Genomic DNA, 288,358 nt, shown 5'->3' with positions numbered 1-288,358 from the left:
TAACACAAGATCAGGTAGAATAAATGCTTAAAGAGATTACGGTGGAGAATTTTTAACTGCATCTTATAAATATAAACAATGAACTCCACAAGAATTAGCATTCTCACACTTAGATATACGCAGAGAAATGAAAAATCATGCTTCCCTGAGGGTGCCTGCCTGGCTCAGTTGGTACAGCACATCACTCTCCATGTCAGGGTCATGAGTTCAACCCCATGGTGGGCATGGAGTCTCCAAGAAAAAAAAAAAAAAAAAAAAAGAGAGAAAGAAAGAAGGATATAAGGCAAGAAAGGGAGAAAGAAAGAAAAAAGAAAGAAAGAACGCTTACCCACAGACAAACAGTTGAACATCCACAAATTAGAAAAAGACCAAAATATCAACTGGGTGGTAAATGGATACAAAAATTGGGTTATATCCATATAGTGGACTAATCCTCAACAATCAAAAGGACCAAACTCCTGATACATTCAACCAAATGTTTGAATCTCAAAAGCACAATGCTGAGTGAAAGAAAACAAGATACTAAAGCAACTTGATTCCATTCATTCAACGTTCTGGAAGAAATCGGATCACTGGTTGCCAGGGGCTGAATGGGAGGGGGGAAACTTGTCTACAAAGGATGGTTACAAAGGAACTTATAAGGGAATTTATAACTGTGAAAAGGAAACTTTTTGGAGAGGTGGAAATATTCTAAATTTTCCTTTGAGAAGCAGGAATAGGACTTAAAATTTTCAGGTCTCTTTGAGCTGTATACTAAGGAAATGACACATTTTTTTTTTATATAAATAAGTGATACTTCTGTAAACCTAATTTATATAATCTGGGAGAGATTAAGAGAAGTATGGAAGTCCTAGATGGAAATATTTTGATAGAATAAGGTCTCCTGAGCACCTTTTCCCCTAAAATTATGGGGAAGTCTTTTTGCTGTGTCTTAATAAATGGAACTTCCTGGATTTATTAGTTCACTGTTAGAGTTGAAAATAGCCAAAGTGGGATTTTAGCTGTAACTCCAGAGAATAGTTTTTGAAGAGCTGTCAATGATCTAGAAATAATAAAGTGACAGACTTGTAAGAAGAACTCACGCATTGTGATAACACTTCTTATCTGTAATACTCTGTCTGTAAAATGGTTCTAAGACCTTTAACAATTTTTAAATGGTCCCCTTAGGATCTTTGGAAAGACATCATCTTTTAAGTTACATTGAATCGCCTCAAATTGATTATGAAGAAAATAGGAATTACAGTTGAGAGGAAGATTGTTGTTTTACTTCTTAAAACATTATAAATGTTACTAAAAGCTGATTTGTATCTTTTGACCCATAATTTTACTTTATCAATCTAAAATAAGGAAGAAATAGAGAAAATATTTTATTTTTTATTTTTTATTTTTATTTTTTTTAGATTTTATTTATTTATTTGACAGAGATCAGAAGTAGGCAAAGAGGCAGAAAGAGAGATAGGGGGAAGCAATCTCCCCACTTGAGCAGGGAGCCCGATGCAGGGCTCGATCCCAGGACCCTGGGATCATGACCTGAGCAGAAGGCAGAGGCTTTAACCCACTGAGCCACCCAGGTGCCCCAGAGAAAATCTTTTAAAAGGAATGAGAGGGCTTATAAATATTAATTCCTATACTAAAAAGTTTGAAATATCTTAATTTTTATTTTCCCTAAACATAGAAATTATTATGAAAACTGTAATTAGCATCAATACATTGTGTATTATATCTTTAAAAAAATTTATTTATTTGAGAGAGAGCAAGCAAGAGAGAGCATAAGCAGGGTGAAGGGTAGGGGAGGGCAGAGGGAGAAGCAGACTCCCTACTGAGCAGGGAGCTCTGTGCTGGACTCATCTAGTCCCAGGTCTTCTGGATCATGACTTGAGTCCAAGGCAGACGCTTAACTGACTAAGCCACCCAGGCAGCCTGTGCTGCTCTCATGAAAAATTATTAAAAAGGTTGTATATTACCAAGGAAAGCTGAAGACTATAATGTTAATACATATGCAGCAGAATACAAAGTTAGCTGTGGAATGTGATTATAATTATGTGAAAAACAAAAGCAAATACATTTGTTCCAGGACTGAAAGAATAATGACTATACTATTTTTTTTTTTATTTTACTTATTTCTTTCACTTGCATAGTACTAATCAAGGCTGACATGAAAAACATTTTTGAAAATTTTGTACTTTCACCTATTTGTCTTCCAAGTAGAGACCAGAGGTGCTAAGGTCATATGTTAAGTCACAGCTCTGAGCCAATGGCTTTATTCTTGTCTAAGCAGCAAAGTTGTTCTCAGTAGGAAAAGATAACTGATAGAGGGGATGGTTCCAAGAGGGAGAGTCCTAGGATGGCTTTAATTCATAAACTTTTCTAACAAATTTTTTTTAGATTTTATTTATTTATTTGACAGAGAGAAATCACAAGTAGACAGAGAGGCAGGCAGAGAGAGAGAGGGAAGCAGGCTCCCTGCTGAGCAGAGAGCCCGATCATAAACTTTTCTTATCATTGTGGTTTTCCCTCTGTTGGAGCCTGTAGTACCATGCATAGTAAGCAATCAGAATCTGCAGTGCTGTTGTTATATGGGTTATCTACTGCTGCATAACAAATTATCCCCAAACTTACCAGCTTAAAACAACAAATAGTTTCTATCTCACAGTTTTTGTGGTTCAAGAATCTCAATGTGACTTAGCCGGGAGCCTCTAGCTCATGAGCCTCTAGCTCATGAAGTTGCATTCAGGCTCTTGGCAGGGTTTGTGACCACCACAGAAGATTTGGCTGAGCAAGGGGAATCGGTTTGTATGCCTGGTTGCAACGAGGCCCTGAGTCCCATCGTAGGCTCATAGAGGATCCTCAAGGCATGAAACCTTATGAAGAACAGTGGGGAAGAGTGGGAAGAATGAACAGGGAAGGAAAAAGAGAGTGAGAAAAAAATGAAATCATCCAAGATGGAAGTCATGGTCTTTTTATAACTTAATTTGAGAAGTGGCATCATACCTCTTCTACCAAGTTCTGTTACTTAGAAGCAAGTCAATAAATCTAGCCCACATTCAAGTAGAAGACATCACAGAGAGGCACCAATACTGGAAATACAGAATAAGACCCTGGGGGCACTGTTGTGGGGGGCTGATTTTAGAGATTGCCTCCACAGCTTTCTTCAGTTTTTCTATTCTCTTCTAAGGTTCACCTTGGCCCCTTAGGGGCTCTTGCCCCTTTTCCATTGGCTTATTCTGGAGTTTGCTGACACATACACATACATGCTAATTTGGTCGTTTCTAATCTTGATTAGTGACATTAACACATTGGTGCTTCCAGCCCTATTTCTTCTCAAGTGTGTTAAGCAGCACTCTTTTTTAATCACAATTTTTATTCCGAGTGATTAATAATAAATGTCATTTATTTGAGGATCTCTAAGAAAATCTTATTTTCAAGCTGTTTACATTGGATAATTCATTGAAAATGAGAGTCAACAGATTCTGAGCTGATTTTTGTTGAGTGGCAGAAAATCAGTCATTATTTATAGAATAGATTGACAGAATATATCTTAATGACTGAGTGCCCAAAAATGTAAAGCATATCCATGAATATAATCTACTATGTAGGCAATAGATGCTGTAGGTAATCTTAATATTACTAGATATTTCTTATTGCTAAAGTAGAAATAGGACAACTTAGTCTAGAACCCAAAATTGAGCCCTCTAGGATTAAAAAAATAACCAAAAACCCAAATGTTTGACTTAATTTAGAGTAAGAATGATCTAAGCTTATTCAAATAAGACTCTCTTGGGTTAGCTATGCAGTCCACCAAAATAAAACATGGCCAGTCTGTTCCAATGGAGAGTTGTGGTTACCTTTATAATTGACTCATGGATAATCCATGAGTTGTACCTTCTCCTCCCCTAAGTATCCAACCCTTAAGTTGAAAGAGGATGCTCTTTTATAGAATCTGTTCACTCATTCTCCTCACCATAATTTGTAGCTCCTGAGAAAACAGCCATTTCCTTAGATAAACTCTCTTTTCCCTACCACATGGAGTCAGGACTCCTGAATCATGTTGAGACATTCACTGTGGCCCATTCTGTAGAAGAGAGTCCCTGGCTTAGGATGGGGTACATGGGAGCCAGTCAGAGCTTTTCTCTATAACATCTCTTTTTTTTTTAAGATTTTATTTATTTATTTATTTATTTATTTAATATTTTTTATTTTTTATAAACATATATTTTTATCCCCAGGGGTACAGGTCTGTGAATCACCAGGTTTACACACTTCACAGCACTCACCAAAGCACACACCCTCCCCAATGTCCATAATCCCACCCCCTTCTCCCAAACCCCCTCCCCCCAGCAACCCTCAGTTTGTTTTGCGAGATTAAGAGTCACTTATGTTTTGTCTCCCTCCCAATCCCATCTTCTTTCATTTATTCTTCTCGTACCCACTTAAGTCAAGCGGAGAAAGATTTTATTTATTTTTAATTTGACAGACAGAGATCACAAATAGGCAGAGAGGCAGGCAGAGAGAGAGAGAGAGAGAGAGAAGGAAGCAGGGTCCCTGCTGAGAAGAGAGCCAGACATGGGGCCTGATCCCAGGACCCTGGGATTATGACCTGAGCCGAAGGCAGAGGCTTTAACCCACAGAGCCACCCACATACCCCTATAACATCTTGAACACACTAAAAAGAAGAGCCCTCTCCCCCCATGGGGCAAAGGTGAGGTAAGAACTTTGGAACTGCCTGGGGTTGTCCTTGTTCCTTAGTCAAGGAATTGGTGGTGTTAATGAGGCAGACCCATAGGAGCCAGGGAGCACCCCGGTGATCTTCATGTCCCCCGTGTCAGTCATCTCTGAGATCCGGTCCACCTGCTCTTCCTCATACTGATTACAATAAGCGGTCAATAACCACTTTCTCTCTTTTGGTCTCAACATGGTTGAATTGGGTTAACGTTACCACATATCATCCCATCTTTGCTCATGCAGAAATACTAGTATCACATATGATCAGGAGGTAACAATATGAATGACGTAAAGACTTCAATTAAAATGGGCGCCTGGGTGGCTCTGTTCCTTAAGTGGCTGCCTTCGGCTCAGGTCATGATCCCAGCGTCCTGGGATCGAGTCCCACATCAGGGTCCTTGTTCTGTAGGGAGCCTGCTTCTCCCTCTGTGTCTGCCTATGCTCGTTCGCTCACTCTCTCTCTCTCTCTGACAAATAAATAAAATCTTAAAAAAAATTTAAAAAAATATGTTATTAAAAAAAATAAAATAAAATGGACAATAAATCAGCAAGAAAACTAAATAGTGATCGTATAGAATTACAGGAAATTATAGTATAATTAACAGAGTTTGGGCGAGCCTGCAGAATAATGGTACGCATTTAAAAAAGAAAAACAGAAATGGTTATAGTTTTTCGAGAGCTAATTCTATGTCAGGTGCTGAACCATGGCTTGAGTGTATATGGATAAGCCTTCTAAATTATTACCTTCGTGAGTATTTTCAGAAATCCTGTGAGCTGAGAATTGTAATTTTCATTTCCCTAATGAGGACTCTGAGACTGGGAACGGGGGTGGGTGGCGATGGTGACCGCACTGAACACCAGGGCATGTAGTAAATGCAGAGTCAGAATTGGAACTAAGATCTGTGTGACTCCAGATCTATGTGAAGCTCTGAGTCCAAAGTAAAGCAGATTAACTTTATTCTGCAGGCAGTGGAGGATGAGTAAATTTTGTTTGTGTGTGTTTTTAAAGCAGAGCCTACCTTTGTGAGATGGTTGTGGAAGATGAGTTTTTACAGCCGTGTGCAGAAATGGATCAGAGAAGGGCGAGGCGTGGATGTTAGAGAGACATTCAGGGACCTCAAGAAACAGTTCATGTGTGCAATGCTCCTGGGCAATAAGTAATCTTACAATAAGTAAGATTACAGAGCCATGAGGGTCAGGAAACTTCCCACCATCTGTGAAATGGAGGGCCAGGTTTTGTATGTATGGGTTACTGTTCCCCAGGAAAAGTGTACGATAGATCCTCACCTCAGATGATGAAGGCAAATATGTGAGATTTCTTCCCTGATAAAGCCTCACATCAGCGAAACCATCCTTTGCTGATAGAACAGGAAGTAAAAGATACAAGTGTCCCTCACGCAGATTCAGCGATGCTCGGCTACTCAGTTTGGAATCACTTATAATTTCCGAGTTGATTTATAGTTATTGCTTGTCCCTATCCGCCCAGTCCTCTAGAAAACCACTTAGGCTCACAGCTTACATCTCATTATTTCTAGTTTCTTTCTCCTTGCTTGTATTTTGAGATCACTCAAAAGTTAAGGGACTGATTAATACATGTTATCGTCGTCCTAGTGAAGACTACACACCTTTACCATCTGTTTGATTTTTCTAGACGTTGTTGGGAAGGAGTGTAATACAAAGACAGAGTGAAGTGAAATCCCCAAACAGCCTGAATTTCAAATTTCAGAGTCTGATTTGACTCTTCAGCCACATGCTTTATAACATGCCTGAAGAAACCATGTGGTTTCGGCATACCCTTGTTAAATACCTAGTGTGTGTCGGGGCATCACGTTGTGTATTAGGAGACAAAGCATCCCCCACCTACTGGGCTTTCAGCTTGGTAAAAGATTAAGTCTGTGATCTCAATTTACTTGAGGTTAATCCCTGGAGGGAGACAAAGGATACGTTTATGCAGTAAATCATGAATACAGCATTTTTTTCAGACCCCGGGAATTAAAGCCCACTTGGAGATTCAGGTACCACTAAATACCATGAAGATGTCAGTGACAGAAGCCATAGATTCTCTAATTATCCTTGAAGGATGGTCAGAACACACATTGGCCCTTTGAGATACTTCTTCCACAATGACCATTTGGATTCACACTGGACCACCCATATATTAGCCGCCTGTCAGATGGCCTTCCTGGTTCTGTGCTTCTTTACAAAGCTCATCCAATTAACTGGATGTTAATTTTTCTGTGCTGCTCCAAGGAGGACCACACCAGTACAAAGATACAACCTCACTTGAATTTAAAGGAAGTAGCATTACCCTAGAAATGGAAGGAGGAAGAACTCAGTGTGGGGCTATGACATCAAACCGATTATATTCAAACAACTCGGTATTAGCTTAACATCTGGATTACATATATTAATATCTATGTTCACTGTAGCGAGGTTATGGTTGTTTTAGTCCAGCCTTGTGTGTGAATGCAGAAATGTTGCTCTTGACATCAGAGACATTTCCAGAATTTCTTGAAGGAGAAATTAGGGTTGGCCATGTGATTTCAGATGGTCTAAAATGGGGTGTTTGCTTAACACTTCGTTTAAGTTCAAAAACATTTTGTGGCTTCTAAACAAGAAGCGTGGGGGCTCTGGACCTTGGGAGGGTAATTTGAACCCTCATGGGGCCAGTGCCTCTCCTCACCACCCCTTTTTCAACCAGTTACTGCTGCTACTCCGTGACACTTTGGCTATTTTAGGATATCTAACAAAGTCCAAGTTCAGCCAAGTTAAGCACAACTGGTTTGTGGCTTTAAATTTCAGACAATTTTCGATTATTTTTATCTACCCGACGTCAAACAAGCATTCTAACTGAAATGCTTGTTTTCACAGAAATAACAGAACTGGTCAATTGTGACACTAGATAATAATGGCCCAAAGCTATATTGGCTACATTTAGAACAAGGAACCATATTAAAGCCAAATATACAATTTAATCATTTCTAAAAAAAAATCAAAGGAAGTCATAGAAACTATCTCAGCACTTATCTAGAAATTAGTGGGGGTTGTAAATTTCCAAGATGACATTTTTTTATGTGTAAATGAATTTTAGCAAATAATCTGGTCTCTCTACAATGAATTCTATCCAGTTTAAAAATGTTTCTCACAGAATTATAAAGAGATAACATGTCTTTAGGCAGTGAAAAGAGCTTTTACTAAGTGCATACTGCAAATTTCTAATGATAGCTCCTATTTACTGTTCATAATGTGCCCAGCACTATTGACTAGGGTTTCACGCATTTTCTCATTACTCAACATTTTGATGAGAAAATTGAAATACTGATAGACTGAGCAATTGAGCGAGGTGATGCGTAAGAACTGAAGCCCTAACTTAAATGGGTAAGTCTGATTCCAGGACATTGGCTTCTAATGCCAATCCTAGGAATCATGGAGGAAACAGAACAGTGACAGTGTAACTCATTTAGACTTGTTGGTATAGTTGCATTTAGTAAAGAAACTCAGAATCACATTTTTTTTTTTTTTTTTTTTTTTTTGCTATGTTTTCAGCTTTGGCCATTGGGATCTCTTCCAGCAGACATCTGTGCTGATCTCCATCTTTGACAGACTCCCATTTTTGCGATTTTTCTTTTGAGTACTTCCTTCCTTTCTGGTGTTCTAAGGTCCCCCAGATTCATCTTGTATATTTCTACCCCAGAGCTAGAATCATCCTTTCCTCCTAGAGCCCTCTCTCTCTTATTGGAGAATGGCATCAGAAACCAAGATCTGGGTAATAGCTGTGAGGCCGGTCATGATAAGCGGTCATGACAGGGGTCAACAGACAAAGCGAGAAGTATTTTGTGTGTATGCTAACTCACATAAACATCTCTATAAATATTTCTGTTTATATCCATCTCTATCTATATTAAGCTGGACATACAAGGTCATATTAATGACTTCAACTCTGGTTCACTGCTATATAGAGCACTGTAGCCTTCTTCCCTTGCTTGTCTATAACCTCTCACTCCAACAGTGAGAAACATGTCTCCTAACATCAGCCATCCATTTACGTATTTAAGTACACATGTATAGGGTTTTGGTATCATAGTACCCGTTGTATCCTAGAATTCTCTGGCCTCCTAGATGATTTTTTTTAACGGCATAGATTAAGATTCACACTTTATGTGATAAAGTGTTATGGATTTTCACAGATTCACAGTGCCAAGTATCCACTATTGGAGTATCGTGCCGAATAGTTTCACATTTAAATTAATGATAGAGAATAAACAAATATCCAGTACAGATGAATCTCAAATGAATTATGTAGCTACTACGTAAAGCATAACCCATCATTTCCTTAAGTGTGGGGATGCACCTAGTGATTTCCTTCCCAAAACTATGGTATACAGAGGGGGAAGTGTGACCAAATAGTGGAGACATCTGCAAACACTAATTCAGCCAGATGGTCAAGGTCGGCATCCACAATGGTAAATCATGTTGGTGTCATGTACCATTGCTGTGACAGGAATGGACCTTTATCTCTGTAGCCTTCCTCCCCCAAACTCATAACTCCAGTCTAATTATGAGAAAGACATCAGATGTAGCCCAATGGAGGGATAGTCTGCAAAATATCTCATTAGGACTCCTCAAAATTGTCAAGATCATCAAAAATAAAGCAAGTCTGAGAACTTGTTTCAGTCTGGAGGAGCTTAAGGAGACAAGGATGACCAAATGTAGTGGGTATCCTGGTTGGGACCCTAGAACAGGAAAAGGCCATTAGGTAAAAAGTAAAAAAATCTGAATAGAGTATGAACTTTAGTTAATAATGGTGTATCAATTTTGGCTCATAGGTTTTGATCAAATTACTGTTTGCTCATTCTAGAAGAAACTGAGAGGGAATATATGGGAACTCTCTTTACTAACTTCACAACTTTTCTGTAAATCTAAAACTATTGCAATATAGAAAAGTTGATTTTTAAAAAGTAACATTAAATAAAAAGAATAACATTTAAGGGGACATAAGTCTAGCAGAGATGGCTTTCTTGGTTAAGCTTCCAGCTTCAGCTCAGGTCATGATCTGAGGGTCTTGAGACTGAGCCCCCCAGGGGGCTCCCTGCTCTGAGTGGAGCCTGCTTGAGATCCTTTCCTTCTTCCTCTGCCTTTACCCTCAGCTAATGTGCATACTCCCTCTCTCTCTCTTAAATAAATAAATCTTAAAAATAAAAATAGCCAACTTTCTTCCTTAATTCACATGGGGGAAAACAAAGGAATAACTCATAGGATTCCAAACTAGAATTTGAATGATAGACATAAGCAACTGTGAGGCAAGAAGTTGTTCTAAACTGGAGGTGAGTTTTGGGAAATAGTTGGGATAGAATTTTTAAAATAAGTTCAAATTCTCAACATACATAAGAAAGACATGAAATTTAATGACCATCTTTTTTTTTCAGGAATATACAAATATTTGAAGAATGTAACTGGCAAATAAGATTTAGACAAATCTAAGCTTTACAGGTTTCTGGAAAAAGACGATAGTGCTTTTTCAGAGAAGATGTAAATGGATCTGCTGAATTTTGTTGGCACATTATAGTAACTTCCTTGAGAAGGCCAAGCATTTTGAGATTAGCTAATGTAATTTTACTTTTCCTATCCCAGACATTTCCCTGAGTTCTGAATAGGAGACTTATTTAAAGGTGCTTGCTTTTGCATATCTTTGAAAACAAGGCATTTTATAACAACCCAAAGATTTTTTTTTTCTTCCAGCAGTCATTATATTTCATATTCTTTTCTTCATCAATAGGCAAATCCATGGGGTATTTTATTTTCCTTCCTTGTTAGGCAGAGTTTGTCTGAAGTATTTCTTCTGTCTAACAATGAGAAATTTTGGTGCCTCTTAACGTTGGATTTGCATCCTGCTGAAAAGCAGTTGGTTTTGTACATTTCAACTGAGCACCCATCTCCCCATTAATTATGATTTTACTCTCAGTTTCCTCAGAGTAAGGAAGGAGGGGCAAAAGAGAAGATGTATTGGGTTGACAGCCTTTTCGAAGGTTTCTCTTTTCATGACTGTTTTAAAGTCACAACTTTTGACAGTCATGACTCTAAAGACAGAGCACAAAGTGACAGTGGTAGCTCTCACTAAGGGAAAAATGAGGGCTTGCTAATTTTTGAGCAGGTCTTACAATATATGAAAAGATTAAATTCCAGGAGGTAATCACATCCTACTTCTGGTTGATGATAAGACAGGCAGAGCTCATTCTGGATGGTGACAGAGAATCTCAACAACCGTTAGAGCCAAATCCCTAAAATGGCCGCCAAAGTTCTATCTCCTAGTGACTAATTCTTACACAGATTTCTGCTTAAATATAGCATCATGAATGCACAGCTGCAGAGGATGTGCAAAACAGCCAAAATTGTACACATTGCAATCTGTGAGGGATTTTTTTTCTTTCCTTTTTTGTCTGGGGTGTTGTTTCAAGCACCATGTGGATGCTGTCTTTGGCAACCTGCCATTTCTCCAGCGCATTCATAAAACAATGGGAATGGCAGTACCTGGGTGCCGCTCACAGAGAGGCGTATAATGTGAAACAGCTGCTCTTCCATTGAAACCATTATCGAGTGTCGGTCTGAGATACGAGTGGGCATCAGTTTGAGAATTGTTGATAAATAATGACAAAGTGGGTTTGCAGAGAAGCGATCTGAGGTTCCTCTCACATTTTTGCATAATTGCTGACTCTGAGGGGGCTCTAGAAGAACCTTCAGTGTCTGTTGGGAATGTTCTCTTTATTGACTTTGGCACAAAATGTAACAGCTATGTCCTTGTTGAGCAGAATATTCTACAGTGAGTTTGGAGAGATCATGGTCCTTAAGGATTAGAGTTTATAGGATGTACATAATTGGGAACAGAGAAATCAGGGATTTCCAAACATTCATGGACCTCTGAGGTAAAGGCTGGCTTTACTGAAGATAGAAATTATTAATCACGTCCTTTGGTGACAGTTGGCTCGTGTGTTTTTGTGTACATGCATGTGTATGTGTGTGTGAGGGAAATACCATTCCGTGGCATATTTAGCAAATATTTTAGTAAACATTCATTACACCCCATCTCTCTTTCTATATATATGTTAGGCAGTGAACTAGAAAAGAAGCTAAAAGAGAGTGAAGCATGGACATGCCTGCCCATATGGAGTTTATTTTTAATGAGGGAGACTGACTTTCACATAGTGATGTGATAAATATAAGAGAGGTATGAACATAGTTGATTCTTTCTTTTAAACTCCCAAAGTACCCACATTGCTCAGGAGATAGAAGAATTTAAAAAAAAAAAAAAAGCCTCACAGGAAATAACATTTGAGCTGTTTCTTAAAGAATCAGCAGGTCACCTAGTTGAGCATATGGAGAAGTGTGGGCAAAGATTTGAGGAGACTGTTTCAGGGGCCAATCATATTATCTGCAAAGGAAGGACCAAACTACAAAACACGTTATTGGAAAACAGTAGATTTGGAACAGAAAGTAAGCATGAAGTAGGAAGATGCTGATCCTGGAGAAGTGGGATGTGTTTGTGCTTAGAAGTTTGGACTTGACTGGAAGCCAGCCTTGTCCTGTGGACTCCTATAAAAGAGTTCCCCAAAAATGCTCTGTTGGGAAAAAAAAAAGTTTTCAGTGGAAAAATGCATTAGTAAAACTGACATATAACTCCATCTTAGATATTTATGATTCATATTAGGAAATAAAAGGCTTGGAGAAGACTTAGAATAAATAAAGCAGTTTAACTAGGCAATCAGGAGCCAATCAAATGACGTAAAGCAAAGAAATGTGTTAATAAGGGTTATTTTTAGGAGCAAATTCTTCCAGCCTTGTGGAAAATGAATCACATTAATGAAGACTGGGAGAAGAGAGCATTATCAGCGAGTCCATGGGACAGCCATGAGTCTCTGGGAGGGAGAAGGGACAGCAGGGAGGGGAAGGGTCAGATGTGTTTCTCAGGAAAAAATAGGATCTGCTCATTGAGAATAATGGAGAGTGTGAATGTAGCAGCATGTTTGCTTTTGGACTACAGTAAGTTTGTGGGAGGCGTATATTGCCATAGTGATGGTGGTAAAATTAGCTATCATAAATTGAGTATCTACTCTGTGCTTTACACTGAGCAAGACATTTTAAAAATCATCTCATCTTCTCTTTGCCACAACCCAGCTAAGTAGACATGTTTGAGGGAAATGATCTTCATACAAGAAAAACTAACCTCTCATCACTTACAAAGCAACTAATAGAGCTGAGATAGGGTGGTTTGGCCAACTCCAGAGGATCTGTGCTGGCAGCATTGAAAGCAAGTGCACACACTAGAGAAGAATTTGTGACTGGAGGGAAGTCTCAGTGCAGATTCTATTGGTGGCAAAGTCTGTTCACTGAGGCCAATACCCTGCTTGGGGAAGAGAGTCATTTGACCCTTGCTTAGTCATTTGAAGACTAGAAAGTTGGGAGCATTAGGAGTCGGGGGGTTGGGGAGATGGATGTTAGGAAATACAGTGTGAGGCCAAATGTGTGCACTGCTACCCAGAATTTGCAAAAGCCCTTCAACCAGGACACTTAGGTCTTCACAACTTTTCTAAAAAATAAAAAATAAAAATTAAAAAAATTTTTTTTAAAATAAGATGAAGAATGGAGTACTTTTAAAAGCCAAAGCTGATGGCATAAAGCCCTTGTATGTTTGTGCACCTGACTTTTTGGTCAATACTATGGATTTTCATGAAGACCTTAATTTTATTCATTTCAGACCTGATTATCAAGTAAGTTGTAATCTAGTAAGTCAGAATTCAGTGATAGAATGCACAGTCTGTGATGAGCATAGGGTGCAGCTTAAGCCAGCATGGAGAGAGAAACAAGCATAGAGAGAGTCTTAGGAGAAGCTTAGGAGAAAGGATAGTCCTTTCTGGAAGAGAAAACAAAACAAAACAAAACAAAACTTTCAAAGAGCGCAGGCAAGAAACACACACACACACACACACACACACACACACGTCAAGGGTATTTTTTCGTCATCTCTTCATTCCACAAAATGAATTAGGTGCCTTCTGGATGTCAGGCTCTGTCCTTCAGTCTGGGTAAACTAAGACACGTAAGACATACACATGTACATGGAAATGCTGATCTGATATTCCCTACTTAGCCTCTGCTGTAAAGACTTACAAGATATCCTTTCTTTCTCAACAAGGAATCCTTTCTCTTTTGTTCCCCTCTCTTTTCTTAATTTAAATTCAATTAGCCAACTTACAGTACATCATTAGTTTCAGATGTAGTGTTCAGTAATTTATCAGTTTCATATAACACCCAGCGCTGATCACGTCATATGCCCTCCTTAATGCCCATCCCCCAACCACCTCCCCTCCAGCAGTCCTGTTTGTTTCCTAGAGTTACGAGTTTCTCATGATTTGTCTTTCTCTGATGAGTTCCCATTCTGTTTTCCCTCCCTTTCCTACAGCCTTCTGTCCTTTTTTCTTATATTCCGCATGAGTGAAACCATATGATAATTATCTTCTTCTGATTGATTTATTTCACTCAGCAGTACACCTTCCAGTTCTAGCCACGTAAATGTAAATGCAGGATTTCATCCTTTTGATGTCTGAGTAATAGTCCTGTGTGTGTGTGTGTGTGTGTGTGTGTATGCCACATCTTCTAACATCACACTTGACAGGCTGCCCAAAAGAGAGCTGGGGTTCTGATGTACTGTATTTGAGTGTGGCCACAACTGTAGAACGTGATGAGGGTCAGAATGCCCAGTGGCTTAAGAGATGCTGAAGCCTAGAGCCCTTCCTGCTGGGTATTTGTTGCCTTACAGTGATTGCTGGGGGGATTTTGGATAAAAGCACAGAACTTTTTGAAACATTAATGGGTTGAGTCTTGTTAACATAGAACCACCCTCAGTGGTTCTCAGTCACTCTAACCCTTAAAGCAGTATTTCTTAGAATCCACTTCTTTGTGGGGGGAACTAGCAAAATGTATGGAAGATAGAAGTGAACATTAATCTTGAAGAGGTTATAGCCAAGTGAATGTAGACAGATCAGAGAGTCAGAATTTGGAAACATTGCTTAATGATAAATTTTTAAATACATAACACTGTAAAGTGCATTGAAGTCAGTAGTCTAAAATATAATTAACTCTAATACATCATTTATTATAAAACAGCTACACAAACTATAAATCTGTATTCTGGAAACTGACGTCAAGTCATCCCTTTCATGCAAGGATTAACACAGAGATGAGATATTCAGCTAATTTGTAACAACATTACAAAAATGTCTCTTTCTTGGGAGGAACACAGACGTAGATGGCTCTTTCTCAGGTTCCAATGTAGGACTGGATAGGAAGAGGAGCTCCAGTCAGAGGATACTCTTACTTTTTATCTTGTTGTAGATTAAGGCAATAATCTGTTTTGACGGAAATTAAGGTGTCCCTCCAAGGAGAAGAGGAGGGAGACTTTCAGTGCTCACAATATAACGAGAGAGCTTCTTAGAGTTAAAGCAACTACTTACACTGTCTCAGCTGATTTCATCAAGGCTAGGAATGTATAAGGCAGGTACTTTTGTAGAGAGAAAAACCCACAGAAGAAAGATGAAAGTAATAAGAGTGGAAGCCCCAAAGACAAACTCACGTCATTATTACAATATTGCAGAGAAGGCCAGACCTGAATGTAAACACAGTAGCATGGCCAAAATGAGGGAAGACTAACCACTTTTCTTCCACCGTCTATGCAGACACCATTAACTGATTTAAACTCAGCTCAAAAAAGGACAAAGTAATTCTGTTCATGCTGAGGAATCCCGAAGGATTTTAAAATCATGAATTTAAAATCACGGAAACCACAGGCATGTTAACGTGGGTATCTGAAAGAAAATCCTAAAGCAAAGTTTATCACCCAAGAAGACTCTTTTTCATGGGGCTATAGCATCATATGCTTGGAATTGATTAGATTCATGATGATATTCATGGTAATTTTATTTTAAAATGTCAAACTAGGATCAAGAAGCTAACTGTCTTATTTGACAGATTGATTCATGATAACATTTTCTAGCATAATAGTCATAATAACGAAACATTAGTAAGTCACTCAATGCAAGTTGTGTGTATATGTGAAAGACATGCCAAAGCAAAAACAAAACAAAACAAAAACAAAAACAAAAAAATTTTTTTAATAGTACATAAACACTAAAAACAAAACAAAATACAAAACTTTAATGCCTGGGCCATTCCATCTGCATGAAAATCTCTCTTGTAGGGTGTTGTCGACTAAATACATTTTATCCACACACAGAAAAGGGCATGTAAGTGAATCAGGATTTTGAGTCATTCTACAACACAAGTTTTTCTCTCTGCCCTCCCATTTCTTTTCCCATCTCTAAATCCGTTTACATCAATTGAAGCTCAAGACAGTTTTCAAATCATGTTCTGATTCTCTAAATGACCCCATCTGAATTGACATCAGAGACGATGACAGGTAGCAATGGATGTGAACATTGTCCAGCCCAGGTTTCTGCCAGAAGTTCTGGGTTTCCTTCATTTACACCAAAAGGAAAGTTCTCTTTGCAGCAACTCAAACATAATGCAGGCTCTAACACACTGAGACATCCTTCCCCTCCCTGTCCCTGCCATGGAAGTCCTTGGCTCTTTCCTTCAGGCATGAGTGCTGGAGGATTTTAGGAGCTAATTGTAACTGATACTTGGAAGTCTAATCACAGTGACAAAGAGAGAGTGTTTTCTAAAGTGCCTATATTGCAAACATGAGATATGGTTTCAGGAATGCTGGAGAGTGGATACTTGGGCTTTATATTTGATTCTAATGAGGTCCTTTGAGTTCTGATACTTATTTTGCAAGATTAATGCTGACTATAGTCAATACAGTTAAACTTGAGCACTTCGCTAAATTTCACGCTTACATCTGGAAGAGAAAAGAATAATAAGACGTTTAAAATATAGATTAGGTAGTAATGCTTTTTTGACAGCTTATTGTGCTGATCACCAACCAAAATAGCTTGATAAAAGGAAAAAAAAGGACCATTTCCCTTGAAGTTTCAAATTATTCTGTCTTCCTATAAGCCTGGAAGATATTGGCACAAGGAAAACTCCATTTCTGGTATCCACTCATCTGGATAGCTATTGTGCTTACGTGTTTAAGTATAACATGTAATCCCGCATACCTGTTTTTTGTTTTGTTTGTTTTTATGGGTGTGTCTTGCTGTTGGAATGATTGCCACCGACCTCTAAGACTGCCATAAAAACAGGTTCCAATACAGAGCTAGACAATGATCAGAAACAGTAACAGCCAAGTGGCAAATCCACAAAACTCAGAAAGACCTCTGACCACATCTGTTTATCTATTTAGAAGTTTCCTGTCACCCATATGTACCATATAGACAGGTGGCTTGAGGTTAGGGGGATCTCTAACTATGTCATCCTCAAGAAACCTTTGAGTACCTCTTGGGTTTGTGGAAAGTCTTCAGTACATAGGGACAGAGTGCAGATCTGTGGAAAGATCCATCTTTATAGTCTGGCATCCGTTTTGAGTCCTATTCTGATCCAACTATATGTGTGATCTTGGTCAAGTTCCCTTCCTTGACTGTCTGTTTTCACGTCTATAAAATGAGAATACTAACTCCTGACTTTCACTGATAACTTGTAAGTATTCAGTGAGGTGAAGAATGAAAAGCCCGTGGCTTAATAAAAATTAGTTGATGAAAGTGTTATAATTTTCCATGCAAGTAGTTTTGAAGTTTTAAGGAGAAAAGCCTACTCTCTCTCCCCATTTTTATCTGTTCACCTCCCCATGCCTCTGGGGGGGGGGAGTTATAATACTAGAGGCAAAACAAATAGATCTCATGGGAATGGATAAATTTATGCTTGCTCTTGGATTCTGTGTCAGCATCTCTTATATAAAACCCTAGATGGTCCTCCCCTTCCAAAAAGGGAAATTCTCAATAATAAATAAATTAGTCTGGTCCTCCATTGAGAGCAGCAAAATTTCCTGCTTGAAAGATTTTCTTGGCTTCTAAGAAAGATATGCATGCTGCTTTTTTTGCCTTTTCCCAAACCCCCTCCCCTCCTCTCCCTACACCATTCCCCGCCCCCACCCCCACCTCAAGAATATGTATCATCATCGAAGCCAAGTTGCTCTGAGTTGCTTTGCTCATTCTACCCCTGGGCCTTGGAGAACACTCTAAAACCACTGCAGTTGCAGAGGTATACCACAGACGTTTAAGTAAGACTTTTTTTTTGAAGCCACGTGCCAAGAGCCAGCTCCAACTACACCAAGAAATCTAAACCATGCCACAGTAATATGCTCACCCTTCTGTTTCAACAACTGTGAGGTTCTCCTCACCGTGATGACAACAAGGCTTTTTGAAGCTCTCGACCTCAGACCAGGTTTCTGTGGCAAATCTTGATCACCTAGTGTTGTTGCATCATTGGGTTTTTAATTGAAAATGAACCCAACGCTGTTTAAGTATGTTTTCCCGGAGTGTTTCAGAGCACTTACCAGGCTGCAAGATAAAAGGCGAGCTTCAGAAAATTCTTCTTTCTCTCCACTTCTTCTTTTAAGTTAAAGTGGTTTTTTTTTTGGGGGGTGGGGGGGGTTCTGGAATTAAAATAAAAAACATTTAAAAAGTTAAAAAAATATTTTGGGGGCTTATTTCCACTTTTCTGTCTGTTCGCTACTTAAAACATTTTTGAATATAAGCTTTGAAACCCTATGTACATCACTTCTCAGCTCAGTAACTGCATGAAATCTGAAATGCCTTAACACTTTGGTTCTATGTATCCCTACCGTAAGTACATGATTACTTTTATTAGAAGAAATTTTACATGTTCACATCAGTGTGAATCTGCTACTCTAATCCCATGAGCCTCTTCCAACTTGGAAAGAGCCATTTGGGGTTTGACAGGATTGACACACGCGTCTGATAAGGCCTCCTAGAAGGAGTATTAATATTCTAAATGGCCCTGATTTCTTAGTGCAAGAGTTTCCATCTCTGGCATTTGGTTGGGAATGATTGCACATGTATTGGACTTTATACCCTGAGTTGATTTTCTCAATCATGGAATGACTACCAAGGCCAATTTCAATAGGTTTTATTTTTTTTCTACTAATATAAGGATAGAGGTTAAAAATGGTATGGCCTATTTGTTTTCAGTGTCTTGAGCTGATCATGAAACTTTAAAAATTTTGAGTCAAAAGTCTTTCAGTATATTATATAACCAAGTGAATAAATATCCTTGGGGCCTTGGGAGTTGACTTTGAACTGTCATGTTTCAAGTAAAACCCCTTTTCTATAGTCTTGAAGATTGAACACTGACTCCTTTATATTCTACCAGAGATGAATGTTCTCCAATTAGTAATTCTTTCCCAATTAGCTTTCAAACACTTAAATCACTAAAAAATTCTTAGTACTACCTTAAGCATAAAATACATGTTTTGTAAAACTATTTCTTCTTGAGGAATTCACCAAACACTTAAAACCTAGTCTTCCATCTTGTTTCAACAAATGAAATAAATTGTATGGAAAAACAGGAAAGGGCCAAATATTGGAATCTCCAGAAAGGAAAACATACATCATTTCACCTGATTTGGAGAGTAAGTGTAGTACTCTGCTACTGGCTTGAGAAAATAATACTTTATCAGAGTGGGGTGTGGAAGCATGTTTGTAATTGCTTTGCCTAGAGTCAAGAGGACATATGCATCTGACCTTAATAATATTAACACACCTCATTTTAAAAAGCAGACATGCCTACTGCTCATAAATACATCAATTCTCAAAACAAAACAAAACAAAAAACAGAAGAAGGGTCTGGCACTTTACAATTCTTTTGGAAAACACATTTCCCAAATAAACTATTGCTCTGGCCAGGTTGCTGAGGGGGGCCACTATGAAATGTAAAGACAGCTTCTTGGGCATTTTATCCAACACAGTTGTGAGTTTTAGGCAGTGAATGTAATTCAGTGGCAAACTGTATTGAGGGAATATTGTGATGCATACATACTTGATCATTTTGGGTAACAGTTATACCAATCATCAAAGTGAGGGAGATGAAATAAGATAATGCAAGATTTATTTTTAGTTTTTTTCCAAAGCCAAAGCTTTAGTATAAATCTCATTAACCTTCTTTACTCACCCAGATATATACATACTACGTATGTCGATGTATACTTTTACATACATATGTATATATACATACTGTATATGTACACTATGTATATTATATATGTATATATATATATATATGAATTTCTTATAACATTTATCTGGAAAACAATTACGTGCAAATCCTAAGCAAAAAAAAAAAAAAAAAAGATTACAATTCGAAGTGAGCTGCTCAACACTTAAGGATTTCTCTGTCACAGATTCTGTAAATCTATACTCAAAAATTTGGCAGGATATAGCATGTAAACAGTAAATTACCTATGTCTTAACTTTTTGCCAAGACCTGTTTAAAGGCAAGTAGCTTGAGCTTTTCTGGGTCTGGTTGTTGAAATTTCAAATGTGAAAAGTACCTCGCTTTGTTACCCTACAAAATATTTTTGGATATGAAAAGACTAGTTAGTAGGGAGAAAAATAAAGCCAAAAATATTTAAAATGGCCTATAGAAGGGAAACATCCAAAATGACTGAGTTCTTGCCAAAGAAGGATTCAGTAAATTAAAGAATTTTTATACTTTACATGGATCTTAAGCTAATTGTAATAATTTATTGGGTAAACACTCTTCATAATACCATATGTGAATTTATCTTATTAGCATTTTTCATATTTCCAGTTCCCAAGACTCATTATCTCCTATATTCTCAGCACCATCCATCAGAACACAGAATGTTGGCTACAAAATAAAAGTCTGAAGATAGGTTTATTGAGAATTAAAATAAAGCTATGAGAAATGCCAGCATATTCTCTTTAAAATGATCATACATTTGGGAATTTCTATAACACTGATTTGAAAGGCTTCTTTCTCTTGTTTTCCAAAGAATATCAGTAATCACCAGACTTGATACTGGATCAGAAAATAAAACATGATTTCTGTGATTATGTGTTTAAGTAAAGATTAATAGAGATTGGTAGAAAAGTAGGCACAAATAGAAACTGTTCATTCTGAAACAGGGTGTTTTATTCACTTGACTTGACATCTGTTATGTGACGGGAGTTACCATTAGTGAAACTGTGGTTCAATCCTGGAGCTCTGTTTGTCATACAGAAATGAAGTAGTTCAGGCAGAAACCAAATTCTGTATGATAGGGATGTTAATGAAGAGAGGCACTGAGTAGCTGTGAGGTCCAAAACAACAACAAAAATACAAAATAATTGTAGGGCCTATCAGAGCAAATATCTGACATCAGATCTCCGGGACCGGCTTAGTACAAAAGCCCCATCTGATTCTCAGTGATGCAAAACCACTCTAAACTCTTACTTTACATGAGCAATTTTAACAGAAATAAAACTAACATGAGATGTATTTTTGTAGAGCAGAGATCACTGCTGATCGAATAGTAGTCTCATTGTAGGATGGTCTGAGTTCTCTCACAAGATGTCCTGAATGTGTTCAGACAGCCCTTCCCATGGAGAAGTCTGGACCAGCCTGGTGAGGGAGAGCAGAATGCCCTCTTCTCCCATAGCTTATGACTCTAGGGGAGGATCAGCATCCATGTCCATACAAGTTAGGAGGACTTGAGGTCATCAAAATAGTAATGGCTGATCAAAATTGGGAAAGAAGTCCAACCAGAGGAGACCCGAGTATGTATATATACATGGAAGATAGATAGTTTATCTGTTTCATTTTCACAGAACAAGAGGTATTTATATGTCCTAAAATTGCATTTCCCACTTACCAGCATACCTAAGAGAGCTCCGAAACACTTTTGTTTCCTTTTTTTTTAATTAAACTGACAAGTTCTACTTGCTCCATAAAAAATTCCAGAAAAAAGTAAAAGTCTTCTACAAGCTTTTTTAAAGATACTCTCTTTAAAAATGCCAAAGAATTGGGCGCCTGGGTGGCTCAGTGGGTTAAGCCTCTGCCTTTGGCTCAGGTCACGATCTCAGGGTCCTGGGATCGAGCCCCGCATCGGGCTCTCTGCTCTGTGGGGAGCCTGCTCCTCTGTCTCTGCCTGCTTCTCTGCCTACTTGTGATCTCTCTCGTCAAATAAATAAATAAAATCTTTTTTAAAAAATGCCAAAGAATTATGGAAATATGTCTATGGGTGTGGATGTGTTTACACTCGTGCATAACAGAATAGTGAATGTAAAATTCACAACAATGCTTACTTCTGGAGAGGCTGTGGTGATGGAGGTAATTCCACACTAGTTGGTGAATGGTTGGTGTTTCATTTTAGATGAGTGTCCCCTCTATCTAGTCTCCCTACCGCCTCTCATCTGTACCTCTCCCAGGCAGGTCTCCTAAATATAGGGGCATTGGAGAGTTGCCTCCTTTAGCAGAGCAGGGGTCTCCAAAGTCTCCCCCAAGTTTGGCCAGCCTCAGTTTTCCCCTATCTCTGCCTGCTTTTTCCTGTTCTTAGTTTGTATATCGCCTCTGGACCAGCTATGTATTATTTGCTGTTGTATTTCTTGGGTTGAGTTATGGATATATGGGTATTTATTACATTATGAGTTGAACATAAAGCAAATGAAAGAAAGGAAAGGGGACAAAACCACAGCTGGATGATGGAAGTGAGCATTCTCTTTCTGGTAGTTTTTCCTATGCTTTGTGACTTACCACACCATAGGCTTTAGTTCACTTTTCCTCTTCTGCTTCTAACTGGGGCTCAGCCAGGAAATTTATCCTGCATGTTTTCCTGGAAGACATAATCCTCATTGACATTATCAATACTGGGAGCACTGCCCAGGGAGTGAGATTCAATATTAATTATTATTACTTATCGGGCATCGACTGCGTACTTTAGATTCTCTAAAACACAGGAGAGAAGGTCTCAGGCCTGAGGGTGTGCATAAAGCTTCAATTAGTGAGACAAGAGAATTGAGCTGATACATGGTTAGGAGAGTCTGAGGTTGTGTTCCCTCTGCTGGTTGCCTAACTATTTCTCCTCACATAAGGCTACAACACGACCGGGTTGCATTCAGTCCTCCTGGAGACCTTCCTTAAAGAACATATGAATTTACTGTTGTTGTTTTTTACTTTAATTATATGTTTGTCTAGTTTTAATGAATGTCTACATCCTTACTTATAGGCACCTTTTTTTTTTAAAGATTTTATTTATTTATTTGACAGAGATCACAAGCAGGCAGAGAGGCAGGCAGAGGGAGAGGGAGAAGCAGGCTCCCCACTGAGCAGAGAGCCCGACCTGGGGCTCGATCCCAGGACCCTGGGATAATGACCTGAGCCAAAGGCAGAGGCTTTAACCCACTGAGCCACCCAGGTGCCCATATAGGCACCTTTTTAAGTGATGCTATTGGAGGAATGCTAGATGATCCACTCTCCTACCATATTTCCAATAAAAATGCCAACATATGTCATTGACTGAGAAACTTTGTTTCTCAGAATATGGTAAACAATTTGGATATATATATATATATATATATATATTTAATTTAATGTTCACTGATTGAAAAAACTGCCAGTCCAGTCTTCTCTATGGGAAGGGCTGATACTTTTGGTATCAGGGTGAGAGTTTTAAGAATAAGAAAAAGTAATAAGCATTTTGAAATGGGAGGGATAAAAAAAAAAAGCAGAATCCTTTTTAGGAAGAAAATTCTCATTTTGTTACTGGGCATATTTAGATGTGAAAAGTGAATTTCCTCACTTGGCCAGCACTCTCATAATCATTTCTGAGGAGAGGCTGTAAGTGAAGTTCTGCCCGTGGACATAAATGGAAATATGGAAGTTTGCATTCGGGAACTGGAGTACCTAATATATTGAGGTCCTTTACCTTTGGCAATATAGAGAGAGGTAAGGAAAAGAGGAGGAGAGTCCCACAACAGATAGGAGGGGGTGTCCCTCTGAAAGGCAAGTCCATCAAGATGTTCCCTAGGGCAGAGCAGAGCCAAATTTTTCAGGACACTAATACCTAATATACTATTTTAAGTATTCTAGGTGTCGCTGTAGTCCTCTCTGCTGACCCAGATTGGGAGCAAACTCACATTGTCCCGACATTGATGGCACTCGGGCAGAGTGAACAGAAGCATGATAGGTGGGATTTCCAAAGTGTCTGCTTGAGGGCATCCCAGCCTCATCTACAGAATTCACTTTTATTCCAAAATACTATCCCTGTACTTCGGTTATCTCATTGACCTGAAGATGAGGAGATGATCAAGGTAAATTTGACCTAATCACTCTGGCACATAAAAGCAAAGAGCTTTCTCTGCCTGGTAGAAGAAAAGGAAGTCAGAGAAACATCAAGCCTGAGGGGGACTCGGGGTGGCATGATTCCTTCCAAGATGAGTGGGGTCCCATGAGAAGGAATATGGATCCCTCTGGGGACTTGAGAGTGGCACTTGGATGAGAGCCAGCAAGGAAACTGGGACCTTAGTCCTGCACCCACATTTTGAATTCTGCCACCAATATGCATGAGCTTGAAAGTGAATTCTTTCACGGAGTTCCACATGGCAGCCAAGTCTAGCCAACACCTTGATTTCAGTTTTGAGCATGAATTTATTCAAGCTCATTGGGATCTACAAAACGTGAGCTAATGTTTGGGTGCTGAATCAAGCCACTAAGGTTGTGCTAATGTGCTTCCCAGAAATAGAAAGCTAATGAGTCTTACTAGTTATAGATCAAAAGGACTGGACATAGAAGAGGAATCACAAGAAACAAGAGATCATGAAGGGAATAAGATCCACAAAAGAGATGGGCAGAGATGAGAGTTACATGAGGAAGACTCAAGGTTTCCCACAGTGGAATGGATACTCGTCCATTTGATTTACATTTTAGAAGATTTTTTTATTTATTTGACAGAGAGAGATCACAAGTAGGCAGAGAGGCAGACAGAGAGAAAGGGGGAAGCAGGCTCCCTGCTCAGCAGAGAGCCTGATGCGGGGCTTGATCCCAGGACCCTGGGATCATGACCTGAGCCAAAGGCAGAAGCTTTAACCCACTGAGTCACCCAGGAACCCCATGATTTACATTATAAATTAATAGAAACACTCCTTTCCCATATCTAGAGGAACATCCTGTGATAAAGATATAAAATTATTTTCCCCACTTTGTGCAAGAATTGTTGAGTAGGGAATTGCAGTAACCTGGAGGCCACGAGGAAAGGTAGAAATTCCTTAGAGTGGATGAATACATAAATATACTTACCCTACCTTAAAGTACTCTGTTTTTGTTTTTGTTTATGTTTTTTTTTTCCTAGATGGAAACTGGGACATTTTGAAGAGTAGAAACTATAAAACATCTCATATTTCAGAGGCAGCAGAGATCAGATGTCTTCTATGGGCTTTAAGATATTACCAAGTAAATCTGTGGATAAAGTCTTGTGCTTGACTCTAATGATAATATACTTGCAACTGAATGGCATTAAATTAAGATCAGAATATCAAAGGTTAGAATATATCTGTGTATCTATATCTGTATCTATCTTTCTATCTCTATATACATACATACTCACAGAATATATATACACACACATTTTCTGAAGACTACCAATTAAATATGGAAAAATCATCACACATATCTACTGCTAATCCTAACCCAGATCCTACTAAAATGTGGAATGAGGAGTTTTTGGAAATCAAAAGCCTGAAAGTACAAAGAAAACAGGGAGAGACAAACACAGCAACACAAACTGGAAACCAGAAAGCATTTGGATGATTGGTTATTGACTTACGAATGGTGCTAAAGACCAGAGAAAACGGTAAAGCAGAGATGGGGGAGGCCAGCTCCAGGCACATTGATGATTTAGCACCTTGGAAAGACTTGAAAATTGAAGGCACCAGGTACAGCAACTAGTAGGGGAGCAGGTGATGTTGAGAACAGGTGTGTTGTTTTAGTGACTTTCAGATCATATGCCACATTCTATAGAGTTGCTACTCTTCCTCACTCTTCATGGCCAAAGACTGGAAATTTACTTCATGGAGATTGGTGGAGGCTCTTGAATCTTGGAAACACTACTTACAGCTGAGGAAGGGATATCTTATTAAAAATAGGATTCAGAGCAAGACGGTATACTAAATAGAGATGTCTTTGGTTTCCTTCTTTCACTAGACTCTGAGTGTTTGCAGTTGAATTTATAGTACATGGGACATTAAGATAGGGGTTGGAGGGGTTCCTGGGTGGGTTAAAGCCTCTGCCTTCAGCTCAGGTCATTATCTCAGGGTCCTGGGCTCTAGCCCTGCATCAGGCTCTCTGCTCAGCAGGGAGCCTGCTTCCTCCTCTCTCTCTGCCTGCCTCTCTGCCCACTTGTGATCTCTGTCAAATAAATAAATAAAATCTCTTTTTTAAAAAGATTTTATTTATTTATTTGACAGAGAGAAATCACAAGTAGATGTAGAGGCAGGCAGAGAGAGAGAGGGAAGCAGGCTTCCTGCTGAGCAGAGAGCCCGATGCGGGACTCGATCCCAGGACCCTGAGGTCATGACCTGAACCTAAGGCAGCGGCTTAACCCACTGAGCCACCCAGGCGCCCCTAAATAAATAAAATCTTTAAAAAATGATAAGGGTTAGAAGGAGTGGTCTGCTGCCTGTTTTTATATAGTTTTATTGCAACATAGCCACACCCTTCATTTATGTATTTTCTATGGCTGTTTTTGTGTTGCAAGAGCAACTAGAATAGTTGCAACAAAGGTTATGGAGCTGATAGAGCCTTGCTATCTGGCCTTTTATAGAAAAAGTTTGCTAACCTCTGGACTAAAGAATTTTCAAGGGAACTGACTGGGACACAAGACAAAAATCTATAGATTTAGAGTTACCAAATGAAAGTGCTCTGCAAATTTACTCTAAAACAAGTGTTTGACAGAGCCTACCGATGCAAATAGAATTTATAAACATCTTTGCATTGCTTCACTTCCCAGTACATACAAAAGAATAGTCAAGGATTACCAGACATTTAAACAAAGTTTCTAATATGAAAGACAAAGCATAAGAAAAGAAATCAGAATAAAGAGAGTCAATGAAAATAGTAGAAGAAAACTCCAAAACAAGAAGAAAAGTATGCATACATATGTGTATCCTTAGAAATTATAAGATAAACTAAATTTATATATATATATATACACATATTTATATATTTGTATATTTGTAAATTATATACTTGTATATATATATATATATACACAAATATATATACAAATTTGTGTGTATATATATATATATATATATTTGTATGCAAGCTATAGATAACATGTATACAGATACCATTAGAAATTCAGTTGCCTCCATGAACAGGAACTGGGGCTAGATAAGAAGGGTACTGAGGGCCACCTTGATGGTACAGTCAGTTAACTTGGTTTCTGCTCAGGTCGTGATCTAAGGGTCATTATATTGAGTACCGCACTGGGGCACTGGGCTCTGCCCTCCCTGTGGAGCATGCTTAAGGTTCTCTCTGTCCATCTCCCCTCTCTCCCTCTATATAAATAAATAAAATCTTTTTTTTTTTTAAGTACTGAGATAAGAAAAGTTTTCTTTTTTTTTTTTTAAAGATTTTATTTATTTATTTGACAGACAGAGATCACAAGCAGGCAGAGAGGCAGGCAGAGAGAGAGGAAGGGAAGCAGGCTCCCTGCTGAACAAAGAGCCTGACGCGGGGCTCAATCCCAGAATCCTGGGACCACGACCCTGGCCAAAGGCAGAGGCCTAACCCACTGAGCCACCAGGTGCCCCAAGAAAAGTTTTCTTGAAAATGAATACAAATAACAACAACAAAAAAAAAAGATAAATTCTGGAAGATAAAGTTTTTAAAATCTAGCAAGTAGAATAATAAAATAATTCCATAGATTTCCTAAAAACAGAAATACCAATGGTTTGCAAACTGAGAAGAGCGATTATTCCCTGGGGTTCTAATACAATAACCACTTAATCAACAAGTCACCTTTTCAAACTGAGCAGAATTTACATAATACAGAGTTTGGAAAAAGCACTAATAAATGGTCAATACAACCAGTGTTTTGTTCTAATAATCTGATTATAGATCAGGTATATTATATATATAACACACACATATATAGTTCCTCATATATCTATATGGCTTTTATGTATATATATGAACTTATATCTAGAATATAATCAGTTTGTGTATTATATAATTTTATAAATTATATCTTTAAGTATACATATAAATTATACATATAATATAAAATTTTGCAAAATTAAAAAAATAGAAATTGCACATAAAATTCCTGATTTTTGGTTTCTCTTAAGCCATCAGAAAACATTGCCATATAAAGATCCTTATATATGGTAATAATCCACAGAATTAAAGAAAGGTTTTGGGGACATCTGGTACAGTTAAGCACTGGACCCTTGGTTTTGGCTCAGGTCATGATCTCATGCCCATGGGATCAATTCATACATAGGGATCCACACTCAGGGTGAAATCTGCTTCTGATTCTCTCTCCCTCTACCTGTCCTGCTCATGCTCGCTCTCTCTCAAAGATTTAAATAAATAATTTAAAAAAAGGTTTTGCATTCTAAAAAGAGTGTACATTCTCTACTTTTCTATTGTCTCTACCACTCCCCTTTGTCTTACAAAAGTCTCATCCACTTTGTTCATTCTTGGCACTTTCCTGTCCCTTATAGACCTTGATGTTGGAAACTCCTGGATCATGTCTACTCCCGGAAAGCATCTCTGGTTATTCCATTCCTTGGAGATGGCTGCTTTCTTGGCACGCCTGTATATTTCTTAAATGCTTCTCTTACATTCTTCATATTAGCAGCAACGCAAACAAATGAATATAGTCTATAACCAAAGGCAAGTTTAGATGTCTTTCTCCACTAATGCTTTGATTTTTGAGAATTACTTAATTATTTTAGAGTGAGAGGGGGTTAGGGCACAGGGAGAGGGAGAGAGAATCTTCAAGCAAACTCCCTGCTGAACACACAGCCTGGTGTGATTCAATCCCAGGACCCTGAGATCATGACCTGAGCTAAGATCAAGAGTTAGTTACTTAACCAGCTGAGCCACCCAGGCCCTCCACTAATGCTTTTTAAGCTCCTTTAGTGTTGGATGAAGTCTCATTTGGTGTTTCCCTCCCAAGAACTTAGCACGGTAAAGAATAAGTACTCAGCAAGTATTTTTTTCAAGACAGTCAATGAGTAGGTAATTAAGTTTTCCTGGAATGTATTTTCAGTAAGTTCAATTTATCATTTCCATGAAAGTGACAAGTATACAAATATAGCTCAAGTGAGACTGTCATGTGGAAGAATCATTTAGAATTGTCACTTATGTATAGAAGAAAGTTTTTGTATTTTACCCATCACAGATAAATAAATTTGGTATTTGTCAAACAGTATTGGGTACTGTCAGTGTCACTAGCGCATGTGCTTTCCTCATATTTTCTGCAGTTATCTTAATGGAGTCCTTACTCGGACCCTCACACATGTAGCCGTATGGAAATAAGTTGTCATTTGAAATGACCTTGTATCATTACTTCAGCCTCTTAAAAACACTTCTGTAGGGACGCCTGGGTGGCTCAGTGGGTTAAGCCGCTGCCTTCGGCTCAGGTCATGATCCCAGCGTCCTGGGATCGAGTCCCACATCGGGCTCCTTGCTTGGCGGGGAGCCTGCTTCTCCCTCTGCCTCTGTCTGCCATTCTGTCCGCCTGTGCTCGCTCTCTCTCCCTCTCTCTCTGACAAATAAAAAACAAAAAAACAAAAAACACTTCTGTACTCAGAGCATGAAAACCAGGCTTCTTAGTGATAGAGTGATTTGTTCAAGAGCAGGGAGATACTGACTCTCATGGCCAACATATTTAACCCAAATTAGTTAGGAGATCGTAAACTGGGGGGGCATTGCTCTCTTTAAGTTGAATAAAATAGAGTTTCATCTCATGGACTCTTGGTCTCGGGTTTGTTTGAATGGTGTAAGCAGCTGGCTCTAAGAGATTAGGCAAAATGGACTAATATTCAATATATTGGCTAACTAAAATGTAGCTGTTCAAACAGAATAAAAATTGACTAATGGATTACTTGTGAAATGACCACATAACTCCTGATAAGCGGCCCTAACATTCTTTGTTATCATTTGATCTAGAAGGAGAGAAACCATCCTTGTACTCCTTAAATTTGTAACTTCAGTTAACCTTCTAAATACTTCTGCTTTTGTGTTGTATTCCTGAGCTCTGGGGGAAAAAAAAAAATGAGTGATAAGCTCATCAAGAGAGTTAAAAGTGCAGTGGTTGCATATTAGTCTAATGGAATTGTCAGGTCTCATTAATAATAGGTACGTATCATTTGCAATCAATCAGCTATTCATTGATAGAAACAGCAATGCTGTCTTCATTTTTTAAAAAATGCCATTTAGTTAGACTGAGATTCTTTCTACATGTTTTGTAATTGTTTTATAAACCATTTAAAAATTACTGTCATTTTTACTTTTTTAGAAGAGTTCATTTCTGTCATATCAATGCGACTGCAGAAGAATCAGATTAAATTAAAAGATTTAGTTTGGATGATTTATTCACCACTAAGTGGTTTCTTCTTTTCTTGAACCTTGGTAAATCAGACAGTAATGTCATAGTTTGAAGGTAGAGGCATTTTATGTTACTCATTACATGTGTGTGTAAAGAATTAAAAATGAGCCAGCATGACTGATGGTGGCCCACACATGGGCAGGGAAATATGTTAAATTAGGGGTTAAAGGCTCACTTTGTAACTCCCCTTGATTTCTGAAAATTTCTGCTAAGCCAGTGAGACTGTGAGGCTAATCTTTCTATTCTTAGAGACTTTCTAAGAATCTTGAGCCAAGAAATATCTTTTCCTTCCATTTCCTCCTCCAGAACAGGAAAAACATAGAAATTTCAAGAAGAAAGTGAAAACCAATCTCTTTCAAAATGCTGAAAAAAGAAAAATATAATTAGTTTTGTTACTTGCATGCCTGTTATTTTAAACATAATTTTAGAAACGTGTAAGGGTTTCTGGTATCATTCACTAGGTTCCTTTTTACAGAAAACAAAGTATATGGCCTCAGTGTTATTGCATAAACCATTAATTTTTAACACTTCATCAACAGGTTCCTTTATTTACAGCTAGTGGACTTGTTAGTAAACATCTAAATGATAAATTTTCTTTTCTTTCAAGTAGAGTTTTTACTGAAGTATAATGTGCCAGTGGAAAAGCACACAGATCGTGCTTATACAGCTTATTCTGCATAATTCCACACAAAATGAGCCTTCCCGTGTCACCAGAACCCAGATTCAGAGCTGAAGCTTTACAGACAACCTGAAATCCTTGCTTATCTCCCCGCAGAGACTATCCTCTAAAAGTAACTAAAATCCTGAATTCTAACACCTACGTGATTTGTTTGTTTACTTGTTCTCAAAGTATAGTTGTATTCTTTTGGCTTTGAGATGTTTTTAAATTCATCCATGTTATTGCCTGAAGCAACAGTTGGTTCTGTTCTCATCATGTATCCTGCTCCATTGTATGAAGTGTTTGACTGGGTTCTCCTTGGAGGTTATGCTCAATAGTATTGTCATGACACAATTAAATATGTCTTCCTATTGAGCAAACACCTGGGACTGAGATCACCAGGTCAAAAGGTAAGCATATACTCAGCTTGACAGATTTTGCCAAATCATTTTCCAAGGTGATTTTTCTGATTTTTATTCCCACCAATGGTGAACGAGAATTCAACTGTTCTACCACCTTGCCGACACTTGGTATTGTTTGTCTTTTCCTTTCAACCTTTCCTGCAGGTGAATAGAGGTATCATATATATATTTTTTAAAGACCCCATTCATTTATCCGACAGAGAGAGATCACAAGTAGACAGAGAGGCAGGCAGAGAGAGAGAGGGAAGCAGGCCCCCTGCTGAGTGGAGAGCCCAATGCGGGACTCGATCCCAGGACCCTGAGATCATGACCTGAGCCGAAGGCAGAGGCTTAACCCACTGAGCCACCCAGGCGCCCCGAGGTATCATATTTTGATCTAATTCTCTTTTCTCTAATGATTATTTAAGCATCCTTTCTAATGTTTACTGGCAAGGTTGTTCAAAGTATTCTAAGAGTTTGAGCAAACTCAAATCTCTTCTGAATGGGTTTGTTCACATTGGGTTCAAACTGTCTTTTTATGAGAATGAGACCATGCTAGCAGATCTGAAGTCTACATGCCATCAGGAATAAAACTGTTAAACAGAAACCTTTCTCTTAAACCCCCCCAATCTCGTCATGCCTGTCTCCAGACTCCTGTAGAAATAGATCGGCTTAGGGTAAAGAGGGATTGGACAGATATAAAAGATATCTAATGAAGCTGAAAAAAAAAGTCATGGCATTTATAATTTTGTTATTGTGGAAGGTATGTATAATCTCAAAAATTGCAATCAAAACAGCAGACCAAAAATGAACACTGTTAATAAAATAACATAGATCACCCAGAATGAAGACTGAGAAAGTGATGGGGCAGAATACCGTCCTTCCTTGGGTTCTGTGTCCACATTGATGGAAACAAACCCCCACAGAGTTCAGCTAACAAGTACTGTTCTAAATACCAGAGCACATGCAAATGCTTAGGGCCTCCAAAAGATAGCAAGGACCCTAAAACAGGAAAAGAGCAATTACTGGAGGGCAGTAATGGAGGACAATAGTAAGGGCCACACAGAAAAGAAGTAGAAACTATTCTCTTGGCCTCGTTCTGACACCTTACCAGGTACTTAGCAGAGAATGCCTAGGAGACTTCATTAGAACAGAGCTCTATAGGACTTCATATCTCTACATGAGTGGAATGATCAGGTTTGGGGGGAGAAGCACTAGAAGTGACAGCGCTCTTTAGACAAGTTATCTTTGCCCTCTTCTTAAATACAGGCACACTCAAATGCCCTAAGCAAAGGCATATCTAAGACAGACTAAATTAAGGAAGGACAAAGGAAAAGAGAAATAATTGGAACAGATCATTTATAAAGTGAATGAGAGAGAACGAATTAGCCAGTATATAGCCAATGTCTTCTGTGCTCAGAGCTAGGGAGTGAAGGACCTGTTTGGGAGGAAGTTTACAAGCCTGGAGAGAAAGATGAACAACTCAGCAGTAATTCCACTCCGCAATCCTTAGAGGCATCCTGTGCCCCACGAGGCCCCATGAGCACACCATGCAAACGGAGCCACAGTGTTGCTTACACTCCACTTTGTCTTTTTCAACTCAGAATTTTCTATGGAGCCAATATAAACAGAAAGGGCCATTGTAACGTGGTCTTTTCTTTTCACAATACGACTATCTAACCAAATTCCCAGCTGTTGCTTCTAGTGAATGGATCTTACCCTTTTAGCATTTTGAGAGATACAGCTTCTCCTTGGCCTTGTCTGGCAACTGTGTTCTTTTTGCCACACCCGTTCTCTGTTTCACATTGTAGAGAGACACATTTCTTTCCAGGGGAATCTGAGTGGGTGGGGAGAAAGGGCTATTTTTCCCGTTGGCACACGTGTTGGGCATCTGTGCTATGTCGCAGTTGAGACCGCGTGCCGGTTATTGAATTATATATCAGCCTCATTTAATGGGATCCCCACATAAAACTGTCCACCCAAACATACACATTTATACATACATTTTTTTTAAATTTTATAGTTAGGGAATAAGGGTCTTTCAGCTCTAAAATAACAACTGGCAGATTGTGGTTGCTGCCTGCCTACTGAATAGTTTATTGAGAGCCTAGTTAAATTAACATGAGCTTTGTCATAACACTTTATCTTTGGAACAGGATTCATGATTTGGCTGGCATTTTTCCCCTCTTACTCTACTGTTAAATATATTTTCATTCTATTAAACTCAGCCTAGGCTTAACTCAATTAGTAACTTGGACATACCATCTTACCTAACTTTTTTTTTTTTTTTTTTTTTGGATTTAAGAATTCAGGCTTGAGAAATAAACTTGCAGGTCTAATGAAAGGTTGTGTGATGTTCATTTTGAGAACTCTTTAAACACATTACATTAAAGGGAGAAACGGCCGTGTTCTATTCATTAAGACGTTGGACCGGCAGGGCGGTCCACCTGTCTTTATGAAAGAGTGTTTCTTTCGAGCATCCATCATGCCTCCATGGACCCCTCCGTCTTGCCTCTGGGACTCTGTGAATCCACTCATTTTATTCTACCTGTGCAGACAAAAATGTGGTGGGACAGAGAAAGGAGATCACTTGTGATCTCAGAGTGGTATTGGAGGGCAGATTAGCACTTCCAAGCCTATGAGCTGGGTCACATTGAGTTTCCACACTAAAGAATTATTCTGATTATTTTGATCCATATAAATCCATATAAAGTCACTCTTCTGTGACTAGTAGGATACCCTGAAGGCCTCTTCTGGAAAGTTCTACCTTCTGGATGCTCGCAGACAGGCATGTTTTGTTCCATCTCTCCTGTTCTCAGCTCACTTCTCTGTAAAGAGTATAATTAAGCATTAGCTTCTGGGCTACTGTATACAGGTTGTCAGCAAAGACCTAAGATCAATGGACAAATCAAGGCATAAGTCCAGGTTTCATGAATAAATTTCCCCAACCATGAAATTCAAATAGGTTCATCTGGATGCCTCACCAAAAGCTAGGGTAGGAAGCCTCCCAGATACAATTGCAGGGAGCAGCTTCAGCAGGGAAATAATGGTCTGGCAGATACAGTTCTCCATGAGGGGTAAGTGACAGCATTGTGAGCTGGAATCAGGACTCATTACAGGAAATACTGAGCATTTGTCTCAGACTCTACCACACTGCGACCCCAGGCTTCCTGAGGGAAGGAATCCAAATGAATACATCTGGGACATAATAAGCCAAACCACAGAGATTTTGTGCTGAGAAACAGAAAGCAGCCATGCTGGAAGTGAGCCAAGGTTACAGTAAGGCATGAGCGTATCCTATAATACGGATGTCCGAGATGAAATATGGACATGCCCATGTGATGGACGGCATATGGCCGAAACAGAAAACACATCTGCCCTGTGACACTGCGTTCCAGGCATCTACACATGGGAGAGATTTTTGTAAAGGCAGAAGGGCTCAAGAATGGAAAACAAAGCAATTGAGAAGTTGATTTTGATGAAAGATTACATAGGTTAAATAGGTTGCCTGTTACAGACAAAGAGGCAGCTGAAGGGTTAAATAAAACCTTTAAGGAATGTGTTCTGTACAGTCCTAACCTCCAGCAGAGTTCCTGGCACATAGTTAGTGTTCAGTAGATACCTGTTAAATGAAAGAATAGCTTTCAGGTATGAACTTGACTATTAAAAAAACACAAAAACAAAAAAGAAGTCCCTGTTCTCTACAAAAACATATAACCCCAAGATATTTTTAGTACCCGTCTTTAGAGGATTGATAATTAACTTAAATAGAACAGACTCTGTTATTATCTCTAACAGAGACGAAACTTATATACTCTTCTGATGCACAAAGGGAAAGTGAGCTTCCTCATGATGCTGCTTCCAACATCTTTGTGGATGTGAGACATTCCAGGCCTGTGCTCAAGCCCCATAAATTGTGTTAACCTTCACAGACAGAAGCAGGAGCTTTTTATATGTTCGAGATCATAGATCCTTTAGAATGAATTGCAAACTATGAAAGCTTATACCCCATATGCCACCCAGAACCCTATTGTTCCTCGTGCTTGGATGTCTAAATAAAAATTACACTTCACCGTATTTATGAAGACTTTTGGCTTTGCCTTGGCTTTGTCATGAATAACTTCAGCAACGGAATTACACTGTAAATCTTGGCTGATTTTTAAACAGCCAAAATGCATTCGCTGTAGAGCCGCAAACATTTAACGTGGCATGCATTTGATTGAAACTTTAATAAAATGCAAGAAAAGATATATGTTTCCCATATGGAAAGTTGGAAAAGAAAGGATAATGCTGTGGCTCTACAGTGCCATGTTTAAATGGTTGTCTCTGGTAAAATTAATCCAGAGTCCTAGCTCTGGACAGGAGATCAAAGGGAGAATTAGGGATACTGGTGCCATCTCTGATGGATCCCCTGCAGGTGAGACGAACAGAGAATAATTTTTATCAGAAGCTCAGGAAGTAGGAGTCCTGAAGGACTCCGGAAGGGTCCATTCAGTAGTTTCCTCTTTCAGCCGAGCTTGAATGCTCTCAGAAGATGCATGCATATTGTCTGCAGAGCTTTTGGACATGGTGATGGAGTCTGTTTGGTGACCAGTCTGCTCTCTCTGACCAGCACTCAGCAGACACAAAATAAGAAGTGCAAGAAGATGTAAACAGACACAAAAGAAGTGTAAGAAGATGTAGATGATTGGAAAAATAAGCTTACCCACCTAGGAATGGGCTGCCATGCCAGTAGATTACATCTCTGTTTCTAAGTAACTTAAATTAAGGTCCTTCATGGTTAGCCTATTCTTGACTCCAACTCCTAGATGAGTCATCAGATGCAGTCATTCCCACACTGAATTCCTCCCCGATGCAAGGTACTTTTTTAGTGTTAAATCATCATTATGGGCAATTATTAATTTACTGAGATGATATGGATGCAATGTAACCAAGAAGAGTGACACACCTTATATAATTTCAAATTCTCAAAATAAAAGGAGGATTTGAAATGGTCATGTGGGCCTTCTACTGGTTCCATAGCTCCCACTTCCTGTTCCACCCTGGGTAGGGTAGCTTCAAGCCACGCCCCTCCTGCATTACTCTTCTCTTTTAGGAATTAGCACTGATGCCCCAGCCACAAACTCTGGGTCTCTCTCAAGCCTACCCTCCTTGCTTTCTCCATGGCATTTGTCTATTTGTTCATTTCCATTTTTGCTAGGTTCCAGGACACTGAATTACTCTATCCTCCCCCGCCCTTTCTCTCTGACCTTCACTTGCTATCTACTATCCTTATCCCTTTAGCGTAAATCATTTAGTGTAAATCTCACCTAGTTCTGCCTTCAGACCACTTTTCTTCTGCTTCTGGTGTCTGTCCACTTATTCTGTCTATTATATCAATTAACCATGCCTTTCACCCCTCACTTGCAAGAACCATCTCTCCATGAATGTTCAGTCATCATCTCAAATCTGATGTGTCTACAATTAATCATCTTTTCTCTCCTTGAATATATGTTATTTTGCTTTTTCTCCGCAGGATCTTTATTGAGAAACTGGGACAGATGTTATGGTCCCAGTCAGTTTGTAGTCCCACTACAAACCTAGTGCTAAATTTTGTAAGATGGTATACTACTATGTTTACTATATTTTACGTGTTCCCTTTATTTTCTACTACTGCTACTAATCTAATTAAGAACCGTCTTCTCTCTGTTGTGTCGAATGCCAATAAGAGGATCTATTTCACTACAATTCCTTCTTTGAATTCTTCGTGTGCAACAGTGGGGAGAATGTGGCTGAAGAGCACAAATCTAGTCAAACTCTCTGTAATCCCATAAATTTTGTTTCCAAATAATTCATGAATAAGTGAAGTGTAGGAAACACAAGGAAGATTAATTCCAAAGCAGAGGGCACTGGGTTCGATGAGAGGAAGACTGGAGGAAGTCTTAAAAAGTAATAACAAATATTGTCCATGAAGAAACTGAGGAACTCTCTACCTATGGTAAGGTATGACCAAAGGGATCATGCTATCTTTATGACATATAAGGAACCATAATGTCTTGGGGTGCCTGGGTGGCTCAGTGGTTTAGGCTGCTGCCTTTGGCTCGGGTCATGATCTCAGGGTCCTGGGATCGAGCCCCGCATCAGACTCTCTACTCCGCAGGGAGCCTGCTTCCCTCTCTCTCTCTCTCTCTCTCTCTCTCTCTACCTGCCTCTCTGCCTACTTGTGATCTCTGTCTGTCAAATAAATAAATAAAATCTTAAAAAAAAAAAAAGAACCATAATGTCTTTATCTAGATCATTACTCTCCTCTACACCTTTTCTTCACTCCTCAGTATCATTCTTTAGATAAACATTCATAAAATGAACATACTGCTCGAAGATGTATTGTGGGATTTAATCAATTTCATGGTTGTTGACATAGACCTGGCAGGTGAGGAGCTAGTGGGCTCATAAAGGTTAGGGTAGCCTCAGCAAAGCTGAGAAGCTTCTGTGCGGGGCTGAGTCATTGAGGGATGCATTCCTGATGCATCTCCAAATATCACCGGGTGGTCTGTTTTGTGTCAATAATTAGTGACTATCTAGAAAGGGTTATACCGCTATTAGTACTGCTGTTACGGGTTGACAGCCCTTCCCAATCTGTATCAACCAGATTTATTTCTGAAGAAACATTTTGATGCCCCCAAACCTTAGGCAAGAAAATTACTCCATCTTTTGGGAAGGTCTCCTTCCAGCTAACAATAAAAATCACGAATTTTTTTTTTCAAATCCAAATAAAATACCATTTTCCATTAAACCTTCCTAAGCCACTAGGAAAGTTTAGAAAAGTTTTGGTCCTTTTTATTTTATAGCGTCTTGCCTGAACTATTCTGATCGATTATATGATGTCATGTGTCATATTTCTGTATTTCTAATGTATTCTGTATTCACTGAGTGGAACTTCTCTGTTTTTCTTTCTTTTTTTGGAAGAACACAGACTATGGAATCAGAAGGCTTGGATTTGAGAAACACCTCTGGCATGTATGAGTTCTGTGATGGACTTTTAGTGAAGTCCATAACCTAATTTTATAGTCTGAAAAGAATAATAGTAATGTTCTTTACTCAAAGACATGGTCCTGATAGCTTTGGTGACCTCTCTGTAAGTACTTTGTAACTGAGAACATGCTCTGCAAACATTACTTCCATAGTCCATCCCACAGTGCATCTGACTGGTGTCTCTTATGTATGAGGTCCTCAGTAAATACTTGCAGAATCAAATTGAATTTCATCCCTCCAAGGTGAACTGGGAAATGCTTATTGAACCAAAATTTGGAAAATGTACTTTATATCCAAAGATGGGTTTTAGAGATAAATGATTCTCCAAATGAATACAAACTGACAGGAGCTTGTATTAGCAGTAGCTCAGTATCTGAGTATAAGCAACAGTGTATCTTCATCATTTTTATTTGGCGTTATCAAGAAAATAGAAGATATTCAGGCTTGATTGTATTGCCTTCGGTTTCAAAAGACAGAAAGAGCACATTTATAAAAGAGAGACAAATAGAAAGTGAATGAGAAAAAGACAAATTAATCACTGGGGAGAGAGACAGAGAATATGTATCTCCAGCCCAATGAATACTGTGATTGCCCTTGCCTCTATCACATTAGTGGGGCAAGGGAACATCCCAAATAACAAGGAATCATCTTGCCGTAGAGAAATGCTGATTTTGATAAGAAGCAGAAATGCTCTCTGAAATCTGATTGGACCTAGTCATACCTTAAGTCTGAGGAGAAGAAATGAGGTTGGTTTGGATACTTGGTGCTGCATATTTAATTTTTATGGAAACCATAGAATGTATGTACTGTTGTCCCCACTCAACAGTAGAGGAACCTGAAATACAGAGGTGGCTTTATTGCTGATGTCTGAGGTGGGATTTTCAAGAGGCCCTGAAGTCATGTTGCATTTGTGCATAGGGAGACATGAGTGGTGCAAACGTAAGATCCCTGGTCCCTGCAGAAACAAGTGTGTCTCCAATTCATCTGTGACATTTATCTCTCAGACCTGAGAGGCACTACTCTGGTCCAGACATCAGTGTTCTCATGGAGAAGCCAACCATAGTCTCCTTGGAGACCTAGAGGGCTTCTCAGGAAGAAGACCTTAGGGGGAGAGAGCTTGAGTAATAGGGCAGGCCTAATAGCAGTAATAATATAGTGTCTAGCATTTTCTGAGGGCTTATTGTGTGCCAGGCAGAATCTCTCATCCTTTACAACTGTCTCCTCACAGAATGCCCACCACACCCCCATGAGGCAGGCGTTCTTAGTATCCCAATATGAATGGCCCAAAAATGGAGATAGAGATTAAATACTTTGTCCACCGTTATACGAATGATATCTGTTGGTTCCAAAGATTTGCTCTTCCCAGTTCACAACTGTGCCTTCCTGCTGCCTTAACCTTCTCAAGTAACTGAAACTGGTCAACTGTTGGGTGACAAGTAATACACCTGGAGGTGGTTGTAAAAAATCTGATGAGTTGGGGACCAGTCTGTGGTCCCAAAGATCCAAGCTTTCCCAAGCCTCGCTATGGGCGAATGGAATTATGGGCCACCTGGACATGTGGAAGATGCTTATGGGGCTCATGTTCTTAGAAAAATGTCCTTAACTTTCTGAGATGTGAGGATAGAGGGAAAAATGTTTCTGCTTCTGTTTCTGTTTCATTCTAATGCCTTCATCAATATCTCATCAAAGCTGGTATAATCCAAGATTGTGAATCTTTTGGCTCATCTCTACGTGATTTATTTTCTTCTGCCTTTTAATAATGGATGTAGACAGTAGGATGCTCTGAATAAGTAGCAGAGAGGAAGGAAGAGAAGGATAAGTAAGGAGGCTGGAGAAGCACGTGTCCAATGGCTGTTTCCTTTTAATGTTTTGGAGACCCTGGCCTATGGGAATTATAAACTGTGAAATACGGGATTGTCTTTTGATTATCTTAACTTGCCAGAATATTGTACTTTATCCATGAATTTTCTCTTAAAGTAGCCCTCCTACTTGTGAAGATTGCTTCTAGATCTTTCCTTCCTAATACAGAGCAAATGAATAATCATGATTTAGGGGCACCTGGGTGGCTCAGTGGGTTAAAGCCTCTGCCTTTGACTCAGGTCATGATCCCGGGGTCCTGGGATCGAGCCCGGCATCGGGCTCTCTGCTCAGTGGGGAGCCTGCTTCTCCCTCTCTCTCTGCCTGCATCTCTGCCTACATGTGATCTCTGTCTGTCAGATAAATAAATAAAATTTGAAAAAAAGAATAATCATGATTTATAGCAGTGATTCCTAAACTTAACCTTTTTGTGTGATCGGCCATGTCAACAAGACACCTAATGATATCTCTGGAACCCCTTCTCAGAATAGTGTTTCTCATCACCTAAAATATTTTTAAAATATGTAAAAAAAATTAAAATAATATCATACACTAATAATAATAAAGTTATTTGGAATAAAATTATGTTGTTAACTACCTTAAAATAATATTCTAGTAGAAGTTGTTTATATTGAAATATAGTTATAAAATGCTAACCAAATTTATAATATAATATGTGTCCTCTAAGTAGCACACTAAAGTTCTGGCATCCAGTATAATAATTACTATAAGTTCTAGATAGTGGTGAAGGTGAACAATATTTTGCCATTTTTGCAACAACCAAATATAATAGCATCTGCCATTTCTATTGGTGGCAAAGTCATGATAGCTGCTAATATTACTGTGCATGTTGCATACATTAGTAATTGAAAAATCATACTGACTTTTAGTTAGAGATTAGTGAGAATAAAGATGTGCTATTTCTTCATCCTTGATTTCCTTTCAGAGATATCTTGGGGATTCTGTGGACTCAAGGCTGAGAACATTAAATTAAGTGGTGTCCTTTAGATGCGACATCAGACTTTTTTTTTTTTTAAGATTATTATTGATCTATTTGAGAGAGAGAGGAGGAACATAAGTAGGGGGAGCAGCAGATGGAGAAGCAGACTTCCAGCTGAGCTGGGAGCCTGATGCAGGGCTCGATCCCAGGACCCCAGAATCATGACCTGAGCCAAGGTAGATGCTTAACCCACTGAGCTACCCAAGTGCCCCCAGATTTTTAAGCTTATGAGTGATAAACAGCTGAATCTTAAGAATCAGTTGTTAGGTGGGAGAAGTTTGGGCAAGCCATTGCTTTCTTTGCGTTCCTAAAATCATGCCATGAACTAGGCTACCTGCTACATGCACATACATTCCAGAGAGTTCTTTTATTCTCACCGTTTGCCCTCAAAAGGTCAGCAAAGTATGTGACTGCTGCTCAAATAGGGTCATGCATTTAACAGTTTTAATTCTCATTTAAATTCACATCTGGTTGTCTATCCAGGTATGAATCAAGAAAGGGAAGAAATCACAGGCCTGGTAATTTTGAAGTAGAGATATCTGTACAATGGGGTGACCTATAAGAAAGGCATCACAGGGGCGCCTGGGTGGCTCAGTGGGTTAAGCCGCTGCCTTTGGCTCAGGTCATGATCTCAGGGTCCTGGGATCAAGTCCTGCATCGGGCTCTCTGCTCGGCAGGGAGCCTGCTTCCCTTCCTCTCTCTCTGCCTGCCTCTCCGTCTACTTGTGATTTCTCTCTGTCAAATAAATAAATAAAATCTTAAAAAAAGAAAGAAAGAAAGAAAGAAAGAAAGGCATCACAAAGCACATGTATCCTAAAGATCCAGAGTGACATCAGATCCCACAAGGTATCCTGACCCCACTATCAGATGAGGAAGGCAAAGAAGAGGACCAGTTGAGAGCCCCACCATTCTTGGCAAGGCAGCTACCATACTAGAACTTAGTATCTTCTATGAGATCTGGATGTGGCGTAATAGCGAAACCGTTCTTATAATCCATGCTTTGGAATGGCCTTATAACTCAGGTGATTTATTAATGAGATCTTTTGGGACTTGGATGAGATTCAGCACAACCTTATGAATTCTGTCCTCTAAAAAGCCTTTAAAGGAAAAGGTCCTAATATCTTTATTTTTTTAATTTTTTAATTAACATATAATGTATAATTAGCCCCAGGGGTACAGGCCTGTGAATCGTCAGGCTTACACACTTCACAGCACTCACCATAGCACATACCCTCCCCAATGTCCATATCCCAACCACCTTCTCCCTAACCCCCTTCCCTGGCAACCCTCAGTTTGTTTTGTGAGATTAAGAGTCTCTTATAGTTTGTCTCCCTCCTGATCCCATCTTGTTTCATTTTTTTCCTTCCCTACCCTCTAAGTCCCCCACTTTGCCTCTCAAATTCCTCATATCAGGGAGATCATATGATAATTGACTTTCTCTGATTGACTTATCTCGCTTAGCATAATAACCTCTAGTTCCATCCACGTCGTCGCAAATGGCAAGATTTCATTTCTTTTGATGGCTGCATAGTATTCCATTGTATATATACACCACATCTTCTTTATCCATTCATCCACTGACAGTCATCTAGGTTCCTTCCTTAGTTTGGCTGTCGTGGACATCGCTGGGGAAAGGAAAAAGGTCTGCCTTATATAAGTAAGAGCAAAAGAGCCAATAAGAATATTTGAAGTTTTTTGTTTTGTTTTGTTTTGTTTTTTGGTTCTTTGGGAGGTTGATTCCTAAACAATGCCAAGAGTGGGGCCTATTTAGCTACTGTGTTAATGTTGTTGAAGGTGGAGTGCAAAGGCTTCAGACAAAAAGACATGACAAGAGCCTCAGGATAGATGTGTATGTTTATGTATACTCAGGCTTATACAAAGCCTTTGCCCACTACCAAAGCCTCTGGGTGCATTTGCATAATTAAAAATAGACACGTTATCAATGTGCTGGAAAAACAGCAATAACTAGATAAGACCCAGACTTAGGCTTGTCTGAACATTCTTGGTAACATTCTTGTTCCTGGTGAACTCTGCAAATGACAATGACCTGGGCAAGTTATTGGACATATCCAATGCCCTGAGGGTCAGAGGACTCTTTTCTTTTGCATCAGCATAGATGTGGTATATACTGTGGGAGCTTGGACTAGGAATAGCCTTTCCCATGTAGAACTTTTTTTCTCGTGATCTCTAAATTCAGCAGAACTCTAAAGGAAGTAAGTGGCTTCTTTGGGAGAATAAAACAGTATCTGCTAGTTGTATCCAGAAGCACTCAGGGAGTTTAGCTGTTCAATTCCGATTGCATTTGTGAGACACATCCAGGGCAGGAGGAATTTCAAAGAACCAGCTGTCTGGGGCTGCCAGCTAACTCCCTGCATGCTCGCCCACCCACTGGCCCTCTTTCTGTCTCTCTCTCTCTGCAGCCTCCTCAAGGAGGGCTCTAGGATCCCTTTGCTCCCTCTACTGTGAGGATCTAGGGAAGCTTCTTTCTACCTTAAATTCTCTGTGTTTTCATAAAATTTAGCCAGAGCACCCAGTTACATTCAAAGCATTAATGTCTTGTGTTTTGTGGCTCCATTGATGTAATGCTGGCAGAACTTTTGAAAGAACTGCTGATAGACAGGCAAAAAGGATTTCCCTGTGGGCTTCCACTTACATACTCCCAAGGGACAGACGCACGGTCTGCAGGGTGAATAGGGCTCAGGCATTACTCTAGCTGTCTGAGGCAGTAAGGACCCATTTGCTCTAGGAGTGGGAGCAGGGCAGATCTTCTGTCCATGTGCATTGTGGACGCAACCCAGAAAACATATGCTCTTGTAACAAAAATATATCCTGTCACTTCCCCTTTCTTTAATAGTTGAAAAACAGAGTCCGGGATCTGGCTGAGTCAGAGAACAGGAATCTTTGGTTGCAAAATAATTAGCCTATGGAAATTCCATCTTCCTATATTAACACGCAAAAGTATCAAGATGTTCAACCTTGGTAGATTAGAATGCTTAATTTTTTTTTAAAGATTTTATTTATTTATTTTACAGAGAGAAATCACAAGTAGATGGAGAGGCAGGCAGAGAGAGAGAGAGAGAGGGAAGCAGGCTCCCTACTGATCAGAGAGCCCGATGTGGGGCTCGATCCCAGGACCCTGAGATCATGACCTGAGCTGAAGGCAGCAGCTTAACCCACTGAGCCACCCAGGTGCCCCTAGAATGCTTAATTTTTTAGTTGAAAACGTTGATTGCCCCAGAAATATGACTTGGTGTTGAGGGAGACCTTTCCAAGTCTTGTGACTTGAAATCATTGGTTGGCTTTGGGCTCTGAGTTTTCTTTTGCCCTGTTGGCACCTCTCTGGGGAATGTCATACATGCTAAGACACACTGGCATCCTGCATCAACAGGGCAATTAGCACAGCTAGATAAACCCTTGAATGGGAATAAGGTAAAATGGAGATCAAAATATACACAAAAATGGAAAAGTTACTTCTCTACCACAGATTTCCTGCAGGGACTATGACTCTCATTCACTGCACTTTCCGTAGTTGTGTGTTCTGTACCATCTTGCAGAGAGTGAGACATTCGTGGACTGAAAGTGCCTGACAACCTTGAGGCTATCCACTGTCAAGTTCAACTTCAACTCACATTTTTCCATTCCACTCTATTTTCTGCTTTACACCACTTGTGTATATGCCTCTATCTTCCATTAGATTTTCTTTAAGCTCCTGGGAAACCTAGATCATATTTTCATTCATCCTTATATATTTCCGACATAGCTCTAACACAGCATTTTATAGTCATTAATCATTAAATAAATACTTGTGGGAGACAGAAACAGAGGACATTTTCCAAAGTGAGCTACATAACATGATAGCAGATAGTTATATTATCTTAATAATGTAATTATTTTATGTTTATTATTAAAATTACATAATGTACATCAGATTTGTAATCTCAATGATATCCTCATGACAAGTTATAAATGAGAATACCCACAGAAGGAATATTAGCAACATTCAATAAATACTGTTTTATGTGAATATGGCAAGAATTTCTACACTGGTGTGTCTGAAAGTCAATAGTGAGGAAAGCAAGGGGTCCATGACTAATGAGTATTTTCTACCATCATTGGGTTTGAGGGGGTAAAAATAAAATGCTGAAGGCAATTTCAGAGCAGGGAGTAGAACCCAGGACTCTCCAAAGATTCTGGGAGTTTGAGCCTGTAAATACCCTACATCTTGACTTTCTCATCTGAAAAAGCAAGTGATTGGACTAGATGGCATGGTCTCTCCTGTGCCCCTAAGACCATATGTAGGAACCTAATGAATCTGTTTAAAGATGGTCATGTGTGCTTTAAAGACCAGCTATATTGTTCTCTCTGTGTGTGTGTGTGTGCGTGCGCGCGTGTGTTTTAAGTAAGTTCTCCTTGTTCACTCTCAGGTTATCCAACATGGCTCTGATCCAATTTTCTGCCAACCGCAATATGATCTGTCTTTTTATTATATAGGCCAGAATGTGAGGATAAGCTGATTCGGGTCTCTGGCAAGTCAGGTCTTGAAATGCTACAGCTCTCTTGATAGTAATTCAAGCAAGTTTCGATGTCCTTGCAGAGTATGTGGATGTAGGTGTTTTATTTGTTTTTTTCTCACCTGTAGAAATTAAATTTTTAGATAGTATTCTCCTCTTTGTAAATAACACATTTTCTGTAACCAGTTTGTGCTCCCATATGTTACTCTTGATGATATCTTTCTAGGAGGGACTTACAACCCTGCTTCATCAATAAACAGAGATTTCTGTTGCTTCCATGAGCTTAAAAGTAGTAAATTTTCTCTAAATAAGGCTCATGGTAAATGTAATTAAATTACAGATTCAAAGCACATATTTATAAAGGTACCATGTTATGGAAGATGCTAACTGATAGATTATTTCCCAATGGATATAGTCTCACCACCCTATATTTCTACCCAATCCAAATGTTGATGGTCTCTGCTTTCCTATATATAACTTTTAGAAAGTGAGACTTTTTGAATGAAAATTCTGATATGTTTCTTAAATCTTTTCTTCTTCTTCTGACTTAAACTTCCTTACCCATCCACTTTGTGGAATCCATTTTTATGGATGATTATAAAAAGATTCCTCTTGCTATCAGGTCTGTTTAAACTATAAAATGAATAGATGATTTTAATTCATCCCTTACATGAAACTACATGAATTTCAGCAATCTAATATGAAATGTAATTGTTCTAGTAATGCTTGAACCTGGCCTCAGAGGAATGGTATTTGAAGATCTCAGTGGGACATTAATTCAGTTGAAATTGTTATGTCTCTTAGGGCAGCCCCCAACTTCCTGATTTTTCTTTAGTGATATAGTATGACACCGTGGATGTATGTTCACAATCAAATTTACTCTCTTAAACAGATGATACAGCAAATCTGTAATTCACCTAGGCCAGCTGGCATGAGCTAAGCAAAATGCCTTATTAAATGAAATGTTCTGAATTACTTGGTGGAGTAATACAAATCTGTTTATCTGAACCTATAGCTGGCAGTGTAAAGCTTCCTCTGAGTTCATTGCTAACATTCCAAAAAAGAAGGTCACTTTCCTGAAGGGGGCCACAGAGAAGAAAAGGGATAAACAATTCAGTTCTTTCAGACCAATGAGGCGGGCTTTTGTACAATGGGGCAAAATAAATCCACTAGAGACCTTGTCTCCTAAAAGGAGAACTGAGAGTCTTCCTAACCAATCAGTGACAATCAACAAAGCATTAGCAGATTTTCTGCAAATACTTCCTTGAGTATCTAAAATACCACATCTTGCCTTAAAACCTACAGAGCAGCAACTCAGGACTCTCAAATAGTGATTTTTTTTTTTTCAAGTTCATTGAAGTGTCTTGATTATCCATTTCCCTTTGGCAGCCAAGTCATAGTCATAAGGAAAACATCCATGTATTTAGTTTCCACCATGACCCCAACCATTGCTTTAGGTGCCATCACAGAATATCCTTATTAAATCTTCTTAATAACCATATGATTAAATTGTTGTTGTCCCTTTATCCAAGGAAGGCGACTGAGACTCAAGGAAATTAAGTAATGTTTCCCAAGGTCACACAACTAATCAGTACAGAAAACGGAATTTTGATGTAGACTAACATGGCTCCACGGTTCATGTTCTCTGCGTGTATCATGGTTCTCAAAACACTAGATCGAGCCCCACAAAATCGCTGTTTCTAATTAAAAAACCAACAGAAGATAGGTAATTACATGAGTCAACCTAACACATTTGGAGCAGCTGGACTTTTAACGATGCGTAGAACCACTGAGTGGCAACACAGGAGAGGGTCTGAGTTTAACAGAGCACAAGACCTCAATAACTCGCTTTGGAAAAATTTGTAAAGTGTGTTTAATATAGTGACCAATGTACTTTCGACCAGAAGGTTCAGTAGTGCTTCCCAAACTCATCTACCTACAATGAAGCTGAGGCTGACTACCTTGGTCTGAGATAGGGCCTGGGATTCTGCATTTCTAATAAGGTTTTAGGTGATGACAGTGTTGCTGGTCTGAGAACCATATTTTTTGAATAATAAGCCATTACACACCTGTTCTTAAAAATGAGCATCCTCCTCTTCAAGAATTGTCTGGCACCCACAGCAACTGTTACTAGCCTCGAAAATTAAATAAGAGTAGTCTGTGTGATGCTTGGATCTCCCAAGCAGAGAAGTGAGGGCTCGTGGGGGTGGGGGCCAGGACTTCGGGACTCTGCAGGAGTCACCACAGCATGTGATCTGGCTCTTTCCAGACTCCTATACATAGGAAATAGTTAGAGAAATTATTCCTTTATCCTAGATAGGTACCACCACATCTGTGATAAATGATGCTAGTTATAAGCAGTAGAGAAGGGGAGACATTCCCGTTATAGTTAAACCAGGGAGACTGTTATGTTTTAAACCTTGCAGGTGGCAGTTCCTCTTAAACTCTTGCTCAGAACTAAGCTGTGCTTTCTTGAGCGCAGTGGTCTTTTCCTCAGGTTCAGTATACACAACTATAAGCATCCATGGATATTTTCACATTCAGTCTGGAGATTTCCTTAGCTAAAGCCCAAAAGCTGATTAAGTATACTTGTCTTGCAAATTATTCCAGTTCAGGGTTTGCCAGTTGTGTTTCTACTCTGTAACACAGGTGGTTATTTTTCCAATCTCTCTTCGAGAAATTTCTGTGCTGTTTTTCCAGACGTCACTAAGAGTTTCCTACCCATTGTTCTGTGTCGCCTTCACTAACAATTGATTCACAGCTCTTCCAGCTACTTCCTGCTTCCTGGTCCCAGGCCTAACACTGCTTGTTTCGTGTTTTTGTTCAGCAGCACTGTGCTTCTAGGTATCAATTTCTGTCTCAGTCTTTGCTGTATAACAATTTACCCTGATACCTAACAGCTTAAAGTATACATTTATTTTTATTTTCAAAATTCTAAGGATTTTTGGAACTCTAAGCCAGGTACCGGTAATCTGAATAACTCTATATGTATATATGTACATACATATATATTATATTTATTTAAATGTATATTTCTATAATGTATTGTATATATAGATTTCCTACCAATCACAGTATTGCAATCCCCAAATAAGATGATTCTTACTATTAGGTGACAGGGTGTGGGCCTATTCTTATTGATTTTGAAGGGCATTCTCTGAACCTCCTGAATTTTGATGCTCGTTTCCTTTGCCATATTGGGAAAATTCTCTCCCATAATTCTCTCCAGTATACCTCCTTCTCCCCTTTCTCTTTCTTCTTCTGGAATCCCAATTATTCTAATGTTGTTTCATCTTATGGTGTCACTTATCTCTCGAATTCTCCCCTCGTTGTCCAGTAGTTGTTTGTCCCTCTTTTGCTCAGCTTCTTTATTCTCTGTCATTTGGTCTTCTATATCACTAATTCTTTCTTCTGCCTCATTTATCCTAGCAGTGAGACCTCCATTTTTGATTGCAGCTCATTAAGAGCTTTTTTGATTTCAACTTGGTTAGATTTTAGTTCTTTTATTTCTCTAGAAAGGGCTTTTATATCTCCTGAGAGGGTTTCTCTAATATCTTCCATGTCTTTTTTGAGCCCGGCTAGAACCTTTAGAATTGTCATTCTGAACTCTAGATTTGACATATTACCAATGTCTGTATTGATTAGGTCCCTAGCCTTCCGTACTGCCTCTTGTTCTTTTTTTTTGTGGTGAAATTTTCCGCCTTGTCATTTTGTCCAGCTAAGAGTATATGAAGGAGCAAGTAAAATACTAAAAGGGTGGCAACAACTCCAGGAAAATATGCTTTAACCAAATCAGAAGAGATCCCAAATCGTGAGGGAAAAAGGGGGGATAAAAAGAGGTTCAAAAAGAAAGAAAGAAAAAAAAAAAAAAAAGAAAAGAATTAAAAAAAGAAAACAAAGAAAAGTATAAAAAATAAAATATATATATATATTAGATAAACTAGTTAAAAACCGTTAAAAAAGAAAAGGGTAAAAGTTAAAAAAATTTTAGCAGAAGAAGAGAAAAAAAGAAAAAGAAAAAATTTAAATTAACTGTAAGACTAAAAAATCACAGGGAGAAAGCCATGAGTTCTGTGCTTTGCTTTCTCCTCCTCTGGAATTCCGCTGCTCTCCTCGGTATTGAAACCGCACCCCTTGGTAGGTGAACTTGGTCTTGGCTGGATTTCTTGTTGATCTTCTGGGGGAGGGGCCTGGTGTAGTGATTCTCAAGTGTCTTTGCCCCAGGCAGAGGGGCAAAGACCAGGGGCCGGTCTGAGTAATCAGCTCAGGTTTGATTTCAGGAGCATTTGTTCCCTGAGCGCTTTCCGTAGAGTTCCAGAGGACGGGAATACAAATGGCGGCCTCCTGGTCTCCGGCCGGGAGGAGCCGAGAGACTGGGGCCCCACTCCTCAGTGTGCCCTCAGAGGACAGTGCCCAATAACTCCCGTCTGCCTGACCTCGGGCCACGCTCTGAGCTCACCGAGACTGTGGCTAGTTCAAGGTATCCCTGAGCTGTGAGCTCACTGTCGGCTCTGTCTCTGTAGCCAGTTTTCCCGTTCCTATACCCGCAAGCTCTGAAACATTCAGACACTCCCGATCCTTCTGTGACCCTGCGGGACCTGAGGCCACGCTGACCCCAAGTGGGCTTCGCCCCAGTTTAGCCTCTGGAGCGATGTCCCTCAGTGGAACAGACTTTTAAAAGTCCTGATTTTGTGCTCTGTTGCTCTGCCACTTGCCAGGAGCCGGCCCCTCCCCCCGGGGTCTATCTTCCCGTCGCTTTGGATTCACTTCTCCGCCGGTCCTACCTTTCAGAAAGTGGTTGATTTTCTGTTTCTAGAATTGCTGTTCTTCTTCTCTTCGATCTGCCGATGGATTTGCAGGTGTTTGCAATGTTTAGATAAGCTATCCAGCTGATCTCCTGCTAGAGAAATTAATTAAAAAAAATTAATTAAAAAAAATTTTTTAAGTCATCTCTAAACCACTGTGAGGCTCAAACTCACTATCCTAAGATCAAGAGTCACACACTCCACCAAGTGTTTATTTTCTGAATGTTGTCAACCTTAAAGATAAAACAGCCAGCTATTTCACTAGCAAAATGAGTTTATTTGGGAATAGTGGAGGAATTGCCATATAGCACCTACGAGCTCCAGTGAACCATAGGGTAATCTAAAGAGACAAAGGGAAGGTCAGCTTGTATTAGGTTTGAGGAGGAAAGTGGGGAGGTTATTTTGAACAAAAGTTCATTGGGGAAAAACAAAAGTCCGAGGCTGGAGCAGTTTCTTTTTGGCGGCAATCAGCAGCTAGGGTGTTGTTGGGGCTGAGAGAGACCTTCCTTTTCTTAAAAGTAGGAGATGGGTTTCCTTTGTGAAAAGTGCCTTCCTTCATCACAATCTCACTTTTTCCCCTCTATTTTATTTTGTCTAATTTTATTTTATTTTATTAACGTATAATGTATTATTTGTTTCAGGAGTATGGGTCTGTGATTCTTCAGTCTTACACAATTCATAATGCTCACCACAACACACACCCTCCCCAATGTCCATCAGGATCATTCCCAACTTCTTTCTGTTGGTGCTACAGTCCCTGACAAGAAGTACCTGCATGAGAGCTCCCCCTTCAGGCCTCCCCCTTATTTTAAATGACTTTGCCTTTATTTATTTTCACAATGTAAATTTAAGTTAGGCAACATGTTAACAAAGGAAGAACTGAGTTGCCACCTTTAGATTCCAGAGTTTTTCTTGAGTGTTCTAACTAAAATTATCCCTTTAAATCATTCCAAGTAAAACAAATAATGATTTTACGTAATTGGGATTTTTTTTTTCCCACCTAGGAAATGTAACCAATTACTTCAACATTGAAAATTTAATTCATCTTAGAAAGATTGGAGTGTACACGTAATCATGAAGTTTATCCATTTTCTGGTAGGGTCTGGAATATTTGATTATAGAAATATTTTAATAACATAATTACAAAGCAGTAATTATAGTTTTTATTTGTCCCTGACAACTCAGAGCATAATTGTTCTCATATAATAACATAATCAATCCAGTTACTTATCTAGTAACTGCAATTATTTTAAACATAATGAAAAGCCCAGTCATAACAAGGGGACTAAAATAATGTGTCATTAAATAATGAATGAATGAATGAATGAATGAATGAACCTACCTCAGCTCCAAAGGCCTGAGGCCCTCTGCAATGCATTGTTGTTCTTATTCTAATAACAAATAGGTTCAGAACCCCAGTTTATACCAGAGATGTTAAGGCTAGAATAGCAAGGAAATCACTGTCCTCCTTGCTCTTAGGGACCAGGAGAAGACACAGGCAAGGAAAAAGACAATCACAACCCAGTATGGTTTTTATTAGAAGCATTGGAAGAAAAGTCCTCTGTAACCCAATGTGAAAACTGCAAGTCAGGAGCAAGGGAGTAAAATAAGGTTTCCCCAGAAAGGAGCCTCTAAACTGAAACCTGGGGGCACCTGGGTGGCTCAGTGGGTTAAAGCCTCTGCCTTAGGCTCAGATCATGATCCCAAGGTCCTGGGATCGAGCCCCGCATCAGGCTCTCTGCTCATCCAGGAGCCTGCTTTCCCCTCTCTCTCTGCCTGCCTCTCTGCCTACTTGTGATCTCTCTGCCAAATAAATAAAATCTTTAAAAAAAAATACTTAAAAAATACATTTAAACCAAAACCTGGAAGTTAATCAAAATTGATCACATAAAAGGTGTGGTCAAGAGGGATAGGAAGGAAGGGAGGTCATGCAGGGAGAGGAACAGCATTTATGAAGACCTAACAATGACGGAGAGAGTGTCTCCAGGACTCCTCTCAGTTCTGTCACGTTGGGGTCAAATTTCAAGCAGACTGCTTCATCTGTCTGGAATTTCTTACCCCACACCATTGCAGTGTTCAAATCACCTTTACTCATATAACATATAACCCCATTTCTCTCCTTATCACATTTTACTTCTTCAGAGAATGAAGACAAAATTAAGCTCATTTTTCCTATATGAATAGTCCCACAGAACAACATATTTTGCCTTTGTCACATTTGTCACATTTGAATCAGATAATTAAGCAAAGACCTGTTTATTGCCTGTTTGTTCTCATTGAGAGTCTCAACACTCCACCAAAGCAAAGTATATGCCTATTTTCATAACCAAGGCTTGTCAAATGCATTTCACAGAGCTGACTTTTTTTGTTTGTTTGTTTGATAAATGTATGAACAAATAAGAAAGTAGTCATTGTTGGCCACCACGTTATTGCTATATTCTTTATCTGTATCAGTACTGTGTTACAGGTATGGATGAGACTTCTAGAATTTATTGAATATTGGTATTTTGTATGGAGGTAATAATTAAAGGATAATGCTACAAGAATATTGTATAAATATTGAAGAAATATTGGTCAAGTGATATACCACAGATTCTAAGCTAAAAAGTAAAATAAATAAAAGAGATTGTTAGAGATAGAAAAAGTGCAAGATTAATGGGACTTATCATCTCTTAAAAGATACTTAAAAAGAGCTGGAAAAAAAATAAAAACATGTATGAAACGAGCCAGACAAAAAACAGGTGTAGAAAAGGAGTAATGAGAGAATTATAGGCCCATTCTTCAAATATATATCTCCCTGTTAATATTTCCCAATAGACTGACTCTTGGCTTTCATCTTTACAATGTAAAAGAATTAAGGTATAAATATACCTTTTCAACCAATGTTTACAAAGGAAAATTTTCATTTATGTACTTTTAACTCAGTATAATATTCAAAAGTTCTCACTCTTTTTTCAGTTCTTATTTTCATAATTTATTTTTATTTTCCTCCTTGAATTACTTGGCTATACATAATGTATAAAAATGCTTACTCATTTTTAATTTTGAGCATTATCTTCTGGTTGCCCATTGTGGATGGGTATCAAGACTCTCTCTTGTTCATTCTTCAGTGCCACTCCACACCTGCTCCTTTTCATACCCACAGACTCTCTAATATTGTAATTGAGGTTAGATCTATGTCCAGCATTTCTATCAATTTATATTATTATTACTACTACTAAAGGTATCTTTTTACCATAATCCAGGGGGAATGTACTTTGTCTCTCTTCTGTGTTGGGTCCATTGTTTCTTGGGTCCCCAGAATGTCTCCATTCTTGGTTCACTTCCTAATTATATGAGATCAGACCTACAGTAAGGTCCTGAGAAAGGATACATATGGGATCATGGGGAGTGTTCTTACATGATGGTTTGACTAGATAAAAAATAATTTGTGTTTAGAATTTTGAAGGCATCAGCCCCACCATTTTCTAGTTTCTGATGTTGCTGCTTACAGGGTCCAAGCCATTCTGGTATTCTGATTCTCACCTCTTACCATGGGGCTGTACATCCCCTCTTCACCTCACACCCACCTTCATAGAAACTTGTAGGATCTTATGTCCATCTCTAGTCCTCTGAGATTTTGCACACTTGGTGTGGTCTGGTTTGAGCATGTGTAGGTAATCAGCATGGTCTTTCAACTTAACAGTGAAAGATCTTTGGTTCTTGGAAACTTTCTTGAATTATTTCTTAGATGGTGTCCCCCATTTGTTGATTTTTTTTTCCACCTTCCATTTGTTTTGGAACTTCTTGAATTAAGATCCTAAACTTTGGGGCGCCTGGGTGGCTCAGTGGGTTAAAGGCCTCTGCCTTCAGCTCAGGTCGTGATCCCAGGGTCCTGGGATCAAGCCCCGCATCGGGCTCTCTGCTTAGTGGGGAGTCTGCTTCTTCCTCTCTCTGCCTGCCTCTCTGCCTACTTGTGATCTCTGTCAAATAAATAGAATCTTTAAAAACAATCATAAACTTTTGGACTTTTTATTTAATTATATTTTTCTCAAATATTTTCCATCTGTGATTGGGGTATGTGTGCACATGTGCATTCTTCTTAGGGTATTTCTTTAATTTTCTATCATTCTGTGAGTTTTAGAAGTATTCCTTTCTGCTGTCTTTAATTCTTTATTTTCAAGAGCTCCTTTTTGGTTCTGTGAGTACCCTTCTTTAAATTTTTTTTGAGTATTCTTTTATAATCACAACCTACTCTTGTTTTATGGATTCAGTATCTCCTTTTGGCCATCTAAAGGTATTACTGATAGTTTATTGGAAGGAGTATTCTCATGCACTTTATATTGCTTTTGTTTATATGTATGTGCACGAGCATGTGTTGGTTGTTATAAATTTTATATTAAAGTCTCCTCTCAGATACTATTTTTAATTTATTTTGGTCTTTGATTTTTTTGTTAAGGACTTTATTAGATACTGAGTAATCTCTGATTTTCTGCTAGTACTAAAGATTAGAATGCTGAAAATAGGATTGGAACCTCCTAGACTTGCTGACTAGTATTCACGATTAAGTGTGCTGCCTGAGCACATAATTTTGTAGCTTTCCTCTCTTGCCAGCTCAGTCCAATTCACTGGAGAGGGATGATTCAATCTCCTGCCAACGTTCTGGAAGCCAGTTGGCAGAAGAGGGTTCAGGAGCCTCAGGAACTGGTATGCAAATACCAGTACCATATTTTAGTACAGTACTCCTACTCAAAACTGTGGCTAATTTCTCCCTTGAAGTCTCTTCTGTTTACTTTCCTGAGAGAGCAAACCTCCAGAGTTCTGCTGAAGTAGAATATGGGTGGTTGCTTGGTTAGAGCTAGAGGAGGTCTCACTGAGAATGAGGGCTAGGTGAGAGATGTGCACAGCTTATCAGGGGACCTGCCTGGCTTCAACTAAACATTCAGATTTAGAACACTAACATGGGCCATGCTAGTACCAGGCTGCACAGATAGACACATGCAGGAACAACAGCTTGGCAGGAGGGCAACATCAAGCATCCCAACAACAAGCAGCCATGTAGCTGTTCACAGAGTCATCCAGTATCCGTCCTGAGCCTAGATCTCAAAGCAAGGTGGGAGGGGAGCTCACATTAGGAGGTGCAAGGGTCATCTTGGCCAGAAAAACTCATGATCTGTAGAAGGTGATAGCTTTTATAAGAATTCTGTAGACATAGCTTCCAGAGCGTGCACAAAAGATATCCCAGTTTTAAAAGCCACCATACTCAGGGAAAACTAAATCTAAATCCAATTCACATGTAGTTTCTCAGGGGTCATTTTTGTCATAAGCAATATTTATATACCATTTTTATAAGCTACTGGCCAAACAGAGATCTAAATGAATTTCAAGTTCTGCAGCCCCAAGGAATGGATATTATTAAACCATTGGCACAATCCAATCATTTCTTTTACATTTTTGTTATTATTGATGAAACAGGAAGGAAAGAAATAGATGGAAGGAAATGTGGGGAAGTTGGCAGGTTAATGTAGTGTGATAATAAGGGCATTTCTATTTCTATATGCTCCAGGAATATGAGGTAAAAATACAGTAACAGAGTAAGGGTGGGGAATGAGTTTCAGGTGATTAGGAAGGTGAGGAGAGCAAGTGTGAATTAGTCCTTTTTGATAAGTCCATTTGATAAGGACATCAACTCCTCTCAGAAACTGTTGTATTCAGGATTGTTTTTAATTGAAAAAGATAGTATCTTGCTCAGGATAGGCTCAATGCAATAACACATGAAATTCAACATGGATAATGGTCCAAACACAATAAAAGTCTGTTGAATGCTCACATAAGAGTTTTAGGCAGGGACATAGGTTAGTGGGATGACCCTCCTCCATGCAGTCAATTTGGGATACCTAGGGAAGAACCTCTGCCATCTACCATACCTGGATGGGTCTTCTTTCTTTTAGCCAGAATGGAAAAGTCCAAGGAGGTGTGGGTGGTTTGAGGTAGACCTTAGAGTTCCACCAACTGGGACAAAGGCAACTAGCCCCCTTGAAATTCAAGCAGGGCTAAGTAATATAATCCAGCTATGTGCCCACTTGTAATGAGGAAAATACAGATTTTTATTGAGCAGTAGTATGGACATTTAGATTTTAGAATGATTTCTATTAAATACAGTCTATTGAATATATAATAGAGAGTATTTTAGCATCCAAGGGTATAGCCAATTTTTTTAAAGAGCTTATTTGAAACATCTAATTCCTTAAGAAGGGCAGGTCAGTGAAATGGTATTTTGAAATTGAGTACTAATAATCTCAATAGCATCGCATTAAATGAGAATCATCATGTCATTATTATGGTGATTTACATGTATACAACACAAATGCAAACTGTTCTATATAAAACATACTCAACTTTGCAAAAATAACCATAGGTCAGTTACCTTCATAGTAAATTAAGTATTCACCCTTATTTTTTTCTATTTTGTTTTATTTTATTTCTTTTCAGTGTTCCATAATTCATTGTTTATGTACCACACCTAATATTACATGCAGTACATGCCCTCCTTAATACCCACCACCAGGCTCCCCCAAACCCCCACCCCCTCCCCTCCAAAACCCTCAGTTTGTTTCTAAGAGTCCATAGTCTCTCATGGTTTGTCTCCCCCTCCAGTTTCCCCCCAACTCCCTTCTCTGCTCCATCTCCCCATGTCCTCCGTTTTATTCCTTATGCTCCACAAGTAAGTAAAACCATATGATAATTGATGCTCCCTGCTTGACTTATTTCACTCAGCATAATCTCTTCCAGTCCTGTCCATGTTGATACAAAAGTTGGGTATTCATCCTTTCTGATAGAGGCATAATATTCCATTCTATTTATAGAATATTATCCATTCATCTGTTGAAGGGCATCTTTGTTCTTTCCACCATTTGGCAACTGTGGCCATTTCTGCTATGAACATTGGGGTACAGGTGGCCCTTCTTTTCACTACATCAGTATCTTTGGGGTAAATACCCAGTACTGCAATTGCAGGGTCATAAGGGAACTCTATTTTTAATTTCTTAAGGAATCTCTGCACTGTTTTCCAACGTGGCTGTACCAACTTGCATTCCCACCAATAGTGTAAGAGGATTCCCCTTTCTCCACATCCTCTCCAACACATGTTGTTTACTGTCTTGTTAATTTTGGCCATTCTAACTGGTGTAAGGTGGTATCTCAATGTGGTTTAGATTTGAATCTCCCTGATGGTTAATGATGATGAACATTTTTTTCATGTGTCTGTTAGCCATTTATATGTCTTCTTTGGAGAAGTGTCTGTTCATGTCTTCTGCCCATTTTTTGATGTGATGATCTGTTTTTGTGTTTGTTGAGTTTGAGGAGTTCTTTATAGATCCTGGATATCAGCCCTTTCTGTATTGTCATTTGTGAGTATCTTCTCCCATTCTGTGGGTTGCCTCTTTGTTGACTGACAAAGGATTTCCTTTGTTGTGCAGAAGCTTTTAATCTTGATGAAGTCCCAAAAGTTCATTTTCATTTTTGTTTCCTTTGCCTTTGGAGACATATTTGAAAGAGGTTTCTGTGGCCTATGTGTAAGAGAATGGTTGAGTTTCATTTCATCCTTACTTTTAAACATTTTTTTTTCATCTTGATGGCTCATTTTCATAGTTGTGTACCTCTTTAAAGTAGGTAACAGAGTATTTTACTCAATTTTATATGGCACCAAATTTCCACAGTGGGAGTGACATTTTAAGGGATCAAAAGAAAACAAATATCAAAAGAAACCAAACCAATTAGAAACATCCAATTTATTAAAATACTTCTGTAACTTTGCCTGACACTGGCTGAGGTTCTATTCTTTGGTTATCTTGCTTTTCCTAATGGAACACGGGAGCTGCCAGGAAATGGAACAAACATCGTTTTTACTTCAAAACACACTTTACGACACTAAAATAAAATAATAATTAGAAAATAAATCTTTTTAACACCTACATTAAAATGAAATGCTAAAAAGTATACCCCCCTTAGTTCATAAATGTGAATTATTTTCATTTTGTCATTAATTCTACCAGTTTTATACACAGATCCCTTTTGCCTCATTTACAGTGGTTTAAAGCACACCTTTTTTTTTTTCTTTTTAATAAAGTGACTTCACAAAAAAGGAGAAGAAAAAAAAAAGGGCCAACTCAGTGTTTGATCGCCTGTTTCCCATTCATTCACATCTTTCTGTAAAATTATCCTTCAGATCTAACGGGTTCCAGTAAAAGATGAAAGTTTTCATGGTGTGTGAGCCAAATGCACATTGCTTTTTTTTAAAAGTTAAACAGGGATGAAAGGAAAATGCTGTCCCTGCACTTTGATTATTTTTGCATATGTGTAACTTAGAAGGTAACTGTAAAAATTGAAACTTTCCATGGATCTAGTTTGCAAAAAGGAAGCCTCTCATGGCCAATTTAGAAAAATAAACATCAAAATTCTGAAAGTTTGAAAAATTATTCCAAGGCCAGTTCTGGGTCATTCAAACATTTCAGCTCACCCTCATGAAATGCCACTCTTATCTATTGCTGAGGAAATTCACACATACAGCATAACTATCTTATACCCAGGTGGTGGTGGCATTTTTGATAGTTTCTGTGTGTGGTGTTTTGTTTTGTTTTGTTTCTACTCTTGGGTTGCAGAATAACAGTGAACCTAAGTGATTCTGAATTTCAACACTCCTTTTTTGCACAATGTATCAGTGTGTCTCTAATCCCTGGACTTCAGGAATGAAGATACAATTACAAAGGAGCATAGGTCTGAGTATGCTCAGACATACTTACTTCCTACCCTCCAGTGGGGGATGAGAGGTAGAAAGAGATGGAGAGAGAGAAAACAATGTACATTTGCTTAGCCCCTAAAAATCATCAAGAAACATATTTCTCACCAGAGGTTAAAACAGACAAAATGTCCATGTATCTAATTCTATTTGAGAGTAAAGCCAAACATTTGTGTTAATGTTGAGTTACATTTCAAGCCCTATAAATACAAGAGCTGGCAAGATGTTTCATTGCCAAGTGATGCTTGTTAGAATTTAATAATAAAAATAATATTACGGAATTAAAAGTGACCCTAACATCTATCTTGTAAACCCTCCTTTTCGTGGATGAATGAAGTAAAACCAAATGCTATTATAAGTTGAAGATGATGAGAATCAGAGGTTTGAACTCAGTGTAATGACCAAGATTAACTGACACAAGGTGCTAACTGGTATGTCATCTTGCTGGGTTTCTAATATTATACCATAACAAGCATAGAAACTGAGGACCACTTTGCTGGAAGCCATAAGCAGGATGCCAGGACATGTAGATTTTTGCTTTTCTTGGGTGAGAGCGTCATGCCTCATGTATTACAGAGACGCTGTATCTCCTAAACATTGTTCCCTTAAATTTTGGTGATATATTGATTTCCCTGATCAGTATAAAGACCTTTGATGTTGGATCAAGGAGCATGTCAGTGAATCACTTTTTTTATGTTTCAAAGTAATCTAGGAACCTACCATCAGAAAGTCACATCTTTTTTTTCTTCTTCTTCTTCCAAAATCTGCAGTATGAACACCACTGATCTCCTTATTCAATGTAAACATCAGGACAGGGAGGGCCCATGAACACGCCGCCATCCACCAATCCCCACTTCAGAAATCCTTCATCCCACAGACGACCAAGCCCTGTCCCCTCTTTCCCCTCGAGCACAACGCTTTCTTCTTCTTTCACACCCTCATTATCATTCTTCCTTTTTTTTTTTAAGATTTTATTTATTTATTTTTTTTACTTTAGAGGAGGAGCATGAGAGAGAGGGACAAACAGATTTCACTCAGAGCATACAGCCCAATGCGGCGCTTGACTCCACAACCCTGAAATCAAGACCTGAGCAAAATCAAGACCTGACTGAGCCACCCAGCCACCCCCTCCCCATTATCTTTCACTTGGTCTCTTTGTCTTGTCTCTTAAGTCTTGCCCTACACCATTGCTAGAATGGTTTACATAAAGTGCATGTCTGATCACACTATCCTCTCTTCCACATAAAGGCTAATTGTTTTGTGGTTTTACCCTGACTAAGGAATGAAGTCCAGACTCTTTTACGGGGCACTAGACATAATACCTTTGATCTACCTATTCCCTACCCTTCATCTCCTCTAGTTCCCCTGTGATACCAAACACCAGTTAATCGTGCTCGCTTCGGCAGCACATATACTAAAATTGGAACAAACACCAGTCAATCAAAAATGCTTCCTCAAAGCCACACCATTTCCTCCCTGCTTTCACCCTTCCTTTCATTTTGTTTACCATACTCCCTGCCTCCCTTCTCATCTACTTTTAAAATCTTTGCAACTAAACTTCTAAAATTAACCTATTTAACACACCTCTGGCATACCTAACAATCACCTAGATAACAGCCTTGCCTGAAGAGGAGAGTACCTTCCTTCAACACTCCCTGCTATAGTTTTATGATTAGTTTTAAAGTTGAATTTATCCCACACCCTTAAAAAGTAGCAGACTTTGAATGATGAATTAAATGCCTGGTTTGTGCATCAACGGAGATATTAACATAGTGAGATCCATGGTTCACACCCACTCATTTTTTCTACATGGAATCATACTTGGATTTGGAGGAATGAGATTCCAGTACCACCCCCATGTAAATTATATCTCCAGAGTGCATTGTATACCTTGGGGACACAGTGACTTTTAGGTAACTCTGATCCTTTAGAGCAAATGCAGATCAAATATGATGTTAGATAATTGACTGATGGTTCCACTAATATTCAAGTGACTTGAGAGTTAATGTAAAGGTGAATGGCTTCAATACCAAGATGAAAAAATGTGTTGGACTTATATCTGAGTCATATATTCTCATTACTATTGGAAAGAAGGATTTGTGTTTGGCAGATCTTTTCAGTTACACACTATAAAGGCAGAAAATGTTTTGTTCATCCTGGCAAGAACAATATTTTCCCTTTTAGATTTATTTTTAAAAATAAGTTGCTGATTGAAAAGTCACCCAGGTAAATCATCTTCTATAGAAGTAATGACATTCCCAGGCCAGCAGGCTTTAGTTCAAAATACTAAACCAGGCACCGTCTGGAATATTCATTTCCAAACACTGCCAATGGGATCAAGCCCTGGCATGCTCAACCTATATTTGAATGAGTAACATACTTTTAAAATAGAACTGGCAAATCAAAACCTTTAGATTTCTGCCCTTGACTCAGATGCACTGAGGTTGCTCGAGGTTGACTTTACTTTTTAATAGGAAGCATCAACACCTGGCTGCATAGTCATCATGGAAGAAGGTGATATTTAATCGGTGTTATTTGTTTATTTATTTATTTATTTTTAAAGATTTTATTTATTTATTTGACAGAGATCACAAGTAGGCAGAGAAGCAGGCAGAGAGAGGAGGAAGCAGGCTTAGCAGAGAGCCCAATGCAGGGCTCGATTCCAGGACCCTGGGATCATGACCTGAGCTGAAGGGAGAGGCTTTAACCCACTGAGCAACCCAGGTGCCCCTGGGGTTTTTTTTTTAAAGCCCACAAAGTTGTCCAGAAGTGAAGTCAGTGCTTTAAATGTGTATTAGATGGCCTTTGAATGTGCATTTCAGTGCTCCTACTCAAAATGGTACTGTTAACCTCACCTAGATTTCATGCTGCACACACCATTCTCTCAGAATCATGTGATTTTGTATAAAGGGAAGGAAATTGCATGAGGATAAGGAAATGATCAGCTCTTCAATTTCTTCTATAGCTCCCATTCCCTCTTTAATTTATTCAGCGTTTATTGGGTGCCTGCTATTTTCCTAACAGCAATACTTAGGGATACAGATGCAAACGTCAGTGTTCCTTACTCTTGAGAATTTCAGTGTATGAGAAAAACAGATATTAAAACAAATAATCATGGTGTCCTGGGAAACGTGGGACGGTATAGGCATGCAGAGAATGTTTTGGGACAAGGAAAGGAAAAGCCACATTGGTCTGGGAAGTTGGGGAGAGATTCCCAGAGATCACTTTGGGCTTAGCCTTGAAGTGTGAGTAGGATTTAAACCAGAGCAAGAACAAGAACACGTTAGGTAATGGCCCAGTCCAGAAAGCCTTGTACGGCTGAGTATGCTTTCATTAGTGCTAGCCCCAATTAACTTTGGCTAGAAGAATCCACCTTTCTCAGAAATCTTGGTGTAATTATAGGATTTCTGTAACTGTAATGAGAACACAATAGGAATGTAAATTCTGAGCAGTATAACACAGGAGAAGTGTGTGGTTTAAGGCATGTGGTTTGGAGCCAGACTGCCTGGGTATGGCTTCCAACCTGAACCCATAAATGCTGGGAGTTCTTTAACTGCCATTGGCTTCAGCCTCCTGGCCTGCAAACGGAGGGAGATATATTAGTAACTGGCTTATAAACATTATTGTCCAGACTAAATAAAAGAATCCTTAAGAATTTCCAAGAAAAGTGACAGGTATGTGAAAATTTTCTACAAACATTAGCTGCAAATGGTTGATTTACTCACCTTTTTAACAGTATTGTTGAGTTATAACTTACAGACCATACATGGATACCACCCATTTGAAATGCATCAGTCAGTGATTTTTCAATAAATTTGCAGTGGGGCCAGCATCCCCTCAGTCTAATTTTAGAATTTCTTCTTCCCTTCAAAAACGTACCTGCTGATATACATTCACTGTTTCTGCCATACTATCTAGTCTAAGTAAAAACTAATCTCATTTCTGTTTCCATAGATTTACCTCTTCTGAATAATAAAGTAGGCAGAAAGGGACACCTGAGTGGCTCAGTCATTTAAGCATCTGAATTTGACTCAGGTCACTATCTCAGCATCCTGGGATTGAGCCCCACATCAAGCTCCTTGCTCAGTGGGGAGTCTCCCTCTCCCTCTGCCTGCAGCTCCCCCCTGCTTGTGCTCTCTCTCCCTCTCTATCTCTCTCTGTCTCTGACAAATAAATAAAATCTTTAAAAAAAAAAAAAAGTAGCCATAAAAACTGTGGTCTTTGTGTCTAGCTTCTTTCTGTTGGCCTCATGTTTTTAAGCTTTGTCCATGTCGTAGTGCATACCAGTATTTTATTCCTTTTTAAAGCCAAGTAATACTCCATTGCATGAAATGCCATATAATTTTATCCATCGGTTAACAGATGTTCTGACTATTCTACTTATTGGATACTATTGATGTTGCTAAGAATGTTTATGCACAAGTTTCTCCATGGATGCATATTTTCATTTGTCTTGGTTATATACCTAGGAGTATCGTTGCTAGGTCATGTGTTACCCCTATCTCTAACATTTTGAAAAATTGCCACACTGTTTTCCAAAGCTGTTGCACAATTCTACTTACCATGAAGCAAATGCATGAAGGTTTTAATGTATCCATATCCTTACCAATGATTGTATTATCTCTTTTTGTGAAAAATGCCATTGGAATTTTGATAGAAATTACATTTAATGTACAGATAGGCTTGGGTATTATGGACATTTTAAGAATATTGACACTTTCTGACCCATGAACATGGACTATTTTCTACTTATTTGTGTTCTCTTTGATTTCTCTCATCAATGTCTTATAGGTTTTGGTATATAGATCTTTCACATTTTTGGTTGAATCTTTGTTTTTGATGCTGTCATAAGTGATAATGTTTATGCACCACATCCGGTGCATAAAGAATGAATTTTGGAACACCAAAGAAAAAAGAAAGAAACACAAGGAAAAAATGATGTTTTATTTATTTCTTTTTCAAGTAGTAGTTTATTGTTAGGGTAGAAACATAAGCGACTGGTATGTTGATTTTATATCGAAAAACTTTACTGAATTCATTGATTAGTTCTAATAGGTTTTTTTTTTTTAGAGTCCTTAGGATTTTCTATATGTAAGATCAAGCCATGAGCAAACAGATACAATTTTACTAATTACTTTTCGATTTGAATGACTTTTATTTCTTGCCTGATTTCTTCAACTAAGACTTCTAGTACAATGTTGAACAGGAGTAATGAGATTGGGCACCTTTTTCCTGTTACCGGTCTTACAGGGAGAGCTTTCAGCCTTTTACTGTTGAGTATCGTATGATTTATGCACTCCTTAGATGTGACCTTTATTGTGTTGAGTTATTCTTAGTTTACACCCATTCTGTTGAAAGTTTCTATCAGGAAAGGATGTTGAATTTCGTTCACTGTTTTGATTGTATGCATTCATAGGACCATATGGTTTTTATGTTTCATTCTATTTCAATATATCACAATAATAATTGATTTCCATATGTCGCACCATCCTTGCATCTGGTGATAAATCACACTTGATCATGGTGTTTGATTCTTTCATTGGGCTGATGAGTTTGATTTGGTAGGATTTTGTTCAGAATTTTTACATCTATATTCATCAGGGATATTAGTCTGTAGTTTTACCTTCGTGTAGTGTCTTTATTTGGCTTTGGTATCAGGGTAAAGCTAGTCTTGGAAAATAATCTTGGGAGTGTTTCTTAATTTTCAAATTTTGAGAAATATTTGAAAAGGTTATTTATTTCAAAAGTTTCTTTCTTTGAAAATATTTGAAAAAGTTCTTTAAATATTTGGTAGAATTCACCTTTGAAGCCATCTGGTCCTAGGCTTTTCTTTGTTGGGAGGTTTCGATTACTAATTCATTCTCATTACTCATTGTGAGGCTGTTCAGATTCTCTGTTTTTTCTTTCCTTGGTCTCGGTAGGTTTTATTTTCTTAAGAATTAATTTGTTTCTTCCAAATTGCCCAATTTGTTGGTGTATATTTCTTCCTAGTGGTCTGTTATGGTTCTTTATATTTCTATGGTATAAGTTGTAATGTCTCTATTCATTAATGATTTTATTTATTAGAGTTCTGCTTTTGTTTTTGTTCTTTTCTTTGTGGATATAAGAAAAGACAAGACAAAGATAAACAAAAGTTTGTCACTTTTGTTTATCTGAAGACGAAAACAAAAAAAACTCTTGATTTCACTGGTGTTTCTGTGTTTTTCTGATCTCAATTTATTTCTGCTCTGATTGTTGTTATCTCTCTCTTTCTGGTATCGTTGGCTTTAGTTCTTGTTTTTTGTTTTGTTTTATTTTGTTTCTAATTATTTTTATTAACATATAATGCATTATTTGCCCCAGGGGTACAGGACTGTGAATCATCAGGCTTACACATTTCACAACATAGACCATAGCATATACCCTCCCCAATGTCCATAACCTAGCACTCTATCCCCTAACCCCCACCCACCAGCAGCCCTCAGTTTGTTTTGTGAGATTAAGAGTCTCATAGTTTATTTCCCTCCTGAACCCATCTTGTTTCATTTTTTCCTTCCCTTACCCCTCAAACCCCCAACTCTGCCTCTCAAATTCCTCATATCAGAGAGATCATACAATAATTGTCATCCTCTTATTGACTTATTTTTCTCAGCATAATACCCTCCAGTTCCATCCAAGTTGTTGTAAATGGCAAGATTTCATTTATTTTGATGGCTTCCTAGTATTCCATCATATATATATCCTGCATCTTCTTTATCCGTTCATCTGTTGATGGACATCTAGGTTCTTTCCAAAGTTTGGCTACGGTGGACATTGCTGCTATGAACATTTGGGTGCACATGCCCCTTTGGATCACTACATTTGTATCTTTAGGATAAATACCCAGTAGTGTAGGGTAGCTCTATTTTCAACTTTCTGAGGAACTTCCATGCTGTTTTCCAGAGTGGCCGCAACAGCCTGCATTCCCACCAACAGTGTAGGAGGGTTCCCCTTTCTCCGCATCCTCACCAACATCTGTCATTTCCTGATTGGTTAATTTTAGCCATTCTGACTGGTGTGAGGTAGTATCTCATTGTGGTTTTGATTTGTATTTCCCTGATGCCAAGTGATATGGAACACTTTTTCATGTGTCTGTTGGCCATCTGGATATCTTCTTTGTAGAAAAGTCTCTTCATGTCCTCTGCCCATTTCTTGATTGGATTATTTGTTCTTTGGGTGTTGAGTTTCATGAGTTCTTTGTAGATTTTGGATACTAGCCCTTTATCTGATATGTCATTTGTGAATATCTTATCCCACTCTGTCAGTTGTCTTTTGGTTTTGTTGACTTATTTCCTTTGCTGTGCAAAATCTTTTGATCTTGATAAAGTACCAATAGTTAATTTTTGCCCTTGCTTCTCTTGCCTTTGATGATGTTTCTAGGAAGAATTTGCTGTGGCTGAGGTCGGAGAGGTTGCTGCCTGTGTTCTCCTCAAGGATTTTGATGGATTCCTATCTCACATTCAGGTATTTCATCCATTTCGAGTCTGTTTTTGTGTGTGATGTAAGGAAATGGTCTGGTTTCATTCTCCTGCATGTGGCTGTCCAATTTTCCCAACATCATTTGTTGAAGAGACAGTCTTTTTTCCATTGGACATTCTTTTCTGCTTTGTCAAAGATGAGTTGCATAGAGTTGAAAGTCCATTTCTGAGCTCTCTATTCCTATCCATTGATCTACATAACTGTTTTGTTCCAGTACCATACTGTCTTGATGATAACAGCTTTGTAATAGAGCTTGAAGTTTAGAATTGTGATGCCACCCACTTTGGCTTTCTTTTTCAACATTTCTCTGGCTATTTGAGGTCTTTTCTGGTTCCATTTATATTTTAGGGTTATTGGTTCCATTTGTTTTTTAAAAATTGATGGTATTTTGATAGGGATTGCATTAAATGTGTAGATTGCTTTAGATAATGTAGAAATTGTCACAATATTTGTTCTTCCAATTCATGAGCATGGAACATTTTTCCATTTCTTTGTGTCTTCCTCCATTTCTTCCATGAATACTTTATAGTTTTCTGAATATAGATTCTTTGCCACTTTGTTTAGGTTTATTCCTAGGTATATTATGGTTTTGGGAGCAATTGTACATGGGATCGACTATTTAATTTCTCTTTCATCTGTCTTGCCATTGGTTTATAAAAATGCAACTGATTTCTGTGGATTGATTTTATATCCTGGCAACTTACTGAATTCCTGTATGAGTTCTAGCAGTTTTGGAGTGGAGGCTTTTGGGTTTTCCACATAAAGTATCATATCATCTGCAAAGAGTGAAAGTTTGACTTCTTTGCTGATTTGGATAACCGTTATTTCTTTTTGTTGTCTGACTGCTGAGACTAGGACTTCTAGTACTATGCTGAATAGCAGTGGTGATAGTGGACATTCCCTGCCGTGTTCCTGACCCTAGGAAAAAAGCTCTCAGTTTTTCCCCATTGGCAATGATATTCCATGTGGGTTTTTCATAGATGGCTTTGATGATATTGAGGTATGTACCCTCTATCCCTAACTTTGAAGACTTTTGATCAAAAATAGATGCTGTATTTTATCTAATTCTTTTTCAGCATCTATTGAAAGTATCATGTGGTTCTTGTTCTTTCTTTTATTAATGTATTATATATACATTAATATTATTAGTATATATATTATTATGTATTTTATTAATGTATATAATGATTGATTTGCAGATGTTGAATCAACCTTGCAACCCAGGAATAAATCCCACTTGGTCGTGGTGAATGAGCCTTTTAATGGACTGTTTGGTCCTATTGGCTAGTATTTTGGTGAGAAATTTTGCATCCGTGTTAATCAAGGATATTAGTCTGTAATTCTCCTTTTTGATGGGGTCTTTGTCTGGTTTTGGGATCAAGGTGATGCTGGCCTCATAAAATGAGTTTGGAAGTTTTCCTTCCATTTCTATTTTTTGGAACAGTTTCAGGAGAAGAGTTATTGATTCTTCTTTAAATGGTTGGTAGAATTCCCTGGGAAGCCATCTGGCCCTGGGCTCTTGTTTGTTGGGAGATTTTTGATGACTGCTTCAATCTTCTTACTGGTTATGGGTCTGTTCAGGTTTTCTTTTTCTTCCTGGTTCAGTTTTGGTAGTTTATATGTCTCTAGGAATGCATCCATTTCTTCCAGATTGTCAAATTTGCTGGTGTATCATTGCTCACAATATGTTCTTATAATTCCATTGTTTTGGTATTGGTTGTGATCTCTCCTCTTTCATTCATAATTTTATTAATTTGGGTCCTTTCTCTTTTCCTTTCAATAAGTCTGGCCAGGGGGTTATCAATCTTATTAATTCTTTCAAAGAATCAACTCCTAGTTACATTGATCTGTTCTTCTGTTCATTTGGTTTCTATTTCATTGATTTCTGCTCTGATCTTTATGATTTCTCTTCTCCTGCTGAGTGTAGGCTTTCTTTGCTGTGCTTTCTCTAGCTCTTTTCGGGGTAGGGTTATGTTGTGTACTTGAGACCCTTCTTGTTACTTGAGAAAGCCTTGTATGGCTATATACTTTCCTCTCTGGACCGCCTTTGCTGTGTCCCAAAGACTTTGAACAACTGTGTTTTCACTTTCATTTGTTTTCATGATTTTTTTCAATTTTTCTTTAATTTCCTGGTTGACCCATTCATTCTTTAGTATGATGCTCTTTAGCCTCCCTGTATGTGAGTACTTTCCAAATTTCCTCATGTGGTTGAGTTCTAGCTTCAGAGCATTGTGGTCTGAAAATATGCAGGGAATGATCCCTGTCTTTTGGTACCAGTTGAGACCTGATTTGTGACCAAGGATGTGATCTATTCTGGAGAATGTTCCATGTGCACTAGAGAAGAATGTGTATTCTCTTGCTTTGGGATAGAATGTTCTGAATATATCTGTGATGTCCCATCTGGTCCAGTGTGTCATTTAAAGCCTTTATTTCCTTGTTAACCTTTTGCTTAGATGATCTCTCCATTTCACTGGGGGGTGTGCGCTAAAAGTCCTCTACTATTATTGTAGTATTTTCAATGTGTTTCTTTGATTTTGTTATTAATTGGTTTATATAATTGGCTGCTCCCATGTTAGGGATCTAAAATTGTTAGATCCTCTTGTTGGCCAGACCCTTTGAGTATGATATAGTGTCCTTCCTCATCTCTTACTATAGTCTTTGCCTTAAAACCTAATATCTGATATAAGGATTGCCACCCCAGCTTTCTTTTGATGTCCATTAGAATGGTAAATTGTTTTCAATCCCCTCACTTTAAGTATGGAGGTGTCCTTGGGTCTAAACTGAGTTTCTGATAGACAGCACATTAATGGGTCTTGTTTTTTTATCCATTCTGATACCCTGTGTCTTTCGATTGGGGCGTTTAGCCCATTTATGTTCAGGGTAACTATTAAAAGATAGGAATTTAGTATTGCCTATAAGTTGACTGTTACTGTATATTGTCTCTGTTCCTTTCTGGTCTACTACTTTCAGGCTCTCTCTTTGCTTAAAGGACCCCTTTCAATATTTCCTGTAGGGCTGGTTTGGTGTTAGCAAATTTTTTAATTTTTGTCCTGGAAGCTCCCCCCCCATTTTATTTTATTTTATTTCTTTTCAGTGCTCCAGCTTTCATTGTTTATGCACCATACCCAGTGCTCCATGCAGCTTTTACATCTCCTTCTATTTTCAGTGACAGCCTGGCTGGATATAGTATTCTTGGCTGCATATTTTTCTCATTTAGTGCTCTGAAAACACACACACACACACACACACGCACATGCACATGCACACGCACGCACGCACATACATGCAAACATATCATGCCAGTCCTTTCTGGCCTACCAAGTATCTGTGCATAAGTCTGCTGTCAATCTAATATTTCTACCATTGTATATTACAGATCTCTTGTCCCGAGCTGCTTTCAGGATTTTCTCTTTGTCACTAAGACTTCTACATTTTACTATTACATGATGGGGTGTGGACCTATTTTTATTGATTTTGAGGGGCATTCTCTGTGCCTCTTGGATTTTGATGCATGTTCTCTTTGTCCTATTAGTGAAAATTCTCTATTATCATTTGCTCTACTATACCTTCTGCTCTCCCCCTCTCTTTCTTCTTCTTCTGGGATCTCAACTATTATACTATTTTTTTCATCTTATGGTATCACTTATCTCTTGAATTCTCCCTTCATGGTCCAGTAGTTGTTTCTCTTTCTTTTGCTCAGCTTCTTTATTCTCTGTCATTTGGTCTTCTATATCATTAATTCTTCTATATCACTAATTCTCTCTTCTGCCTCATTTGTCCTAGCAGTAAGAGCCTCCATTTTTTATTGCACCTCATTAATTCCTTTTTTTACACAACTTGGTTATACTTTAGTTTTTTTTCTTATTTCTCCAGAAAGGGACTTTATTTCTCCAGAAAGGGTTTCTCTATATCTTCCACGTCTTTTTTGAGCCCAGCTAACACCTTGATCATCCTCATTCTGATCTCTAGTTCTGACATATTACTAATGTCTGTATTGATTAGGTCCCTAGCCATTGGTACTGCCTCTTGTTCTTTTTTTTTTTTGTGGTGAGTTTTTCCGCCTTGTCATTTTATCCAGTAAAGAATATATGAACAAGAGAATAAAATACAAAAAGGGTTGCAAAAACCCCAGAAAAATATATGCTAACCAAATCAGAAGAGACCTGAAACCAGAAGGAGAAGAAAAGGGTGTAAAAATAAAAAGATATATAAATATATATATCTTTATAACTAATTTATCTTTATAAATAATTAAAAATATATAAATACATAAATATATATTTTGATATATGTATAAATAAATATATACATAACTGATATAAATTTATACCGATATACATTTATATGTATAAATAAAAAAGTATAAAAAAACTGAGCCTCCCCCTTGATTATATATATATATGTGTAAATATATAATCAAGGGGGTGGCAGGTTCTATTCACCACTCTAATATATCTTATATAATATAAGATATATTAATAATTATATAATATATCTCATATAATATATTAGATATATTAGAGTGGTGAATAGAACCAAGCCACCCTCTTGATTTTGGGTGTATTCTGGTCTCTTAGAAGAAAATACCTCTCGAAATTTTAAAGAAAGAAAATCTTACATATATACAAAAATAAGGGTAAACAGGTTGAAGGAAAAGAATATGACTTTAAAGATGAAAATTTTAAAAGATTCTAAAAAAGGGATTGATAAGTTGCTTGGAAATTTTTTTAAAAAGGAGAGAAGGTACTGAGGCTGGAGCTAGATTTATGGTATATTTTGATCTATTAGAAGAAATTATGTCCCAAATTTTTAAAGAAAAAAACCTGTATGTATACAAAAAATAAGATTAAATACAATGAAGGGATGAAAAATGACTATAACAATGAAAATTTAAAAATACTTTTTAAGGGGCGCCTGGGTGGCTCAGTGGGTTAAAGCCTCTGCCTTCAGCTCAGGTCATGATCCCGGAGTCCTGGGATCAAGCCCCGAGTCGGGCTCTCTGCTCGGCAGGGAGCCTGCTTCCTCCTCTCTCTCTGCCTGCCTCTCTGCCTACTTGTGATCTCTGTCTGTCAAGTGAATAAATAAAAAATCTTAAAAATATATATATTTTTTAAAAGAAGTTATTGATAAGATAAAATAGTTAAAAAGGAAAAATTTTAAAAGTAGAATAAAAAAATTAAATTAAAAAAAATTTTATCTTGGGGGCACCTGGGTGGCTCAGTGGGTTAAAGCCTCTGCCTTCAGCTCAGGTCATGATCTCAGGGTCCTGGGATCGAGCCCCGCATCGGGCTCTCTGCTCTGCAAGGAGCCTGCTTCCTCCTCTCTCTCTGCCTGTCTTTCTGCCTACTTGTGATCTCTGTCAAATGAATAAATAAAATCTTAAAAAAAAAAAAAGAAAGAAAGAAAGAAAAAAAAATTAACTTGGGTGCCTGGGTGGCTCAGTTGGTTAAGCAACTGCCTTTGGCTCAGGTCATGATCCTGGAGTCCTGGGATCAAGTCCTGCATCAGGCTCCCTGCTGAGCAGGGAGTCTGCTTCTCCTGCTGACTTCTCTCATCTCATGCTCTCTCTCATTCTCTCTGTCTCTCTCTCAAATAAATAAAATCTTTAAAAAGAAATTAATTTTGCAAGACTAAAAGATCATGGGGAAAAAGCCATGAATTCTATGCATTGCTTTCCCCTAGCTCTGGAGCTCTGCAGTTCTCTTTGATTGAAGGGCTTGGTCTTGGCTGGATGTTCTTGCTGATCTTCTGTGGGAGGGGTGTGTTGCCATGATTCCCAAATATCTTTTCCCGAGTCAGAATTGCAGCACTCTTGCCAGGGGCCAGGCTAAGTAACCTGCTTGGGATCATTCCCAGAGCTTTTGTTCCCTGAATGCTTTCCGTAGATGTCTGGAGGATGGGAATGAAAATGACTGCCTCCCAGTCTTCGGCTGGAGACGCTGAGAGCTCAGGACCCCACTCCTCAGTGCACCCTCAGAGATAAGCAGTCACTCCCTCCCGTCTCCCTGGTCTCCAACCATGCTCTGAGCTCACCCAGCCTGTGACCAAGCATTTCTGTCTCTGGCTCAAAGCCCCATTTGGAGTCTCCAAACCCTGCAGATTCCTGCTGCACGCTCTTGCACCACTCCTCCCTGCTTGAAGAGCAGTGTCTCAACTGTGCCTCGGATCACAGTTTACGGTAACCTCAAGCTGAGAGCCCCCTCCTCGGCTCCGTCTCTGTAGCTGGCTTTTCTGCTCTGATACCTATGAGCTCTGCCACCACTGCTCTTTCTGTGACTGCAAGAGTCCTGAGGCCACATTGTCCCTGCAAGGGTTACAGCCCCTCTTAGCCTCTGGAGTGATGTCCCTCAGTGGAGCAGACTTCTAAAAGTTTGATTTTGTGCTCTGCTGCTCTACCGCTTGCCAGGAGCAGGCTCCTCTACCCACTGTCTTCCCGTTGCTTCCAATTCACTTCTCTGCATACCCTAGTTTACAGAAAGTGGTTGATATTCTGTTCCTAGAATTGCTGCTCTTCTCTTCTTTCTCCTGTTGAGTTTGTAGGTGTTCAGAATGGTTTGAGAACTATCTAGCTGAACTCCTGGGAACTAATGCTGTTTCAGTCTGCTACTCCTCTGCCATCTTGCTTCACTTTAGTTCTTGTTCTTTAGTTTTGGTAAACTTTTAGCTGTTTATTATTTGGTTTGTGTTGTGGAACTACCAGCTTTCTCTTAGTTGTTTTCCATGAAATCCACAGTGCTCTTAGACATGTAGTTATCCATGTTCTGTTTCAAATAGATTCGGGCCCCATCAATTCTCATGGCCTGCCTTTACCCTGAGCAGAATCCCAGAACTATGGCACTGGAGTGTAGGGGTGGAGCTCGGTTTTCCTGAAGTGACATCCTCACTCTAGAAGTCGTCATGGAGTGGACATGACACCTCCTGGTCTTCTTTTTCGCCCTTCCAACATAGAATTTCTACGCTAGAAGTAATATGAGGAACAACAGTTGGGGGCCTCTTTATTCTTACCCTGACACATTTACAGTAGAGCTTTTATTCTTTACATAGGTATACAATGGGAGGCTACAGACCTTATCTTTTCAGCATACTTAGCTGGAATAGAACTTCTGCAACGTACAATGGGGGATGAGAAACTCTAACATCCTGCCTTTCCATGGGTGAAATCCTATCCCCAGAGTGGATGTGACATAGAGAGCTCTTATCTTCTTAATCCTCACTTGACAATTGTAGGATGTTAAGGGTAGAGCTTCTGTGTTACAGAATTGGTGAAGTCAGGGAATTTGGTGGTGGTAAGACCATGGTCAAAACCACAGTCATGTTCTTGCTGAAGTTTAGTAGATTTTCTTTAATGAATGTTTCGCATTTACTGTTTTCCCTTTGGACAAATTACAGAGACTTTAAATAATTGTTGGTTTGATATTTTTTATTTAATAGAATGATTACAAATTAAATTGTTGAGGTTTTTTTTTTTTTTTTTTTTTTTTTTTTTTTGAGTAGAGAGCTCACCAAGATTCTCATGTTTCTATTCAGGAGGTCTTATTCCCTATAATTGTTGTTGTCCATGCATTATTTTTTCACTCTTAAGACAAAGCATTCATCACTTCTGTAGTTGTGTATTTTGCCATCTATTTTTAATAAGAAACTACATTTCTTCATGTTTGTTAAGCCCCTGTGTAATTAAAAAGTAGTGATATGGCCATATGTTTTGAATCTGTCTTATAGGCCCCTCTCAGATAGTCAAATTTCTAATTAGAATATTAAAGGATGTAACAACCTTACACAGAGGAAAACAGACTCTATAAAGCCTCTTTATAAAGCAGCGTTTACTGGAAATGTTGCAGTGTTAAGCCAGAGTCTGTAGACAAGAATAGAACAAAGTGTGTGCTCTTGAAATTGGAGACCATAATGGAAACAGAGACATAATAAGGGTTATGTGCAGAAAACTCCCATTCAGCAGAGGTCAGTGGAGGTGTATCTCTGTGGTAACAACATGAAACATATACCCTCTACCCCTCCAGCTGCTGCCATCCCAGCAAGGAGAAAACCCTACCTGATCATAAATTTACTGCCGGAGATTCAGTTTTAAAGTAAAACGGACTGTTACCTTGAATACACAAGGTTAAATTTCCTCTCTGGCATAGACTGAATGTTCATGTTCCCCCAGAGTTCTTTGCTGAAACTTAATCCCCAGTGTGACGGTATTGGGCATTGGGGACTTTGACAGGTGACTGTCATGAAGGTAGAGATGTCATGAATGGAATTAGTGACATTATAAAACCAACTCCAGAGAGTTCCCGTGCCCCTTCTGCCATGTGTGGACCCAGAGAGAAGTCCTTACTCTGTAGCCCAGGAGAGGGCCCTCCTCAGAACTCAATTATGCCCATGTCTGGATCTCAGACTTCCAGACTGCAGAACCACTAGAAATAAATTTCTGTTATTTAAAAGCCACCGAGTCTATGGTATTCTGTTACAGCAGATACCCTCCAACCCTGCATGAGGAAACCAGATCAAAGTTCATTTCAGTTACAGACATAAAAGGAAGTTTCCTATTTGATCACTTGAATTTTGTGATTGAAAATTCATACCAGCTGCCTTGTCTTGCACATTCCCTATGTTGATGCTGCTTGAAAAATAATAATATTAAAATACAAGGTGAAAAGAGGGACGCGGTGGCTCAGTTGGTTAAGCAGCTGCCTTCGGCTCAGGTCATGATCCCAGCCTCCTGGGATCGAGTCCCACATCGGGCTCCTTGCTCGGCGGGGAGCCTGCTTCTCCCTCTGCCTCTGCCTGCCTCTCTGTCTGCCTGTGCTCGCTCTCTCCCCACACCCTCTCTGATAAATAAATAAAATCTTAAAAAAAAAATACAAGGTGAAAAGAAACATAATGAATCAAAATTTGCCCTCGTGTTTTTAAAAACACTAATATATGGTGCTGAAATATTAAACATAATAGACAGGTACCTTCTTAGGCCAACTCCCATAGACACACACACACACGCTCAGTTCAAACATACTCATAAAAAGTTGGCTCTTAAATTTCTATTACTATTCCAGACTAATGTTGACAATGCATTAACATTAAATGACTGAAATTATATATAATAATTCCTAAGATTCCCCATTATATATCACTTATAATAATTGGGACAGATAAACCAGACTAGAATTCTTTTCTCTCCTTTTTCTGTGAAGGAAGAATATCTTCTAAAAACCCATACTATGTAAGTAGACCACTTGGGAAATGTCTAAACAACTTAAGAATATACAAAAACTTTTGAAGCAGCACCAGATAATTTATAAGCTTTTATTTGTAAAGGCATTGCTGCAAGTTAATGTAGAAGACATTCTTATCTTTTCATTTAAGAGAGCCCCTTAGGACAATTAAAATGCAACAGTGAGGTGAGTTCTACTTACTGCATTCTGAAAGAAAGTGCAGTTGAAATATACTGTTTTATGCCTGACTGCTGAATTCAAGACACAATAGTTTCTTATAGAGATTTATGAGTTCTCCCTTATTCTCACACCTTGATCTTGTCAATTAGCACCTATTCTTTGTGTATCTTTCTTCAGTTACATTATCTTTCATTCTCAAATTTTTTTTTTTCAGAGCTCAGTACTTTTTCTTCTCCTTTGTATATTTTCATCCCTTATACCTAAATCCTTCCTCCACAACATTTCTTCAAATTGGAGCTTTCCAGGTAAACCGAACAACAGTAAGCAATTCCTCTTTGGGGACTGTGTCTTTAGTTCTCTCCACAGATAGAAACTATCTTACCTGATATCTCTCTGCCACAAAATTCTGCATGTGAAATAAAGGACTCGGGCATGTTTATACTGTGATGCAGTGGGGTTTTTTTTTTGTTGTTGTTGTTGCTGTTGTTGTTGTTTTTTAATAGCTCTGAATGCTGCATTCCATGATGTAATAGTGTCCATTAGATTTTAAAGGACCGAGGTCAATAAAAGTGGCGTGAACCCACTTCCCAGCAGCAACATAGATTTCCTTATTCCTTCCAAATGGATGTTCTAGTGGGATTCTCTTGGAGCTGGCAAGGGACTGCTATATAGGAATCGGTTCTGCATTCTGACACACACTTGGATAATAAGACAGTGATGATCAAATCTGCCTGCTGGAGGATCATGGCAACCCTCTGTGGTTTCTTCATAGGCCATGGCCATCAGCAAAGGCTTTTTATTTTATGAGCTATCAATAGTGTGCTAGCCTCCAGAAGATAGAGTTACACTTATTTCTCAGATACAAACTTTACTGCAAGTAACAGCACTAAAGATTATTCATACATATCCAATGTCACATTGCTAATAGGAGTTTTGAAACCCAGGATGAAAAAGAGTTTGGCTATTTAATTTGCATGTGTTTTCCATCACCTTGCAAACCTTTTAAGATTGCTTGTTGGGAATTCCTTTCTAGGAAACACTTCATCGTTCTTATGTAATAAATTATACACTTTCTCAATAAATTAATGTTTGAAAAATGCTTCTTGTATGTATATATGTGTGTGTGTTCTTTATTATTGCCAAATTCTTTTAAACCAAGTACTCTAAAATAATGATGATTTTTTGCATTGTGGCTGATGTGATCACTGGCGTAAGCTGTCAAGTCCCCTTGGCATATGTCCTAAATCTCTAAGGTGCTGTACAGACTGGGTCTCGGAAGTGCTGTCTGGTTATTTTCTGTTTGTGCAGAGCCTGTATTGAATTTTCAGAAAGAAATAGGTGGTGTAGGCTTATTCTAATTTCATATAAAGCTCCAATACAATAAGTCATATATTATTCTATATGACCTCCCACAATTGGAATTTTATGTTAATATAATAATAGAGTAGAATGTTTAAGACCTCTTGAAAGCACATCAAAGCTTCAGTTAAGATGTTGTCTATAAAGGAACCCCTGGCATTGGGAAAACCACACAGTTAACAGCCTTTCTTCTGCTTGCGGAAGCTCGTGAGTCTTTCTACCCTCACCGCCAAATATTTCAACTCATCTTGGAGCCAGTGGTTTCTTCAGAAGATACAAAAAAAATATTGTGTTATGAGTAGTTGATATTAGGTATTTTACTTTTTAATGGAAAGCCAGCTGACCTTCCACTCTCATAAGAAGGAAGTCTGTGGCTCTTGTGGGGAAGATGTCCACCTTATAGAAGGGAGATGTGATCTCTAAATCTATGGCCACAAATTTCTTTGATAGTCTTCTCTAGTCAAGAAGCAGTCTATCCCCTCCTTTTGAATTTGAATACCTTATGAAGGACTCCATTGCTCAAAAGGGTTTGGTAGAGGTAAAGCTATTTGATTTCCCAGCCAAAGTTACAAATGTAACACAGCTTCCAGCGTCCTTCTGGACCAATTAGGTTTTTTTGACCCCTGAACTCCAAACAACTTTTGAGTCCTCAAACCACAAAGAATGGCTACATGTAGGCAGACTTTATAATAGTCAAAGCTGGGCACACAGTAGAAAATGAGAATTCATTGCTAGTCACAGGAATGAGACATCTTCCAGTCCTAAGCCAACATCTGACCACAATCACATAAAGAACGCAAGCGAAAACTGCCCAGCCAAATACTTCCCAAATTCCTGATCCATAAAATAGTGAGCATAAGGGGCGCCTGGGTGGCTCAGTGGGTTAAAGCCTCTGCCTTCGTCTCAGGTCATGATCTCACAGTCCTGGGATCAAGCCCCACATCAGGCTCTCTGCTCAGCAGGGAGCCTGCTTCCCCACTCCCCACCTCTCTCTGCCTGCCTCTCTGCCTACTTGTGATCTCTGTCAAATAAATAAATAAGATTTTTTTTAAAAAAATAGTGAGCACAAGAAAATAGTTTATTTCTATTAGTTTTTAAGTAATTTGTTATGCAACAATAAACAACTACAATAGGAAGTAACCACTAGTTGTCTGAAAGCTCAAAAGAGAGGTCTTAAAATGAACAATAGTTTGGAGTTATTATATTTGGGACTGGAAGAATTTTTTTTATCATTTAAAAAATAAAGAACATTAATGTATTATTTGAAGACATCAGAGAAAGTAATGAGATTGTCTTAGATTTCATCCTGGGAGGAAAGGTGTGCCTACAGAGCTGATTAAAGATAGCAGTTGTAAAAAATAATTATGCTTCCTTACATCCTGCTGAGTCTAGCTTTTTTTTAATAAATCCAGTTCCAATCTGCACAGAGTACCACCACCTCCATCACTGCCATTACCATTACAAAGAAATTAGTGTGTCCTGATTAAGTTGTTAAAGTCCTCTACTAAAACACATTTATTTTGGCAGGCATAAAGGACACATCTTCATACTTCTCCTTAACCTTCTTTTAGTGATTAACTAATTACTGTTGGGTTAGTTGGAGATGATTCCATAAAATAAATCCTTTGGGAAGAGATATTGTGGTCCAGGGAGCCAGATTCAGGGCCTCAAAATAATGTAGAGGAAGAGAATTGAAAGAATCAGAAAGAGAGAATAAACCCAAAAGGCAATGATTTGGTATTTTCCTAATTCCATCGATATACTGAAATTATATTATATTTGAATTATCTTCTGCTTCTTTTTATGTGAGACCCATCTTCTTCCCCGAATGATAAAAACAATGAGTTTAAGCTTCCTCTGTAACTGATGCACAGTGGTAGAATCTTGCTAGCCATGATTTACCTCTCTATTCTAACAGAACTTGAGGAAGACTTTAAATGAACTGCTCTCTTAATTATCTTACAAAAAAGCATTCCCTTTTGTTCCGATGCCCTACAAATTTGACTCAGAGTAGTAGTTCAAATTCTAAGGTAATCTCCAATGATGCACATCCTTGTACAATCCCCCCCCCCCCCACTTGGTCCTCCCTTTAAATACATTGACATATCATTCCAGAACTGAGCTTTATAAAGGTGGATTCTCTCTTTCTGGCTTTGAAGCTTTGAAGATGGGGGCTGGAGCAGGAAGCAGAGGGCAGGGAATACAAGTACCATCTATGATCTATCTGACAGCCACCACCAGCCAAAAACCGGTGAGAAAACGGGACCTCAGACCACAACTCATAAGAAACTGATTCTGCCAACAACTCAATGAGTTTGCAAGCAGATTCTTTCCCGCAGTCTCTAGAAAGGAGCACAAGTCTGCCGACTCCTCATTTTCACCTATAAGGCTCTGAGTAATAGACCAGCCACATCATGTCCAAACTTGTGACTTACAGAACTGGGAGCTAATAAGTAGATATTCTATGAAGCTGCTAAACTGAACATAATTTGTTCATAGTAATAGAAGACTAACATGGACAATAGACTGTAATTTTACTGTATCTAATGTGGTTCCAGAAACGTAAAGCTAATTGCGTATCAACATTTTTTAGCATTAGAAATCACTTTTGTATTAGTATTAATGAGTCAAAATAAAGGCCAAATACACCCCAATAAAATAATTATTAGGTATCTTTGGGAATTAGCTTTAAATAAATTTATCCTATAACTACTTTTTTAAAATTGTTTTCATCATGACAAGTGTCTTATTTCAACCATTCCTCCCCCCTCCCTGTTTGTTCTTAAAATTAAGAGTCTGTTTTTTGGTTTCTGTCTCTTTTTCCCTTTGCTTGTTAGTTTTATTTCTTAAATTCCACATATGAGTAAGATCATATGGTATTTGTCTTTCTCTGACTATTTCACTTAGCATAATACTCTTCTAGCTACCTCCATATTGTTATAAATAGCAAGATTTTATTCTTTTTATGGCTGAGTAATAATTCCAGTGTGTGTGTATGTGTGTGTGTGTGTGTGTATACACAGACACATTCATCTTTATCTATTCCTTAGTTGATAGACCCTTGGGCTGTTTCCATAATTTGGCTATTATAAATAATTCTGCAGTAAACATGGGTGTGTGTGTAAACTTTTGAATTATTTTTTTGTGTCATTTTAGGGGAGGAAATGCCCAGTAGTGGGATTACTGGATCATAATGCATTTCAATTTTCACTTTTTTTTTTTTAAGATTTTCTTCATTTATTTGACAGAAGGAGAGAGGAAGGGAAGCAGGCTCCCCGCTGAGCAGAGAGCTCAATGTGGGACCCAATCCCAGGACCCTGAGATCATGACCTGAGCCGAAGGCAGAAGCTTAACTCACTGAGCCACTCAGGTGCCCTCAATTCTCACTTTTTTAAGGAACTTCCATACTGCCATACTGTTTTCCACTGTGGCTACACCAGGTTACATTCTCAGTAGTAGTACACCACTGTTCTTTTCTCCACATCCTCACCAGCACTTGTTGTTCCTTGTGTCTTTGATTTTAGCCATTCTCACAGGTTTGAGATAATATTTCATTTTTAGTTTTGATTTTCATTTCCCTGATGCTGAGTGATGTTGAGATCTTTTCATGTGTGTGTTGGCCATCTGGACATCTTCTTTGAAGAAGTGTTTTTTCATGTCTTTTGCCATTTTTTAATTAGACTGTTTTTTAGGTGTTGAGTTGTATCAGATCTTAGAAATTTTGGGTATTAGTCCTCTGTCAGATATATCTTTTGCAAATATCGTGTCCCATTATATAGGCTGCCTTTTAGTTTTGTTGATGGTTTCCTTTGCTCCACAGAAGTTTTTTGTTTGTTAGTTCACTTGCTTGTTTTTGGTGTAGCCCCAGGAGTTTATTTTTGTTTTGTTTATATTTCCCTTGCCTCAGGAGATGTATCTGGGAAAATGTTGCTGTTGCTGCCACTAATGCCAGAAAAATTACTGCCTGTGTTCTTTTCAAGGATTTTTATGATTTCAGGTGTATATTTTGAGTTTATTTTGTGTATGATAAAATAAAGTGATCCAGGTTCTTTTTTCTTTTTCTTTTTCTTTTCTTTTTCATTTCTTTTCTTTCTTTCTTTTATTTTTGCATATAGCTGTCCAGTTTTCCCAATATTGTATGTTGAAGAGATTATTAAAGACTAATTGACCATGTAATTGTGGGTTTATGTCTGACTTTCCTATTCTACTCCATTGATCTATGTGTCTATTTTTCATACCAATACCATACTGTTTTAATTACTACCACTTTGTAATAAAACTTGAAATATGTCCTTGTAATACTTCAGTTTTGATTTTCTTTTTCATGATTGCTTTGGTTAATTGATGTCTTTTGTGGCTCCATACACATTTTAGGATTGTTTTTTCTAGTTCTGTGAAAAATACTCTTGGTATTTTGATAGCGATTGAATTAAATATGTGAAGGCTTTAAATAGTGTAGGCATTTTAGTAATAATTTGTTCTTCCAAGCCATAAGCATGGAATATCTTTCAGTTTCTTTCTATCATCTTGAATTTCTTTCATCAGTGTTTTATAGTTTTCAGAGTACAGGACTTTCACCTCTTTGGTTAAGTTTATTCATAGATGTTTTATTGGTTTTGGTGTAATTATAAATGAGATCGTTTTCTTAATTCCTCTTTCTGCTACTTCATTATTACTGGATAGGAATGCAATGGATTTTTATACACTAATTTCATATTCTGTGACTTTATTGAATTCATGTTTTAATTCTAGAAGTGTTTTGTGTAAATCTTTAGTGTTTTCTATATGTAGGATCATGTCATCTGCAAAAAGTGAGAACTTTACTTCTTATTAGTTTGAAGGCCTTTTATTTCTCTATGTTATCTAATTGCTGTTGCTAAGACTTCAAGCACATGTTGAATAAAAGTAGTGAGAGTGGACAGCCTTGTCCTGTTTCTGACATTAGAGGAAAGGCTCTCAGTTTTTCTCCCTTGAGTGTGATGTTAAATGTGGGTTTTTAATAAAACGTTTTTATTATGTTGAAGTGTATTTCCTCTAGACCTACTTTGTAGAGAGTTTTTCATCATGAATGGATGTTGTGCTTTTTCAAGTGCTTTTTATGTATCTATTTAAATGATCATATAGTGTTTATCTTTTCTCTTATTGATATAATGTATCATGTTGTTTTGCAAATGCTGAACCACCCTTGCATCTTATGAATAAATCCCATTTGGATTCTGGTATGTGAATTTTTTAATGTATTATTGGATTCAGTTTGCTAATACTTTGTTAAAGTTTTTGCTTCTACATTCATGAGAGATACTGGTCTGTAGTTTTCTTTTTTGGTGGTGCCTTTATCTGTTTTTTTGTTTTGTTTTGTTTTGTTTTTGTTTTTTCTTTTTTTGCATCAGGGTGATACTGGCCTCATACAATTAATTTAGAAGTTTTTTTTGTCCTCTTCTACTTTTTTAAAATGGTTTGCAAATAAAAGGTATTCACCCTTCTTTAAATGTTTGGTAGAATTTGCCTGTGAAGCTGTCTGGTCCTGAACTTTTGGATTTTTTTTGGGGGGGGGATGTTGTTGTTGTTGTTGTTTTATTATTGGTTCAGCTTCATTGCTGTAATTGATATGTTCAAATTTTCTATTTCTTCCTGCTTTAGTCTTAGTAGGTTGTTTCTCAGAATTTATATATTTCTGAGTTGTCCAATTGTCTTGACATACAGATTTTCATAATATTCTATTACAGTTGTTTGTGTTTCTGTGGTGTTGGTTGTTTTTCTCCTCTTTCATTAGTGATTTTGTTTATTTGGATTCTCTTTCTTTTTGTAATTAGTCTGGCTAAAGATTTATCAATTTTGTTGAGCTTTTCAAAAAACCAGCTCCTGGTTTCATTGATTCGTTCTATTGTTATTTTAGTTTCTACATCATTCATTTCTGCTCAAATCTTTATTATTTCCTCCCTCTGGCTGGGTTTGGGTTTTGTTTGTTGTTCTTTATCTAGCTCTTTGAGGTACAAGGTTAGGTTGTTCGAGAGGTTTCTTTTTTCTTGAGGTAGTTGTGTACTGCTATGTGTTTCTCTCTTAAAACACTTTTTGCTGAATCCCAAAGGTTTTGGGCTGTTGTGTTTTCATTTTTATTTGTTTCCATGTAATTTTTTACTTCCTGTTTGATTTCTTTGTTGAACCATTCGTTGTTTAGTAGCATGTTCTTTAAACTCCATGTTAATAAACCTTCTCTCTCTTTTCTTTCCAGATTTTCTCTTGTGTTTGACTTTAGTTTACTATAGTGTATGACTACTTTTCTACTTCGATATATATGCTGTGTCTCAGTCTTGTCCTCTTTCACAAGACATGTTTAGGCATGTTAGCAATTAGTTCTCTGCAAAGAATTTAAATAATAACTCTGACCAAATTAAATAATAACTGACCAAATTAATTACCAAAATATGCTCCTTACTCCTTCTCTGGGGATAAGTTTGATTTCAACTAACACTTCAGTGGGACATGAGCCTCAGCCCCTTCTCTCTTTTGTGATATTTTTTTCCCCTAAATGTTATTTTCTCTTTTGGAAGGGTGTATATCATGCATTCATGTCTGTTTGTGTCTCCTGTGGTTACATATGGACATTCTGATCCTGGATTCACTTAGATGCTGTCTGTTCTACAAACAATTGGCTGAATTTCCAGAGGGTCCAGGTCCATCAAAAGCCCCACTCAGTAAGTGACTATAAGGTTCCCAGACAACTTCTTCACTCCTCTTGAAAATACTCTTCTCACTTCTCTCTCCCAATGATTTATAGCCAGTTTTCTAGAAAACACAGTACAAAGCAAATGGTTACATACCAACCCTATGTCAGAGAATGCAATCCCAGAGAACTGTTTGTGATGAAGAAAGAAAAGTATGGCAAGGAAGGACAGAGAACAAGTGCATGAAGATATTGGCCAAACTAGTCAAAGATTCAAGATAAATTCATTGTTCAGACTCATGAAATATCTGTAGAGAGGCTATATAAGAAACTACTACATTTTATAGTGTCTGGAATATTGTGGACCTGGGGAAGGAAGGAAGAAACTTTTGCTAGACTTCTTTTACCTCATCTCCATGTGGTCAAAATCCATCCCACATACCTTAATGCCTGTGCTGTTGTGGACTATGACCAAACTCTACAGGCAACCACTGAGGAGCAAAGAGCCTGTATGAATCTATTTTTGCCAACTCTACCTTGTAGGGCTTTTCTACAAGTAGTGGTACTAAGAAAAGTAGCAACCATCTGACAAATGACCGAACAAATGAAACAAGCCATTTTTATAACTCTTCTGCTAGAAAATGAAAGAAGAACCTGAGGCTTTGGGTATGGGTGTGGTAGAAATGATCTCAGGTTTCACAAAAAACGGAGTCAGGAACATCCCAAAGCTCATTACCTTACATGGAGATATGTATAAAAGACAATCGGGATTTGTGCTTTACCTAATAGTTTACACAGTGAACAGAGGAGACACAAGATATTGAGGTGGTATCTTACCACTGGATTCCTGCTTTTACACATTCTCCTACATCTTTTAATCCATGCCTCCATCCTTCCTTAACCACTCACTTTTCCATGGTGATCTGTGAAACTCATGGTCTGATACGATCTAATTCTTAAAACTCTCAATCTCCCCTCTGAAGGAACCTTTATGTATGTCTCTCAGTTTATCCAGAAATTAACTTGAAATTATCACAGAGCTAAATGTAAAAGTTGCTACCATAACATTTCTAGAAGAAAACACAGGTGAAAAAAAATCTATTGGCTTTAGATTAGACAGTTACTGGATACCAAAAATATGAAAACTGGTTTTCATGAAATTATTAAGTTTTATACTTCAAAAGAGAAAGGAAAACTAGCCAAATACTAAAGAGAAAATATTTGCACATTATATGTGTGCTTAACGTCTTGTATCCAGCACTGATAACTCAAAGCTCAATGTTAAGAGAATAACTCCAGGGGCACCTGGGTGGCTCAATGGGTTGAGCCTCTGCCTTTGGCTCAGGTCATGATCCCAGGGTCCTGAGATCAAGTCCCACATCAGGCTCTCTGCTCAGTGGGGAGCCCGCTTCCCCTTCTCTCTGCCTGCCTCTCTGCCTGCTTGTGATCGATCTCTCTCTCTGTCAAATAAATAAATAAATAAAATCTTTAAAAAAAAGAGAGAGAGAGAATAACTCCATACAAAGTGGCAAAAGTATTTTAACAGACACTCAACCAAAGTCATGTAAATGGCAAATAAGCACACAAGAAGATATTCAGCATCATTAATCACTTGGGAAATGAATACCTACATTCACACAAAAATCTTTACATTAATGTTTATAGCAGCTTTATTCAAAGTTACTGAATTATTAAAACAACCTGAATGTACTTCAGCTGGTGAATTGGGTAGACAAGTTCTGTGATATGTCCATACTGTGGAACAATGAAAAGAAGAAATTCTTTTTGTCAGCAATCACATGCATAATTCTCAAATGCATTACGTTAATGAAAGGAACCAAGCACAAAAGGTTACTTATTCTATGAGTGAATTTATACAATGTTCAGGAAAGGGGGAAAAAAACACCCTACTTATTAAGAAACAATTGATGTACATTATCGTATAAGTTGAAGACATACAGTGTGATGGTTTGCTTTACAGATATTGTGCAGTGATTGCCATGTTCGTCAATGTCTATTGGCTTACAGAGATAGAATAAAAAGAGGAGAAAAAAAATTCTCCTTGAGGCGCCTGAGTGGCTCAGTGGGTTAAAGCCTCTGCTTTCGGCTCAGGTCATGATCCCAGGGTCCTGGGATCGAGCCCCACATCAGGCTCTCTGCTCAGCAGGGAGCAGGCTTCCTCCTCTCTCTCTGCCTGCTTCTCTGCCTACTTGTGGTCTCTCTCTGTCAAATAAATAAATAAATAATCTTAAAAAAATATTCTCCTTGTATTGAGAACTCTTAGGATCTACTCTTTTAACAATTTCCTATATATCATAACAGCTGTAGTCATCATGTTGTAAATTATATCCTTAGTACTCATATGTCTTCTAACTGGATGTTTATAGCTTTTGACCACCTTCCTCTAACTTCCCCAAAGTGAAGTGAAGATAATTGTAAAAGACAAAGTTTTCAGAGAAAAAAAATAGACAACTATTTTCCAGATATTAAGGGCGAGAAGTCGTTCACTAAAATGGGTAGGACAAGGGAATATTCTGAGGATGAAGGGAGTGTTCTGTATACCAAATGTGGTGTTGGTTTATACAACTCTACATTTTTCATAATTCATATAGTTCCTTCATCTTAACTTTGTGTATTTGTGGGTTTTTTTAAAAAGTTAGATCATAAATTTACTGTACAGATTTTTTATTTACCTAGAGTTTCTACTTGTTGTTCTACTTTATTATTAAGAGTATTTCTGCTTCTGTAGAATGGAATCTCTTTCTAAATGTGGAATTTTGTGAAATTTTTTTGAACTTATGCATGGGAATAGCCATGGGATTTATTTTCCTTCTTGATCTAGTTTAATTGTTCCTTGCTGTCAAAGTTTCTTTAAAAAGTCTCAGTTAATTTCTTTCTCTTAGTTTTGCTAGAGTTGAGGACTCAAGATTGATTCAAAAAAGGTAAATCATTAAAAGATAAAATGATTTAGCCATGCTCTTATTTGATGAACTAGGGGGTGAATTGACTCAAGTTTGTTAATCCTCCAACGGTGAAGTTACTGTTACATTGTCTTCCGGCATCTTTTGCTAAATTAATACCTTAACTAAAGAAGATTATCTGCCTTTTGTATGAAATCTGTTTATTCTTTGTTCTCTGTGACTTTCTCTCTCTCTCTCTCTCTCAGTAGTCTTTAGTACTGACTGTTTGTGCTCTACAACTGAACCATGATATGTCTAGACATGGTTTTTTGGTTATTCATTGTGCTAGACATTCCAGTCTTGTCTTCCAGGTTACTTTTTTTTTTTTTTAAGATATAGAACTTTGTTTTTTCTGTTATTTCTTTAGTTTTCTTTCCTACCCTCTCATATACACCCTTTAATTTTCTTTGTTCTCTCTTTTTGCAGAAGCTATTTGAGAAGTTTAAATTGCTTGTATTCTCTTGTGTTTCTTGTATTGGCTCATATGTCCTCACTTTTCTCTTAGATTTTTCATCTTTCAGATTTTGCTCTTTGATATAAAAGATTTGCTAGATTTTTTTTCCAGGTCTCCTATTTAACTGTTTCATTTTGACTAACACATTTGTGATTTCAGAAATGACCCTATAATCCTCTGATTACTCTGTGTACATAATGGCTTCCAACAATTTCAATACATTTTCAAGTTTTTTTCTATCAGAGTATTAATCAGAATTTTCCAAAATTATTCTTCTAATTACCCTAAATATATACTTTTTTCAAGCATCATTGCTTAATTTATTTATTTGAATTATTATATTTGGGCACATTGTGTTTTTCTCTAATCTCAGGTCATCCTGGTTTTCTGTTCATAACTATAAGGAGAAAGTTTGAGTAATCAAAATCTATTGTTGCTCAGCTTTTTGTTGTGAAAAGGAAGTGTTGACTATCAGACTGTATTTCTAATTGACCTTTGATTTGGAAATTATTTTCAAGATAACAGAACTTTGTAAAAATAAAAATGTTATACAGAATGCCCATATCCTTTATCTACATGTACCTGTCACTAGCTTTTTAGCTAATTTTGTTTGTTCTATCTTTGTATGTATAGATATGTAGGTTTAGCTACTTCTGCGTGAGTTTCATATATCATTGCCTTTTACCCCTAAATACTTTATTGTGCATTTCTTAAAGATAGAAATAGTCTAATGTCTTTATAGCATTTTGTCCTTTCTAATACAGGACCCCATCTGGAATCAGGTATTTCATTTAATTGTAATTGTCATGTTTCTTTATACTCCTTTAATCTACAGCATTCTTATAGTCTGTCTTCCTCTTCTATGTCACCGATACAGTTTAAACAATATAGTCTCTCCCTTTGGGAAAAAAAAGTTCTTACTTTCTGTTTGATCCTTCCTCATGATTAAATTAAGGGCCTGCATTCTCACCTGGGATAATGCACAGGTGAAGTTTTGTCCTTCTCAGGGCATCACATCTGGAACTACATATGATCATCTGTACCTGGTTAGTTAATGTTAATTTTGATCACCCGGTCTCTGCCTTATTAGATTTCTTCACTGTGTAATCATTGCTTTTTCCCCTTGCAATTAATAAGCAGTCCGTGGGGAGATCTGTAAAGATCTTGTAAATACTTAAACCTCATAAAAATTTTGCTTGGACTTATCATCTATTGATGATTCATATTTTATCTAATCTGTCCCAACGGTTACAAAATAATGATTTTCCTTTGTATTTATCAACCAGCTTTTACATTCTCTTATAAGCAAGCACCCTCAGTACTACTCCATTTATTTATGCACTTAATATCTTGTTATTGTTGGTGAGTGTGAATTCTTATTTCACACTCACACACACACGCAAAATGTAATTTTTTTTTTTTGCTGTATTTTATTATTTTGCTCCTCAACTGTTATAAGTTTGACCAGTCACATCCCCTTTAGGCTGGCTCCTTCATCCCTGTGACATTCCCTGATCATTTTGGTGGGAGTGAGGGGAGGGACACTTGCTTTTGTTTTGACACAGCAAGATGTTCCAGGGTCATCTTTTACCTCTTCTGTCCGTGCTCTAAAAAACAAACTCTTCTCTGACAAGGTCTTCATTCCTTTTCTGTTTTGTTTTATTTTCATTTTAGGCTGTGGGAAATTTCTGCCTATGACAGTTCTATGTTTTGGGAGATGAGAGGAGAGGTAGATATACTTTCATTGTCTTCCAATTGTTCCCTCAAAGCTTGGCCTCAGTTTTTATAACTCTGTTTAACAAATAATAGTAATAGGAGACGTCGGCTCTGTGGATTGATATTATTTCATGAGTCAAAAGACTTCTGCTCATTGGAGACTAAAGAATCTTTAAATTGACTTCCAAACTGAAAGAAAGCAAAAACAATAGACATACGTTTAGAAGGCAAAAAAGAATCTCTATGGAATTTAGCTCTGATGAAGAAAATGATATTAGTTGATATTCATGCTAATGGTAGACTATGATAAGATATACTTTTCTTTCACATTCTTTTTCATTTTTGGGCTTACTGAAAAATTCACTCATCTTATTTTATTCTTAGGGGAGGAAGACAACCATTGATAAACAGTGGTGGCTCTTCCATTCCCAATATGTTTATGTGGGTATGTTTTGTATGGAAGACAAACTGCTATCAGGCATTCACAAGTATGTGTTGAAAGAATAGATAAAGACAAGCCATTGACATCTTTTGTAAGGAAGGAAATAATTTTAAAGTCAAGATAGAAAAAGAAATTGGAAAAATTCTTATCAGTTTTATTTATATCTTCCCAAGCTAATTACATCAGGAAAAATAATAAAATTTTGCCATAACAACATATGCAAATTACATAATACATAGCCCTATGGTGCATTTAATTTCATTTTTAAAGCAAAGCAAAACAATGATAATTTGTCCTTCCTCTGGGTTTAGCCCAAAATGCAATTTTTTTATGGTAACTTATTTAACAAGGATGGTCCCTGTCTATAATCTTCAAAGTATATTGGATGATGAACATTTTCAAATTACATGGTCTGCAGTTCCTGGTTCCACTACATTTACACCTGCTTTCAGACTCACTGAACTGCATTTGATGAGGCTGTATTTGGTCCAGAATCTTTCTTTGGGTACATAATTGAAACTGTTCTACCAAATCTGTTTCACTTAGACAGTCTATAGTCACATCATTCTGTCAGCCACCAAGAAATACCTACACTGCCACAGACGCTTAGCATGTGTGCTAAAATGCCATTTAATCTCTTTTCTGGGGTGTGGGTGACATTCCACCCAACTGTTCAGTGACAGTCTAGGATGACAGGTTCCATGATGAAAAACTGACTATTCCAGTGGGTACAGTCTCTGGGGATCATGAGTAAGAATTCAGACATGAACATGTTGCATAAAAAGGAGTATTAAACACACTGGTCCCCAGTTTCAAAAACACATGTCTATAAAGCTTCAAGTGAAGACTTTCATCTGCCCCATCAGTTACAGGTCTTAGTTGTTTGGCTCCCAATTCCTCCAACAGGGACTTTAGAAAGCATCAGTGGGCTTAGTTACATAAACAGGTACTAACTACACTTCTCTCAACTCCCCCCCTTTTTTTTTTAACTCACTACTTAGAAAATGATTGATTCATTTCTTTAGTCAGGCATAGAGCAATAATGGCCAGATTCTACATTTGCCTTTATTCTGTATCAGAAGAAAATCTCCGTCTAGGCTTTCTTCAGTAGTACATGTTTAGCCAAAAGGGAAAAATGAAAAAAATGGTACCGATTCACTAGAGGAATTAATAACAGAGAAGACATGCTAAAGCAAAGGGCAGCATTTGTTTTATTCTGGTCGTTGTCAAGATGAATATGAAGAAAAGTAGATGATGTTGTCAGAGTAAGCCCAAAGTCTCTGAATGAAAAATGGATGTAAACAGCAGAGTCTTGAGAATGCCGAAGAACATATCAGCAGCCCTCTTTGATGGAAATGTGAATCAAACATGTAGACTAATTTTGTTCAGTTTTCATTTAGATGCAGGACTCTGAAACGATGCATGATAATGACATGGACTCTAGGAAAACTGAGAGAGAATGGTTTCTAAACAGGGCACAATAGCATTCTACACTCTTAGCCAGAAAATCTAGGCTAAAATCCCATTGCCTTATCCTCTATGGGACCTTAAGCTAGTCCCATAAACTGTGTTGTACCTGCGCTTTCTCAAGTACAAAACATAGCTGTAGTGATGAGTCATCTCTATGCCCCAAACATTCTCAAAATGGCCAAATGAGAATACATTTTGTCACCTAGAAAGTGTTCCGCAAATTGAAGCTGTTTTTAAAACAGTGAGCTCTCCTCAAGGAAGATTTCTTTGTTTCCTAGGTTGGATTAGTTGCTCTATCCTATACAGTTTCGTGGCATACCATGCTTCCCTCTAACTCAAAGACATAATTATAACATGGTGTGATGAATGCTTTCTAACTTGAAGACAATGAGCTAATATGGGGGCGCATCTGATTTATTTCTATATCCCTGGTGCCTAAAAGAGTGCATTTCACTTAATGGACCTTCGATAAATTTGTCATCATATTGTTGTGTGACCAAGTACAATCAATTCAGAATAGAATGTGAATACACTTATATATACACAAAATCATAAGTATTGAACAAAAAGGAAAACACAAAACCCCAAAGTTATTCCATCACTCCCCCATCCCAATCAAAATTAGTCCCTATGGAATAAAACTAAAAAAAATACATAATACACAAAGACCATGGTTTTTCATTACAGGAGGCAGTAGAAGACTTGGTGATGTAATTTAAAATCAGGGTTGGCTGAGTAATTGGACAAAAGTGGGTTCAGAAAAATTCAGACATCACTTTCTAGCAACCAAAAAAAGAAAAGTCAGAAAGAAAAGAAGAAAGTATTAGCACACAGAAGAAAAAATACAAAAACTTGGACCTGATACAAGAACAGGGAAACCAATTCTTTTTCACCCTTCCTTTATGTGTTCAATGAGTGAGCAGATGTTTTTGGGATAGCGCAGTGATCGCATAGGTGATGTGTTGCTCTAGGAAATTGTGTCCTTTTTGTGTTCTGAACACCCAACTTCCAATGTGTGAATGTTAAGAGGGGGGTCATTTTCACTCATACTAACAAACAACTTTTGGATAATACCTGGGTGTCTGAGAATTGAGCTGACACAATGTTCCAGGAGATAGAATCATATTTTACAGGTGGAGGGTTCAGTCCTACAAGGCTGCTCAGCCTCCGCCTCCTACCACTGCCCCCCACACCAACCTTCAGATGTCAGTAGTAGGTCTAGATTGTTACCTATATTAACAGACCAACTGACTCTCACTAAGAAGTTCCTACACCCTCTTCCTCAGATTTGATTTATTTGCTAGAGTGACTCACAGAACTCAGAGAAACACTTTCTTACTAGACTACCAGTTTATAATAAAAGGATACAACCCAGGCACAGCCAGAAGGAAGAGATACGTAGGACAAGGTATGAGGAAGGTGTACTGAGCTTCTATGCCCTCTCTAGATGCGACACTCTCCCCAAACGTCACTGTGTTCACCAACCTGGAAGCTCTCTGAACCTTTTCCTTTTGGGGTTTTTTGGAGCCTTTACACAGGCATAACTGATTAAACCATTTACCATTGGCGTTTGATTCAACCTCAAGTCCCTGTTACCTCTCTGGAGGTCAGAGAGTAGGCCTGAAATTTTCTGTCCTCTAATCACATGGTTGGCTCCTTTGGCAACCATCCCCATCCATGCCATTTGCAAAAGTTGCTTCATTAACATGACAAAGGCACCTTAATCATTGCTGACACTTAGGAAATTCTGAAGGTATTGATAGCTGTGAACCAAAAATGGGAGACAGAGACCAAATACATATATATTCACACGACAATATGATGGCAACTTTGTGGAAAGCCCATTAGGTGAAATGTACTATTTTAGGCATCAGAGCTACAGAAATAAATAGACACATTCATATAGATAGATAGACACACACACACATATATGTATGTATGTACATGTGTGTGTGTCTATCTATATATCTTAAAATCACAATATCGCTACATGGTTCCTATTATAATGGCCCAAGAATACAAGGATAAAGAAAGAAGCCACTTAGATTGGGAACTTGATAACATTTAATGACTTACATATTATGCTTTTTCTCACTAATTAAACTTGAATTCATATAAGTTGAGGTAACATATGTTAGCAAGAGAAAGGCTCATCAGAGTACTTGTCCAGGGTTGCTAGTAATATTCATATGTTAGCAAGGCATATAGTTTTAACAGAAAACTGACCACAGTTTGTCTAGTTTTGGGTGTTAATTATAATTCAAACCCAATTCTTTGTTAGCTTATTTTAAATAATGCATGGCCTAATGTTTACTCTTCCCCTAGGATACTATTCTTTGATGATTCCATTCTTTTCCCCCAACTTAGACTCATTTGACTTTTTTTAAATTATATTTTATTATTTCTACCAACATTGAGCTCAGATACAAGATTTTCAGTTTTCAAGTATTCATAACACTCATTTGCTTATTATTTATTACTTAGCCAATTAAATATACATGCTCCTTTAATCTTTCCTCATGCATAAATTTCTCCATTATATGTATCATTATTTTTCTTTGAACTATTTCCAGATGTTCTCTGTTTCTGCCTCTAGGATCTCACTTAGCTTATGGGGTTGTTAAGTGCTTAGAAACCACTAGAAGACCACCAATTAGGGCTAATCACCTAACCAGAGTGATGAGACGAGAGATTTAAATTATTGAGCTTTTATTTTTCTTTAATAATGTTTTATAGTTGATAAAGGAAAACATTCCTTTCTGCCTTATGGGATGGTTGATTCATCTATCAATCTTGTTTTTTTGTTGTTGTTGTTGTTTCTTTTTCTTCCTTTTTTTTTTTTTTTTTTTTTTTTAAGAGAGGAAGGAGGAGAGAGAGAGAAAGGGAGACAGGGTGGCAGAGAGAGAAGGAGAGAGACAAACTTAAGCAAGTTTCATGCCCAGTGTGGAGCCTGATGGGGGCCCAACCTCACAACCCTGAGATCATGGCCTGAGCCAAAATGAAGAATTGGACCCTTAAATGACTGAACCACCCTGGTGCCCCTATCCATCTCATTTTAAATAATGTCTAAGACTCTGGGGGAATGTCATGATTTAGGGAGTAGAATCTTGAACTGGCACTCTGGAAACCTGAGACCTAGGGGCTCTGCAAAATATGACCATAGGCATCATAGAATGTTTTTCATTTACCTGGACAAAAAAGGAAACGATATTACCACTGTAAATGGCTGCCTTGCTTTCTTTGTAGAGCTGTTGTGAGCTCCAAGAGCGCCAAGTGAGATACAGGTGATAAACTTGCCTTGTAAACTATATAGTACTTTAAAATTCTAAAGTAGGATTAGTCCTTCATGCTTCGCACATTGGCATATAAAACTGGAAACACTGCTACTTTTTCATGCCATCATTTATAACTGAGTTTAACTCGGTGACCATGAATTCACATAAAACCATAAGATTCTGATGAGAAAGTATTTCATAGATGACATCTCAAGCTATTACTAGGAAGAGGGTTGAGAAGGTTACAAATAGCCACATTAAGAGGGGGGATGACTAAGCATTTGAAAAGAGAAGGAAGAATGTGATTATTTTATTAGAAAGAAGGCAAGAGGTCAGAAATAAAAAAAGAAGAAACAGGAAGCTCACAAATGGGAAACGAAGAGCCATGGAGTCAATTAGGTACGGAAAGGCTGTTCCAGATGGCCAGAGGAAGCGTGGGAGAGGAATCTTCTGGGACAAGGACTCAGACAATTGCAACAGACTGTGACTGAGGCTGATGGTTGTAAATCAGACACTGTTTTCTTTTGGGGGGAAAAATAACACCCATAGAGAAACATTACCCTTTACCTCTTGTCATACCCTAATTTTAACCTTTTCTTTTAGGGTACACTTATAAACATTGTTGTAAAATTTCTTTAAGTCCGATAGTTACATTAAAAAAAAAAAAAGTCTATCTAGAAATTAACAACATTCATAGGATTTCCCAGTACCATAAGGGGGAAAAATACAAATGGCTCAAATCAATACCAGGTTAACAGTCTTGCCCACACACAGCATGGGAGTCTCCCAGATGACTTAGTGTTGTCATATTCCAATGCTTCTTAAGAAAAGCTTCCTTTAAGTTTAATAGCTGGATCAAAAAAGAAAAAATCCTATTAGGCTCAATATGTTGAAAATCTTGCAAGCAGGGAGTAAAACAAAATTGGGTTTCTCTGAGGTCATAGTAGCAACCGCATCTACTAAGGACGTCGCTTAAAAAACTCAGACATTAACAATAGATTTCTACCAATTCGTTGTCCTCCAAGTCTCTGGAATCCCACCTTTCCTCTTTATCCCAGAAGCAGCAGTTGAATTAATGCTTCTGTTCTCTTTCTCTGGGGAGGGTTAGCTCTCTCAGTAGCCTCCTGTCTTACTTTCCTTACAGACAGTCTCCGCCATCTTTGTTGTTCTTCTGGGTAGCTTTCTTTAAATAGCAGTTTGTAAATGTTGTTACCAAGATGATTTTACACTTAAAAGTGATGGAGGACCCCGAGGAGTTTTTGTTTATGGGGGCTATATCTTTTAAGATATTTACTCTACAGATAGTCCTCATTTGCATGTTACCACATTACCTGTAACTCAAGAATGTCCGAGATTTTACCAGAATTACCACAAAGCTGTGTAAGAAGCAAGGGCACCATACCAGTAACCATGGGTTTCAGTCAGCACCGTAGAGTGTAAAGTAGAAAATAACTTGTATTAGAAATGTGAGTGGAAACATTTACGAAGAATCTAGTTACCAGTTTATTTTCAAATAACAATAACAAATCAATCACAAGTAAATGTAAATAGAAACCGTGCTTTCCAAAACAAAAGGAAATGAGCAGGAACACATTGTTTTACATTTTTGCAAATTTCATTAATGTAGGGCTTCATAAAAGCCTGCTAAGTCAACTAAATTATCTAGTTTTGCATTTCATCTGTTGAGACCTGTTTTGGTTAAAGTGTATGAGGAGAATATGGACTCAACAGACTTGTAGTTGGAAAAACGAGAAGTAGTTTATTAGTCTTTTCAGGTAATTGTAAATATTCTTTGATATTACATTAAAACAGAATAAGAGGTAGAATCTTAAAGACTAGATGCAATGAAGAATGTCAAACTGTATCAGTTACCTTTGGATAATCTCTTACATTAAAATCCACTGGCTTATCTTCCATTTTAATGGATTTTACCTATGCACTATTTTTAGCATCATGCACTGGTCATTTGCAAAACATGAATTCATTGGATTATGTCAGCCTTCCAAATGCTGGCACATTTCACTGTAAAATATGATTAAAACACCATTGATTTATTACATTGATCTCATTAGGCAAATACAAGTTTTCCAAAATTCCAGTTTTCCTTTGAAAACATTATCATTTGCAACAAACACTATTATTTTCCTTGTGTATATGCTGCTGTTGTCTTGTAGTGACCGCCTCGCTTCATTCCTTTTTGTGAAATCTATATGTCAACTACCAAAATCTGAACAACCATACATTATCTCTTAATTCTTCTTTCAAGTAAAAATTATTTTTCTGTGAACCAGTTCAGCCTGGCATTCCAACAAAAATGTTTTTCCTTGAGACAGTTAGAGTTTGCATCAAAAATGCCTTATGCCTTACATATGCTTTCCATGTTATCACACAGAATATTAAGAATGCATGTACTCAAGGGTCGTAATTGAATAAAATCTGTAATTTGTACCTCATCAAGGACATTCCTAAGTGAAACCGGCTCACTCTTTCTAATTGCAAGTGTGTTGCAATGAAGAATATTAAGACGACTAGCGTTCTTCACTGCTCTGAACGTCGTGAAGGCAAAGGCACCAGGAGTTTTAGCCACTTTTGCTTTTCAGACATGACTCCAAATAGCAAACTACTGGTGGGGGGGGGGGGGAGAATGTCAGTATTATTTTGAAAAAATGTTTTAAACTTGCATGCCCCCAGAATGTGTCTCTCAAAGGTATAGGTGTTCCACAGACCACACTTAGAGAATTATTACATTAAAACAGATCTGATCTTATCAAGTCCCTGCTGTAAAGTCTTTAATCTTTGGTCCTAATGTCAGGCAAACAAATTCCAAATGTGACATGCAGAACTTTGATGATCTGGATTCCACCTGCTTTCTAGACTTTCGGCTGCCATGACTTTTGAAAGCGTACCTCCTCCATTCTGAGCTGTTCACTACACATCTCGGTCTCTGCCTTTCTTTCATCACTGATTTCTGTACAGGCGTTACTGTCTGGTATCATTCCATCCCTGCTTACCTCAAAAGATCTTCAATTCTTTAAGATTTAATTCAACTCTCAGCACCCATAAGAAGCCCTTTCTCTCATTCCTGGCCAGCTGGCCAGCACTAGAGACTTCTTCCCCTGGGTGTTTTGTTGTTGTTGGGTTGTTTTGTTTTGTTTTGTTTTGTTTTTTTAAATAAGATGTTCATTTAAAAAAAAAAAAGATTTATTTATTTATTTGAGAGAGAGAGAGGGAGCGAATTAGAGGGAGGAGGTCAGAGGGAGAAGCAGACTCCCTGCAGAGCAGGAAGTCCAATACGGGACTCTATCCCAGGACTCTAGGATCATGACCTGAGCTGAAGGCAGACGCTTAAGGAACTGAGTCCCACGCACCCTCCCCTGGGCTTCTATAGTACTTCATTTATTCATTCAACAAAGTATTGAAAGCCTGTGTTGATGCCAGGTGGCGTTCTCAGAACAGAGATGAACAAGACAGAAAAGCACCATGATTTTATCTATTAGAACTGATCTAATAGAACTTAAGTATTGGTGGAGTCACAGACATAATACAATGAGGTGTAAGGAAGTAGGGTTTCAGATAATGGTAACTGCTTTGAAAAAAAAATAGGAGGGATGAAAAATCACTGAATACATCACAGGTACCAGTTAAAGTGTTCAGGGGCGATCTCTCTGTGGAGGTAAGGTTTGAACAGAGGCCCAGGAAATTTAAAGGAATGAGTCAGGTCAAGAAAAGGGGAAAGACGTTCTGGAAGAGGAATTGGTAGATGTAAGGGGCTAAAGATGCCCTTAGGGTGCTGGAAGAACAGAGAGAACCCTAAACTGCACAGCTGCTCTCAGTAAGGGACTCAGATGCTGAGCGGATCTACTCAAGTGAAGGCAGTAGTAGAGACATTGGTTTTCTCAAGGTTGCCTGGAAAAGCCCAGGAGAGAGCCACAGTGCCCACACAGATGGCAGTGCAGACAAGGCATGCCTACCCTCATGTATACAGTGGAGCAGTTTGTGGTTTAGGGAACCCACCATGCCTGGGTTTCTGGCTCCACAGATGATGCTTTGGGCAGCTACATATCCTATAATAATTTCTCTGTTGTCTTGAACTACCTAAGCCGGCTCTGTTGTCAGTTGCTAAGAACCCTGAGAGAAGGGATGCCTGGGTGGCTCCGTCGTTAAGCGTTTGCCTTTGGCTCAGGTCCTGATCCCAGGGTCCTGGGATCCAGCCCTACATTGGGCTCCCTGCTCGGTAGGAAGCCTCCTTCTCCCTCTCCCACTCCCTCTGCTTGTGTTCCCTCTTCCGCTATGTCTCAGTCTGTCAAATAAATAAATAAAATCTTTAAGGGGAAAACAAAACAAAACAAAAAAAGAACCCTGAGAGAAGAGTCCTCATTATGTATTTTTGTGGTACTTAGGACAAGGTAATCTAGGGAGTAGATAGGGGGTGAGGGTAACAAGCAAACTCTCTTCATTGCAATTCATTACTTCCCCAAATAGATGAGGCCAGTCAAGAAACTCCTTCCCATTGGTCCCTTCTCTTCCTCCACATTTGAGCAGTTATCCTACTTGTGTGGACACGTGTTCCCCCAATAACCTGTTATTTGCCATGTCCTCTGTAGACCGATTATTCCACACACACAACCCTCCCCCTCTCTTGTACTCAGGTCCTGACAGCAGCTGGGATTCATCTCGGATGGTATGGGCTATTTAAAAACAAACAAACATGGGAGATGGAAGCACCAAGAAACTCAGGAAGGCAGATGGCTTTCCCTGGTCTCAGAGTGAAGCAGGGAAGAAAGGAAAAGATACACAGTTAAAGGAGTCCCGGGAGAGACGGAGTCTAGGTCCCAACTAGAAATTCAGAGCTGATGCAGAGAGACTTGGCCTCCTGTAGGACAAAGCAGGGTGGAGAAGGGGTCTGGAGAGGAAAAATGGAGAAAGAACAGTATCCTCTTGTCTTAGTCTGCTCGGGCTGCCACAGCGAAATCCCACAGACTGAGGGGCTGACACAACAGCCATGTGTTTTCTCGCAGTGTTGGGGGCTGGGAGTCTAAGATCAAGGTGTCAGTAGGGTTGTTTGCCTCTGAGATTTTTTCCTTTGGGTTATAGATGGCCATCTTCTCACTGGGTCTTCACATGGTCCTTTCCATGTGTGCATCTCCCTGGAGACCTTTTCTATGTCCGTATTTCTTCTTCATTAAGGACACTAGTCAGATGGGGCCAGATGGGGTCAGATGAAGCCCATCCTAATGGCTTCATTTTAACTTAATCACATCTCTAAAGATGCAGATCCATTCTGATATACCAGGTTTAAGGACTTACACCTATCACTTTAGAAGGGACAGAATTCAGCCCATAAAACCCCTCACTGTTACTGATGTAAATTTCTTACTTACCAGTTTTAAGAATATGTCATCCTTTCTTTTACCTCCTTTTCTTCTGCCCCTCAATACCCCATTCAGTTCCTACCCAGATTATCTGGGTGGGACATAGTAACTGTTTTCTAAATAATGAGTAATTTATTGATAACTTACAGTGTGACAGACTTTGTTATAAATATTTTCAAGTTTTGGGGGTATGTGCGTGGCACAGTCATTTAAGCATCTGATTATTGGTTTCAGCTCAGGTTGTGATCTCAGGGTCATGAGATCGAGCCTCATGGCAGGCTCTGTGCTCAGGGCAGAGTCTGCTTGAAGTTCCTCTTGCCCTGTCCTTCTGTCCCTCCCATTAAAAAAAGTAAGTGTTTTCAAGTTCATTTAGTCATGAATTGTAGTTGTGATATGATGTGATATGGATGTTACTATTTGATAGCTATTTTCTACTATTATAGCTATTTTCTAGATGAGGCAACTGAAATAGAGCTGTTAACCAGTTTTCCCATAGAGGAAGAGTCAATAATTTGTGAAGCCAGTATTCAAATCATGGAAATCTGATTCTAGAATGTGGGGTATAGTCAGTATGCACTATTGGCTGCCCTCCTTAATTATGTCTGAACAAGACCCAGAACCTATCTGCTTATACACATGAAGTTCCTTCCTTCTTTTCTGATAACTTGGGATTGAAATCTGTGCTCCAGAAAGCAAATACTAGAAGTTCTTACATAATATATTAGTTTTCTATTGCTGTATTATAACTGACTAAAAATTATCATGTTTACAAGAATGCCCATCTATTATCTCAGTTTCTATGAGTCAGGGTTTATGACTTAGTGCAGGTGGATTGTCTGCCCATGGTGTCAGTTAAGTGAAATCTAGATATTGGCAAGGCTGTGATCTCATCTAATATCAAGGTTTCTTCAAAGAGCATTGGTGTTGTTGGTGAAACTTAGTTCTTTGCATATGTGGGACTAAGGTCCTAATTTTCTGTTGGCTTTTTGTTAGGGGCCACTTTTAACCATTATCATCACCACCTCTCAGGCCCTAGATATGTGGTCCTCTTTGAAGTCAGCAAGGGAATCTTTCTTTCCAGTCTCAAGTGACACTCTTATATAATACACTCACAAGGGTCACAAGACATTATGATGAACATCTTATGAACAAGCCAGACATACTGGAAGGAATGAATAAATTCAAAGAAACGTAAAACCTACCAAAGCTGAAACAGGAAGAAATAGAAAACCTGAACAGCCTGAGAGCAGTAAGAAAATTGAATCAAAACTTCCAAAAACAAAGGCTCAGGACCTGATGACATGGTGGACATTCTGCCAAACATTTAAAGAATTATTTCCAGTTCTTCTCAAATACTACCAAAGAAACTGAAAAGGAGGGAACACTCTGAAACACATGTAACAAGACCAGCATTACCCAGTATCAAAGTCAGATAAGGATATTATAAGGAAAAACACAATACAACACATCACAACACAACAAACAAACACTATAGACTACTGCCCCTGATGAATACAGCTACAAAAATGTTTCAAGAAAATACTAGCAAACTGAATTCATGATCACCTTGGAAGGATCATGCATCATGGTCAAGTGGGATTTATCCAGGGATAAAGATGGTTTGATATACAGAAATCAAGAAATGTAATGCACCACATTAATAAATAGGAGATAGAAATCTTATGACCAGCATTCAACACAATTCAACATCCTTTCATGGCAGAAAGTCTCAACAAAGCGGGTATAGGCTGAACAAAACTAGTGATAATAAAAGGCATATGTAACAAGTCCACAGGTAACATTATACTCAATGGCAAAAATTGAGGTCTCTCTACGATTAGAATTTAGGGTGTGCACTCACACTCCTCCTATTTAACATAGTATTGGTAGTCCTTGCCAGAGAAATCAGTTTAGAAAAAGAAAACGCATTGGATTCATATTTTCTCTACATAATAAATTGAATTGGGTTCCTGTGTTTGGATTCAGTGTATGCTCATGGGTCCAAAATTTCTTTTTAAATCCATTTAATAAAAAAAGGAAAAGCAAAGGCATCTGAATCTGCAAGTATGAAGCAAGATTGTCTCTGATGATGATGTGATCTTGTATATAGAAAATCATAAAGACTCCATCAGAAAACTGTGAGTGAATTCAGTAAATTCAGTAAAGTTTCAGGACACAAAATGGACATTTAAAAATCATTCACATTTCCATACACCAACAATAAACTATCTGAAAAAGAAAGAAGAAATTCTCATTTACAATGTGTTAAAGCAATAAAATACTTGGGAACACATTTAACCAGGGAAATGAAAGATCTACACAGTGTGACAGTGAAGGAGGAAGTCAAGAAGACACAAATGAATGGAAAGATACCCTTTGGTCATGGGTTGGAAGAGTTAATATTGTTAAAATGTCCATGCCATCTAAAACTGTTTCTAGATTCCTATTAAAAGTCCAGCTGCGTTTTTCACAGCGATAAAGAATGCTGACATTTGTATGGAGCCCTACAAGATGCTGAAAAATGCAAAACAAACCTGGAGGCAAAACAAATATGGAGGCATCACCCTTCCTATTTTTAACTCTACAACAAAGCTATGCAATCAAAACAGTACGGCACAGGCATAAAAACAGACACAGAGACTAAGTGAACAGAATCAAGGGTCTAGAAATAAGCCCATGTATATATTGTTAAGGAAATACTCAACGGAGTATTGTAAATAGTGTTGGTAAAATGAGATGTCAAGATGCAAAGGAATAAATTGAACCCCTATCTTACACTACCCACAAAAAAAAAAAAAAACTCTTAATAGATTAAGGATTAAATGTAAATGTAATGTAGAAACGGTAAAAATCCTAGAAGAAAATAGAGGGGAAAAATCTCCCTGGCATTGGTTTTAGCAATGAATTGTTGTGTGTGACACCAAAAAGCACAAGTAACAAAAGCAGAAATCTGCAAATGTGGCTACATCAAATTAAAAATCTTCTGCACAGCAAAGAAACTATCAACAATAAGAAAAGGCAATGTCCGGAATAGGAGAAAATATTTGCCAGCCTGTATATCTAATAAGGGATTAGTATCTAATATATATAAGAAAATTCTATAATTTGAGAGCGAAAACCAAACAAACTAATTGAAAAACAGACAGGAAACTTGAATAGACAATCTCCTAAAGAAGATATACATGTGACCAACGAGGGCACAAAAACATGTTCAGCATCACTACAATCAGGAAACAGGTAAAACAGAACCATGAGTAGCATCCCACAGCTGTTAGAAGGCCTATAATCAAAACAGGGAAAAAAATTACTACTGCTGATAAGGATGTGGAGAACAGGGAATCTTAGTACACTGTTGGTGGGGATGTAAATTAGTATAGTCAGTATGGAAAACAGATATTCCCCCAAATGTAAAAACAATAGAACTACCATTGGATGCAGCAGTCCCACTTCTGGGTATATATTCAGAGGACATGAAATCATTATCTTGAAGAAATCTGCCCTTACATCACTCAATAGCCAAAACATGAAAACAACCTTCTAGTACATCCATGGAAGAATGGATAAAGGAAGGGTGGTGTGTGTGTGTGTGTGTATATATGTGTGTGTGTGTGTGCGTGTATGTGTTGTACATACACAGTAGAATATTATTCAACCATGAAAAATAAGGAAATCCTGCTATTTGTAACAACATGAATGGACTTTTAAGGCATTATGCTAAGTAAAATAGGCCAGAGAAAGAAAGTATTGTACAATTTCACATACATGTGGAATCTAAAAATACCAAACTCATAGAAACAGAGAAGAGAAAATTGCTTGCCAGGGGCTGAGGGGTGGGAAAAATGGGGAGGTGATGGTTAAAGAGTATGAACTTTCCATTAAAAGATAAATAGATTCCAGAATCATGCTGGTAGGCAGCAGTACTATATTGTCTTCTTAACAGTTTCTGTGAGAGTCCAGTTTAAATGTTCTTACTGTATCAATAAATATAGCAATACCATAATTCTGTGAGGTGAAGAATCGTTTAACGAAACTCGCTGCAGTAATTATTTTGCAATATGTACTTGTATCATTCCACTCAAAGTCTGCTTATTTGAAAGTTACCCTCATCCCAAAGCACACTCACAGAAACAACTAGAAAAATGTTGGACCAAATATCTCGGCACCATGGCCTGGCCCTGCCAAGTTGATGCATAAAATTAACCAACACACCCACTCATTAATTCTGATTTTGGATAGAATCACCCAGTCATTGCACTATTTTTTTTTTTAAACAGTGGCACACTTTTTAGTTTTTCAGGGTTTTGGGGTTTTTTTGTGTGTGTGTGAAGATCTGTGATTTATGGAATGCCAATGTGGAATGCCTCAGAGTGAATCATGTAATCACTGAGTATGTCTTCGGGCAATTACAAGGAAAGGTCAAGGTAAAGCTCCTGTTGAATACTAAAATCGTGTTGAATTTAAAGTGAAAGTTGTTTCAACCCTGTTGAGAGTCATCCTGACCCAATGGAAGTAGAATTCTTTGAGATGGATAACCCAAGTTCTACTTCCTTTATAAATCTGTCCGCTAAAAACATGCAGCGATTAAGGGCAGCATTCCATCCTGGGGAGGGGTAGATAAAGTACAATATGCACTCTGCTCTTGAAGGACCCACAAATTAGTAAGGGGGAGAAAAAGTGATAATTAATATAGGATCACAATGCCCACACCAACAGGCTCAGACACATTCCTGGTTAAGTGTTGTTTTTTCATAATTCAGAGAATGAGATTCTCTATTAAAAACTAAAACTAAACTAAACTAAAATAAAACAAAATTTAAAAAAATTAAAAAATCATACATCATAAAAAAGAGACACCGGGAAAAAAAAAAAAAGAATCCTTAACCACCAAAGTCATCTCTTGTGGAACAAAGGACACTAAGTCTGGGACATGAAGATGGATAGGGTCTGAAAAATCCAAGGCTACTGAGGAGCCAAACAGTGACAACAAATGCACGATGAAGAACGTGACACAGCTTGGCTGAGAGTAAATAGGAGATGGCTTGAGGGAGAATAAATTTAATAATGATGAGACCTTCAAGTTTCCTGAAATTTGCAAATGTCACTTACAGTTCATTTCACCTTCCATAAATTCAGTGAAATATAACTGCTGAAAAATTTATGAAAGTTCTCCAGACACTTAATAATTATCTTCAAAATACAAAAGCAAAGTTTTTAGCTGGAAGTCACCACTTCTCTGACCTCTTTAATTTCTGGTCATTTGCATCAGCAACAATTTCAGTTCTTTTTCTTCGCTGAGACATTTTATGTAAGGTTCAAAACAATTTATTAGGTCATAGGAACTCCTGTATACTTAATAACAAACATACCAAAAAAGAAAAAAAAAATCCCCAAACCAAAAACATTTCTCTTTGAACTCAAGATTTGCTCCTGAAAACCAGCATCACAGTATGTGCAATCCGAAGCACCTGAGTGGGTCTGTCATTAAGTGTCTGTCTTTGGCTCAGGTGGTGATCCCAAGGTCCTGGGATCGAGCCCCACATCCGGCTTTCTGGCAGGAGGGAAGCCTGCTTCTCCCTCCCCTGCTCATCCTGCTTGTGTTCCTGCTTTCACTGTCTCTCTCTGTCAAATAAATAAATCTTAAAAAAAAAAAAAAGACAAAAAATAAACAGCATATACGATCAGAATACATGTTCCAAACATGGGAGGAACCACAAATCTCAAGCAATGTCATTTATAGCATCATGTTTAACGGTAGGGCCTCTGGACCAAAAGTGTCTTTCCAGTATTTAGTATTTCATATGGAACATGATAAACAAAATAATTTCAAGCTATTAATCCTCTTTTAGAAAAGTACAGACTATCTGGAGCAGTATCAGCTAATTGGCAGAATTGAAAATCTGAGAAATGTAACATTCAGGGAGAAGACTTCAAAAGTGTTTATCTTAAATAAAGGTGAGGGTAAAATATGTAGAAAATGCAATGTTTATGACAGTTTTTTTCCCTCACCTTAGCATGCTGGAATTTTGCAAAGACTATCAGATTAAGCCAGGTGTAACGATCTTGTTTGAGCCAAGTTCTAGAAATTTCTTTCCTCCTACTTCATTTTTCTCAATCATCCTATTTTAAAATATAGATGATTTCTTTCTAGAAAGCATATTCCTATTCCTTTCCATGAAATGAAATTCAAGCCTCAAATGCTGATAACACTCAGTTATAACCAGCATTCCTGTAAAGGAATATAAATTGTTTTCAGGATTTCTATGTTATTTACCATGTGGTAGTTAGAGCTAACCGAGGCTGTTGTATTTTCAAGGGCATTGCTACTGTGCAGGGCACAATGCTGATTTTCTTATCTCAGCAATGCTGCCTTCAGTAATTTTTGTGATCTTGATTCTCCTGAATCCTTTTTTGTCAAGATTCAACACACTATTTCTTTTGTCCTGATTTTCCTCATGAGTTTAAAATAGCATTTTCACTTTGAGGGCTTCGTGTGTACCTAACAAAGAAACCTGAAAACTTTCGTCATGGCGTTATGATTGCTTTGAATTCTTTAAAGGGAGCTTTTTTTTCTTTCTTCTTCTTTTTTTAAAATCCTTTTGCTATTATAGGAATCATAAACCTTTCTTGTATCTAAAATAAAAACATCTCCCTATCCAGTTCTTCAGTAATGTTGGCATAGCATATGCACTCATATCACTAATTTAATGACATAATTTCTACCCAAAACATATATCATATTTTTACATAGTCATGACTTACTGAACTAAAGTGAAACTATCTTACTATTCCTTAACTTTACTGAATATTTTCAACTCTGCATATACTAGGATATATAACCCCCCAAATATTAGCCTGATAGATATGTTCCTTTTACTTTTGTGTGAGTACATATTTTCTAACTCTGTCTCCAAGTAAAGTTTTCTAAAAAGTCAAAAAAGGTTGAGCTCCTATTCTGTTTCTATAAACTGTCTTAAAACATCTTACTAGATGGAAAATAACATTACCAGCCTCCCTTGGGCTTCGAGATGCTGTCAATTGGACACACTGACCTCTTACAAAAAAAGAGATGGAAACATTAAGCACTATATCTTGAACAGGATGCCTTTGGTGAATTTAGTTAGACAAGGCTACAGCTGTCAATTGAAAATGCCTAGTCTTACTTTTCTCATTTTTCTTCTGCAAGGAAAAAAAAAAAAAACATTTCTCAAGACAATAGAGAAGTTTGCCCTAAATGAACAAATAAGGGAAGTGACAACACACCTGTGTTTTCATTTTAAGTCATTTGTTTAACTATGTATCTTTGTATCAGTTATTCTGAACTTATCTCACTGCATAAGGTCATGTTGTAAAATGCTGAGATGTACAAAATATCACTAATTTGTCTTGGGAAAGTGAACTATGTTTCCTTCAGTACTTAATACTGGCTGTACTGTATTTTTTTATTATTTTAATTTTAAATTTTTTTAAGACTGAATGCATTTTAAAGTCCCTGGGTGGAACTTTTGAATTCTAGAATAGGTTAATTTGAAAAGTTATAAATGTCTTACTATTAAAGCCTATTCTCAGTATAGAAAATTCCTGACAGGAATGCAAAGCCATTTCTTCACTTGGTATATTTCTTATAATTTTAAAAGTATCCTTTCCAAATTGTTAAAATGATTAACTCCTAAAATTTTAAACCATTATTTTTGGTGCTAACCACAGCTAATCATTAAACAACCTATGTAAGCCTGTTTATAAAGAATCTGTTTTTTAAATTCATATATATAAATATATTTAATTATATTTATATACTTATATATAATTGTTATATATATTAAATTGGTTCATATATGAGAAACAATTTTTAAGTGCATATAAAATTTATATATTTATAATTTCTATATTATAGATAAAATTTTCTGTATATGAAACAGTAAAACTATACAAATATATCTGCAGATATAATGAAGTGCTATTATTGTGAAATCCCAATTAGTGTTTTAAGAAAAAAATGATAATGTAAACATAAAAGTTAGAAGTAAAGTTTTGAGAAGAAAATATGAACGTGGGCAATAATGAACAGGAAGTAATTTTAAGTAACCAGAGCTACATTTATAGCAGAAACCAGTGCACATCAGGAGGGTGGAAAAGCACAAGGAGGGTGTGGTGTCTAAGATTTGACAGATGAGGAGGAGGTTGTCCAGCATCACTATGTGGTGAGGATGGAGCTAGAGCAGGCAGGGGCTTCATAGGTAGTCAAGTGAGAGCAGAATGTGTTCCTGGAGCTAAGAGAAGTTGTGACTACAGCTAGGGGGAGCCGGTGAGCAAGACAGAGAAGTCAATAGCTGGTAGTTCCCAGAGGACCTTCTAAGCCATATAAAAGGCTTTGGACTCTCTTCTCAACATAGTAGGGACCCTGCAGTAAGCTTTTAATTAGGGGAGCTTCATCCTCAGATATGATTTTTGGGATAATTCCCATGCTCTACTGGGATTGGATAGAGAACAGGGTGTATATAACATAGGAGGACAGTACTTTAGTTAGCAGACTTCAGTGTATGCTTTGAACGAGCTGATGATGAGCTGAGGTAGTAAAGAATCATTGAGACTTGAGTGTGGAGAGTGGATTCCAGAGCTATATTGGTATATTGGCATGAAGAGCATGAAAGGGAGAAGAGAGAATTGTGAACGGCGCTCAGAGCTCTGTCTTGGGCACCTGCTTGGTGGTACATTGTGCCGTCCTCTGGAAGAGTAGACCTTAAAATGAAAGAGTAATTGAGGGGGACATGGAGGATGGTTATCAGAGAGTTGATGAATTCACATTCAAACATACTGATTTAGGATCTTCAACTGGGTCATTTAAGTAACGCAGTCCTTAGGTAGTTGGATAAACAGATGAAAGGTTTAGGGGAAGGATCTGGACTCAAGGACTTGAAATTCTTCATTAAATGTATAGCTGAAGCTTGAACAACATGGATTTGTACAGCATGGGTTCACTTACATACCTGTTTGTTTTGGTAAATAGAGTATAGTGCTGTGACTGTATTTTCCTAGTAATTAACAGCATTTTCTTTCTATAGCTTACTTCTTGTAACAATATAGTTTGTAATACATATAAACTACAAAACACGTATTAATGGATGGCTTATGTTATAGTTAAGCCTTCTTGTCAACAGTAGTCAAAATTGAGGGAGTCAAAAGTTAGACATGAATTTTCAGCCACGCAGGAGGAGGTTAGTGCCCACAACTCTCTCACTGTGCAAGGTCAATGGTAATAGAAGATAGGAATGGTTCAGATGTCTCAGAGAGAATAATGGAGGAAGAAGAGTAAAGAATTACAAAGATGGAACTCTAAGAAAGCTAAGAGAAACCCAAGAGAACCCTAGGAGTAAGCTAAGAAAGAAAAGCCTGAAAAAAAGACTATGGGAAAGGTACAAGGGAAACTTAGAGCACGAAAAAAATCACTATAGCAAAGAGATACCTTGTATCCTCTAAGGCTAATCTACACTTTTTTTCTAATTAACTATTTTTATTAACATATAACGTATTATTTGCCCCAGGGGTACAGGTCTATGAATCATCAGGCTTACAGCACTCACATAGCACATACCCTCCCCAATGTCCATAACCCAACCACCCTCTCCACACCCTCCCTCCCTCCAACAACCCTCAGTTTTGTGATATTAAGAGTCTCTTATGGTTTGTCTCCCTCCTGATCCCATCTTGTTTCATTTTTTCCTTCACTGCCCCCCAAGCCCCCAACTCTGCCTCTCAACTTCCTCATATCAGGGAGATCATATGATAATTGTCTTTCTCTGGTTGACTGATTTTGCTTAGCATAATACCCTCTAGTTCCATCCACATCATTGCAAATGGCAAGTTTCACTTCTTTTGATGGCTACATAGTATTCCATTCTACATATATACCACTACTTCTTTATTCCTTCATTTGTTGATGGACATCTAGGTTTTTTCCATAGTTTGACTATTGTGGACATTGCTGCTATAAACATTTGGGGGCATGTGTCCCTTCAGATCACTACATTTGTATCTTTAGGGTAAATATCCAGTAGTGTGATTGCTGGATCATAGGGTAGCTCTATTTTCAACTTCTTGAGGAACCTCCATGCTGTTTTCCAGAGTGGCTGCACCAGCTTGCATTCCACCAACAAGTGTAGGGGGTTTCCCATTTCTTGCATCCTCTCCAACATCTGTCATTTCCTGACTTGTTAATTTTAGCCATTCTGACTGGTGTGAGATGCTGTCTCATTGTGTTTTTGAGTTGTATTTCCTTGATGCCGAATGATGTGGAGCACTTTTTCATATGTCTGTTGGCCATCTGGATGTCTTCTTTGTAGAAATGTCTGTTCATGTTCTCTGCCCATTTCTTGATTGGATTATTTGTTCTTTGGGTGTTGAGTTTGATAAGTTCTTCATAGATTTTGGATACTGGCCCTTTATCTGATATGTCATTTGCGAATATCTTCTCCCATTCTGTCAGTTGTCTTTCGGTTTTGTTGACTGTTTCCTTTGCTGTGTAAAAGCCTTTGATCTTGATGAAGCCCCAATAGTTCCTTTTTGTCATTGCTTCCCTTGCCTTTGGCAAATTTTTTTTTTTTAAGATTGTATTTATTTATTTGACAGACAGAGATCACAAGTAGGCAGAGAGGCAGGTGGGGGTGGGGGGAAGCAGGCTCCCTGCTGAGCAGAGAGCCCGATGTGGGGCTCAATCCCAGAACCTGGGATCATGACCTGAGCCGAAGGCAGAGGCTTTAACCCACTGAGCCACCCAGGTGCCCCCTTTGGTGACATTCCTAAGAAGAAGTTACTGTGGCTGAGGCTGAAGAAGTTGCTGCCTGTGTTCTCCTCAAGGATTTTGATGGATTCCTCTCTCACATTGAGGTCTTTCATATGTTTTCAGTTTGTTTTTGTATATGGTGTAAGGAAATGGTCCAGTTTCATTCATTGGACAGCATGTGGCTGTCCAATTTTCCCAACACCATTTTTGAAGAGACTGTCCTTTTTCTATTGGACATTCTTTCCTGCACAGTCAAAAATTAGTTGACCATAGAGTTGAAGGTCCATTTCTGGGCTCTCTATTCTGTTCCATTGATCTATGTGTCTGCTTTTGTGCCAGTACCATACTGTCTTGATGATGCCAGCTTTGTAATAGAACTTGAAGTCTGTAATTGTGATGCCACCAACTCTGGCTTTTGTTTTCAACATTCCACTGACTATTCGGGGTCTTTTCGGGTCCCATTTAAATTTTAGGATTATTGTTTCCATTTCTTTGAAAAAAAATGATGGTATTTATATAGGGATTGCATTAAATGTGTAGATTGCTTTATGTAGTATAGACATTTTCACAATACATGTTCTTCCAATTCATGAGCATGGAACATTTTTCCATTTCTTTGTGTCTTCCTCAATTTCTCTCACGAGTATTTTATAATTTTCTGAGTACAGATTCTTTGCTTCTTTGGTTAGGTTTATTCCTAGGTATCTTATGGTTTTGGGTGCAATTGTAAATGGGATCGACTCCTTAATTTCTCTTTCTTCTGTCTTGCTGTTGGTGTATAGAAATGTAACTGATTTCTGTGCATTGATTTTATATCCTGGCAATTTACTGAATTTCTGTATGAGTTCTAGCAGTTTAGGAGTGGAGTCTTTTGGGTTTTCCACATAAAGTATCATATCATCTGCAAAGAGTGAAAGTTTGACTTCTTCTTTGCTGATTCGGATGACTGTTATTTCTTTTTGTTGTCTGATTGCTGAGACTAGGACTTCTAGTACTATGTTGAAAACAGTGGTGATAGTGGCCATCCCTGGCATATTCCTAACCCTTGGGGAAAAGCTCTCAGTTTTTCCCCATTGGCAATGATATGCCCTGTGGGTTTTTCATAGATGGCTTTGATGATATTGAGGTATGTACCCTCTATCACTACACACCGAAGAGTTTTGATCAAGAAAGGATGCTGTACTCTGTCAAATTCTTTTCCTGGCATCTATTGAGAGTATCACATGGTTCTTGATTTGTGGATGTTGAACCAACCTTGCAGCCCAGGAATGAATCCCACTTGGTTGTGATGAATAGTCCTTAAATGTATTGTTGGATCCTATTGGCTAGTATTATGGTGAGAATTTTTGCATTTGTGTTCATCAAGGATATTGGTCTGTAATTATTTTTGGTGGTGTCTTTGGTTTTGGCATCAAGGTAATGCTGGCCTCCTAAAATGAGTTTGGAAGTTTTCCTTCATTTCTATTTTTTGGAATAGTTTCAGGGGAATAGGCATTAATTCTTCTTTAAATGTTTGGTAAAATTCCCTGGGAAGCTGTCTGGCCCTGGGCTCTTGTTTGTTGGGAGATTTTTGGTGAATGCTTCAGTCTCCTTACTGGTTATGGGTCTGTTCAGGTTTTCTATTTCTTCCTGGTTCAGTTTTGGTAGTTTATATGTCTCTAGGAATGGAAGAAATGATTTCTTCCAGATTGTCACATTTGCTAGCATATCGTTGCTCATAATATATTCTTATAATTTTTTTATTTCTTTGGTGTTGGTTGTGATCTCTCCTTTTTCATTCTAGACTTTATTAATTTGGGTCTCTTCTCTTTTCTTTTTGATAAGTCTGCCCAGGGGCTTATCAATCTTATTAATTCTTTCAAAGAACCAGCTCCCAGTTTCATTGATCTGTTCTACAGTTCTTTAGGTTTCTATTCCATTGATTTCTGTTCTGATCTTTATGATTTCTCTTCTGCTGGATTTAGGCTTTCTTTGCTGTTCTTTTTCCAGCTCCTTTAACAGTAGGGTTAGGTTGTGTACTTGAGACCTTTCTTATTTCTTGAGAAAGGCTTGTATGGCTATGTACTTTCCTCTCAGGACTGCCTTTGCTGTGTCCCAAAGATTTTGAACAGCTATGTTTTCACTTTCATTTGTTTTAATTTTTTTTCACTTTCATTTGTTTTAATGATTTTTTTTTCAATTCTTTAATTTCCTGGTTGACCCATTCATTCTTTAGTAGGAACTCTTTAGCCTCCATGTATTTGAGTTCTTTCCAACTTTCCTCTTGTGATTGAGTTCTAGCTTCAGAGCATTGTGGTCTGAAAATATGCAGGGAATGATCTCAATCTTTTGGTACTGGTTGAGACCTGATTTGTGACCAAGGATGTGATTATTTCTGGAGAATGTTCCAGGTGCACTAGAGAAGAATGTATATTCTGTTGTTTGGGGATGGAATGTTCAGAATAGATCTGTGATGTCCATCTGGTCCAGTGTGTCATTTAAGGTCTTTCTTTCTTTGTTGATCTTTTGCTTGGATGATCTGTCCATTTCAGTGAGGGGGGCAGTGTTAAAGTCCCCTACTCTTGTTGTATTATTGTCAATGTGTTTCTTTGATTTTTTAATTAATTCATTTATATAGTTGGCTGCTCCCATATTAGGGGCATAGATATTTTAAATTGTTAGATCCTCTTATTGGACAGACTCTTTGAGTATTACATAGTGTCCTTCCTCATCTCTTATTATAGTCTTTGGCTTAAAATCTAATTTATCTGATATAAGGATTGCCACCCCAGCTTTCTTTGATGTCCATTAGCATGGTAATTTTTTTTCCACCCTCTTACTTTAAATAAGGAGGTGTCTTTGGGTCTAAAATGAGTTTTTTATTGAAAGCATATTGATGGGTTTTTGTCTTTTATCCATTCTGATATCCTGTGTCTTTTGATCAGGAAATTTAGCCTATTTACATTCAGGGTAACTTTTGAAAGATAGGGATTTAGTGCCATGGTATTGCCTGTAAAGTGACTGTTACTATATTTTCTCTGTACCTTTCTGGTCTAGTACCTGTAGGCTCTCTATTTGCTTAGAGGACCCCTTTCAGTATTTCCTGTTGGGCTGGTTTGATGTTTACAAATTCTTTTAATTTTTGTTTTTCCTGGAAGCTTTTTATGTCTCCTTCTATTTTCAGTGACACCCTGTCTGGATATAGTATTCTTGGCTGCATATTTTTCTCATTTAGTGCTTTGAATATATCATGCCAGTCCTTTCTAGCCTGCCAGATCTGTGGATAAAGAAAGTGGATCTTATCCACTTTCAGGATATTCTCTCTGTCACTGAGACTTGTAAGTTTTATTATTAGATGATGTGGTGTGGACCTATTTAGATTAATTTTGCGGGCTTTCTGTGCCTCCTGGATTTTAATGCTTGTTCCCTTTGCCATATTAGGGAAACTCTCTGCTACTATTTTCCCTTATATACCTTCTGCCCTTCTCTTTTTTTCTTCTGGAAACCCATTATTCTACTATAGCTTTGTCTTATGGTATAACTTATCTCAAATTCTCCCCTGGTGGTCCAGTAGCTGTTTGTCTCTCTTTTGCTCAGCTTCTTTATTCTGTGTTTTGGTGTTCTATATCACAAATTCTCTCTTCTGCCTCATTTATTCTAGCAGTAAGAGCCTCCATTTTTTATTGCACCTCATTAATAGCTTTTTAAATTTCAACTTGGTGACATTTCTCCAGAAAGGGATTTTATTTATCCTTTATTTTATTTCTCCAGAAAGGGTTTCTCTAATATCTTCCATGCCTTTTTCAAGCCCAGCTAGCACCTTGAGAATTGTCGTTCTGAACTCTAGTTTTGACATATTACCAATGTCCATATTGATTAGGTCCCTAGCTGTTGGTACTGCTTCTTGGTTTTTGTTGGGTTTTTTTGTTTGTTTGTTTGTTTGTTTTTATGGTGAGATCTTCAGCCTTGTCATTTTATCCAGATAAGAATATATGGAAGAGAATAAAATACTGAAAGGGTGGCAAGGACCCCAGAAAAATGCATGCTAACCAAATCAGAAGATAATCCAAAACTGGGGGAGAGGTAAGGGGGAAATAAGAAAAAAATATTTATATGTATAGGTATGTATATATACATACCTATACATACTTACATTAGACTGGTGAATGGAACAGAGCCACCCACTTGATTTTGGGTGTATTTTGGTCTCTTAGAAGAAGCTACCTCTCAAAAGTTTAAGGAAAGAAAAACATATACATACAAAAATAAATGTAAACAAGATGAAGGGATGGAATATGACTGTAAATATGAACATTTTTCAAAAATTCTAAAAAACAAATTGGTAAGATAAGTTGGTTGGAAAAAGGGAAAAAAAAAGAGAGAAGGGAATGTGTTCAGGCTAGAGACTAGAACAAAGCCATGTGCTTGATTATGGTATATTTTGATCATTAGAAGAAATTGTATCCCAAAATTTTTTAGAAAAATAAAACTTTATGTATACAAAAAATAAGGTTAAATACAATGAAGGGATAAAACATGACTATAACAATGAAGGTTTAAAAATATTTTTTTTAGAAAGGTATTGTTAAGATAAAGTAGTTTAAAAAGTTACAAGAGGAAAGAGGAAAAGTTTAAGAGGTAGGATAAGAAAAAAAAATAAAATAAAATAAATTATCTTTGTGAGACTAAAAGATTATGGAGAGAAAGCCATGAATTCTATGCATTGCTTTTTTCTAGCTCTAAATTTTTACAGTTCTCATTAATGGGTGAGCTTGGTTTTGACTGGATGTTCTTGCTGATCTTCTGGGGAGGGGCCTGTTGCCATGAATCTCAAACGTCTTTGTCCGGGGCAGAATTGTGCTGCCCTTGCCAGGGGCCTGGCTAAGTAATCTACTCTGGTTTGCTATCAGAGTTTTCATTCCATGAGTGCTTTCCATACTGCTTTGAAGGACAAAAATGAAAATGGCTCATCCCAATGTCCAGCCTGGAGGAGCCAAGAGCTGGAGGCCCCACACCTCAGTGCACCCTTGGAGAAAAGCAGTCGCTCCCTCGCTTCTCCCTGGTTTCTGGCTGCACTCCAAGCTCACTGGCTTGTGACCGTGTGTTTCTGTCTCTGGTGCACAGCCCCAGTTGGAGTCTCCAAACCCAGCAGATCCCTACCGTGCACTCCTGCCACTCCTCCCAGGAGGAAGGTGAGTCTCCAGGTGCCACCTGGTGGGTCCCTGCTCAAAGAGCAGTGGCCTGTGACTTGGATAGAGATTTAAGGTAACCCCAAGCTGAGAGCCTCCTCCTCAGCTCCATCTCTGCAGCCAGCTTCCCTGCTCCAATACTGGCAGCTCTGCCACACTCAGACAGCCCTGGTCTTTTTGTGACCCCGCAGGTCCTAAGACCACACTGTCCCTGCAAGGGCTCCACCCCCTGCTTAGCCTCTGGAGCAATGCCCCTCAGCGGAGCAGACTTCTAAAAGTTCTGTTTTTGTGCTTCACTGCTCCACTGCTTCCTGGGAGCCGGCCCCTCCCCCCATGGTGTCTTTCCATCACTTCCTATTCACTTCTCCACACGTCTTACCTTCCAGAACGTGGTCAATTTTCTGTTCCTAGAATTGCTTCTCTTCTTCCTTCGATCTCCTGTTGAGTTTGTACGTGTTTGGAATGGTTTAATACCTATCTAACTCCTGGGATCTGGTATCATTTCTGTCTGCTACTCCAATACCATCTTGCCTCTTACCCTACATTTTTTTTTTAAAGTTAGAACAGTGCTTTCTTTTTTTTTTTTTTTTTAACATGTCCTCCTTAACTTTAACTCTATTTTTAATTAATTAAATTTATTCAATGTTCTGAGATGCATTGTTTATGCAATACACCCAGTGCTTTATGCAGTATGTGCCCTCCCTAATACCCACCACCAGGCTCACCCAACCCCCATTCCCTCCCTTCCAAAACATTAGTTTGTTTCTGGAGTCCACAGTCTATCATGGTTCATGTCCCACTCCAATTTCTTTAATTCACTTTTCTTTACCCTCTCCTAATGTCCTCCATGTTATTCCCTATGCTCCACAAGTAAGTGAAACTATATGATAATTGATTTTCTCTGCTTGACTTATTTCACTGAGCATAATCTCCAGTCCCATCCAAGTTGATACAAAAGTTGGGTATTCATCCTTTCTGATGGAGACATAATACACATAATACTCTATAATATATATGGACCATATCTTCTTTATCCATTCATTCATTGAAGGGCATCTTGGCTCTTTCCACAGTTTGGCTATTGTGGACAATGCTGCTATGAACATTGGGGTACATATGACCCTTCTTTTCACTAGATATCTGTATATATTTCACTAGATATCTGTATCTATGTTTTAAGAGTGTTACTAGAATACGTCAGAAAAGGAATGCAAACACACAGAGCAGTATTTGGAGGCAGCAATATTGGGAAAATCAAGTGAAGGAACCACATTTATGTATTCATTCATTCATTGACACATTCAGGAGCATCGTGTTAAGCATTCATTCTGAAATTCTATAAAAGACATAGCAAATAGAGGGAGAGACAAGATGGCGGGGAAGTAGGAGGAGGCGCCCTTTCAACCTGTACCCTAAAGAGAGCTGATTACCTTCCAAAGAACTCCAATCACCCACGAAATCGACCTGAGATCGAATTATATACGACTGGATCTCTACAGGGGCAGAAGACACCAGTGGGCAGGTAAAGCAGAGTGGGAAAGTTGGACTGATATCGGAAGATAAATCTTTTGTCTGTTTTTGTTTGTATACTTCATAAATCTTACCTTGGGGCCCATTTGGGCTGAGCCTTCTCTTTTTTCTTTCCCTTCTTTCCTGTCTCTCTCTCTATTTTTCTTTTTCTTTTCTTTTTTCTCTCATTTGGGTGGGGAATCCTGATTGCTCAGAGGTGTTCCAGGGAGCACCTTGACTGCACCACGGTCGATACATCCAGCTACATCCATTCAGCCATCTCTCATCAAAATGACTAGGAGGAGGAATGCCCAACAGAAGAAAAATACAGAGTATGGGCTTTCTGCAACAGAGCTAAGGGCTATCAACATAGACAATATGTCAGAAAGATAATTCAGGCTAACAATTATCCAGGCAATAGCTAGGTTGGAGAAAGCCATGGATGACCAAACAGAATTGATTAGGGCTGAACTGAGAGCGACCAGGGGAGATATTCACAATGTTAGGGCTGAGCTGAAAGCTACCAGGGAAGAGGTTCACAAAGCTATCAATGAGTTCCGATCTAATCTAAATTCTCTCAAAGCTAGGGTAACTGAGACAGAAGATAGAATTAGTGATCTGGAAGACAAACAAATAGAGAGAAAGGATCAGGAGGAAGCCTGGAACAAACAGCTTAGAAGCCACGAAAACAGAATCAGGGAAATAAATAATGCCATGAAACGTTCCAACATCAGAATTATTGGAATCCCTGAAGGGGAGGAGAAAGAAAGAAGCCTAGAAGACACAGTGGAACAAGTTCTTCATGAAAATTTCCCCAATCTCGCGAATGGAACCAGCGTTCATGTACTAGAGGCTGAGCGGTCTCCACCCAAGATTATAGATTCCAGAAAAACATCAAGGCACCTGATAGTCAAATTGAGGATTCATAATTGTAGATATAATCTCTTGAAAGCCACTAGGACAAAGAGGCTCCTTACTTACAGAGGAAAGCCCATCAGAATAACGTCAGACCTGTCCACAGAGACCTGGCAAGCCAGAAAGGGCTGGCAAGATATATTCAGGGCACTAAATGAGAAGAACATGCAGCCAATACTTTATCCAGCAAGACTGACATTCAAAATGGATGGAGAGATAAAGAGTTTCCAAGACTGGCAAGGCTTAAAAGACTATGCAACCACCAAGCCAACACTGCAGGAAATATTAAGAGGGGTTCTATAAAAGAGGAAAAATCCTAAGAATAGCATTGAACAGAAATATAGAGACAATCTACAGAAAGAAAGACTTCAAAGGTAACATGGTGTCAATAAAAATATATCTATCAATAATCACTCTCAATGTGAATGGCCTAAATGCACCCATAAAGTGACACAGGGTTGCAGATTGGATAAAACGACAGGACCAATCCATATGTTGTCTACAAGAGACCCATTTTGAACCTAAAATACACCCAGACTGAAAGTGAAGGGTTGGGGAAGCATCTTTCTTACCAATAGGCCTCAAAAGAAGGCCGGGTAGAGATTATCATATCAGACAATTTAGATTTTAAACTAAAGACTGTAGTCAGAGATACAGAAGGACACTACATCATTCTTAAAGGGACTATCCACCAAGATGATCTAACAATTGTAAATATCTATGCCCCCAATATGGGAGCAGCCAATTACATAAGAAAACTATTAATCAAGATAAAGAGTCATATTGATAGGAATACATTAATAGTAGGAGATCTTAACATGCCTCACTCAGAAATAGACAGATCATCGAAGTAGAAAATCAATAAAGAAACAAGAGCATTGAATGACACATTGAACCAGATGGACCTCAGATATATACACAACATTCCACCCTAAAACAACAGAATACTCATTCTTCTCAAATGCACATGGAACCTTCTCAAGAATAGACCACATACTGGGTCACAAATCAAGTCTCAACCGGTACCAAAAGACTGAGATTATTCCCTGCACATTCTCAGATCAAAATACTTTGAAACTGGAGCTCGATTACAAGGAAAAGTTCAGAAGGAACTCAAGCACCTGGAAGCTAAAGACCACCTTGCTTAAGAATGTTTGGATGAACCAGGAGATCCAAGAAGAACTGAAACAATTCATGGAAACCAATGAGAATGAAGACACTGTGGTCCAAATCCTATGGGATACAGCAAAGGCGGTCCTAAGGGGGAAATACATAGCCATCCAAGCCACCTTCAAAAAAAAATTGAAAAATCCAGAACACAGCAGCTGTCTATACACCTTAAAGAACTGGAGAATCAGCAACAAATCAAACCAACTCCACACATAAGAAGGGAAATAATCAAGATTAGAGGAGAGATCGATGAGGTAGAAACCAGAGATACAGTAGAATGTATGAATGAAACTAGAAGCTGGTTTTTTGAAAGAATCAATAAGATTGATAAACCATTGACCACACTAATCCAAAAGAAAAGAGAGAAAGCCTAAATTCATAAAATTATGAATGAAAAGGGAGATCACAACGAACACCAAGAAAGTAGAAACAATCATCAGAAGTTATTATCAACAGTTATATGCCAATAAGCTAAGCAACCTAGATAAAATGGATGCATTCCTGGAAAACTATAAACTCCCAAAATTGAACCAGGAAGAAATTGACAACCTGAATAGACCGATATCTAGTAACGAGATTGAAGCAGTGATCAAAACCCCCCCAAAAAACAAAAGCCCAGGACCTGATGGATTCCCTGGGGAATTCTTCCAAACATTCAAATAAGAAATAACACCTATTCTCCTGAAGCTGTTTCAAAAATTGAAGCAGAAGGAAAACTTCCAGACTCTTTCTATGAAGCCAGCATTACCCTGATCCCCAAAACCAGGCAAAGACCCTGCCAGAAAGGAGAATTTCAGACCAGTATCACTGATGAATATGGATGCTAATATTCTCAACAAGATCCTAGCATACAGGATCCAAAAGCACATTAAAAAGATTATCCACCATGACCAGGGGGGATTCATTCCTGGCTACAAGGATGGTTCAACATTCGCAAATCAATCAATGTGATAGAACAAATTAATATATAGAGAGAAGAACCACATGGTTCTCTCCATTGATGCAGAAAAAGCATTTGACAAAATCCAGCATCTGTTCCTGATTAAAACACTTCAAAGTATAGGGGTAGAGGGAACATTCCTGAACTTCATCAAATCTATCTATGAAAGACCCACAGCAAATATCATCCCCAATGGGAAAAAGCTTGCATCCTTCCCGTTGAGATCAGGAACACAAAGATGCTCACTCTCACCACTCTTATTCAATAGTATTAGAAGTCCTAGCAACAGCAATCAGACAACAAAGAGAAATAAAAGGTATCCAAATTGGCAATGAAGAAGTCAAACTCTCTCTTTTTGCAGATGACATGATTCTTTATATGGAAAACCCAAAAGACTCCACCCCCAAACTACTAGAACTCATACAACAATTCAGCAACGTGGCAGGATACAAAGTCAATGTACAGAAATCAGTGGCCTTCTTATACACTAACAATGAAAATGCAGAAAGGGAAATTAGAAAATCAATTCCATTTACTATAGCACCAAGAACCATAAGATACCTGGGAATAAACCTAATCAAAGAGGTAAAGGAACTACAGAACACTAATGAAAGAAATTGAAGAAGACACAAAAAGATGAAAGACCACTCCATGCTCTTGGATTGGAAGAATAAACATTGTTAAAATGTCTATACTGCCTAGAGCAATCTATACTTTTAATGCCATTCCAATCAAAGTTCCACCAGTATTTTTCAAAGAGCTGGAGCAAATAACCCCAAAATTTGTACAGAATTAGAAGAGACCCCAAATCGCTAAGGAAATATTGAAAAACAAAAATAAAACTGGGGGCATCACGTTACCCAATTTCAAGCTTTACTACAAAGCTGTGATCACCAAAACAGCATGGTACTGGCATAAAAACAGACACATAGACCAGTGGAACAGAGTAGAGAGCCCAGATATAGACCCTCAATTCTATGGGCAAATAATCTTCGACAAAACAGGAAAAAAATATGCAGTGCAAAAAAGACAATCTCTTAAATAAATGGTGCTGGGAAAACTGGACAGCTATATGTAGAAGAATGAAACTTGATTGACCATTCTCTTACATCGTACACAAAGTTAAACTCAAAATGGATAAAAGACCTCAACATGAGACAGGAATCCATCAGAATCCTAGAGGAGAACATAGGCAGTAATCTCTTTGATATCAGCCACAGCAACTTCTTTCAAGATATGTCTCCAAAGGCAAAGGAAACAAAAGCGAAAATGAACTTTTGGGACTTCATCAAAATCAAAAGCTTCTGCACAGCAAAGGAAACAGTCAACAAAACAAAGAGGCAACCCACGGAATGGGAGAAGATATTTGCAAATAACAGTACAAACAAAAGGTTGATATCCAGGATCTATAATGAACTCCTCAAACTCATCACACACAAAACAGATAATCATATCAAAAAATGGGCAGAAGATATGAACAGACACTTCTCCAATGAAGACATACAAATGGCTCTCAGACACATGAAAAAATGTTCATCATCACTAGCCATCAGGGAGATTCAAATTAAAAGCACATTGAGATACCGCCTTACACCAGTTAGAATGGCAAAATTAGCAAGATAGAAAACATCATGTGTTGGAGGGGATGTGGAGAAAGGGGAATCCTCTTATACCATTGGTGGGAATGCAAGTTGGTGCAGCCTCTTTGGAGAACAGTGTGGAGATTCCTCAAGAAATTAAAAATAGAGATTCCCTATTACCCTGCAATTGCACTACTGGGAATTTACCCCGAAGATATAGATGTACTGAAAAGAAGGGCCATCTGTACCCCAACGTTTATAGCAGCAATGGCCACGGTCGCCAAACTGTGGAAAGAACCAAGATACCCTTCAACGGACGAATGGATAAGGAAGATGTGGTATATGTATACTCCATATACACTCCATATACACTATGGAGTATTATGCCTCCTTCAGAAAGGATGAATACCCAACTTTTGTAGCAACATGGACAGGACTAGAAGAGATTATGTTGAGTGAAATAAGTCAAGCACAGAGGGTCAATTATCATATGGTTTCACTTATTTGTGGAGCATAACAAATAGCATGGAGGACAAGGGGAGATGGAGAGGAGAAAGGAGTTGAGGGAAATTGGAAGGGGAGGTGAACCATGAGAGACTATGGACTCTGAAAAACAATCTGAGGGTTTTGAAGGGGCTGGGAGTGGGAGGTTGGGGGAACCAGGTGGTGGCTATTGGAGAGGGCACGGATTGTATGGAGCACGGGGTGTGGTGCATAAAACGATGAATACTGTTACACTGAAAATAAATTTAAAAAATTAAATATTAAAAAAAATGATGTAGCAAATATCAACATGAATTACCCACTGCACTGAGTCTAGCTTTCAAGAGCTTATACACTTTGATATGAGATGAGACATGTGGCTTAATAAATGAGCCACCTGGGTGGCTCAGTGGGTTAAGCACCTGCCTTCAGCTCCGGTCTTGATCCTAGGGTCTTGGGATCAAGTCCCGAATTGGATTTCTTGCTAGGCAGGGAGTCTGCTTCTCCCTCTGCCTCTGCCTGCTGCTCCCCCTGCTTGTGTGCTCTCTCGCTGACAAATAAATACATAAAATCTTTAAAAAAAGAAAGAAAGAAAAGATAGAACAGGACATGTTTCTAAAAAAAAGTGCAGAGAACATCCTAAGTGAGGTCAGAGAAGGAAAGCAGTGTCAGATACAATGTAGCTTCTCAGTGTGTACATAGTGAAAGTTTGTGCCATCCAGGTGGAGCCTCACAAAAGGCTTTCTGTAGCAGTTGGTATTTGCCACTTAGATTTTAGTATAAGAGCAAGGATTTGAATAAGTCAGTGGCAGGTAGGAGGACAACAGCTGGAGCTGCTTAATCTGGGGTAAAGACCTGAGAAATGGCTTTATTTTAAAAATCTGTTGAGCATCTATGCTAACCTCAAGTTACAAACTAAAGAAACAGCCCATTTCTTTGTGGCCCTGGCAATTTCAATGATCAGGAGCTAAGCATGGTATGATCATGTCCATTCAACAATTTAGAGTGCCCCAAACCTTTTAAATATATATCCTATTTAATCCTCAAAGGCTACTTTAATGATCAGGACAGTTATTTCTATGGATGTGACCTGCGATCTGAGTGATAAAATGTACTAGAATGTAACTCTTTGCATTGCCCTCCATCTTATGTTTTAGAATGTTCTAGGCATTTTCATGACATCCATAATAAATAATTTTTGAGCAATTAAAGATTTATACGGTTATTAAGAAAAATGTAATTCTTGCTCATATCGGATAAGCATAAAAATGTCTCAAAGAGTTGTGTGTTTGGTTTTCTGTCTTGTATAGGTTGAGGGCTTCAGATGGAAATCCTGAAATGCTCCAAATTGAAGGGCTTCCCCTGAGGCTCTCCTTCTTAAATAGCGGACTTAACCCAACACAGTGAGGAAATATAAGTTGATTAGAAGTTTGGGTGATCATTTGGAAGCATAATGTCGGAGTCTACATTCTTGGTATTATCTTTGGCCATTCGCTGACTCCCTGATTAAAGCACTTTTCCTTCTCTAGGCTATCATAATAATATAGGCTAGTGAGGGGTTCGATGAGAAAATGACAATACTCTGAAGACCCCTTTGGGAGACGGTATTATCCAATGAGTAGAGGTGCTTTTACATGCTGTCAAGTGCCTGTGCATGTTTATACTGTGTACATTTATCCAACTCTGTGATGTATCAGGTGGTTCTAGCTACTTATCCTGCTCTAGCTAAGTAGATGTCCCTGTTATCATCCATATCGTAAAATTCATGATTCAACATCCAAAAAGCTACTTTTTATAATTAACATATAATGTATTATTTGTTTCAGGGGTACAGGTCTCTGATTCCTCAGTCTTACACAATTCGCAGTGCTCACCATAGCACGTATACACTCTCCAGTGTCCATCACCCAGCCACCCCATCCCTCCACACCCCTCCCCTCCAGCAACCCTCAGTTTGTTTCGTGAGATTAAGTCTATTATGGTTTGTTCCCTCTCTGGTTTCATCTTGTATAATTTTTCCCTCCCTTTCCCTATCCTCTGTCTTGTTTCTCAAATTCCACATATCATTGAGATCATATGATACTTGTCTTTATCTGATTAACTTACGTTGCTTAGAATAATACCCTCTAGTTCCATCCATGTCATTGCAAATGGCAAGATTGGAGGGGGGGAGGCTGATGGCTGATGGCTTTTTAAATCTATTCATCTGTTGTTGGATATCTAGGCTTCCAAAGAGCTACTTTTTATTTGAAATAATTCTTCATAGGGTATTAAATCTATAAATAATAGCACTTGATTCTTTAAGAATGCCTGTTAACTTAGTGGTCTGAATTTGAAAATAGACACACATTTCTTTTTGAGTAAGGTATTTTTTTGTCCTCTCTCTCTCTCTCTCTCTTTTTTTTTTTTAGAGATTTTATTTATTTGACAGAGAGATCATAAGTAGGCAGAGAAGCAGGCAGAGAGAGAGGGGGAAGCAGGCTCCCCACTGAGCAGAGAGCTAGATCCCAGGACCCCGAGTTCATGACCAGAGCCGAAGGCAGAGGCTTAACCCACTGAGCCACCTGTGTGCCCCTTGTCCTCTCTTCTTGAAATAGTGTAACAGATAGCAGTTAATTTATTTAAACTTTTACTGAACTTTCTCAAAGAGACCCCAAGATTTTTATGTGTGTGAACCGATGGTATGTTCCTGACGTAGGACAGTACTTCTATTTTATCTCTTGCTCCCTATTAATATATTAAGGTTATATTACAATTTTTAAATGCCTGCCCTTGATATGTATTGCATCAATATAATATCCCTAATGTAAAGGATGCAATATTCCACTTTAGCTCTCTGACAAGGAATACAGCAAAGAAATGTGTGAGGTGCCTCTTAGGCCCTCAGCTAGCTTCCTTAATCACAGAATGTGCTCCACAGCACCTGAAGACAGAGGCACTGGTTTCTGCCAAACTTCCATTTACCATTCTTGAACGGTAGCCAACTCGAGCTTTCTGCCTTAAGTTGAATGCCTTTGTCTGACACGCATAAAGTAGAATTGCTTCCAAAGCTTCCACAGAAAAGCATCCCTACATAGGAAGTCAGAAGGACGTATTATTTTCATGTTCGGAGTAGCGGTGGGAATAAAGAAGAGTTAGCTGTGATTCCAGCATACAGATTAGAGTTACCCTTGGCCAAAAAGCACTCTTCTCTTCAAGCTTATTTTTCATATCCCTGTACTAAATCATTATTGATGTTTTTGAAAATCTTAGAGCTTGCTAGGAGTTCTATGGGCTCTGAGGAGAAACTATAGCATTTTCCCCCCTTTCTGTCAGTGGAATACACACAAGAACAAACAATCATGGATTTCCAAACATGAAACTACATGTGTTTTCTGAATGGCAGGCCATAGTGAAGACTGTTTTTAATATGTGCCTGTGCTAGTGGGTATCTTCTGAGGGCTTATAAGGTGGTGTGTGTATATATTCTTACATATGAAAGTCATCAGCAAGAAAATAGAAGTTATCCATATGAAACAAGTACATAGGAAAATTGTCTACTTTGATTTTCCTGAATGTCACTTAATATCTAATCAAAAATAAAAATCTCTAGGAAGCAAATGGGGGGGGTTGCAGAGTGTGTGGTTTTCCAAGGGATAGATCTTTTTATTCCACCAAAGCAAGACCACCCACCAAAGCCCACTAACTTCCTAGGTTTAGAAAGTGCATTCCATATTCCCATAGCAGTAAGATTATAGATCACATTTAACTACGGGCTTTTTTAGGGTACAGTCAAAAAGCTTTTGATAATAAAATCTCTGGTCTTAGAAAAGAAGTTTATCATGCTGGAGGCCTCTGGGTTTGGTCCCATCAGCTAACAAAAGGAACTATGTCATATGAGCCTGTCATGATCCTATTTTGAAATTCAGTTAATTTGACAAGAAAAATATACATGTTTACTGTCATCCACTTTTATTTCTTTCCACAGTACATCATGGCATGAAATTTTGCCACAAAGAGCACAGATGAAGTGCAATAGAAACATTCTACTGAGTCCAAATGAGTTAGAGTATGTAATTTGATTGGACACATTAGTAAAAAACAAGGACTACTTTCCTAAATTGGAAATTTAGAATGTGAAATTTCCAGGGTGACATAGTAAAAGTTGGTTGTTTGTCTGTATATGTTGTCCTGCAGGAAAAGAGATCAAGTTCATTTTGATGACATTAGCCAAAAGCTCACATGAACACACAAGACACTTTTTAAGGTGCCTTTACATATTTAAATAAGACCAAGAATGGGGATCTTTAAGATATTAGGGTCCATGCAAGCCATGGATTTTACAGAATTGTAGAAAAATCTGTGGAATAAAAAGTAATTTGAGACTACTTATATACCACCCCCCAATTCCTGCTTAGACATACATGTTTCGTTGGCAACATATTTATCCTTCATGATTTATTTAATATCTTACTTTATATTCTCTGTTAGAGTTGAAATGTGTTTCACTTACTACTATGCCCAGTACCCAGTATGGTACCTGGCCTATGATAGGCTCTAAATAAATAACCCCCCACCCCATCCTAGCCCCCACAGAGATAAACTTGACCTTTCCTCCCACCTCTGTTCTTCCTGTCATGACTAAACTGCCTGTTGAAGATGTCAGAATTACACTCCCCAGGCACTCAGGAGCCAGACTTTCAGCCAGATTTCCACAGTTTCTCTTCTTCTGTTTCTTTCCATTGTGATACCAAATTCAGACAAATTCTCTCAGATTTTCCCCTTTAATCTTTTTCTACCTTTCACTTCCTATCAAGGACTTTGATGGTCTTTCTCTGGTATGAAGCCTGTGGTGATGAACGCATAGAAAGTGATGTAGATTCCATTTTAGGCTGTGTTCCTGCTGTGTGGTGATGCATGTTTTCTTTCCTTCTTCTTGCCTTTTTTTTTTTCCCCTTTCTTTCAGGGATGGGGTTTGCTCTCCTTAGCTGTAGGCATCCCAATGAATTTCCTCATATCAAACCAGAATTTCATATGTGTAAGATGTCAGCAGTATTTCCTGAAAGTTCTTGGGCATATAAAGAGGGAAAATTAATAATATTATGAGTATATAAAATAGGGAAATTTATATATAAAAGTATATATAATATGCTCTGAATATTATATATTCAGATTTCTGAATAATATTCTATATTATAATATAATAATAATAATATTCTGAATAGTATATCTGAATAAAAAGGGAAAATTAATAATACTATCACCCAAGCTAATATGTGCTAATATGTAATAATTTTTCAATAAAAATTATTACAAATGAGAATATATCTAGGTCAACAAGATCCTCAAAACAGTTATGAATGGATGTCACTAAAAGATCCAAGTCCATGAATCTTCCCTAAGTAGGAAGTTGGGCTAATAAGCCTTTATTCACCTTTCAGAGTCCGAGGCTGATTACGTTTATTTTTCCTGAATATACGACATGATAATACTAGTTTTGTAAATGTCCAAGTTTATTGGTATCAGAGACAATGTAAAGGGATTTCGAGTTTCTGGTAATGGCCACCAAAGTTCTTCATAACAACCTTCCCTCAGCAAGAATAATTTTAACTACCCTAAGAAATATTTCTTAACTTTTTTTTTTTTTTCAAAGCAAGGGTAATGTGAAAAGATAATAGGGAATCACTAGGATAAAACTATAAGGAAATTGGGAACCACGGGTGCAAGCAATGATTCCAACTATTTTTTTTTTTTTTTTAATCTGGATGGTATTTGCTGATGCCAGACAATTTGGTCTTCTGTTTTGAAAACCTTGTAAGGCAAGATGAACAAAAATAAAACTCAATGCCTGTCAACAGTAAAGTCTTCCAAAGGAAGCTTAACACAGTAGGCTGGGACCCCAAAAGTCTCAACCCTCATGATGTGATGCTAAAAATAGTTAACGTGTCATCTTGAAACTTAAAATTGGATTTAGGTGTTGTTGAACATATGGATGGGGGTAATTATGAACAGGAAGTGGTTTTAAAAAACTTGAGCTGGGTTTATGGGAGAACCCAGTATATATCGGAAGTGCACAAGAGTGGCATGGGGTCCGAGATTTGAGAGATGTGGGGGAGGGAGTCCTACACCACTGTAGAGTGGGTGGGGGTGCAGGTGGGATGGACAGGAGCTCGCTTATATGTGGAAAGAAAATACAGGATGTGTTCCAGGAACTAAGACAAGTACACTTTCTAAAATACTTGGTGAGATACATGTCTTTTAGGCTTTCATCTAGTTTTTCTTTTAGGCTTTTTCTTTTAGGCTTTTTTTCAAATGTCTTTTCAACTTATTTTCACTTAGGAAAAATTGCCATATGAGTCATAATTAGATGAATGTAGTGAAATGCATGACTTAGATTGTAATCCAATTCAAATATATTCGCTGGACACCTACAGACCCCTCTTAAAAAGAGGGGTCTTAAGTGTCTCAACATACTAGACACTTTAAACATGCTTTATTATCAAAATGAAGTGCATTGGAACAGTTTCTTTGGGGGGAAAAAAAGAAAAAAGAAGAAATGTGTGTAGTGCCAGTTGTCCACCAGGTAAAGAATGTCTGCCCCAAGTGAAGAGAATGCTAGAACGGAAGCATTTGACTAAATAACCTTCCAAATAATGAAATATGCTTACTATTTAGTGGGACTCACTTAGAACTGCTACCCTTGACCCTGAGGTGTCCCTATATGTGAAAAAATAGATGGTTATTTAAATTCCACATTTTCCACACTGGGCTCATCCAAAGAATAATTCCTCCATTTTCCCACTGCCCAAAGTAGCTCTCTTTTGGCCTCTTCTGACCTCTAAGCCTATCTGAAGTTCATTTTGTCCCCTTACATTAAAGACCCATGAAATGATTTGAGTTCCTTCACTAAGGTAGAATGCTCTAAAGGGAACTTCCCATGCCTAGCGCTTCTGACCATAGGATTATGCAAATGATGCATGGTTGACAACATTTTAAAGAAAAGCCAACAAAATAACCATCATGATGGAAGGCTGAACATACTTCTTGGAGTCATTGATAGAATAACAGATCAAAATTGGTAGGATAGAGAACACTGAAGCAACACTACTAATAAACTTGGGTTAATACAAAGAAGCCATAGAAAAATGTCATTTTTCTCCACTGATTATCCATCTAGTTTTTCTTTTCCCTTTCTTTTATTTTGACCTTATTGTGTTCTTATATTTTAAGTCCATCTGTTGTAAATAGCCCAAAGCTATTTTTTTAAAAAAGTATGTTCTTACAATCACTGCCTTTTATTTGACAACTTTATGGATACTTACACAATGGCATTTTTAGTCTTTTAAAAAATCATATTCTCAGAAGTCTGGGTGGTTTAGTCAGGTAAGCATCTACCTTTAGCTAAGGTCATGATATTGGAGTCCTGGGATCAAGATCCATGTCAGGCTCCCCTCTCAGTGGGGAGTCAGCTTCTCCCTCAGCCAGCCTCTCCCCGCTGCTTGTGCTCCCTTTCTCTTTCTCTCTGTCAAATAAATTTTAAAAAGCTTTAAAAAAAATCCTATCCCTTTCTTCTGTTTTTCCTGTTTTCTTTTGCTTCTTTTATTTCATTTCCTGCTTTTCTGTTGGGATAGATGGCTAAGTTCTCTCTTTTGCCTTCTTTCTTTTATTTTCTCTCATCTTGTATAAAGTTATTATTCTATTTTTATTCCTTTGTTTCAAACTCTTGATAGTTTCCCACATTTATTAATGAATTGTGGAATATATCCATATCCTAACCTCTGCTAACACAATAAAATTATAACTCTCTAATTATATTACCTCTCTGACTTACATACACTTTTGTAAAATATTCTTTGTCTCTGTCCTATTTATTCATCTCTCTCCCCCATCCCCTTCTCTTTCCACACTTAGTTAAGTGCTCTGTAGGGTTTTTTTTTTTTTTTTTCCCCTCTGTTTCCAAGCTGAAACTTTTCACAAATGTCTAGTGAGTCTTGGCTGCTAGTTCTTATTTAAGAGAGGCATGAAAAGCTCTGGTTTGTAAGCAGGCTATGACACTAATGGGCCTCCCTTCAGTATGAAAATGAAGCTCTTCTGGCCACCTGTAGTTCAGTATTTGTGGGTCTCTTCTCTGAGATCTTTGAGTCGTCCAAAAGAACACAACATGTGATGAACACAGTCAATCCATACTACTAAAATAGAGGAAAAAGATTGAACTCAGTTCCTCTACTATGAAAGATGGGAGAGCACTGAAGTAACCTACCAGGAAAGTACTAGAGTTTGCTGGGAGGAGGCTGGTCAGTGGGATTAGGTCACCTGTGTTAGCCCGTTGACCACCCATAGAAGTTAGACTCCCATCCTTCCACAGAGACTGGAAGATGGAGGCAGTGTCTTTCTTGATGATTGCATTTCAAAGACATAACTTCTGTGTTCTGGAAAAAGACATTCCTAGGTGGTTGAAGATGTATATGTCAAAGGGCAAAGAAAGAACTTAGCATTGCCAAGTTTTCCAAAGTAAGTGCTCTAAGGAAAGGAAGGTCATGGGCTTTTAGTCGGGAAGAAACCTGTCTGAACTTCAGGGGACGTGAGGGAAACATTAAGGTTACCTTGGTCAGAGCTTTAAAGAAATGTATTAAACCAAGTGAATTGTTTGCTTTCTGAGAATGAATGGGGAGGAAGTGTGGGGACCTCAGAGCTTACATGCAAACTTGTCATTGTTATCACCCAGCATCAGCCCTGCTCTGCAAAACACCCTCCTCTGTGTGATGCTGGGTTTTCTGCAGTCAGATAACCTCTGGTCTCCTGCAGGCACCGGGGTGGGTAGTGTCTGGTTGTATGGGACTGAGACACAGACTTCTTTCATTTCAACATTTTTGTTCCATCCTAAGCCTCATCCTGGCCGTCAGCATTCCCAGGAACTCTCTGGGGCTCTAACTGGCAGACTTTTCCTCCTCATTCTGCCTTTCTAGAAGTATTTCGACCTGAGCCTTTTCTTCTGAACTACTGCTCTGCTGTCTGGCCTCTATCTTCCCACAACTGGTCAGATTCTCTAATCTGTTAGCTCATTTATCCTTCTCTTGGTCCTACCTATATATAACCTTTTGTGTGATAATGTTTCCTTTTCTTCATTACATTGCAATTATTCATGTGGGCATAAGGGTGCATACATGTCATCACCTTGGTATGATAAACTATAAATGTAAGCCCTTGACTTCCAACTTTAACTCACATTCAACCACTCCTAGCCTGCAACATGGCAAGAGATGACCACAAGTGAACAGAGTCAGATTGTACCTGATACCCTTGCTTGCTATGAAAATAAGTACTAAGTGGGTAAGCAGACAAGGTGCATGATGGCAGAATGTACCCAAAGGTTGTTCTCACTGGTAATGGGGACCATATAAGAGGTCCGAGGACTTGTCTTCACTCTGCCTTTGAAAAAACACTCTTGCAAGTGGTGTTTCTTCATGATGCTATATTAAGTATAAAAAACATAAAACTGGGCCTATAAAATGATATTATGAGAGAGAACCAGTAATTTGAATTATTAATATTTTCAATAAAAATTGGAAAATGTCTCAGAGGGCAAATAAAAATCCCGAGATTATATATAGTTTTTTAAACAAGCTCTGAAGAAAAGCTACGGAGACTTAAGAGTTAAGTTTCCCAGAAGAGCCCACAACGATTGAGACAGGAGTAGAATATTTATAAGAAATGTCCACGAGTTGACAAAGGGAACCATTTCTACAAATCACATGTGTTCCAGGCAAAATTACTGTAAGGAACATGCTGGCATAACTTTGGAATTTCAAAAATAAATTTTAAAAATCCTAAAGGCTTCTAGGTAGGGAGAGAGAAAAATGTAAGAATAATTGCAAATTAGGCTGACTTCAGAAATCAGACTTAAAATCTAGATTCTAGTAATGTATTTTGTTTGGTTTGGTTTTATTGTTGTTGTTTTGTGGTTTTTGTTTATTTTTTAAGACTCAGAGATGAGAACACAGGATATAAAAATGATATACTCTGATCCCCAATGGGTAAGATAAAAATTTTGGAATAATAAGAACATTGGGAGAAACTATGCCAAAATATTAGTAGTGGTTGCTTCTGATTGGTGGCAATTTTATTAATCAGTACATTCTGATATTTTATAATTTCTGCTACTTTTTAGATGTTCTAAAATGGTCATGTATTACAATAATAACTAGGAAACATACAGCTAAAAATTAAAGAAAAATTTTAAAAAACCATTTTTTTCCCCACTAACATTCTTCTGGGCTAAGATATGTCAAACTGGGATCACAGAATCCTGAAGCCATTTCTTGAGCTCGCTCTTTAGTAATCTCTGGCTATACCTTAAAGGCTTAAGTAAGGCTGTGACATTTCAATCAAGTGTTAGATGAATCTGAACATCTTACCATGAGCTTTCTACAGCCTTAAAGCTTTTTTAAAAAGTTTTTTTGGAACACTTTGGAGTCATAAAAGCAAACTTTCCATAAAAAAAACACACACACGCTATTTTTTCTTGAGAACTAAAACTTGAAATTTCTGCAGAGGCAATGATTTGTCAAAACAGAATTCCCTCAAAGGTATAAATCATGGTGGCTTGCCCTGGGTCCAGTTTGAGCTGTTTCCGCTTGGGGTTAGACTGGAGATAAAGAACCATCTCCCTGGCACTGGTGGGTTTATGTTTTTTGAATGCTAGTGGAAAAACCACACAGTCTATTTTATATGGGCTGCAGTGACATTATAGATATAATAAAATTGTAGTCTTCTATGGTAGAAGTTGCAAAATTACAACTAAGACACCCGATACAACTTATATACATGCTTTGCGTGACTTGGATATTTTAAGAATGGATTGGTGGCCAAAATCATTAAATTATAAAATGGTCTCCCCAGAATTCTGGGTTTGGAGGCTTCTCTTAAAAAACTGGAAACCCTGCAAATATTGGGCAGCAATTTGCTGGAGGTTAGCTTGCTCTTCTTCTTTAAGAGAGGTCTCTGTTCTCCTGGCTTCCAAAAACCTACCTGACTCATTCAAGTTAACTGCCTGGCTCCAGTAGGCATTTGGATTGGTGAGTTCCGTTTAAAAAGAAGGATGTTAATCCTAATTGACAGCTATATAGATTAAGTGAAAAATGGATACCCGCAGAGGCTACCTGTGGTGTTTCTGTGAAAAGCTATTGCTGATTTTTGACTCAGACATCCTGGATTGTGTGTCAGCTAGAATGACTTTAGATGGAGCTCACATGGTAAATGAATTTCTCCTCAGAGTAAAAAGGCCTGAGCTGAAGTGACTCCAATGTTGGTCAGTTTAGGAACTTGACATTGTCCACAAGGATCTAGAAACTGTCTCTCACACTGCTTGGGCATCCTCAGAGAATTGGTCTTACTCTCATGCTGGCTCCCCTCAAGGATGCAAAATGGCTGACACAGCAGCTATCAACATGCAAAGATAGTACACTGCAGAAGAAAAGCGCACCTCTCTTCTTTGGGTCTCTTTTAAGAGTTAAAAACACAACAAAACAAGCAAACAAAAAACTTCCCAGAATCCCCTTCTAGCATATCTTCCCTATTACAACATTGGCCAGAACCTTGCCTTAATGTCTAATGCTAAACCAAACATGGGCAAGGTGAGTTCAGAACCTGTGATAGGTTTAGAAGAGTCAAACCCTAACAGAGACATAGTTTTGCCTTCCCTCACCGCTGGGCGGGTCACACTGGGGATAAATGGCCCCAGAGTAAAACACTGACCTATCACAGGAAAGGAACTGTGGGAAGGGGGAACTGATTTTAGATATGTAACTAACATAATCTGCTACCAATTACAAAGGGTTCTCTAGCTTTGTAATGGCCTTGGGCATATTGAACTTCTCTAACTTCAAGTTCTTTGTCATGCCCTTTCCATGTGCTCACCATAAATATTAAATGAGACAACATATGAGAGAGAGTAGGTATTTCATATATGGTAGTTTTTTGTTGTTGTTGTTGTTGTTGTTTTTAGAAAATGCCAGATATATTTCTGAAAATGGAAAATAGTAAGAAATAAATTAGAAGGGTTGTAGAAATTTAAAACAAAACTTATTGAAAAAAACAAAACAAAAACAAAAACTTATTGAAATCTTTGGAAAACTTGCAAAATCCTGTTTTGCGTGAAGGTTTACCTTAACCTTAAGACATATTTTAACTTCCACTTAATCAATGGATGAGAAGTGCCATTCAAGATTTTGAAGTAGACAGTTGTGTTAGTGAGGTTTTTAGATCTTTGTGTGCTCGTGTATTTTATGTAAGAGAAAAGTGGACATGGTACCCTTAGCAACGCAGCTGAAGTTTGGCCCAATTCAGTATATACCCCTTCTCCCCACCCTGTCAGTTGGATAAATGAGAATATGGGGTTGTTTGATGTTCCACCAGAAAGGATACTCCGTAGAAAGGTACAATATAAAGCAGGTGTTACAATGTGCTCTACTGGGCAGGATGACAAGTGATGGCTTCCCCAGAGTCATAGCCAAAGACAGATTTAGTGGATCTTGTTTTATGATGGAGAATGCACACACCAGGGCTGCAGATGAAACTCTGCCTGCTGAAGTGAGAGTATTTGCATTTGCACTCCCAAGAGAGCTTTCATCAAGTGGCAGGAGAGAGTGAAACTCTGAAGTCGGCATGTAACACAGTCACCACCTGATGATCTCTATCAAGAGGACTACAAAATCAAATTAAGACCTCGGGAAACCACAGATGTAAGAATCTTGCAAATCCCTCTGGTTTCGAAGACATTACTATTTCCAAGGGGGAGAAGAAAAAAAGTACAGAAAGCTTGCAAGGTGATCCAAGTAACAGCCAGGCATTCCAGCAGGTTCTGAACGTTCTTTGCATTTACATGTTTGCAGAATTAATGCTCCTCGGAGATCATCTATCAAAGGGTATGGCTTGCTGACATTTTCAGTCGCTTGTGGCCTCAGTGATGACAGTGTACTCACGTTAGGCCTTGAAAACAGAATGAAACTACCCGCAATGGCTTCAGCTTCTACTTAGGCAAGCATGTTTCCACAGATTTTGAAGAAAAAAAAGAAAAGGAAGAGATTGCCTTGGTAAGAAGACTGTGATTCTAATCCTAGTTTCTTCTCCAGATATAAATGCCTCAGATCCGTAAGCAAAGTCTTCTAATTTCTACACCCCCTAATTTCTACACCTTCTTTAACTGTATGATAAGGATAGTAATATCTATACTTCCTATATTATTCCTGTTCCAATTAAATTCTCAATTGGTTTTCCATGGGAATATTCCAACATTATTATGGAACAAATACTGCCAAGAATGATCAAGACATGTACACTGATCCTAATAAAATAGTCATGTTTTTTTAAGATTTTTTAAAGAAATGTATTCATTTGAGAGAGAGACAGAGCACACAGGCAGGGGGAAAGGCATAAGGACAAGCAGGCTCCCCGCTGAGCCATCCACAGGAGCCTGACATGGGGCTTAATCCTGGAGGTCATGAACTGAGCCAAAGGCAGACACCCAGCCATCTGAACCACCCAGGTGCCCCAGTAGTCACATTCTTCTTATTCCTTGGGGGAGAGGGACTGAAACATCTGACAGAAAGTCTCAGAGATCATCATGACCCTTGGCCCTTAAATATTTCTCTCACTTAGCCACTGAGCAAATTTTTAAAAAAACTTAACATTGATATATCATTATTATGTAATGCAGTGCACATTCATATCTCACTGATCATACAATGCTATTTCTCACCTTTAATATGGGAAAGGCTCTCCCCACCCCACCCCCTTTTTTTTTTTTTTTTTTTTTGGTCTTGTCTTTCATGGCCTGTCCTTAGTATTTAAAAGAGCACAGGCTCAGTGGTTTGTAGCATATCCCTCAGTTTGGGTTTTTCTCATTGTTTTTCCATTATTCAATTCAGCTTATGCATTTTTGTCAGAAATAGTACATATGTGATATAGCATCTTTCTCAAAGCAAATATCCAGAAGCACTGGATGTCAGTTTGTTCTCTTCTTTGTTCTATCAACTTGACTAATTAGTTCAGGTAGTTTCTGCCAGATTTCTTTGCTTTAAAAGAAATAGCTTTGTAATTGATCAGTAACCTGTTGGCCAGCAAATTTAAAACTACCTAAATATTTTATTGGTCAACAAACTTGAACTTGTGGCTTTAGCATCCAGCAGTGTGATATTTATCCCTATCAAAAAAAAATTTTTTTTTTCAAATCAGTGGTTTTTCTCTCATTTGAGAAAGTTAATACCTCAGGACTCTGAGTGGCCTGGCCATGTCACAGGTCTAACCATAAGTAAGTCAGCATGGATTTCTAGGAAACACCTTGACAAGGAATTATAACAGGAACCAATCAAAATCCTCCCACTCACCTTGTAGCTGGCTTACCTTACTGTAGAAAACAGGACCTGCTAGCCTTCTAAGGAAACCCCTGACCTACTAGCCAAACATGCTCTGTTTCCCAGTCACGTGTCATAATTCTTTTTGAAACTTACGCTTGCCCCAGATCCCCCAGCAGGAGTGCTTACAGGGCTCTGTGCTCTTCCAGTCCATGGATCGTCTCCCTTTGAATGAAGGACATTAAACTCCTTACTAAATTGTATGATTTTTGTCATTTGACCCATCCCTTTCAACTTTAACATATATTCATTACTTGTTTATTGGTATAAGCACTGTTTCTTTTCCCAATATTACAATCATTACAGTCATTTTTCATTTTTGATGCTTAAATTGTTCTAGATTTGGCCAGTGGAAGCCCCATCAAACTGGTTCCTGTTTGTTTCCCATCTTTTTTTGGGTACTCTTTGGAGTAAGGAGACTCAGGCTCATCTCAGGCTTTCCCTGAAGCACTCTGGGGTTTCCTAAGAGCCCTGGCTCAATTTTGTAAAGAACTATATTTGGAAACCAGGAGCTCAGAGTGGATGTTGTTTTGGGGTGTCATTTCTTCTAGGCTCAAAAACACCTTTCATACCTAAGATAAAAAACTAATGTCAATTTTTATTTAAGAATTTTAAAGAAAATTAAAAAGAAAAACTTGTCACAGAGGAGGATAAAATGGGAAGTATGTCCCACTGCTCCTGGAAGTTTAAACCATTGTGGAAAATAATCTGTCAATATGTAATGAGGTTGAAGATATTCATACCTGTTAAGGCAGCAAATTCTTCTTCAGGCATCCACCCTGGGGATGATGTTCCATCGGTACAAAAAGAGGCATGTTGAGGAATGTTCACTTAGCAGTGCGGATTAACGTAAAATTATGGGCTGTGATAAAGAAACTCTGGTGTATTTATCCAATGGAGCCCTTTTTAGCAGTTGGAATTCATGGATTAGAAATATACGTTTTAATATAAAATCCAAACCAAAAATGAAAAAAAGCCATACTAAAGATATCTATAATATGATATTATGATTTGTCTAAAACACACAGTAATGTTACTTATGGTTAATGTGTATACCCACATGCATTTCCATTATAAAAACATGAATTAGAATGATAAGGGCCAACTTCAGGTTAATGGTTGCTTTTGGCCAAAGGAGAGTGGAGGCAATTAGATAAAGCTTCAGCTCTCACTCTTAAGCTTCATTGCTTTACTACTAAAAGCAGAAATAGGTAATTTTGTAGATTTTGAAATATTTTATAATTTATAAAAACTTAAGTGATTACATATTATCCTATGGGATTTTTTCTAACAGTATGGATATTTAGCAGAATTTTTTTTTCATTTTATTTTATTTCTTTTCAGTGTTCCAGAATTCATTGTTTATGCTCCGCACCCAGTGCTCCATGCGATACATGCCCTCCTTAATACCCACCAACACGCTCACCCAACCCCACACCCTCTTCCCCTCAAAACCTTCAGTTTGTTTCTCAGAGTCCACGTTCTTTCATGGTTTGTTTACCCCTCTGATTTCCCCCAACTCACTTCGCCTCTCCTTCTCCCAATGTGTTATTCCTTATGCTCCACAAGTAAGTGAAACCATGTGATAATTGACTTTCTCTGCTTGACTTATTTCACTCAGCATAATCTCCTCCAGCCCCGTCCATGTTGATACAAAAGTCGGGTAGTCATCCTTTCTGATGGGAGGCATAATACTCCATTATATATATGGACCACACCTTCTTTATCCATTCATCTGTTGAAGGGCATCTTTGTTCTTTCCACAGTTTGGCGATTGTGGCCATTGCTGCTATGAACATTGGGGTACAGATGGCCCTTCTTTTTCCTACATCTGTATCTTTGGGATAAATACCCACCAGCGCAATTGCAGGGTCATAGGGTAGCTCTATTTTTAATTTCTTAAGGAATCGCCACACTGTTCTCCAAAGAGGCTGCACCAACTTGCATCCCCACCAACAGTATAAGAGGGTTTTCCTTTCTCCACATCCTCTCCAACACATGTTGTTTACTGTCTTGTTAACTTTGGCCGTTCTAACTGGTGTAAGGTGGTATCTCAATGTGGTTTTGATTTTAATCTCCCTGATGGTTAATGATGATGAACATTTTTTCTTGGGTCTGTTAGCCATTTGCATGTCTTCTGGACAAGTGTCTGTTCATGTCTTCTGCCCATTTTTTGATGTGATGATCTGTTTTGTGTTTGTTGAGTTTGAGGAGTTCTTTATAGATCTTGGATATCAGCCCTTTGTCTGTATTGTCATTTGTTGAGTATCTTCTCCCATTCCGTGGGTTGCCTCTTTGTTTTGTTGACTGTTTCCTTTGCTGTGCAGAAGCTTTTGATCCTGATGAAGTCCAAAAGTTCAGTTTTAATCTCCCTTTATCTCTGGAAAGTTGAGTCCTTTAACAAAGATATCAAGATACACCCAGGAAGAATCAAAATAACCTTCCTTTTTTTTTTAGATTTTATTTATTTGACAGAGAGAGAGAGCACAAGCAGAGGGAGCATCAGGCAGAGGGAGAGGGAGAAGCAGGCTCCCTGTTGTGCAGGGAGCCTGATGTGGGACTCGATCCCAAGACCCTGAGATCATGACCTGAGCCAAAGGCAGATGCTTAATGCACTGAGCCACCCAGAAGCCCCTTACCAGAACTCTTGAGAAGCAGATAGGTAAAGCAATGATGAGAGAACCCAGAAATTCAGAAACTAAGGAACGTTAGATCTTTTTTAGCTTAAGTGTTTTCTTTTTTGGAGAATGTATATCTTCCCCCCTCCCCACCCCCTCATCCTACCCCACGCCTTTTTCAGCAAGGCATGTAAATGTGGGATCCTCACAGTACCTTCCCGTGAGGGAGAATGGCATCTGCAACACACTGTTCAGTCATTTTGAGCTGCTGTGGAAGTAAATGTTAACATTGCCTCAAAATGCATATATACATATTACATCCTAGACTATGAAATGTTTAGAAGACTTAACATTCTGGAGAAGGAAGGCCATTTCAACTGAATCTAGTGTTCGAAGATATTAGAGGAGGCAGAATTAGGAACCAGTTGTCTGAGGGGAAATTAGCCTTACACAAAGACAATCAAACCTGGCAGATCTAAAGTAGAGGCTAAGGAAGTACTTATCAGTAGGAACCGCACAGAAAGGAGAGGAAGGTATTCAGTGAGCAATAGGCCAGTTACTTTCATAGGCCATAATTATGAGATAATAAGACAATTTTCTCTCCCACACACACAAAAAATATAATGAGAGAGGAAAAGGGAGATTTGTCCTAAACTAGTGTGTGGGTGGACGGGCACAGGAAGAAGCCAGCACAATTCACAATGATGCAGGGCTTTAAGGTATATGGAATAATTTGAATTGTATTAATTAAATGATTCCTAAGCTCTAGATTCTAACTCCACTCTCAATTACTTAACAACCATTAGTGAGACACCTGACTTCCTTGAACCTCAGTTTTCTCATCTGTAACGGATGTACTCCGTTATCTACTTCCTTTCCCACTTTAGCATTTATGAACCTGTGAAATTCAAATCATTTAATCAATAGATAACATACTTATCAAGTATCTGCCATGTACAAAGTATTCTAAGTTCTTTAAATGTATCCTCTCATATCAGGAGGTTCTACCAGCATTTTTTGTAGAAGGTCCGAAAGTTTGTTAAGATGTAATAACTTGCTCAAGATTCCTGAGCTTGTTGGTGAGGGAGCCGGGGTAGACTGGGACTATGAAAGACTCACTTGGGTAAGCAAGTGATATATAATGCATAGAAATCATCGTATGATCTCGCTCCTCATGTGATGCACCTTAGTGTGAATTGTGTTAATAAGGATTTCATTTATCTGAGATACCAGCATTCCTCTTATTGTGTAGACAAGAAAGAAGGAAGAGCATGAAGGGTATGGTGGGGAAGTACACAGACCTGTAGAATGGGAGATTTCAAATAACCTAGAACAGCACTGAAAGTGGCTGGAGAGCTTATAGGACAGAGAAGAAGAACTGAAGATATGAAAAGAGCTCAAAAAAGAATTCCAACTGCAAAAAAGGACTCCATCTGATAAATACACCAGAGTGTCTTAATCACAGCCTGTATTTTGGCTCTAATCAGTAATACCCAGTGAACATTCCAGAATATGCCTCTTTTTGCAAGGACATGATGGCACCGCTGGGGTGAAAGCCTAAAGAAGCAACAGAAGGTATAAAAAGAGTCTGACATGTGAGATTTCAGAATTAACCTTTGTAATCAACCAACCAAAGCCAGAGTCGGCTCTCTCTGCCTTTGTGGTATTTCGTAAACACTGTCAAAGCGAGAAATGGCCTTCTTTTCCCTTTTCTCTTGCTTATTTTACTTTCTAGTTTGTCAGAAAAAAATATTCAGGTTCAATGATAGGATGGATAATATCAATGTTTTTCCCTAAATTTAGATTCCTGAGAAATATTTCCCCTACACACACACACATGTTTTTATCTAAAAGGGGAAAAAAAGAGGAGTTTTTTCTTTAATTTAGGCAAAAAGAACCTTAGTTCCAACTATCTTACTATTTTAAGTCAAAGACGATTTGTATCTGAATGAACGGGACAGATTTTTCTTTATTCAAGAAGACTGATTTAGACGCTTACTCTAAAAGACTCTGCTGGCCATGTTTAAATTATTAGAGGCCTTGGTGAGTCAGTTGTTTTCTGTTTCTGGATCATTTACATTTGTCTGTTTATTTGTTTGATGGTGTTCATATTCTAGCTACTGGGTTCAAGTACCAGCATCACAGTTCTAAATTATATTTCAATCCATGCTTCATATAAACGACCTGGTGGAAGGATGCAATAAAAGTGTACTTTGTAATCCTGAGTCTACTCATGCCATTATAGAAAGTACAATGTCAGCACTTTCATTTCCATTATACACCCTATTTGTTCAGAAATTATATACAGAGCCATAAAAATTTGCTTGGCTGCGAGGTATTAGCTCAGCCCACGGATAAACAATTAGATAAAAACCATAAAATGGCTAAGACAATTGATTAAGAGTAAAGTTTGGGCCAACTGTGTATGTGACCTGGGTTCAATGTCATTTAGAAACTCTTTCTGCCATAACCAGGAAAGAGCTGTGAGACAAGGATTCTCAGGCTAGAGAAAAAAATACCAAGGCATAGACACAGATGCCTGAGGCTGGTTGTTTACTAGGTAGGTTTGCATATTTCTTTGCCTCATTTGCAAAGTAAAAGAAATTAAGGTAAGAATTAAATTTCTACTTTCGTATATCAGGTGAGCTTTTGTGTGACCCAAAGATCAGGAAAATTATCTTGAAAGCTCCTCAGCAGAGAAAAAGTTCCGTCTTATAGATCAAGGAGTGGAAGAATTCTAGAGGACAGATATCAATCAGTACTATTTTATTTCTTATTATGTCTTCTATAGTATGGAAAATATTAAGTGAGAATCTAGGTACTGCTCATGTGGATTTCTCAACCATCTGGTGGTGTTCTAGACAGCTTGGCTACAACAACAAAGTATCACAGACTGGGTGGCTTACACAGTACACATTTATTTCTCATAGGTCTGGGGATTAGAAGTCTGAGATCAGATGTCAAGCTAGTGTGGGCCCTTTTTCTGGCTTGCAGATGACCGCCTTCTCTCTAGGGGAAACAGAGGAAGGGGGAAGGGTCTGGTCTCACTTCTTACTCTTGTAAGGATACCAATCCCATCCTTGGGGAAGACCAAGGACCTCTTCCTTACCTCATCTAACCTAGTCACCTCGCAAAGGCCTCTCTTTTAAACAGCATGACACTGGGTATTAGGATTTTTTTAATTAAATTAATTTATTTTCAGAAAAACAGTATTCATTATTTTTTCACCACACCCAGTGCTCCATGCAATCTGTGCCCTCTATAATACCCACCACCTGGTACCCCGACCTCCCACCCCCCTGCCACTTCAAACCCCTCAGTTGTTTTTCAGAGTCCATAGTCTCTCGTGATTCACCTCCTCTTCCAATTTACCCCAACTCCCTTCTCCTCTCTAAGACCCTTTGTCCTCCATGATATTTGTTATACTCCACAAATAAGTGAAACCATATGATAGTTGACTCTCTCTGCTTGACTTATTTCACTCAGCATAATGTCTTCCAGTCCCGTCCATGTTGCTACAAAAGTTGGGTATTCATCTTTTCTGATGGAGGCATAATACTCCATAGTGTATATGGACCACATCTTCCTTATCCATTCGTCCATTGAAGGGCATCTTGGTTCTTTCCACAGTTGGCAACCGTGATCATTGCTGCTATAAACATTGGGGTACAGATGGCCCTTCTTTTCACGACATCTGTATCTTTGGGGTAAATACCCAGGAGTGCAATTGTAGGGTCATAGGGAAGCTCTATTTTTAATTTCTTGAGGAATCTCCACACGGTTCTCCAAAGAGGCTGCACCAACTTGCATTCCCACCAACAGTGTTCGTTGGGTTCCCCTTTCTCTACGTCCTCTCCAACACATGTTGGATTTTAACATAAGAACTTGGAGGGCATAGATACAAACACTCAATCTGTAACATACAGTTAGGTTTTCTCTTTGGGCTGATTTGTTTTGAAAGATCAGACAGAGATTCCAAAAGTTTCAGTGGTTACTTACCTTGGACAAGACCTGATTGCACATGCAGGATGACTGACCGGGTTAAAAGCAACTGAACTATTTTCTTTCTCATTTGGGTCACTGAAGGGTGATCTTTCACTACTCTCTATAAAAATGTTTTGAAGTAATATATGTTAAAAAAAAAAAAGCCCTCATACTATATAAACACTTTGGAACACTTCATGCTCTGTTATATTCTTAAAGCCTTACTATTAAGATTAAAATTTCTATTCTGCCACTTAACAGGTATGTGAATATGGACAAGCCACTTAACCTCTCCATCCTCTAGCTTCCTTATCTCTCATACAAAGGTAATAATAGTATCCAGCTCAGATGTTGTTATAAGTATTATATTAACTGATAAATGATAAGTACCTCCTTCTCTCTAGGGCAAACAGAGGAAGGGGGAAGAGTCTGGTCTCACTTCTTACTCTTGTAAGGATACCAACACCTAGTAACAACTAGCTAACTGCTAGATGGGGAATGCAACAGCTTGTTCTGCCAAACTATGTTCTCTTAGCAAGGGTTCTCTAGATTTAAAAAAAAAAAAAAAAAGCTTCACAATCCCATTAGCCAGAAAATAAATCCTCATCCTGTGGTTCTAGACTGTACAATCATCTGTGACATTAAAGAAAAGCAAAATGAAAAGAGAAAAAGACAATCCATTTTCCCCTCTTCCTTTGAGTTTCAACAAATAGGCTTCATTTGATAATACAAAAATAGGATATCCATTATTTTAAAATTGTGTAAGTTCATTGTCAAGTGTTAAATAATCAGATGAGACACTAAAATACTTGCCTGAACTGTTACTAATAGTTGCTGCTTTTTTTCTTTTAAAAAGTTGAACAAATGCAACTATTAATGTCACAGTACTTTTTCTAGAACATTTCACAAAATTTGTTCTCAAAGGTAAGGTTATAGTTAACCAAAATCTACTTATTCTTTACCATCACAAAAAATATTTTTTTAAAAATTAAATATGGAATTGTTTCAGTCTAGACTGACTTGTAGACTGATTTTGGAAAAGTATGTAATTTGCTCAAAAGAAAATTAATATTTCCTTTAGCTTTTCTGAAATAGGCAGCATTCCATTTTTCTCATAGACAATTATGAATTTCATTTGAAGGGCTGATTAATCCAAAAGCAAATTGGTTTGGCTTAAATAAAACTGTAAAGCTGCTTAAATTAAATCAAATTAAAGTATTAGATTTAATGTCTTTAAAGACAAAAGCATTAAACATATTTTGTTTGGCTGAGAAATATAGGTGTCTAATACAGACTTCTATTTCTGAAGCTACACCTTTAAACTGTAGAAAGGAGCAAGGTCTTCTCTTCCAAATTATTCCCATTTGTAGTATTAAGTAAATAATCACATATGGTGTTGTTATGAAGGAATCCATAAAACTTAAGTCCATTCACCAAATGGTACTTCTATTACAACATGAGGACATAACCTACAAGTTATAGGTTGAACCTTAGAAGGAATTTGCTGCTATACAAATGTTTTCTGGTGTTCAAGGTGTGTGCTTGTCCCTATCACTGGGTAAATCCCAACAATGGCTCTACTTCCAACAGGCTACACACGGATAGCAATTCAATAAACTCATACGGACAGAAGGTGAAAAGTGCCAGTTCTCCAGCTAAGTTCTCGGTGCAGTGAAGACACTCCAGACAGAAAACCACCATTGCACATGTCTGGGGATTAAACAGAAATGAAATGTGGAGGACACCACTGACCACCTAAACCAGAGGATCTACTCCAGAGCTAAGATGATGATGAACTGCCGTTCTCCATGACCATCCCCTTAGCCCTTCATCAAAAGTGCCTGCAATATGAGGGCCTCCTGTAGCTCTCTCTGGGCACCTGCGCTACCTCACCGCCCTTTTGAGCCTTCTGCCAGTTACGAGAACACTGCGGCTTGGGCATGTTGTATTTTCCTGCAAGCCCATAAGTCCTATTTCCAGTGTGAGAGCTAGAAGACGACTAAGTGAGCACTACTTTGGGAGCAAGTTTTCCTCTCTCAAACTTCCACGAAAAGATCTACATCAGGAAGAAACATGAAAAATAAAAGGGAAGTTGGATCCACGTTGGAGACGATGAGAAATTTCAACTGATCCTAGAGAACATGAGACGAAATGAAGGGGGGGGGGATGCCTCTTGTTTGCCCGCGAATAGGCTGCTTAAGAGTAATGGAAGCCAACAGTGGTCCAGTCCTGTCCACCTCTTTGACAGGTAGGACTCAGAGGTGAGGCCAGCTGTGGGAAAATCAGGAGACCCATTTCAAACCAAGTGATGACTGTGGAAAGGGGTCTGTTTCCTAAAACCATATTGAGCAGAAAGTCTCATGCTCTGCAAAAGGGACCCCATAGGGACTGGCTTCTGACCAGAGAAGCCCCGGCAGGCCCTTTACAAGACTCTTGATGCTCTTGGGAAACACAAAACAGAAAGTTTTCATTGCAGAGCCACAAATTTTAATTCCTGCTCTCCTTTTCTCACTCTTCCCAGGCTGACATATCCCTGGATTTGCATAGTAAATGCTTTCAATCCAGATGAAAGCCTGAGGAAATAATAGATTTCCTGTAATTTAAGATAGATATCCTCACCAATCCCAAAGGAAGTTTATTTCTATTTCAACATATTCATCTTTATCAATGAGATTAATACTTGCACAGTAAATAGAACAAGAAATACCGTATCTTGAAAAGAATAATACAATATGTTCCAAAGAAACCAGAGCAAATATATCCTCTGAAATAGAATAGTGCAAAGGAGAAAATGACATTTTCAAATGTTTAATTTGTATTTTTAATAAGATTTTGAGATATCACATCTAGGAAACCGCGGTAGCCCTATGTAGGAAAGAGGTGCAGAAAAGCATTCCTTCAGCAAGTGTTCCTCGATTGGCTGCCCTGTTGCAGGCACAGAGCTAGGCTCTGAGGACCCCACTGTGAGTGAAAAAGACACCTTTCCTGCCCTTAACAAAATTATATTTAGATGATAGCTATTCACCTAATAGCACTTAATTAAAATTAATTAGAAGTGTGCACAGTGCTATGGAGATGAACTGTACCATAAACAACACGGAAAGCAGGGGAGTGCTAATCCAATCTGTGCAATCAAGGAAGGCTTCTCTGAGTAAGTGATATCTAAACCAAGAAAGAAAACAAGAGTTGGAATTAGCCAAGACTTGGGGAAAATATGAAATGTGTAGAGGAAAAATCAAGTGGGAGTCAGTAAAAATTAAAAAAAAAAATGACAACAAGAAAACAAGGGTCCAGGAGAAAGTAAAGATGGAAGGCTACAAGATTAGGCTTGAAAGGGAAGCCAGGGCCAGTTCATCTCTGGTCCAGGAAGCCATACTGAGGAGTTTGAATTTTATCCTAAGACTAATGGAGAATTAGTCCACTAAAGAATTATAAGCAAGAAAATGACGTGATAAAATGTGCTTTTAGAGTATTCTTCAGCAACTCTCGAGAGTAGATTGACGGAGGGTGGGAGAAGATGGGATGGTGAGGCCAGGAAGGCAATTGAGTAGTCAGAACAGGAGGTAACAGTTACTTGTAGGACAGAGGTATTCTACTATATGGGAGTCATGGGAATCCTGAAATAATTGCTGGAAATGAGAAGCATTATTGCTGATGAAAAACTGCAGTGGAGGAAATTATTTATGAATGGGGAAAAAAAACTTAAGCTGGAGGTCATACCATTCTCTTAGAATCCAGAGGAAAAAACCCAAAACGATAAATATTATTTATTTGTTTATTTATATTATTGATAAATATTAGGAGTAGTCTAAGAAATCATATATTACGGGATCTAAGAGGTGAGAATGGCTAAATGAAATGGGGTGGGGAGAAGGAGCAGAGAAATGATATAAGATGATACAGATTCAAGAAATGACCTATCAAGTGACAAAATATATGGAGGAACCTTAAATCCATCTTGATAACTGAAAGAAGCTGGTTTGAAAAAGATGCCTACTGGAGGACTCCACCTATGTGATATTCTGGAAAAGTCAAAACTACAGAGGTGTTAAACCATCAGTGTTTGTTAGAGATTCAGAGAGAGGGGTGTAGGGATGAATAGTTGGAACATACGGCACTATTAAGGCAGAAAGACTGTTTTATGGTTCTGTAATGGTGGAAAAATATTCTAGATTTGTTAAAACTCACAGAACTGAACAATACAAAGGATGAAACTTAATAGATTTTAGTTACTCTTGTATCAGTGTAAGTTCAATAATTATAAAGCATGTACCCACCACACTAGTGAAAGCTGTTAGTTAACAGGTAAAACTATGTTTGGGGAAGTTAGGGAGTGGGTGGAGAACGGAGTATATGGGAATTCTGTGTACTCTGTATAGTTTTTTTCTGAAAATCTACTATTGCTCTTTAAAAATAAAATCTAATAAATAATACAAGACAAGGGCCCAAAGTCAAAGAAAAGCCAGAATTTACAGAAAAATGTTTACCACGTATCTGGTAAAGTTGTTTGGCCCCAGGTATGTGACATCAAAAGAAGGAAAGCCAGACTGAAAAATGAGGTGTTCCATAGAAATAAATTCAGCTAAAGGGGAAACAGAAGAAGGGCAGAGAAGGAGAATAGGAAAAAAGGGGGGGAGGGATGATTGTGAATCATCTTAATTACCCTTTAAAATACACCAAACATAAGGGAAAAAAATATATCAAGAACATCTTTTTTTTTTTTTTAAGGTTTTATTTATTTATTTGACAGACAGAGATCACAAGTAGGCAGAGAGGCAGGCAGAGAGAGAGGAGGAAGCAGGCTCCCTGCTGAGCAGAGAGCCCGATGCGGGGCTCGATCCCAGGACCCTGGGATCATGACCTGAGCCGAAGGCAGCGGCTTAACCCACTGAGCCACCGAGGTGCCCCTATATCAAGAACATCTTAAATGAGACAGTGGAGCCCATTCCAGCCACCAGTCAGAGTGAAATGGACATGGAAAAACAGCATTTCCTTGGGTCTGGTCTGTATGGCACAGTCAGGTGGCTCTGGTCACAGGTGATTCAGATAGAGCTGAAAATGAAATAGGCTATCCTATCTGTTGAGCAAAAGCATGGACAGACTAGACAAAAGTGAAATGAGGAGAGACGGTTTTTGGAAGACATAAATACATATTTTAGAAGTGAGGATTCCTACAAATGGCTCATTGCTTTAGTCAGACGGACCAGCTGCATGGTACAATCAGGCTGGTTAGAATTGTATGCTTATCAGCCATGAAATAATTATTTGGGGGCTAAAGTAAAACTAATATAAACTTACTTTTTTTTTTTTTTTGCCTTCTATCAGAATAATCCATTTTGCTGGATCAAAAAAATGTGTATGTATATTTTTTTGACTCTTCCTCCTCTATTTTATTCTGGTTTAATCAGCTATCCCTTAGAGGCACAGTCCTAGCAATAAGCCTTGTATATCTTTCCTTATCTAAGACCAACTATTTCTCAGACTTTTGAGTACTTTTACACAGTGTTTTCTCATGCTGCCCCTAGTGTTCCTCTATAGTAAGAGAGACTGAAATATTGAGAATTGCACAATTTCCCTGAAATACATTGGCTGGATCAATAAAACGAGGCATGTTTGAATGTCAAAACGTGAAAGAACCAAAAAGTACAATGGGAGACAGCACTGGTGATGCAGCTAAGGCCAACGTTTCCCTACAAAATACTAAAAATCATTTATGTGTGACAGTCTCGGGAAGCTACCACCAGGAGAGCTGAGACAAGTGGATTCTACTCTGTGATTCTCCATGTGAAAAATCTCTCAAGGCATAAATGCTAACAGTGATGAGGAAAAAAAAATTCATATTGTAGGGGCACCTGGGTGGCTCAGTCGGTTAAAGCTTCTGCCTTCGGCTCAGGTCATGATCCCAGGGTCCTGGGATCGAGCCCCACATCGGGCGCTCTGCTCAGCAGGGAGCCTGCTTCCCTCTCTCTTTGCTTGCCTCTCTGCCTACTTGTGATCTATCAAATAAATAAATAAAATCTTTAAAAAATTCATACTGCAGAGGAAAGGAAGGGACAATCTCCTTAAAAAGAGGAATAATAATCAAATCCATTTACCAGGATTGCAGTATTATTTCAGAGGTTGAGTAAGAACTTAAACTTGTATAGAGCTAGTTTTTCATAGATGAGTTGCCCTTTTTTTTTGGTTGTGAGCAAGGAAGGAAACCTTTCTAAGTATCACAGTCATTTTTATTCCTAATGGGGATTCTGCCTCAGTCAGTGTTTTCATAAAGGCAATTTTTAGGCAGAAAGAGAATCTGACCAAATTGAATGAATGGATATACTTTACAACACAGCTAAAAGAAGACAGAGATCAATAAATCCCTAAAAGCTAGTCCCTGCTCATGTATTTAGGGCCAGGTTCAGCGGAAATCACATAGATTTTTACATAAATCCCAATGATTATTTCTGAGAGAGAGGATACAAGGGCATTGATAGTATTGCACAAAACTTCTCTTTGATGAAACAGCAGCTCCAGGTAGAAGATTCATGAAGTTTGGGGGAGAGTGATTCTTGAGTTTATCTTAGCCGTGCAAGAAAGGAAGAGAGAAAAAGATCGGAGAACCTCTGGCTTCGGTGTTGAACCAACCATGCCTTGAATCTCTGACATTGACCAAACTTGGACAGTTGGCTGAATCTTAGCTCAGACATACTCATGAGTATTAATACTACCCTGATTGAATTCTTCCAGAAATTTTATCAACTGATTAAAGTATGGATGCCAGTTTTTAATTCCTTGAGTGACACAGAGAAAGAGAGAGAGATAGCACAATTTAAAATACTAGATGAGGGGCGCCTGGGTGGCTCAGTGGGTTAAGCCTCTGCCTTCAGCTCAGGTCATGGTCTCAGGGTCCTGGGATGCAGCCCCACATTGGGCTCTCTGCTGAGCAGGGAGCCTGCTTCCCCCTCTCTCTCTGCCTGCCTCTCTGCCTGCTTGTGATCTCTCCTTCTGTCAAATAAAGAAATAAAATATTTAAAAAAATTAAAAATACTAGATTATTCATAAAGTGACTTTGGTAAACCCAACAACTTAACGTAATAAATAAGGCATATACTTCGGACGCCTGGGTGGCTCAGTGGGTTAAAGCCTCTGCCTTCAGCTCAGGTCATGATCTCAGGGTCCTGGGATCAAGCCCCACATCAGGTTCTCTGCTCGGCAGGGATCCTGCTTCTTCCCTCTCTCTCTGCCTACTTGTGATCTCTCTCTCAATCAAATAAATAAATAAAATATTTTAAAAATAAGGCATATACTTCAACTCAACGACTAGTTCTTGCCTCAGTTAGCTGTGGACAGAGGAGTAAATCCTGTAACACAAGCCACTGCAACCTATGATTAAAACACTGTTCAGTGTTGCTAGTAGTCATTGAGGTTGGAGTAGAGCTGCCTATGCTGATTAATGATATTGAGTGTGACTGATTCATCCAGTCAACTCTATTTTGAGGAGATTCCATCGGAGGATTCAGTCTTCCATCTCAGATTATCCTTCTTCTGCTGGCCATCTGGGCTTCCATATTGGCATCAGAAAAGAGGAATAATCATGTTTCTGTTTGAAGATTGCAGGATCAGGTCACCGTAGCATTGCTTATTATGAAGGTCATTTGGAAGACTATAAATCATGAGTATAAAACATTCCTCTGTGCAACCTAAGGCTCTTGAGAAGTTTCCTTGCTTTCTTGCACATGTTTATAATAAGGTATATTATGGATAACAGCTTATGTGAATATATGTGGTTGATGTTTCTTGAAACTACCTAATAAATTTGTGGAGAATTTCTTAAACTCATCCACTTGATAATTAAATAAAATTAAACACTAGACGCATTTAAATAAAATTAACGTTGAAAAATTTACTGCAAGACATCAGAATGTTAAAGAAGATACATTATGAGTATTGTGACTTTGTTAAATAAGTATTTCTTAAGCTGAGACCTGGGATGTCAGATGGCTCAACAAAAGCAAAAGAGAAATGACAATAGAAAAGCTTATTATATGGAGATACTTGAGGAAATGTATTGCATGCTTCAAGAGGTTACGTGGGAGGGCAAGGCAGAGTACAGAGACACAGGACTTAGGGTATGACCTTTATTAGGGCTCAGGAGTGGAGTATTTGGGATTCTAAGACTGGATTGGTCAGTTCACACCCCCCAAAATAAATAATTAAAACAATAAAATTTTGGTAAGTTCCACAGAGGTCTTGTCTCAGGGGCACACAAGAGGAAAGCCCGGGGGTGGACTGTTGCTCAAAAGGGCTGCTGGGAAGCCATACCAGCAACTTTCATTTACTTGTGCAGTCATCTGTTGGGAGGTTCAAAGCTCTTCCAGGCTACTTAGGCACAGAAAATGGATGCTGAGGCAGCCAGATCATGGAGTTGTTTATCTGAACAGTGAGTTTCCGTTAGGTGGACACAGTGTGTAGTGTATTATGACTTAATGTGACTATACAGTCCTTCCATGTAGCAATAGTGCCATACTTAGAATAGTGTCATTCTTTAAAGATTTTTATTTTATTATTTATTTGACAGACAGAGATTACAAGTAGGCAGAAAGGCAGGCAGAGAGAGAGAGGAGGAAGCAGGCTCCCCGCTGTGCAGAGAGCCTGATGCGGGGCTCGATCCCAGGACCCTGAGATCATGACCTGAGCTGAAGGCAGAGGCTTAACCCACTGAGCCACCCAGGCGCCCCTAGAATAGTGCCATTCTTACTTCCCTTTGATTTCACATTTTAGGAAGTGCTGCCCTTGCACAACCCCACTGCTACACTGTGTAAAAAGAGCATGAAACCAGATAAACCACAGGAATTCTTCTCGTTTTCTCATTTGTGATCAAAGAAAATAACTAAAAGAGTGTCAGAAAAATCTTCATGTAAATTATGAACTTCCTCTGGATTTTCCTCCTTTGGGTAAGTGTATCTTATTTGAAGAAAATGTCCTCATTTAGAGTGGTTAATTGATAACATCAGTCATCACATAGCTTACTTGTAGTTAGTCAATGCATATACTGATCTAAACAAATGTGAGGCATGAAGCCAATATGTCTGTGCTATAGAATATAGTTTCTGTTTTGTTTTCAGGTAAAGATGGCAGCCAGTGCCAGCCAGGCAACTGACTAGCTAAATATTCTTTGTTTTATCATGCTTTAATGAATAGTTAGGAATAGCCCTAGTAAACATATAAAAATATTGATATATGTGTGCCTGTTTGTGTGAGTATAAATACTGGTATATGTGTGTATATGTGTTTTTTATTATTATACACTTATTGTTTATACTGCAATTATATATAAATTATTTCTAAGAATTTCAGTTTAGTTTCTTTTTAATTTTCATATTTTAAAAGTCTTTATTAAAGTATAGTCTATATAGAATAATACTTTCAGATGTAAAACATAGTGATTTGACTATTGTATACATTATGAAATTTTATTATGCTAAGTATAATTGCCATGTCACTATATAGAGTTATTACAATCTTACTGACCATATTCCGTATGTTGTATTTTATATCTCTAGGACTTACTTTATAACTTGAAGTCTGTATCTCTTAACTCCCTTAATTTATTTTGCTTGTGCCCTATACTTAGAATAGTTTCAAATCTGGGATTGTCATACCTCCCGGCTTCTTCTTTCTCCGAAGTACTGTGGTTATTCAAGATCTTGTGGTCTTGTACAAATTTTAGGATTATTTCTCTTACTACTCTGTAAAATACTATTGGTATTTTTTTTTAAGTGTTTTTAAATTTATTTGTCAGAGAGAGCGAGTGCACACACAAGTGGGGGTGGGGGTGGCAGGCAGAGGGAAAAGCAGGCTCCCCACTGAGCAAGGAGCACAATGCAAGACTCCATCCACGGTCGCTGGGATCATGACCCAAGCCAAGGGCAGATGCCCAACTGACTGAGCCACCCAGGCATCCCAATTGGTATTTTGATAGGGATTGAATTAAATCTTTAGACTCTTTTCAGTAGTATGGACATTTTAGTAATATTCTTCCAATCCATGAACATGTTATATCTGTTATTTGTGTCATCTTTATTTCATCAATGCAATTTTAGGTATAAGGTTAAATTGCTTACATGAAATTCAGTTGTTTCTTGAAGTTGTCCTATGTCATGAGACACTTCCTTCTTAGAACTGCTTTTGCTGCTTCTCAAAGATTTTGAACCATTGTGTTTCTATTTTCATTGGTTTTCTAACTATTCCTCCTTGACTTGTTGACCTAGTTGCTGTTTAGTAAGTAGCATGTTGTTTAGTTTCCACGTGTCAGTGGGGTTTTTTTTTCCCTCTACTTTTTTACTGGTAATTGATTTTCAGTTTCATACTATTGCAGTCGTAAAAGATGAATATGATTTCCATCTTCTTAAATTTATCGAGACTTATTTTGTGGCCTCACATGTGATATATCCTGGAGACTATTCCATGTGCGCTTGAAGAGAATGTGCATTTTTGCTGTTTTGGAGTGGAATGTTATATGTATATATACATCTGTTAAATTCATCTGGTTTAATGTGTTATTGAAAGCCATCATTTCCTTATTGATTTTCTGCCTGAATGATCTGTCCATTGATGTAAGTGGGGTGTTAAAGTCCCCTATTATTATTGTATAACTGTCAACTTGTCCCTTTATGTCTATTAATATTTGGTTTTTATATTTAGGAGCTCTTCTGTTGGGTACATAGGTATTTGTAATTGTTAAATCTCCATGTTGAATTGATTCCTTTATCATTATGTAACGTCCTTAATCTCATTATATTTATTTTTATTTTTTAGTATGTTAGTCACCATACAGTACGTCATTAGTTTTTGATGTAATGTTCCAAGATTCATTGTTTACGTGTAACACCCAGTGCTCCATACAGTACGTGCCCTCCTTAATACCCACCATCAGGCTCACCCACCCCCCACCCCCCTTCCCTCTAAAACCCTCAGTTTGTTTCCGGGAGTCCACAGTCTCACATGGTTCATCTCCCCCTCTGATTCCCCCCCTTCATTTTCCCCTTCCTTCTCCTAATGTCCTCCATGCTATTCCTTATGTTCCACAAGTTGATTTGTTTCTTTGTTTTTAAAGATTTATTTATTTGACAGACAGAGAGATCACAAGTAGGCAGAGAGGCAGGCAGAGAAAGAGAGGAAGGGAAACAGACTCCCCACTGAGCAGAGAGCCCGATATGGGGCTCAATCCCAGGACCCTGGGATCATGGCCTGAGCCGAAGGCAGAGTTTAACCCACTGAGCCACTCAGGCGCCCTGTGAAGTTTGTTTTTAAAGTGTTTTATCTGATATAAATATTGCTACCCAAGCTTTTGGTGTTTTTTGTTTGTTTGTTTTACTTTGATTTGAATGGACTATCTTTTTCCGTCCTTTCACTTAGAGTTTGCCTAATTCTTTAGGTTTGAAGGTTATCTCTGGTAGGCAGCATGCCGACTTTTTTTTTTTTTTCTTTCCCAGTCTCTTTGTGGAAGTTCTCACTGAGTTTATCCACTCTTCTCTCAAGTTGAATGGGCATCTTTATGACTATTACTTAGAACCCTCCATCCAGTAGATTGCTTATCTCTGTTTTGTGTAGCTCTTTTTCCATTGCTTTTTTTTTTTTTTTTTTGGTACTTTCATTTGGAACATATTACTGTTTCATTTTGTCTGGATCTCTTTGTCCGAGGTAAGTCAGTTATGTCTCCTGGTCCTTAAAGTAATGGCCTTATGGAAAAGGAATTCTCTGCTGCCCTATGGTAAAATAATCCCTTGTCACCAGAACCAGATGCCCCAGGGCTGTTCCCTGTGTGGCCCGTGTTTGCCTTTCTGTTCTGCCGGGGCTCTGACTGCTGCGGCTGCACTGGTGGGCAGGGCATGGTCTCACCTGCTGAGGCAGACACACTGGTGTTCAGGCCTAATTTCGCTCTCCCTGGGGCTGGAGTTGCCCTGGAGGGGTGTTATTTCACACCCAGTGGCCAGGCCATAGTCCCTCTGTGGAGATGCTGGTCCAACTGAGGCTGCCTGTTGAGTGTGGCAGGACTCGAGCCACGTGGAGGGGCACTTTCCTGGGTGGTGGTGTTTGGTGGGACAGCTCTACCAGGGACTGCACCTCAGGGCAATGTGTGTTAACAAGGGAGATGGAGTGTCAGAACCGGCTCCTGAAAATGTCCAGCTAGGTAAATTGAAAGCAAGCAAAAAAAAAGAAATGGCACCTACCAGCCCTTCTGCCCTTGGAGAAAGCTCCTACAGATCCTTCTTCCTCCAGCACATGTCCTGAAATTAAGCAGTAACTCTCCATGTATAACCCAGGCTCTTTTCATGCTGCTGCCTCTCTTCTGGGCCTCAGACTAATTGATCCACCATGCTGTCCCTTTATGTGCAGAGAGTCAGTTTCCAGTAGCCCTCTAATTCTCCCAGAGGTAAGCCCTGCTGATTTTTGAAGCCAGGCATTACATGATCTCTTGTTCCTAAGAAAGGTTCTTAAGTCCAGGGGTGCCCAGTGTGGGGTTTGAGCCCCTCACTCGTCTAAGCTTATTAATATCCCTCCCATTTGTGAGTAGCCACACTGAGGGTTTGGTTCACAACCATGTCTCTGTTGCTTTTACCCTTCTCTGTGTGGCCTTCTCTCTGTATCTTTAGCTGTGGAAGATCTGTTCTGCCAGTCTCTAGGCTTTTTTTGGAGTGAGATCCGTTACATGGAGTCTTGGATTGTCTGTGGGAGGACGTGAGCTCTGGGTCCTCCTCCTCCACTGCCATCATCCCTGAGAGTCTGTTCAATAGTTCACTTTCTCAAACAGGTAAACACATACCTTATAATTTCATTCACTTTAGTTATTTGTTTAGGTACTTTGTCCTTTGCCCTTGCCTTTTTTTTTTTTTTTTAATATTTTTTATTTATTTCGAGAGAGAGTGACAGAGAAAAAGAGTAAGTGCAGGAGCAGAGGGAGAGAGCAGACTCCCCACTGATCAGGGAGCCCAACGTGGGGCTCCATATAATGACCCTGAGACCATGACCTGATCTGAAACCCCGGTGGATGCTTAACCAACGGAGCCACTCAGGTGCCCCATCCTTGCTTTTTTGACATGAAGAAAAGATATTTATATTATTCTAAGTTAAAAAGGTATACTCTGCATCCAGGATAGCCTCAGGCTCTGAAAGAAGCAGCAAAGACTAGTGGTGGGGGGTGGGGGGGGAAGCAAAGTTAAGTTGTCCATTATGGACATATACTTTCCAGCTATAATAGAATATTTAAAAATAGAATTCTTATCAGTCTTCTAGTGCACAGGTTTTGATCCCTCCAAAACTGATCATTTGGCTCAGGATAAATGATCCATATGTGTAAATGACAACTTTCAGAATATCCTACTAGTAAAATTAGGTAGAATCCTTTAAAAGTACGTGAAAAAAAGAACTCTGCCATTAAATTAAACAAATGCTATTTCTTTAGAGGACTGTAGCTTTCTGGCTTTCTAACTTTACCCACATTATAGTCAAGTAAAAATATTTTTGCACAGATACAGGATTAGGTAACGAACTATCCTATGGGTTAAAAGAACTCCCCAAGTCAAGAGTTTAATCTTAAAAACTGAACACATTCTTGTAAAATTTAATGGACTTTCACACTGGTTGGTTAAATACATAGTAAATAAAACTTTACCACCAGCCAACATGTATTTCTTATAAAAGCAAATGCAAAAAAAATTGAAAGAGCAAATCTCTTTTCTGTGTATTTTCTGACTAAAGATATGTCTATTGCTATAACTCAACCAGTGATTTTTAAAAAGAAAAATAGCAGGTATTCTTTTTTTAACGTTTTTATGAAGTAATATTTCTAAATGATTAATTAGTTAAAAACTGCTTAATTACATGTCATAATTAAAGTATGTGGTCCAAACTTGGTATTTGTTTTGAAAAAAATCAAAATAAAAAAATGATAGTTGTAGCCCAGACATAATGCACAAGATCATTAAGGAGATGGTCTTATTTTGTTTAGTATTTATTAGTATTTATTCAGCATTATGGAGACTGTTCATATTTGAGAAACATCTCAAAAGGTTAACAATTGAGGTTTTTTTTTTTAAGATTTTATTTATTTGACAGATAGAGATCACAAGCAGAGAGGTAGGCAGGGGTGGGGGATGTGGAAAGCAGGTTCCCTGCTGAGCAGAGAGCCCGATGCTGGGCTCAATCCCAGGACCCTGGGATCATGGCCTGAGCCGAAGGCAGAGGCTTTAACCCACTGAGCCACCCAGGAGCCTGAGAACAACTGAGTTTTATAAAAGGAGAGGGTCATGAGGAAGTGTAAAAATGGGTGTTGAAATACACATGGGCAACATGGTACTTTGCACTCAGCATTTTCTCAGAATACAAATGACATATATATGGGGGATGTTCAGAGAAAGAAAAATGATGGAGATTTTCTTAATTACTGATTTTTTTTTCTGGTAGTATAGGGTCAAGTAAAGCTCCACATTTTCACTGGCACTTCTGAAACCTTGAAAGACCTTGCTAGAGTCATCACACATTACACATACACATACAGATCTCAAAATTCTTTAATATTTATCATCTCCAGTTTACAACTGCATAGGTAAATGTACTTGGGAGCAGTTTGAATTAGTGTACCAACTGGTTCTACTCAAAAATCAACTTGGGTGTGAGAGAGTCAAAGGTTATTGTCTCAACTTCTGCAATATCCACAGAAGTTCTACCTAATTGCAATGGAGTAGCTGTTTCCTAAAATTTATTTATTTTTGTCAGAGTATGGGTACAATACAATTTTCATTCTTGACTTTTCGTGATATGAAAAAAAAAATTGTCATGAAGTATTTAAGAGGCTTTGGAATGACACACTGACGCAACTGGGCTTCTAAGACACAGAAGAATAGATGAAGGATAAAGGAGGCCCTGGGGCCGGACAGGCGCCTCATGTTGAGAGCATGGGCTCCTGGAAAATAATGTGCATCATGTAGGGAGCCAGAAAATGATGGGAAACATTTTGGTTTTTAATGTGATCTTTGTAACAATGACTTGAGTTTTCGGAAAAGGTAACTATACAACAGCAATGAGCATGACTGATGATGCCATTGCTACAAGGCCAGTCTGTCACAGCCTGTGCATCATTGTAGCTAGTAAGCTCTATGAATTAAGTAATTCAGAATGATCTCTAGAAAGCCTCATATGAGAAATCTCTCTGGGACATTATCAATGTTTGCCTTTGTCTAAGGAACCAATGGGCTTTCCCTTATCTGAATGTGATGATTACTTATGTAATCACAGAACCCTGTTTGTTTTGGTTTCTGGGAAGCTCAAAGGCAAACTTAAACACTCTTGAATTGTGTTCTCCCAGAACAATATGTTGACGACCTAATCCCAGTACCTTAGACTGTGACCTTATTGGAAAATAACAGAGTGATTCACAGGCTATGTGAGGAAAATGAAGGTCCACAGATAGATGTTTAAGGTGATAAATGGAGGTGATCAATTCTACTGCTCCATTCAATTGTTACTTACTTGATCAGTACAAAGAATTTACTTGACAATTCAGCATACTGCAAAGAGCTGGATTCTGTAATGAGCCAACGTGATAGTCTTGAGACCTGGGCTGCTATTGGTGTCCCATCTACATAATAGCCAGTATTGATGCAACTCAACTTCCCTCAACAGCTTTGGTGGACTCAGTGAGGTACTTATCCACTCCTAAGTCCAAATGTCCCAGTTTTAAAATTTTAGGTCATTCAGGGGTGCATGGGTGGCTCAGTCAGTCAAGCATCTGCCTCTTGATTCTAGCTCAGGTCATGATTTCAGGTCTCAGGGTCATGAGACCCAGTCTCGCCTTGGGCTCTATGCTCAGTGCAGCCTGCTTATCCCTCTCCTTCGGCTCCTTTCCACCCCCCACCCCCGCTCTCTTGCTCTCTCTTTCTCTCTATCTCTATCTCTCTGTATCTCAAATACATGAATAAAAGCTTTCAAAAAAATTTTAGGTCCACTCAGTATCTTTGTCTGCCAGAGATGCTAACAATTATATATAAAGGCCACTGCCTCTGATTTTCCTAAGTGCTACTAAAGTGAGTTAAGCAGGCTTCTTCATACTAGCTGGGAATTTGACCTGCCTTCCAACAGCATTTGTGTGTGTGTGTGTGGGGGGGGTATGTTGGTTTCTTAGGTCTGCCATAAGAAAGTCCCACAAATGGGGTGACTATAGAAAACAGATTATTCTCTCATAGTTCTAGAAGTTTGAAGTTTGAGGCAAAGGCCTTTCTTTCTCTGAAGGCTATAAGATATAACCTGTTCTGCCTTTCTCTTAGTTTCTGGTGTTGCTGGCAATCCTTGGCATTCCTTGGCTTGTTGATGCATCACTCCAGTCTCTGTTTCCGAGGACACATGGCGTTCTCCCTCTGCAGCTCTTCACATGTGTTCTAAGATTCCCCATCTCTCTTTGTCTCTTATCTTCTTGTAAGGACACCAGCCATATGTGTTAAAAGCCTACTCAACTCCAATACCACCCTACAAGTACATCAGTGGGCCTTTATTTTCCTAATATAGCCCGGGAATCACACTGTAATTTTTAGACTTTATCTTCATTCACTTCCTTCACTGTACAGTGTTCAAGCGCACACACACACACACACACACACACACACACACACGCCTTGCCAAATGTCTTTAAAATATATATATATATATATATGGAGTGATTCAAGTTAATTGGAAAAAGAACTAAATTTCCAAATGTTAATGAATTTCAGAAGACTTTTCCCTTCTTCTCTTCTTGGTTCTTTGGCCTATCATTAAATGAAGCCCCAAAGATGTGAGGCTCAAAGAAGTGACCAGAGCAGGCAGCTTTGATACTTTTTAGATAAAGAAAGAGTAAATTTGTGAAGAATTGACAAAAGAAAGGGGTGTGAACTTGGTGTAGTAAATTAGTGAAGAAGTAACAAGATGTGTTTATACAGCATTCTTGGTCATGAATTTCCTCTCTCCTGAGAAGGTTGCCTTCTTCCTTCCCCATATGAAGAAGGTGCCATCCTGTGGGAAACTCATTTCCTGCTTTCAGGGAGACAAAGGAGGTCAGAACATCCTTGTACCTGCTCTTTCTTAAATAACTTTAATTCTCAATAATCAATATTAGAGTGGCATATTCTGCTCCCCTCAGATTGAATTCAGTAAATTCTCACTTTACAGCACAGGAGTACCCCATAAATCCATGAGGGAAAAAAAAAAATCACAGCTGGACCCTGATCTTCAGTTCGAAGGCAAGGATAACAAACAATAATGAGCTTATTTCTAGCCAAATGAGCCTTTTATTACTTATCCTTAACTTCTGAATATTTCATCAGTGCTTCACTGAGAAAGAAATGACACTGTATTATTTTTATAAGTAAGGTATCAGTGAATACGTGGTATGGTTATTGAATCAGAAAATTTGTTCTAAGGAGGGTATAAATAAAAGGTATGGTGAGGAAGCTGTAGCACCTTTATTGCACTGGGCCTTGATTCCAAAGAACCAGACTTTTGATAAATGTGCAGTCTGGTTGTTTTAATAAGATGGAAGTTTGCAGTGGAGCTTAGATCACATCTCTTCAGAGTGGCTCATTAAATCCTACTATTATTGCTTATCCATTACTCAACAGTGTCCAGCTTTCCCAGGAGGAATTGGGGGAAAAGTGCTCTAAGGTTCTTTATATAAAGATATTACCACATTTTATGCTGTGTCCATAACTTTTCCAACTTTTTCAGTAATGCAAGTTTCAGATACTTTTTTTTTCTGTTTAAGACAGAAGTAACATTAACCCAAATTATTAAATTTTCCAACATTCACTAAGTTTACATCAGTTATCTTTAAGATCAATGGAAAAGGCCTTTCTGGGGTTGGTTTGTTAATAAGGAAAAGCTTTGTATTTCTCTGTATTTACATTTAGTCCATCAGGAGTTGAGGTCATTGTTGTATCTTATCCCATGTGGAGTTTACCAGGTGCCTGCTGCATTAGGGTCACCAAACTAAATAACAATGAAGTTCTTTGTACATTCTTTCGTAGCTGCCAGTTTCCCAAACACACCTTCCTTTGGAAGATGCCATTGATCTTCAGAACTCTGTTCAAATATTTCTCTTTGAATTAAAGAAGAATTTAATTTCTAGCCATCCAAGTAGTGAGATCATAATAAGCTACTCCTATATTAAAGCTGGAAATAAAAGTGACCCCCATCCCCAGATAACCCCCTCAAGAAAAAGAGATGGAACTGGCTATTTTCAACTCCCTTTTTAGAAACTCATCTCCTAAAAGTCTTTATAAGATGGAATACACCTAACTCTGATTCACCTAAGCCTTAACCATGTTCTTTCACTACCAAAGTACATAAATATAGAATAAGTAATAATTATAGCATACTTAAGAGTTTTTTATGGCTGTTTGATGTTGCATGGCAGACTCCTTGAAGACAGGGATAATTTCCACTGCTGACTTGTAGCTTTCCACAATGTTGACTATTAAATCATGACAAAGCACTGATACATAATATTAGTGTTGTTTTTTCATATGTTTAAGATATATTTTTTTCTTTACCTTTCTAATGAAATATCAAGGAATGGTGTTAGACACTCAAGTCAAGCATACAGTAACTACCAAATCAAGTTTATAGGTCTACTCCCTAATATTTCATTTTGGAAACTCACAAAGACTAGTCAAGGCATTACTTGCAATGTTCCCCACTTAAAATAATGTTCATCTGGCATAAATGAACACTTCCTACTGAAATGTGTATTTTTTTAAATTTTTACCCGTTTTTTCCCAGGCCATCTCTACTTACAACTTTTCTGAGAGATAAGCTTCACTTACTAACTATAATCTATATCACAGTAGTATTTTTTTTTAAGTACCAGTTCTGTAACTGGACAATACATACCATCAGGAGTATTTTTAAAATTTTTTTATTAACATATAATGTATTATTTGCCCCAGGGGTACAGGTCTGTGAATTGTCAGGCTTACACACTCTACAACACTCACCATTGCACATACCCAGCCAATATCCATAACCCAGGACCCTCTCCCTACACCCCTTCCCCCCCAAGCAACCCTCAGTTTGTTTTGTGAGATAAGAGTCTCTTATGGTTTGTCTCCCTCCCAATCCCATCTTGTTTCATTTTTTCCTTTCCTACCCCTCAAGCTCCCCACGTTGCCTTTCAACTTCCTCATAATAGGGAGATCATATGATAATTGTCTTCCTCTGATTGACTTATTTCGCTGAGCATAATACCCTCTAGTTCCATCCACGTCATCCTAAATGGCAAGATTTCAGTTCTTTTGATGACTGCATAGTATTCCATTCCACACCATTCCATTCCATACCACAACTTCTTTATCCATTCATCTGTTGATGGACATCTAGGTTCTTTCCATAGTTTGGCTATTGTGGACATGGCTGCTATAAACATTCAGGTGCATATGCCCCTTCAGATCACTACATTTGTATCTTTAGGGTAAATACCCAGTAGTATGATTGCAGGGTCATAGGGAAGCTCTATTTTCAACTTTTTGAGGAACTTCCAGAGTGTACCACTCTGGAAGTAGAACTTCCAGAGCTGTTTTCCAGAGTGGCTGCACCAGCTTGCATTCCCACCAACAATGTAGGAGGGTTCCCCTTTCTCCGCATCCTTGCCAGCATCTGTCATTTCCTGACTTCTTAATTTTAGCATTCTGACTATACCAGGAGTATTTTTAACTAAAATTTAGAAAAGTATATATAATGAATAAGAACTCTGTTTACATATTGACACAATTGACAACTGAATTTTTTCTTCTTATGAATCTAACTATAAATGGATATGTTGAATGAAAGATTTAGGGAAAGTTTATTTTTATCTGAAATACCAGTGTAAAATACTGTATTAGTTTTAGTTGTACAATATAGTACATTGAAAATTGCATACATTATAAAATACTCACCACAATAAATGTAGTTACCATCTGTCATCATGAATAGTACAATATTTTTGTTATGTTCCCTATGTTGTACTTTTTATCCCCCTGACTTATTTATTTCATAATTGCAAGTTTGTTAGTTCCCTCCTTTTGCACATAGCTTTCCAGTGTCACCAGCACCATTTTATTGAATGGTCTTTTCTCCATTATGTATTCTTGCCTCCTCTGTCGTAGATTCATTTACCATAAAAATAGTAAGTGGACTCTCTATTCTCCAACGATCTATGTATCTGCTTTAGTGCCAGTGCCATATTGGTTCCAAGTAGACGTCTAGTGTATCTTGAAATTCAGGGTTGTGATGCCTCCAGCTTTGTTATTTACCAAGTTTGCTTTGGCTACTCAGGGTCTTTTGAGCTTCCATACACATCTTAGGATGCTTGTTTTAGTTTTGTGGAAAGTACTCTTGGTATTTTGATGGGCATTGTATTAAATCGGCAGATTACAGTGGGTACTATGGATATTTTAACAATATTAGTGCTTGTAATCCATGCACATGGAATATCTTTCCATTTGTTTCTGTTGTCTTCAGTATCTTTCATCGATGCCTTATAGTTCTGAGAGTACAGGTACTTCACCTCCTTGGTTAACTTTATTCCTAGGTATTTTGTTCTTTTTGCTGCGACTAAATGACATTGTTTTCTTAATTTCCCTTTCTGCTATTTCATTACTAGTACAAGAAAACACAACAGATTTCTAAATATTGATTGTGTTCTCCAACTTTACTGAACCTATTTATTACATCTAGGTTCCCCCTCCCAATCTTTGGGTTTTCCATATACAGTATCATTTCATCTGCAAATAGTGACAGTTGGACATTCCTTACCAGTTTGGATGACTGTTATTTTTTATTTTTACTTTTTATTTTTTGACTGACTGACCTGGTTAGGACTTCCAAACCACATTGGAAAAAAATGGGGGTTAAAAGTGGACCTCTTGGGGCAACTGGGTGGCTCAGTGGGTTAGGGCCTCTGCCTTCAGCTCAGGTCATGGTCTCAGGGTCCTGGGATCAAGCCCCACATCTGGCTCTCTGCTTGGCGGGGAGCCTGCTTCCCCCTTCTCTCTCTGCCTGCCTCTCTGCCTGCTTGTGATCTCTGTCAAATAAACAAATTAAAAATCTTAAAAAAAAAAAAAAGTGGACCTCTTCGCATTGTCTCTGATCTTAAAAGATTTTAGCTTTTTACCATTTAGTATGAAGTTAGCTGAGGTTTTGTCGTATATGACCTTTGTTATTTGAGGTAGATTTCTTCTATTTCTACTTTGTTGAGAATTTTTATCAAGAATGGGTGTTTTTACCAGGCACCTGGGTGGCTCAGTGGGTTAAGGCGCTGCCTTCAGCTTGGGTCGTGATCTCAGGGTCCTGGGATCGAGTCCCGCATTGGGCTCTCTGCTCAGCGGGGAGCCTGCTTCCCTCTCTCTCTCTCTCTCTCTCTGCCTGCCTCTCTGTCTACTTGTGATCTCTCTGTCAAATAAATAAATAAAATATTTAAAAAAAATGGGTGTTTTATTTTGTCATGCATTTTCTTTATGTATTGGAATGGTCATATGATTTTTATATTTCATTTTGATAATGCAGTGTACCATCCTCATTAAATTGCATAATTTAATCATCCTTGCATTCCTTAAAAAAAATCCCACTTAGTCATGGTGTATGATCCTTTTAATTCATTTTTTAATTCTGCATGTTAATACTTCATTGAAGATTTTAGCATCTAAGTTAATCAGGTATATAGGAGTGTGTGTGTGTGTGTGTGTGTGTGTGAGTGTGTGTGTATTTCCTAGCATCATTATCTGGGTTTAGTATCAAGATAATGCTGGTTTTACCGAATTAATTTGGAAGCATTCATTCCCCTTTTGTTTTTCAGAATAGCTTGAGAAGGATAAGTATTAACTCTTCTTTAGATGTTTAGTAGAATTCACCTGTGAAGCCATCTGGTCTTTTTCTGTTGGCAGCTTTTTCTTACTCATGATATATTTATTAGTAATTGGTTTGTTCAGATTTCTAATTCTTCATCATTAAGTTTTGGGAGATTATAGATTTCTTGGAATTTATCCATTTCTTCTAGGTTGTCCAATTTAGACCTATGATATTTTCATAGCAGTGTCTTAAAATCCTCTTTCTGTGGTGTTGGCTTTAACTTTTCTTTCATTTGTATTGGAGTCTTCTTTCTTTCCTTGATGAATCTAGCCAAAGGTTTATCAAACTCTTAGTTTATGTTTTCTATTGTCTTTTTATGCCGTATGTCATTCATTGCTGCTCTAATCTTTATTATATACTTCTTTCTACTAAATTTGGGCTTTTTTGTTTTGTTTTGTATTTTTTCTAGGTCTTTAGTTATAAGGTTGAATTAGCTTAGCTGAAATTTTTCTTGTTTCTTGAAATGGACCTCTATCACTAGATACTAGATACTTCCCTCTTAGAACTGCTTTTGCTATAAACTGAGATTTTGAACTATTGTGCTGCCATTTACATTGGGCTCAAGGTATTTTTTGACTTCCTCTTTGATTTCTTCATCAACCCATTGGTTGTTCAGTAGCATATTATTAGCCTTAGATTACAGTTTTTGTTTTTTGTTCCCCCCCCCACGTTTCTTATTATAATTGGTTTCTAGTTTCATAACCACTGTGGTTGGAAAATGCATGTTATTATTTCAGTGCCCTTAAATTTTTTGATACTTGTTTTGTGATACAACATGTATCCTAGAAAATAATCCACATGTACTTAAGAAGATTATGAATTCTGCTCCTTGGAGATTCTGTATGTATCTGTTATATCCATCACATCTAGTGCATCATTCAAAGCCACTTTTTCCTTGATTTTCTGTCTGGATGAACCACCCACTGATATTAGTAGGGTGTTAAAGTCCCCTACAAATTACTGTGTTACTGTCAGTTTCTCCCTTTAATATTTGCCTTATGTATTTAGGTGCTCCTATGTTGGGTGCATAGATATTTATAGTTGCTCTAACTTACTGCTGGATTAACTGTATCATTATGCAATACCCTTCTTTGTCTTTTGTTTCAGTCTTTGTTTTAAGGTTTACTTTGTCTGATACAAGTACTACTATCGAAACTTTGCTTTTCACAAGTATTCACGTGAATTATCTTTTTCTAGTATTTCACTTTCAGTCTATATGTGTCTTTAGTTCTGAGTCTCTCTTTAGTAAGCAGCAAATACATTGGAAGTATTAGTCTATTCGAGTTTAAGGTAATTATTGATAGATACGTACTGATTGCTATTTTCTGGTTACTTTTGTAATTCTGTGTTCCTTTCTACCTCTTTTGATCTCTTGTGATTTGATGACTTTCTTTAGTGTTATTCTTAGGTTTCTTTCTATTTATTTTTTTTTGTGGATCTTTTGTAGGGTTCCGGTTTGTGAATACCATGAGGTACTATAACATCCTCTGTATATAGCTGTCTGCACTAAGTTGGTGGTTGCTTAAGTTTGATCACATTATAAAGGCAATGTATTTTACCCCCTCACCCCTATATCTAATGTATGTCATATATATGTATTTTTTTACTTTGTGTATTCTTTGACAAATTTTTATAGATATATTGATTTTACTGCTCTTTCATCATTCATACTAGCTTTATAAGTAATTGATTTACCACCTATACTGTATGTTGTTTAATCAGTGAAATGTTTTACTTTTATAATTTTATTTTTTCTCATTATGGCCTTTTGTTCTCCACTTTAAGAAGTCTTTTTACCAGGATACCAGGGTGGCTCAGTCTAAATCAAGAGTCAGACTCTTGATTTCAACTCAGATCATGATCTCAGGGTTGTGAGATCAAGCTCCGTATCAAGCTCCATGCCAGGTGGGAAGTCTGCTTGATATTCTCTCTCTCTGCTCCTCCCCACACTCATGCACATGCTCACTCCCTCTCTGAAATAAATCTTAAAAAAAAAAAATTCCTCCTCCCTCTGCCCTTCCCCCCTCTGTTCATGTACTCTCTTACTCTCTTAAAAAAAAAAAAAAGTCCTTATATCATTTCTTGTAAGACTTGTTTAGTGGTGAATTCCTTTAATTTTTATTTTTCTGGGAAACATTTAATTTCCCTTCAATTCTTAAGGGAAAATAACCTTGAAGGTTATTCCTGGATGTAAGTTTTTTGTTTTTTGTGTTTTTTCCCCCCCTTTTTATCACTTTGATTTTATCCTGCCTTTCTGGCCTATAAATTTTCTGTTGAAAAAAATCAGCTGTTAGCCTTTTGGGATTTCCCTTATGTGCAACTGTTTGCTTTTCTTTTGCTGCTTTTAAGATTCACTTTTGCCATTTTCATTATTGTAAGTCTTGCTGTGATCCTCCTTGGGCTCATCTTGTTTGGGGCTTGGTGTATGTCCTGAACCTGGGTATCTCCTTCCTTCCTCATGTGTTCTGCCCCCCTGTCTCTCTTCTCCTCTTGGGATCCCTATAATATGAATCTGTATTCTTAGTGTTATCCCAGAAGCCCCTTAACCTATTCTCATTTTTTTTAAGACTTTATTTATTTATTTGACAGAGATCAAAAGTAGGCAGAGAGGCAGGCAGAGAGAGAGAGGAGGAAGCAGGCTCCCCGCTGAGCAGAGAGACCAATGTGGGGCTCGATTCCAGGACCCTGGGATTATGACCCGAGCCAAAGGCAGAGGCTTTATTTTTTTTTAAAGATTTTATTTATTTATTTGACAGACAGAGATCACAAGTAGGCAGAGAGGCAGGCAGAGAGAGAGGAGGAAGCAGGCTCCCTGCTGAGCAGAGAGCCCGATGTGGGGCCTTGATCCCAAGACCCTGAGATCATGACCTGAGCCTAAGGCAGAGTCTTTAACCCACTGAACCACCCAGGCGCCCCCGTTATCATTTTTTAATCCTTCCCCCCCTCTTTTTTTTTACTCAGTTTGGGTGCTTTCCACTCATTTTTTTCAGATTGGGTTCTGGTATTCTGCATCCTGTTATCTGGTGTTGATTTCCTCTAGTATATTTTTCATTCAGATCTTATACTCCTCAACTATGACTCATTCTTTTTTATATCTCCTATTTTTCCTGAAGTTCTCAGTGTGTTCATCCACTTTTATCTAAGCTTACTGAGCATACATATGACTACTGCTTTGCACTTTTTATCAGGTGCTTTTCTCCATATTGCTCAGCTCTTTTTCTGAGATTTTGTCTTATTTTTTTTCATTTATAGCTTATTTCTCTGGCTCTACATCTTGCCTTTCTGTGTTTGTTTCTATGTATTAGGTAGGCCAGTTATGTCACTTGGTCTTAAAAGTAGTAACCTATGTAGAAGGCATCCTTTGGTGCCATCTAGCACAATATCCCCTGTCACCAGAACCAGGTACCCTAGGCATGTCCCTTTCATGGACTGCCAGTGCCTTGTTACTGTGGCTGGCCTGTGTCTCCTGTGGGTACACTGGTTGGCAAGGCTGGCCCCCAGCCCAGATGGTTGCAGGGCACACTTGTGACTGCTTTGGGTGCACTAGTGGGTAAGACTGGTCCCCCCACCCTCCTCAGGGCAGGAATCACTCTGGACGGATACCAGTCCCAAGTGATGCTTCCAGCTGGGTATGGTGAGGTAGTAATCATTCTATGGGGATGATGGTCCTTACTGAGGCTGCCTGTGAGGTGTGGCAAGGTGGGAGCCACTTTGGAGGGGCACTTGCTAAGGTGAGCATGTTAGATGGGGTGGATCCAATGGAGAATGCCCGGGCAGAGCAAGCAGTGCTAGCAGGATATATAGACAGCTTCATAACTGGCTCCTGCAAGCATCCAGTCAGCCTAGCAGAATAAGCCATACAGAAGAAACGGTACCCACCTGCACCTCCATGTCCAGAGGAAGCACCAGCAGATTCCTGTCTCTCTAGTATCCATTCTAAAATTAGTCAATAAATCTCCTCCTTGCCTACCTCAGGTCCTTTTCAAACTGCTGCTTCTATGCTGTGTCTTAGACTGAATGATATAGGAGGCTGGTCCTTTAAGAGGGGAGACTCATTTTTCTTTAACCTTCTGGTTCTCCTGGAGTTCAGCCACACTGATTTTTAAAATTCCTAGGGGTAAGCTCCTGCTTTTCAAAGCCGGACATTATGAGGGATCATGTTCTAGTGCAGGCTGCGTTGCTCGATGTGGGGCCTAATCGCCTCGCTCCTCCATGCTTGTGATCTCTGTTCTACTTGAGGGGCACAGTGCCGGGGTTTTGTCCTTGACTGCTTTTCTGCTGCTGCTACCATTCTCGAGGTGGCCTCTTTTCTATGTCTTTAGCTGTGGAAGTCCTGCTCTGCTAGTCTTCAGGTCATTTTCCTAGCAAATTGCATTTCATGTAGTCATCGCTCTAGTGTGTCTGTGGGAGGAGGAGAGCTCAGGGTCCTTACACTCTGCCATCCTCCCTGAGAGTCCTGAAATGCACATTTCAGATGCTGAAAACATAGCTCTGGCATATACAGAGCTAACCGTAATGCAAAAGCCAGATCTAAAAGTCCTAGAAAGACTTTTATAGTCTAACAATTAAAGACATAAGTGAAGCTAACATATAAACTTTTTTCTTAATAATCTGTTGCTTATCAAAGCCACTATTCAGTCAGTTATTCAATTCCTAGAATTAGACATACTGGCATCTCCTTTGTTTCAGTGAATTATACAGAACGCTTGCTCAAAGTATAAGGGAGGTTTGAGAACTGGCTCTTTCTTGATGGAGTTGGGAAAAGAATGAATCTTTATTCCTCTACACAGTTTTCCAAGAAGAACACACTGGATGTCAACCTTGTGCTAGGCCCTGTGCATATATTGTGGCTCTAAGTTAAATAAAGCAAGAAACTGCCCTAGACACGGTGACCAAAGACAGAAATTTAGCTCTTTTAAAAAGCACGTGTTTAAACTTTTTCTAACATAGAAACCTTTGCCAGGAAAATAACTATGGCTTTGTAGAGACCCACTGTACTTTTTTCCTTAGTTATCAGATTTGTTCTGGTGGCAATTAATGGTTTTCAGATTACTGGGAACAGAGAACAATTTTTTTTTTTTTTTCAGTGTGTGTTACTTTTAGGCTATTGATACTTAAACACAATTGTCATTATACTGGATTAGAGAAAGAGGGAGGGAGGTGGTCCATAGGAGGAAGGTAGCATTACTGATGTACCCATTATGTTCCATGAAGTATATTTACTTTATGTATTCATCTTAACAATTCCTCTGAGATAGCAGTTACTATCCCATTTCCTGATAAGATATCTGTAACATTTAGAGATTGTGTAATCTGACCAAAATCATTCAGCTAATATATAGACAAAGATTTGAACCTATGTATGCCTCTTGCCCAGTCCACCCTTACGTCTCTACATTGTGTCCTCTTCGACAATTAATAGAAAAATGTAAATAACCATTAACAAGCTTGCTGGTTTTTTTACTAGTAGGATACTAAGCAGTTTGACTCTTTTCTATTGAAATGACAAACTGATTACTTATGGTTTCTTTGAAATGCCATGTTTACACAACATGGCTTCAAAGAAATAAAAGAAGACCACCCAAATGCGAACAAACAGAGGTTATTTATTCAGAGTCTGTTAGAGGAAGGGAGTCAGCTACTAGCACTTGCATTTGGCAGAAACTCCAAGGCAGGCAGTGTTGGAAGATGACTTTTATAGTAAAAAAGATGGAAGTCTCCTGAGATGCTCCAATGGAAGAGTTGTTGGCATGGGGAATCTGGTAGCAAGGTAACTAGAGTGGGGGCATTTTTTGTGATTGGTTTGGGGAGTACCTTTGGCTTTTTCTTCTTGGTCCTGAGCTGGAATGAGGAGTAAAATACAGGGAAGCTTGATTCACTGACGAAGCTGTGACTGATCTACAGAGTGCTTTTTTTTTTTTTTTTTTTTTTTTTTTAATTTTTGGCCTTCTTAGGCCAACTGCTGCAGAAGCTGTACATCAGAAATCTGTTGTCATTTGTGGGCTTGCTATTGTCCATTTGTATATTTAGCCTCAATATTAATGATGCAGTAGTATTATTTTAGAATTCAAGATACTTAATGCCATGATTGGACTGTATAAATCTGGTAATATACACAACAGAATTCATGTGTTCCCATATTTTCCCTCTGTACTTGCATACTTACAGCAATCTGCCTAAACCCTCTTTGCAAATTTCCAGATTCTAGTCCTCTGATGTCAATACTCATTTGCTGATCATATTGACTATTTTGCTGAGAAAAAAGTGCACTGAGGAAAGGACATCCATAGGTTCCCACTACTTCCTTTACTCATGTTGCTGTAAATGCAACTGTGTGTTCCATCTCCCTTTCTGCTACTCAAAATGAATTGTCTATACTCACACCTCAAGACCAATCCTGCTACTCATACACTGGATTTCATGCCCTTCATTCACTCATAGATATCCATCCAGAAATTATTTCCTTCCTCTCATGAAGCATTTTTCCATGCCTCCGGTATTATTTCCAGGAGCATACTTTACATGTTTTAAATTATACCATCTTAAAACAGTCTTCTTTAGACCTCACATTACCCTTCAATAGCCCCATTTCTAAGTTCCTCATAGCAAAATGCCACAAAAAATTTTTCTGTTCCATCTCTCTCACCATTCATATTTTCATGAATCCATGTCTCTTTGGTTATTACTGCTGAGTACTCATTTTCTGAAATTACATGATTAAAAGAGGCCACTTGTTTTCTTGACGTACAGATAAATTGGGTGGTATAGACATTCTCAAGATTTTTTTCAGAATGAAAGCAAAAAAATACATACTACAGAAGGCACTTAAAATACAGAAGGCACAGAAGGAGAAAGAAAATCTTCATAATCTAATTTTAATTCTATTTTTTATTCAAATATATACTTATGGACAAAAAAATTACATACTGAGTGGAAAATTCTCAACAGGATGTACATTTCTGATCTTCTAGTAGAGTTTGAAGTTAAGTTTTTAGATAGGCTTTCTCCAAAAAATAAGGAACACTTCCATAGATGTTTTAGGTGGGAAGCAGTGAAACATGAGAAAACATCTGAAAGTATAGAGAAAGTAACACTTTATTATAATCCTTGGGGCTTGACATCTTATTATGATTCATTTTCCATTTAAATGGACTTTAAGAAGAGTAAACTCTTATAACAATCATGATTTACTCAAACATCGTAAGAATTTGTTCTATGAAATCACTAATCATACTTGCCAAAGAGACTTACTACTTTTATCTTATATTTGAAATAACTCAGAACTTCGTTCAGTTAAAAGTGGACTAGGGTAGCTGGTAAATAGAATTCTGTACACAAAAATTAAGAGGGTCACCTCATGACTCAGGCTGTAATACTCTGATATTCCACCTGAATGGACAGGAGAAGAAGTTGAGGAAAATGTGTTGAGACATTCATCAGTACCTATTTTTTAATTAACAGAAGGGAGTGGGGAGAAATTAGAGGGGGAGATGAACCATGAGAGACCGTGGACTCTGAAAAACAATCTGAGGGTTTTGGAGGGGCGACGGGTGGAGGCTGGGTGTGCCTGGTGGTGGGTATTAAGGAGGGCACATATTGCATGGAGCACTGGGTGTGGTGCATAAACAATGAATTCTGGAACACTGACAAATTTTAAAAATAAAATTAAAAAAATACATTATTATTTATAGCTATTTGAGATTTATAGAAAAAATGGATTTGAAAATCCAGAGAATTTTTATACACAACTCTCTTGACCCCATATAGTTTATCATATTATTAAATCCATAGTTTACATTAGGGTTCATCTTTGTGTTGTGAAGTTCTATAGATTCTAACAAATGTATAATATGTCCATCATTATCATACCATACAGAATACTTTTGCTCTTAAGCTCCCCGTTCTCTACCTACTCATTGTCCCTCCCTCCCTTCCACTGAATTCCTGAAATCTTAGCTGAATTTCTTCAGTATGCCATATTGTTGGAATCATATGGTATGCACCCTTTTCAGATTGGCTTCTTTGGTTTAGCAGCATGCTTTTAAGTTTCTTCAGGTCTTTTTGTGGCTTGATATCTCACTTTTTTTTATTTCTATATAATATTCCACTGTCTGAATATGCAGTAGTTTACCATTTACCTATTGAAGGACACTTGATTGCTTCCAAGTTTTGGTATTTATTAAAAAAAATTGTTTTGAACATTTACATGCAGGTTTTTGCATAGATACTAGTTTTCAACCTCATTTGAGTGAACGTCAAGGAGTATGATTGATGGGTTGTATGGTAAGAGCATATTTAGGTTAGACAGTAAGAAACACTGCCAAACTGTTTCCCAAAATGTCTGTACCATTTTGCATTTCTACCAGCAATGAATAAGAATTCTTGCTCTGCATCCTTGTCAGCATTTGGTATTGTTGGTATTTTGAATTTTAACTGCTCTACTATATGCATAGTAGTATCTTACTGTTGTTTTAATTTGAAATTCCTTCAGGATATAGGGTGTTGTGCAACTTTTCATGTGTTTATTTTCTGTCTGTATATCCTTTTTGCTGAAGAACACATTTTAATGACCTTTGTTTGCTAAGCACAGCATCATATGTCAGGAACATTTGTTAATCTTTCACACAGGAAAATATATACTGAATTTGCTATATAGTTGCTCAGAAAAGTCAATTACATTCTAAGGAAAGTAGCAGTTAGCCAGTGGCAAAAGCTCTGTCATTTGTAGGGAAAATCACCATGGAGCCATTGTTTTCAAATTATGTGAGCAAGACACTATGTAAAATCCCATGTCCTTTTCCCTTCTAAAATGGCTTGTCACACTCAGAAAAATGTGCATATGCTACATATTTATAAGAAATGTCAAATATATATCTCAACATACAGTTATCTTAGTACATAGAAATTTCACTTATTAAATATACCCAATAAAACTGTATGCATATGTCTGTCAAAAGGCATGTAAAATAATCTTTAGAACAGCATTAGTAATTTCCCCAAACTGGAGACACCCAAAATCTTTCACCTGAATACTGAATTAATAATTTGTGATATATGCATTCACATTGAACACAAAAAAAGCCAAGTGAATGAGCAAATAATTGCTTTAAAAAAACCAGCCTGAATAATTCTTAGTTTTGAGGTTAAAAAATAGAACCAGTCATAAAAGAACATAATTTGGTTTATGAGGATTTCAAAATCAAAAAGAAACAACCACAGTGCTAAATGTCATCCTTGGTTATAGCATACCTGTGTGGAATTGAGCAGGTGATTGGGATGAGGCTTGGGAGGTGCTGGTATGTTCTCTTTCTTTATTGGGAACACTTCAAAAAGTTAGTGTTGTATTTTTTACTTTTTGAGGAACCTCCACACCATCTTCCAAAGTGGCTGGACTACCTTGAATTTCTACCAACAGTGTAGGAGTGTTCCCCTTTCTCCATAGCCTCTCCGACATCTGTTATTTTTTGCCTTCTCAATTTTTGCCATTCTAACTGGTGGAAGCGGGTATCTCAATGTGGTTTTGATTTGAGTTTCCCTGATGGCTAATGATGATGAACATTTTTTCATGTGTCTGCTAGCCATTTGTATGTCTTCCTTGTAGAAGGTTCTGCTCATGTCTCTTGCCCATTTTTTGACTTGATTATTTGTTTTTTAGGTGTTGAGTTTGGGAAGTTCTTTATAGATCTTGGATATTAGCCCTTTATCTATAGTGTCATTTGCAGATATCATCTCCCATTCTGTGGGTTGCCTCTTTGTTTTGTTGACTGTTTCCTTTGTTGTGCAGAAGTTTTTATCATGATGAAGTCCCAAAAGTTCATTTTCGCTTTTGTTTCACTTGCCTTTAGAGACATGTCTTGAAAGCTGCTGCTGCAGCCAATGTAAAGAGGTTACTGCCTATGTTCTCCACTAGCATTTTGATGGATTCCTGTCTCACACTGAGGCCTTTCATCCATTTAGAGTTTATCATTGTGTATGATGTAAGAGAACAGTCGAATTTCATTCTTCTGTAGATGGCTGTCCAATTTTCCCAGCACGATTTATTGAAAAGACTTTTTTCCCATTGAATATTTTTCCTGCTTAGTCGAAGATTGGTTGACCATAGAGTTGAAAGTCCATATCTGGGCTCTCTGTTCTGTTCTACTGATCTGTGTGTCTGTTTTTGTGCCAATTCCATGCTGTCTTGGTGATCACAGCTTTGTAATATAGCTTACAGTTAGGCAATGTGATATCCTCAGCTTTGTTTTACTTTTTCAACATTCCCTGGGGAATTTAGGGTCTTTTCTGGTTCCATAGAAATTTTAGGTTTGTTCCAGCACTTTGAAAAATGTCATTGGTATTTTGATTGGAATGGTGTTCAAAGTGTAGATTGCTCTGGGTAGCACAGAGTTTTAACAATGACATTTTAACAATGTTTATTCTTCCAGTCCATGAGCATGGGATGTTTTTCCATTTTTGGTGTTTTCAATGTCTTTCATAAGTGTTCTATAATTTCTAGAGTATAGATTCTTCACTTCTTTTTTTTTAAGATTTTATTTATTTATTTGACAGAGAGAGTAGGCAGAGAGGCAGGCAGAGAGAGTGAGGAAAGCAGGCTCCCTGCTGAGCAGAGAGCCGGATGTGGGACTCAATCCCAGGATCCTGAGATCATGACCTGAGCCAAAGGCAGTGGCTTAACCCACTGAGCCACCTGGCACCCTAGATTCTTCATTTCTTTTGTTAGGTTTATTCCAAGGTATTTTATGGGTTTTGTGCTATTATAAATGGAATGATTCCCAATTTCTTTTTCTGTAGTTACATTGTTAGTATATGGGAAAGCAGCTGATTTCTGTGCATTGATGTTGTATCCTGCCACATTACTGAACTTCTGTATGAGTTCTAGTAATTTAGAGGGGGAGTCTTTTGGGTTTTCCACATAAAGTATGTCATCAGTGAAGAGGGAGAATTTGACTTCTTTGTTGCCATTTTGAACACCTTTTTGTTGTCTGATTGCTGTTGCTAGGACTTCTAATGCTATTTTGAACAATAGAGGCTAAAGTGGGCATCCTTGCTGTGTTCCAGATCTTAAGGAAAGTGCTCTCAGCTTTTCCCTATCAAGAATGATATTTGCTATGAGTTTTTCATGGTTGGTTTTTATGAAATTGAGAAATCTTCCCTCTATCTCTATGTTCTAAGGGTTTTAATCAGGAAAGGATGTTATATTTTGTCAAATGCTTTTTCTGCATCAATTGAGAGGGCCACATGGTTCTTCTCTTTCCTTTTATTAATATGTATTATCACACTGATTGCTTTGCTAAAGCTGAACCACCCTTGAACCCCAGGGATAAATCCCACCTGGTCATGATGGCTAATCCTTTTAATGTACTGTTGGACCCTATTAGCTAGGATATTGTTAAGAATTTTGGTATCCAATGACCCAGCAGTTACACTACTGGATATTTACCCCAAAGATACAGATGTAGTGAAAAGAAGGGCCATCTGTACCCCAGTGTTCATAGCAGCAATGGCCACAGTCGCCAAACTGTGGAAAGAACAAAGATGCCCTTCTGTGGACAAACAGATAAAGATGTGGTCCATATATACAATGGAATATTACTCACCCATCAGAAAGGATGAGTACCCAACTTTTGCATCAGCAGAGATGGAACTGGAGGAGATTATGCTAAGTGAAATACGTCAAGCAGAGAAAGCCAATTATTATATGGTTCCCCTTATTTGTGGAACATAAGGAATAGCATGGAGGATATTAGGAGAAGGAAGGGAAAAATGAGGCAGGCAGAATCAGAAGGGGAGATGAACCACAAGAGACTATGGACTATGGGAAACAAACTGAGGTTTTCAGAGGGGAATAGGGTGGAAGGGGTGAGTTGGCCTGGTGATGGTTATTAAGGACAGCATGTATTGCATGGAGCACTTGGTGTTATATGCAAACAATGAATCATGGAATACTACATCAAAAATGAATAGTGTACTGTATGACGACTAATATAATAAAAAAGTTAGTGTTAAAATCTTTGAGTTGTACACTTGTAATTTATGCATTTTTCTAAGTATTATACTTCAGTTTATTCTAAAAACCAAATAATATAGTAAAATATATATGTTTAGTCTTTAATCTACATATTAAGTAAAACTTTAAGTAATTTAAGTAACTTTTGTCAATAAAATACTGACAAAGGAGTAAAATCTCGAATCTAGCTGTTTCTATATATACTTAGATGTTAAAAAAGTTTGAAATGAAATACAGAAACCATATAAGCATAAACATGTGTATTTGCATTCTACACAGGTTTTGTATTTGTATCTCGTGTGTGTGTGTATAATACATATATAGGTATATGTACTTTGGCTATGTAGACTGCTTTGGGGAACAAGGACAGTTTAACGTTTTCCATATTTTAAATGACTATTTCTACCTCTATTTAATCCTTTTTTATTTGTAATTGAAGAAGAGTTACATAGTATTTTATTCAGGTATACAGTGTAGTGATTTCCCTTTTAGATACATTATAAAATGTTCACCCAAATGAGTATAGTTAAAATCTGTCACTGAACAATGTTATTACAATATTATTGATTATATTCCCTATGCTACTTTCCATGACTGTGAGTTATTTATATTGTAAGTGGAAGTTTGTATCTCTTAACCCATCACATCTATTACCTGTCTCCCCAAGCCCTCCTTGTTGGCAATCACCAATTTGTTCTTTGTATCTATCATTCTGCTCTGTTTTGTATTGTTTGATGGTTGATTGGTTGCTTTGTTTCTTTTGCTTTCTAGATTGCACACATAAGTGAAGTCATATGGTATTTTTCTACCTGACTTATTTCATTTAGCGTGAAATTCCATTGAGTAAATATATCTTATTTTATTTAATATTTACCTGCAAATGGACATTTTGATTACTTCTATATTGTGGATATTGTAATTACCAAAATCAACAGAGTGCACATATACTTTTAAATTAATATTTTTGTTTTCTTTGGGTAAAAACCCACCAAGAGAATTACTGGGCCACATGGTATTTCTGTTTTTAATTTTTTTTTTTAACCTACTCACCGAAGTGCACAATGGTTCCTTTTTTCTCACATCCTCAACAACACCTGGTTTTTCTTATCTTCTTAACATAAGAAATGTAAGTAAGAAGTAAGTAAGTAAGAAGTGTAAGACGACTATCTCTTTGTGCTTTTGATTCACATTTCCATAATGATCAGTGATGCTGACTACCTTTTCAGGTGTCTGTAGCCATCTCTATGTCCTCTTTGGAAGAATGTCTACTTAGATCCTCTATCCATTTTTTACTGGGCTATTCGGGGATTTTTTTTTTTTTTTCTGTTGAGTTGTATGAGTCCTTTATATATCTCTCCCATCCAATATACTTGCTTTTCATTTTGTTCATAGTATACTTCACCGTGCAAAAGTTTTCCAGTTTGATGTAGTCCCAACTTGTTTATTTTTGCTTTTGTTTCTCTTGCCTGTAGAGACAAATCCAGAAAAATATTGGTAAGAATTATGTCCAGAAGTTTACTGTCTATGACATTTAGGTCTTCAATTTTGAATTTCTTTGTAGGAGTTAAGAAAATGGTCCAGTTTTCCCAGTACCATTTACTGAAGAGAATGTCTTTTCCTAGTTCTATATTTTTGCCCCCTTTTAATAGATAAATTGACTATAAAAATATGAGATTATTTTGGAGTATTCTATTAGCTGATGATTAATGTGTATTTTTGTGCCAGTACCATGCTATTTTTATTATTAGAGTCTAGTGGTATAGTTTCAAGACTGATACATCCAGCTTTGTTCTTCTTTCTCAGGATTACTTTGGCTATGTAGACTGCTTTGGGGAACAAGGACAGTTTAACGTTATTAATTCTTCCATTCCATGAGCCAGATAAATCTTTCCATTTATTTGTGTCATCTTCAACTTCTATCATCACTGTTTTATAGTTTTCAGAGTACAGTTCTTTCACCTCTTTGGTTAAATTTATTCTTAGGTATTTTATTCTTTTTGATACAGTTGTAAGTGGGATTTTTTTCTGTACATGATTTGTATTTTACAACTTTTCTGACTTCTTTGATTTCTTCTGATCATTTCTTTGCAGTCTTTATGGTTTTTTATAAACATTATCATTTCATCTGCAAATAAGGAGTTTCACTTGTTCCTTATTAATGTAAAAGATTTTATTTCTTTTTTATTGTCTCATTGCTGTGACTAGGACTTCCAGGACAAATAATGTAAAAAAGTGATGAAAGTAAACAGGAATGTTTTGTTCTTAATCTTGAAGGAAATGCTTTTAGCATTTCATCATCGACTGTGATGTCAGCTGTGGTCTTTGTTATGTTGAGATAAGTTTCCCCTATACCCACTTTGTGGAGAGTTTTTATCATGAATAGACAGTGAATTTTGTCAAATGTTTTTTCGTATCTATTGACATTTCCATATTGTTTTTATTATGGATTTTGTTAATGTGGTATTTCACACTGATTTGCAAATAATGAAACATTCTTGCATCCTTGGAATAAATTGCATCTGATTGTGGTAAATGATCCTTTTAATGTATTGTTAAACTTGGTGTGCTAAATGTCGTTGAGGACTTTTTGCACCTTAATCATCAAGGCTACTAGTCCATAGTGTTTTGGTAGTATAACTGTTTTGGTATTAGGTTAATGGTGGTCTTATAGAATGAATTTGGAACCACTACTTTTAGTCTGAGAAATTTAAGTGTTAACTATTCATTAAATATTTGGTAAATTCACCTGTGAAACCACCTGAGGCTGGACATTGTTTGTTGGAACTACTTTGGTTAGCCATCCAATTTTATAATTAGCCACCAATTTGTTCAGATTTTCTATTTGTTCTTGACTCTTTTTTAGAACATTGTATTTTTCTTGAAATATATCCATTTCTTCTCAGTTGTCCAACTTGTTTGCATAGTTTTTCATAGTACTCTAATCCATTTATGTCTGTGCTGTCACTTTTATCTTTTATTTCTGATTTTTCCCCCATCCAAGTTTTTATTTAAATTCCAGTTAACATACAGTGGAATATTAGTTTCAGGTGTAGATTCAGCACTTACATACAATACCCCATACTCATCACAACTCCCCTCCATACTACCCACCACGTATTTCACCCGTTCTCCCTGCCCACCTCCCCTCTGTTAACACCATTTTGTTCTCTACAGCTAAAAGTCTGTTTCTCTCACTTTTTACCCCCCAAGTATTTGTTCGGTTCCTTAAACTCCACATATCAGTGAAATCATATGGTATTGTCTTTCTCTTAGTAACTTATTTTGCTTATATTATATTCTGTAGCTCCATCAAGGTCATTGCAAAGGAAACCATTTCATTCTTTTTGATGGCTGAGGAATATTCCATTATATCTTTATCCATTTATCAATCGATGGAATTTGAGCTGTTTCCATCGCGTGGTTATTGTTGATATGCCACTATAACCATTGGGGTACATGCATCCCTTCAGTATCCTTTCAGTAAATACCTAGTAGTGCAATTGCTGGATTATAGGGCAGCTCTACTTTTAACTTTTTGAGGAACATCTATACTGTTATCCAGAGTGGCTACACCAGTTAGCATTTCCACCAACAGCATATGAGGGTTCCCCTTTCTCTGCATCCTGGCCAATTCCTGTTGTTTCCTGTCTTGTCAATTTAAACCATTCTGACTGGTGTGAGGTGATACCTCATTGTAGTTTTGATCTGTATTTCCCTGATGCTGAGTGATGTTGAGCATCTTTTAATGTTTCTGTTAACCATGAGAACAACTTCTTTGAAAAATTTATCTTCATGTATTCTGCCCATTTTTTAAAAAAGATTTTTATTTATTTATTTGACAGAGAGAGAGAGAGATCACAAGTAGGCAGAGAGAGAGGGGAAGCAGGCTCCCCACTGAGCAGAGAGCCCGATGCAGGGCTCAATCCCAGGACCCTGAGATCATGACCTGAGCCAAAGGCAGAGGCTTTAACCCACTGAGCCACCCAGGCGCCCCTTCTGCCCATTTTTAAACTGGATTATTTGTTATTTTGGGTGTTGAATTGGATAAGTTCTTTATAGATTTTAGATACAGACTCTATATCAGACATGTCATTTGCAAGTATCCTCTCCCATTCTATAGGCAGCCTTTTAGTCTTGCTTATTGTTTTCTTTGCTATGCAAAAATCTTTTTCTTTTGATAAAGTCTCAATAGTTTATTTTTGCTTTTGTTTCTCTTCCCTCAGGAGACATACCTAGAAAGAAGTTGCTCAGGCCAATGTCAAAGATGTTAATGCTCGGCTTCTCCTCCAGGATTTTGATGGTTTCTTGTCTTATATTTAGGTCTTTCCTCCATTTTGTATTTATTTTAAGTAATGGCCTAAGAAGGTGGTCCAGTTTCATTCTTTTGGTTGTGGTTGTCCAGTTTTCCCAACAGCATTTGTTGAAGAGACTTTTTTCCAATGGATATTCTTTCCTGCTTTGTCAAAGATTAATTGACCATATAGTTGGGGGTTCATGTCTGGGTTTTCTATTCTGGTCTATGGATCTATGTGTCTGTTTTTGTGCCAATACCATACTGTCTTGATCACTACGGAATTATGAGGCCTCCAGATTTGCGCCCCCACCCCCAAGATCACCTTGACTATTCAGGGTCTTTTCTGGTTCCATAAAATTTTAGGTTTTTTTGTTCCAGCTCTGTGAAAAATGCCGCTGGTATTTTGATAGGGATTGAACTACATGTGTAGATTGCTTTGGGTAATATAAACATTTTAACAATATTTGTTATTCCAACCAATGAGCATGGACTATTTTTCCATTTCTTTGTGTCCTCTTCAATTTCTTCCGTAAGTGTTCTATAGTTTGGAGACAAGATCTTTATCTTCATGGTTAGGTTTATTTGCAAGTATCTTACGGTTTTTGTTGCAATTGTAAATGGGATCAATTCCTTGATTTCTCTTTTTGCTGTTTCATTATTGCTGTATAGGTATCAACACATTTCTGTACATTGATTTTGTATTGTGTGACTTTACTGAATTCATGTATCAGTTCTAGCAATTTTGTGGTGAGTCTTTTGGGTTTTCTAGATAGAGTATCTTGTCATCTGCAAATGGTTAAACTTTAAAAGGCTATATTTTAATGAACCAGCTATTTTAATTTCATTGAACTTTTCTACTTTTTATAGTCTTTATTTCATTTATTTATGCTAGGATCTTACTTCCTTTTTCCTATCATTTTTGGACAGTATTTGTTATTTCCCAATTCTTCTAGGTATACCGTTAGACAGTATATGTGAATTTTTTTCTTTTTTCCTGGTTTAAGCCCATATTCCTATCACCTTCCCTCTTAGAACACTAAATGTGTCTTAGAATTTGAACTGATGTGTTTCCATTTTCATTCATCTCAGGATATTTTTATTTCCTCTTTGATTTCTTCAGTGATCTACTGGTTTTCTTAGTGTATGCTGTTTAGCCTCCCTGTGTTATATTTTCTTCTACTTTTTTTCTTACAATGGATTTCTAGTTTTGTACTATCATGGTTGGAAATTATCCAGATATGATTTTAAGGCTCTGAAATTCATTGATATTACTTTTGTGGCCTAGAATGTGTGTATCCTGAGAAAGGTTTAATGTGACTTGAAAATAATGTGTTTCTGCTATTTTCAGATTATATTGGGCCCAATGTTGGTTCAAAACCACTATTTCCTTATTGATTTTCTCTCTGGATGGTCTATGCATTGATGTAAGTGAGGTGTTAAAGTCCTCTGGTCGTATTGTATTATTATAAGTCTCTTTATGACTGTTAACATGTGATTTATTTATTCTGGAACTATTATGTTGGGTTCACAGTTATTTACAATTATATCCTCTGGTTGCATTGATCATTATGTAATGACCTTCTTTGTTTTGTGTTACTCTTTATTTAAAATCTGTCTAGTCTGTGCGTTGCCTGGGTGGCTTAGTTGCTTAATGGTCCAACTCTTGATTTTGGTTCAGATCATTATCTCAGAGTCCTGGGATTGAGCCTTGCCTCAAGCTACATGCTAAATGGGAGTTTACTTGAGGATTCTTTTCCTGCCCTTTGCTCCTCCCCCACCTATGTTCTTGCTTTCTAAAATAAATTTTTTAAACAGTAAAATTTATCTAATCTGATATAAATATTGCTATCCCAGCATTTTTTTTTTTTTTGCTTCCGTTTGCATGGAATACTTTTTCCATCTAATCTGCGTGTATTTAGGTCTGCAGCAAATCTCTTGTAGGCAACACAGAGATAGGCCTTGTTCTTTCAACCATTCAGTCATCTTTTGTCTTTTGACTGGAGCACTTAGTCTACTTACATTTAAAGTAGTTATTGATTGATAGGTATTACTTACTGCCATTTTTTAAATTGTCTGATTGTTTTTGTAGTTCTATTCCTTTCTTCCTCTTGCTCTATTTCCCTTAAATATCGTCTTTGGCATTATGTTTAGATTATTTTTTTGAACATCTATTACATATTTTTGGTTTGTTTTTACCTTGTGGTTCATATGTAACATCTTGTGTGTATAGTAATCTATATTAAGTCAATGGTAGCATAAGTATGAACACATTTTAAAAGCACAACCTTTTTCTTCATACTTGTTTGATGATGTAATGTCATATTTTACATCTTTTAAATTGTGTATCCCTTGACTAACTTTTATAGATGTAATTGATTTTACTACTATCATCTTTTTAACTTCAGCAGCTTTAAAAATGATTGATCTACTACCTTGACTGTATGTTTTTATAAGTGAAATTTTTTTCCTTTCAGTTTTTTCTTCTAATTATGGCCTTTTCTTTTCCACTTAAAGAAGTCCCTTGAACATTTTTCACAAGACCAGTTTAGTGGTGATGAACTCTTTTTTAACTTTTCTTTGCCTAGGAGAGTCCTCATTTCTCCTTTAATCCTGAATGATAACTTTGCTGCATAAGGTATTCTAGGTTGCTAAGGGGGGAGGGACTACCCTACAGTTTGCAGGCCAGAAAGGAGAGAGATGATATATTCAAACTTTCTTCTAAAGAAACCAGCTGATAGTCTTATGTATTTTCCCTCTATATGATCCTCTCCTTTTCTCTTTCTACTTTTAACATTCTCTCCTTAAATTTTGCTATTATTGTTTTGCTATATTGTTTGCTATAGTACAGAATTCCTTAAGCTCATCTTGTTTCATTCTCTCTGATTTTTGGGGCCTGGATATCTGTTTCTTTGCCCAGATTAGGGAGGGCTTTTTTTTTTTTTTAGCTATTATTTATTCAAATAAGTTTTATGTTCCTTTCTATCTCTTTTCTTCTGGAACCCCTATTTTGCAAATATCAGTATGCTTGATGTTGTTTGCAGAGGTCTCTTAACCTATCCTCATTTTAAAAATTATTTTTTCTTTCCCCTGTGTAGCCTGGTTACTCTCCACTAGTCTGTCAGATTGCTGATCCATTCTTCAGCATCCTTTACTCTGGTGATTCCCTCTGAGTTCATCAAGTCTTTTCTCCAGTCTGGTGAGTACGTTTTTGAATTTTTTTTTTTTTGATAAATTGGTTATATGTTTCTTTTAGTTCTTTTCCTAGAGTTTTGTCTTCTTCCTGCAGCTGTTTCTATGTATTAAGTAGGTCAGCTATGTCTCCTAGTCTTGAAAGTATGACCTAAGGTAGAAGGCATCATGTAGCACCCAACAAGTCAGTCCCTCATGGTTTTTAAAATCAGGTGCTCCAGGGACATCTCTGGCTGAGATGCATGCAGCCTTCTTTTGGGCCTGGGCTGTGATGGCTGCAGGTGCACTGGTAAGCAGGTCTTACCCCAGCATAAGTGCCTTAGAGGTTTGGCTACAGTCACTCTGAGAGCACTGGTGAGTGAGGATGTCCTCAGCCTGGCTGTTTGCAATGACCAGTCACAACTATTTCAGGTGTGCTGCTGGCACTGTCTTACCCCACCTTTTCAAAGTGGTAAGTACTCTGCAAAGGTACACTCTTCTGGGTAAGGCTGCTTGTGCAATGTGTCAGGGAAGCAATCTTAAGTCCCAGCTGAGTATCCCCTCCAACCCAGACAGGGGTGGGAGCTGCTTTGGAGGGGCACCTGACGGAGCAGGTATGGTAGGTGGGGTGGGTTCCCAAGGGATAGCTAGGTCAGGGAAAACCTATTAGCAAAATAAATGGAGTGTCACAATTGGCTCCAGTTAAGTGTCCAACAAGCTAGGCTGGAGGGCAGGAAAGATGGTAACCACAAACACTTCTATTCTAACAAAAGATCCCTCACCCCCAAATGCATGTCCTAAAATTAGTCAATAGATCTCCCTAATGTATATACTAGGCGATTTTTCAAACCTCTGCTTTGGTGCTGGGTCACAGGACCAAAGTGATATAGCATTCTGGTTCTTTATGGATGAAGAAGTATAGGAGTATAAGACTTAATCAGTTTTCAAAACCAGACATTTTAGGGGTTATCTTCATTGTGAAGGTCCCTGCAGCTAGGTGTGCTCAATATGGGGTTTGACTTGTTTGCTTTTCAGGGATATCCCTCCCACTGTGGGACTGCTACACTAGGCTCATTGGCTGGTTCCCAACTATGTGTCTCCCCTTCCAATCATTTTGAAAGTGAGTTCATTACATGTAGTTCTAGCTTTCTTGTGTTGTAGGAGGAGGAGAACTCGGGATCCTATTACGCTGCCATCTTCCATATTCTCTTTATTATCCTTTTGAATCATAAGATTTGGTTCAGTTTGAAAATAAGGCATAATGGCTATTAAGATTGTATAATGGGGACTATATTATTGATGGGAGATTCCTTCAGGACATAATCGTGTTTTTTTTCTTTCTCTTGTCCATGATCTACAAAGTTAATAATTTCCCATGTTAGAACTAATTAATAGTGTTAATATATAAGATAGAGTCCAAGCAAAGAACATAAATGGGTCTTACAATTCTGTGGTACAGTGTCTTCAGTTTGGGGACCATGATAGATATAGTGTCATAGTCTGGTTTTACTGAAAATGTCTTCTTTTGCAAATAAATTAAGAAGTAATTATTCCAATTTTACAAGATTATGTTTAGCTCACCAATATTTTATCAAGTTCATTTATGAATACTCCTCCTCTTCATCCAGCTATTTTCATATCCTTCTCTTTCTTTGTATCACTAAGCAAAAAATAAAAATAAAAAAATAAAAAAGCTGCATTTACAAGTTCCTCAAACCTGGTTAGCAGTCTGGGAAGAAAATATTTAATTTCCTAGAAAGGAAAAAGCAAAGGCAAGGAGAAACTTGGATAGTAAGGTGACATCTCAGACCAGCTGGTGATAGTGTGATTCAATGTGATTCACTGTTTCATTAAGAATTAAATGGGATGAGAAGAGTGGGAAAAGATGGCGGGAGGATTCAGAGCTCACCTCCTTCCACAGAAACACCAAAGCAACGAGTACATGTAATTCAATTCACTCTGAAAATGAACTGAAGACCAGAAGAACATCTTCCACAGCTAAAGACATAAAGCTGAAGGGCTGGATGGGCAGAGACACATTGGAGAACTAAACTCCTGGAGCAGGAATGCATAAATGGGTGCAGAGGAGTAAGAAGGATCAAGCCCCACATCTAGGATGCTGGGGACCTGCACAAAGATGAGCTCTGATAATATCCAGCTTTCAAAATCAGCTGGGCTTAGGTCCCGGAGAGTCAGGAGGGTAGGGTATAGAAAACTGAGTATCTGCTCTTAAAGAGCAAGGGCTTTAGTACTCAATCCAAGACCCAGCTCAGAAGCATGGGTTTGAAAAGCACTAGGGTTACACAAGAGAGAGATCTATTGACAACTTTTAGAATGTGTGCTGGAGAGACCCGTATCTACAGGACTTGCCCTGAGGATGGAAAAGCTGGCAGGTACCATTTTTATTACCCTTTATCAGTCTATCTATCTGGATACTTGCTAGAGCCTGTTCTGACACTCTCTATTTACCTAGCTAGCACTCTTTGCCCTACCCAGGCAGGGCCCCTGTAAAACAACTCCCTACTTTCCACACATCCTGGGTACCTCATTTGGGACTGTTATTGCCTTGGGGTGAGGAGCACAATGTGTCACCCAGGGACCAGCACCAGTGCCCCTAGAGAACAAATCCTGCTTGCTCCAGGGATAGTCCCACCCACCAGGTGGCCCTAGTATTTAAAATCATGCCTCCCAGGCAGCTATACCAGGGGCAAGCCAGCCTACCCATGTACACAGAGGAGTCTGCCAAGTCATTGATGATAGCCAGGTTGAGGGAGGAGGCTGCCTACCAGGATGCATGCAGGCACTGGGGACCTCTAGAACATTTGGTTCTGGGGACTAGAGGGCATTGATAACAAGGCATCAGAGGACACCTTCCACATCGGGCCACACATAGAGACAAAATAAGGGGAAAAGGAGTATGTTGAAAATGAAAGAACAAAACTCTAGAGAAAGAGCTAAATGAAACAGAGAAGAAATTTACCTGAAAAAAGTTCAAAGTAAAGGTCACAAAGATTTTCATCAGACTGAGAGAAGACTGAATGAACTGAGAAGTTTACCAATCAGTCAGATCTGAAGAATACAACTGCTGAAATATAAAATCTATTAGAGGGAATCAACATCAGATAAGAAAATGCAGAAGGATACATCAGCAATCTGAAAGACTGGGTAGTAGAAAGCAACCAAGATGACCAACAAAAAGACCAAATTTAAGAAATGAAATGGGCTAAGGGCCAAATTCAAGCATACTAAGATTCACATTATAAGGGACCCAGTAGGAGCAGAGAAAGGAGCAGAAAACGTAAGTCAAGGAAGAATAGATGAAAAGTTCCATATCCGGGGAAAAAACAGACATCCAGGTCCAAGAACTAGAAAGAACCCCAAACAAGATGAACCTAAGTGGCACACAAAGATAAAGACAAAATCTTAAAAGCATCAGGAGAAAAGGAAACAGGCTCATTTGGTTTCCATCAAATATAACTATCAGTTGATTTTTCAGCAGAAATTTACAGGCCACTGAATAGTATGATATATTCAACGTGCTAAAAGGAAAAAGCCCTACAACCAAGAATACTCTAAATGGCAAGGTTATCATTCACAATTGAAGGAGAAATAGTTTCCCAGACAAAAGTTACTCATTACTCTTAAACTATACAAGAACTGTTAAAGGGACCTTCTTTAAGTGGCAAAGAAAATGTCTTAATTACAAGTAAATTTCATTGGTAAAAGTAAACAGAGAGTGATTGCGTCAGTCACTCATAAAGCAAGTATGAAGGGTAAAAGACAGGCGTAGTGAAATTTTGTGTACAAAATTAGTCAAACAACACACAAAGGAAAAAGATATAAAATATGACATAATGTACATAAAAACTGGAATGATAAACTAAAAATGTAGCATTTTAGAATATATTTGAACTTCAGCAACCATCAAATACAGACTGATACATACATAGGATTTTATGTGAAACTCATGGTAACCACAAACCAAACACCTATAATGGATATATAACATATCACAAGGGAAAAGAGCAAGAAAAGAAAAAGGGACAAAGAATACCCACACAAATAACCAAACACCAATGTAAACAATGGTGCTAAGTACATACCTATCAATATTTGCTTTAGAAGTACTTGGACTACATGCTCAAAAAGAGAACACATTAAAAAAAGAAAAGAAAAACAAAACACAAAGTGCCTACAAGAGACTTGATGAAGATCTAAAGACACATATACACTGGAAGTGAAGGTATGGAAAAACATATCTCATGCCAGCGGTGTGGCGGGGGGGGGGGAATCCTGGGTAGCAATACTTGTTCCAGACAAAATAGACTTTAAAACAAAGACTGTCAAGAGAGAAAAAAGGTCTTAATGAGAGACAAAGAGGACATAATGATAAAACAATCAACCCAATAAGAAGATACAACAATGGTAAATATCTATGCATCCAGCACCGAAGCACCTAAGTACATAAGGCCAATATTAACAGAATTAAAAGGAAGAAATTTTTAGTTTTTACATACTAATAAGCAAAGTGGCAGGAAGAGAAATTACAAAACCAATCACATTCATGGTTCCACTGAAAAGAAGGAAATAACCTAGGAATAAATTAAATCAAGGAGATAAAATCTTGTACTCTGAAAATTATAAGACTTTAATGAAAAAACTAAAGGCTGAAGGAAACACAAATAAGTGTAAAAACAAACCATGCTCATGTATTTGAAGAATTAATAAAGTTACAATATCCATACTACCAAAAGCAACTGCAGATTTAATGCTGTCCCTATCAAAACACTAATAGTATAATTCTACATTGTGTAAGGAACTACAAAAGACCTCAAGTAACCAGAGCAATCTTGAAATTGAGAACAAACCTGGAGATACCATGATCCAAGATTTCAAATTCTAAAAGGCTATTGTAATTCAAACAGTATGATATTGACACAAAAATAAACATATGGAGTGATGGAACAGAATAGAGAGCCCAGAAATAAGCCATGTTTGTGTGATGAATTAATCAATGATAAAGAAGGTGAGAATATACAATCAGAAAGAAATAGTCCCTTCAATAAATGGTGCTGGGAAAACTGAATAGCTACAGGCTAAATAACTAAAGGATCACTTTTTTGGACCGTACACAGAAGTTGACATAAATATAAGTCCCTGAACTGTAAAACTCCTAGAAGAAAGTATAAAGAGCAAAGTCTTAGGCACTGGTTTTTGCAGTGTTTTTCTGGCACATCTCTGCAGGCAAGAGAAATGTAATAAAAATAAGCAAATGGGACTATATCACACTAAAGAGCTTTTGCACAGGGAAGGAAACCATCAACCAAACAAAAAGGCAATCTACTCAATGGGTTGAGAAAATTGCAAATGATGTATCCAATAAGGGGTTAATATCCAAAATATATAAGGAACTTCTACAACTGAACCCCCCCCTAAAATCCACATCATCTGGCAAAAAAAAAAAAAAAAAAAAAATGCACAGAGGACTTGAATAGACATTTTTTCCAAAGAAAACATACATATGGCCACTAGACACCTAAAAAGATCCTCAAAATTACTAACCATCAAGGTAATGCAATTCAAAACCACAATGAGATGTCACTTCACATCAGCCAGGATAACTAAAAGAAGCTAAGAAATAACAAGTGTTGGCAATGACGGGGAGAAAAATGGCCTCCGTGCACCGATGGTGAGAATGTAAGTTGGTATAGCCACTATCAAAAACATACTCTATGACCCAGTAAATCTATTTGTGGGTACTTGCACAAAGAAAACAAAAACACCAATATATGTAACTCTATGTTTTTTGTAGCATTATTTATAACAGCCAAAATAATGAAAAAACCTAGGTACTGATAGGTGGCTATACAAAGAAAATAAGGTATATACACACGATGGAATAATATTGAGCCATAAGAAAGCAACATAGTTGAACCAAGACAGCATTTTGCTAACAGAAAGAAGTCAAATGGGAAAACATAAATATTTTCATAATTTGTGGAATATAAATATATATGCACATATTTTTGTTGTTCATGGATATGTGCATATATACATATGTACGCATATACACACATATACATATATATGCATATACATACATATACCTGTATTATACATATGTACACATATACATACACATACAAAAGTATGCATACACACATACACATATTATACATATGCATGCATATACATACACATATTATACATATGTATGCATATACATACACACACACACATATATACACACACACATAACAATGAACAACAAAAATGAATAAGCTCATAAATACAGAGAACAAACTTGCCTGAGGGAAATGTGTGGGGAAATAGATGAAATAGATGAAGGAAATTAAAAGTAAAACTTTTAGTTACAAAACAAGTCATGGGGATAAGTACAGCACAGGGGATGTAATCAATAATATTGTAGTAACTTGATTGACAGTGACTATACTTAGTGTTGTGAGCATTTTGTAATGTATATAATTGTAGAATCACTATGTTGTGCATTGAAACTAGTATTTATCAACTATACATCAGTGAAAAATAAAATTTAGAAAAAGAATTAAATTGGGTGAAACTGGACGGCACTGGTCAATAATAATGGCCAAAAAAGGTGCTATAACTTTTGTTTTTGTTAATCTAGCAGTAACTGATCATTTAGCTTCCCCAGATCAAATGATTATTTGAAAACTCCTAAAAATGGGGGCTTTGTGTTACTCTTCTAAGTAACTGGTTCATTCTGTTTCCAAGTCTGATCATATTATAATTTCTACAGCAAAGAAAGAGCACTGATGCCCCAACTAAAATTAGTTATTATAAATGGAATAAGATATGGTCTTTAATACAAGTACTAGAAGCAAACATTTTATAATTCTTAAAAATATTATAATATTTTTAATTTAAAAAAATACTAGGTAAGATTTATACTATGGTCATACACATGGTTCAATACATCCATAAGAAAAACTAAACCTCAAAGGCATGTGTGATGCAATCATGTATATACTTGTCCAGCAGCTATTTGTAAAACACAGGGTATAGGAAAATTTTTTTTTAATTCTTCTTGCATATTATTTAAATTGCAGGTCTGACTTTCTAAACAGACTAACTGCTGCTTAGATGTGCAGGTCTTCTTTACACAGTAAGTCCACTGTTTGCAAGGCTTTTAGAAATGCACGATTTGCCACTAAACTAGCTCTAATAAAATGTTCCCTGCAGCTCTGTTTATCAGCAGGACATTCTACATCTTCCCAAAACACACAACCAAGCATTCATGCATATGCACACAGAAACATCTGCATACTTCCCATTCAGGATTTACATTTTTTAGAAGACACACCAAGTTGGAGTTACAGGACGGTTGGAACCAACTATTAATTAGATTTTAATTAGGAATACCATCATCCTTATTAAGCAATGATATTCTTGATGTTTATTTTCTGTCCCACTGTTTCATAGAGATGATCGTGATGCTGTTAATCTCTAAATCTTACCATGTGCTGAAGCTCTTTTAAGTATTTTCACAGGCAGTGTATCATTTACTCCTCTCAGAAGCTCTATGCAGTTGCTATTTTACAGAAGAGGAAACTGCAGTATTCTAATGTTAAATACCATATAAATGTAAACAGGTTCTGTTTAATTCCATTACAACCTGAATTTTGTTTTGTTCTCCTTTACTTTGTTTTATCTCTCTCTCTTTTTTTTTTATTATTTATTTATTTGTCAGAGAGAGTGAGTACAGGCAGACAGAATGGCAGGCAGAGGCAGAGGGAGAAGCAGGCTCCCTGCCGAGCAAGGAGCCCGATGCGGGACTCGATCCCAGGACGCTGGGACCATGACCTGAGCCGAAGGCAGCTGCTTAACCAACTGAGCCACCCAGGCGTCCCTACTTTATCTCAATACTAAAAATACTCTGACATATTTTTATATTCTATTCAACCCCTCTGATTCCATTTTTACTTATTTATTATTTTTTACTTAAGTTACATAGTTTTTAAATACTGAGAAACCTACGAAGACTAGCCTCAGAAAGTTGCTTTGGGAAGAACACTGGGGTGGGCGCTGAATAAAGCCATGAATGAGGATTCAAACATCCTTCAAACCGCATCAGATAAAGTGCTTAAAATGTTTCCGAACACAATACGTCCAAACCAAATGTAATGAAAATAGACAAATTCTAGGTGAATCTACAACATGCTTTACATAAATACAAATATGTTAAACAGCTGAATATATCAGGCTGAACCAAACACCAGAAAGCACATTGGAAGAAACAGTCTTGTTTAGGGAAGTGAATGGATTGGATATTACTGTGGGGGGAAAAAAAAAAGTTCACTTAAAAACATTTTTTAATGTTGACTAAGTAGCTAGGATTTCTAAGGATTTTGAGGAGAATAAAGCCAGTACATTTTCTCCCACTGTGAACATTATAGTATTAATGACCTTGTATCAAAACTAAAAAGTCAACCTCAGATGGAAAATAAATCACATATTTAAATTAGTAAGTGAAAGTAGGAAGACAGTGTCTACATGTTGCTGGGACATGATGCTCAGACCATCAACAAGCCTGAGGTTCTCAGGCTGAGTGTAGTTAAATGATGAAGCAATAAACTGTTAAACCCGGCTATCCCCACACATTTTAGGTTCCAAAATGCCAAAGGCCATGTACTTGCTTCATCAAGAACACAGGTAAAGGTAACATCCTTGTAAATGCTTTCAAGAAACAGATTCAAAGGTGTATTAGTTATGAAACTTCATGACACAAAAGGTACTAAAAGGCCTTATATAAAAAATTTGAATGGGCTTTCGAGGTCCAGGATGGCAGTGGAAGAAGAACCTGAGCTCACCTTCTCTCCCAGCCACACAGAACCTATACCTACATATAGAGGGATGCCTCCTGAGGAAGAACTGGGGGTTGATGTGAACAGCTTCAGCATGAGAGAAGGTAGAGGGGAGATAAAAAGGAGGCCAGGGAGATAGAGAAACAGAATTCTGCTCCTGATGTTGCAAGGTGCAGTCGGGAGGTTGTCTTGCCCTGGGGCACAGAAAAAAATTGATGTGAGGGACAACCACACTTTAAAGGGAATCCACTTATTCACTGTACATTCCCACATGTGGGGGAACTGCTGGATCTGTCCCCATGGTCAGAGCCACTTTGTCTGAAACCACAGACAAAGCAGAATCTAGGTGCTCCACCTAGTGAGCCCTGGGCCCCTAGTCATCTCTAGCTTCAGCTGTCCCAGAGCCCTCATGTGGCCCACACCCTCAATTTGTGCCCAATCTAACTCCAGTCACCTTTCCAGGTCCTTAGGAGATCTGGAAACACAGCTCCTTAGGAAACAGGTGGCCACTGCCCAATCCAGTGCCAGCTGTCTTACCATAGCATCCACTGAATGGAATAACCCAGCCTGCATCCACTCCAGCTTCAACTATCTTGCCAGCATGGTCCAGGCATGGAGTGACCGGACCCATACCTGCTTCAGTCATCCTGCCAAGAGGCCTCTTACTTGTACATCCCATCGGGCATGTGCTTCAGCTACCCCTCTAGGGTGGCCCCATGTGGAGTGTCCCAGGACTTCCAGCCCATGCTGGTTTGAGCCATAGCTGTCCAGGTAGGGAATGCTATGTGAGAAGCATCACACCCATTGCCTACTTCAGCTCCAGACTTCCGGCCAGCATGGAGATGCCTCACTAGAGTCCCCTATAGCACCAGCAACCTGCCAGGGTGGCTGCAATGCAGAGCTACCCAGGACCCAGATGCTGCACCTGTTCTAACTAGGCACCCAAAGCAACCAGGTACATGCAATCTATATGGTGAACATTCCTACACAAAGCTGGCCCTTCAAGACAGGGGAGTAGTAATTTCACAGAAAAACGTAAATTAAAGGAGTTCATCACCACCAAACCAGCCTTGCAACAGACATTAAAGAGACTTTGTAAAAAAAATGTTAAAAGTAGAAGAAAATTATGAAATGAAAGAATTTCACTGATAAAAGCAAACATGCTATAAATGTAGTATAAAGGTTAAAGTCAATAATAGTAAAACCAAGTATATCTAGAAAAAAATCACTAAGGGATACACAAAATAAAATGATATAAAATATGGCATTAAATGCATAAATATGGAGGGGGATATTAAAAGTATAGTACTTTTAGAATTTGTTCATACTTAAGTGACCATTAACTTAATACACACACACACACACACACGGTTATACACATAGCATTTTATATATGAACCTCATGGTAACCACAAATCAAAAATCTATGACACATTCACAAAAGGTAAAGATAAAGGGTCCTAACCATGATACTAAAGAAAGTCATTATATCACAAGGGAATTGAGAAGAGAAGAAAAGAACAGAGAAGAACTACAGGAACAACCAGAAAAAAAAATTAAGAAAATGGTAATAGGTATATATGTGTCAATGATCACTTTAATGTAAATGGAATAAGTGCTCCAATCAAAAGACACAGAGTAGCTAAATAGATAAAAACAAAAAAACAGAACAACAATCAAGAACCAACTATAGCTTTCCACAAGAGACTAAATTCAGAACTAAAGACATATACAGTCTGAGAGTGAAGGTATGGAAAAATATATCCCATCTAAAAGGAAGAAGAAGAAAAAGGCTGAGTTAACAATAGACTTTAAAATTAAAACTGTTGGGCGCCTGGGTGGCTCAGTTGGTTGGACGACTGCTTTCAGCTCAGGTCATGATCCTGGAGTCCGGGGATCGAGTCCCGCATCGGGCTCCCAGCTCCATGGGGAGTCTGCTTCTCCCTCTCACCTTCTCCTTGCTCATGCTCTCTCTCACTGTCTCTCTCTCAAATAAATAAAATCTTTAAAAAAAATTGTTTAAAATTAAAACTGTTAACAAGAGACAAAGAGTACTAGGTAATGATAGAATAATGAATCCAACAAGATGATATAACAATTGTAAATATCTGTGCACTCAACACAGAAGGATCTAAATATATAAAGTAAATATTAACAGTTAATAAAAGAAGAAATTGACAGTAATGCAAAATAGTAGGGACTTTAAACACCCCATTTATATAATGGATAAATCATCTAGATAAAAAAGTAAGTAAACAATGGCACTGAATTACACATTAGACCAGATAGACTAAAAAGGTATATACAAAACATTCCACCCCAAATTATCCTAATACACATCCTTTTCAAGTTCCCTTGGACTATTCTCCAAGATACATCACATTTTAAATTATTGAAATCATAAAGCATATTCTCTTGCCAAAAGGGTATGAAAATAAAAATCAATTTTAAGAAAAAGCAATAAACAAAACAAACAAATGGAGGCAAAACAGACAAACAAATGTTTGTCTTCCTTGGCCCAAAACAAATGGGCCACGGAATAAATCAAATTGGAAATTAAAAATCTCTAGAGACCAACTGAAAATGGAAACACAAAGTTTCCAAGTCTTTGGAATATGGCAAAAGCAATTCTAAATGGAAAATTTATAGTGATATAAACCTACCTTAAAAATTAGGAAAAAATCTCAAAAAATTATATAATATAATCTTTACCTAAAGGAACTAGTTAAAAAAAAAAGAACAAAATCCAAAGTTGGGAGAAGGAAGGAAATAATAAAGATCATAAAATGTATTAAAGAAACAATGGGAAAGATCAATAAAACTAAGACCTGGTTCTTTGAAAATATAAACAAAATTGATAAATGTTCAGCCAGAGTTATCAAAATAAAAAGAGAATTCAAATGATAGTTGTCTTTCTCTGCTTGACTTATTTCGCTAAGCATGATACGCTCTAGTTCCATCCATGTTGTTGCAAATGGCAAGATTTCATTTCTTTTGATGGCTGCATAGTATTCCATTGTGTATATATACCACATCTTCTTGATCCATTCATCTGTTGATGGACATCTAGGTTCTTTCCATAGTTTGGCTATTGTGGACATTGCTGCTATAAGTCAAGCAGAGAAAGACAACTATCATATGATCTCCCTGATATGAGGAAGTGGTGATACAACATGGAGGCTTAAGTGGGTAGAAGAAGAATAAATGAAACAAGATGGGATTGGGAGGGAGACAAACCATAAGTGACTCTTAATCTCACAAAACAAACTGAGGGTTGCTGGGGGGAGGGGGTTTGGGAGAAGGGGGTGGGATTATGGACATTGGGGAGGGTATGTGATTTGGTGAGTGCTGTGAAGTGTGTAAACCTGGTGATTCACAGACCTGTACCCCTGGGGATAAAAATATATGTTTATAAAAAATTAAAAATTAAAAAAAATAAAAATAAAAATAAAAATAAATGCCTTAGAAAACAATATGTTTATGATATCAGGGTAGGAACTGATTTCCTAATCCAGGCACAAAATGTACAATATATCAGAGAAAATATATAAAAAGAGAAAAGACAAGCCATGGACTGGAAAAGGTATATGCTGAACACACATCAATAAGGGATTAGTGCTCAGAACACAGAATACTCCTACACACCACAAAAAAAAAAAAAAAAAAAAAAAAAGAGCAAAAACCCAGTAGGAAGTAATGGCAGAGAAAGCTTGAATCAGCAAATCACAGGAGAAACTGGAATGGACAATAACCAAAATAAAAGATGTTCAATCAAAGGAAAACAAAATTGAAATTTTCATTCTTCTTCATCTTGAAGCAAGTATAAATTCTGGCAATCCCAAGTATTAGGGAGGAAATGGAAAAATCTGTATTATCATTTGGAGAATGGTTATCCCATATGTAGGAAATTCTTACATCTCTGGTTGATTTAGTAATTTCAGTTCTTGACTAGACTCTAGAAAAACTCTTAACACTTGTGTTCAAGAAGACATTCAGAGAATGTGTATTATTATAGAAAAGCTTGCAAATGGATGTTATTTGTGCCATTTTCTTATTAATAAATTCTGTACAACAATTCTGAATGTATTTATGTAGAATGTTTTTAAAAAACTAATATAACAATAAAATAAAACCATAGTGTGATGTAAAAGTCAAGTTATTGGAAGACATATGACATATTAACAAAGTATATGTAAGTGGTTTTTTTTTAGTATATGTAAGTTTTATTGCATAAAATAATATACATGTATGTAGTAAAAGCACACATCCTGAACTGGAGTAAACTATCCATTCTAGAATAACAGCCTCTCTAGGGAAGAGTGGAACAATAAGATTTTGGATGGGAGCAAAGAGAGTTTTGAGTCTGTATTATTTATTTCTTTGAGAAATTTGGAGCAGATATGACATAATGTTTATATTTGTTCATAATTTTGTTACATCCATGTGATAAGTTTTTGTTATGTTATTCTCTTTGTCTTTTGATTTTTAACAACATTGTAATAAAAAATTTAAACTTAAAAAAAAAAGAGAATTCAAATAAAATTAGAAATAAACTAGTTAAAATTGGCACCAGGAAATACAAATGTTTTAAGAGACTCTTGCAAAAAATTATGTATCAAAAAACTGCAAAACCTATCCTTGCCAAACTATTCCAAAAATTTGGGAGTTTTTCAATTTTCTATTATGAGCCACCATTATCCTAAAATCAAAATCAGACCAAAAAAAAAGTGCAAATTACAGAATATCCCTTATGAACATAGATATAAAAATCCTTTACAAAATATTAGCAAACCAAATCCAATAATACCTTAAGATGATCATCCACCATCATCAACTGGGATTTCTTCCAGGGACGCATGGATGCTTCAGTATCTACAAATAAATCAACATATACATCACATTAACAAATTAAAAAATCATCTGATTATCTCAAAGGATGCAAAATAGGCATTTGACAAAATTAACATCCATTCATAATTTAAAAATCTCAACAAAGTGGGACTAGAGGGAACATAGTTCAACATAACAAAGGCCGCATGTGAAAAACCCGCATCTAACATTGTATTCAATGGTGAAAATTTAGAAGCTTTTCAAGTTCAGGAACAAGGAAGAATGTCAGATCTTACTACTTTTATTCAACATAGTGCTAGAAATCCTAGATGCAGCAATCAGACAAGAAACAAAAAGTGTTTTAACTCATAAAGAAGTTATACTGTGACTCTTCATAGATGACATAATACATACAGAAAACCCTAAAGACTCCACCCCCCCCAAAAAAAAATCAAGGAAAAAAAAACGAACAAATTCAGTAAGGTTGCAGGAAACAAACCAATATACAGCATGTTACATTTTTATAACATAACTGAAAACAAAGTAGCAAAAAGAATAATTAAGAAACCAGTCCTATTTAAAATTGCATCATAAAGAACAAAAGACCTAGGAATAAATTTAACCAAAGAGATGAAAGACCTGTACCCTGAAAATGGTAAGATCTGGAAGAAACAAGTCAAAGATTACACAAATAAATGGAAAAACGTACTATACTCATGGATGGGAAGAATTGATATTGTTAAAATACCAAACAAGCTACAGATTTAATGCAGTCCCTAACACAATACCAATAGTATTTTTTCACAGACCTAGAACAAAAAATCCTACAATATATAGAGAAAGACAAAAGAATCTGAAGAGTCAAAGCAATCTTGAGGTAAAAGAATCTATTCCCAAATTTCAAACTGTATTATAAAGCATAGTAATCAAAACAGTATGGCACTATACAAAGTAGGTATATAGATCAATGGAACAGAATAGAGAACCCAGAAATAAACCCATGCTTATAGGGTAACAATCTACAAAACAGGAGCCAGGAATATACTATACAAAAAGATAGTATTTAATAAATAGTGATGTGAGAACTGGATAGCTCCATACAGAAGAATGAAACTGGACCACTTTCTACACCATAGACAAAAATAAACTCAAGTAGATTAAAGACCTAATTCTAAGACCTAAAACTCCTAGAAGAAAACGCAAGCAGTCACCATCTGGTCACCGGCCTTAGCAATATATTTCTAAATCTTCTTCAGGCAAAAGAAACATAAAGCAAAAAGAAACTACTGAATGGAAGAAAATAATTGAAAATGATATCTCTAATAGGATGTCAATGTCCTATATATATATATATATATATATATATACTATATATATATATATACATATATACATACATACATACATACATACATATACATACATACAACCTCCTACATTTCCAAAGGAAATAAAAAGAAATTTTAAAATGGGAAGAGGACTCAGATTATTTTCCACAGAAGATTTAGAGATGGCCAAAAGACAAATGAAAAGATGCTCAATATCACTCATCATTAGAAAAATGCAAATCAAAACTACAATGTGATATCACCTCACAGCTGTCAGTGTGGCTAGTATCAAAAGACAATAAATGGTAAGTGTTGGCGAGGATGTGGAGAAAAGGGAACCCTCATGCACTGTTGGTGGAAATGTAAAACTGGAACAGCCACTGTGGAAATCATCATGGAGGTTCCTCCAAAAATTAAAAATAGAAATACCACATGACCCTGTAATTCTGCTTCTAGGTATTTACCAAAAGAAACTGAGCTTGCTAATTCAAAAATATGTACACACCTCTATGTTTCTTGCAGCATTATTTACAATAGCCACAAATGAAAGCAACCCAAGTGTCCCCTGATAGGTGAATGGATAAAGACATTGTAGTATGGAAAGGAATGCAATATTACTAATGGAATATTACTTAGTCATAGGAATAAATAAAATCTTGCCATTTCCAGCATCACACATGGACCTAGAGAGTATTATGCTAAGTGGAATAAATCAGACAGAAAAGGTCAAGTACTATTATCATCTCACTTATATGTCCAATTTAAAAAGCAAAACACACAACAAAGGTAGAAACAGACTCTTAACTATAGAGAACAATGTAGTGGGTGCCAGAAGGGAAGAAGGAGAGGATTAGGGAAATAGATAAAGCATATTAAAAGGTACAAACTTGCAGTTATAAAATAAATAATTCCTGGGCGTTTGAAGTACAGCATAGGAAATAGTCAATAATATTGTAATCATTTTGTATGGTGACAAATGGTAACTAGACTTACAGAGATCATTTCATAATAGATACACATGTTGAATTACTACATTATACACCTGAAACTAATACTGGTTATCAACTATATTTTGATTAAAAATTTAAAAATACAAATAGAAAAGGAGAAGAACTTCTGCCTATATTAAAGAGAAAGCATAACCCTAAAACTTGTCTTTTCAGACAGAAAAAGTGCTATGGCTACTCAGAGAGCTTGATACCTTAGAAGAGCTTGAAGTCTGCAGGAGCAAAGATTTAATGAGTTTTCATTCCCAATATATTTCTGGGTACAGTGTTTACTGTAGAATTGACTCAATAAATTTATTTCAAGTATAAGATTATAATGTTATATCCACTATGCAATTTCCCTTTTTAAAATATTTAACCAGACCCTTAAAAATCCTTTACATTGACTTTCTGACTTACGCACAATACAATGGTTAGAAGAACACCTTCAATGGCATCAAGAAACAATGTGAAAAATCCAAAATGTAAGACATTTTATTAGACAACTAGTTGGGTCTCTTCAAAACTCTATAATAGTCCTAAGAAGGTTTTTATAAAAGAAACAAAAATTATAAAAATAATAGGATTTGATCAAGAGATTTTACATGAAATCGAATATGGCATAAATGTTAGATGGTATCAGGGAATTATTGGTCTGTATGATAAAGGTAGTAAGTGGTACTTAACATAAAGTCATTATTTCTTATGATCCCATGCTGAAGTACATAAGGTGAATGCTATGATTTTTTAACTCACTATAAAATTACTTTAGCAAACAGCAGATGAAGAAAATATGCCAATGTTAACAACTGTTAAATCCAGTTTTGGATATATTGTTATTCATTATATAATTATTTTTGAATGTTTGAAAATGTTATTATAAAAAATAAAGTTATAAGAGAAAAAAGAATTATGGTGGAGTAGGAAATATTTTTTCCCAATCTACATCAATTTATGAATTGAAATGGTTTAATAGAAGTCTCAAAATTCCTAATCTAGGGAACAGTAAACTCTTCCTAAAAATCCTATCACCTTTTTATTTTATTTATTTATTTATTTATTTATTGAATTTTTTATTTTTTATAAACATATATTTTTATCCCCAGAGGTACAGGTCTGTGAATCACCAGGTTTACACACTTCACAGCACTCACCAAAGCACATACCCTCCCCAATGTCCATAATCCCACCCCCTTCTCCCAAACCCCCTCCCCCCAGCAACCCTCAGTTTGTTTTGTGAGATTAAGAGTCACTTATGGTTTGTCTCCCTCCCAATCTGAGATTATCCTGAGTGAAATAAATCAAGCAGGGAGAGTCAATTACCATATGATTTCCCTTATTTGTGGAGCATAACAAATAGCATGGAGGACATGGGGAGTTAGAGAGGAGAAGGGAGTTGGGGGAATTTGGAAGGGGAGGTGAACCATGAGAGACCATGGACTCTGAAAAACAATCTGAGGGTTTTGAAGGGGCGGGGAGAGGGAGGGTGGTGGTGGGTTTAGAGAGGACACAGATTGCATGGAGCACTGGGGGTGGTGCAAAAATAATGAATACTGTTATGCTGAAAATAAAAAATAAATTAAAAAAAAAATCCTATCACCTTGATACATGAATTTCAGTTTTGATATGATACATTCTCTGATAGCATTTTTATGTATTTTGTGCATTCATTACCTTCCTCTTCAAGAAAGTCTTCTAAGAAAGAAGAAAGAGAAGAAAGAAAAAAAGAAGGGGAGAAACAGTAAGTAACAGAAGGAAGGAGATAATGAAAGAAAGAAGGCAGGCAGACAGGGAAGCAGGCTGGGAAGCTGGATTATACTTGCTTGGATGCAATTAAACTTTCCCATCAGGTAAAGTTTCCTTCAAGGGCTTGCTTGAGTGCTTACATAGAAACTGACTCCAAAAGACATAAGTCTCCTATGAAGGGCATGTATTTTCTGAGCATAATCTATGATTTCAGAGATGGCCCAGTGGTATCTTAGTACTAAGAAATTAATCACAGCATTTATTATGATAGATTTCATGGAATTTTTTTCATTTTTTGTTTTTGTGTGTGTGTGTTTGTTTTTGTTTGTATTCTTGTGGCTGTCAGTGTTGTTGTTCAAACAGTTCAAAAGCTGTTCGTCAATGGTTATTGCCTTTTAAAACTTTGTCCAAAAAGCTGGGGAACTGATGGATTAAATCAAAGAGGCAAATTTAAGTGTAAAACTTTCTGAACCTTAAATATACTATAAGATGTAGAGGTTTCCAAATTTATTTTGAAGATTTTATTTATTTATTTGACAGACAGAGATCACAAGTAGGCAGAGAGGCAGGCAGAGAGAGAGGAGGAAGCAGGCTCTCTGCTGAGCAGAGAGCCCGATGCGGGGCTCGATCCCAGGACTCTGGGATCATGACCTGAGCCAAAGGCAGAGATTTTAACCCACGGAGCCACCCAGGCGCCACTCCTAATTTATTCTGGAATAAAACTTTAAAAAAAATACTATCTTGAGAAAGTTGTATTCTATGTAACATTCTGAGAAAAGCTGCTTCCAATTTTTATTCCAGCTCAGGGAGCATAAAATGAAAACCATCATAATGAGAGTCCCTCTGTAAACCAGAGCCCAAGACAACCTTCATTATATAGATAAATATACTGTAGGAACTTATCTCAGGGTGCATGAATGAAAAACTAATTTTATGAAACTGGTAAGGCAGAAGTAATCAATCCAAGGATGCAGAGACTTGCTCACTGCCATAGGCAACTTGGAATTTATGCTTCTTGGCATTCTTTAATGAACCACGGAGAAAAAAATTCTTAACTGACCAACTAGGAGACTGTAGTTCCCAATTAATAAAGGACTGTCTGATCAGTTGTTAACTCCACCATACTTACGAGTTCATGCCTGAGTTAGAATGGATGCCTAGTTTTGTGTGAATGCTCTACACCATACAGTTTTGGCAAGACGTTGGTCCCAAAGATATGGGGCAGAGGTCAGGACATACCACAGTTCAGTGGGTGACAGAAATGGATACAGAGGCTGGATACTGAGATCACTGATGGAACAACAGAGAAGAGACCATAAATAGAAGAGAAGGGGTGAGACATCTTTCTCACTGTGCCAAAGAATGGAATGTGAAGGAAAGCGGGGGCATGTATTAGAAGAAAAACATCAAGTAAACCACTACTATGAAGATGGAGTGTGCTTGAGGACAGGTGAATATATAGGACCAGGGGACTGAATCCATGAAATCTGGAAAGAAAAGAAAGTAAGCTCTGAGTTGTGGCATTCTCACCACTTCTTGACCTTGTGTTGGGGTATCGGTGTTGTGCCTCAGCCTTGTTAAAAAGGACCGGCATTCTAAGTATCCTACTCCTGTGGCAGTCTTCACCGACAGTTACATGAACTGGTGTCCAAGGAGTTTAGAGCAGCAGTATTTTTTTAAAATATTTTATTTATTTACCTGACAGTCAGAGATCACAACCAGGCAGAGAGGCAGGCAGAGAGAGAGAGAGAGGGGAGCTCCCTGCAGAGCATAGAGCCTGATGTGGGGCTCGATCCCAGAACCCTGAGATTGTGACCTGAGCTGAAGGCAGAGGCTTTAACCCACTGAGGCACCCAGGCGCCCCTAGAGCAGCAGTTCTACTAGATTCACTGACATAGTATATTCTTTTTATGCGCTGTCTTCAAATGACTCTGTCATCTCACTCCTAGCTGATTTGTGTTATCATTCTGTATTATTAATATTGGCATCTAAGATTCTAGATATACTAGCCACTCATATGGTTTCATACTGTCAGCCTACAGGTTTCTGCTCATATTATTATCTTGTTCTCCCATCATGGTTTGTGTACTATTATTAAGCCTTTGCTCTTTGCATCCCCAGGTCCAGGGTCCTGGCTGCTCATTATATGAAGGTGAAACTTTTGCAACTGGAAATGAGACACTTTAAATGTGCTTAACCCATTTTGATTCCTGATAGTGACACTCTATAGTACAATTTTGAGAGATTAAAAACCAGGTTGCATTATCCATTCTGGAAGTCCTAGCCTGAAGTAATTCTCAAGAGAAATGTTTCAAAGTGTTTTAAACCCCCATTTACATTCCTAGCATTTTTTTTTTAAACTGATAGGAGACAAACGGCGCCATCTTAACTGCCCTTTTTCCATCCCTTACCTTTATTGGTTAGAAAAAATTTCCTTTGGGGCGCCTGGGTGGCTCAGTGGGTTAAGCCTCTGCCTTTGGCTCAGGTCATGATCTCAGGGTCCTGGGATCCACAGCAGGCTCTCTGATCAGCAGGGAGCCTGCTTCCCCACTCTCTCTCTCTACCTGCCTCTCTGGCTACTTGTGATCTCTGTCAAATAAATAAACAAAATCTCTAAAAAGAAAAAAAAGAAAGGAAGAAAGAAAAAAAAATTTCCTTCTACCCTTCTAGGTTCTTTGAGTGGTCTAAAAATCAAACAAACCCAAGACAGATTCACAGGGAAAAAAGACATTTTAATGACACGCACAGGGACCCTATGAAAATATGACTCAGTAAGAAGCTAAGCAACTGAGGCTTATATGCCATCTCAAGCTAAGGAGTGGGACAGGACCCAGCCTTTAAATGGGAAGAGGGTAATTCACATACCATCACAAGAGCAGATGTTTGGTTATTGGTATTTCTCCTTCCAAAGATACAGGTCATTCAGGTTAAAAAGGTTTTAACTAGTTCTCTTTCTGGGTGAGGCCCACTATCTCAATTATTTTAGGTATTTTGAGGGTCAAAGTTCTTTCTTGAGTCTGGTGGGTCTTAATTTCCTCTAGTTCAAAACAGTCCACATGGCAAAGGAGCATATTTTGGGGAGATATTCTGAATGCCTTCACCTTCAAAACTGTATTTCAAGCTTACAAAAGCATTTCTTTAATTTTCAAACAAAATGAAAAACACCCACAAAAGACAGAAAAGAATGTATAGATATAAACTCCCAATGAGTTGCTGAAGAAAGCATGTTACCCCTATATGCATTTTATTCAGAAAGTAAAAAATCTGAATTTATAAACTGAGTTCACTCAAGCTTAAACTGTATTTGAGCTTCAAAAAGCTCACAGCATTTGGTTTTGCTTATAAATAGTGCTTGACACTTTCCAAATTCAATTAGCTTGGATTCTTGCAAAGTCACATTATAAGCAAAACTTGAGTCTATAAGCCTATTTTAAAATAGCCTAAGTATATTTTAGTGTGTTAGATTATATTTTCGCTTTGTTTTTTAAATTGTTACTTCATTTCAGGGAATAGATGAGTTCTCTTTTTTTTTTTTTTTATCATGAGTATGGCTTTATTGGGTATTTGGGGGACTGGAGGTTTTGGTTTGATGCTTTTCAGTTTTTGGACTCTTTAATGACTTCATTTCAGTAGTGAAATCAGAGAAACAATGAATTCAGCTTTTCTTGCCTTGTGTAAGCTAGAAATGCCTTGTTAAGTAGGTTTTACTTACTGTATGGCTAAAAGTTCTATGAAGAGAATTTTTTGCTTACTTTTTTCTCTTAAAGACTCAAAAGTGTTTAAAATATAGTAAGCAAACCTGATATATATTAAAAGCCAGGATAAAAAATACCCACTGTCTGTGAAAAGTTATTTTTGAAATGTCTTTTTCCTAAATCACACTTTGTCTCTGTCTAAGAGTCTGGCTACAAGAAAAATAAATAAAACAGAGTGCAAAAAGAGGGACAATCTCCTATTTATCTTTTTTATTATAATAATAATATACATTTTACAGATAAACATTTAGAAAAGAGAGATCAGCAAAAACAAAACCATCTTCTATAATCTCCTCACTCAAAGGTAACTTTTATTAGCAATTTTATGCATATCCTTACTGACTCCTCTCTATGCATATGAGATTAAAAATATAAGAATCACTTAAACAGTGCCCAGCAGTGGTAGTACTCATCCTTATTATGGTTACATTTAGTACACTCCATTGTGGGCTAGATCAACAATTCATATATTCATTTAACACATATTTGAATATCTATTGTGTTTTAGGTACTATTCTTTGAGATGAGGAAAAAGCAATAGAAAAAGCAGGTAACAATCCTTATCCTTCTGGAGTTCATATTCCAGTGCAAGGAGACATCCAGTGTGTGTGTGTGTGTGTGTGTGTGTGTGTGTGTGTTCATGCATGTGTATATGATAAATAAACAGATAAAGTAGATATAATAAACAGATAAACAGATAGTATTCCAGTAAGTGCCATGAAGTGATAAGTGCTATGAAGAATCTAAAGCAATGTAGGAGAACAGAGAAGCAACATCTGGTGGGGAGATGTTATAATTTAAAATAAGTCAGTAGGGGAAGCACTGCTATCAAGGGAATATTTTAAAAGGCTTTTAAAAGGTTAAACACATACACACACACACACACACACGGCCTGGCAGAGAAATGACAATTTGAGCAACAATATAAAGTAGTACTGGATTATAACCCAAAGTATGCAATAAATCTCCATGAGTTCATACTGATATCAATAAATATTGAGTGAAGAGAGTAAGCAAGTCTCCTTAACAGAAGAGTTCCAAACGATTTATGTAAATACTATACCCTCAAGGAGGCAGAGAATAACTCCACAAACTATAATAAAAACTAATAGCTATGTGTGTTTTTGCTGAAAATATTTTTAATGAAAAATAAATTCATTGGTAATACAGAGAAAAATAAAAAGATAAGGGAGATAATCACACATAAATTTTGGAGAAGAACATTCCAGGAATCAGGTGAATGCCAAGCATGTCTAAGAAGAGCAGGAAAGCCAGTGTGGCAGAAGCAGAATAAGGAAGAAAGGAAAGAGTAGGAGATGAAGTTGAGTATAATAATGTAGGGATTTATGGTTACTAAAGGACTTGCACTATTTCAACTGAATACAACCATTTGTCACTGCAGAGTTACTGAACAGAGGATCAGCACATCCTGATTGGTAAAGTCCAATGTTCCCCTTGTATGCTGTGTTGAGAATGGATTACGTATGTAGGGGATGGTGAGATGGCTTGAGGGAATAAATGAGGAAATTAGTAAAGAAGCTATTACAATAATCCAGGTGAGAGAAAATGAAGGCTTGAACCAGGGTGGTGGCAATACAGGTGACAGAAGTGCCTTAGGGCACATGTAAGAGAAAATGCAATTAAGAATGGCTCCAAGGCTTTGGGAGGAAAATGTTACCATTTATGTTAAGTTTAAGAGGTCCATTACACATCCAAATGTTGACAATGGGTAGGCAGTGGAAGAGAGGAGTCTGGAGTACAGTGGAACCATCAGAGGAGAAAATGTATAGTCGACCTTACTTAATTGAAAATCAAATGGGTGAATATCGTAGGGAAAAAAAAAAAGGAGAACAAATGAGAATTAATGGAGAAGCGCTAGCAAACTCCACAATTTACAGGCTGTGCTGATGAGGGAAAAAACCTGGTAAAGAGCCTGAAAACATCAGTTCATGAAGGAAGAGGGAAACCAACATATGTGGTGAACTAGAAGCCAAGAGTATAAAGTATTTCATGCATGAAGTACTAAAAAACTGTTTTCAGTGCTACAAAAGATCCCTCTCCTTCTCTTGCCCTCTGTTCCCTTCCAGGTTAGACAACTGTTAGCAACCTTGTAATCATTGGTAGGGTGACCACATGTGCAAGTTACCTGAGACAGTCCTGCTCTGCACCCAGTTCCTCAGTGTCATAATCATTTGCGCTCCCTTTTCCTTTCAAAGATGCCCAGGCTTGAAAACATATTTCATTTTCAACCAAGCTATTGATCACCTTATAAGAACTGCTTCATGGGGCGCCTGGGTGGCTCAGTGGGTTAAGCCGCTGCCTTCGGCTCAGGTCATGATCTCAGGGTCCTGGGATGGAGTCCCGCATCGGGCTCTCTGCTCAGCAGGGAGCCTGCTTCCTTCTCTCTCTCTCTGCCTGCCTCTCAGTGTACTTGTAATTTCTCTCTGTCAAATAAATAAATAAAATCTTTAAAAAAAAAAAAAAGGAACTGCTTCATGAAGTGATGTGACAGAAAACCTAATTAAAATGAAATCAAATGATAAGGGAAGGTAGAATTAGAGAAATGAAATGGGCACCTTTTGGAAAGGATTTTGCTGTCAAGTAGAGCAGAGAAACCGAATGGTAGCTGGAGATGATTATGGGATCAATAGAAGGCTTTTTTAGGTGAGTGAAATGATAGTTTTTACCAAGAAAATTGGAATTATCTGGTGAGAGAGAGAAAAAAAGATGCAAAAGAGAAAGGAGAGATGCTGAAGTGCGAAGTTTAAAGGGGCTGTATCTGCTGCCTGAGTGGGATGCGCGACCTCAGGTAGGAACACAAAAAAAATCATCCCATACTAACAAGAAGAGAAGCAAAATACACAGAGCCAAGTAAGTGAAGTTTGAAAAGTGCCAGAGTTATGCATGAAGATCCACTAACTCATTTTAGGATGTGTACCAGAGGGCTGGGACCTGTACAAGCTTTTGCTGGAATGCAAATGCTGACAGTGCCATTTTTTCTCCCCCTCCCCTTCAACCTAGCCAGTCAGACGCTTGCAAGAGCCCATTTTGGTTTTTTCCATCTAGCATGGAAAAATGGACCTGTGGACCTGCCCTCGCAAACAGGTATACCTCCAAAATGGCTCCCACCCCAGTCAGGACCTGTCTTCCCCCGGAAGACAGCTGACACTTTGTCAGCTCTGGCAGGCAGCTCCAGCTGAGATCTGCCTTCTTCAAGACAGGTTTAGCTCTGGGGAAAAGGAGGTACCCCACCCACCAGCTCACTGCAAGCTGAAGTTGAGCCTCTCAGCCAGCCATTCTAGGGACAAGTTGTGGTCACTAGTGTATGCATATCACTTGCAGTCCAGCCACAACAGGAGGGTAGACACAAGTAACAGAGGGCATGCCTGGAGCACCTGGTTCCACTAATAGGAGGAGACTGTAATATTGGTTACCACAAGATATTTTTATTCTTATTCTTATTCTTATTCTTATTATTTTATGTTACTCACCATAAAGTTTTTGATGTACCGTTCCAAGACTCATTGTTTACCTGAGTGAAATAAGTCAAGCAGAAAAAGTCAATTACCATATTGTTTCACTTAGTTGTGGAACAGAAAATACTTTTTATGTAAGGCCACTCCTTTGAGAATAGAATGTGTAGTCAATTTACCTACCCCCAAAGAAACACAATGAGTCAGACAAAATGAAGAGACCAAAAACTATGTTCCAAATGAAAAAAATAAGACAATTTCCCAGAAAAAAGAGATAAAACAGACAGGCAATCTACTTGATCAAGAGTTGAAGTTAATGGTCATGAAGGTGCTCATCAGACTTGAAGGAAGAGTAGATTGACTCAGTGGGAACTTCAACAAAGAGAAAGAAAATATTAAAAAGAACCACTCAGGTATCAAGAATATAACACCTAAAATGAGTGACACCTGAGTGGCTCAGTTGGTTATAAACATGTGCCTTCTTCTCAGGTCGTGATCCCAGGATCCTGGGATCCAGTCCCACATGGGGCTCCTGCTCAGCAGGGAGTCTGCTTCTCCCCCTACCCTTCCTATCTACTCATGCTCACTCTCCCTCACTCAAATAAATAATTTTTTTTTTAAAAAAAGAATACAGTACCTAAAATGAAAAACACCTCATAGGGGAATCAATGACAGATTAGAGAATTCAGTAAAATGGATCAGTGATCTGGAATAAGTCTAGCAGAGAGCAACTAAGCTGAACTGCAGAAAGAAAAAAGAATTTTTTAAAAACAAGCATATGCTTAACCTCTCTAGTGACATTAAGCATACTAACATTTTCAATAGAGGAATCCCAGGGGAGAGAAAGGGACAAAAACCTTATTTGAAAAAAAGAATAGCTGATATGTTCCCTAACCTGAAGAATGAAAAAAGATATGCAGGTCTAGGAAGGGCTCCAAGAAAACTGAGCTGAAGGAGGCCCACACCAAGCCAAAAAATAACGAAAATGGCAAAACTAAACATAAAGAGAGGATCTTAAAAGCAATATGAGAAAAGGAACAGTTGTGTAGTAGGTAAACATAAATCCATTTTTCTGAAAAAACTTTACAGGCCAGAAAGGAGGGTATGATATACTGAAAATGCTGAAAAGAGAAAAAGGCACATCCAAGAACACCTTAGCCAGTCATGCTATCATTCAGAAAAAAAGGAGAGCTAAAAAGTTACTCAGAGAAACAAAAGTTAAAGGGGTTCGTCACCACTAAGCCAGGCTTACAGGAAATACTAGGCACTTCTTTAAGTGAAAAAGTCTAGAATAACTAGAAGAAAGAAAATTACAAAAGGAAAAAAAAAACACTAGCAAAAAGCAAACATACACTAAAGGTAGTAGATATATCACTAATGAAGCTAGAAAGGAGTTTAAAAGACAATGGTAGTAAAATCAACTTTATCTGCAGAAACTAGTCAAGGGATACACAAAATAAAAAGAAAATATTATATCATTCATATATATGTATGTATGTGTGTATATATATATATATACATACACACACACACACACAATGTGGAGGGAGGAGTAAAAATGAAGTATTTTAGAATATTTCATGAAGTACTTTTAGAATGTGTTTGAACTTCAGCTACTACTGACTTATTATAGACAGCTATATACATAGGATGTTATATATGAGCTTCAAGGTAACCAAAAACCAAAAACCTATAATAGTGCACAAAAAGTAGAGAGAGAGGAATCCAAGTATAACACTAAAAGAAAGTCATCAAATCATAAGGGAAGAGAGCTAAAGGAAAAAGAAACGGAGAACTACAAACACAACTAGAAAACAATTGACAGAATGGCAATAGGTACATACCTATCAGAAATTACTTTAAATGTAAGTGGAATAAATGCTCCATTTAAAAGCATAAGGTGAGGGGCGCCTGGGTGGCTCAGTGGGTTAAGCCGCTGCCTTCAGCTCAGGTCATGATCTCAGGGTCCTGGGATCGAGTCCCGCATCGGGCTCTCTGCTCAGCAGGGAGCCTGCTTCCTCCTCTCTCTCTCTGCCTGCCTCTCTGCCTACTTATAATCTCTCTCTGTCAAATAAATAAATAAAATCTTTAAAAAAAAAAAAAAGCATAAGGTGACTAAAAGGATTTTAAAAAATCTATATGCTGTCTACAAGAGACTCACTTCAGAACTAAAGAAGCATACAGGCTGAAAGTGAAGAGATGGAAAAAGATAGTCCATGCAAATGAAGGGAAAAATAACCCAGGGTAGTAATGCTTATATCAGAAACGTTACACTTTAAAACAAGACTGAAAAAGACAAGGAGGAGTATTAAATAATGATAAAAGGAACAACTCAACAAGAGAGTAGAACAACTGTAAATATCCATGCACATAGCAGAGGAACACAGAAATAAAATGTAATAAGCAAGTATTTACAATTATAAAGGAAAAGGTTGACATTAATCCAACAGCAGTAGGGGACTTTGACCCTCCTCTTACGCTAATGGTTATTTCATCCAGACAGAAAAGCAGTATGAAAAGGTAGGGTTACAATGACACGTTAGACCAGTTAGACTTAACAGCTACATACAGGACATTTCATCCGAAAACAACTAAATACACTTCTTTTCAAGTGCACATGGAATATTTTCTAGGATGTATCTTGTATTAGGTCACAAACAAGTCTCAACAAATTTAAGAAGACTGAAATTGTACCAAGCATTTTTTCCAACCACAAGAGTAGGAACTAAAAAAAATCAATCACAAGAAAAAATAATGGGGGAAAAAACCTGCAGAAATATGTGGAGGCTGAACAATGTGCTTCTAAACAGCCAATGAGTCAATCAAGAGATCAAGAAGGAAAAAAGCAAAACAAAACAAAAAAACCTAGAGAAAAGTAAGAATGGAAAGCAGTGGTTAAAAAAATCTTTGTGATGCAGTAGAAGTAATTCTAAGAGGGAAGTTTATACTGATTCAGTCCTACCTTACAAACACGAAGAATCCCAAATAAACAATCTACTCTGACAGTAAGTTCAAAGTTATTAGAAGGAACAGTAATAACAATCCGAGTGGAAATAAATAGAGAACAACAACAAAAAAAAAAAAAAGAAAGAAAGAAAAGCAATGGAAAGAACTAATAAAACTAAAAGCTGTGCTTTGAAGAGATAAACAAAGTTGATAAACCTTAGGCCAGACTCATCATAAACCCATGCATATATAAGCAATTACTCCTATATGACAGAGAAAACAAAAATATACAATGGAAAAAAGACAGTCTCTTCAATAAAAGGTGTTGGGAAAATTGCACTAATACATGCAAAGAGAGAATGTGGACTACTTTCTTACACCAGATCCAAAAATAAGATGGGTAAAGACCTAAATGAAGGACATGAAATCATAAAACTTCTAGACAAAAGCCTAGTATACTAGTGGACATCAGCCTTAGCACTATTTTTCCAGATCTGTCTCCTCCAGTAAGGAAAACAAAAGCATCAACAGGCAGGGATTACATCAAACTAAAAAGCTTTTTAGTCTATGATGAAATTTATAACTTCAAAGTGGGAAAAAAATAAAAGTATCTGTGCTATTCCTCTCTGTAGCTACAGAGAGGACTACTACTGAATCTTATTTTAATCCTAAAGAATGGTCATTATCTTGTTCTAAGACAGGAGCTTATACTATGAAATGTTGTACATTCATTGTAATTTTAACTTTACATTGTACGAAGCTGTCCTGCAAAGTTGAGCTTTGTAAGCTTTTCATGTGTAATATATAAATTTATCTTTTGAACATAATAAATGCTTTCATATATCAAAAAATCATGAAACAAAATCATCAAAATGAAAAGGCAGCCAACTGGATGGAATATATTTGAAAATGATACATCTGATAAAAAGTTAATATATAATAAATATAAAAAATCCATCCAACTCAACAGGAAACAAAACAAATAATCTGATTAAAAATGGTCAAAGAACCTGAGTGAACATTTTTCTAAAGATGACCTACAGATGGCCAATAGATACATGCAAATTTGGTCAATATCACCAGATCACCAGGGAACACAAATTCAAATCACAAAGAGATAATACTTCATACCAATCACAATTTCTAATATCAAAAAAGATAGGAAATAACAAAAGTTGCCACGGATGTGGAGAATAGGGTATCTTCATGCACTGTTGATAAAAATTTTAATTGGAGAAGCCATTATAAAACAGTAGGGAAGTACCTCAAGAATTAAAAATATTATATAATCTAATAATTTTATTTCTGGGTATTTACCCAAAGAAAATTAAATTAATAATTGGAAAAAAAGAGGTAAGTAAGTACCTCTTATGTTTATTGCAGCATTATTTACAATAACCAAGATACGGAGCAACCTAAGTATTCATTAACAGATGATTAAAGAAGAGGTAGCATACACACATAGTGGAATATTACTCAGCCATAAAAATAATGAGATTTGTCATTTGTGACAACATGGATAAACACAAGAGTATATTATACTAAATGAAATAAATCAGACAGAGAAAGACAAATACCATGATTTATTTATATGTTTTATCTAAAAAAATGAACAAACTATCAAAATTCAACAAAAGCCAAACAGAAACAGACTTGTAAATACAGAGAACAAAAACAGGTGACTGTCTTCTGGGATGAGAGGATAGGTGAAACAGGCAAAGGGAATTAGGAGGTATAAACTTCCAGTTTTAAAATAAGTCAGGTCACGGGGATGAAAGCACATAATAGGGAATAGAATCTATAATATTGTAGTAACTTTGGTTGGAAGAGTTGGTCACTATACTTACTGTGAGAGCATTTTATAAGGTATGAATCACTGAATCACTATGTTGTACACCTGCAAATAATGGCAACTAGGCTTAAAAATTATTTAAAAACTGTATCACAGGTTTTATAATATCTTGATTATGACTGTAGGAAAAAATTAACATTGAAGTAAGACAGGAGATAAAATCCTCAATGTCTGATGGGGTATGGCTTCAGGTTAGTATATGACTAAGGGGTTATTAGATTATAGAATCTGGTGACATGACATTCAGGGCTGAAGATTTCTGGGAGAAGGGAAGAAAGATAACCTCTAAATGCTAATGAGGAAACAGTCAGTTTATCTCTTTTACTTTGGGTCCAATAGTAGGAGAGATATGGGAGGAACATAAACTTGAGAAGGCTTCAAGAGAACAGTTAATTGAGGAAAAGGCAGGTTTTTATTAGAGCAAGAAGACAGAAGAACAGCAAAATTATAGAGGAGTTCACTAATTACTGATTTTGGCTGTTAAAGAGCACAGTGTAAGGATTAAAGAAGTTAAAGAATGGAAGAAGATGGCATTCAAAAACAAACAAAAAAAGAGTAGTATTAAGAGCTTTAAATATATTGGAATCCAAAGTATTATGAAATATCTGGAAGTCGTGAGCTTCTGGGAATCATTGACATAGCAGTATCCTAATGTTACAGTTATTGTTAGGCCTTATAATCTCAAAGCAGAGAGTGGTCTTGAGAGGTAAGAATTAAGGGTAATTCTTAAGTGTATGGGAGGGTAATGGAGCAGCAATCTCCTTGATGGTGTCCTCAGGAACATCTTTCTAGATATTTCTCTCAGGCAAAGGGAACAAACCCAAAAATAAACTATTGGGACTATACAAAAATTAAAAAAAAAAAAACCAGCTCTTTCACAGTGAAGAAAACCATCAATAAACAAAAAGGCAACTTCCTGAACAAAAATATAAGAGTAACTCCTATAACTGAACAGATACACACACCCAAAAATCCATAAATAATCCAGTTGGAAAATGAGCAGAGAACATGAATAGACAATTTTCCAAAGAAGACATACAGACCAGCAACAGATAAATGAAAGGATGCTCAGTATCATTAATCATCATGGAAATATGTATTGATACCACAGTGAGCTATCACATTGTATCTGACAGAATGGTTAGTATCAAAATGAAAAGAAATAACCAGCCTTGGCAAGAATGTGGAGAAAAAGACAGAAACAGTAATTTGAAAAGATATATGTATCTCTTTTTTTACTGCAGCAATATTTACAATAGCCACGATATGGAAGCCACCTATGAGTCTATCAATGGATAAAATGACAAAGAAGATGTCACACACACACACACACACACACACACACACACACACACACCATGAAATATTACTCAGCCATAAAAAAGAACAAGCTCTTGCAATTTAGAACAACATGGATGGATCTAGAGGGTATTATGCTAAGTGAACTCATGCAGAGAAAGATGAATACCTTGTGATTTCACTTATATCTAGAATCTAAAATATAAAACAAGCCAAACAGGCAAAACCAGATCTATAAATAAAGAGAACAAATTGGGGTTTACCAGATGAAAAGAGGGTGGAGGTATGAGCCAAATGGGCAAAGGGGAGTGGGAATTACAGGCTTATTGTTAGGTAATGTATGTCATGGGAGTGAAAGGTACAACATAGGGAATATAGTCAATGGTATTGTAACATATCATATGGTGACAGACGGGGACTACACTGGTGAGTATTGCCTAACATGAAGAATTGTGGAATAACTATGTTGGATACCTGAAACCAATGTAACATCGTGTCCACTACAATTGAATGAAAAAATTAAGTACTAGGTACTAGTACTAGGTAAAAGGATTATTGCTTTTGGTTATATCTAAGTCATAAACTATCATTTAAGTCATCAAATACTTTATGACATAATTATAATGGATGAATTGTAGTCTATCATACAGACACAAAGTAATTCACAAAGTTAATTCAGTGAGCATTTATTAAATACCTAAAAGGTGTTAGTCACAACAACTACTAGGGATACAACCCAGGAATTCAGATACAGATTTGCTTTGATTAAACTGGAAATACAACAGAGAAATATATGGAAGAACAATGGGAATGAGCATTCCCAAATTACTACGGATGCTCAGAAGAGGCGGGCATAGGATAGAAGGTAGTGAGAGCTAAATGAAATTGAATTTACTAGGCAGAGATGAGAGAGTTGGATTGAATGAGAAAATATTTCTGGGGAAATAAAAGGAAATACATACATACACACATAAATAAATAAATAAATAAACAGACATAAAGTTTGAAAGGACAGTGTTTAATGAGCAGACAGTGGCATAAAGCAGAAGCAATGAGCAGGTGCAGAATACACAGCTTTGTAAAACTTGGTAAGAGGTATTTCATTTTTATGTCTTTTCACTTTGCACTATTAGACATTTGGGTAGTTGTCACCTTTTCTCTATTATAATAACATATTTGTTGTTTGTGATAATAAATAGATAAATAAATAGATAAATCTTTTCCTTTGGATACTCTAGAATTGTTTATTGGGACAAAAACAACATCAACATTTATTTTGGAGGCGGGGCTTGGGGGAGAGGGAGAGGGACAGGGAGAGAGAATCTTAAGTAGCCGGACAGAGGGGTCAAACTCATGACCTGAGCTGAAATCAAGAGTTGGAGGCTTAACAGACAGAACCAACCAGGCGCCCCACAACAACAATATTTTAATCTAATTTTAAAATGTTAACACACTATACTTTAAGTAGTAAGGCTTCTTCCCCCTCAATTTCCCCAAAACTGTACTGCCAGTTAATTCCATATGATAGATGAAATCTGAGGTCTCATTGTCTTTCTTTACTTGTGATACCAAGCACTTCTGTTGGCTATATTGTCTATATAAATTGTCAACATATATCTCCTATTCCCTTAACAGTCTAGTATATATCTTTTGACTATTTTTCTCAGAATTTTACCTTTAATTGATTTTGAGGGCTTTTTTTTATTAGTAAAATTAGTTCTTTACTTTTTAGTAATATTGTCCTGGTTTATCTCTGTCTTGACTTTTATATGATATTTTTGCTATACAAAAAAAATTCATTTTCTTTTTTTTTTTTTTTTACATTTTGTTTAGATTTTATTTTTAATTTGTTCATTTATTTGAGTGGAGAGGGAGAGAAGAATAAGCAGACTCTGCACTAGCCCAGAACCTGATGGAGGGTTTAACTGACTGAGCCACCCAGGCAATCCTACATTTTAATTTTTATAGTCAAAAATCTTATAGTCTTTTAATTTATAATATTTCATGTTATGCTTAAAAAGGCTTTTCCCATTCTAAGATCTGTGTTCTTTTCCCTAATGTATCTGTGATTTCTTTGTTTTTATTTTTATGTGGCTTTATTTTTTATTCATAATTTTTATACAACTGAAATATGCAGTTTGAGGAATAAAGAATCAAAGATGTCTCTGGGATTCAAACCTACAGATTAAGAAGCTAAATATTCCATTACCTAACAGAAAATATGCAGAAGGAGGTGCCAAGGAGTAGACCATAGAAGCAGCAGCTTTGTTTTGGGAGCTGTAATGTTACTTGTCTTCCAGAACTCTCAATTTACAACTCTGTAAAAAAAGGTTAAATGATCCTAACTGCCTTAGTAAGATTATGACACTCAGCTATTAGTTACTTAAGTTCACAAGTAGCCTGTTGGATTATCCAAGTAGATTCGTGGTACAAGTCACTGTAAATTATGAAGAAAATAATTTCTCCCCTGCCCTCCATTAAAAGTGTGCTAGAGATATGCCCCTGAAAATGACTATGATACATCATAGCTGGCTTTAATCTAAATTATATTTAAGTTAAGTGGTTCTGAAAGGAGATAAAATGAAAATTCATAAAGCCTTTCACAAGAGGCATCAAGTTCATAATTATAGTTATTACTTCATATTCAAATTTTCTATGTGGACTTTTGTAGCTCTATTCTATCTGCATATCTGTAAGTACAGTAGCCTTCATTCCCATATTGTAGCCTTCACTTTAATATCCTTCCATGTTTATTCAGAGTCAAGAAGTGAATACGTTTGGGCAACAATATAGACACGTTGTATCCAGTCATGATGGAAAGTCAGCACCTCATCAATATAATCGATAGAAATTGGAAACTATGGGGGAAAATCTGCTGTTCTTGATTAAATATTAGCATTAATATTTTAGTAATAGTAACTGTGAAATGTCCTTTCTCTCCTTGAATTCATTAAGCCACCAGAGAAGCTTTATAGACTCATTATCTTATTCATGTTGGACTTTTCATCTATGAATCTCAAAGAGTAAAAATGAGACTTAATAATTTTTGAGGTCATGGTACTTTTCACATCTACTGAATTATACAGAAGATCTACCTCATCAACTTGACTTTGACTGGCAATGTGATCTCTGAACTTCAACAATTTAAATTCCACAGAGGTCCTTTTTTGTTCAAAGTATGGTACGAATACAAAAAAAATGCACAAATCATAAAGAGATACCTCAATATATTATTGTAAATTGAGCACACCTGTGAAAGCCCACCCAATTCAATATATAGAATATACCAATACCTCAGAACATCACCTATTTTAACATAAAAAAAGGATGCTTTCTTCTTCCCTCCCTTCCTGCCTTTTCTTCCTTCCATTATTTTTAACCTAAATTGAACTACAATCTTTACTGAATTTGAATAGATACTCGTAAACTTCAGAGAAAAGCATCCTGAGATCTTTGGGTTGAGGAGTACTATTTATTTATATTTTCTATAAAATCCTAACCTGTGGCTTCAAGTACTGGGCAAATGAACTGATTTCTTTTGGGATTATAAACTTCTCCAACTCCAGATGTGTTCAAATAGATGTATTCCTAATCATTAAGCAGGTTTTCCTACAGCTTGCAGTTATCCATAATTTACAATAAATAATTCTAATATTATATTTTATAGCAACACAAAAATAAGTAGTTTGCATTTCAACAGCAAATTTTTGTAATTTTGCATCCAGTGTGAATTCCAAAACCCTAACTCTTATATAAGGGTCAATTCTTGAGTTCTATGACAGATCCTGGGTGGACTTTACATTTGACTACTGGGCTGCCTCATTCATCTTCATGAATACTTTATTTAATAAATATTTAATCTTACTTATGAAAACATTTTATGTTGCCCATTATTTCTTAAGTCCCCAATTAGTAAGTAGCTATTTTAGTTTAAGGTGTCAATAACATTAGCAGTTACCCAATTAAATGTGTTAGTGTGTTTGATTAATACCTGGGCTTGACTAATGCAATAACTTCCCTATTATTTTCTTAATTTTATGAATTTTTCTAAATGAAAAAAGTTAGTTGTAGCTAAAAGCCCCACTCATTTTTTAAATTAATTAATTTTTTAAATTTATTTTTTATTTTCAGCACAACAGTATTCATTATTTTTTCACCACACCCAGTGCTCCATGCAATCTGTGCCCTCTATGATACCCCCCACCTGGTACCCCAACCTCCCACCCCCCACCCCTTCAAAACCCTCAGATTGTTTTTCAGAGTCCATAGTCTCTCATGATTCACCTCCCCTTCCAATTTCCCCCAACTCCCTTCTCCTCTCTAACTCCTCATGTCCTCCATGCTATTTGTTATGCTCCACAAATAAGTGAAACCATATGATAATTGACTCTCTCTGCTTGACTGATTTCACTCAGCATAATCTCTTCCAGTCCCGTCCATGTTGCTACAAAAGTTGGGTATTCGTCCTTTCTGATGGAGGCATAATACTCCATAGTGTATATGGACCACATCTTCCTTATCCATTCGTCCATTGAAGGGCATCTTGGTTCTTTCCACAGTTTGGTGACCGTGGCCATTGCTGCTATAAACATTGGGGTACAGATGGCCCTTCTTTTCACAACATCTGTATCTTTGGGGTAAATACCCAGTAGTGCAATTGCAGGGTCATAGGGAAGTTCTATTTTTAATTTCTTGAGGATTCTCCACACCGTTCTCCAAAGAGGCTGCACCAACTTGCATTCCCACCAACAGTGTAAGAGGGTTCCCCTTTCTCCACATCCCCTCTAACACATGTTGTTTCTTGTCTTGTAAAAGCCCCACTCTTTACCATTTTTCCCTTACTGCCAGTTGGTATCACTCCCTACAAGTTGTTCTTTAAAGTTTCCATCTATATTTTTATATATTTTGAATTAATGTTTATTCTCATAAATATTTATCATATAATACTATATCCTTTTACAACTTGATTTTTTATTTTACATTTTGGCAGTTATTTTGTGTAATAAAATCATTTTTATATCTCTATAACATTTCATCAAGTGAATAATCCACATTTATCCAGTCTCCTATTAGTAAAAAATTAAGTTGTCTGCACTTCTTTGCTAGTGTAACAGTGGTATAATGCACATTACTATTCCTGTTTCCTTATATACAGGGAAGTTTATTCAAGATAAAACTCAAAAGTACAGTCTTTAACTTACTAAGAATTTCAAATTATCTTCCACAAGTTACATTAATTTTACTTAAAATAATAATGTGCAAGAGTTCTCATTTCTCAAAACCTTGTCAATATTTTGCATTGTAAAACACCGTGCTGTTTAGCTGATGACTGAGGAATAGTGTGTTTCCATAGCATTAACCCAGAGGTTGTCATACAACTTGCTGTAGGTACAAAAAAAGTAGGAGGGTAGCTGGGAAGGGGAACTTCTATATGGCTAAAACTTCCAAAATTGTGATTTAGGTAAAAAAAGAAGGAAAAAGTGGGATTATTAGGCCAATGTTCTAATAATGTAGAAAGTTCCTATTTCTGTACTTATGCACAGCACACTAATTGCTCTGGAAATACTAATGAGTATGAATAGATATTTATTTTTATAGTGTGAATATGAGGCAGATTTATTTGTAGTATCACAAACTAGTGGGGGAAATGTACTATCTTTTGAGCTAGACTGATGTTCTCTTATTTCATAAAGAAATTACAAATATTAGAAAAATATCTCTCCATATTTTTGCCCCAAACTGAGTATTTATATGAGATTTAAAAAGAATATTTCATCCCCTTCCTTAGGTATATGAACAAAGATATCCAACTTCTTATTTAGTTCCTTCATAGATAATCGACATCCCAATGATTTCCTTCTTTTTCCTCAAGAACTTCATTTTATCAGTCACATTTGCTTTTCTTTCCCTTGTATCTTTTCCCTTCTCCTTGTTTGTGAGTTTTTCCGTTAGTATTTCATCTAGCCTCAATACTGTTCCTGAGAAAATAAACAAACCTCTTCTTGATTATCACCCCGTGTTTTCCACCACTGCCCTCATACACTTTAACTTGATTGCTGAGGTATGTCAGAATCACATTTTAGTGATGCATTTCAGTCCCTGTCCTAGTAAAGTGTTGGTAGTATTTGCGTCTGTTGATGTATCACTCCTTGAAATAAACTCCTGGTTATTGGGTGTGTTTCTGTTAATATAGTATACAATTTATTCTAGAATGTTAATACAGAAAGTTATTTTTAATCACCTTATAATACAACCATGTAGGACAAATATATGTAATCTTTTTATTTTTTTTTACTTCCAGTTTATTTCTTTTCAGTTATACTATTACTATGATTATCTATACATATATTATGTACACTGTCTTTATACTCTATGTTGAAATTGCCATTTAGAAGACTCTGAAATTTTACTTTAAAAGGTAACATTACTGAGGGCAGAGGAAGCTGGTAGAGTAGGAAGATACTGAGCTCAACAATGAGCAAGGAGATTAAGCCCCACATTGAGCACTACTGGCCATGGGGACCCATACCAGGAGAACAAGACCTCACATTTTCTGGCTTTGGTAAGTCTTTGCTCCGGGAGATTTGAACATCACTGGGGTTTAACTTTTAGACAGCCGGGGGCAATGAGAAACCAAGTTTACCTCTTACAGGGTGAACAGTACATCATTAGGTCTGAGACCCAGACCAGAAAAGGCAGTTTGAAAACTGTGTAGGGTATACATGAAAATTTATTGACTAGTTTTAGAACATGTATCGCCCTCGACCCGCAAGGATGACAATCAGCCTCCTTGTCTTGTGCTCTTTTCCTCTCTTTATTTTCCAGCGACATGCTTATATATCCTCACAGAGCCAATGAGTGCATAGGGTACAGAAAGGGGCGAATCACAGGGGGAGCCTAAGCAAGATGACTGCGCCAGCAACCAATGCTATAGGCTTCCTCGTAGGGCGTTCTGCTTAGTCTTCTGAGGCAACTTTTCTCGGCAGCTCGCCAGGCGCCATCCCAATGGTGGAGGCCGCCCTGGCCAGGGGCCTGCCTCTGACAACATGCACCAGAGCAGCAGGGATCTAAAGGATCTTTCTCTGGGAACGGAAGTATTGGTGGTTACCATTTTGTCTTGTCCTCCTTCTGCCTAGCTGGCCAGATGCTGAGGGAACTTCATTCTGACACTTTCCATCTACCTTGCTATATAGTGTTTGTCCATCCCTGACATTCCCTTACAGACAGGTGCCACCCAGTCCCTTTGTACTGGCAGGTGCCCCTGAAAAGCTCTCCTGCCCTGCCACACAAAGAGGGCAACCGCAGTTGGGATTCGTGAGTGCTGAAAGTGACTACCTTACTGCCACACCCAATAGACCCTAGCAGGGGCCAGTGCCCTTGAAAGCAACTGCCACTCTGTGGAGGGGAGGAGTTAACCCCATGCATGAATATACCAACTGTTGCTATCAGAGAACCTGTCAGCAAGCTAAACCAGGAGCAAGCTGCCCTCCAGAATGCCTGCAGCAGTGAGAGTCTGGAGATGACAGGTGGGTGCACAGAGCCCATACAAGGGACACCCCTGGAGCACCTGGTTCTGGTGACCAGGGAAATTTGTGCTATTGGCCACTTGCAAGAACCCTTTTATAAGGCTATTACGTCTAAACAAAGAGACATAACTGACTTACCTAATACATAGTAACAAACTCAGTGAATCAGACTAAACAGTGAGATAAAGGAGTATGTTCTAAATGAAATAACACAACAAAACCCCAGAAAAATGTGCTAAATGAAATGGAGATAAACAACTTACCTAATACAGAGTTCAAACTAATCATCATTAAGAAATTCACCAGTCTTGAGAGAAGAGTGGATGAAATCTAAGAAACTGTCCACAGATAGAAAAAATAATTCCTCAGAGCAGAAGAGTCCAATAACTTAAATGATAAGTACAGCAGATACAATCAACAGCCGATTAGAGGATGCCAAATAATGAATCCACAACTGAACAAAAGCAAACCAGGTAAAAAGCAAAAAGAAAAAATATTTAAAAATGAAGATAGATTAAATGACATCTTCAATAACATCAAGAATAATATCATTCACATTAAAGGGATCCCCAAAAAAGACAGAGTGAATGGGGCAGGAAACTTATTGAAAAAGAAAAAAGTAATAAATAAGATTCCCCTAACCTTGAAAGGAAAACAGACATCTGGGTCTAGAAGTAGAGAGCCCTCAAAAAGATGAACTCAAGGAAGTCCACACTCAGACACATAATAATTTGAATGGTGAAAAGAAAATGTAATAACTAGAACTTAAAAAAATTTTTTTTCAATGGTGAATGGAAACATACAATAAAGATAGTAGATCATTTGCTTATAAAGCTAGTATAAAGGTTAAAGACAAAAGCAGTAAAATCACATCTATAACAATGGTCAAGGGAGGGCACCTGGGTGGCTCAGTGGGTTAAGCCTCTGCCTTCGGCTCAGGTCATGATCTCAGGGTCCTGGGATCAAGTCCTGCATTGGGCTCTCTGCTCAGCAGGGAGCCTGCTTTCTCTCTCTCTGTGTGTCAAATAAATAAATAAAATCTTGTAAAAAAAATGGTCTAGGGATACACAAAATAAAAAGATATAACATAGGACATCATATACACAGAATGTGGAGGGCAGAATAAAAATGTAGTATTTTTATAATGTCTTCAAACTTAAGCAATCATCAACTTAATGTAGGCTGTTATGTAATTAGGAAGCTATATATGAAACTCATGGCAAACATACTAAAAAATAATAGTAGTATACAGAAACAGAGAAAAAAAGAATCCAAGTATAATACTAAAGAAAGTCATCAAGTTGTAAAGGAGAGATAAAGAAAGAAGTAAGAGATAAGAGGGACTGCAAACACAACAATGAAACAATTAATGAAATGACAATAAGGCCAAACCTATCAGTAATTATTTTAAATGTAAAAAGACAAAGTGTATGGAGCATTATGGCTCCATCAGAAAGGATGAATACCCAACTTTTGTAGCAACATGGATGGGACTGGAAGAAATTATGCTGAGTGAAATAAGTCAAGCAGAGAGTCAAGTAGCATATTGTTTCACTTATTTGTGCAACATAACAAATAACATGGAGGACATAGGGAGATAGAGAGGAGATGGGAGTTGAGGGAAACTGGAAAGGGAGGTGAACCATGAGAGACTATGGACTCTGAAAAACAATCTGAGGGTTTTGAAGGGGCAGAGTGTGGGAGGTTTGGGGAGACAGGTGGAGGGTATTAAGGAGGGCACATATTGCATGGAGCACTGGGTGTGGTGCAAAAACAATGAATTCTGTTATGCTGAAAAGAAATAAAACAAAAACAAAAACAAAAAACTCCAGCCCATGCTAGTCTTGGCTCTAATCCTCTCAGGACTCATTTATTATAGGGATAGTCATTTGCTTTCACACTTCCTTTGTTTCACTATAAGACACATGTTTCTAAATACTAACTTAATTTCATAACTCTCTTTTCTAATAAATATGGAGCAAAAGGTAAATAGAAAAAAAATTATTAATAAAATAGAAAAAGAAATCCTAACAACAACAACAACAACAAAACTAAGTGTTCCAATCAAAAGACATAAGCTAACTGAACGGAAATTTTTTTAAAAAGAACTATTTATATGCTACCTACAAGAGACACACCACAAACCTAAACACATATAAAGAATGAAATGGAGGGATAGAAAGAGAAGTTCTATGCAAGTGGAAGCAAAAATAAGCTTCAGTAACAATACTAACATCAAACAAAAATAGACTTAAAAACAGAAAAGAGATAAAGAAGGGCGTTTCATAATGCTAAAAGGATCAATTAAATATGAGTATGTAACAATTATAAACATCTATGTACTCAAGACAGAAGCAGCTAAATACATAAAGCAAATGTTAAGAGACATAAAGGGAGAAATTCACAGTAATATAGTAATAGTAGGGTTACTTTTGTACCCCACTTGCATCACTAAATAGGTCATCCAGACAGATAATCAATAAGAAGACATTGCCTTTGAATGACACATTAAATCAGATGGACTTAACACATATAAAATGAACATTCTATCCAAAAACAGAAGAACAAATATTTTTTAAAAGTGATCATGGAACATTTTCCAGGATAGATCATGTAAGGACACAAAATGGGTTCAATAAGTTTAAGAAGACTGAAATCATATCAAGCATGTTTTCAGAACACAACAGTATAAAAGTAGCATTACAAGAAAGGCCAGAGAATCTGTATATGTATTTTTCCAAAGAAGACATATACATGCTCAACAGGTATATGAAAAGATGTGCATCATCACTCATCATCAGGGAAATGAAAACCAAATAAAAAACACAATGAGATATTACCTTTCATCAGTCAGCATGACTAGTATCAAAAAGATAAGAAATAACAAATGTTGGTGAGGATGTAGACAAGAGGGAATGCTTGTGCACTGTTGGAGGGAATGTAAACTGGCTCAATCACTGTGAAAAACAGTAATTTAAGTGATTCCTCAAAAAAGAAAAATGAGAGATACCACATGATTCAGTAATTCCACTTTTGGGTATTTATCCACAGACAGCAAAAACACTAATTTGAAAAGATATATTTACTACTATGTTACTGTGGCATTATTTACAATAACCAGGATATGGAAACAGCTTGGATCCATGAAAGATGAATAGATAAATAAGATGTGGTATCTTTCATAATGGAATACTACTCAGCCATAAAAAATAATGAGAGCTTGCCATTTCCAACAACATGGATGAACCAAGAAGGTATTATGCTAAGTGAGATAAATATACAGAAATGAAAAGACAGAAATAGAAATAAAAAGACAAAAATGTATTATTTCACTTATATGTGGAATCTAAAAAAAAAAAAAAAAAAAAACTACGCCCCCAAAATCCAGACTCAAATAGAACAAACTTGTGGTTCCCAGGAGAGGGGGAATAAAATAGTTAAAGGGAGTTAAGAGGTACAAACTTCCAGTTATAAAATAAAGAAAGCATGGAAATGAAGAAGTAACAACCAACAGTATTGAAATACAAGAGATTATAACAGACAACTATGGAAAATTACAGGCCAAGGAACTGGATAACCTAAAGGAAATCAGTCAATTCACAGGAATACATAATCTTCTAAAACAATAAGAAATAAATAGAAAATCTAAACAAATTACTAGTAATTAAACAGAATCATTAATTTCACAAAATTCCAAACAAAAGTCCTAGACCAGATGGCGTTAAAGGTAAATTCTACCAAACATTTAAACCAGAGTTAATGCCTAACCAACTTGAACTATTCCAAAACACAGAGGAGGAAGAAATCTTCCAAATCATTATATAAGGCCAGTATTACCCTGGTACGAAAACGAGACAACAACATTACCAATAAAAAAAAAAGAAAAAGAAAAAGAAAGAAAGAAAAGAAAAAAATTACAAACATATATCCATGACGAACACACATGCAAATATCCTCAACAAAATATTAGCAAACCAAGGTCAAAAATATATGAGGGTCTTTCGAGTGAGATGACTTCAAGGATGCAAGAATGGTTCCTTATTCAAAAATCAGTCAATCTGACACATTACAGTAACAAAAATGATGAAAAAATTTAATGATCATCTCAGTAAATGCCTAAGGGTTTAAGAAAACTCAGCATCCATTCATGGTAAATACTATCAACAAAGTGGGTATATCAGTTAGAATGGCCAAAATTAACAAAACAGGAAACAACATGTGTTGGAGAGGATGTGGAGAAAGGGGAACCCTCTTACAATGTTGGTGGGAATGCAAGTTGGTGCAGCCTCTTTGGAGAACAGTGTGGAGATTCCTCAAGAAATTAAAAATAGAACTTCCCTATGGCCCTACAATTGCACTACTGGGCATTTACCCCAAAGATACAGATGTAGTGAAAAGAAGGGCCATCTGTACCCCAATGTTTATAGCAGCAATGGCCATGGTCGCCAAACTGTGGAAAGAACCAAGATGCCCTTCAATGGATGAATGGATAAGGAAGATGTGGTCCATATACACTATGGAGTATTATGCCTCCATCAGAAAGGACGAATACCCAACTTTTGTAGCAACATGGACGGGACTGGAAGAGATTATGCTGAGTGAAATCAGTCAAGCAGAGAGAGTCAATTATCATATGGTTTCACTTATTTGTGGAGCATAACAAATATCATGGAGGACAAGCAGTGTTAGAGAGAAGAAGAGAGTTGGGGGAAATTGGAAGGGGAGGTGAATCATAAGAGACTATGGACTCTGAAAAACAATCTGAGGGGTTTGAAGTGGTGGGGGTTTGGGAGGTTGGGGTACCAGGTGGTAGGTATTATAGAGGGCACAGATTGCATGGAGCACTGGATGTGGTGAAAAAATAATGAATACTGTTTTTCTGAAAATAAATAAATTGAAAAAGCAAAACAAAACAAAACAAAACAAAAACAAAGTGGATATAGAAGGAACATCCCTCAACATAATGAGGCCCATATATGACAAACCCAAATCTAACAGCATACCTGGTGATAAAAAACTGAGTTTTTCCTCTAAGATCAGGACAAGACAGGGATGTCCACTCATGCCCCTTTTATTTAACTGAGTATGAGAAGTCCTAGATAGCAGTCAGACAAGAAAAGGACAATACAAAGAAAAAATTGGTAAGAAACAAGTGAACTGTCACTGCAGATAAAAAGCACCAGATTTCATTGGAAAGCTATTATACTAATAAATGAATTCAGGAAAGTTTCAGGATACAAGATGAATATACAGAAATCTGTTGTGTTACTATACACTTACAATTGCATCAAATAAAATACCTAAGAATAAATATAACCAAGGAGGTGAAAGACCTGTATTCCCAAAACTGTAAGAATTAGATGAAAGAAAGTGAAGATGACACAAATAAATGTAAAGATATACTATACTCATGAATTGGAAGAATACCGTTCTAATGTCCATTACTAGCCAAAGCAACCTACAGATTTAATGCAATCCCTATCAGAATACCAATAGTATTTTTCACAGGACTAATTTTTTAAAAATCCTAAAATGTTTATGGAACTACAAAGCACTTGGTCATATATATCAATTTTTAAAATTATAACTAAATAAAATAAAATAAAATGTAACATTTGACTAATTATAAATAATATTGTAGCATACAAATAACTCAAATTTTAAAATGTGTCTAATGTCCTTCTTGAATGCACAATCATTTCTAGGATAGTTAAGTGACTATCATACATACTTATTTCTAACCAGACAATGTATACAAAAAATGGGGAAATAATGATAATATCATAATCTATTAAATATTTTTTCAAAAAAATATTTTTACTTGTCAAATACCATCCTTTCCTACGTACATAATTAGAGTAGCTTTGCTCCAATCACCAAGTGTTTTAACTGGTATGTTTTAAACTTTAGTATTACCTGGGTGGTGGGTATTAAGGAGGGCACGTATTGCATGGAGCACTGGGTATTGTACATAAACAGTGAATCTTGGAACACTGAATCAAAACCAAATGATGTATTTTATGGTGACTAACATAACAAAATAAAAAAATAGTAAATAAATGAACAAATTTTAGTATTATATTTCTCATAAGAATGTTTCCTTTTTCAAAATAATATTTATTCTACTAGGTGAACTATGTCAACAAAGCAATATTGAGATATACACACACACACACACATATATATATACATTTTTTAACTTGCCAAAATTATTTCTAATTTAATGATGAAGGATTTATGATGTTATAATACTAAGTTTTCAACTTTGATATATATATATATTTCATTTTCTTCTTTTTTGTCCTAGTAAGTTTTCAGTTTTTGGTCTATTTTGGTATCCTCTTTCTTTTTTTGATATGTGTAATTTAGTTTTGCTATTGTGAATGAAGTATTTCTTCTCAGTAAATTTCCAATGGGTTGTTACAATTTTAACCCAGTTTGTGCAGTGTCTGTATTTATATTGTCTCTACTATGCTAAACTATTAGATTAAGTTGTTGATTCTCAGATTATATTGAAATAATGTTTGAGATAATCTGTTTTTCCTCATCTTCTACAACTTTTATATCTCTTTAATGTTTCTGGCTTACTGTTTCCTATTCAACTTCTAAAATAATACTAAATAATGATATTGATAGAAGGTGTACTTGACTTACTACTGATACTAATGCAAATATTGAGTGTGGGGTCATTGAATGTGATGGGGACTGTTTTGGGATAAAGAGCATTTGTTATGTTAAAGAAATACCCATTATTCCTAACTTATTAAAACTCTTAAAGAATGAGAAATAACTCAAGTGTTTCTTAAACATTTATTAGTAAAATCAATAATGTAACTAATAACTGATGTACATCAAAATATCCTTAAATAGGGGCACTGATGGCTCAGTTGGTTAAGTATCTAAATCATGATTTTGGTTCAGTCATGATCTCAGGGTCATGAGATTGAGCCCCACATCAAGCTCCATGATCAGTGGGGAGTCTGCTCAAGATTCTGTCTCTCCCTTTCCTTCTGACTCTACGCCTCCCCCCTTCAAATAAATACATAAATCTTCAAAAAAAAAAAATCCTTAAACCAACCCTGGATTAATAGGAGTTCTGGGATTCTAGATACTGAAAGATAATAGTGGCCTCCAAATCTTGCAATACAAGAGAAAAAAAAAAAACATAAAGTTTCGCTTTTAGAGTGACCTGGGAGTAGAGAATTCCTAAGTATCAAAATAACAATTTCAAAGAGGAAAAACACGACTGCCAGAGCATGATCTCATATGTCCCTGCTCTACCTCATGCCAGCCACAAGTGTTTATAGTGGGAAAAGCGGATTCCCTGAGAGCAAATAAACTGATGAGTCCCTAACCAGATTAACCAGGGAAGAAGAGCAACGACACATACTAAGAGTAGCAGGACTGGGAGAGGTGACATCACTACAGTTTCTGGTCATCGTCCTTATTATGGACTAAGGGGAGGAAAAGATACACTGGGGGACAGTAAGGGAGAAACCTATGGGGCTGAACTGAAATTGGAAGTATGAATATGAATTTAGTCACAGCTAAATCTCTTAGCTCTGGCCCTTGGAAGGTCCTAGAAGCAATGATAGCCAAGAGCACACCTGGCATCTAGATCTTGGCTTCAAAAGAAGTACTTAAATGGCAGTTGCTGAGTTTTACAACTACCGACAAGCAGGTTGCATAGAAAAACGATAAAATAACTGAGACAAGACTGATTCACACAACATATGATTTGAGTCCTTTAGTCCAGATATCAACTCAGTTTTTAGGGTTTCCCCCACCCAGTACTTAATAGTAGATTCCCAACCACAGCCATTGATCTACTGACTTGGAACTTCAAAAAAATCACAAAAATACCCAAAGTCGAAGGTCTTATTCATATCCCAAGATTTGGGAGTCATAATTGAGTCAGAAGGCTGAATAGAAGCCATTGTGTTTAATTTTGGAATGAGATCAGCACATTTTCTTTTCAGAGGCAGGCAGAGGGGGAGAAGGGAAGCAGGCTCCCTGCTGAACAGAGAGCCCTATGCGGGGCTTGGTCCCAGGACCCTGAGATCATGACCTGAGCCAAAGGCAGAGGCCCCAACCCACTGAGCCACCCAGGCACCCCCATTTTCTTTTATTTTTAAAATTAACATTCATCTTACTCATTTAATCTGTTCATAGTGATACATTTATGTGTACATCATTTTGCCCTTGAATTTATCACCAGTGTCTATTTAAATTGGTCTTTTCCTAGGAGGCAAGAGCCATGTTGTTAAATTGATCCATCTACGACTCAGCACAACAGATAATTTAATGAATTTTGCCTTAATGATAATGATGGTTTAGAAACACTATTAAATTGGAAGTTTACAGATTTGCCTCCTCTTACTTCTGATGGTCATTGCATTGATTGTGATGAACAGATGGTGTGTGGACAATCATAAGCTATTTCACACAGAGAGGATACTCTTTCTCAGCTTATCTCAGCCTCAAATATCACATAACCTTATGTTTTTTTCAGATGAGAAATACCACCAGGCATTCCACTGCATGCTACCAGCTTTTAAAAATCTTAACAACAAAATACAATAGCGATCAGGAACAAAATGTTAAAAGCATAATTGTCATAAATTCATGGTGAGTCTGTGTCCAAGTTTTGTTTGAGTCATTAACAAAAAATCAACAAAATGCAAAAATGGTTCAAGAGGAGAAAAAAATCCCCACATATAAAATAGTAAGTTTTAGAAAAAGCTTAGATTTTAAAAATGATTACAAAAATTATAACTTAGGAAATTACCTTCTCTGTAAGACAGAAATCAATTACATCAACAGTGTACAAAAATAACTTTCCTATTATCTATTTTCCTCAACTTAATCTCTAACTTTGCAGAATCTGGGTCCTGAGTAGTAGTAAATAGTGAGACCATTAAGTCATATTCCCTTAGAAATTCAGATGACCTAGTTTGATAAATAGCACTTTAGTATGATACTGAAACAACATAAAGTCCTTTTGTGCCTTATTTCCAGGTTTTAGTTAGGTTTTGCTAACAAAATATTACATTTATTTTTGGTATTAATTATAACGTATAAATTAATGAACTGTATACTACTCAGTGAACTGCTTTTTTATTTTCATAAAAGCAAATGATTTTCCAGCAGTTTAGTTTAAAATAAACTTTATTTCTAACCTTAATACCCATCAATACCAGATATATGAAATATGGTAAAAATATATATTACATATAATATATATACTGTATATAATATAGTATATATGTATACAATTTGAGCCATAAAAATGTCCTTTATATATATAATATATAAATATATATTATATACATATAATATATAATATATAGTACAATATACATATAATATAATATAATAATAATATACATATAATACATACATACATATATGCACACACACCGATATGAATGTCACTTGCCATTTTTTGGGTTACTATATAATCTTAGTCTAGTCAAAGAAGTCAAACACTATAACTGGAATGGAAAGTAGTATCTGATACTATTACTGTTCATTCAGTGACATGTAATGCTCCAACCTGAGTATGAAGGTACCAACAGGTTGTTTCCAATTCATTATCCAGAGGATAAAATTATAATTTATACCTGGTTCACACTTCAGGAAATACTTCTAGACCTGGTGCTTTTGCAGTTCAAATGCTCTGTAGCAGAATTAGTTAATTTTATACAATTATTTTTAATCTCAAGAAAATACGTCTCTCACAATGCTTTTGATAGTTCTCGTTTTTGCATATTGTTTGTATCTATGTTCTGTTTTCCTGACCATATTTGAATATTCATGTTTTAACCCAATGATGTAAACTCCTTTGTTTTGGTGGTAGCTTCATATATGGGTCACTGGCATGATTTGATTCATTTATTTTCTTGAGAGCTGAGACCCATGTCTATGTTCTTTGGAAAAAGAATACATGATTCTGAAAGTGTCCTAAGGAAGAATTTGTTACATGTTCAGGTTAGGAAACTGATCTTGCACGAATTCTTTCAAATGACTCTCATGATAAATCACTTCCTGCCTTCTAAAACTCATCAGCTACTGAGCAATTTCAAGTTTCGGACAATTGGGGCATTTGAAATGGTGTACTGCTTTTCCGCTTAGTCAGGTGATAAAAAATGCATTAACATCCATGAGATATATTTAATAAAGAAAGAAAGATGTTTAAATCCTTAAATTATTTTTCATTAGCTCTCAGAAAACTAAGAAGCGCTTAGCTCATGTTAGACGAACATTATAGTAAAAAGAAGGAAAGAAGGATAGAAAGGTGGAAGGAAGGAAGCAAGGAGGGAAAGAGAGAAGAAGGAAGGAAGGAAAAGGAAAGGAAAGGAAGAGAAAGAAAAAGAAAGGAAGGAAGGGAGAGAGAGAGAGAGAGAGAGAAAGAAAGACAGATGAACGGACCTTTATCTTAGTTTATCTTAGTTATTCCTTGTTTTATTAGCAGGGCATCATTTGATTCCTTTTTGGTAACCTACTGATACTACTTCTAATCAAATATTCTCAAATGCGTAGTGCCTGTTATAGTCTCTAGACAGAAATCCAACAGTATTAATTGTCTTCTGCAATTGGGCTATTGTTGACTGACATTACAAATCCTTACTACATTGCGCTGTATGCTGCCAAAGAACATCTACAAAACTGGAATTTAGACTACAAATGAAGCATGCATTACTCTTTAAGTCAGAAACAACACACATCACTTTTGAATCCACCTTTCAACAAAGCCTAAAACTAATGATGGATGGGGAAATTTTTTAAATTCAGCCACTTGGAAACATAAACACAGAAAATGCTAGAAGTGGGTGACCCAATATATAAGCCACTGTCTTACATGTGACTGAATTTTAATCAGTTAAAATGAAGGAAAATTAAAAGTTCTATTCCTCAGTCACAGCAGCAACATCTGAAATACTCAGCCACATTCATCATTGCAAAATGTCTTATCAGTGCTGCACTAAAGCAGTCACTATCAACTTCTCTATTAATCTGACTCTGTTATATGTTGACTAATTTTTATTCCAATTTTATCTATACCAAGTGAATGTTTGAGCAGAGCCATGATGATCTACATTTATAAGGTATAGATACTCATTTCTATCCATTGGAAACGTTATAATACTACTTTCTTGATACTTCTGTTCTTGGCAGAACAGAAAGTGATATATATTAACATTTGCTATTAATTGGCTTCCTTGTTAATTTACACTGGAATTTTTAACACTTTTTCCTAAATGTTATATTGCCAGTTTATTTAATGCATAGAGGATGGAAGCTGTAATATCTTCTGATGACTTGTAGCTTCCATTAATCCCAAAACTCATTTGTATCTTATTTCTCTTAAAAAAAAAAAAAAAGTCCTGAATGAGTATGATGCTCGATGCTCACTCTTAACAGAACAATGTTTTATAGCAAAAATAATTAGAAAGAAATGTTTCATTTCCTTTTACTTCCTATTGTGATTTGGAAGTCAGTATCCTGTTTTTTAATTCTACATGTTTGTAGAAAAAAAGTGTGCTTAATGCCTCCAGGCAACCATGCCAGCTTAAGGTCTTCCTGTTTCTACACCTGTGCCAATACTTAAACTAAACTGTGTGATTCACTATTTCCCAAGCCTCTATTGGGTTTCCGGCCTATTTGATTTTTTTTTTCCAGCTTGTATCCTCGCCAAAATTACCACCTCACCCCATTCAAACTTCAATATTATTCCAGATTTTAACATTTTTAATACACACTGTGTCATTTTTATGTATATAATTCATTTCTTTATTCTCCTTCTACTTCATAAGCTTCTTGAATGTAGGAATTTGTAAGTTACTGGACTATGTTATTATCATGGAACTAAGTATATATTAGGTGTCTAATATATACTAGGTTGATTTAATTGACTTTTTTTTTTCTTTTGAGAGAGAGAGAGAAAGTGGGGAGAAGGATGGACAGAGGGAGATCTCAGGACTCCGAAATCATGACCTGAGCCGAAGGCAGAGGCTTAACCCACTGAGCCACTCATGTACCCCCTCAATCATGTTTTTCAATTTTAGTAGGTACTGCCATGTTTTTAAGATGCACTATTAATCCAGAAATTATCTTTTAGAGGTGAGTTGTCCTTATGCACATACCATTATTTATGTTAAGATTTTAGTTTTGAGATTATGATGTAAGATTATTTTAGATTTCAAGACAATTTCAGATTTCAAGATCATTATTCAGTTTCAAGATTTGTCAAGACTTTAGTTTGAAATAAATGGCTTTTGTTTATTATTTAGAACCCCAGAGCATCAAAGAATATTTCTTAAACAAGCAGATAATTATTTCTGCTGTATTTTGTTTCTGAAATCTTTTAAGATTTAAGTTAAAGAGAAAAAACTGTATTCCTTTGTGAGGAATTTTTTTTTAATTGCTTTTCACTGACTTCACAGTGAAAACAGTGGCTGCCAATTTCACTTTCAGGTTAATCAATCCAAATTATCTAGGCCAAAGCTCTTTGAAAAATGCAAACTTCAGTCAATCCTTAGAAATATAATTGATTAAAAGTCTAAAAGGGTATATGTTGATTTAAAAGCCATATATTTAACCAGATCTGGATCGTGCCCTTTAAGGATACACAAAGTATTCCTTTAGAAAACTCATGACTGCATCTGGAGGGCATTTACCTAGGGTCTTTTATGGCAGAACACTGAGCTAAGTATGGATGAGAGAATAAGACAATTCAAAATTGTGAAAAATACCTGACTTTTTAATTACATCTAGAAGAATCTTTTGCAAACTATAAATCCTACTGGATTTGTGAGTTAAAAAACATCCGTGAGTCTTGATGTAACTGAAGAATACTGAATGAGAGAGAGTGATTTGCGTAACTTGTGGCAAGAAGAACATTCCTGGCAAAGGAATGCCCTATCTGTAATAGTTGCTGGGTATTGGAATTAAGCTTGGACTGAAATGAAAAGGAGAAGCTACCAATGGAATCCACTGTGAACTATATTTTGAGTTTCTTTCAGGGTGCCTGATTTTTACGATTCCTTTCTTTCTGTTCATGGCCTTGATAATCCATAATGATGAGCTATTCATAGATGTGCATCCTCTTTTACTTTTTGAGAAAGAGGCTTGGGAAAATATGGGGATGTTTTATTGTCAGCTGATAGACCTCTGCTGAATCAAAACTATGGGTGAAAATAATCTTTAGGGATAGGTTTCCTTACAACCACTTCACCAGATGTGTTACAAGAACATTCACAAATTTATCAGGAAGAGAAGTGAGGCGTAGAGAAATAAAGTGGTTCAGCCATCAGCAAAGAGTGCTTCTGGGACAGAGTTGAAGAGAATCCTAAGGTTGGAAGAAACATTCAGACGTCATCAATTGCTGCTCTCATGTGTCTGTTTACTGTACTATTCAGTGACATCCAGATGAGAAATTTCTATGTCTTTTCTCACTAACTTCTCAAAAGTTTACAAGTCCACATGAGTTCACTCTACCTCAAACTACTCTTGCCTAAGCGGCCCTCTTAAGTGGAGTGAACCTTAGTTCAACAGGTAAGTTTGCTAGTGCATTCACTGACCTGCCCAGAATGGCATAGTACTGCTAATTTTATTGATTTCTGATGTAAAATGTTTAAATCTGTGTTCACTATGAAGTCAGGAAGTTAGAATAATATCTCTTTTTTAGACTTGAAGAGATGAACTGAGGTACAGCCACGTTAATGTACACAGGTTTTGAATTTGTTGTATGTTCCATACTTAAGTTTCTGTTCAGTTTACTGTGCTCATATATCTAGCATGTTCCATACTGAAAAGCAGGTGAGTTGAAGGAAAATACATGACTTCCTTCATGTGTCACTGATTCTTACCCAGTTACTCTACTCCAGATGTTAGTATTACCTCATATCCATTCCTGAAGCCTACATTTCAGGCTCCATTGTAGGAAAAAGTATGCTGCTGCTACTACAGATTTTTTTGGGGAATAACCAAATTGCACAAAATAGAAAAATAATTATTGTTCATCATGATGCACTTCTGTCCAATCAAATTTTAACTATAATGGCAGCATGATATTTTTACATGTTGATGAAGTGAATAATTCATAAAAAAAAATCTGTAAAAGAAAACAATGCTGGGCTCACCTGCAAAAGGACCTTTTAAAATGAGTATGAAAAACATAGTCTTTGGATTTCCTTACAGAGTTTTCCTCTAATAAACATAAACTTTATGTCACTAAAGATATTAAACTGGATGAGATTGACATAATTATATGCATATGCTTTGATAATCACTACTCTGCACAAAGGTCAACTAGATGCCATTTTCCTTCCCCCTCTCTTGTGCTGACATTTTCTCTTACCACTGGATCATTGCACAAACAGCTTACAGCTCTCAGTTACTTTAGGATTTGCCTCAGTTGCAAAAAGCTGCCTGAACCCAAGCACATGCCTCTCCTGGTGGGTGAGCATACAGCCAACGATCGATTTTTGCAGGCTTAGAAAAACCCAGATATTTAATGCAAAATATTCTTGAGACTCCATTTGTATATTCACAGCCCTCCATTGAATGCCCCAGGCTTTTTTTTTTTTTTTTGAGCTTGCATCACAGTTCAAACACATGACATCTCAAATTCATCCTCTACTCTATCCTGCTTTCTTCTTCTCCTTCCACAGGAGTTGATCCCTAATATAGCATGCAAAAATCCATCTCAGGGTACACTTATGTAAAATGCTATGTGATGACGACCTTCTTATCAAGGTCACAATATGTTCTTCACACTGCTAAATCCAATGGCCAATTTTCAGTTCTCATCCTACTTGGACTACTAATTGGTCCTGAGCCTCTCTTCATGCCCTATTTTTTTTTTCCAGTGTCTTTTCCCAGAGCAACCAAAACAATCTCTTTAAAACACAAGATAATTCATCTCCTTCCTTTGTTCAAGAGTATCTGGTATTTGCCAGGTCAATCAAACCAGAAGCCAGAGGCCTAATGATCTCCTATGTCCAATATGGCAACTCCTTCACCCTTACCCTTTGACTTCATCCCCTAATACCTCCCCCTTGCTCACTTTGCCTCAGCCACATTTAGCCTTATCACTCACTGTTCCTTAATCAAGCCAATCGTGCCCTTGTCTAGTGGCATGTCCTAAATGTGAACTAGTCTTATTTCCTTCTATGCTCCAGCACATACTTCTTGTGTAGAGATCTTACCTACATTAATTACCCCATCCCTTCCTGACCTTCATATATTCCTGTTTCTTGTCATTTTTATTTTTCCCCATTCTATTTTTTGCTCTCTGACACACATGTGTTGATGTTTTTTGTTCTTTTCCTCCCACTAAAAAGTAAGTTCTATTACAAAAGAAACTTCTTTGTTCACTACTATAATTACAGAACTCAAAATAAGTCAATAAATTAATCAGCTGAATAAATAATCATTGAATGAATGATTTAATTAATCCACTTCAAAGAGTACAATACTTTTTCTGGGGAATAACAACAGAGTTACCTCGGGTTTGAACCATATAGTGGCCTAATATTTTACAATATACCAGAGATCCACAGCATCATTGTACAGCTCTGAAACGAGCAAATTTAGAACACCCACCTACTGTTCACTTAATATCCCTCCTGGGTAAATGCCTTTCCAAAACTACAGTAATTGATAGAAGTATCAAACATCACTTGGTTTGGGAATCTTTGCAAATTCTAAGGCTGTTCTGAGTGCTGTCATTATATATAGAAATGAAAGTGGAGTTTCAAACCCATAATTCTAAGAAAAGGTTAGGAGGTTTAGTCACTACAATAATAATTTTGACACATATTCATTTGCAAGAAAGATGGATGGTGATGAGGTCTTCTCAAAATACAAGATAGTTTTAAGGATATTCTTGTAACTAAACCAAAGACCTTTTTGTCACAGTAGAGTAAATGCCACTAAATCAAGAATCTCAAGTAAAATTTAATCAGTCAGATTCTGTGACTAATGGAATGACTCAGCTAAGATCTCTGGATCTAAGGATCCAGATCTGCTTCCAACCTGCACTTCCTCAACTAAATTTAGGATGTGCACACCCTAACAACAGATGGACATTCTGACTACCGTGACCCTCATGTAGGGGGGTGGTTCAATTATAACTCTCTCTAAGGGGAAAAAATAAAGAAAAGAAAAAAGACGAAACAAATTCAGGATTCCCAGTTAAATGCTGATCATGCTGGCAGAAAAATGAACATCTGGTTACTTCTCCTTATTCTTCATCAGAAAAGCACTTAAGCTTGGGGTATGCACCTGCATTACAAACACATGATTCCTTATCTATGCAGATTTAGAGGGGAGCTGGAAAACTTTTTCATTAGTAATGAAAAAAGCACCAAGAACAATTTATTAGAAGAAAGAGTATATAAAAAGTGTTACAGTTGGGACAGCTTTTCAAAGTTGAAAGAGAACCCAGATGTGTTGGTTTCCAGTAAACAGAAAATACTGACATATGTAAAATGGGTACATTTTAAGTTAAAAGCCGTTTGTAAAAACACAATGTAAGACCCCCAAATTTTAGAGTTAAGTACTAAGAGTACATTTGGAATTACATATTTAATTTTGTCTTTAACTTTAATAATGCACTTTAAATTTTGAAATTAAAGTCTCAACTGTCATCAGAACTATAGCCTCTTAAGAAGGCTCAATATCTTAACTATGTAAGTAAAGAGAAGCAGAATTACAACATGATTGCTCATAAAAGGATTTTTCACTGAAGCTTATGTGTAATTTTACTGAATTGAGAGCTATTAGTAATATTAATAGTAAAAATACTAGTATTGGCTTTTTTCTTTTAAAGATCTATTTATTTTTAGAGAGGAGGAGAGGCAGCAAGAGAGAGAAAAAAAAAAGTACCAAGCAGGCTCCCCACTGAGCCTCGAGCTAGATGAGGGTCTCGATCCCAGGACCCTGAGATCATAACCTGAGCCAAAATCAAGAATCAGATGCTTAACAAACTCAGCCATGCAGGTGCCCCTACTATCTACTTCTGTTAACTGCTACATGCCAGCCAATACTTTAAGAGTTTTCCATATATTTTCCCCTTTTATCTTCTTGACCCTCTCCTACTCTGAGTTAGGTACTATTACAATACCCATTTACAGATGAGAAAACTGAGACTGAGAATTCAAATACTCCAGGCAAGGACACAGAACTAAGTGATGGGACTAGACGCCTGACCTCTAGGCCTATGTTTTTAATCACTTCACTGTTAATACAAACAATTAGCTTAGGGAACAGAAGTGGAAATACAGAGCTGCAGCAGTACGTCTGTCTTCATGATGCCAGGAGAGCTAGTCATAAATTGCAAAACCCAGGCAATCTTCAGGTCATTTTCTCTCCCTGGTGGCAAATAAACAGCTTGACTAGTAGTTTTGACAGAGCACAATGGCTGATTTGGCATCAGCAGGCAAAGTCTTTGTCTAGCTACCATATACTACAGGGAGGTTCTTGGCCAAAGTCCTTGTCAGCATTGTTTCACAACACTGTTAATCATGTACTCCCAGCAGAGGTTCAGGCCACAACAGAGTACATTAGATCGAGTCCTCACAGCTCAGCGGGTTTAAGAAAAATTTAGAGGATAGCACCATGCCCTCTACATCATCTTATTGCCATATCAACAGATTTACTCTTGGGCAATTACTTTAGGAGTTTGGCTATGCAAAGAAATTTCTCAATATCCTAAGAAAGGAAATAGGTTAGTGATAATGATACTTTTCTACCTCAAGTTTGCATTGCATGTTTGTGCCAAATTAGGTAGGGTTAGAAAATGCCACACAATGCTTAAGTGACTAATAGACCAGCTTCATAAAAACTACTGTGTCCCCACAGACCCTAAATTGACCTCTTTTTAAGCTCTACAGTCTCACATTTAGAAGGCTTATCTTTTCTTTGCACTTATATATGAGTTCTGTGTAAATACCACTCAAATAATTTCTAATCCTATAAACTCAGCTGGCCCAAGTAACTCAACCTCTTGAAAGGAAAACAGTATGTTAGTGCATTTCAAATATCCCTTAAGATATAGCTAAATGGAGAAATTTCATGTTGAATACTAACAGTGTTCGGAAATAACGTTCAATAGCAACAACTTGTGTCGGTCTGCCTGGATCTCAACATTAAGGGACCAGGTTACCGCCTAAACTGACCTGATCTAGCATCTGCCTAGACTATAAATAGAGATCTGAGTCAAAGACCATTACATGGTGAGGAAACTAGGTCATGGGGATCATGAGGAGAACATAAGAGGAGAAGCTAGGGAAATAACAGTCCAAAGAGAAAACTACAGAAATGGCTGGAATCGTAAGTATGCTAGAGAACAATCCTGTGTCTTATGCCTTAAGGAAGAATTAGCTGTGCATCGTGTAGCAAATTACTTACAGCTTTAAGACAACATGTATTTATTATCTCACAGTTTCTATGGGTCAGGAATCCAGGCATAGTGGAACTGAGTGCCTCTGGCTCAGGGTCCTCATGATGAGGGGCGTATTCAAGCTGTCAGTAGGAGCTACAGTCATCTGAAAGGACTAACTGGGTCTGAAGAATTTGATATCAAGCTCACTGTCCTAGGCCTCTCCTTGGGTCTACCTCATGATATCGCAGTTAGCTTCCCGCAGGGTGAACTAGCTGTGGCCACAGGCAAAGGGAGAGAGAGCACACCCAAGACTTGTGCTATTGTACTTAAGCAGCTTATTCTCAGAAGAGACATTCCATACCCTTGTTACATTCTGTTCACCATGGGTAATTCAGAAGATCCAGTTATTACTGAAGGGAAGGAAGATACACGAGGGAGAGAACACCAGGAAGCAAGATCACTTAGGAGCTAGTTTAGAAGCTGCCTACCAGAAAGGGTAACAGAAAAACCAAAATGCTACTGAGTTACGAAGATCCTAGCTTTATTTCCATTTTTTCTAAAAAGCGCTCTTCAATTAACAGGCATGAAAGGTGAAATTGACGGTAAAACAGTTAACAGTAGGGGACATGAACACCCCACTTACATCAATGGGTAGATAATGCAGACAAGATATCAATGAGGAAACAATGTCTTTGAACAACATATTAGACCAGATGGACAGATATAAACAAAATATTCCATCTATAAATATTTTTTTCAGGTGCATATGGAACGATCCTCAGGATACATTACACATTAGGCCACAAAACAATTTTCAAGGAATTTAGGAAGTTTGTAATCATATCAAGCAACTTTTCTAACCATACCAGGGTGAAACTAGAAATCAATTACAAGAAAAAACTAGAAACTATATAAAGGCTAAACACAAAAGGTTAAACAACATGCTACTGAGCAGTCAATGAAGAAATCAAAAAGAAAATCAAATGACAGAAATGAAAGTGAAAGACAAATGAAAATGGATACACGATGTTTCAAAGACTTTGGGAAACAAAAAAGCAGTGCTAAGAGTTTGTAGCAAACTACAAACATAGTACTGGAAGTCATGGACACTACAATCAAGTAAGAAGAAATAAAAGGCATCCAAATTGGCCAAAAAAAAATAACTGAAATTTTGACTATCTGCAGGTGACATGATAGTTATAGAAAACCCCAAAGACTAGTTAGAAACAAGTAGTAACTGTTTCAAGTAAAAGTTAGAAACAGTATGTGAATTCAGTAAAGTTGTAGCATAAAAAATCAATATAGAGGGAGACAAACCATAAGAGACTCTTAATCTCACCAAACAAACTGAGGGTTGCCACGGGGAGGGGGATGGGGAGAGGGTGATTGGGTTATGGATACTGGGGAAGGTATGTGCTATGGTGAGTGCTGTGAAGGGGGTAAACCTGGTGATTCACAGACCTGTATCCCTGGGGCTTAAAACACATTGTATGTTAATAAAAAATAAAAAATTTTTAAAAATCAATATAGAGGAATCTGTTGTTACTATACATTAATACTGAACTAGGAGAAAGAGAAATTCAGAAACCAATTCCATATACAACTACATCAAAAAGAATAAAACACCTAAGGATAAATTTAACCAAGAAGCTAAAAGATCTGTACTATGAAAATTCTTAAGACTATGATGGAAAAAAAAAGATGATGATGCCATAAATAAATGGAAAGATATACCACACTCATGGATTGAAAGACTGAATACTGTTAAATGTCTATATACTATGCAAAGCAATTTACTGATTTAATGCAATCCCTATCAAAATACCAATAGTATTTTACACAGGACTAGAACAAATAATCCTAAAATTTGTATAGAATCAGACACACAAAAAATAGCCAATGTCATTTTGAAATAGAAGAATAAAGCTCAAGGGATCACAATTCCAAGTGCAATCTATACTCCAAAGCTCTAGTAATCTAAACAGTATGGTACTAGTACAAAAAAAGACATATGCATCAGTGGAATAGAATAGTAAGCCCAGAAACAGACCCACATTTTTATGGTCAATTTATCACAAAGATGGCAGGAATATACAATGAGGAAAAGACAGCCTCGTCAATACAAGGTATTGGGAAAACTGCACAGTACATGCAAAATAATGAAACTGGACCACTTTTTTATACCATACACAAAAATAAGCTCAAAAGGGATTAAAAATGTAAATTTCAGACCTGAAACTATAAAACTTCTTAAAGAAAATATAGGCAGTATTCTCTTGGACACTAACCTTAACAGTATTTTCCTGAATCTGTCTTCTCAGGATAAGGAAAACAAGACCAAAAATAAACAATTGGGACAACCCACACTAAAAAACTTTGGCATTGTAAAGGAAACCATCAACAAAACAAAAGGGTAACCTACTAAACAGGTTAAGATATTAGCAAATAGTATGTCCAATAAAGGGTCAATGCCCAAAATAATAAAAAAGTCATATAACTCAACACTGAAACAATCTAATAAAAAAATGAGGGAACCTGAATAGACATTTTTCCAGAGAAAATGTACAGATGGCCAACAGACACATGAAAAGATGCTCAACATCACTCATTATTGGGGAAATGCAAATCAACACCATGAGATAGCACCTTCTACCTGTCAGTGTGGTTAGTATCAGCAAGACAAGATGTAAGAAGTATTGGCACAGATGTGTAGAAAAGGGAACCCCCATGCACTACTGGTGGGAATGTAAATTGGTGCAGCCACTATGAAAAACAGAATGAACATTCCTCAAAAATTTAAAAAATATCATGTGATTCAGTAATTCCAATTCTGAATATTTATCCAAAGAAAATGAAAACATTAATTCACAAAGATATATGTGCCCCTACATTTACTGAAGCATTATTTACAACTGCAAAGATATGCAAGAAACCTCAGTGTTCATCATTAGATAAAGAAGATGTGAAATACATATGGATGATGGATTATTACTTAGCCGGAGAAAGCAATAATGCTTTGTGACTACATAGATACATCTAGATGGTATTATGACAAGTGAAATAAGTCAGATTTTAAAAGACAAACACTGTATGAATGTGCTTGTATGTGGAATGTAAAAAGAATATGAATGAACAAAAAGTCAAAAGCAGACTCATAAATGGAACAGAGTGGTATTGCCAGAGAGGCCGACTCATAAATGGAACAGAGTGGTATTGCCAGAGAGGCAAGTAGGGTGGAGAGATGGGGGGAAATAAATGAAGGGGATTAAGAGACACAAACTTCCAGTTCTAAGTCATAAGGATGAGAAGTACAGCATAGGAAATACAGTTGATACTATTGCAATAACTTTGTATGGTGATAGATGGTAACTATACAATCACGGTAAGCATTGTGTAATATATACATTCAGCAAATTACTATGTTATATACCTGAAACTAATATAATATTGTCTGTCAACTATACTGCATTAAAAAAAAAAGACATGAATGGAGGATTCACAAAAGGAAAAAGAAAAGAAAAAGAAGTAACAGTAGTCTTCACATTCCATTATATATTAATGTCACTTGGGGAACTTATTAAGACCCTAAATTTCCATGGCCTCACCTCTAGACCCCTCAATTGAAGAAGACTACGGTGGGCTCGATGCACTTCTAGATTTATCAACCCCCTCAAAAATTAGAACTCAAATGGCTTGCTGACCAAACCTTAAGGGGAACAGTGATCTAAGTATGCATTTTCTTTATGACGTAAGCAGTAAGATGACTGTAGTCTCTACTCCCAAGACACTCATTAAAATGTTTTTTAAATAAAACAATAACATAAGGAAGTATTAAAAAGATTGAACACAATTCCCCTCCCCTTCCTTTTTTTTTTTTTTTTAACAAAATCAATTTCAAAACTCTTTTGGAAATATCACTCAAATGTATTTACCGTCTCAGTTTGGGTGGAGTCCTTGATTTACTGGTACCAGAGGTCAGTCCTAGTCATCCTACTGAATCACCCCTAGTGAGAAGAGTACCCTGATGCTGGGGATGAAAATTCTCATGCTGTTCAGTACTACTGGGCAGATTGTTTCAAACTACCCAAATTCTGTTTCTTATTCTTCATCTCTCTCTCTCTCTCTCTCTTTTTTTCTTTTGGGGGGGGGGTGAAAATGATGGTTTATTAAAGCATGGGGACAGGACCCACGGGCAGAATGAGCTGCTGCCTCAGGGTTGTGAGGGATGACTAATGATATACTATGGGGTTGGGGGAGGTAAGGAAGGAGGGAGTTTCAGAAGAACTTTCATTTTAGGGGCACCTGGGTGACTCAGTCCATTGAATAGCTGCTTTCAGCTCAGGTCATGGTCCCTGAGTCCTGGGATTGAGCCCTACCTCAGGCTCCCTGCTCAGCAGGAAGCCTGCCTCTGCCTCTCCCACTACCCTGCTTGTGTTTCCTCTCTCGCTGTGTCTCTGTCAAATAAATAAGTAAAATCTTAAAAAAAAATGTTTTAAAAAAAGAACTTTCATTTTAAAAGCAGTCGTCACAATATCCACTTCTGTATAACTATGTTGTGAATTAAACTGGTTAGCCAACAGAAGGGGAAAAAGTAACACAAAGTACACACCTGACTGGCAGCATTTGACACTATATATAATTCCTTATTTAGGAATTGGTAACTCTTGTCAATGATTACTTCAACAGGATAATTTGTGATTACCAGTAATTATATTGTTCCTTTAGTGAATTTTCTCTTTTCGGGTATCACGTGAGACCATCACTGTTAGACTGTTAGGTGTTGTTTTGTTTCTTACTATTTTGTATATGTTGTTTAGCTTTAAATTTTTTCAAAACCTGGATTTATCTGATTACCAACATTATGAACTAAATGGTATCTGTTGAATCTTTTTATTTTTTTTAAGATTTTATTTATTTATTTGACAGAGATCACAAGTAGGCAGAGAAAGAGACAGAGAAGGAAGCAGGTTCCCTGCTGAGCAGAATGCCCTGATGTGGGGCTTGATCTTGAGACCCTGGGATCATGACCTGAGGTCAAGACAGAGACTTAACCCACTGAGCCACCAGGAACCCATGCTAAATCTCTTTTTATGCACAAGTAATCACTCAGCATGTTATTACTACCTTTTGATGACATGTCTATTTTTTTAACCTTTGCTAGTGTGGGGTTTGGAGTTTGGGATATGTGTTTGTGTTATTATTTTTCTGCTTGTGAAATGATGTTGCCATTACAACTCAGTGTTGTGGCCATACATGCACTAATTATTTTGGCAATTCTATGTTTAAATGGCTTCAGAGCTAACCACTGTCCTTTAAACATTCATAAGTCTTGATCTCTACCTGACTGTAAAATGTATGTATACCTATATATTTTTTAGTAGCCTGTTGGCAATGTGTTTGTAAGGTCCCCCCCCAAAAATGTTACATAGCCAAAAACAAGGAATAAAAAGTTTAAAGTGTAAAATTTTCCCTTGTAACTTCATAATTATTTCTCCATTACTGTCTTATATTTGCTGTTGAAGAGTAAAACTAAATTCATTCTGACTTTTACTTGGCAGGTAAACCATATTTTTAGCACAGATACTTGCAAAAATTTATTCCTGATCTTTGTAATTAATTGTTTTGCCAGAATATGTCTAGACTTGTTGACCTCTCTTCATATTTACACTCGCATTGTGATAAGCCATTCAGTGTGCTCTTACTGGTTCTTTTTCTTTGTTGTAAAAAGGAGGGGAGTGGTCACAAACTCCAGTAACTCCAGTGTCTAGATAAGTAGTGAAGTAGGCCCTGAGTCAAAATACAAGCCCCATGTAAAGAGAGTAGCTACTACTCATAATCAAAAAACAGGTGCCATGTGGAAATAGGGTCTAAGTGTGCCCAAACAGCCAAATTATTCAGGTGAATTTGTTAAGTCACACTATTTAATATCAGCATAACATTTTTTTCTTAAAGTGACATCATACAGGCCAAATAAAATATCTGCCAGCCCCATTTGGTTAAAGATTATCATTTGACAACACTTAGCTAATCAATTAATTTTTCCAGGATCCCTGTGGTCAATAAATACTGACTAAATGACTATAATATACTAATTATTAGTTAGGAAGCTGGTATCAAGGAGTATCTCCATTAGTAAATATTACTGATATGAACTGTTCCCCCATTGTACTTTTTCTGAACTTTTGAAAAATCTTGGGATGGATGTCATTACCTGCCTTTGCATTTTTATTTCCTTTCTTATTTTAGTTCTATTTTCAAGTTTCTCGTCCACAACCTGGACGCGATTTCTACAATGCCAGAACTTTCTTCACCACTCTGATAAGAACTTGATTTATAGTACCATTTTAGCATCCTTGCAACTCCACTTTATGTTACCCAACTCTCTTAATTTTCTTTTTTTTCCTTCTGCTTAGAAGTTCTATCATCATGCATTTTACTGCAAATCAGTTTCGAAGTCCTCGTTCTCAGAATATTCAGAATTATAGCCCCGATTTCTTGTATTGTCATGTTTGTTTGCAGGTCCCTTTGGCTAGTTTCTGGTTTTTTTGTTTGTTTGTTTGTTTTTTCTTTTAAGTTCTTTACTGTTACATGAATGAGAAAAACTCTTTTATTGATTCAGTGTATACCCACCAGGAGATGGACCTTAGGTCTCTACTCAGAATTGAAACCTATACTCTGATTCTGTTGAGAACCTTCTCTTGGATTTTGGAAGTAGAACAGGCTTCTTGTAAGGTTCCCAGCCTAATGTTCGGTGTTCAGTATGGATTCTCTAATGTGGCTTTGCTCAGCGAGAGGAGAATGAGAGGATGAAGAGCAATGTGGCACTCACACTGCTGCTAAAATTCCTCCGGGCTACAATCGGCCTGTAGCTCTACCGAGGTAGGCATCACCATCCCACAGTCTGTGATCAAATGGGCTTTGGAAGCTTCCCTGCTCCTCCGCTTTCCAGCAAGCTCAACTTCCTGTCCGGATTATGTGCTCTGAATAGAATAGGAAAGGTGTGGTACAGAGAGGAGGACTGTCTTCTGAATGACACTAATAGGCTAGTACGTTATTAACTCTCAGTATATCATCTGACTCCGTCAGATCAGTTTTTGAGGTTCTCTTTCAAACAGTTCTAATGATTTGTAAGGGTGAATTTTTAATAACATTTATTCTTAAGGTTTCCCTGCTATTAAATAGGAATTTTACTCATTTCGAGAAATGTAATAGAACATCCTCATCCTCAATCTCGCCATTACTGTATGGATCGAGAGAGTCTTATCTATATAAGCTACATAATGGAACTTTAGAGCTTAATACTTCCCAGATTTTTTGAAATATTTTATTATTCACCATCTTAGAGATTATTTTATCATTAAATCTTCGTTACCATCAATGATGTATGAAATAACTAAAACAGGAAGATAGAAAGTATCATGGAGTAGCCTAGAAGAATGGTAAAATTTCCTTCCTTGGTTTCCTTTCTTCTTTTTTAAAAAATTTATTTGACAGAGAGAGAGATGGCAAGTAGACAGAGGCAGGCAGAGAGAGAGAGAGAAGCAGAGATCCCGATGCGGGGCTCAATCCCAGGACCCTGAGATCATGACCTGAGCGAAGGCAGCCACTTAATCCACTGGGCCACCCAGGCGCCCCCTTCCTTGGTTTTCTTATTCTATCATCTAAAGTATTACACCATCTTTCTAAAGACTTAAGGAAGACCTAAGACATTCTCTGCATTGTGTTTACTTTTATCAAACACAATTGAGAATTCAGAATTTTTGAGTTACCCCCCAAAACACTAAACCAAAGAAAACTGACAAAAGAAGCTGTCTTACAAGTCAGAGCAGCACTCGAGAGATAAAAATGAGAGTAGGATTATTTGTGTAACAGAAACCCATTATGAATTTTTTTAAAACTAAAGAACTTCTGAGGGAACAATGTATTTCTAAGACTGTAAAGGAAAAATATATGCCATAAAACAGACCCTAAATCATCCCATTTTGCTAAAAGTATATGCGATGGTATTCTTGCACCTTTTATCATGTTTGTACACCATAGTTCTCTCAATACAAAAAGTATTGCTGTGTTTAGATTAATAAGTCTAGGGTTTTTTTTGTTTTTTTCCCATGTGTTTATTCTTCTGTAAATTTTTCATAAAATGACTAAAAAGTATAAAAACCTATAAGGGGTTTATTGGCCCCAGGTGGCAAATGCAATAACCATATTCCTGCTTTCATAAGGGTTTAGTGAATGTCACGTGTTAGCTGATGGCAGTATTTCATTATGGTACCCTCCTCATCAACAACATCAAACCATTTAAACCCATAAATGAGTCACAAAGGAATCTTTTTCAATTAAGTGTTCACTATAAGAACAATAGGGTAATATGTTCATCTTCACTTATGATAAAAAAAGGTAAAATTTCCTATTTATCTGCAAGTGCACACTGTTAGGCAAATGGCAGATAGGAAAATCTCCATCAGAGGCTGCTAACAAAATAGTCATTTTAAATTACAAGTCTGTATTTCTTTGTTTTAAAAAGAGGGAAAAAAAAAGAAAATTGGAGAGAAAGAATCCTAGATATTAAAAAAAAAAAAGACAAAGGAAGGAAAACAAAGTCAGGAAGAAAAGATTAATTAAGGGAGAAATGAAAAAGAGGTTCAAAAGAAAAGAAAGGGCTTATGAATTGGAAGGACCTTTAGAAAGAGTGAGAGAGTATCCAATTCAAACATGTTATCACCCATGCATTTATCAGTCACATATTTACTCAACACTGCATCTGAATGTGCCAAGAACTATGCTGGGAACACAAAGACAGAATCTGTCTTCCCAAGGTTCACAGTGCAGCAGATAAGATGAAAAAAATAACCTGTTTTCCCTGTTTCACAGTCAATTCTCAGTTTCCTATGCAACCACCTCTCAAATGACATATTCAGATGGACTAAAAGTAACGTGGCCAACATACATAGAGATGCCAGATGGGATGTGAAGAGAAGAGATAAAAGTACAATGGAAAGTCAGCAGTAGAAAAGTCAAATTCAACAATGTATCAGAAAATACTATTCTATCTCATGTTTTGTCAACAAAACAATCCTACTTAAAACTTATAGTACCATTTAGAAATAAGTGAAATTTTTTAAGGTACAGAGAAGGAAGGAATTAATCATGCTTGGTGGAGATCTTCATGAAATTAACCAATGGAGGCTTCAGACAAGAGGTGACGATAACAACTCTTTTTAAGTGTAAGATTTCCAGGTGTACCAGAAGGAAAAGGACATTCTAAAGACAGAAGAGAAATGCACAGCTTGGGAGAATACAAAGATGTTGTATTCAGGAAGTATAAAAATCAACAGATTTGAGTGAAACCTAAAGCATATCACGGGGCACTGTGTGGCACAGTTGATTAAGCATATGAATCTTGGTTCCAGCTCAGGTCACGATGTCAGGGTCCTGAGATGGAGCCCCAAATTTAGCTCCTGCTGGAAATTGTCTCTCCTTCCCTCTGCTCCTTCCCTCTGCACTCCTGTGTTTTCTCTCTCTCTCTCTCTCTCAAATGCATTTTTTAAAACAGATAAAGCACATCAGGTGCAAAACTTTGGTGACAGGTGACACTGCCAAGAAACACATTAGGCACTATCTGCACAGGTATTTATGTATTATTTATGTATTGCTCAGAAGGCAACAGAGGACTATTCAAGCAAAGCATGATATTAACTCTCTCCAAACCTCAGTTTTCTCTTTTATAAAATAAAGGTAAAAGACAATTTTTAAAAAAACTGATATTATATACTGGATTCCCTATTTTTGCTGATGAAGGTAAGGCAGTTATACTTGACCTGGCCAATTAAAAAGAACTTGTTTTCTTCCTGTTTCAGACAAACTTTTTCAGATTGACTTTTTCATTCACTTCAAAGCTCCAAGTCAACACCTGGAATGCTTGCTCCCTTCTCAGAGCATCTTCTCTCCCTTTTCTCTTTCTGAAGATGCTTTGGGTACAGAGAGGAGTTCTCATTTGCTCTTAAAAGAACTAGGCAGTGGGCTTCTAGGTGCACATGTCATCCGTATTTGTGGGGATTAATGAAGTCTTTTGTTCTTGAACTTTGGAACTCAGGATCCCTTTCATATTAAAAGCTGAAAAACCCCAAAAGTTTAGGGGGTTATGTGGAATGAACTGTTTATGTGGGTTATATTGCTTTTATGTTCATATGGATCATCTCTTGATTATTTACCGTAAGTCAAAACAGAAAAAACAAGTTAACTGCACATTGATTTCAAAATAAAAGTTCATTGCATTTTAACACAAATCATTTTCTCATGAAAAACAAGCACTGCCCCCTGCCAAATAATGGTAAGGGTGGAGCTGCCTCACATTTTGCAAAGCTCTTTAATGTCTAGACATCTGGATCCATAGAATATAGTTGGATTTTCATAAATACTTGTGTATTCAATCCAGTGATACGTCTTAGTTGAAATATTTAAAGAAAACCCAGCCTTGTACACTTATTTTGCTGGAAAAGGAAGGAATATTCTAACAGTATTTTCACAAAATTATGGTTACTCTTTTTTAATATTACAACAAAACCCAACACAATGAGTAAGAGCATCTTAAAAATAAATATTACCTGAGTAATCTGGAAGCTTATCAATGAATTCATTTGCACTCCCTTTGCACTCAAGTTTACCTTTCAATTTGCACAGGTCTTCTATTCATGCATAATTTTGTAACATCTCTTGGAAAATATTGGCTGAAAATACTCCCTATGTTGACACATTTCATTATACAGCATCAAAAAACTGTTCATTAATATCACAACTGATCTTATGAGAAATATCAGTCAAGGCAGCAATTAAGTTTTTCACACGTATCAGTTTTCTGCTGTTGCCATAAATCACCACTTGCTTATGATCTCAGAGTATGTTTTCAGAATTCCAGATGGATCTAGATAGTTTTTCTACTTGAATCTTGCAAGGGTACAGTCAATATACTAACCAGCCTAGTCTCTTATCTGGAGGCGAGAGGGAGAATCTGCTTCCAGGATCATTCGGGTTGCCACAAGAATTTGATTCCACGTGGCTATAGGTCTCTGGTTCCTGGTTCCTCAAATAGTGTCAGCCAGGAAGGTTCTCAGCTCCCTAAGGAGTCCTGCATTTCTAGCCATGCTGCTCTCTCCATCCCCAAACGTGCAACAGTATGTTACACACTCATACTTTAAGCTCTCTGACCTCCTCTTCTGTAACATCTCTTTTGCTTTTAGATAAAGTACCCTGCTTAAAAGGCTTATGTGATTTGCCCCACCAGGAAAATCCAGGATAATCTCTCTCTTTTAAGGTGAGTAACCGTAATTGTATTTCCAAAGTTCATTTTGTCATGTAACTTCAAGTATCCAGGAGTTGAGGGCATGGAACTTTTAAGATGAAGGTTATTATTTAGTCTACCTTGCCAAATTTCTAGTTTTTCCTTGAAAACTCTTATTTTGCTAACAAAAACAAAGACACTGTTTTTTTTTCTTAAAATGACAAGTAGTCTTTGTTCATATTCAAGCCAAGTTTAAATAATCATCCTGTCTCTATAGTTGTTCTTTTAAATAAAAACAGTGATCCTTTAAAAGCAAAACAAAACAAACAAACAAAAGAAAACCAAAAAACAGTGATCCTGGGGGATGTTAAAAAAAAAAAAAAGAGCTAGTTTAGTTCACAACTCAAAAAAGCACCCAAGTGGTTTTCCTTGACACAACCATCATAACTTATTACATAGTATTTTATGCATATTTTCCATTTGGTCACACAGGATAATAAAATAGATGTATACTCAAGGATTGAGATATAAAAAATCAGCAATTTTTACTATTTTGTCAAGGATGTTCTTAAGTAACATTGCCAGTTTTTAAATTCAAGTGCATGGCTAGCAAAGCATACAGTGACTTCTGTGACTTGGTTGTCACTGCTATGACTCATGGTAATGCACCAGGAGTTTGGGTCAATATTGCTTGTGTACCATCTATGCAAACATCAAAAAATATCTTACAATTATATAAAAATAGATCTGACTTTGCCTAAAACAATCTCAGGGACTCCTGGGTATGCAAAACATACTTTGATAACCACTAAATCCCAAAACTCATTTTTTTTTCAACAAACTATATGTTTGGCTTTGGTACAAAATTGACCCTGAAATCTAAGTAACTTAATATATAAAGGCTATTTATCACTCATAAAATATCCATTCCTGGCATGGATGCTTCACCAGGAGAGAGTTCTTTTCCATATAGTGATGAAATGTTCTTGGACTCTCTTTGAATTATCTATTGTATTGTTGTTCTGTTTATTAAGGCTCTTTGCACTAACTGGGCTCTGTTGGAGGCTTCTCACTTGAGGTTTCCCATATAGAGGCAGAAAGAAACTGGCCAAAGCTGCAGGTATCTTTAAGTGATCAACTGACCTAGACAACCAGCACAGCTCCCTCATATCATAGGACGAAGGCTCTTGGAAGCTTGACTGGGGCTATTGAGTGCTTATATTTAGCTTTCTTTTATGGCTAAGCATCTCATGACATTGAGTTTGGAGATTTCCAGATGGCTGTCCCAAGAATAAGTGTTTCAAGAAACAGTAAGAAAAATTTGCCTGCCCCTTGAAGCCTGGATATGAAGACTGACTCATTACTTACACCATGTTAGGATGCCCAAATCTGACCTGATTCAACGGGGAGAAAGATATAATCAGGAGATTTGTGGTCACCTTTCCCTCTTTAGAGCTTGATTGAATCCTGAGAAATACTCTGATCTACCACATTGTTTTGAGTATACACACTTGGGGGTAGTCACCTGGTTTGGTCCCTGGTTCACCCTATTGCTAAACTTGTCTATCAGAGCATCCAACTTAAATCTGCTTTTGAAGTTTATGGTCCCTGTTGGATTTCACTATTACGAACTATTACGAACCTTTGAAGCTCCCATGTTTAAAACATCGGGTCTCTTCCTAATGACTGTTTTACCAGCATCTTTTCTTCCTGCATCCAGGATATTAGGATACCTCTAGATCTCCTGCAGGCCTAACAGCAGCTAAATAAATTTTAACACATTTACACCATTTATGATAAGGTTCTTCTTTATTGGGTTATACTTTGGGGGGGGCAATATACTGGGAAGAGCAAAACAACTCCCACTCTCTAGGAACCTTCCCTTGCAAGCCTCACCAGGTATTTCTACTACTCCTACCCTTGGAATTTGACCTGAGAGTTTGGAGAAGTGCAAGGACACTCATGTCCAGCCACTTGAATTTCTATTTTTCTTTGGCTTTACCTCTCAGTGACAACAGGTCTTTCTACTTCCCTCTTGTCTTAAAATAATATCCCTTAAGTCCATTCCCCTCTGCAATCCAGTTTTACCGCAACTAGTTCTCCATAGGTGATAGGAAATACTTATAATTTAGAAGGGGGAAAAATTCTTTCTCAATGAAGTCTAGGTTTCAAGGATATTTTTTCATTATGGTACAATTCAGGAATGCCCTATTTGTTCTACTTCACAAACTATATCATGCAAGCCAATCTAGTCTGTGCACCAAACTGAGTCAGTTTTTGAAAGGTCCATAAGCTAAGAATAGATTTTATATTTTTTAAAGGTTTTTTTTTTTTAATTTATTTGAGAGATGTCTCTCTCAAGCACACAAGGAACAGGGAGAGGGGCAGAGGGAGAGGCAGACTCCCTGCTGAGCAAGGAGCCCAATCTGGGGCTCAGTTCTAGGACGTTTAACCCATTGAGCCACCCAGGAGTCCCAGATTTTAGATTTTAAAAGTACTGTTAAAAAAAAAAAAATACACAGAGGAGGAGTCAAGATGGCAGAGAAGTAGCAGGCTGAGACTACTTCAGCTAGCAGGAGATCAGCTAGATAGCTTATCTAAAGATTGCACACACCTACAAATCCAACAGCAGATCGAAAAGAAGAACAGCAATTCTAGAACAGAAAATCAATCACTTTCTGAAAGGTAGGACTGGCGGAGAAGTGAATCCAAAGTGATGGGAAGATAGACCCCGGGGGAGGGGCCGGCTCCCGGCAAGCAGCAGAGCAACGGAGCACAAAATCAGGGCTTTTAAAAGTCTGTTCCGCTGAGGGACATCTCTCCAAAGGCTAAACCGGGGTGAAGCTCACGCAGGGCCAGCGTGGCCCCAGGGTTACAGAAGGATCGGGGGTGTCTGAGTGTCACAGAGCTTACAGGTATTAGAACAGGGAAGCCGGCTACAGAGACAGAGCTGAGGAGTGAGCTCCCAGCTCGGGATTACCTTGAATGGGTCGCAGGCTCGGTAAGCTTGGAGCATGGCTGGAGGCCACGGAAATGGGAGTAATTGGGTGCGGTTCTCTGAGGGCACACTGAGGAGTGGGGTCCCAGGCTCTCGGCTCCTCCGGGCGGGAGACCTGGAGGCCGCCATTTTCATTCCCTTCCTCCGGATCTCTACAGAAAGCACTCAGGGAACAAAAGCTCCTGAAAGCAAACCCGAGCAGATTACTAGGCCCGGCCCCTAGTAAGGGCGGTGCAATTCTGCCTGGAGCAAAGACACTTGAGAATCACTACAACAGGCCCCTCCCCCAGAAGATCAACAAGAAATCCAGCCAGGACCAAGTTCACATAACAAGGAGTGCGGTTTCAATATCAAGGAGAGCAGCAGAATTCCAGAGGAGGGGAAAGCCAAGCACGGAACTCATGGCTTTCTACCCATGATTCTTTAGTCTTGCAGTTAATTTAATTTTTTTTCTTTTTCATTTTTTTTTCTCTTCTTCTGCTAAATTTTATAAACTTTTACGCTTTTCTTTTTAACATTTTTTAACTAGTTTATCTAATATATAATATATATATATTTTTATACTTTTTCTTTATTTGTTTTCTTTTTTTAATTGTTTCTTTTCTTTGTTTTTTTTTTTTTTTCCTTTCTTTCTTTCTAAACCTCTTTTTATCCCCTTTCTCCCACCTCACGATTTGGGATCTTTTCTGATTTGGTTAAAGCATATTTTCCTGGGGTTGTTGCCACCCTTTTACTATTTTACTTGCTCCTTCATATACTCTTATCTGGACAAAATGACAAGGCGGAAAAATTCACCACAAAAAAAAGAACAAGAGGCAGTACCAAAGGCTAGTGACCTAATCAATGGTAATGTGTCAGATCTAGAGTGCAAAATGACAATTCTCAAGGTCCTAGCCAAGCTCGAAAAAGGCATGTAAGATTTTAGAGAAACCCTCTCGGGAGATATAAAAGCCCTTTCAGGAAAAATAAAAGAACTAAAATCTAACCAAGTTGAAATCAAAAAAGCTATTAATGAGGTGCAATAAAAAATGGAGGCTCTCGGGGCACCTGGGTGGCTCAGTGGGTTAAAGCCTCTGCCTTCAGCTCAGGTCATGATCCCAGGGTCCTGGGATCAAACCCCGCATCACGCTCTCTGCTCAGCAGGGAGCCTGCTTCCTCCTCTCTCTCTGCCTGCCTCTCTGCCTACTTGTTATCTCTGTCTGTCAAAAAAGTAAATAAATCTTTAAAAAAAAAATGGAGGCTCTCATTGCTAGGATAAATGAGGCTGAAGAAAGAATTAGTGATATAGAAGACCAAATGACAGAGAATAAATAAGCTAAGCAAAAGAGGGACAAACAGCTACTGGACCACGAGGGGAGAATTTGAGAGATAAGTGACACCATAAGATGAAACAACATTAGAATAATTGGGATTCCAGAAGAAGAAGAAAGAGGGAGGGGAGCAGAAGGTATACTGGAGAGAATTATTGGAGAGAATTTCCCCAATATGGAAAAGGGAACAAGCATCAAAGTCCAGGAGGTGCAGAGAACCCCCCTCAAAATCAATAAGAATAGGTTCACACCCCGTCACCTAATAATAAAATTTACAAGTCTTAGTGACAAAGAAAAAATCCTGAAAGCAGCCCGGGAAAAGAAGTCTGTAACATACAATGGGAAAAATATTAGATTGGCAGCAGACTAATCCACAGAGACCTGGCAGGCCAGAAAGAGCTGGCATGATATATTCAGAGCATTAAACGAGAAAAACATGCAGCCAAGAATACTATATCCAGCTAGGCTATCATTGAAAATAGAAGGAGAGATTAAAAGCTTCCAGGACGAACAAAAACTGAAAAAATTTGCAAACAGCAGACCAGCTCTACAGGAAATATTGAAAGGGGTCCTCTAAGCAAAGAGAGAAACTATAAGTAGAAGATCATAAAGGTACCGAGACAATATACAGGACAGTCACATTACAGGTAATATAATGGCACTAAATTCACATCTTTCAATAGTTATCCTGAATGTTAATGCCCCAATCAAAGGACACAGGGTATCAGAACGGATAAAAAACCAAAACACATCTATATGTTGCCTACGAGAAACTCATTTTAAACCCGAACACCTCCAGATTTAAAGTGAGGGGGTGGAAAACAATTTACCATCCTAATGGATATCAGAAGAAAGCAGGGGTGGAAATCCTTATATCAGATCAATTAGATTTTAAGCCAAAGACTATAATAAGAGATGAGGAAGGACACTATATCATACTCAAAGGGTCTGTCCAACAAGAAGATCTAACAATCTTAAATATCTACGCCCCCAACGTGGGAGCAGCCAACTATATAAACCAATTAATAACACAATCAAAGAAACACATCAACAATAATACAATAATAGTAGGGGACTTTCACACTCCCCTCACTGAAATAGATCATGCAAGCAAAAGATCAGCAAGGAAATAAAGGCTTTAAATGACACACTGGACCAGATGGACATCACAGATATATTCAGAACATTTCATCCCAAAGCAACAGAATACACATTCTTCTCTAGTGCACATGGAACATTCTCCAGAATAGATCACATCCTCGGTCCTAAATCAGGTCTCAACTGGTATCAAAAGATTGGGATCATTCCCTGCATATTTTCAGACCACAATGCTCTGAAGCTAGAACTCAACCACAAGAGGAAATGTGGAAAGACCCCAAATACATGGAGACTAAACAGCATCCTTCTAAAGAATGAATGGGTCAACCAGGAAATTAAAGAAGAATTTAAAAAATTCATGGAAACAAATGATAATGAAAAGACAATGGTTCAAAATCTATGGGACATAGCAAAGGCAGTCCTGAGAGGAAAATATATAGCGGTACAAGCCTTTCTCAAGAAACAAGAAAGGTCTCAGGTACACAACCTAACCCTACACTTAAAGGAGCTGGAGAAAGAACAAGAAAGAAACCCTAAACCCAGCATAAGAAGAGAAATCATAAAGATCAGAGCAGAAATCAATGAACTAGAAACCAAAAAAAATAGAATAAATCAGCGAAACTAGGAGCTGGTTCTTTGAAAGAATTAATAAGATTGATAAACCCTTGGCCAGACTTATCAAAAAGAAAAGAGAAAGGACCCAAATAAATAAAATCATGAATGAAAGAGGAGAGATCACAACTAACACCAAAGAAATACAGACCATTATAAGAACATACTATGAGCAACTCTACGCCAACAAATTTGACAATCTGGAAGAAATGGATGCATTCCTAGAGACATATAAACAACCACAACTGAACCAGGAAGAAATAGAAAGCATGAACAGGCCCATAACCAGTAAGGACATTGAAACAGTCATCAAAAATCTCCAAACAAACAAAAGCCCAGGGCCAGATGGCTTCCGGGGGGAATTCTACCAAACATATAAAGAAGAGCTAATTCCTATTCTCCTGAAACTGTTCAAAAAAATAGAAATGGAAGGAAAACTTCCAAACTCATTTGATGACACCAGCATCACCTTGATCCCAAAACCAGACAAGGATCCCATGATAAAAGAGAACTACAGACCGATATCCTTGATGAACACAAATGTGAAAATTCTCACCAAAATAGTAGCCAATAGTATTCAACAGTACATTAAAAGGATTATTCACCACGACCAAGTGGGATTTATTCCAGGGCTGCAAGGTTGGTTCAACATCTGCAAATCAGTCAATGTGATACAACACATCAATAAAAGAAAGAACAAGAACCATATGATACTCTCAATAGATGCTGAAAAAGCATTTGACAAAGTACAGCATCCCTTCCTGATCAAAACTCTTCAAAGTGTAGGGATAGAGGGCACATACCTCAATATCATCAAAGCCATCTATGAAAAACCCACCGCAAATATCATTCTCAATGGAGAAAAACTGAAAGCTTTTCCGCTAAGGTCAGGAACATGGCAGGGATGTCCATTATTACCACTGCTATTCAACATAGTACTAGAAGTCCTAGCCTCAGCAATCAGAAAACAAAAGGAAATTAAAGGCATCCAAATCGGCAAAGAAGTCAAACTATCACTCTTCACAGATGATATGATACTATATGTGGAAAACCCAAATGACTCCACTCCAAAACTGCTAGAACTTGTACAGGAATTCAGTAAAGTGTCAGGATATAAAATCAATGCACAGAAATCAGTTGCATTTCTCTAAACCAACAACAAGGCAGAAAAAGAGAAATTAAGGAGTCAATCCCATTTACAATTGCACCCAAAACTATAAGATACCTAGGAATAAACCTAACCAAAGAGGCACAGAATCTATACTTAGAAAACTATAAAGTACTCATGAAAGAAATTGAGGAAGACACAAAGAAATGGAAAAATGTTCCATGCTCCTGGATTGGAAGAATAAATATTGTGAAAATGTCTATGCTACCTAAAGCAATCTACACATTTAATGCAATTCCTATCAAAGTACCATCCATCTTTTTCAAAGAAATGGAACAAATAATCCTAAAATTTTTATGGAACCAGAAAGGACCTCGAATAGCCAAAGGGATATTGAAAAAGAAAGCCAACGTTGGTGGCATCACAATTCCGGACTTCAAGCTCTATTACAAAGCTGTCATCATCAAGACAGCATGGTACTGGCACAAAAACAGACACATAGATCAATGGAACAGAATAGAGAGCCCAGAAATGGACCCTCAACTCTATGGTCAACTAAACTTCGACAAAGCAGGAAAGAATGTCCAGTGGAAAAAAGACAGCCTCTTCAATAAATGGTGTTGGGAAAATTGGACAGCCACATGCAGAAAAATGAAATTGAACCATTTCCTCACACCACAGACAAAAATAGACTCCAAATGGATGAAGGACCTCAATGTGAGAAAGGAATCAATCAAAATCCTTGAGGAGAACACAAGCAACAACCCCTTCGACCTTAGCCACAGCAAGATCTTCCTAGGAAAATCGCCAAAAGCAAGGGAAGCAAGGGCAAAAATGAACTATTGGGATTTCATCAAGATCAAAAGCTTTTGCACAGCAAAGGAAACAGTTAACAAAATCAAAAGACAACTGACAGAATGGGAGAAGATGTTTGCAAACGACATACCAGATAAAGGGCTAGTGTCCAAAATCTATAAAGAACTTAGCAAACTCAACACCCTAAGAACAAATAATCCAATCAAGAAATGGGCAGAGGACATGAACAGACATGTCTGCAAAGAAGACATCCAGATGGCCAACATACACATGAAAACGTACTCCATATCACTCAGCATCAGGGAAATACAAATCAAAACCACAATGAGATTTCACCTCACACCAGTCAGAATGGCTAAAATCAACAAGTCAGGAAATGACAGATGCTGGCAAGGACGCGGAGAAAGGAGAACCCTCCTACACTGTTGGTGGGAATGCAAGCTGATGCAACCACTCTGGAAAGCAGCATGGAGGTTCCTCAAAATGTTGAAAATAGAACTGCCCTATGACCCAGCAATTGCACTACTAGGTATTTACCCTAAAGATACAAACATAGTGATCCAAAGGGGCATGTGCACCCGAATGTTTATAGCAGCAATGTCCACAGTAGCCAAACTATGGAAAGAACTTAGATGTCCATCAACAGATAAATGGATCAAGAAGATGTGGTATATATACAGAGTGGAATACTATGCAGCCATCAAAAGAAATGAAATCTTTCCATTTGCGACAACGTGGATGGAACTAGAGGGCATCATGCTTAGCGAAATAAGTCAAGCGGAGAAAGACAACTATCATATGATCTCCGTGATATGAGGAAGTGGAGATGCAACATGAAGGGTTAAGGGGGTAGGAGAAGAATAAATGAAACAAGATGGGATTGGGAGGGAGACAAACCAAAAGTGACTCTTAATCTCACAAAACAAATTGAGGGTTTCTGGGGGGAGGAGGGTTGGGGGAAAGGGGGGTTGGGGTTATGGACATTGGGGAGGGTATGTGCTATGGTAAGTGCTGTGAAGTATGTAAACCTGCGATTCATAGACCTGTACCCCTGGGGATAAAAATATATGTTTATAAAAAATAAAAAATTTAAAAAAATACACACAAATGATCAAAGAAACAAGCACACAAAGCACAACAAAGAAGAATATGAGACAGACATGTTGTTTGATTCACAGAGCTTATAATATTCATTATGGTACTTCACTGAAAAAGGTTTAACAACTCCTGTTCTGTATGCCATCTTCTCTCCTCCAGAACTGATAATTGCCTTTGCTGAAGTGCATGGAGAGACACTATGAAGACTGGTACCTCAATTTCACTAAATCAGTTTAACTTTTTCTTTAAAAAAAAAAAATTCCCATTTTTTTGTATAAGATCTATTTAGATATCTGGTATTCATTGAGTGTTCAGTAAATTCTTATTCCTATCCAGCCCTCTTCTCCTCAATCAAGATGTTCAGACAAGAATGTATGTGATTTAACTAATTAGAGAGATAAACATTGATGTTTTAGAAGCTTATTGTATTTAACTGTTTAAATGGACCCATTTAAAAGGAGAAAATGAGAAATTTGTTTAGAGACAAGTTGAGCTTGATGTCCCTTCTAATGAATTCTAAGGGAATTATTTTAAAACTATGGATGCATTTGGGGAGGGTATGTGCTATGGTGAGTGCTGTGAAATGTGTAAGCCTGTTGATTCACAGACTTGCACCCCTGGGGCAAATAATACATTATATGTTAATATAAAAAATTTTAAAAATTAAAAAAATATAGATGCAATTTGAAGAAAAGATTGGGTGCTAAACAGATCAAAGTGCTTCTCATTCGGGCAAATATATGACAAGAAGAACCATGAGAGTAGAGGAGTCAAATCACTAAAAAGGAAATCAGGAATAATAAGTGAGAATACTTGAGGCTAGTATTACTGGTACAGACTAGTAATACAGGAGACTACAAACATATTTAAGAGTCAGAGAAAGGCCAGTGAGTGATGGAGCAATAGAATCAAGTACAGCTCTCTCGGGATGCCAAGGACATAATTAATGAAGAAAGTGATACCCGAAGAATTTAAGCAATTTCCCCAACACTCCCCTGCTAGATTTTGCAGAATCAATATTCCAAATATCAAACCTAATGGCTTCCCACTACTAAATGCTTGACACACCTTCCTCCCAAACCAACTTGTATTAGTTTCCCATTTCTACTTTAACAAATTACATTTGACCCTTCAACAACACAGGTTTGAACTACGTAGGTTCAGTTATATGTGGATTTTCTTCCCAATAAGTTCATTGGAGACATTTTTGGAGATTTCTGACAATTTTAAACAACTGGCAGACAAACCATGTAGCCCAAAAATACAAAAAAAATTAGGAGAAAGTTAAATATATGTAGATAGCAGTGTATTTTATCCTTAACTACCATGCAGCATGCACAAATCAATTATAAAAAACTAAAATGTATCTCAAGTTAGACACACAAACACAAATGCAGTTGAGAGAAATGTAAACACAGGTTAAACCTGCAGTATTAAATCAGAACTGCATAAAATTAATTCTAGTACATACTGTGTTACTGTAATAATTTTGTAGCCTCTCCCATTGCTGTTGCAGTGAGTTCAAGTGTTGGGAATATCTCCTTTAAATATGTGTGATGCTAATCATCTCCCTGGGAGGAGTCTCTCCAAAAAATTGCTCACCACAGTAAAAAGGGATCTCTCGAAGTTCTATTAGTTTTTAAATTTAGGCAAAGTCAAAAAGTTGGTTGCAGATTTTTGGCAGTGTGGAGGTCAGAACCTCTAACCTCCAAGTTGTTCAAGATCAACTGTAAATATATTTTCTTACGATCCTGAAGACCAGAAGTCTGGAATAGGTCTCACTGGACTAAATTCAGGGTGTCAGGAGGAGGGGTTCATTTCAAGGCTCTAAGGAAAAACCTGTTTCCTGGCCTTTTCTAGCGTCTAGAGACTGTCTACAGTCTTTACCTCCTAGTGACATTCCATTCTCAAAGGCAGCAATGGTCTATTGAGTCTGTCTCCAAGGGTATCCTCTACTCTGGCTGGTACTTTAACTTTTGCTTCCCCCTTCCACATTTGAAGGAATATGTAATTAGATTGAACCCACACAGAATATCCAAAAATAATCTCCCTATTTGAAGGTCAGTCAATTAACAACTAATATTGTGTTTGCAACCAAATCCCCTTTGCCATGTAAGCTACCATATTCACGGGTTCCTGGGATAGGGATATAGAAATCTTTGGGAGCCCTTGTTACTACCACACTATTGAAATTCAAATTGCTTCCCACCCTTTAAGAATTCCATCTCAAAAGTGAGAGTTACTTCTGTTTTCAGTCAGTTACTAAATTATGACAAGGCTTCTTTCATTCACTTAGGCATCATTTAAGTACATATAGAGTGACATCAGGGTTCAGGATAATATTTTTGAGGAATAAACTATAGTGCTTATCTTCAAGAAGCTAAAGCCTGCTGATTCAATATGATATACTTCTTGTTTTTCTTTATCTTTATCATTATGCCTGAATTAAAGTAACATTTCACTCTTTCTCTTTTGTCTTTTATTCCCTCTTCCTTCACATGTAGCAGCTGAATTTATGTGAATATTCAGCCTGTGTCTCAGGTTTTTAAGTACCTGCTCCTTTATTTCAGCATTCACGTCTTCTCTTATAAAGGGTATATCCACATGTGCAGACTGTTCATGAGATGTCTGGTCCAAGAGAGACCTTTCAGCTTTCTAGCCGTTATTCTCTTCAATGTAGATAAGAACTCAAATGTATCTTCTTTTACTGTTTCTACATCCAAATACTTTTCCTGGCGTCTCATTCCTGATCTACAAGCAACCCATATAGATGATAACACTGCTTCATTTTGCTACCTCCCTGTTCAAAAGTACTTCATTTATCAAGCATATCCAATACCAGTCTTGTAAGTCCAAGCCCACACTCTACTATCGGGACCACTTTGCCTATGAATTATCTCCATGATTGTGATGGTGTCTCCTTCTGCTGGCAATCCGTCCTTTACCTTCTGATCATATCATCCCCATTCCAACATTGAAGCCACATGTTCCTTCAGTACTTCCTGGAGTACTTCTCCCCTTCTGTTCCTTTGTACAATCATTTTTATACCTTATACGTGGGGCTCTTCTACAAACCCTCCTTCAATATCTTTCACCATGATGCAGTTTTTCACTTTTTGACCTCCCATAGAAGGAACTATCATTTTCATGCAGCCTACTACAAGACAACCCTAGTCAAAAAACACAGACACCCTAAATTTTAAAGCAGCTTGTCAGTGGCCAGTGGTTAAAAGAACAGGGAAGGAGAGGAAGACATTGTGACATTACCCATAAACCACCAATAAACATCACAACCCAATTTTAGAAAACTGAACAAAAAATCAGAATCAATAAATACTGAATTTGGAATGCTATTCCCTATATTTATTCCTCTCGTCATTAAGCACCTATAAACTCAGGCATACCAACAATGTATTTCACTTTTCCAAAGTAAGTCATGCTTTTTACCTGTATGCTAAACTTGAACTTTCACACATGTTGGGCACGTATTATTTGAGAATCATACGTTCTACTTAGTTGGACAGAACTGAACGTTTTATTGAGAGTTTTAGAAGTTTAGTACCTCATGACAGAACAATTTTTTAAAATAATGCAAAATTCATACTTCAGCCAAATCACGGCCAAACCATGTTTATGTCCAAAAACATTTTTACTGATGAGTCAACTCCCAGCCAAAGTGAATTTATATCCCAAAGTACTTTCCACTGATGAGACAGTTAAATATTGTAATGAAATTTTGCCACCTTAGTAAAAAAAAACCAGACAGTAATAAATACAAAGAAAACAAATTGAATTTAAAAAGTCAATGCCTACTTCCTACTTGCAAGAAAGCAAGCAAAAGTATCAACTCCAAGAACAAAAGTGTACAGAACAAGTGAACTATTCAATTTTCTTTATGGCTCTGTGATCTGGTTTGACCCACTGATGTCATGCTTCATTTCTTGAAGAAGTCAGTCACCATCACATCTGCTTAATTCTCACCATCAAATGACTTCATAATACTTCCAATCCTAAGGTCTTATCCTATTGATTATCTTCCTGAATTCTAATCTTAAAGGAATGTCATAAATGCATTCTGCCCAAAAGAGAAAGCATGCAAGACAAGAGGTTCTCTTGAAGATTAGACCTCATGGCTGTCCTCTTACTTCTCCTAAGTATCAACAGTGGTAGCATTTTAAAAGTATTTGAGGACTTCATCTGGAATAATGCAATCTCTCTCGATAATAATAATAATAATAATTGTATGTCTCAATATGTAAGCAGAATAAAAAAATGCCACAGTGCTCCATATTGCACAGTATTGCTGAGTCACTGAGGAGGTGACAGGACACTGCCGTAAGCAACAACATGTTCATCACTCCAAAATTTAAAACAAAATAAAGCAAAGAACAAAAAACCAAAAGGGAGCTGTTGTACATGGAATCACTCTGCTGGTAAGAGGGTACAAATGAAGCACAAAGGTGAGAGGCACCAGCAAGGCTCTGAGATACAAAGGGTGATACTTCTACAATTCTTCACACCACACAAAAATTACTACACATAGAGATGGATTGTATACCAGACAATTAGAACAGGAATTCATAAAGTATTGTGTGAATGTCACTGTTTTGTAGGAATGTATTATATCTCATAAATCACACTATTTGAGATGTACTAAAACAAAATGCAAAAATATGACAATTAAAATGTTGCCCTCTAAACACTTCTTTAAAATTTTAATACATGGAAAATTCTTCTGTTGGTGAAGCACATGCTTCTTTGGAAATACTTTCATATTCCTTTTGTTTTCTTTTTCTATTTTTTATTTCATTTTTTATTATGTTCAGTTAGCCAGCATATGCGCATATATATATATTTTTTATTTTTTTTATTTTTTTTTTCCTATCTACTAAGGAACATCTCATTGGGAGATGCCCAATTCTCACAACTGGTGGCCAGATTGTCGTGTAGACATTTTCTTTAGAGCATCTTCCCACAACTCTCCTTTAATTCCTCTTCCAAAATTCAAAAGGTCTTAGAGAAAGAAAAGGTTACAAAAACACAGTTCTTAAGGCTAAGTATATAAAATTGGTTGCCTTATTTAAATACAATAATTAATACATCTAAAGTCTAACAAAAATCAGAAACCAGCCTACCGTGAAAGTTCTTTGTGTGTAAAGCACTATGTCTATGGGAATAGTTTTTAGCCTTTCTTCATCCAGCCTCGGATGTATCCATAACCAAAATGGAATGTTAATAGAGAAGATGAGGTTTGACAGTGATCATTAGAAAAGGTAGGAGAGAGAAAAGCTAGTATCTAGGAATCATCTCCAACAAACCTGCACTATGCTGGTGGACTCCAGTAGCACTGGGCCAGATGCTTCTACTGTATGAGGGCCATGATCACTGGGAAGTGATTGCCATTTAATCTGAGGCCTTCCATGTTATGGGACCATGAAAGAAAAACGATAGTAAATTTTCCATTTTTGTATTTTTTGATAAGATAAACTGTCTTGCTTTCTTGGTGTAGCCAAGTGCCCACAGTGCTAGGTGTACCTGACCCCATCTAGGTGAACTAGGGTGAAATCAATGACAAGTGATATAAAAGAGTATTTAAAAGGTGAGAAAGTACTGATATATTAATCCAAGGAATAAAAATGTAGCTAGAAGGCTTGCTTGGCTGTCTCTTAACTTTTAAGAGAAGTTAAAAGTGAGGAAAAAAAGATTGCTTTAGCAGTTACACTTCAAAGAAAAGATAGTTTCAGACCTTAAAGCTTTGGTGAACTTTGTTCCATTCCTTTTGTTCTCTATTTGTTACTACTAGTGAACAACATCGAAAGAAAAAAAAATATGTTCATTCTTAGCTTCTATATGGAAGAAAACTTTCTATCATTTGATTTTAGATAGCTATGACAAAAAAACAGCTGGTGTTTTCTACAGCAGGAGCAATTCCTATGGTGGTCAACAAGTGAGACTAAGAAACACTCCAGGAAGCCACCCCTAAATCCATAAGGAATTCCACAGGTGAGTTTTCCAGAAGACCCCTCTTTAGTAAATCCAGACATATCTCAATACAGCTTTAAGTAGAGAGTGTAGTGAAGATCACAAGAGGACAGGTAAGGGTCAAGTCTCACATGGGGCTGGCACCTGCCCACATCCTCCTGGGAATGGTCAACTCTTAAGGAGCTGCCCAGTCAGTGAAAACCAAACTCTATCCAAACCACATTTTCAAATTCTATTGCAAGACCTCAGCCTGAAACTAACAAACCATAACTTCTGGGGAAAAGACTCAGTAAAATCTACATTTTAAAGGACCCCCAATGATCCTGGTAATCAACTAGTATTTTAAAGATAATTAACTCTTGATTACTTAGACAAGTGTGAATTTTTTGCAAGCATTGAGAAGGATTGACTAGATTCATACAATTTTATGTTTTTGAATGTTTAATAGAATTCACTAGTGAAACCACAAAGGTCCCAGGCTTTTCTTTGATGGGAGATTTTTTGAATAGTGATTCAATCTCCATACCAGTTATGGATCCACTTAGTCATTCCCTATCTTCATGACTTTGTGTTGGTACACTGTATAATTCTAGCAATTTATCCATTTTTTTCTGGATTAGCCAAAACAGTTCCTTAGCCTATAACTTCTTATAAACTTTCTGATTTCTGCGTTATCAGTTGTAATGTTCTTTAATTTCTGATTTATTTAAGTCTTCTCTTCATGTCACCTAGTTTAGGCTAGGGTTTGTCCATCTTGTCTTTTCAAAAAAAATAATTTAATTGATTTTTTCTGTTGTTTTTCTATTTTCTATTTCATTTACTTTTGCCCTTATTTTTATTTTCTCCCTTCCACTAACTTTGGGCTTGGTTTATTAATCCTTTTCTACCTTCTTCAGGTGTAAAGTTAGGCTGTTTATTTGAGATTGGTCTTCTTTATTTTTTTTAAAGATGTTATTTATTTATTTATTTATTTATTTATTTGACACACAGAGATAGAGAGAGACAGCTAGAGAGGGAACATAAGCAGGGGGAGTGGGAGAGGGAGTAACAGGCTTCCCGCTGAGTAGGGAGCCTGACTTGGGATCCTGACTTGAGCTGAAGGCAGACGCTTAATGACTGGGCCACCCAGGCACCCCTGAGATCTTTCTTCTTTAAAGTACTCATTTGTCACTTTGAATGTCCCTCTGTATACTGATTTTGCTGCATCCAGTAAGTTGTTGTATCTTTATTCATTTTCATTTGTCTTCAGGTATTTTTTTAAAGATTTTATTTATTTATTCGACAGAGAGAGATTACAAGTAGGCAGAGAGGCAAGCAGAGAGAGAGAGGAGGAAGCAGGCTCCCTGCTGAGCAGAGAGCCCATTGTGGGCTCGATCCCAGGACCCTGAGATCATGACCTGAGCCGAAGGCAGTGGCTTAACCCACTGAGCCACCCAGGCGCCCCTGAAATTTCCTTTTTAATAATTTTTTTTCCTTTGACCCAATAGCTGTTCAAGAATATATTGTCTCATTTACACATTTTTGTGAATTTTCCAGATTTCATTTTGCTCTTGATTTGTTATTTTATTCCATTGTGGTCAAAAAAGACAGACGTTATAACTTTAATCTTAAATTCATTGAGATTTGTTTTGTGAAGTAACAGGTGATCTTCCCCAGAGGAAGAATCATGTGCACTTCAGAAGAATGCATAATCTGTGGCTTTAGGTTGAAATGTTCTTTATATGTCTTTAGTCCCATTTTTGTTAGCTCACTCTACGGTGAGACATGAAGGGAAGTTATGGAATCTTCCAGCCCAACCTATTATCTGTGTTCTCCCCTAAGAGGCTACATTGTAAAGGACCCATCAAGTGCCAAGACCGGCAGAACTGACATCAGTCCTCTGCAGAGCCCCATTGGAAAAGCTGGGGAACCAGAGATGCAAAGCAATGCTAACCCTCCTCTGGGAGAAACTAGGAGCCACAAGGTCTCCTTCTGATCCTGTGGCATTTACCTAGGTAAGTGACTGCTAGGAGTGCCCACAGCTCCTTACTAGCTTCAGTAAGTCTGATTTTGTGTATTTCCAGAGTGTAACACTCCTTCATTTGCTTTCCAGATTTCTCAAAGGGATTTTGTCTGCTTAATTAGTGTCTGTGGGTGTAAGGATGGCCTGGGGGCTAACTACTTTGTCATTCTGTTGATGTTACTGGATCTAATTAGCTGTTATGTATTTCAGTGCCAACAACTTTGAATTGGGACCCATGTTTATAAACATAAACCTGAGGCCTTTTTTGTTTTGTGTTCTTTTGTTTTGTTTTGTTTTCTCATCAAGGAGGAGGAGGTAGCTTCTACATAGCAAAGGAAGCAATCAGCAAAACTAAAAGACACCATAGTGAATATAAGATATTTGCAAATAACCTAGCTGATTAAGGGTTAGTATCCAAAATATATAAAGAACTTATAAAACTCCATAAGCCATACGTGAATAATAAGAGTTAAAAATGGGCAGACGACATGGATAGACATTTTTCCAAAGAAGACATACAGATGGTCAGCACACACATGAAAAGATGCTTAACCTCACTTATTATCAGGGAAACACAAATCAAAACTACAATGAGATATCACTGCACAGCCATGACAATGGCTAAAATCAACAACACAAAACAACAGGTATTAGTGAGACTGCAGGGAAAGGGGAAACCTCTTGCGCTATTGGTGGGAATGCAAGTTGGTTCAGCCACTCTGGAAAACTGTACAGAGGTTTAAATAAATAAACAAACAAACAAACAAACAAATAAATAAATAAAACAGTATGGATTTTACTCATAAAGTTCAAAATAGGGTGCCTGGACGGCTCAGTTTGTTAAGCGTCTGCCCTCAGAGCTCAGATCACGTTCTTGAGGTCTTGGAATCCAGGCCTGCTTTGGGCTTCCTGCTCAGCGGGGAGTCTGTTTCTACCCTTCCCACTGTTCATGCTCTCACACTTTCTTTCTTTCGAATAAATACATAAAATCTTTTTGTAAAACATTAAAAATAGAACTACCCCCCATGATCCAACAATTACCCTACTATGAATTTACCCAAAGAATACAAAAATATTAATGCAAAGGGATACATGCACCCACTGTTTATAGCAGTATTATCTACAATAGCCAAATTATGGAAACAGCCTAAGTGTCTAACTAAAGATGAATCAGGAAGTAGTGGTTCATATACACAAACAAATATTACTCAACCATAAAAATAATGAAATCTTGCCATTTACAACAACATGGACAGAGCTAAAGAATATTATGCTAAGAGTAGTAAAGGTCAAAGAAAAACAAATACCATATGACCTCATTCATATGTGGAATTTAAGAAGCAAAACAAACAAAGAGAAAAATAAAAAAGAGAGATAGGGAGGCAAACCTAGAAACAGACTTTTAACTATAGAAAATAAACTGATGGTCACCATGAGGAAGGTTGTTGGGGAGAACAGATGAAACAGGTGATTGGGACTAAGGAGTGCACTTGTGTTGATGAGCACAGGGTGATGTATGGAAGTACTGAATCACTATATTGTATACCTAAAACTAATTACCTTGTAGCCTAACAGAAATTTAAATAAAAACTTAAAAAAAAAGTGAGGTATAAAGAAGATAACTCAAGTTCAGGAAGAGGTGAAAATGGGGTAATACAAGGAATATTTCCTACTTTTATACAGATTTTAATTTTGCTTTAGAAGTGGTAAAAGGAGAACTGATACTCTAAGAAATCAAATCAAGGTGTTAAGGGCAAGGAAGATTAAAACAAGAAAGTATTAATTGAGAAGATGACAGAGTAGAGGACAGAAAATAGAGATATAGTTAATAGATAACTGTAGCTCCTGGAGAAAATAACTGAGTAGACACCAATAATAAAACAAACAAAAAAATTAATAATCGCATGTAAACTATGGAAATCAAAATGAAATCAAATGAAATCAAAATGCCCACTAAATATCACAATTAACTGAAAGAAAGCCATATCTAGACATTTCATGATAAATATTTTTAGAAGTTTTCTTATGTATTTTGGAGAGAAGAGAGAGAGAAAGAAGGAGCACATGTGTGTGAGTATGGGGAAGGGTAGAGGGAGAGAGAGAGAGAATCTCAAGCAGACTCCACACTGAATGTGGAGCTGGACACAGGGCTCAATCTCAGGACCCTGAGATCATGACCTGAGCTGAAACCAAGAGTCAGACATTCAACCAACTGAACCACCGACGTACCCCTCGTGATTAATATTTTTAATAAAGGAAAAAGTTATTGCATGAATCTACATGAGGAAAATATTACCTATAAGTATTCAATACTCTGATTATCCTTAAAAGTTTTTTCTTTTCCATGCCAGAAAATAATGGGGATATTTCATAGATGTCTGAAAGGAAAAGTGTGTGCCCCAAATGTTTTACTCTAGAATGTTTCATCTAAGACAAATGTATGATTCTAGAATGTTTCAGGAAATACTTAACCAGTATGTTTGAATATTTTAAAGTTATAATCCAGGAGGGTAACAAGTGAATAATAACAATGCTCAAAAACTTAGAATTTATGAAATAATGATTTAATCCTAAGTATTGTAAGAAGTTAAAATATTCAGCCTAAATATTTGTTGAAAGAGCATTAAAAATTGAAGGCAAACTAACGGTTCAACAGCAATATACTGGATCTAAAAATCCTAGATTATGTCAACTCTGAATGTGAGTGGATTGAAATAAAGCTTCCTGATTAAATATTTAATTAGAAGATGTCAAGAAAAGCATTTTATTAAGAAACATGTTAAGAAAAAAAGAAACATATTAAGAAAGATAGTTTAGATAAAACTGAAACACAATAAACTGCACATATTTGAAAGGATAGAAATTAGTATGTTTTGACATCTGAATATGAGTTTGAAACTATCACTACAATCAAGATAATGAGCCATCATCCCCCAAAATTTCATCTCGGACCTCTGTAAATTGAACCTCAGCCCCTCTCCCATGCCCCTGTTTACTCTAACTATAGATTAGTTTACAGTCATAGTTTTTGTATAAATAGAATCATACCATATGTATTGTTTTTGAGATTCATTCATGCTATAATGTGCATTAATTGTTTCCCTTATTGTATGGCCATACCACAATTTATGTATCCATGTACCTGCTGATAAATTTTAAAAGAATGGACAGAGGGACATGAACAGACATTTCTCTAAAAATGACTAAGAGACACATGGAAAGTTACCTCACTAATCATCAGGGAAATGCAAACCAAAACCACAATGAGGTATCACATCACAAAGGTCAAAATGGCTGAAATAAAAAGCTCAAGAAGGAAGCACTGGTGAAGATGGGGAGAAAAAGGAACTCTCACACACTGTTGGTGAAAATGCAAACTGGTGCAGCCACTCTGGAATATGGCACAGAGATTCCTCCGAAAATTAAAAATAAAACTACACTGTGCTCCAGTCATCCCACCAGTGGGAATTTGTTCCAAACCCTAATTCCAAGGGTTATATGCACCCCTATTTTTTACTGCAGCTTTATTTAAAATAGGCAAGTTATGGAAGCAGCCTAAAAGTCCATTAACAGATGAATGGATGAAAATGTGAGATATATTCACATCTTCATGTGTATGTATGTGCACACACACACACACACAACGGAATAATATTCAGCTGGAAAAAAGAATGAAATCTTGCTATTTGCAACTATGTGGCTGGATCCAAAGAGCATAATGTTAAGTGAAATAAGTCGGTCCGAGAAACCCGAATACCATTTCATTACTATGTGGACTTTAAGAAAGAAAACAAACAATCCAAGGGGGGATAAAAAGAGAAAAATCAAGAAAAGGACTCTTAATTATAGAGGACAAAATGAAGGTTACCAGAGGCAAGATGGTGGGGATGGGTGAAATTGGTGAAGAGGATTAAGAGTACATGTATCTTGATGAGCCCTCAGTAATAATATGCAATTTTTGAATCATTATACTGCACACCTGAAACAAATACAATACTGTATATTAACTGCACTGGAATTGAAATGTTTTTTCAAAAAGAAGGAAGAGGTAACATTTTCTTTATGTATGACTCAGTGTGTTGAAGTTTTAAAAAATTTGTGAGTCAATCCTTTCCTATTTAATTTTGGTACAATGTGTCTTTTAGAATATATTCAATACATAAATAAAATTTGATTTAGTCATTTTACCATCTAGTCATATTTATTGTTGTATAAAAGCACTATAGAATCAGTGAAAAACAATGTGAAACAAAAGAATAGCTGTGAATTCTGAAATTCTAATTTTATGATAGTGTTTATTTTTGGAAAACTTTCTTTCAGTTGGATTCATAGATATATATGCTTTTCTAGTGTTTTTCCATGCTGAACTAAAAAGAATTTTTCATGTAAACCCGTATCAACACCTTCAGGGAGAATAAAAATACTCCTGGAATGTACAATGATATTTAATTCTACCCTAGAACATTTCCAAATAGTGGTAAGATCATTACAAATGGACAGTCTCTATGACTCCATTTCTAAGAGATTATATAATGCCTAGACAATTAATAATCCTGATAGAATACAACAAAATATCTGTATCTATGTGGATAATAATCCTTGCCTTAAGGAAGTACAGATGTTAAACAAATATAAACACTATAAATAAGTAATTACAAAGTATTAATTGCTAGGAGGCTAACTCACAGCCAAATAAGAACACTGACGAATTTCAACTTCCATGGCTGTTGTACATTAACTGAGAATTCCATGTCAGCAAAACAAGTCCTTGTTGTGCATGGCTCTTAAAATATATACAAGGTCTATTTGATTTGATAAAATGTGTTAAACATGCCACACATGGAGAAGTCTCAGAGAAGACAGCAGAGTAGGTGGTTCTAACCTCACATCCTTCATGGACAGATCAGGGCTACAACTAGATATATACAATAATAATATTACACACACACACACATACACACAATGGAATATTACTCAGCTATTAAAAAAATGAGATCTTCCCATTTGTGACAACATGGATGGACCTAGGACATATCAGGAAATCATAAGTAAAATAAATCAGAAAAAGACAAGTGCCATATTATTTAACTTATAGGTGGAATCCAAAACAAAACACCAGGCTCATGAATTCAAGGAACTGATGTTTTCCAGAGGGGAGTTGGCTGGAGGGATGGGCAAAATAGATTGATAAGATTCAGACTTCCAGTTAGAGATGAAAAATATAGCATAGGAAATATAATCAATAATATTGTAGTAACACTGTATGGTGACAACTGATGACTACACTTATAACAGTGAGCTTTGAGTCATGCATAGAATTGTTAAATCAATATGTTGTACACCTGAAACTAATATAACATTGCATATCATTATTCTTTAATAATAAAGTTAAAATAAATTAATTAATGGTTTAAAATGCCACATGTGATACTTGAAAAATCAGAATGACAATAAATCTGCTAAAAATCCCTCATCACAATCGCCCACATATATTTTCAGAACAACTACACTTCAGTTACAAAGAGCTATACAGTTTTTGTAATGGTATTACAAGGTAATGGTATTACAGTGTAATGGTATACAGGGGCACCTGGGTGGCTCAATCAGTTAAGCATCTGCCTTCAGCTCAGGTCATGATCCCAGCACTCTGGGATCAAGTCTTGTGTCAGGGTCCCTGCTTAGTGGGGAGTCTGCTTCTTCCTCTCCCTCTGCCCTTACCCCTGCTCATGCTCTCAGGCTCTCATGCTCTCTCTCTCATAAGTAAATAAAATCTTTTAAAAAAATGGGCATTCTAAAGGCATACTACTATGATAATGTATATGGATGGCTTACTTTTTGTTATCTTGTAGGGTAAAGATGATCTCAATGAGTCAATGGCATTCATTTACTCATTTATTAATTATGTATCAATATTCAATTTGTTTCAGGTGATATGTCAGACACTGAAAATACTAGAGATCAAAAGAGAAGTAGTCTCTGTTTTGGCAGGCACACTGATTAGTTATAAAGAGAGCTATTAAACTAATATAGAAAATTGTATTATATAGTTACAAATTATAGTAGGAAAATAACAGAGTACTGCAAGAGGAAATGATTTGGAAAGACTCATTAAACTGAGGTGCAAGTCATTTTAGTGTAGCTAATATGGAAGTCTAACCAATGCTCAACATATGAGAAATTTTACCTAGAGTTCTCTGAGGTCAAACACTTGATTAGCCATTACACTGTGATCAGAAGGATTCTGTGAGTTTCCAGTATTTCAGATTTTCTACCAAGACCTTGGATGCAGAATATCATCTATATCAGCAATTTTCAACTTGTTTTCTATCCTAGCATGATGGATGATGTTGATTACTAAAATATTTGGATTTATTTCTATCAACTTCTTGTGCTTTCTTCTTACCCTGCTTGTTCTTTGATGCTCTTCTCTAATTCCTGCACTCTGTTCTATTGGCTGAACTTTCTTTATTATCTTTTTCCCCTCTACTGGTTTATCATATCCTTTTTTTGAACATGTGTACATAACTTAACAAACCTAAAGTCAATTTCTCTCTCTTATGATGAAGAGTATAAGAAATTTAGACTTTAACTTTTATCACTACCACCAAACATTTACAGGTACATATACACATAATCACACACAGTATCTGTATTCACAGTAGGTATCTGTCTTGCATTTCACCTATACCTTCTCTGTCATTCAAGACTGTTGTTAAATGAAATGAAGAATAAAGGATATCAGAGTACCCTACATTCTACTCTAATTTGTAAAACAAACAAGCAAATACAGTAAACCATTCAAAACATGTTTTCCTTAACTTTATAACTGGTGATATCTCAAACAATCACAGCTCACTGCAGGTGTTTAATTTCTACAAGGTTAGGTTAATATTATTATAAACACTAACCACCTCAATAATATAGATTGCGTGAGTTCAAATTCTCTTCTCATTTTGTGACCAAAGGATTTCTTTTATTACTAGTCTCAGACCAGAAATACCCTGCTATACAACAACCACATCATACAGTCAATGCCAAAATGTGGCTTGCTCTGCTAGCATTGTATTATGTTCAGTCCCTATCATTGTAGAGGGTGTTTCCGAGAAACTGCTCAAAGTTAACATATGTAACTCCCACTGCATTCATGGCATTTATTAGGTATATTAGAAAATGCAAAAATAAAACTGGGTTAAATACAGTTCATGCGGAAATGTCTTCTGGCTTTACATAATTTTAACCAAATTTCTTAGAGGGTGATTTAGTAATATTCATGTCCTAATGAAACAATTCAGGGAGTCTAGGAAGATACCAACAGTTTATTTATATATTGTATTAGGCATAAGAAAACATTCAGACGTGTATGTTCCAGTGTTAGTTCTAGTGCTTATGACTGGCCTTCAAGTAATGATTTCACCTTCTGAGTTTCAGTTTCTGTATCTATAATCACATCTATGTTCCCAGTAGTTATGAAAGATAAAGTAGGTCAAAGTGATGTGAAGTGTGTAGGTACAAAAAGCTGGCACAATACCTACACAAGTCCAATGAGCAGTGAATGAAATATATTTCATTATTTTTGCATGAAAAACATTACATAGGATCATAGTCTAACCTGACTGAGCTGTAAGAGTATATTATTTAAACACTGTCACTAAGAAATATTCTTGGAGCAGTTAAAATAACGGCACAGTTCAGAATAACTTTCATATGGACACTAACCAAACAAATCTTTCAATTACATTGAAAGACACTGAAAAAACTGGATTACTTAGACAATGGCTAACGCACAGTATCTGGGGAGAAAATGCCATAAAATCCACCACTTGCTGTTTCCAAGAATACTACCTTTACAGCATTATATTTGCTATATGAAACTTTCATGGCTCCATGCATTCTCACATATGCTTAGATGTTGCCCATAAAGTAAACACTGACTTGGCTCATCTCAGTCCTAACAGAGGCATGGTAGAGCTCTAACTAACTAAAGAGTAAATCATGTAGATAAAAGACACAGATCCTATATGGTCATTTTGTTTCAAATTACTTAAGAGAGAAGTTTCAAACAGAATAAACATGTCAAACATAAAATATAGGTTTATGTTATTATATAAGAAAGCATAACATATCTGGAAACTAGATAATGGATGAGATATAGAAAGTAAAAATGGATTTTCTTATTGAACTGAAAATGAAAATGATAGAGGAATACATTAATTAATCGATAAGGCTATAAGGGTGAAATGTCTATGAAATACACTTTGCCTACGTAACATAGCATGTTTAAGAACCACTGAAGAAAACATCATCTTCTGAATGATCCTCTACTCTTTTTTCCTGAGAATGATTATGGAAACTAAGGGTCTTTCCCAGACTCATTTTAGGGAAATATTTTTATATCAACTACCTACAGAAAGAGTTAAGAAGAGGCAGAAGCCTACAAGATGAACTTTTTACTTTTACTTAAGTAGTATATACATTTCCCCTAAATGGGAATACCCACAGGGTTTAGTGGGACATGGTTCTGGGTATTGCTTTAAAATTTGTCATCATCATGGGGCACCTGGGTAGCTCAGTGGATTGGGCATGTGCCTTCAGCTCAGGTCATGATCCCAGGGTCCTGGGATCACTGATCCATGATCATCAAAATAAAATTTTTCATCATCCTAACAGAAGGAAGGAAGCTCTTGAGAGAAGCTTTCTCAAACAGACTTCTATTTTCTCCCTTAAAACCGAGGAAGACAATGAAAAAGATAAAAATTTAACAGGAGGCTGACCAACTTAACCATGTAACTGAGAATAAAGAAAACCCATCAGCTTACAGGAGATAGGATGTTCATTTGCCTTTCCACAGTATTTACATGCAGAACTGCAAAGCATCTACCAAGAAGCTCAGTAATGCATGGGTGTCCCTCCAGTTCCTTCAAATCACTGGAGGCAACTCCCTCAAATCAGCTGGTTCCCACGTAAAAATGAGGAGTCAAGCTATCAACACTAGAACCTGTTTTTTCCTCACCAACGTGTTTATATTTCCTTCTCTCTATTCCTGGAAAGTAATTTCATACCATAAAATTTAATCATAAATTCAATGACAATAAAGTAAAACAAAAACAGAGTCTAATTTATTTTAATGTATATGTTAAATTTTATTAAAATCCAATAGGTTTTGTGTGTGTGTGTGTGTTTGTGTAGTATCATGAAACAGAGTAAACTATTTCAAAGGAAAATTAACAGGGATTATGTCATCTCATGTAATAAAATCCTTTTTTATTTATTTTTTAGGGTTTTAAAAAAATTTTTTATTAACATAAAATGATAAAATCCTTTTTTAAACTGAACTAAGGAAAACAATAACAGTACAATATGATTTAGAAGCAAGTATCATGTGACAAAACAATTAAATAAAATAGTATTTGAAAAAGATTTCTGTATGTGTACACATAAATGCATATCTAGGTCCATGTACTCAGAATACTTCACAGAGATATTGCAAATAGGCGGAAAACCTACTGATTATGGAAGGAAAATGAAGGGAGATTCTCACTTCACCTAACACAGTGTTCACAAATCCACAGGAGTTATAAATTAACAAAAGAAGCAAATAAATACACAAAAACATAAAACACAGGGATAATATATAAATCAGTAACCCCACACACTTAACCTTTCCATTAACAGTATAATGACTGAACTTACAAGATAAAATTTATTGACAAACCTGAAAAATAATTTGTATAACATGGGACCATTTGCCACACATTTGTCTACCTGGCTAATGTTTTTAATATGTAAAGTGATTATAAAATGCACTAAGACAAGAATTATTAGGCAACATCAGAAATCATCCCAGCGCTGTATTCCTTCATTTGTAAAATGGGGGATTATAGGAGTATCACATCACTTAGAGAGGTGTTATGAGGATCAAGCAAATCAATAAATTTGAAACACTCTGAATGGTGCCTGGTGCTCAATAAATGTTAGAGGGGAAAAAAATCTTGTCAATAGATTCACACAGAAAACCCATGAAAGTTGAAGTGCTGCTAAAATGAAAACTGCTAAGCCATACTACTCCAAAGAAAGAAAAAAAATTAAATCCAAGTAATACAAAATTATTTTCCCACAGAATTCACATTTTGAAATAATAGGTGGCTCAGTCAGTTAAGTGTCCGCCTTTGGCTCAGGTCATGATCCCAGGGTCCTAGAATTGAACCCCACATGAGGTTCCCTGCTAAGCAGGGAGCCTGCTTCTCTCTCTGCCTCTGCTGCTCCAAATAAAATCTTAAAAAGAAAAACAGGGCTTAGTATAATAAGGTACTGTGCAACAGATATTCTCAGCCAGTTTTACTAGAAGTATGCATTAAACACAATCTTTCTGAAAAGCACTTTGACCGTATTTATCAAAAATTTTAAAGAAATATGTATTTGTCTAAGGAAACTATCATAAGCAAATGCAGCCAAAATACAAACCCAAAGTATAATGTATCTGCATTTATTTACATCAAGGAATTATGTGGATGCCTAATAATAGGGAAATTATTATATCCAAAGAAATGATCATTTACATAACAGACAGTATGCTTTAGTTAATATATTAAGGGGCTACTTTAAGACATGAGGAAGTATAATTATCTCATTTACATACATTTCTCCATTCATTCAACAGCTATTTATTAGGCAGAGAAAACTATAACTATAAAATGATAAAACTGAAGGAAGGAAGCCCTGCAGAAAGTTTACATATTCCTTATATATTCAGAATAAGGTCTGTTAACTTTTAATCTTATCATTTTTGTATTTTCTAGTTCCAATAGTTCTAAAACACTTTCTTTTTAGCTTTTTGAATTAGCAAAGTATTACTATATGTAGCTATGAAAAGCAAAAGTTAAAGCTTAGAGATATCTGAGTCAGACTATAGCTCTATGCATTGTTTATAAGATCAGCTACTCAATTTGTAAATCAATAAGTGTATGCTGAGTTGTTTTGAGATTTTCCTTGGGGTTTGCTATTGCACTGGAGTGTAACTAGAATTGTTTAAAAACATTGATTTAAGATCCTGAGTTTCAAGTGTAAACAAAAAATCGGTCTTAAGGATATATTTTAGCTTGCCACCTCACATTCTGAACTGGAGCCATACCAATCTGAGAAAAAATAAACATACGATTTGTCTTTTAAAGATCGGATGACACTCCAAAAATAGTTACCATTTGGAGTTTCTCATTCTAAATAAGAATCCCAACATTCCTACCTAATGTTAATGAAGACAAAAGGGAATGGATTCAGATCATCACAGGGTCCCCGTATGTCCTCATATGTCAATAGACAGGTAAACTCCAAGAACAGACTGGGTTTAGTTTGGAAAGAGCACCAAGGCAGAGAAAAATTTAATGTGACACATGCTGCTATCATTCACCAAAAAATAGTCAGGAGCTGTCTCATAGAAATAACAGAAGGTTGTAGGTTCAAAAGGGGTATTTAATCAAAATAAATGGCACTGTAAAGTTAGCAAGCAGGACTCTTAAGAGATGTTTTGTCAAAGTTCAAATGATCTTGAGCTCATTTTAAATGTGGTACAGCTTGAGGTTGGCCCAGTATGTCACAGAAAAGAAGTCCATGAAGAAAGGTGACCGAGCCCTTTGCCATTTATCACAACCTTAAGTGAAAGTGGGTGTTTTCGCATCATGGTTTAGAAAAGGAATATGAATGGCACCTATGTGATGTATAGCCACTAAAAGGTGGGCAGGGGAAGAAGAGCTCTGAAAAGTAGAAAACACAAATGAAAAACCCTACATCCAAGAAGAGCAAGGTGTCATTGAAGATAGTTTGCAAAGGGGAATTTCATGTTCAGATTTGTATTTTAGGAAGATTATTCCCACTGGTATACAGAAAATGGGTTGGTCAATACAGAAGGCAGAGTTAAAGAGGAGGAGTCATCAGGTGATGGCTGCCCTTGCTAGGGTTGGAGGAGAACAACTAGAAAGAAATGGACAGACAGGAGTGAGTTTCATGAACTCAGAAAAGTAACCTTTGGTGGTTGATTAAACTTGGAAGATGTGACAAAGAGAAAATCAAACTGGGATACTGGTTTTTCTTAGAGACTTGAAGGTATGCTCACTCACTGACATTGAAAATAGACAAGGGGAAGATGGCAGTTCCAACACAGGAAAGGTAGAGATATCCAATAGGTCATTGGATATAAGGATTTCAAACCCAATGGAGAGGTTCAGCCCAAAGAGCAAATTCTACCATGAATATGAAGGGGATCATCTAAAAAGAAAAAAGGACCTGATGTGAAGAAGGAAGGGCTTAAGAAGGAACAATCACAGAAATGGGAGAAAGACTAGAAAATGGCCATGCCAGAGAAGTTATAGAAATATTTAAGTATCCGTTATCGATGAAAAAATTATCAAAGATTTAAGACCACCTTTAATTCACCACTATATATATATATGGTCAAAGTTAACACACGTAACTCCCACTGCAATATACCGTTTCATATGTGTGTGTGTGTGTGTATATATATATATATATATATATATATATGTAACTCCCACTGCAATATACCGTTTCATATGTATATATATCTATAGAGAGAGATCTCTCTCTCTCTCTCTATAGATATATATACATAACTCCCACTGCAATATACCATTTCATATGTGTGTGTGTATATATATGAAATGGTATATTGCAGTGGGAGTGACGTATGTTAACTTTGACCTTATATATATAGTGGTGAATTAAAGATGGTCTTAAATCTTTGATAATTGTGTGTGTGTGTATACATATAAATACACACACACACACACAATTTTCCCCCTCTAACAATGAGAGAGGGAGGTTTCCGTTACTTGGCATCACTATCTTTTACAAAGCTTTCCTTTTGTCTGAGCAATTCATTTAGGGGCAATGTATTAATCAGAGACAATCGTACATATGTTTGCTTTTCAAATGGGTGGAGGTAGAGGGGGAGACTATTTTAAAACACATCTAGCAAAGAATCTTTTAGGAGGCGATTTCTGAAGAACTCTACCAGATGCACAGTCTAATGAATATTTCCCCCAGGAAACCCTGATGGGTCTACAGCCCCTCTGTGTGTACATCTGGCTTCATTTGCAGCCTCCTGGTCCCAACTCCAGCACGACTGTTAACTTTAGCTATGCTGCCCATAGAACTGATGTGTATTGAGGCCAGCCAATTACATTACTTTGCTAATTGTATTAGAATATTTAACCAAGCAGAGCCTATTTATAGATTGTACTCCGTAAATAAAAATGTCTATTCAAAGTGGCAAATCTGTTTCCAGATAATCCTTAGAGATGGCAGTTAGCATACGACCCTCTGCTATTATTTTTTAGGATTCACATCCTGCATTTTCTAAATCCTTTCGAAGTCTTGAAGCAGGAAACAATAAATTCCTTGCCAAGTATTTCTTTAGCAGAATCAGCAAATCCACCTCCTCCAAATGGCAGGAGGATGCAGATCCTGGTCATGTTTTTATTATCCTGCTCTAATGAACCAAATCCAAATTTCTAAAATGTGTGTTCTCCCTTTTAGGCTGGAGTCCCTGAGATTTGTAATCCTCAACTAGCGCCAGAGACTGTTTTCCTATCAGCAAAACAGAGGAAACCATATTTGCAAATTCTTCAAGATCTCCCAAACCAATCTGTTATAAAAATGAAAACTATTATTATGACAAGGCTTAGCCCATAATTTATTTGTTGTGCCACAGTAATCTCCTTATTTATTCTGATTGAAGGCAATCACAAGTCTGTTCAACACTCAGAGTAAGTGGAAATAAGCCAAATCTAGTCTAAACAGAAAACATGGGCACGAGGATGTTTTCAGGGCAAATGGCTGCATTTGCAAGGTGACCCAGAATGCTGACCTTGAGTGTGCAAACAAATTTGATTCTTATCTTAGAATCCAGAACTTGCGACTTCATCCTACCCCAAAGAAAAGAGTTTAGCTTCATCTACTATAATGAGAATTCAGTTAACATTGTCAAATAGCCTGGGTTATTAAAAAAAATAAAAAGCCTTCAAAACAGGAAAATTTTTCCTACCTCTCTCCCACCCACTCCCACCCCACCCCCCAAAAAAGAGACCCCCCACTCAGCTATGGATGAAGCTTTTAAATGGCTAAAAATCTCATACACCAACACTCTTTTTTATTTTTTCCAATGGTAGGCTACCTAATTCAGTCCAAAATTCATAATCATATATTTGCTTTGACTTTTTCTTTGTTTAATCCTAAGTTTATCAAATTCAACTGTTCAAACTTTGTGATCCCTTTCATGTTATTTTAGGATAACCTCCTTTGGACATTCAGAGACCAAAATAACTTTAATGGAAAGAGGCTATTGAAAAACTGACCTGTTAAAACATTTCAGCTAATTCTGTCTTGGCACGAATCAACAGTTCTTATTAGTTGAGTTTAGGCTACAAAGGAACAAACATACCCTTTTCTATGCACATCTTCACAAAGGGAAACCTCTCCTTTTATAATTTCTACAGATAATCAATATTTTTCTTTTTTTTCTTTATTATGTTATGTTAGTCACCATACTAACTATATGCTATTCATCATTAGTTTTTGATGCAGTGTTCCATGATTCATTGTTTGTGTATAACACCCAGTGCTCCATGTAATCCCTGCCCTCCTTAATACCCTTCATTGGCATAACCCATCCCCCCACACCTCTTCCTTCTACAACCCTCAGTTTGTTTCCCATACCCATAGTCTCTCATGGTTCATCTTCCCCTCTGATTTCCCCCTCTTCAGTTTTCCCTTCCTTCTAATGTCCTCCATACTATTCCTTATGTTCCACAAATAAGTGAAACCATATGATAATTGACTTTCTCTGCTTGACTTATTTCACTTAGCATAGTCTCCTCCAGTTCCATCCATGTGGATGCAAATGGTGGGTATTCATTCTTTCTGATGGGTGAGTAATATTCTGTTGTATATATGGACCACATATTCTTTATCCATTTGTCTGTTGAAGGACATCTCGGCTCTTTCCACAGTTGGGCTATTGTGGACACATTGCTGCTATGAACATTGGGGTGCATGTGGCCCTTCTTTTTATTGCATCTGTCTCTTTCATCCAGCAACTATACTACTAGATATTCAATATTTAAAACTCTTGGTCTGCAATAGGAAAAGTTCTACCTCTGCAAGAAAGAACTCTCAGAAATTAATCCATTGTTACTGTATTTACTCAGGAAAGTAGTGAAGAGCCAGCAAGCAAACATTCCTTGACTGTGTTGCTTGTCAGGTATTAGAGCCATCTTGATCAAGAAAACACTTTGAAGGTTATCTTTCTGTTACTTTATCTTTTTATGAGCCAATCTGTCTGGGAGTCACCTGTGGTCCTCTCTATAAATGCTAAAAAGACATCTGATAGTATAAAATGTCAATTGATTCTACATTTCACACTGCCAATAAAAATGTAATACATACAAATTTCATTCTTTTCTCCCTCTCTCCATTTATTGAAAATGTATTTTGAAATTATCAACTTCCATAATTAAAATTACCAAAATTTAAGATACTAGCTGTCAATAACTGTTCTTTCTCATTATTCTTGCTATTTTTGCAGAGCAATTACAGGGTTGAGTTACAAATCCTTACCCAATGCAGTGAATGTTAGGAAATGCAGTTGAGTTGTGTGCCCAAGAGAAAACAGCAATGGATTTAAACAACTAGGAAGTCTCCCCCACAAAGCCTATAGAATAAACACTAATATAGTATGATGTGAATGGATGTATCTTGAGAAGATCACAGTTTTTCTCTGAAACCTAAACTTCCTTTCAGACTAAAAGTTTTCATAAAAATAGCTTTGTACAGAATGACTTGACTTACTCTATCAGATCCCAACTTCAATATACTGTTTCTAATTAAAATCACTCTTATCGGGGCACCTGGGTGGCTCAGTTGGTTAAGCAACTGCCTTTGACTCAGGTCATGATCCTGGAGTCCCAGGATCAAGTCCCACATTAGGCCCTCTGCTCATCAGGGAGCCGGCTTCTCCCTCTGCCCCTCACCCCTTTCATGCTCTTTCTCAAATCAATAAAATCTTAAAAAAAAAAATCACTCTTATCTACCAACCAGTGGTACTACTTTAGTGACTATACCATTTAGCCTAAGACCATCATTTTGCCTAGTGCCAGTGCTTAGGAGAACCTTGTGACATCTCTGCATTTCAGATCAAGCTTCCTCTTCAGGCTCTGGTAGGTACAGCTTGACTCTTTAAATTCTTACCTGAAAACATCTAACAGCTCCAGGGGCTTCCCTCCTATATTCCTCATATCCTATGGGTCATCATTACTTGAATCTGCCCTTTCTTCTGACTTATTAAGGTGGTTGTCCTCAGCACAATCCCTGACGTCGGTCTCCCTCCATCCAAATGCCTGAACTTGTGCATAACTCTTCCCATGACCACTGTACTTCTTGGGAAATGGTCAATTTACTCCTCAATGTCACTCATTATCTGGGACAGTAAACATCACAAAGAATGGGACCTAAAGGATTCTGATAAGTGTACGCTGCTCTGGCTGGTTAAGGGAAGCTCTAAAGAAATCTGAAACTGAATTAAATGGAACCAGATCCAAAATAAAAAAAATAAAACAGATTTCTTAGGAATCCAGAGAATGAAGAAAGGGTTCTCAAATTCAAGATAAAAGAAACAGAAAGGCATTTGACAGGATAGTGAAAATAACAAACTCAGATTGTTAAACCCACACCAAGATTCTCCATTGTCCAGACTCATGTTTTTATGGCTCTGTTAGGGATAAAGTGAAAAAAAAAAAAAGATAAATGTACTTCTTTTCAGTCTTTGCTCTATCATCTTCTTTGCTTATACAACCAAGTGAATTCATGAAATCCACTGGCTGAAATAAAACCTAGAGCACTTTCTTTTTTTCAAACATCTGTCCTTACTACATTATACCAAGCCTTTTTCCTACAGGATAGTGAATTTTTTTTTTTTTTTAAGATTTTATTTATTTGACAGAGAGAGAGAGAGAGAACAACCAGGGAGCATGGCAGAGGGAGAGGGAGAAGCAGACTCCTTGCAGACCTGGGAACCCAGCATGGGGTTGGAGGTGGGGCTCAATCCTAGGACCGTGAGATCATGACCTAAGCTGAAGGCAGAGGCTTAACCCACTGAGCCACCCAGGCACCCCAGATAGCGACCTTCTTAAGTAAACTTTAGGCTTTCCATGGTCTCATTTTTGGGCCATTCATAATGTCAATCCATATTTACTATGACACAGTTCTGTACTCCTTGAGGTTATAATCTTGCTTTCAGTTCAATAAGAAAAAAACTTCTCCTCTCCTTCCTCTTTCTCCACCAACCCTACCTCATCCTAAACAGTCTCACATCAAGACTGAATGGACAGCTCTTCAAGGGCCAAAGAAGAGAGAGAAAAATGAAAGGTTCTTTCACACATGCCTTTCAGCTGGTATTGAGGCTGGCAGTGATAGGAGAGGCAAAGCTTCCATGGGTGAGGACCCAGGACTTCTTTGAATATCCTCTCTGTTCTTGGTTGCCTTTCAGGATGGATTATCTCTTTCTGACAGATAAACAGATGCCATCTCATGCTTAATGTGTGCTGTGTTTGTGGGTTCTTAAAAGAGCACCCACAAGATGCAACATGGGGGGTTAAGTGGGTAGAAGAAGAATAAATGAAACAAGATGGGATTGGGAGGGAGACAAACCATAAGTGACTCTTAATCTCACAAAACAAACTGAGGGTTGCTGGGGGGAGGGGGGTTGGGAGAAGGAGGGTGGGGTTATGGACATTGGGGAGGGTATGTGCTATGGTGAGTGCTGTAAGGTGTGTAAACCTGGCGATTCACAGACCTGTACCCCTGGGGATAAAAATATATGTTTATAAAAAATTAAAAATTAAAAAAAATGAAATTAAAAAAAAAAAGAGCACCCACACATACCCCCCTGGTGTCAAATCAGGCTAGGATTTGACCTCCTTCTTCCATATCCACATTTAGTCTCTGCCACTGGCAGTACAACTTGCTGGGATCCCACAGCAGCATTAGGATCGCGGGGCACACAGAGAGGAGATGGGACTGGTGAGGAGGACCCTTTAGAAGGTTCACTTAACCTAATGCAAACATCATTTGTTTACTCCATAAATGTGCAGAGGTAATGAGAGATCAAAATTACATTTTTGGAAGCCTGAAGAAACATGTGTGTGTTAATATATTTTTGAGTGTCTACTGATTTTTGTTTTAATGCTGTCAAA

At 37.3% G+C, this 288,358-nt stretch overlaps 2 long non-coding RNA genes across 3 annotated transcripts; one reads left to right on the top strand and one right to left on the bottom strand.

Annotated features, from left to right (window-relative positions):
• Positions 1-172,266: 172,266 nt before the first annotated feature.
• On the bottom strand, positions 172,267-210,162 carry LOC101676529. Of its 2 annotated transcripts, none has more exons than XR_006603419.1 (3): positions 209,801-210,162; positions 198,472-198,536; positions 172,267-172,422 (listed from the first exon to the last, which is right to left on the bottom strand). It is a non-coding gene; the product is annotated as an uncharacterized LOC101676529 (long non-coding RNA). The 2 variants fall into 2 exon arrangements; XR_006603418.1 differs by lacking the exon at positions 172,267-172,422 and adding an exon at positions 186,402-186,481.
• LOC123388900 lies at positions 184,784-270,374 on the top strand. The gene is made up of 4 exons (XR_006603417.1): positions 184,784-184,849; positions 253,034-253,107; positions 268,034-268,117; positions 269,918-270,374. It is a non-coding gene; the product is annotated as an uncharacterized LOC123388900 (long non-coding RNA).
• The last annotated feature ends 17,984 nt before the right edge of the window (positions 270,375-288,358 follow it).

This window comes from Mustela putorius, unplaced genomic scaffold (genome assembly GCF_011764305.1).
Source record: "Mustela putorius furo isolate JIRA1106 unplaced genomic scaffold, ASM1176430v1.1 tig00003923_pilon_pilon_pilon, whole genome shotgun sequence".
Taxonomy (NCBI): Eukaryota; Metazoa; Chordata; class Mammalia; order Carnivora; family Mustelidae; genus Mustela; species Mustela putorius.
This window is presented reverse-complemented; position numbering and strand designations above follow the sequence as displayed.